The following is a 288,358-nucleotide window of genomic DNA, read 5'->3' on the forward strand; positions in this document are numbered from 1 at the left end:
CGGTATTTAGTACTGCTGTATTACGTCATCCATGCTGCTTCTTTCTAGTAAATGTTTATCTCTTCTCAGAGCTGGATTCACAGCTACTCTGCTCAGTGCTTTTATATAATGTTTTCCATGCAGCAGTTTTCTAACAAGATGTGTAAAGTATTACAGGCTGCCTTAGAAATTCCACCATTTACCTTTACGCACACCATTACCTCTTGAAAAATTATCGATAACCATCAAGCGCATTGCCTCTTCACGAATGAATCTCTTTGTGAACTGTCTCCTGTGTATGCCCACATTCCACCAAAAAATGACCACTGTAACCTATATATATGATAAAGATCGCACAACCACAAAATCACTATGTACAAAGAGATAGACCTGAATAAATTGCTTCTATTTCCCTGACATTTTGAATAGTCTGCCTGCGCTCTCCTCGGAAGTACATCTCCAAAGCTCAGGAGCAGCTCACTTTACTATCAAGCGCTACTCACCCCCACTTGCTTGTTAGCTAAGACGCAGACCTCTTGCTGAGCTCCACAGCTTCCTCCTCTGTGTCTGCATGTCTGACCTCTACTGTTGGCAAATAGTGTGTTTTTATGCTCTCTGCACTGTCAGGGGGCTGATGTGTCATTTACCTGGTGGAGACATGTGTTACACGCTCGCCGCCTAAGTTCAGATAGGGGCGCGACCGGTTACATGAATTCGTTGGAATCCTGGGGGAACCATTTCTCAGGGCGACCATAAACCATGTGCTGCAGCTTCTCTCAGGCACACGATAGATTCAGTTGCTGACCAGACACATCTGACAAGAGTCTTCATAAACGGTAGAACAGTAACATTTAATGAGGCACGGCCAGTGCAATGTAAGTGTCTCTTTGAGCAACAGGCTCCAGTAGTAACAGTACAGTCTCCTTTGCAGCACAGCAGTACACAGTCTATTAGTCTATTATCCGGTAGCACAGTACAGCACAGATTTAATGCATACACAACCACAGGCTTTTCCTTCACAAGGACTCAATTATACACCAAATTCTTTATCCTGCATGGAGATGGAGGGGGGGGGAGAGGGTGTGATGAGGGAGATGATCCCTATGACAGGATTCCTTCCAGTCCTTATCTTCCTGGCCGACAGTACTCCACACTGTTAGCTCAGGGAGTCTAACTGACCTTTGTTTAGCTTCCCTCCTAACCTGAATTCTGTTCCCTTGCCTTCTGTGATATACAGATCATAAGCCACCTTTCTCTTGGGCTCCAGCCAGACAGTAAACTACTTCCCCACTCTGCTAAAACACTCCCCTTCTCCTGTGACTGTGTTAACCCCTCTAGTTGCTGGATGCTTCTGGAGCACAACACTTCCTGTCTCCTGTGCTTGTGTTACTTCTAATAGTTGCTGAATGCTTTTAAAGCAACAGCGCTACTTCTGCATGTCACACATGGTATCAGGATGCACTATGGGAAGAAGATGAGGCAATGCTCTGCAGTGTGATGGGGCAATGCTCTGCAGTGTGATGGGGCAGTGCTCTGCAGTGTGATGGGGCAATGCTCTGCAGTGTGATGAGGCAATGCTCTGCAGTGTGATGGGGCAATGCTCTGTAGTGTGATGGGGCACTGCTCTACAGTGTGATGGGGCAATGCTCTGCAGTGTGATGGGGCAGTGATCTGCAGTGTGATGGGGCAATGCTCTGCAGTGCGATGGGGCAATGCTCTTCAGTGCGATGGGGTAATGCTCTTCAGTGTGATGGGGCAGTGCTCTGCAGTGTGATGGGGCAGTGCTCTGCAGTGTGATGGGGCAGTGCTCTGCACTGTGATGGGGCAATGATCTGCAGTGTGATGGGGCAGTGCTCTTCAGTATGATGGGGCAGTGCTCTGCAGTGTGATGGGGCAGTGCTCTGCAGTGTGATGGGGCAGTGCTCTGCAGTGTGATGGGGCAGTGCTCTGCAGTGTTATGGGGCAATGCTCTGCAATGTGATGGGGCAATGATCTGCAGTGTGATGGGGCAGTGCTCTGCACTGTGATGGGGCAATGATCTGCAGTGTGATGGGGCAGTGCTCTGCAGTGCGATGGGGCAGTGCTCTGCAGTGTGATGGGGCAATGCTCTGCACTGTGATGGGGCAATGATCTGCAGTGTGATGGGGCAGTGCTCTTCAGTATGATGGGGCAGTGCTCTGCAGTGTGATGGGGCAATGCTCTGCACTGTGATGTGGCAATGATCTGCAGTGTGATGGGGCAGTGCTCTGCACTGTGCTGGGGCAATGATCTGCAGTGTGATGGGGCAGTGCTCTGCAGTGTGATGGGGCAATGATCTGCAGTGTGATGGGGCAGTGCTCTGCACTGTGATGGGGCAATGCTCTGCAGTGTGATGGGGCAGTGCTCTGCAGTGTGATGGGGCAATGCTCTGCACTGTGATGGGGCAATGATCTGCAGTGTGATGGGGCAATGATCTGCAGTGTGATGGGGCAATGCTCTGCACTGTGATGGGGCAATGATCTGCAGTGTGATGGGGCAATGATCTGCAGTGTGATGGGGCAATGATCTGCAGTGCGATGGGGCAATGCTCTTCAGTATGATGGGGCAGTGCTCTGCAGTGTGATGGGGCAATGCTCTGCACTGTGATGTGGCAATGATCTGCAGTGTGATGGGGCAGTGCTCTGCAGTGTGATGGGGCAATGATCTGCAGTGTGATGGGGCAGTGCTCTGCACTGTGATGGGGCAATGATCTGCAGTGTGATGGGGCAGTGCTCTGCACTGTGATGGGGCAATGATCTGCAGTGTGATGGGGCAGTGCTCTGCACTGTGATGGGGCAATGATCTGCAGTGTGATGGGGCAGTGCTCTGCACTGTGATGGGGCAATGATCTGCACTGTGATGGGACAATGCTTTGCAGTGTGATGGGGCAATGCTCTGCACTGTGATGGGGCAATGATCTGCAGTGTGATGGGGCAGTGCTCTGCAGTGTGATGGGGCAGTGCTCTGCAGCGTGACGGGGCAGTGCTCTGTATTGTGACGGGGCAATGCTCTGCAGTGTGATGGGGCAGTGCTCTGCAGTGTGATGGAGCAGTGCTCTGCAGCGTGACGGGGCAGTGCTCTGTATTGTGACGGGGCAATGCTCTGCAGTGTGATGGGGCAGTGCTCTGCAGTGTGATGGGGCAGTGCTCTGCAGCGTGACGGGGCAGTGCTCTGTATTGTGACGGGGCAGTGCTCTGCAGTGTGATGGGGCAGTGCTCTGCAGTGTGACGGGGCAATGCTCTGCAGTGTGATGGGGCAGTGCTCTGCAGTGTGATGGGGCAATGCTCTGCAGTGTGATATAGATATACATTGTGCAGCGCCCCCTCATGGATCCACTGATGGCAGCGCCTCTTTCAGCCGGATAAGAATTGATCTGGAATGTTCTTCGGATCGAGTTCTTCTGCTGGAAAATCAAGTCTGATCCATAGAAGCCGCACGGAGCTGACACAGATCTCCTGCAAAAGAATGTGGAGTCCGGACCTCGGCACAAGAATATCCTACAGAACTGAGTGCCCCCATAACAGTATCACACGTGACGGAACGTTTACGCCTCACTTGCCTTTTGTACAGATCCCGGGGTCTCTCCGACCTCCCCAGGTGCCTGCACCTGTTACCGTATAGTAATGGGCTCTTGGACCGGCCCCTTTTATTTTGCAGCTTCCTGTGGGTAACAGGTCCCCAGAGACCCCTTGGGGTAGACATATCCCGCAGAGCCGGGCCTTGGATTTTCCTCTACTTGGTGCATTGATTTTGATGTCATTGCCCTGTATCTACATATAGCGGCAATGGCAGAGTATCCCGGCCTCTGTCCTCTAAAGCCAGCCCCCTCCCCAACCAGAGCCACGCCAGATAATGGGGCAGGCGGAGCTGGGGTTGGGGTGTTGGAGGGCACTGCATACGTTCATGAGCAGGTGAGGTCCTCGCCCATGATATAGAGGGGTACAATGAGCGCCCACTAATTCTCTGCAGCTCATGGACCGGGATTAATCTAGTGACGGGTCTTTAATGGAAGCAAGTTAAATCCAGGCGGGATGGTCCCCATACGATGGTGCATGATCAAGGGTTGTTTCCGCTGCCTCGGGGAGGAATCTGTTATCCTTGGCTGAATATTCAGGAAATCACAGACAATATAAACCTATTAATTAGCTTCACTGATGTGTACAGTACACAGAGCATCACGCGGAGCTGACACGAGGCTACCGGGAACCTGCACCCTCTGATGACGGACAGGGGCCAGACTGGGGCGCAAGGTGTGAGGGCCCCTGGTGTCCACAGTACGTGCGGAGTCGGGACGGTGAGGAATCACCAGGTCACTTCCCAGCGAGCTGGCAAGTAATGACGAGGAAAGTCCCGCACACTGCACCCAGCAAAGGCAGAGTCGGGTGGGAGCAGGTCAGGGTGGGAGCAGGGTGCAAACCATCCAGTCTGTAAAAAATACGGCCTTTTCCGTAAAAACAAATTGAGGCGTTCGTGAATTTTTTGCAGCTGAAGAAAGTTGTGCAGAATTATTTTAACTGTAACTCTCTTCATTTTACAGTTTCCAGTGACGGCAGCTGATGTCTCACTCATTCCTTGAGTATTGTGTCTAGCTGTTACCCTAGTTCCAGTCTTCAGCTCCTGAATATTCTTACCCAGACTGTTCTCACCTATCTACGGATTGCTTTCTACAACTCCTTTTGTTAACTCCAAGAACTTCTACTACCGCTTGCTGTTCCTGCTCGTGCTCCTTCAGCTACTGGTTTCCAGCAGTACTATGCCAGTATCGTAACACATTACTTTATTTAGAGCAAAGGGAAGGATAGCAGAAAAAAACAGAAACCATTATATAATTGACGCACCCCCTGGGCCATATTCTTTAGGGGAATACCCGGAGCCGGATCAGATGGGGGTTGTAGTCTTCCGAGTGGCTGTGACCCGGTCCGTGCCCAGGGTGTCAAACTCAGTTGTATGTGGCAGTCCTACAGATGTTATTAAGTTCTTAATGTCGACTACGCCACCCGTTGTATTGCGGTCACTATGGCCGCCGCTGCAGCAGGGTCCGCTGAGGCTGATGGTGTTGGTGCAGCTGTTGGTGGTATAACCCCCAACGGGTGGGGTATAGCCTCAGGGGGTCAGGTGCAGAGGATGGGGGTTGTGGTGGTGCAGCATAGATGGTAATGAAGACAGAGTCGGGTTGTGCAGTTTAGGGTATTTACTCACTGCTGATGTTCCGGTCACTCCAGCTTCAAGTGACCACCCGAGCCGTGCTGCGTCCACCAGGTCCTGGATCCAGCAAACCCCCAAACAAGTCCGGAGCGTGGCCCTGAGCTCTCCTTCTGTCCTTTCCTCTGGCCGTCCCCACTAGTGATCCACCTAGGTCCAGCTCCCTCGGGCCTTCTGTTGGGAGACCCTTGGCCTTGGGTTCCCTGACCCTCCACGTGGTATGCCTTCGGGGTGGATGTGGTGGGTGGCCGTGGCAGACGCTGCCCACGGCCTCCGGTCTCTGGCTAGGGTGTGCTTTTGCCCCCACCAGCTTGGGATCCGGTACCCAATTGCCGACTCTTCACCCGGGGATTGAATTTTGTTCTTAGAGTCCTTTCTTTTTACCCCCTCTGGGTCTCTCTTTCTTCTCCTCTCTCACTCTGGCTCAGGCCGCTCTGCTCCTCTGCTCTCCTTACTGACTCTGACAGACTGACCCTGATCTTTGATGGTGCCCACCTTATATACTCCCTCTATGTGTGAGCTCAGGTGACCAGCACCCAATGAGCTCCTATCTTTACCCAGGCTGCTCCCCCTATCTGCCCCTACACTACTTGGGATGTTCCACCCCCCTCCCACTCCAGCCAGGAACAGACTCGGTCGTACCTGCACATTTCTAAGTGGGAGTACCGTTGGTCTGCTCCCCGGAAATGGGATGTGTGTAGTGCATGCAGCCTACCGAGCTCAGTTCCACTCTCCATCCTTATCCGGGAGTGGAATATCACACCTCTGGGTTGAGGTGCAATACCCCTGTAGCAGCCGAATCCTCAGGGTGCTACATTCCCCCCTGGTAAACCACAGCACGTCCTCGGGCTGTAAGAACAAAACACCAAAACATACAATTTTTTTTTTTTTTTCATAAACATATAAAACATCATACAAAACATTATATATATATATATCAATAAAACTTTTTCATATAAAACATTCTTGTAGACTTTTCCTCGCTTCTAGCTCCTCCTCCGGTCACTGTGCAACGCGTGACCGGGTAAAGTGCGATAGTCTTTTCTTGAAAAATGGTTTTTCTATAAAACCGGTAGGGGGCGCTTTAGGACGCGCAACTATATACAAGGAAAGGTGGCCGCTCTCAGTCCTCGGCCAGGTATTAGGGAGGAATGACCGCTCTCAGTCCTCGGTCAGTGGGATTTAGGGGTTAAACGGGTAAACAGTTCAATTTGCTGGTCCCAACGGGGACTATAATAGCAGCAACAGTTACAGTTCACTGTGCCCCGACGGGCAACTATATACAGCTTCTACTCCGCTGTACTCAACGACGGCGTCCTCCTGCTCTTTCTTTGTGGTTACCTTTAACTCTAGTTTCAGACCCGTCCGGGTCCTCTTGTTCTTCCTCCTCACACCGCAGCTCTTCCTCCGTCAGGCGATGCACATGGAGGGCGTAGGGTCCTTTGGCACACTTGTGCCGGGTGAAGGTGACCTCGTCCCCGATGTAAAGGTCACGACCTCTGTGTCCCTCCGGTAGGTGGGACTCAACGTCTCTCCTGGTCACGAAGACGTCACCTGGGGTGCGGTGGTCTCGGATGAAGCCCCACCCATGCTGCATGTTAAACTTAATCACAGTCCCGGTGGTGCGGGGACTATGCGCTGCACGGGGGTCTCTCCTGGCCCGGCTCTTCTGCTCCGCGCTCCTTACTTGAGCTTGCTGTTCCCGGACCCGCCTCTCTCTCCGCTCCCTCTCGAAGACCTCGAGTTGTTGGCGGCAGCACTCAGCACGCTCCGCTGCAGCTGCCCGAGTCTCCTGAGTGAACCCCATGAGATCTTCTCCGGTGGGGTCCCACTCAAATTGGGCTTCTGCTAGCGGGGGCGAGATCCTCTTGACGGGCTTTGGAGCCGGGATCAGGGGTTCATCCAGGGGTCTCTCTCTCCGGAGTCGGGGATGGTGAAACTCCGGTGGCCATATAAATGGCTGCCCATCCGGGCACGTATGCTGGGCGTACAGGTCCCCTCCCAGATGCGGCACTCTTGGTCTTATGGGCGCGGTGGTGTTAGCGCCCGGGTTGTCCGGGCCTTGCAGCCAGGCCTGGGGTATCTGGAAGGTGAAGGGCACCGTAAGGACGGCGGCACCCTGGGCTACCTGGCCCTGCGACCAGGCCGGGGGCTCCGCGGAGGTAGGGGGCGCTGTTGGTATTGCGGCGCCCGGGGGTACTAGGCCTTGCGACCAGGCTGGTGGTACTTCCTGCTTGGTCACGCTCGGGGTCGAGGCGTGTGACGTCACAGGGGTCGCGGCTCCCGTTTGAGGCCTAGTCTGCGGCGGTGACGTTGCAGCGACGGGCACGGCAGGATAGACTTCGGGCTCTGCGACGGGGAGCTGGGGCAGGTACGCGGTTTCCCGGTTTGGGGTATAGACGTCCCCTTTACCTGCCTCCACTCGTTCGGCTCCCTTCTCGGCGCCGTCTCCGGCCTTCAGTCCTCCCGCGCCATCCTCAGAGGCGGTCTGTCTCCTCGTCTTGGGTGGCGTGCTCCGCTGACAGGTCTCGGTCTGCTGGGCCATCTCACGGCTCCACTCCGCCAACGTCTCTCGCTGCACCCTGGCCATCCTCCTTGCGAGGCCCTCCAGAGCGGTCTGTGCACACTCCCGGTCTCGGGGGAGCTGTGCTAGGACCTCCACTAGGCCTAGTGGGGTCGTTGTTTCCAGCAGGCTCCTGACCAACGGGTCGGTGCTGCTCTGCTCTCCCTCCTCCGTTTCTAGCAGGCTCCTGGCCAACGGGCCGGTGCTGCTCTGCTTTCTCGCCATCTCCGGGTAAGCTCCTCCGATACTCTTCTCCAGGCTTCTTGCCTCCGGGTGCGCTCTCTCCAGACTACTCCAAGCGACACCCATCTTTTCTCTTTCTTTTCGTCTCCTCCCACTTTGAGGGCGGTCCCGGGGCCACTTGGTGATTGTCAGCTCCAGGGGCTGTTCTTTCACGCTGACAGACACCTCTAGCGTCACAGTCTCTGTTGGTGGGGGCGGTTTCCACTTTTGGCGCCATTTTCGGTCCTGGCCCACGATGGGAGGCGGCCTCTCACCACCCTCTGGCACGCCCATAATGGCGTCCGCTCTTCCAAGGCGGGAAACCTTTGGAAATGGCGGGAACCGCTTCCCAGTGGCGGGAACCTCTGCAGATGGCGGGAAAACGCTGTTAATGGCGGACAACCGGCGGGAATCGACCTGTGATGGAGTCCGATGGCGGGGACCCTCCGGAACCGGCGGGAGACTTCTTTTTGAGGTAAACTTGCACTTTTCTTCAGGCACGCAGTACCCGGGTGTTGCGGGCACGTAATCCTGCCGACTACGCCAAAGTTGACGCACCCCCTGGGCCATATTCTTTAGGGGAATACCCGGAGCCGGATCAGATGGGGGTTGTAGTCTTCCGAGTGGCTGTGACCCGGTCCGTGCCCAGGGTGTCAAACTCAGTTGTATGTGGCAGTCCTACAGATGTTATTAAGTTCTTAATGTCGACTACGCCACCCGTTGTATTGCGGTCACTATGGCCGCCGCTGCAGCAGGGTCCGCTGAGGCTGATGGTGTTGGTGCAGCTGTTGGTGGTATAACCCCCAACGGGTGGGGTATAGCCTCAGGGGGTCAGGTGCAGAGGATGGGGGTTGTGGTGGTGCAGCATAGATGGTAATGAAGACAGAGTCGGGTTGTGCAGTTTAGGGTATTTACTCACTGCTGATGTTCCGGTCACTCCAGCTTCAAGTGACCACCCGAGCCGTGCTGCGTCCACCAGGTCCTGGATCCAGCAAACCCCCAAACAAGTCCGGAGCGTGGCCCTGAGCTCTCCTTCTGTCCTTTCCTCTGGCCGTCCCCACTAGTGATCCACCTAGGTCCAGCTCCCTCGGGCCTTCTGTTGGGAGACCCTTGGCCTTGGGTTCCCTGACCCTCCACGTCGTATGTCTTCGGGGTGGATGTGGTGGGTGGCCGTGGCAGACGCTGCCCACGGCCTCCGGTCTCTGGCTAGGGTGTGCTTTTGCCCCCACCAGCTTGGGATCCGGTACCCAATTGCCGACTCTTCACCCGGGGATTGAATTTGGGTTCTTAGAGTCCTTTCTTTTTACCCCCTCTGGGTCTCTCTTTCTTCTCCTCTCTCACTCTGGCTCAGGCCGCTCTGCTCCTCTGCTCTCCTTACTGACTCTGACAGACTGACCCTGATCTTTGATGGTGCCCACCTTATATACTCCCTCTATGTGTGAGCTCAGGTGACCAGCACCCAATGAGCTCCTATCTTTACCCAGGCTGCTCCCCCTATCTGCCCCTACACTACTTGGGATGTTCCACCCCCCTCCCACTCCAGCCAGGAACAGACTCGGTCGTACCTGCACATTTCTAAGTGGGAGTACCGTTGGTCTGCTCCCCGGAAATGGGATGTATGTAGTGCATGCAGCCTACCGAGCTCAGTTCCACTCTCCATCCTTATCCGGGAGTGGAATATCACACCTCTGGGTTGAGGTGCAATACCCCTGTAGCAGCCGAATCCTCAGGGTGCTACATAATCACCTTACCGTAGTCCGGATCCACGGTGCCAGACGCCACTGGATTAGTCTCTGCTGTTTGTTGAAGCCCATTTGGATCTGTAATGTCACCGCTGAGTTATGTCTCCTGTAGTGAGGTGGATCCTCAGAGTACTTGGTCTGGAACACCCAGTAGTGCTGCCGCATGCCGCATGTACACAGGACATTGGAGCCGCAGGACAGACAAGTGGTAACAATCTGAGGCTGTAGAGACTGGATGCCAACTAGAAGTCGATTAGTCAACTAAGAGCTCAGAGACTCAGCGTGGGGAGGTGGATGGGCAGAGATAGTGGCACAGCAGAGCAGATTTAGCAATGAGGCAGAGCTGAGTATGTCACAGAGTCCTGTGCATAATGGGTAAGAGTTGGAGCAGAGTCCAGCGATGTAGCAGGGCTGGCGGCACCAGGAACTTCAATGAAGAGATGGTCTGCAGAGTTGGGCAATGTAGCAGAGTTGAGTAGATCAGAAGAATAAACTAAAAACAAAGCCACAATAAGAAGCAGGGTCGGACTGGGGTGCCTAGGGCCCACCAGGGGAATTGACTCCAGGGGCCACATGACATCTACCATAAATGATTTTATTACTTGATGATTTTTTTCCCTCTCTCACTAAAACGTGTGCCTTTAAGCAAACTATACAGTGTGCAAAAGAACTGTAATGTGCACTTCACTATATCAAAGTGTTTTTTGATAAAATGGAAGAAACACAAGATGACTGTCAATCTTTCTCGGTTTTGGGGCTCCATGCAAGATCTCGCCTCGTGGGGTAAGGATGATTCTGAGAATGGTCTGGAATCAGCCCAGAACTACACGGGAGGACCTGGTCAATGACCTGAAGAGAGCTGGGACCACAGTCTCAAACACTACCATTAGTAACACATTACGCTGTCATGGATTAAAATCCTGTAGTGCACGCAAGGTGCCCCTGCTCACGCCAGCACATTACCATCTTGGTGATCCAGAGGAGGCATGGGAGAAGGTCATGTGGTCAGATGAGACCAAAATAGAACTTTTTGGTATCAACTCCACTCGCTGTGTTTGTAGGAGGAAGAAGGATGAGTAGAATCCCAAGAACACCATCCCAACCATGAAGCATGGTGGAGGAAACACCATACTTTGGAAGTTCTTTTCTGCAAAGGGGACAGGGCGACTGCACCATGTTGAAGGGAGGATGGATGGGGTCATGTATAGCAAGATTTTGGCCAACAACCTCCTTCCCTCAGTAGGAGCACTGAAGATGGGTCGTGGCTGGGACTTCCAGCATGACAATGACCCGAAACACACAACCAGGGCAACTAAAGAGTGGCTCCGTAAGAAGTATTTCAAGGTCCTGGAGTGGCCTAGCCAGTCTCCAGCCCTGAACCCAATAGAAAATCTTTGGAGGGAACTGAAACTTAATGTTGCCCAGCGACAGCCCTGAAACCTGAAAGATCTGGAGAAGATATGTATGGAGGAGGGGGCCAAAATCCCTGCTGCAGTGCGTGCAAACCTGGTCAAGAACTACAGGAAACGTCTGACCTCTGTAATTGAAAACAAAGGTTTCTGGACCAAATGGTAACAGTTATGACAAGGTTAGCGAATTTCACTTGTCTGTTCCTAAACATGGAAAGACAAAGGGAAATCCCTAACACATGAGAAAGAGCCATAACAGATTTAGTAAATGTGCCCCAAGCATATGAATGTGTTTACACACAACGATGCACTGTTACATACACGCATCGTACAAAAATACATATAATTCCAGATTTAAGGATACACAGACATATATGCACACACACATCAGTACATGAATACATCACTAGAATCACCATCAGTACATGGTACATCAATTGTAATGTCAGTGACGCACCCCTTGGGCCGTGGGGTACTCAGTAGCCGGGCCGGTCGATGATGGGGGATGTCACGGTGGCTGTGACCCGGTCCGTGATCCAGGGCGGTCAATTAAATGGAAAGTAAAAGGGGAAATAAAGTTTTTAGAGATCCTGTTCGTGACGGCAAGTATGACGCGCCCCCTGGGCCGTGGGGTACTCGGTAGCTGGGACGGTCGATGCTGGGGGATGTCACGGTGGCAGTGAACCGGTCCGTGACCCAGGGCGGTCAATTAAAGGGGAAAGTAAAAAGGGAATAAAGTTTTTATAGAGCTAATGTTTGTGACGCCACCTGTGGTATGCGGCTATATGGAGCCGCCGCTGCGGTGCAGATCCTCTGGAGCTGATGGTGATGCAGCAGAGTTGGTTCAGCTATCCACAGGCAGAGCTTAGCTCCAGGGCAGTGTATATTGATGTTATGAGGTAGATGTTGCTGGTGCTGTGTAGTGCAGGTCTGGTGATGGCGCAGCAATAATTCCAGGACACAGTGGGGTGCAGTCTTCAGGTTTACTCACAGTTGTTCAAGACTCCAGGTTTCAAGGCCAGTGTGTAACCACCCACGCCGTCCTGTGTTCACCAAGGAAGGGGTTCAGCAAACTCTCAAGTCTCTCAGGAGTACTTAAACGGGACCCCATTCTATGTGCCTTCCTCGGTCGTCTTCCTGCGCTGGCTCTCACCCTCCTGCCCTGCGCCTCACAATCAGTGTCCCAAGCCGGTAGCCTCGGGTCTCGTCGGGCGACTTGCAATCCCCTGAACCCTATGTGGCCACCTTTTTGGCAATGTACAGCAGCCTCCGGTTATCTAGCTGAGCCTGATTATTCTCCACTAGTTTAGGGGCCGGTCACCCCTGCGGCCTGATCCCTCCACGTCTGTGTAGATTTGGGCACACGGGTAGCTTCCGCACTCGCCGTGCCCCTGGGATCCCCTCTGTCTCTGGAGCCTTCGCTCTGCTCCCGTCCTCTCTCACTCCCTCTCCTGGGCATCTCAGACTAGGCCCTGCTACTCTCTCTCTTCGCAACTCCTTCTCCAAGCACTGGAGCCAGGAGCCTGGACCTTCTACATTGCTCTCCTGAGCAGGACTCGCTCAGACTGAACTCTTTCTAGATGGTTCCCTTCCTTTTTATACTCCTACTGACGGTGCTCCTCTGATCTGCTTCCTCCACCCACACCCACTACATGGTTCCACCCTCCAGCTAGGGACCAGGGACTGTGCTCTCCCTTAGGAGCAATCTCGCCCTTCCCTACTGAAGTGGAGTGTATTGGATGCAAGTGTGTGGGTCCCGGGCAGCACTCCATCCTTACCTGAGAGTGAGATACCACACCTCTGGGTGAGATGCAGTACCTCTGTGGCGACTGAACCCGCAGGGGCACCACATCAGCTCAACCCCATATACCGTTGTATAGAACCTACAACTCCCAGTATGTCCTTAAAAATGTAGATACTGGGAGTTGTTGTTATCAGTCATCATCAGACTGTGGACCATACAGGAACCACAGTACTGATGAGACGCGGACAGGATCACAAATAAACATTTACATCCAGGTATCTTACCTGAGACGCTTTCTCTGATTAGACTCGTTCTCTTTCTTTTCGTCTCCATCTTGTCCAGATGCCATGATGACTTTTCTCATCCACAGTTCGTCTCTGCAGACTTCCATCTTCTCCGGTCTTCTGCAGCACATCCCGACACGATGCCCTTAAAGATACAGTGTCCTTATAATGCTCCTGAATAAAAAATATCTGCCCTACGCTGAGCCCTTGTATAGACTATTAACTCTCACAATGCTCCTTGCACAAAATATGACCCCACACTGTCTCTCTTATGGTACATGCTCTCCACACTGCCCTCTCTTTTCTATACTGGGTATCATCTTCACACTGTCCTCTCACACGGTGTCCCCCCTATACTGCCCAGTCTCTATACTGTGCCCCTTCATCACACTACCCCTCTTCAGAATACTGCTCCCTCTTTGCTGTGAGCTCACACTGTCCCCCCATACTGCCATATGTCTATACCTCCCCACCACTACCCCCAGTCCCTGTTCTGTGTCCCCTCACACTTTTCTTCCCCATGTTGTCTCCTCACATCATTCCCCTCAATAGTCTCCTCGCACACCCCCCCCACTCTCCATACTGTCTCCTCATACATCCCCCTTCCCCATTCTGTTCCCGAACCCAGTCACTATATGGTTTATTCACACATTCTCCCCATACTGTCTTCTAAAATTTCACCCCCATCTCCCCAGTTATAATAAATCTTCGCTAGAGCACGCAGACACACACGCACAAAGACACACACACACACACACACACAGACAGACATGCAGAAGCGCGCATAAACACACGCACACATACATGTGTGTGCAGATACGCACATATGCACACACAAACATGCAGACACACACGCACACACACACAGACATACCTACGCAGCGCAGGCAAACGCACACACACAGAAATGCAAACGCAGTCATGCACAGACCCACGCCGCTCAGACAAACACACACACGTGCAGACATGCACACACATGCACACACATACACATGCAGATACGCCTGTAGAAATGCACTCAGACACACACATACATACACAGAAATGCACACGTAAACACAAGCAGACATGCGCACACACATAGACACATGCACACGCAGCTATGCACACAGAAATGCACCCTCAGACAAGGACAGGCATGCAGACATGCACACACGCAGACACATGAACACAGGCGCAGACACAAGCGCACAGGCGCAGTCACATGCACGCAGGTGCAGACACGCACACATGCACGCAAAGATATGCGCACACACACACACACTGAAATGCACACGCAAATACGCACATAGATGTAGGCATGCACATCCAGGGCAGAAGCGCACATATGCACAGACAAACATATACACATATTCATATAAATATATACAAATATTAGGGGTGTTAATATTATTACTCTACCTTGCCTTCTTTCTTCTATGGCGGAAAGCAGTGCAAGGCACATGGTGTGACATGTTAAAAGTGATGCGGCCGTGCGTGCGACCTCGCCCTCTCCTGTTGATTAGGCCTGTGCGCGCATCCAGGCACTTCAAAAGAGCCTGCGGCCGTGCGCGCTCCTCCCGCTCTCCTTCCCGGCTGCTAAGCACTGCATATGCGCCGAGGCGCTTCACAAGGGCCCGTGGTCGTGCGCGCTGACCCGGCTCTCCACCCTGGCTGTTGAGCTTTGTGCATGCGGACAGGTGCAGCAAAAGGGCCCACGGCCGTGCACGCGACCCCTGCTCCCTGGCCAGGCCGCTCCTGTCCTGAGTGTCGCGTGCGTGCCCCTGTAGCTTTAAAGGGCCCTCAGCCGTAAATATATACTTATGTATATTCCCTCCGTCTTCAGCAAGGGCCCACCGGGGATTTCCCCGCTACCCCGCCAGGCCAGTCTGACCCTGATAAGAATTATTAAAATTCCCCCAAGATTCAAGAAAAAAAACACAGCAAAAAAGGGCAACAGTATTTACCTGCCCAGGTTTTCATAACTAATGCACTGTCAGGATGAAGCAAAGGTGCAAAATACTGATGAGACAATCACTTACAACCGACCATTTCATGGATTGCTTAGTATTAGAATTGCACACAAAATAGGTTTGTACAGGGTGCTGTTCACATCTGGGTAGTGCACAGTATCTGGCTTACGACCTATTAGTTACGCCCATTCTATTAGATTTAGGGGGGCTGCCCGGAACTATCTGGGGGCACCCCATGAGAACCGACACCCTAGTTTTGAAAACCTGGGCAGGTAAACACTGTCCCCCTTTTTTGCTCGATCAGAAGAATCACTGTGGCAATGTTGAGAACCCAACAATGTAGCGGAGAGGCAAAGTAATGGTGTGAGTACTCGGGGGGCATCCGGCCACCTCAGCTGCTCTATATGGCCAGGGAGCGTGATGTCACTAGTGCGCACTTGGTTACCATGGAAACCTGAGATGCAGAATAGAGGGAGCCGGTCACGGCAGGCAGGAGCCCTCATCGCTTCCTCTCTTTACTGTAGAATCTGCAGCTGCATCCCCCTCCTCATCCTCCATTATATGTGAACAATTACAGAAATCCTTCAGGCAGGGAGAGGGGACGTCTCTTCTAAGCCATGAATGAGTTAATAACAATATTCTGATCAGACCTTTTCTAATTAAGAAAATGGTGACCAATGGATGGCATGCACGCCCACTGATTGCCATGAGTGCCATGCTTGCTGGCCATAAACAGCTGCCAGGGTGGGGACACAACACAAGACATTGAATACCTCGCTCCTATCAGACTCTGCATATAAAGCCGTCAACCCACATTTCCCTGAAACATAGTCACCATGTGTCCAGAGTGCACACCTTCATCTATCAATGTCAATGAGATTATGTGGTTTAAATCACAGCAGGTGGTAAAATGAGATGCTGGGCTGTAATCTGCAGTGCTGACATCTAGTGGCCATTGTGAAAACTTCTAAATTTACCAACAATGTGCTTTCTGATGATATATAGGCAGCATAACAATAATACTGTACATATTGCCAGGATTGTAAATAATAAATCACAAAAAAATCCCATTATGTAATGCTAATATAGCCTCCAGCATGTCAGACGTTAATAAGCGCATCTCAGGCACAATAATAATAATAATAATAATTTTTATTTATATAGCGCCAACATATTCCGCAGCACTTTACAATTACCACAATTGCACATTTGTGATACCTATGATTGTTCCTTATACCCCAGAGCCATAGTATAGGTATAACCAGGAAAAGTGTCTATGCTGGATTTAGCTCACGTGGTTCTCTGGCCAGTAAAGGGTTAGGTGCACGGCCGCCCTGATAGGAAATCGAACAAAGAATCGTCTGTCATTGCAAAATTAGCAAAAAGATTCCATCTGGTCCAAACTCTAAACTTCTGATACAAAAAACAGCATTAGGCTATGTTCCCACATGTTGTGTTTTTTTTTCAGACAGAAATCAGCAGCAAAACTGATCTCCGGCAGGAAATCAGCTGCGTCAAATCTGCAGGTTTTGCTGCATTTTTTATGCGTTTTTTCAGCATTTTTTTCACTGTCCTTCTGTCTCTATTTATGCATGTACATGCCGGCAGGAGAAGCAAACGTGGGGCAAGAGGGGTGGTGGGAAATACAAATAACACACAGCAGCAAAGTAACCAGGTCTAGCTGAACTAATAACTGGCAGCCAGAGACGGTCTGCTGGGACTTATATAGAAGGAGCTGCCAGCAAAGAGCGAATTACTTACTAGCTCCCTGCAGAAAAACACAGGAGGACAGGAAAGGGACAACTAGTCTCAGCAATCTAAAAGCTGAACTCCCAAATGCTGATGGCGTCCAGCAGGAACCATGCTATTAGAGCGGTGCCATCTAGCGACCATCGCAGGGGTTGCAGCAGTATGTTCAGACACTTGATATGTGACAACTACAAATCCAGGAAACAGTCAACAATGCAACATTTTCAGAATAATCTACCAGATAGCATAATTTCTCGCCATTATATCATTTGTTTCCATGAATTTTTCACCAGTTTCCTCTCTGCAGGTTTTATCTGTACTTTTAATTTGTCTCTGAGCTAGTGGATGGAGAATAGCTATTATAATTTTTCCATACACAGCACACACAGACATGAGGGATTCTTCTTCTCCTGTCACTTTGTAGCACATGGTCATAAGAAGCAGCAGCATACAATTACATATAATACAAAAAGGATAACCAAAGAAAAGTACTAAACCTGTGTCACGGAAATGGCTCAGAGCTTACCAGAGGGATGTACTCCTTAGGAAAACAGACACAACCCACAGCAAGCTGTACCTTCCAGGACAGACAAAATACAAAACCCAAAATTCTGCTGGAATTACCTGGTCAATGCAGGAAGTCTCTACTGCAATGGAGCATGAAGTGTAACCTCTTTCTTACTTCCCCAGTTATAATTAATCCCAAATGTTCAATGTGTGGGTGATATAATTTACTGGAGTCAGTAAACCAAGTGATACATCATTGCATTCAGCTTCTCTTTTCCTACATTATGCTGCTCTCAGATGAGGTAGCAAAAACCTGCTGACAGATTCCCTATGACAAAGATGCACAACATTTTTTGGTCCAAGGGCCACATTGTTATTGAGACACAAATACATTTGAATGAAGCAAAAAAAGAGTTTGCGTCCCCCAGTTTTCCTGTGGAACACAAAAAAATACTTTGGGGGGCCGCATGTTGTGCAATTCTAAGCCATCACATTACCCATGATTATCACTTTTTGGAGAACATACAATATTACAGTTTACATATAAAAATACATGTGTGTAATAAACACATCCTGTATTATACCCCAGAGCTGCACTCACTATTCTGCTGGTGCAGTCACTGTGTACATACATTACATTACTGATCCTGAGTTACATCCTGTACTATACTCCAGAGCTGCACTCACTATTCTGCTGGTGCAGTCACTATGTACATACATTACATTACTGATCCTGAGATACATCCTGTATTATACCCCAGAGCTGCACTCACTATTATGCTGGTGCAGTCACTGTGTACATACATTACATTACTGATCCTGAGTTACCTCCTGTATTATACTCCAGAGCTGCACTCACTATTCTGCTGGTGCAGTCACTGTGTACATACATTATGTTACTGATCCTGAGTTACATCCTGTATTATACTCCAGAGCTGCACTCACTATTCTGCTGGTGCAGTCACTGTGTACATACATTACATTACTGATCCTGAGTTACATCCTGTATTATACCCCAGAGCTGCACTCACTATTCTGCTGGTGCAGTCACTGTGTACATACATTACATTACTGATCCTGAGTTACATCCTGTATTATACTCCAGAGCTGCACTCACTATTCTGCTGGTGCAGTCACTGTGTACATACATTACATTACTGATCCTGAGTTACTTCCTGTATTATACTCCAGAGCTGCACTCACTATTCTGCTGGTGCAGTCACTGTGTACATACATTACATTACTGATCCTGAGTTACTTCCTATATTATACTCCAGAGCTGCACTCACTATTCTGCTGGTGCAGTCACTGTGTACATACATTACATTACTGATCCTGAGTTACATCCTGTATTATACTCCAGAGCTGCACTCACTATTCTGCTGGTGCAGTCACTGTGTACATACATTACATTACTGATCCTGAGTTACATCCTATATTATACTCCAGAGCTGCACTCACTATTCTGCTGGTGCAGTCACTGTGCACATACATTACATTACTGATCCTGAGTTACCTCCTGTATTATACTCCAGAGCTGCACTCACTATTCTGCTGGTGGAGTCACTGTGTACATACATTACATTAATGATCCTGAGTTACATCCTGTATTCTACTCCAGAGCTGCACTCACTATTCTGCTGGTGCAGTCACTGTGTACAAACATTACATTACTATTCCTGAGTTACATCCTGTATTATACTCCAGAGCTGCACTCACTATTTTGCTGGTGCAGTCACTGTGTACATACAATACATTACGGATCCTGAGTTACCTCCTGTATTATACTCCAGAGCTGCACTCACTATTATGCTGGTGCAGTCACTGTGTACATGCAATACATTACTGATCCTGAGTTACCTCCTGTATTATACTCCAGAGCTGCACTCACTATTCTGCTGGTGGAGTCACTGTGTACATACATTACTGATCCTGAGTTACCTCCTGTATTATACTCCAGAGCTACACTCGCTATTCTGCTGGTGCAGTCACTGTGTACATACATTACATTACTGATCCTGAGTTACCTCCTGTATTATACTCCAGAGCTGCATTCACTATTCTGCTTGTGCAGTCACTGTGTACATACATTACATTACTGATCCTGAGTTACATCCTGTATTATACTCCAGAGCTGCACTCACTATTCTGCTGGTGCAGTCACTGTGTACATACATTACATTACTGATCCTGAGTTACTTCCTGTATTATACTCCAGAGCAGCACTCACTATTCTGCTGGTGAAGTCTCTGTGTACATACATTACATTACTGATCCTGAGTTACATCCTGTATTATACTCCAGAGCTGCACTCACTATTCTGCTGGTGCAGTCACTGTGTACATACATTACATTACTGATCCTGAGTTGCCTCCTGTATTATACCCTAGAGCTACACTCACTATTCTGCTGGTGCAGTCACTGTGTACATACATTACATTACTGATCCTGAGTTACATCCTGTATTATACTCCAGAGCTGCACTCACTATTCTGCTGGTGCAGTCACTGTGTACATACATTACATTACTGATCCTGAGTTACATCCTGTATTATACCCCAGAGCTGCACTCACTATTCTGGTGGTGCAGTCACTGTGTACATGCAATACATTACTGATCCTGAGTTACCTCCTGTATTATACTCCAGAGCTGCACTCACTATTCTGCTGGTGCAGTCACTGTGTACATGCAATACATTACTGATCCTGAGTTACCTCCTGTATTATACTCCAGAGCTGCACTCACTATTCTGCTGGTGGAGTCACTGTGTACATACATTACTGATCCTGAGTTACCTCCTGTATTATACTCCAGAGCTGCACTCACTATTCTGCTGGTGCAGTCACTGTGTACATACATTACATTACTGATCCTGAGTTACCTCCTGTATTATACTCCAGAGCTGCACTCACTATTCTGCTGGTGCAGTCACTGTGTACATACAATACATTATGTAATGCACACGCCCGGGCTGAGCGGCGTGTGCGTGTGATTCCACTGGACCGTGCCGGAGAGTGAATGCCTGGAGGGGCGTAACTAGGTATTCACCCAATCCGACCAGGGTCGCACGACGGCATACGACGCCAGTGCACCAAGGAGGAACCGAGCAGAGGGACCAGGTGCTACTCCAGGACAGACCCCGGACACGGCTGTTGACCCACACAGGGGAATACAGGAACAGACTGGTAGGCTGGTGCACAGACTGGTGGGTATAGGCAGGCACAACTGGTATGCAGGCAGGGGGGTACAGGCAAGCACAGCTAGAGTGCAGACAGGGAGGCACTAGCAGGTAGGGACACTGGCGGGATAGGACCCAGTACACACTGGGACTCAGGAACAGAACCACAGATGTGGCAGACAAACACAGCAGAGTGAGGCCGCCCAGAGAGGTGAGCGAGAACAGGGCAGGACAAGGCCGCCTGGAGCGGTGAGCAAGAGTAGAGCAGGACAAGGCCGCCAGGAGCGGTGAGCAAAGGGTCAGAGCTGAGCGAGACTGCCGGAGCAGTGAGCAAGAGTAAAGCAGGACGAGACTGCCTGGAGCGGTGAGCAAGAGCGGAGCAAGACTGCCGGAGCAGTGAGCAAAAGGGTCAGAGCGGAGCAAGGCTGCCGGAGCAGCGAGCAAAGGAGTCAGAGCAGGCTAGAACCGCCGGAGCAGTGAGCAAAGGAGTAAGAGCAGGCTAGAACCGCCGGAGCAGTGAGCAAAGGAGTAAGAGCAGGCTAGAACCGCCGGAGCGGTGAGCAAAGGAGTCAGAGCAGGCAAGGCTGAGCAGGGGGGACAGGGCTCTGTTCACACGGAACAGACAGGAAGGGAAAGGCAGAGCCAGATACTCACAGAGTACTTACAGAGAAGTAGCAAGTGGACCACAAACTCACAAACGGGAGTACAGAGACAACAAGCAGGAGTTAGGTACGAGTTCAGACTCTGCAGAAAAAGGAAGGGAACGGACATAGAGGCAAAACAGGTAAAGGATAGGAGAGAGTTCAGACTGGAACTGAGTGTACGGAGGAGACCGACACTGCAGCGGGATACAGGAGCGGGTCTGGGAATACGGCCCCCAGAGAGGCAGGACGAACAGGCAAGGAGCGTGTTCAGACAGGACAGACAAGATACAGGAGTGGGTCTAGGTAATCGGCCCCTAGAAGGCGGGAGGAACAGGCAAGGAGCGTGTTCAGACAGGTCAGACAAGATACAGGAGCGGGTCTAGGTAATTGGCCCCTAGAAGGCGGGAGGAACAGGCAAGGAGCGTGTTCAGACAGGTCAGACAAGATACAGGAACGGGTCTAGGTAATCGGCCCCTAGAAGGCGGGAGGAACAGGCAAGGAGCGTGTTCAGACAGGTCAGACAAGATACAGGAACGGGTCTAGGTAATCGGCCCCTAGAAGGCGGGAGGAACAGGCAAGGAGCGTGTTCAGACAGGTCAGACAAGATACAGGAGTGGGTCTAGGTAATCGGCCCCTAGAAGGCAGGAGGAACAGGCAAGGAGCGTGTTCAGACAGGTCAGACAAGATACAGGAGTGGGTCTAGGTAATCGGCCCCTAGAAGGCAGGAGGAACAGGCTAGGAGCGTGTTCAGACAGGCCTGGAAATACAGCCTCCAGGATAGGCAGACAAGAGAACACAGAACGGGACCTGGCACCTTCAGAGTGCAAGCACACACTGAATGAAACACTATGCTCAGGCAGGGATAGAAGGGAGCTGCTGAGCTATATACCAGGTGACAGACAGCAATAGGCTGAGGACGCACAAGGGGTGTGACCCACAGCAGGTACAAAAAGCAGGAAGTGATCGGGCGCCGCCCTTAAGCAGCAGAAACAGACACAAACAGACAGCATGGAGGTAAGCCAGAGAGACATTCTGGACTGGAGATCAAGTACGCACTCTTGCACAGTGGGAGATGGACCACCATGCAAGGACGCCGCCAGGTATGTTACACATTACTGCTCCTGAGTTACCTCCTGTATTATACTCCAGAGCTGCACTCACTATTCTGCTGGTGCAGTCACTGTGTACATACATTACTGATCCTGATTTACATCCTGTATTATACTCCAGAGCTGCACTCACTATTCTGCTGGTGCAGTCACTGTGTACATACATTACATTACTGATCCTGAGTTACCTCCTGTATTATACCCCAGAGCTGCACTTACTATTCTGCTGGTGCAGTCACTGTGTACATACATTACATTACTGATCCTGAGTTACATCCTGTATTATACTCCAGAGCTGCGCTCATTATTCTGCTGGTGCAGTCACTGTGTACAGACATTACATTACTGATCCTGAGCTACATCCTGTATTATACTCCAGAGCTGCGCTCACTATTCTGCTGGTGCAGTCACTGTGTACATACATTACATTACTGATCCGGAGTTACATCCTGTATTATACTCCAGAGCTGCACTCACTATTCTGCTGGTGCAGTCACTGTGTACATACATTACATTACTGATCCTGAGTTACATCCTGTATTATACTCCAGAGCTGCGCTTACTATTCTGCTGGTGCAGTCACTGTGTACATACATTACATTACTGATCCTGAGTTACATCCTGTATTATACCCCAGAGCTGCGCTCACTATTCTGCTGGTGCACTCACTGTGTACATACATTACATTACGGATCCTGAGTTACATCCTGTATTATACTCCAGAGCTGCACTCACTATTCTGCTGGTGCAGTCACTGTGTACATACATTACATTACTGATCCTGAGTTACATCCTGTATTATACCCCAGAGCTGCGCTCACTCTTCTGCTGGTGCAGTCACTGTGTACATAAATTACATTACTGATCCTGAGTTACTGTACATCCTGTATTATACTCCAGAGCTGCACTCACTATTCTGCTGGTGCAGTCACTGTGTACATACATTACATTACTGATCCTGAGTTATATCCTGTATTATACTCCAGAGCTGCACTCACTATTCTGCTGGTGCAGTCACTGTGTACATACATTACATTACTGATCCTGAGTTACATCCTGTATTATACTCCAGAGCTGCACTCACGATTCTGCTGGTGCAGTCACTGTGTACATACATTACATTACTGATCCTGAGTTATATCCTGTATTATACTCCAGAGCTGCACTCACGATTCTGCTGGTGCAGTCACTGTGTACATACATTACATTACTGATCCTGAGTTACATCCTGTATTATACTCCAGAGCTGCACTCACTATTCTGCTGGTGCAGTCACTGTGTACATACATTACATTACTGATCCTGAGTTACATCCTGCATTATACTCCAGAGCTGCGCTCACTACTCTGCTGGTGCAGTCACTGTGTACATACATTACATTACTGATCCTGAGTTACATCCTGTATTATACTCCAGAGCTGCGCTCACTATTCTGCTGGTGCAGTCACTGTGTACATACATTACATTACTGATCCTGAGTTACATCCTGTATTATACTCCAGAGCTGCACTCATTATTCTGCTGGTGCAGTCACTGTGTACATACATTACATTACTGATCCTGAGTTACATCCTGTATTTTACTCCAGAGCTGCACTCACTATTCTGCTGATGCAGTCACTGTGCACATACATTACATTACTGATCCTGAGTTACATCCTGTATTATACTCCAGAGCTGCACTCACTATTCTGCTGGTGCAGTCAATGTGTACATACATTACATTACTGATCCTGAGTTACATCCTGTATTATACTCCAGAGCTGCACTCACTATTCTGCTGGTGCAATCACTGTGTACATACATTACATTACTGATCCTGAGCTACATCCTGTATTATACCCCTGAGCTGCACTCACTATTCTGCTGGTGCAATCACTGTGTACATACATTACATTACTGATCCTGAGTTACATCCTGTATTATACTCCAGAGCTGCACTCACTATTCTGCTGGTGCAGTCACTGTGTACATACATTACATTGCTGATCCTGAGTTACATCCTGTATTATACTCCAGAGCTGCACTCATTATTCTGCTGGTGCAGTCACTGTGCACATACATTACATTACTGATCCTGAGTTACATCCTGTATTATACTCCAGAGCTGCACTCACTATTCTGCTGGTAGAGTCACTGTGTACATACATTACATTACTGATCCTGAGTTACATCCTGTATTATACTCCAGAGCTGAACTCACTATTCTGCTGGTACAGTCACTGTGAACATACATTACATTACTCATCCTGAGTTACATCCTGTATTATACTCCAGAGCTGCACTCACTATTCTGCTGGTAGAGTCACTGTGTACATACATTACATTACTGATCCTGAGTTACATCCTGTATTATACTCCAGAGCTGCACTCACTATTCCGCTGGTGCAGTCACTGTGTACATACATTACTGATCCTGAGTTACCTCCTGTATTATACTCCAGAGCTGCGCTCACTATTCTGCTGGTGCAGTCACTGTGTACATACATTACATTACGGATCCTGAGTTACCTCCTGTATTATACTCCCGAGCTGCGCTCACTATTCTGCTGGTGCAGTCACTGTGTACATACATTACATTACTGATCCTGAGTTACATCCTGTATTATACTCCAGAGCTGCACTCACTATTCTGCTGCTGCAATCACTGTGTACATACATTACATTACTGATCCTGAGTTACATCCTGTATTATACTCCAGAGCTGCACTCACTCTTCTGCTGGTACAGTCACTGTGTACATACATTACATTACTGATCCTGAGTTACCTCCTGTATTATACTCCAGAGCTGCACTCACTATTCTGCTGGTGGAGTCACTGTGTACATACATTACATTACTGATCCTGAGTTACCTCCTGTATTATACTCCAGAGCTGCACTCACTATTCTGCTGGTGCAGTCACTGTGTACATACATTACATTACTGATCCTGAGTTACCTCCTGTATTATACTCCAGAGCTGCACTCACTATTCTGCTGGTGTAGTCACTGTGTACATACATTACATTACTGATCCTGAGTTACATCCTGTATTATACTCCAGAGCTGCACTCACTATTCTGCTGGGGCAGTCACTGTGTACATACATTACATTACTGATCCTGAGTTACATCCTGTATTATATTCCAGAGCTGCACTCACTATTCTGCTGGTGCAGTCACTGTGTACATACATTACATTACTGATCCTGAGTTACATCCTGTATTATATTCCAGAGCTGCACTCACTATTCTGCTGGTGCAGTCACTGTGTACATACATTACATTACTGATCCTGAGTTACATCCTGTATTATACTCCAGAGCTGCACTCACTATTCTGCTGGTGCAGTCACTGTGTACATACATTACATTACTGATCCTGAGTTACATCCTGTATTATATTCCAGAGCTGCACTCACTATTCTGCTGGTGCAGTCACTGTGTACATACATTACATTACTGATCCTGAGTTACATCCTGTATTATACTCCAGAGCTGCACTCACTATTCTGCTGGTGCAGTCACTGTGTACATACATTACATTACTGATCCTGAGTTATATCCTGTATTATACTCCAGAGCTGCACTCTCTATTCTGCTGGTGCAGTCACTGTGTACATACATTACATTACTGATCCTGAGTTACACCCTGTATTATACTCCAGAGCTGCACTCACTATTCTGCTGGTGCAGTCACTGTGTACATACATTACATTACTGATCCTGATCTACCTCCTGTATTATACTCCAGAGCTGCACTCACTATTCTGCTGGTGCAGTCACTGTATACATACATTACATTACTGATCCTGAGTTACATCCTGTATTATACTCCAGAGCTGCACTCACTATTCTGCTGGTGCAGTCACTGTGTACATACATTACATTACTGATCCTGAGTTACATCCTGTATTATACTCCAGAGCTGCACTCACTATTCTGCTGGTGCAGTCACTGTGTACATACATTACATTACTGATCCTGAGTTACATCCTGTATTATACTCCAGAGCTGCACTCACTATTCTGATGCAGTCACTGTGTACATACATTACATTACTGATCCTGAGCTACATCCTGTATTATACCCCTGAGCTACACTCACTATTCTGCTGGTGCAGTCACTGTGTACATACATTGCATTACTGATCCTGAGTTACATCCTGTATTATACTCCAGAGCTGCACTCACTATTCTGCTGGTGCAGTCAATGTGTACATACATTACATTACTGATCCTGAGTTACATCCTGTATTATACTCCAGAGCTGCACTCACTATTCTGCTGGTGCAATCACTGTGTACATACATTACATTACTGATCCTGAGCTACATCCTGTATTATACCCCTGAGCTGCACTCACTATTCTGCTGGTGCAATCACTGTGTACATACATTACATTACTGATCCTGAGTTACATCCTGTATTATACTCCAGAGCTGCACTCACTATTCTGCTGGTGCAGTCACTGTGTACATACATTACATTGCTGATCCTGAGTTACATCCTGTATTATACTCCAGAGCTGCACTCATTATTCTGCTGGTGCAGTCACTGTGTACATACATTACATTACTGATCCTGAGTTACATCCTGTATTATACTCCAGAGCTGCGCTCATTATTCTGCTGGTGCAGTCACTGTGTACATACATTACATTACTGATCCTGAGTTACATCCTGTATTATACTCCAGAGCTGCACTCACTATTCTGCTGATGCAGTCACTGTGCACATACATTACATTACTGATCCTGAGTTACATCCTGTATTATACTCCAGAGCTGCACTCACTATTCTGCTGGTGCAGTCAATGTGTACATACATTACATTACTGATCCTGAGTTACATCCTGTATTATACTCCAGAGCTGCACTCATTATTCTGCTGGTGCAGTCACTGTGTACATACATTACATTACTGATCCCGAGTTACATCCTGTATTATACTCCAGAGCTGCACTCACTATTCTGCTGATGCAGTCACTGTGCACATACATTACATTACTGATCCTGAGTTACATCCTGTATTATACTCCAGAGCTGCACTCACTATTCTGCTGGTGCAGTCAATGTGTACATACATTACATTACTGATCCTGAGTTACATCCTGTATTATACTCCAGAGCTGCACTCACTATTCTGCTGGTGCAATCACTGTGTACATACATTACATTACTGATCCTGAGCTACATCCTGTATTATACCCCTGAGCTGCACTCACTATTCTGCTGGTGCAATCACTGTGTACATACATTACATTACTGATCCTGAGTTACATCCTGTATTATACTCCAGAGCTGCACTCACTATTCTGCTGGTGCAGTCACTGTGTACATACATTACATTGCTGATCCTGAGTTACATCCTGTATTATACTCCTGAGCTGCACTCATTATTCTGCTGGTGCAGTCACTGTGCACATACATTACATTACTGATCCTGAGTTACATCCTGTATTATACTCCAGAGCTGCACTCACTATTCTGCTGGTAGAGTCACTGTGTACATACATTACATTACTGATCCTGAGTTACATCCTGTATTATACTCCAGAGCTGAACTCACTATTCTGCTGGTACAGTCACTGTGTACATACATTACATTACTCATCCTGAGTTACATCCTGTATTATACTCCAGAGCTGCACTCACTATTCTGCTGGTAGAGTCACTGTGTACATACATTACATTACTGATCCTGAGTTACATCCTGTATTATACTCCAGAGCTGCACTCACTATTCCGCTGGTGCAGTCACTGTGTACATACATTACTGATTCTGAGTTACCTCCTGTATTATACTCCAGAGCTGCGCTCACTATTCTGCTGGTGCAGTCACTGTGTACATACATTACATTACGGATCCTGAGTTACCTCCTGTATTATACTCCAGAGCTGCGCTCACTATTCTGCTGGTGCAGTCACTGTGTACATACATTACATTACTGATCCTGAGTTACATCCTGTATTATACTCCAGAGCTGCACTCACTATTCTGCTGCTGCAATCACTGTGTACATACATTACATTACTGATCCTGAGTTACATCCTGTATTATACTCCAGAGCTGCACTCACTCTTCTGCTGGTACAGTCACTGTGTACATACATTACATTACTGATCCTGAGTTACCTCCTGTATTATACTCCAGAGCTGCACTCTCTATTCTGCTGGTGCAGTCACTGTGTACATACATTACATTACTTATCCTGAGTTACACCCTGTATTATACTCCAGAGCTGCACTCACTATTCTGCTGGTGCAGTCACTGTGTATATACATTACATTACTGATCCTGAGTTACCTCCTGTATTATACTCCAGAGCTGCACTCTCTATTCTGCTGGTGCAGTCACTGTGTACATACATTACATTACTTATCCTGAGTTACACCCTGTATTATACTCCAGAGCTGCACTCACTATTCTGCTGGTGCAGTCACTGTGTACATACATTACATTACTGATCCTGAGTTACATCCTGTATTATACTCCAGAGCTGCACTCACTATTCTGCTGGTGCAGTCACTGTGTACATACATTACATTACTGATCCTGAGTTACATCCTGTATTATACTCCAGAGCTGCACTCACTATTCTGCTGGTGCAGTCACTGTGTACATACATTACATTACTGATCCTGAGTTACATCCTGTATTATACTCCAGAGCTGCACTCACTATTCTGCTGGTGCAGTCACTGTGTACATACATTACATTACTGATCCTGAGTTACCTCCTGTATTATACTCCAGAGCTGCGCTCACTATTCTACTGGTGCAGTCACTGTGTACATACATTACATTACTGATCCTGCGTTACCTCCTGTATTATACTCCAGAGCTGCACTCACTATTCTGCTGGTGCAGTCACTGTGTACATACATTACATTACTGATCCTGAGTTACCTCCTGTATTATACCTCAGAGCTGCACTCACTATTCTACTGGTGCAGTCACTGTGTACATACATTACATTACTGATCCTGAGTTACATCCTGTATTATACCCCAGAGCTGCACTCACTATTCTGCTGGTGCAGTCACTGTATACATACATTACATTACTGATCCTGAGTTACATCCTGTATTATACCCCAGAGCTGCACTCACTATTCTGCTGGTGCAGTCACTGTATACATACATTACATTACTGATCCTGAGTTACATCCTGTATTATACTCCAGAGCTGCACTCACTATTCTGCTGGTGCAGTCACTGTGTACATACATTACATTACTGATCCTGAGTTACATCCTGTATTATACTCCAGAGCTGCACTCACTATTCTGCTGGTGCAGTCACTGTATACATACATTACATTACTGATCCTGAGTTACCTCCTGTATTATACTCCAGAGCTGCTCTCACTATTCTGCAGGCATCAGACATAAATGTATCAGGTCTCACTTCTTGTTCAGTGTCTACACAGATTTTGCTCTAGTGATTTGCATTCTGGGAAGTGTCTTCTTTACCCAGTTGATAAATATATGTAATGGCTAAACACCATTTAACCCTGCGCCTGCCGCTCTCCACTTTGTCACCTTCTGCGGCAGGTCTGGGGCTGCTCCAAGGTCAGAGAGATATTGTCTCCTGGGATATTTTTACTGGTGTATTCATTAGGGTGTTCCGCACCTCCACCCTAAATGTGTCATTCTCCGGAAAGAGAGGCGCTCCGCACGCCGTATATAAGGAGGAGGACGCTGCTGAGTGGGCAGATACCACACAGGAGCATCACATGAAGGTAATATCTAAGGTCTATCTATTATCTATCAACCTATATTAATCCAAAAAGAATTAAGCAGTTGGGATTCTTCTTTCTGTATTTTGGATTTATTGGATAAGCTTAGGTATTTACAGTTGCAGATAGTGTTCCCCTTTAAACCATATAATTTATATTCTGTTAATTTATTATTTATTTACCCATCTATCATCTACGTATTTCTCTTTCTATCCATCTCAAGTTTTTCTTCTCTTTCATTTTCCTCCTTTCCTTTTCCTCCTTTCTCCCTTCTTTCCTTCAGTCCTCCTTTCCTTTTCCTCCTTCCTCCCTTCTTTCCTTCTGTCCTCCTTTCCTTTTCCTCCTTCCTCCCTTCTTTCCTTCTGTCCTCCTTTCCTTTTCCTCCTTCCTCCCTTCTTTCCTTCTGTCCTCCTTTCCTTTTCCTCCTTCCTCCCTTCTTTCCTTCTGTCCTCCTTTCCTTTTCCTCCGTCCTCCTTTCCTTTCCCTCCTTCCTCCTTTCTTTCCTTCCGTCCTCCTTTCCTTTCCTTTCCCTCCTTCCTCCTTTCTTTCCTTCCGTTCTCCTTTCCTTTCCTTTTCCTCCTTCCTCCCTTCTTTCCTTCCGTCCTCCTTTCCTTTTCCTCCTTCCTCCCTTCTTTCCTTCCGTCCTCCTTTCCTTTCCTTTTCCTCCTTCCTCCCTTCTTTCCTTCCGTCCTCCTTTCCTTTTCCTCCTTCCTCCCTTCTTTCCTTCCGTCCTCCTTTCCTTTCCTTTTCCTCCTTCCTCCCTTCTTTCCTTCCGTCCTCCTTTCCTTTTCCTCCTTCCTCCCTTCTTTCCTTCCGTCCTCCTTTCCCTTCCTTCTTCCTTTCTTCTTTCCTCTCTGTATATATAAGGTGGATGGACATCTTGTAATTGTGATGATGTGCTGAGTAGCGCCTCTTTATAACATCACCAGGAATCCGGTCCTTGGAGCAGAGATGATGTCTGTCAGGTTTATTCCGCCTTATAAATGACACCGCTGACCTGTTATACAGTGTAGCTGCGTGTTCTCAACAAGTTCTCCTGGTACATACATGAGGCGAGTGATCCAGGACCAGCTGCACACACCACAATAGAGGAGCTGTGCACTGTGCTGTGAGGAGAGGAGCTGCAGCATCCTACCTTGTTCCAGGGAGAACACAGAGTCCATCAACAGCAGCTGTATATTTGTGGTCTACACTACATGGTCTACACTACATGGTCTACACTACATGATCTACACTACATGATCTACACTACATGATCTACACTACATGGTCTGCACTACATGGTCTACACTACATGGTCTACACTACATGATCTACACTACATGATCTACACTACATGATCTACACTACATGGTCTACACTACATGGTCTGCACTACATGGTCTGCACTACATGGTCTACACTACATGGTCTACACTACATGGTCTGCACTACATGATCTACACTACATGGTCTGCACTACATGGTCTACACTACATGGTCTGCACTACATGGTCTACAACACATGGTCTACACTACATGGTCTACACTACATGGTCTACACTACATGGTCTACACTACATGGTCTACACTACATGATCTACACTACATGGTCTGCACTACATGGTCTACAACACATGGTCTACACTACATGGTCTACACTACATGGTCTACACTACATGGTCTACACTACATGGTCTGCACTACATGGTCTACACTACATGGTCTACACTACATGGTCTACACTACATGGTCTGCACTACATGGTCTACAACACATGGTCTACACTACATGGTCTACACTACATGGTCTACACTACATGGTCTACACTACATGGTCTACACTACATGATCTACACTACATGGTCTGCACTACATGGTCTGCACTACATGGTCTACACTACATGGTCTACACTACATGGTCTACACTACATGGTCTACACTACATGATCTACACTACATGGTCTGCACTACATGGTCTGCACTACATGGTCTACACTACATGGTCTACACTACATGGTCTACAATACATGGTCTACACTACATGGTCTGCACTACATGGTCTACAACACATGGTCTACACTACATGGTCTACACTACATGGTCTACACTACATGGTCTACACTACATGGTCTGCACTACATGGTCTACACTACATGGTCTACACTACATGGTCTACAATACATGGTCTACACTACATGGTCTGCACTACATGGTCTGCACTACATGGTCTACAATACATGCTCTACACTACATGGTCTACACTACATGGTCTACACTACATGGTCTACACTACATGATCTACACTACATGATCTACACTACATGGTCTGCACTACATGGTCTGCACTACATGGTCTACACTACATGGTCTACACTACATGATCTACACTACATGGTCTGCACTACATGGTCTACAACACATGGTCTACACTACATGGTCTACACTACATGGTCTACACTACATGGTCTACAATACATGGTCTACACTACATGGTCTACACTACATGGTCTACACTACATGGTCTACACTACATGGTCTACAATACATAGTCTACACTACATGGTCTGCACTACATGGTCTACAACACATGGTCTACACTACATGGTCTACACTACATGGTCTGCACTACATGGTCTACACTACATGGTTTACACTACATGGTCTACACTACATGCTCTACACTACATGCTCTACACTACATGGTCTACACTACATGATCTACACTACATGGTCTACACTACATGGTCTACACTACATGATCTACACTACATGGTCTGCACTACATGGTCTACACTACATGGTCTACACTACATGGTCTACACTACATGGTCTACAACACATGCTCTACACTACATGGTCTACACTACATGGTCTACACTACATGGTCTACACTACATGGTCTACAATACATGGTCTACACTACATGGTCTACACTACATGGTCTACAATACATGGTCTACACTACATGGTCTACAATACATGGTCTACACTACATGGTCTACAATACATGCTCTACACTACATGGTCTACACTACATGGTCTACACTACATGGTCTACAATACATGGTCTACAATACATGGTCTACACTACATGGTCTACACTACATGGTCTACAATACATGGTCTACACTACATGGTCTACACTACATGGTCTACACTACATGGTCTACACTACATGGTCTACACTACATGCTCTACACTACATGCTCTACACTACATGCTCTACACTACATGGTCTACAATACATGCTCTACACTACATGCTCTACACTACATGCTCTACACTGCATGCTCTACACTACATGGTCTACACTACATGGTCTACACTACATGGTCTACACTACATGGTCTACACTACATGGTCTACACTACATGGTCTGCACTACATGGTCTACACTACATGGTCTACACTACATAGTCTACACTACATGGTCTACAACACATGGTCTACAACACATGGTCTACAAAACATGGTCTACAATACATGGTCTACACTACATGGTCTACACTACATGGTCTACACTACATGGTCTACACTACATGGTCTACACTACATTGTCTACACTACACTGTCTACACTACATGGTCTACACTACATGGTCTACAATACATGGTCTACGTGGTCTACAATACATGGTCTACACTACATGGTCTACATGGTGGCTTTGGCTTAGTCGCAGGTTGTGTGGCCATAGAACTGTAGGTTACATAGCAGCACAGTGCAGGTGAATGTGGTCAGACACGTCCACAAGGTAAAACAACCAAGAGAAACAAGTCTCCAAAACTGCAACAGGTACCACTTTGAGGTTGTGGCGCCCTGCAGATCACAGTATGACCCCATTCCCCTGCTGCGATGAAGCGATGGCGCGGAGAGCAGAGATCCATGGCCGTATGACCTGTGTCGCAGTCCTATTCGGGCTCTGTCTCTTCTGCGGCGTCTCTGCTGATTAAGGTGCTTCCTTCTCGCCCAAACCGGATTGTTTGTGGATCCGCTGCACTGAGGTGAAAGTGGTGGAAGTTTAGCTACAAATAATGTAAGATGGATAAATCTTCATTTTTGATATAAAGGAATTGTAATATTTAATCTGTGATGTGTCGGGAATTTCTTACCTATTTTTTTGCAGCCAAAGTCATCTTGTAGCCACAGCCTAGCACTCTCATCATGCACTGACAGCCGCACACTGATGGGAGTGATTATTTGCGCAACAGTTTAGGACCCCCCGATTACAGCCCTGCGCCCCAAAGTGACAACTCTGACATTGAAGCTAGTGGGTCGGCTGTGAGACCCCAGTAATGGCGGCTCCGGGATTTGTCTGCATTCACTTGTTGAGGATGTGAAACACAAAGCAGATTAGGAAGGAGCAGAACTTTCCATTACACCATGATGAAGCTAATTATTTAGGACCGGCCCGGCCCTGTGAGTGGTGCAGCGATCCGGGAGGAAGCGACCTGCGGAGAATAATCCGCTAATGGCCCCAGCTGCATCATCTCCATTAATCCATTAATCGCAGGATAAAGGCGAGGACGGCGGTTACACCGGCGATCAGTGCGGTTATTATCTGCCACAATGTAACCTTCTGTCATTTATTGCAATGAGACTTCGAGGGGTTTTCCAGAAATACAGAAGAAGGGCAGAGTCCATAAATGTCAGATTTTAGGGGTCTGACCTCTGTTATCCCCCCATAGATAAAGAGGTCACCTGTAAGGATACAGTCCGAGGATGATGGGGGTCCCTAAAGTCCGACCCCCCACTGTTCACACAATGACGAGGTGCAGCTATAGAGGCAGCGACTGTACCTGATACAGACAGGAGTGGCCCTTGTGCAGGAACAGTATATGGGGCCCCTGCAGTGCAATCGCTCCTCGGCCCTCGGAGCTGCTGTGATGTGGCCCCTGACCTCCCGGGCCCCGGCTCCTGCACACGTGACCTGGGGGCCGGGGGGCTGTTACACGTTTACACTCCCAGTTTTCTGCACTGATTCCTCTTATTAATATTTATACTAAACTTATTTACAGGAAATAATTATCTACAGAATGAATAATTACTGTTATTACAAGAGTCCGTGCTGCACCGCATAACACCCCAACTGCAGAAGCCCGTCATCAGGTCACTCCCCATAGTCATTACCTGACAGATGACTGTATATGATGTGTGCGCCGTCATATGGCCAAACCTCACGTCCTGCTGGTTATCACCGCACCGACACCTTTATGTCTGACAGACTAAAGAGTCATAATAATATTAATAATAATAATAATAATAATAATAATAATATATTACATTGCTCCAGACTTTATTCTCGGTTCCCAAAATGACGGAAGGAAAGAAAACCTGGGCCTGGGGTCTCGCAGTCCTCATTTTACTGGCGATAATCGTAGTGGGGGCAACACTGATTGGGGTCTACATGACACAGAAGCACATTGAGGAGGTGAGTGCAATAGATTGTATCCAGGGTCTACAGCCCAGATGAAAACATCTTACATAGGACTGCAGGTGACATCTACTACATTATCTGTACTCAGAGAGTTATCACTGTGTTATCTGTGGTGTTACATAGGACTGCAGTTGACATCTACTACATTATGTGTACTCAGAGTTATCACTGTGTTATCTGTGATGTTACATAGGACTGCAGGTGACATCTACTACATTATCTGTACTCAGAGAGTTATCACTGTGTTATCTGTGGTGTTACATAGGACTGCAGGTGACATCTACTACATTATCTGTACTCAGAGAGTTATCACTGTGTTATCTGTGGTGTTACATAGGACTGCAGGTGACATCTACTACATTATCTGTACTCAGAGAGATATCACTGTGTTATCTGTGGTGTTACATAGGACTGCAGGTGACATCTACTACATGATCTGTACTCAGAGAGTTATAACTGTGTTATCTGTGGTGTTACATAGGACTGCAGGTGACATGTAATACATTACCTGTACTGAGAAGGTGTTGTCGGTGGTGTTACATAGGACTGACTGCTCTCTCCTGCAGGTGGTGCAGATGGCCTTTGAAGCCAAGAATGGAGAGAAGATCGAGCAGACGGTGATGGTGAATGATGAGGAGAATGTGGCAGCGTTTTATGTGAACTCCAACAACGTCTCCTCCACTGTTCTGTACGATTACAATCATGTGAGTGATCCGACATCTTTGTACTTGAGAACCAACAGCTGAGGGTTTGTTTCAGTGTATCCAACGCAGTGTGGGGGGTGAACAGCCCGGACCCCAGACTGATACATTGTAAGACCCCCATGTCGGATCTCTGTGGTCCGGTGCCCGTCACTGTATCTGCTGCTCATCTTTCTCCTTCCTCCAGGACATCATCGGCTTCAGGAGAATGAACAACCCGAAATGTTTCGTGGTGGAAATGAACGATGTGAACATCCCATCCATGAGCGACGTCCTGAGAGTCGTCAGACACTTCCAGAGACAGGTGACGGCCTCCTCCCGACCCACCCGTGGTCTTACCCTCTGCCCACAGTATTACCCCTGTCCATGGTCGTACTCTCCCCTGTGGTCACACCGCTGTCTGTGGTCATACCCCCTCCATGGTCGTACTCCCTCCTGTGGTCATACCCCTGTCCGTGGTCGTACTCCCCCTGTGGTCATACCACTGTCCGTGGTCGTACTCCCCCTGTGGTCATACCCCTGTCCATGGTCGTACTCCCCCTGTGGTCATACCGCTGTCCGTGGTCATACTCCCCCTGTGGTCATACCGCTGTCCGTGGTCATACTCCCCCTGTGGTCATACGGCTGTCCGTGGTCATACTCCCCCTGTGGTCATACCCCTGTCCATGGTCGTACTCCCCCTGTGGTCATACCCCTGTCCATGGTCGTACTCCCCCTGTGGTCATACGGCTGTCCGTGGTCATACTCCCCCTGTGGTCATACCCCTGTCCATGGTCGTACTCCCCCTGTGGTCATACGGCTGTCCGTGGTCATACTCCCCCTGTGGTCATACCCCTGTCCATGGTCGTACTCCCCCTGTGGTCATACCGCTGTCCGTGGTCATACTCCCCCTGTGGTCATACCACTGTCCGTGGTCGTACTCCCCCTGTGGTCATACCCCTGTCCATGGTCGTACTCCCCCTGTGGTCATACCGCTGTCCGTGGTCATACTCCCCCTGTGGTCATACCGCTGTCCGTGGTCATACTCCCCCTGTGGTCATACGGCTGTCCGTGGTCATACTCCCCCTGTGGTCATACCCCTGTCCATGGTCGTACTCCCCCTGTGGTCATACGGCTGTCCGTGGTCATACTCCCCCTGTGGTCATACCCCTGTCCATGGTCGTACTCCCCCTGTGGTCATACCCCTGTCCGTGGTCATACTCCCCCTGTGGTCATACCCCTGTCCATGGTCGTACTCCCCCTGTGGTCATACCTCTATCTGTGGTTATACTCTGCCCATGGTCGTACTCCCCCTGTGGTCATACCTCTATCTGTGGTTATACTCTGCCCATGGTCGTACTCCCCCTGTGGTCATACCTCTATCTGTGCTAATACTCTGTCCATGGTCGTACTCCCCCTGTGGTTATACTCTGCCCATGGTCGTACTCCCCCTGTGGTCATACCTCTATCTGTGGTCGTACTCCCCCTGTGGTCATACCTCTATCTGTGGTCGTACTCCCCCTGTGGTCATACCTCTATCTGTGGTTATACTCTGCCCATGGTCGTACTCCCCCTGTGGTCATACCTCTATCTGTGGTCGTACTCCCCCTGTGGTCATACCTCTATCTGTGGTTATACTCTGCCCATGGTCGTACTCCCCCTGTGGTCATACCTCTATCTGTGGTTATACTCTGCCCATGGTCGTACTCCCCCTGTGGTCATACCTCTATCTGTGGTCGTACTCCCCCTGTGGTCATACCTCTATCTGTGGTTATACTCTGCCCATGGTCGTACTCCCCCTGGTGGTCATACCTTGCAGTTTTTCCCCCACCCTCAGTCACCCCCCTCATGTTGTACCCTTCCTGCCCCCACAGAACACCACGTCTGACAGTGACTTATCCTACGATCTGGTGGAAGGAGAAGAAGCCGACCGGACCAAGCTGGGCGTCCCCATCAACATCCTGTGCAGCGATGTCCCCATCCACTGGGCCACGCAGGTGACATATCGCGCCTTTACCACAGGGCAAGACTAGAAATGGCGCCCACCGCGGGTCCTCTATAGACGTGGCGCCCATTACCGCTCTCCCCATTATTCTCCGGTGTAGGAGATTTATGAAGCCAAACTGAAACTTATTACATTTTTTTCCTGCAAAAGTTTTGTAAAAGTTGAAAATTGGCTGAGAAAAGTTGCTGCAATCATTAAAGATCCACAGAAATACGATAGAATCAGGGACGGTGTCGGGTTTGGGGTCTGTGTTGGGGTCTGTGCAGGTGTCTGGGGTGGGGTCGGTGTCGGGGGTAGGGTGTGCGTCGGTGTCGGGGGTGGGGTGTGCGTCGGTGTCGGGGGTGGGGTCTGCATCAGTGTCGGGGTGTGCGTCGGTGTCGGGGGTGGGGTCTGCGACAGTGTCGGGGATGGGGTGTGCGACAGTGTCGGGGATGGGGTGTGCGTCGGTGTCGGGGGTGGGGTGTGCGTCGGTGTCAGGGGTGGGGTCTGCGTCGGTGTCAGGGGTGGGGTCTGCGTCGGTGTCGGGGATGGGGTGTGCGTCGGTGTCGGCGGTGAGTGTCGGGAGTGGGGTGTGTGTCGGTGTCGGGGTGGGGTCTGCGTCGGTGTCTGTGGTGGGGTGTGCATCGGTGTGTCGGGGGTTGGGTCGGTGTCAGGGATGGGGTGTGCGTCGGTGTCAGGGGTGGGTGTGCGTCGGGGTTGGGGGTGGGGTCTGCATCGGTGTCTGTGGTGGGGTGTGCGTCGGTGTCAGGGGGTGGGGTCGGTGTTGGGGATGGGGTGTGTGTCGGTCTCGGGGGTGGGGTAAGTGTCGGTGTTGGGTTTGGGGTCTGTCGGTGTCTGGGGTGGGGTGTGCGTCAAGGGGTGGAGTCGGTGTCAGGGTGGGGTCTGCGTCGGTGTCGGGGGTGGGGTGTGCATCGGTGTCGGGGGTGGGGTGTGTATCGGGGGTGGAGTCGGTGTCGCGGGTGTGCATCGGTGTCGGGGATGGGGTGCGTCGTGTCCTGGGTGGGTGTGCGTCGGTGTCGGTGTGGGGTGTGCGTTGGTGTCGGGGGTGGGGTGTGCGTCGGTGTTGGGGGAGGGATGTGCGCCGGTGTCGGGGGTGGGGTGTGTGTCGTGTCGGGGTGGGGTCTGCGTCGGTGTCGGGGGTGGGGTGTGCGTCGGTGTCGGGGGTGGGGTGTACGTCGGGGTGGGGTGTGCGTCGGAGTCTGGGGGTGGGTATGCGTCGGTGTCGGGGGTGGGGTGTGCGTCGGTGTCGGGGTGGGGTGTGCGTCGGAGTCTGGGGGTGGGGTCTACGTGGGTTTGTGTGTTGGTGTCGGGGTGGGGTGTGTGTGGGTGTCGGGTTTGGGGTCTGTGTCGATGTCGGGGTGTGCGTCGGTGTCGGGGATGGGGTGTGCGTCGGTGTTGGGGCTGGGGTGTGCGTCAGTGTCGGGGGTGGGGTGTGCGTCGGTGTCGGGGATGGGGTGTGCGTCGGTGTCGGGGGTGGGGTGTGCGTCGGTGTCGGGGGTGGAGTCTGCGTCGGTGTCGGGGATGGGGTGTGCGGTGGGGTCGGGGATGGGGTGTGCATCGGTGTCGGGGGTGGGTGTGCGTCAGTGTCGGGAGTGGGGTGTGCGTCAGTGTCGGGGGTGGAGTCTGCGTCGGTGTCGGGGATGGGGTGTGCGTCGTAGTCGGGGGTGGGATGTGCGTCGGTGTCGGGAGTGGGGTGTGTGTTGGTGTCGGGGGTGGGGTCTGCGTCGGTGTCTCTTGGTGGGGTGTGCGTTGGTGTCGGGGGGTGGGGTCGGGGATGGGGTGTGCATCGGTGTCGGGGGTGGGTGTGCGTCAGTGTCGGGGTCTGCGTCGGTGTCTGTGGTGGGGTGTGGGTCGGTGTCGGGGATGGGGTGTGCGTTGGTCTCGGGGGTGGGGTAAGCGTCGGTGTTGGGTTTGGCGTCTGTGTCGGTGTCGGGGGTGGGGTGTGCGTCAAGGGGTGGAGTCGGTGTCAGGGTGGGGTGTGCGTCGGTGTCGGGGGTGGGGTGTGCATAGGTGTCGGGGGGTGTCGGTGTCGGGGGTGGGGTGTGTGTCGGTTTCGGTGTCGGGGGTGGGGTGTGCGTTGGTGTCGGGGGTGGGGTGTGCGTCGGTGGTGGGGTGTGTGTCGTTGTCGGGGATGGGATGTGCGTCGGTGTCGGGGGTGGGGTGTGCGTCGGTGTCGGAGGTGGGGTGTGCGTCAAGGGGTGGAGTCGGTGTCAGGGTGGGGTGTGCGTCGGTGTCGGGGGTGGGGTGTGCATAGGTGTCGGGGGGTGTCGGTGTCGGGGGTGGGGTGTGTGTCGGTTTCGGTGTCGGGGGTGGGGTGTGCGTTGGTGTCGGGGGTGGGGTGTGCGTCGGTGGTGGGGTGTGTGTCGTAGTCGGGGATGGGATGTGCGTCGGTGTCGGGGGTGGGGTGTGCGTCGGTGTCGGAGGTGGGGTGTGCGTCAGTGTCGGGGGTGGGGTGTGCGTCGGTGTCGGGGGGTGTGCGTCGGTGTCGAGGGGTGTGTGTCGGTGTCGTGGGTGGGGTGTGTGTTGGTGTTGGGGGTTGGGTGTGTGTCGTGTCGGCAGTGGGGTGTGTGTCGGTGTCGGGCGTGGGTTGTGCGTCGGTGTTGGGGGTGGGGTGTGCGTCAGTGTCGGGGGTGGGGTGTGCGTCAGTGTTGGGGGTGGGGTGTGCGTCGTGTCGGGGGTGGGGTGTGCGTCGGTGTCGGGGGTGGGGTGTGCGTCAGTGTCGGGGGTGGGGTGTGCGTCAGTGTCGGGGGTGGGGTGTGCGTTAGTGTTGGGGGTGGGGTGTGTGTCTGTGTCGGGGGTGGGGTGTGTGTCGTGTCGGATATGGGGTGTGTGTCGGCGGTGGGGGTGGGGTGTGCGTCGGTGTTGGGGTGGGGTGTGTGTCGGTGTCGGGGGTGGGGTGTGCGTCAGTGTCGGGGGTGGGGTGTGCGTCAGTGTCGGGGGTGGAGTCTGCGTCGGTGTCGGGGATGGGGTGTGCGTCGTAGTCGGGGGTGGGATGTGCGTCGGTGTCGGGAGTGGGGTGTGTGTTGGTGTCGGGGGTGGGGTCTGCGTCGGTGTCTGTGGTGGGGTGTGCGTTGGTGTCGGGGGGTGGGGTCGGGGATGGGGTGTGCATCGGTGTCGGGGGTGGGTGTGCGTCAGTGTCGGGGTCTGCGTCGGTGTCTGTGGTGGGGTGTGCGTCGGTGTCGGGGGGGTGGGGTCGGTGTTGGGGATGGGGTGTGCGTTGGTCTCGGGGGTGGGGTAAGCGTCGGTGTTGGGTTTGGCGTCTGTGTCGGTGTCGGGGGTGGGGTGTGCGTCAAGGGGTGGAGTCGGTGTCAGGGTGGGGTGTGCGTCGGTGTCGGGGGTGGGGTGTGCATAGGTTCGGGGGGTGTCGGTGTCGGGGGTGGGGTGTGTGTCGGTTTCGGTGTCGGGGGTGGGGTGTGCGTTGGTGTCGGGGGTGGGGTGTGCGTCGGTGGTGGGGTGTGTGTCGTTGTCGGGGATGGGATGTGCGTCGGTGTCGGGGGTGGGGTGTGCGTCGGTGTCGGAGGTGGGGTGTGCGTCAGTGTCGGGGGTGGGGTGTGCGTCGGTGTCGGGGGGTGTGCGTCGGTGTCGGGGGGTGTGTGTCGGTGTCGTGGGTGGGGTGTGTGTTGGTGTTGGGGGTTGGGTGTGTGTCGTGTCGGCAGTGGGGTGTGTGTCGGTGTCGGGGGTGGGTTGTGCGTCGGTGTTGGGGGTGGGGTGTGCGTCAGTGTCGGGGGTGGGGTGTGCGTCGGTGTCGGGGGTGGGGTGTGCGTCAGTGTCGGGGGTGGGGTGTGCGTCAGTGTTGGGGGTTGGGTGTGCGTCTGTGTCGGGGGTGGGGTGTGTGTCGTGTCGGAGGTGGGGGTGGCGTGTGCGTCGGTGTTGGGGTGGGGTGTGTGTCGTGTCGGCAGTGGGGTGTGTGTCGGTGTCGGGGGTGGGGTGTGCGTCAGTGTCGGGGGTGGGGTGTGCGTCAGTGTCGGGGGTGGAGTCTGCGTCGGTGTCGGGGATGGGGTGTGCGTCGTAGTCGGGGGTGGGATGTGCGTCGGTGTCGGGAGTGGGGTGTGTGTTGGTGTCGGGGGTGGGGTCTGCGTCGGTGTCTGTGGTGGGGTGTGCGTTGGTGTCGGGGGGTGGGGTCGGGGATGGGGTGTGCATCGGTGTCGGGGGTGGGTGTGCGTCAGTGTCGGGGTCTGCGTCGGTGTCTGTGGTGGGGTGTGCGTCGGTGTCGGGGGGGTGGGGTCGGTGTTGGGGATGGGGTGTGTGTTGGTCTCGGGGGTGGGGTAAGCGTCGGTGTTGGGTTTGGCGTCTGTGTCGGTGTCGGGGGTGGGGTGTGCGTCAAGGGGTGGAGTCGGTGTCAGGGTGGGGTGTGCGTCGGTGTCGGGGGTGGGGTGTGCATAGGTGTCGGGGGGTGTCGGTGTCGGGGGTGGGGTGTGTGTCGGTTTCGGTGTCGGGGGTGGGGTGTGCGTTGGTGTCGGGGGTGGGGTGTGCGTCGGTGGTGGGGTGTGTGTCGTAGTCGGGGATGGGATGTGCGTCGGTGTCGGGGGTGGGGTGTGCGTCGGTGTCGGAGGTGGGGTGTGCGTTAGTGTCGGGGTGGGGTGTGCGTCGGTGTCGGGGGGTGTGCGTCGGTGTCGGGGGGTGTGTGTCGGTGTCGTGGGTGGGGTGTGTGTTGGTGTTGGGGGTTGGGTGTGTGTCGTGTCGGCAGTGGGGTGTGTGTCGGTGTCGGGGGTGGGTTGTGCGTCGGTGTTGGGGGTGGGGTGTGCGTCAGTGTCGGGGGTGGGGTGTGCGTTAGTGTCGGGGGTGGGGTGTGCGTCGGTGTCGGGGGTGGGGTGTGCGTCGGTGTCGGGGGTGGGGTGTGCGTCAGTGTTGGGGGTTGGGTGTGTGTCTGTGTCGGGGGTGGGGTGTGTGTCGTGTCGGATATGGGGTGTGTGTCGGCGGTGGGGGTGGGGTGTGCGTCGGTGTTGGGGTGGGGTGTGTGTCGTGTCGGCAGTGGGGTGTGTGTCGGTGTCGGGGGTGGGGTGTGCATCGGTGTCGGGGGTGGGGTGTGCGTCGGTGTCGGGGGGTGGGGTCGGGGATGGGGTGTGCATCGGTGTCGGGGGTGGGTGTGCGTCAGTGTCGGGGTCTGCGTCGGTGTCTGTGGTGGGGTGTGCGTTGGTGTCGGGGGGTGGGGTCGGGGATGGGGTGTGCATCGGTGTCGGGGGTGGGTGTGCGTCAGTGTCGGGGTCTGCGTCGGTGTCTGTGGTGGGGTGTGCGTCGGTGTCGGGGGGGTGGGGTCGGTGTTGGGGATGGGGTGTGTGTTGGTCTCGGGGGTGGGGTAAGCGTCGGTGTTGGGTTTGGCGTCTGTGTCGGTGTCGGGGGTGGGGTGTGCGTCAAGGGGTGGAGTCGGTGTCAGGGTGGGGTGTGCGTCGGTGTCGGGGGTGGGGTGTGCATAGGTGTCGGGGGGTGTCGGTGTCGGGGGTGGGGTGTGTGTCGGTTTCGGTGTCGGGGGTGGGGTGTGCGTTGGTGTCGGGGGGGGTGTGCGTCGGTGGTGGGGTGTGTGTCGTAGTCGGGGATGGGATGTGCGTCGGTGTCGGGGGTGGGGTGTGCGTCGGTGTCGGAGGTGGGGTGTGCGTTAGTGTCGGGGTGGGGTGTGCGTCGGTGTCGGGGGGTGTGCGTCGGTGTCGGGGGGTGTGTGTCGGTGTCGTGGGTGGGGTGTGTGTTGGTGTTGGGGGTTGGGTGTGTGTCGTGTCGGCAGTGGGGTGTGTGTCGGTGTCGGGGGTGGGTTGTGCGTCGGTGTTGGGGGTGGGGTGTGCGTCAGTGTCGGGGGTGGGGTGTGCGTTAGTGTCGGGGGTGGGGTGTGCGTCGGTGTCGGGGGTGGGGTGTGCGTCGGTGTCGGGGGTGGGGTGTGCGTCAGTGTTGGGGGTTGGGTGTGTGTCTGTGTCGGGGGTGGGGTGTGTGTCGTGTCGGATATGGGGTGTGTGTCGGCGGTGGGGGTGGGGTGTGCGTCGGTGTTGGGGTGGGGTGTGTGTCGTGTCGGCAGTGGGGTGTGTGTCGGTGTCGGGGGTGGGGTGTGCATCGGTGTCGGGGGTGGGGTGTGTGTCGTGTCGGATATGGGGTGTGTGTCGGCGGTGGGGGTGGGGTGTGCGTCGGTGTTGGGGTGGGGTGTGTGTCGTGTCGGCGGTGGGGTGTGTGTCGGTGTCGGGGGTGGGGTGTGCATCGGTGTCGGGGGTGGGGTGTGCGTCGGTGTCGTCTTTCCCCCGCAGCTATAACTTCTGAATTCCTTTCGTCCCCAGAACAAGTCCCCGCGGCTGCGCTGGAAGATTACGCTCAGGTTCAGCGTCTTCGGGATAGATGTGGCGTTCACCTACGAGTCCTGATCGTCTCGCCCCATTAGGGCGGCATCTTGGGCGTCGGCTGAGGCGTTGGACTGGCGGCGTCTTCCTCCTCGCCCGGACACTTCCCATTACTGACTGTAAACTCCTCGCAGCATTTCACCCAGGACCATGTGGACAGCGCCGGCACCGGCCCATATTTACATCCCCCAAGAAGAGGCCCGAATCTTCTCAGGAGGGGCCAATACCTGGAGACCCTCCATCCCGCTCCTGCTTATCCAGGCTCATCCTCTACTCCAGAGCCCCCCGGCCCACACAAAGTACGTGAAGAGGACGGCTATGTCCCGGCCCCTCGCGGCCTCTATATTCTCTTAGGGGGCAGAGACTTCGCTCCCCAATTACCCAGAACGTACAGATCTGAGAGGCAGAAATGCCACAAGCAGCACATAATTCCCAGGGCTTATGGCGGTTGACTGACGCTGGGCAGACGACTCCAGCGATGACCATGGAGAAGCTGGATCCCTGGAGACGATGGACGGCTTCAGCTGAGATATCGACCCAAAAGCTGGAGCTTCTGTGCAATGTGCTAGCGAGGGCGGCGGAGCACCGGACAGACGCCATGACGGTGCTTGCGGCTGCGTTGATGTTATTTGCACCAAATGTATCAAAGTGTCGGACAATGTTTCATGTATTTGGGACATCAGACGTCCGTGAAACGTGGGCCGAGCACGAGACCACCTGTAGGGGGCGCTGAACCCCACAGCTGGATGTATACGAGGCTGTGAAGTTCTGGTCAGGAGAGCGGCGGCCGGACGGTGCGCTGATTGCGGACTCGACCCGCCATTCTCCGCCGTCTGAATGAAGCCTAAGGGACTGAACTTTTTGCTTCCTGCGCCCGCTGGAGCGAATCTATGAACTTTGCCGCAACATTTTTAAAAATTTGCAAATGTCCTAAATAAAGATAAAATGGGAAACACCGAGGATCCGGCTGAGATCAAGTGTGAACTTGGCACAAAACGTCTTAAAAATGGCGCACGACTTTTATAAATTGTGTCTAAAAAGTTAAAATGACACAAAATGCAATAAAAGGAGTAAAATAAATGGTGGATTCCCCCAGTCGCGGCTTCATTCCGTCAATCAGGGCTGAGCAACGTCGCCATCAGATGGACTGAACGGTCGTCTCTCCGCGCTCAGTTTGGCGGCTTCTTTCTCTGAGATTTACGCCAATTTCTGGCAGTCTCTGATCCCTAAGAGAATAAAGAGGCCGCGAGGGGCCGGGGCACAACCTTCCTCTTCTAGGCTCCGCCCTCTACTGATAAACCCCGCCTACTTGTTACTTTTGAAAAAAAGAAAAAAAAAGTGCAAAAAGTTGCAATTTTTGTGCAAATGTTTATGGCGCCGACATTAGAGCCTCATAGAGCAGTAACGGGAGGGGTCGCCGCCGCCGGCCGCCATTACCTTATCCTGCATTATTTTCTGCAATTATTCATATGATGACGGTGAATTGAATCTCCGCTCTCCTGCACCATTCCAGTCTCCGTCACTTCTCGCCTTCAGTGAATGGACCCTCAGCGGTGGAGTCTGCGCCGCCAGCGTCCGGGGGGCTGAAGCTGCCACCTTCTGCCCTCATCTGTCAGCGTCACCCCTCTGTCCTCCTTCAGGACTGTTCTTATGTAAAAAAAACTGAGTACTCTCCTTATTTGTAAAATGCAGACCTCCCAGGATCCCTCCAGTCTGCCAGGGACCCCTCTGTTATATTATGAGTGAGTGCAATACCAGAAATCGGCCACTGGAGGTCAGCAGAGCACCATATACTGTCGATGCAGTAGCAAACATCATCCACCAGAGGTCAGCAAAACTCCATATTCGCTATAAACAGCTGCAGTACCATAGTCTAGCCGCCAGAGGTCAGTAGAGCTCAATAGTCTTTGGCTGCAGTAGCAAAAATTATCCACCAGAGGTCAGCAAAGCTCCATATTCGGTAACTCAAGTAGCAAATATCATCCACCAGAGGTCAGCAGAGCTCCTTAGTAATTATAAGCAGGTACAGCAGTAGAGCCTCTCTGCCAGAGGATAGGAGAGCTCCATGTTCCATGACGCAGTAATAAAAACTTTCCACCAGAGGTCAGCAGAGCTCCATATTCGCTATAATCAGTTGCAGTAAGCAAAGTCTATCCACTAGAGGACAGGAGAGCTCAATTTTCTGTCGCGCACTAGCAAATATCATCCACCAAAGGTCAGCAGAGCTCCATTATTTGCTATAAACTGCTGCAGTAGCAGAGTCTATCCGCCAGAGGTCAGCAGAGCTCCATGTTCCTTGACGTAGTAGCAAATATCATCCACCAGAGGTCAGCGGAGCTCCATAATCTCTATAAACAGATGCAGTTAGCAGAGCCTATCCGCTAGAGGTCAGCAGAGCTCAATAGTCTGTGGCTGCAGTAGCAAAAATCGTCCACCAGATGATAGCAAAGAACCATATTACGTGGCTGCAGTAGCAAAGCCATCCACCAGATGTCAGCAGAGCTCAATATTCTGTGGCTACAGTGACAGAAAGCATCCACCAGAGGTCAGCAGAGCTCCATATTCGGTGACTGAAGTAGTAAAAATTATCCACCAGATGTCAGCAGAGCTCCATGTTTCGTGGCTACAGTACTAAAGACCTTCCACCAGAGGTCAGCAGAGCTCCATATTCGCTATGTGTAGCTGCAATTGCCGGCATCAGTGAGTAGATGGATTCGCGTTAGCAGTAGGTTTGTCCCCGGCGGTTCCCGTACTGTGATGTCCGCTCTCAGCGCTGGATGAATGCGGCAGACACGCAGGAAACACAATGATGCGTTTTACAGTCTGAGGTGACACAGAACGCAGACGGAACGCAGACTGCAACACCTCAGCGCCCACATAGGAAACAGCAGGGCAGACACAAGGTAACAGGTAACCATGGCAACTGCACAATGTGACAGTAACAGGGAAACAATGGAGCAACATCACAGAGCGACAGACAGCGCGCGGAGCAACAGAGCGCGGAGCGACAGACAGCGCGCGGAGCGACAGAGCGACAGACAGCACGGGGAGCGACAGAGCGCGGAGCGACAGACAGCGCACAGAGCGACAGAGCGCTGAGCGACAGACAGCGTACGGAGCAACAGAGCGCGGAGCGACAGACAGCGCACGGAGCAACAGAGCGCGGATCGACAGACAGCGCGCGGAGCGACAGAGCGCTGAGCGACAGACAGCGCGCGGAGCGACAGCGCGGAGCGACAGCGCTGAGCGACAGACAGCGCACGGAGCAACAGAGCGCGGAGCGACAGACAGCGCACGGAGCAACAGAGCGCGGAGCGACAGACAGCGCACGGAGCAACAGAGCGCGGAGCGACAGACAGCGCGCGGAGCGACAGAGCGCTGAGCGACAGACAGCGTACGGAGCAACAGAGCGCGGAGCGACAGACAGCGCACGGAGCAACAGAGCGCGGAGCGACAGACAGCGCGCGGAGCGACAGAGCGACAGACAGCACGGGGAGCGACAGAGCGCGGAGCGACAGACAGCGCACAGAGCGACAGAGCGCTGAGCGACAGACAGCGTACGGAGCAACAGAGCGCGGAGCGACAGACAGCGCACGGAGCAACAGAGCGCGGATCGACAGACAGCGCGCGGAGCGACAGAGCGCTGAGCGACAGACAGCGCGCGGAGCGACAGCGCGGAGCGACAGCGCTGAGCGACAGACAGCGCACGGAGCAACAGAGCGCGGAGCGACAGACAGCGCACGGAGCAACAGAGCGCGGAGCGACAGACAGCGCACGGAGCAACAGAGCGCGGAGCGACAGACAGCGCGCGGAGCGACAGAGCGCTGAGCGACAGACAGCGTACGGAGCAACAGAGCGCGGAGCGACAGACAGCGCACGGAGCAACAGAGCGCGGAGCGACAGACAGCGCGCGGAGCGACAGAGCGCTGAGCGACAGACAGCGTACGGAGCAACAGAGCGCGGAGCGACAGACAGCGCACGGAGCAACAGAGCGCGGAGCGACAGACAGCGCGCGGAGCGACAGACAGTGCGCGGAGCGACAGACAGTGCGCGGAGCGACAGAGCGCAGAGCGACAGACAGCGCAACAATGGAACAACAGCGCGCGGAGCGACAGACAGCGCGGGGAGCGACAGACAGCTCCGGGAGCGACAGACAGCGCAACAATGGAACAACAGCGCGCGGAGCAACAGACAGCGCAACAATGGAACAACAGCGCGCGGAGCAACAGACAGCGCAACAATGGAACAACAGCGCGCGGAGCAACAGACAGCGCGGGGAGCGACAGACAGCGCGGGGAGCGACAGACAGCGCGGGGAGCAACAGACAGCGCGGGGAGCGACAGACAGCGCCGGGAGCGACAGACAGCACAACAATGGAACAACAGCACGCGGAGCAACAGACAGCGCAACAATGGAACAACAGCGCGCGGAGCGACAGACAGCACAACAATGGAACAACAGCGCGGGGAGCGACAGACAGCGCACAGAGCGACAGACAGCGCGCGGAGCAACAGAGCGCAGAGCGACAGACAGCGCAACAATGGAACAACAGCGCGCGGAGCGACAGACAGCGCGCGGAGCGACAGCGCAGAGCGACAGACAGCGCAACAATGGAACAACAGCGCGCGGAGCGACAGACAGCGCGGGGAGCGACAGACAGCGCGGGGAGCAACAGACAGCGCGGGGAGCGACAGACAGCGCCGGGAGCGACAGACAGCACAACAATGGAACAACAGCACGCGGAGCAACAGACAGCGCAACAATGGAACAACAGCGCGCGGAGCGACAGACAGCACAACAATGGAACAACAGCGCGGGGAGCGACAGACAGCGCACAGAGCGACAGACAGCGCGCGGAGCAACAGAGCGCAGAGCGACAGACAGCGCAACAATGGAACAACAGCGCGCGGAGCGACAGACAGCGCGCGGAGCGACAGCGCAGAGCGACAGACAGCGCAACAATGGAACAACAGCGCGCGGAGCGACAGACAGCGCGGGGAGCGACAGACAGCGCGGGGAGCGACAGACAGCACAACAATGGAACAACAGCGCGCGGAGCAACAGACAGCGCAACAATGGAACAACAGCGCGCGAAGCAACAGACAGCGCGGGGAGCGACAGACAGCACGCGGAGCGACAGACAGCACAACAATGGAACAACAGCGCGGGGAGCGACAGACAGCGCGCGGAGCAACAGAGCGCAGAGCGACAGACAGCGCAACAATGGAACAACAGCGCGCGGAGCGACAGACAGCGCGCGGAGCGACAGACAGCGCGCGGAGCGACAGAGCGCAGAGCGACAGACAGCGCAACAATGGAACAACAGCGCACGGAGCGACAGACAGCGCGCGGAGCGACAGACAGCGCGGGGAGCGACAGACAGCGCGGGGAGCGACAGACAGCACAACAATGGAACAACAGCGCGCGGAGCAACAGACAGCGCAACAATGGAACAACAGCGCGCGGAGCGACAGACAGCGCGGGGAGCGACATACAGTGCGGGGAGCGACAGACAGCGCGGGGAGCGACAGACAGCACAACAATGGAACAACAGCGCGCGGAGCAACAGACAGCGCAACAATGGAACAACAGCGCGCGGAGCAACAGACAGCGCGGGGAGCGACAGACAGCACAACAATGGAACAACAGTGCGGGGAGCGACAGACAGCGCACAGAGCGACAGAGCGCGCGGAGCAACAGAGCGCAGAGCGACAGACAGCGCAACAATGGAACAACAGCGCGCGGAGCGACAGACAGCGCGGGGAGCAACAGACAGCGCGGGGAGCGACAGACAGCGCGGGGAGCGACAGACAGCGCGGGGAGCGACAGACAGCACGCGGAGCGACAGACAGCACAACAATGGAACAACAGCGCGGGGAGCGACAGACAGCGCGGGGAGCGACAGAGCGCAGAGCGACAGACAGCGCAACAATGGAACAACAGCGCGCGGAGCGACAGACAGCGCACGGAGCAACAGACAGCGCGCGGAGCGACAGACAGCGCGCGGAGCGACAGACAGCGTACGGAGCAACAGAGCGCGGAGCGACAGACAGCGCGCGGAGCAACAGACAGCGTACGGAGCAACAGAGCGCGGAGCGACAGACAGCGCGCGGAGCGACAGACAGCGTACGGAGCGACAGCGCACAGAGCGACAGACAGCGCACGGAGCGACAGACAGCGTACGGAGCAACTGAGCGCAGAGTGACAGACAGCGCACAGAGCGACAGACAGCGCACGGAGCAACAGACAGCACAACAATGGAACAACAGCGCGCGGAGCGACAGACAGCGTACGGAGCAACAGACAGCGCACAGAGCGACAGACAGCGCACGGAGCAACAGACAGCGCGAGGAGCGACAGACAGCGCGGGGAGCGACAGACAGCGCGGGGAGCGACAGACAGCGCGCGGAGCGACAGACAGCGCGCGGAGCGACAGAGCGCAGAGCGACAGACAGCGCGGGGAGCAACAGAGCGCAGAGCGACAGACAGCACACAGAGCGACAGACAGCGCGCGGAGCGACAGACAGCGCGCGGAGCGACAGACAGCGCGCGGAGCGACAGACAGCGCGCGGAGCGACAGACAGCGCGCGGAGCGACAGACAGCGCGCGGAGCGACAGACAGCGCACGGAGCGACAGCGCAGAGCGACAGACAGCGCGGGGAGCAACAGAGCGCAGAGCGACAGACAGCACACAGAGCGACAGACAGCGCACAGAGCGACAGACAGCGCACGGAGCAACAGAGCGCGGAGCGACAGACAGCGCACAGAGCGACAGACAGCGCACGGAGCGACAGACAGCGCGCGGAGCGACAGACAGCGTGCGGAGCAACAGACAGCGTGCGGAGCGACAGACAGCGCGCGGAGCGACAGACAGCGCGGGGAGCGACAGACAGCGCGGGGAGCGACAGAGCGCAGAGCGACAGACAGCGCTCGGAGCAACAGACAGCGCACGGAGCGACAGACAGCGCACGGAGCGACAGACAGTGCACGGAGCAACAGAGCGCGGAGCGACAGACAGCGCGGGAGGGACAGACAGCGCACGGAGCAACAGAGCGCAGAGCGACAGACAGTGCACGGAGCAACAGAGCGCGGAGCGACAGACAGCGCACGGAGCAACAGAGCGCGGAGCGACAGACAGCGCTCGGAGCGACAGACAGCGCACGGAGCGACAGACAGCGCACGGAGCGACAGACAGCGCGCGGAGCGACAGACAGCGCGCGGAGCGACAGACAGCGCGCGGAGCGACAGAGCGCAGAGCGACAGACAGCGCACGGAGCAACAGAGCGCAGAGCAACAGACAGCGCACGGAGCGACAGACAGCGCACGGAGCGACAGACAGCGTGCAGAGCGACAGACAGCGTACGGAGCAACAGAGCGCGGAGCGACAGACAGCGCGCGGAGCGACAGACAGCGTACGGAGCAACAGAGCGCAGAGCGACAGACAGCGTACGGAGCAACTGAGCACAGAGCGACAGACAGCGTACGGAGCAACAGAGCGCAGAGCGACAGAGCGCGGAGCGACAGACAGCGCACGGAGCGACAGAGCGCACGGAGCGACAGACAGCGCGCGGAGCGACAGACAGCGTACGGAGCAACAGACAGCACAACAATGGAACAACAGCGCGCGGAGCGACAGACAGCGTGCGGAGCGACAGACAGCGCACGGAGCGACAGACAGCGCGCGGAGCGACAGACAGCGTGCGGAGCGACAGACAGCGTGCGGAGCGACAGACAGCGCGCGGAGCGACAGACAGCGCGCGGAGCGACAGACAGCGCGGGGAGCAACAGAGCGTAGAGCGACAGACAGCGCGCGGAGCGACAGACAGCGCGGGGAGCGACAGACAGCGTACGGAGCGACAGACAGCGCGCGGAGCGACAGACAGCGCACGGAGCGACAGAGCGCAGAGCGACAGACAGCGCGGGGAGCAACAGAGCGACAGACAGCGCACAGAGCGACAGACAGCGCACGGAGCAACAGAGCGCGGAGCGACAGACAGCGCGGGGAGCGACAGACAGCGCGGGGAGCGACAGACAGCGCGGGGAGCGACAGAGCGCAGAGCGACAGACAGCGCTCGGAGCAACAGACAGCGCACGGAGCGACAGACAGCGCACGGAGCAACAGAGCGCGGAGCGACAGACAGAGCGCGGAGCGACAGACAGCGCGCGGAGCGACAGAGCGTGGAGCGACAGACAGCGCTCGGAGCAACAGACAGCGCACGGAGCGACAGACAGCGCACGGAGCAACAGAGCACGGAGCGACAGACAGCGCACGGAGCAACAGAGCGCGGAGCGACAGACAGCGCGGAGCGACAGACAGCGCGGGAGCGACAGACAGCGTACGGAGCAACAGAGCGCGGGAGCGACAGACAGCGTACGGAGCAACAGAGCGCAGAGCGACAGACAGTGCACGGAGCAACAGAGCGCGGAGCGACAGACAGCGCACGGAGCAACAGAGTGCGGAACGACAGACAGCGCTCGGAGCAACAGACAGCGCACGGAGCGACAGACAGCGCACGGAGCGACAGACAGCGCACGGAGCGACAGACAGCGTGCGGAGCAACAGAGCCAGAGCGACAGACAGTGCACGGAGCAACAGCGCGGAGCGACAGACAGCGCGGGGAGCGACAGACAGCGTACGGAGCAACAGAGCGCAGAGCGACAGACAGTGCACGGAGCAACAGAGCGCGGAGCGACAGACAGCGCGCGGAGCGACAGACAGCGCACGGAGCAACAGAGCGCAGAGCGACAGACAGCGCTCGGAGCAACAGACAGCGCACGGAGCGACAGACAGTGCACGGAGCGACAGAGCGCGGAGCGACAGACAGCGCGCGGAGCGACAGACAGCGTGCGGAGCAACAGAGCGCGGAGCGACAGACAGCGCACGGAGCAACAGAGCGCGGAGCGACAGACAGCGCACGGAGCAACAGAGCGCAGAGCGACAGACAGCGCTCGGAGCAACAGACAGCGCACGGAGCGACAGACAGCGCACGGAGCGACAGACTGCGCACGGAGCGACAGACAGCGTGCGGAGCAACAGAGCGCAGAGCGACAGACAGTGCACGGAGCAACAGAGCGCGGAGCGACAGACAGCGCGGGGAGCGACAGACAGCGTACGGAGCAACAGAGCGCAGAGCGACAGACAGTGCACGGAGCAACAGAGCGCGGAGCGACAGACAGCGCGCGGAGCGACAGACAGCGCACGGAGCAACAGAGCGCAGAGCGACAGACAGCGCTCGGAGCAACAGACAGTGCACGGAGCGACAGAGCGCGGAGCGACAGACAGCGCGCGGAGCGACAGACAGCGTGCGGAGCAACAGAGCGCGGAGCGACAGACAGCGCACGGAGCAACAGAGCGCGGAGCGACAGACAGCGCACGGAGCAACAGAGCGCAGAGCGACAGACAGCGCTCGGAGCAACAGACAGCGCACGGAGCGACAGACAGCGCACGGAGCGACAGACAGCGCACGGAGCGACAGACTGCGCACGGAGCGACAGACTGCGCACGGAGCAACAGAGCGCGGAGCGACAGACAGTGCGCGGAGCGACAGACAGCGCGTGGAGCGACAGACAGCTCACGGAGCAACAGAGCGCAGAGCGATAGACAGCACGCGGAGCGACAGACAGCGCGCGGAGCGACAGACAGCGCTCGGAGCGACAGACAGCGCACGGAGCGACAGACAGCGCACGGAGCAACAGAGCGCAGAGCGACAGACAGCACGCGGAGCGACAGACAGCGCGCGGAGCGACAGACAGCGCGCGGAGCGACAGACAGCGCTCGGAGCGACAGACAGCGCACGGAGCGACAGACAGCGCACGGAGCAACAGAGCGCAGAGCGACAGACAGCGCACGGAGCGACAGACAGCGCACGGAGCAACAGAGCGCAGAGCGACAGACAGCGCGCGGAGCGACAGACAGCGCGCGGAGCGACAGACAGCGTGCAGAGCGACAGCGCATGGAGCGATAGACAGCGTACAGAGCGACAGCGCGCGGAGTGACAGACAGCGCACGGAGCAACAGAGCGCAGAGCGACAGACAGCGCTCGGAGCAACAGACAGCGCACGGAGCGACAGACAGCGCACGGAGCGACAGAGCGCGGAGCGACAGACAGCGCGCGGAGCGACAGACAGCGCGCGGAGCAACAGAGCGCAGAGCGACAGACAGCGCGCGGAGCGACAGACAGCGCGCGGAGCGACAGACAGCGTGCGGAGCAACAGAGCGCAGAGCGACAGACAGTGCACGGAGCAACAGAGCGCGGAGCGACAGACAGCGCGCGGAGCGACAGACAGCGTACGGAGCAACAGAGCGCAGAGCGACAGACAGTGCACGGAGCAACAGAGCGCGGAGCGACAGACAGCGTGCGGAGCGACAGACAGCGCACGGAGCAACAGAGCGCAGAGCGACAGACAGCGCTCGGAGCAACAGACAGCGCACGGAGCGACAGACAGTGCACGGAGCGACAGCGCGGAGCGACAGACAGCGCGCGGAGCGACAGACAGCGTGCGGAGCAACAGAGCGCGGAGCGACAGACAGCGCACAGAGCAACAGAGCGCGGAGCGACAGACAGCGCACGGAGCAACAGAGCGCAGAGCGACAGACAGCGCTCGGAGCAACAGACAGCGCACGGAGCGACAGACTGCGCACGGAGCGACAGACTGCGCACGGAGCGACAGACTGCGCACGGAGCGACAGACTGCGCACGGAGCGACAGACTGCGCACGGAGCGACAGACAGCGCACGGAGCAACAGAGCGCGGAGCGACAGACAGTGCGCGGAGCGACAGACAGCGCGCGGAGCGACAGACAGCTCACGGAGCAACAGAGTGCAGAGCGACAGACAGCACGCGGAGCGACAGACAGCACGCGGAGCGACAGACAGCGCGCGGAGCGACAGACAGCGCTCGGAGTGACAGACAGCGCACGGAGCAACAGAGCGCAGAGCGACAGACAGCACGCGGAGCGACAGACAGCGCGCGGAGCGACAGACAGCGCTCGGAGCGACAGACAGCGCACGGAGCAACAGAGCGCAGAGCGACAGACAGCGCGCGGAGCGACAGACAGCGCGCGGAGCGACAGACAGCGTGCAGAGCGATAGCGCACGGAGCGATAGACAGCGTACAGAGCGACAGCGCGCGGAGTGAAAGACAGCATGCGGAGCGACAGACAGTGTACGGAGCGACAGTGCATGGAGCGACAGACAGCGTAAAGAGCGACAGCGTACGGAGCGACAGACAGCGCACAGACCGTCATGTACGGAGCGACAGACAGCGCATGGAGTAACAGAAAGCACATGGACTGACAGCGCACGGAGCGACCGACAGCGCACGGAGCGATATCATATGGAGCGTGAGACAGCGCATTGAGCAACACTGTACGGAGCGTGAGACAGCGCACGGAGCGTCAGTGCACAGAAGGACACCGCCGTACGGAGCGTCATACAGCGCATGGAAGGACACCGCTGTACGGAGCGACAGACAGCGCAGGAAGCGACAGCGCACGGAAGGACACTGCCACAGGGAGCGACAGCGCATGGAGCGACAGACAGCGCATGGAAGGACACCGCCGCAGGGAGCGACAGCTCACAGAGCGACAGACAGGGCAAGGAGCGACAGACAGCGCACGGAAGGACACCGCCACAGAGAGCGACAGCGCATGGAGCGACAGACAGCGCATGGAAGGACACCGCCGCAGGGAGCGACAGACAGCGCATGGAAGGACACTGCCACAGGGAGCGACAGCGCATGGAGCGACAGACAGCGCATGGAAGGACACTGCCGCAGGGAGCGACAGCGCATGGAGCGACAGACAGCGCATGGAAGGACGCCGCCACAGGGAGCAACAGTGCATGGAGCGACAGACAGCGCACGGAAGGACACCGCCTCACGGAGTGACAGCTCATGGAGCGACAGACAGTGCATGGAAGGACACCGCCGCACGGAGCGACAGACAGTGCATGGAAGGACACCGCCGCACGGAGCGACAGCGCATGGAGCGACAGACAGCGCAGGAAGGACTCCGCCACAGGGAGCAACAGACTGCACAGGGAGTGACAGACCGCTCACGGAGCGACAGACAGCGCATGGAAAGACAGCGCAGGGAGTGACAGACCGCTCACGGAGCGACAGACAGCGCACGGAAGGACACCGCCGCACGGAGCAACAGACAGCGCATGGAGCGACACCGTACGGAGCGACAGACAGTGCATGGAGCGACCGACAGTGGCAGACAGTGCACGGAGCGGCAGACCGCACACAGAGCAACTGACAGGGCACAGAGCGACAGGCGGCACAGGAGCGACAAAAGACTCTGCAACAATGTGACAGACAGATTGACAGCGGCACACAGTCCATAGGTTGCCTCTCGGCACGTGTCGCACTGAGACTGAAGGTTGCTGCTCTGTGAGTCGGAAAGATCCTGCTCTTTAAAACTAGATCCACCAGATTCCTGGCCCTCGGCGATCACTGATTGTTGTGAGGTTTTGTGGGTCCACACGCTGATATATATACAGTGATGTCTTCTCACCCGTCCACACAGCCGGTGACACGCCACGTGCCGTATTACTGCTGGGTATGGAGGATGTTTGGCCGATGCATAACTCATTAGTCAGTGACTAATTGTCCCATTCTGCAGACACACATGTGGCTGAGTAATGAGCGGCAGTGAGGGCCGTATGTGATGGATGATCACACAGAAATTCATAGGAGCAGTAAGAAGATGCCAATGTCTTTCACATCTCACCAGTATGACCAGATTCTGGCTAGTATGATACAGGAGAGACAGGTGGAGACCAGCGTGAGCGAGGAGGGTGCGGAGGAGGTGATGCCCTTAGAACAAGCTCCTGATGAGACAGGTGGAGACCAGCGTGAGCGAGGGGAGGTGTGGAGGAGGTGATGCACGAAGAACAAGCTCCTGAAGACACAGGAGAGACAGGCGGAAACCAGTGTGAGCGAGGAGGGTGCGGAGGAGGTGATGCCCGGAGAACAAGCTCCTGATGACACAGGACAATCGCACAATGTTTGTGCAGCGACCGGCGAATTCTGCCGCAGATTTGTCGTCTGACTTGTAGCTTCGATTAGTGTCATTATCTCCTGCCGCCGTCCATGTCTGTCACGTATCGGGCGCAGGAGGCGCCTGTTATGCCGCCCGCACCGCTCGCTCCTGTTGCACTGCCCGCACCGCTCGCTCCTGTCGCCTCTCATTAACTGTTTAGGTGCCAGTGTCAGTCTGTGGCCTGGGCAGTTACAAGTCAGGAGTGATTGGCGCAGTCATCCTGGTGCAAACCGACTCGATTCCAGGACGCTGCCGGTGTGGTGCTCGCATGTCGTCCCCCAGCCTCAGTACATACAGGGGGCCGCCTCGTGTCTTGTGCGGCGTTATTTACCTGATGCCCGGTGTTTTGTTGGCTGCAGAGTACACGGACCCTCACCGCACAGCCGCTGTATTTGGGGTCTTCGTCCTGTCTCATCACTTTTGCGTCCTGCTTTTTCTGCTGATGATGGGGTGTGAATACTTGTGTAAACGTGCACTTTGCCTGGTAATAAGAACAATGAAGGTAAACAGATAAGCTGGCACAGCGGAGGGTGAGGGGTATATGGGGGCACAGCCACTCGCTTTATGGCGCTGGGAAGCTGCAAATTCCTTCCAGGGTAAATTAGTGACCCTCTAGATTCCTCTCCGCAGACTCTGGGCGTCATTCACATGTATCTGGTGACAACGGACAAGCGGGAATTACACCAGAATGTGAATGCGGGGAATCTCTGGCCATAAGAGCTGACAATCTAAATGTGGGGGGGGGCACAAGAACCAGACGCCTTGGCCATGCAGGACACTGGGAAAGCAGGGTGACGTCTCTGCTGTGGTGTTGGCTGTCACCCCTCGTTCCCGTGAGCAGGTATGATGGCCGCCCCCCGCACACCTGTATCCTGCTCGTACAGGGGGATTGTGCGGGACTCTAATCAGTTTCTATGGGAACGAGGAGGCAGCTGCTCCGTAAGAACCGCTTCTCGCCTGATATTCACGCCATATTCTTACAGCGGCGCCGTGGTGACGCATCGAGCCTCAATCGGTCCGTACAGATTTCACCCATCCTTTTGGCGCAGCTCTCCGTCGCCGCGTTCACACTTGGATTTTGTTGCAAATTTAGCAAAAATTTTTGCTGGAATTTTGCAAACTTCACTCCAAATACTGAGCGCAGCTTGTGACTGCGCCCCCCGGGGCCGGCGGAGGCGTCACTGCAGATTAGGGCAGGGTTTTCTGCCGGTGCGCACAAGTCGCGTGAACTCAGGTCGCGATGGTCGTACGTCACAGTGAAGTCTGCGGAGGCGAAGTACGAGAATCGTGACCTGGGATCCAAATCCACCGGTTCAGCTTCCTTGTGACGGCCGCGGATGCAATGTGCCGCCATTCTCGTCTCCTTTCGATGGTGCTGCCGTCATGGCCGCCTCGCTGGACCTTACCCAGGGGCGCGTTCACACGTTGCGGTTAGGATGAGCTTTCTGCTTGTATCGTGTGAGTTCTGCAGCTGTCGCTTCTAGCTCAAAGCCCAAAACTGCGACTTGTGAAACGTGACCGACCGCAGCGTGTGAACGCGTCCTCGATGTGACGGGGGACGCGCCTGTTACTTTGGGGCAGTTATGGCGCCAGCGGCTCGTACATGGGGGGGTCGCAGCTGTGAGGAGCAGAGCACAGGCTGCGGGAACTGCCCCCGATGAGAAGTGTCCCCTCCCCCAGTGCACGGACGCTCAGCTCCACTTACGTCACCGTCCTAGATAAACCTGAGCGGTGACTCGTCGGGCAGCACACCACCTGAGCGCACAGACACCGCACAGCTGCCGGGACGCCTGGGGCCACATCCTGACTGCCGGACGCGACGTAGGACCCGACGCCACCATCCTCATGTACGTTGTTAGATTGTCAGCTCTTGTGCCGCAGTCCGTGTGATGGAGGACGGGTCCCTTCTATTACTGGGGACAGTCGTGGGTACATTAGATTGTCAGCTCTTCTTAAAGAGACAGGACGTCTCAGTTTTTCATTTCCAGGTTGTCTGCGACCAGACGTTTGCGTGCGACGGTCGTGATGTTTCTGACGTGTTTTCCTGACACTATAATCCTGGATTCTCTGCTAACAATGCACGGGGTGTGGGGTTTTTGTTTGGGGTAATCCAGAGCTGCGCCCATCGTCTGCTGCTGTTCCCATCGTCTGCTGCTGTGTCCACCGTCCGCCGCTGCTGTGCCCCCGTCCGCCCCTGCGCCCATCATCTGCTGCTGTGTCCACCGTCCGCCGCTGCTGTGCCCACGTCCGCCCCTGCGCCCATCATCTGCTGCTGCGTCCACCGTCCGCCGCTGCTGTGCCCACGTCCGCCCCTGCGCCCATCATCTGCTGCTGCGTCCACCGTCCGCCACTGCTGTGCCCACGTCCGCCCCTGCGCCCATCATCTGCTGCTGCTTCCACCGTCCGCCACTGCTGCGCCCACCATCTTCCGCTTCATCATCCCTTTTCTCCCATTTTCTGGAGTTTTCTTTCATTTTTTTTAAAGTTTTTGCAACTTTTGGAGGTAAAAAAATCTCAATATCTGGTTAAAGAAAAAAAATAGATTTTTCGCCATTTTCAAGAATTTGGTGACACATCAGCGAATATCACCAGCAAAAAATAAAAGGTGACGCAATTGAAGCATCGGCCCGCGGTGTTTCCCTTCTGTACCGTTCTCAGGATCTCCGCTTGCTGTCAGTGCTTCAGCCAATGTCGTACTTCTCACAGCTGAAGGTTTGTTGCTCTTGTATCCAGTCTGGTCAGTTTTTCATCAGCAGCACAAATGTTTCTGGCCTGAAGGTTCGTTACAATGTGTCAGTCTGGAGTCCAGCCTGTGGAGCTCAGAGAGCATTGTCCACATTGGCTACAACTGTAACAAACCCTCAGCTGTGAGACGTGTAAGGTTCGGTCCGGATGTAAACAAGAATTTCACATTCACTGACCGGAAGCGGAGATCGTGAAAATGGTGACGAATTGTAAGATGAAGGTGAGACGATGTCCTTACCGCGAGCCACCTGTAACCTGTCACCCCCGCTATGATGTAGGACTCGGGATGCTGGGAGTTGTAGTTCTTTAGATGTGGGGGCTGCTCTTCTTGTCCTTGCAGGGTCTCGATGATCTGAGCTCTCGCACCGTCAGGACGTCGCCGGCACAGAAAGGTGAACACGGCGCTGCGGGAAGAATGTCACTAATGTGCGGGGCGGCCACCTCCCGGCTCCCGCCGGCGCTGCCATGGTGACGTCTTCTCCGCAATCACCGCTGTCCTGGGAAACCATCGCTTTCTGAGCACAAAGACTTTTTTTTTCCCCCATTTTTTCATATTTCTAGTTTGTAGAGGTCAGAGGTGCGGAGGCCACGGAGGCGCGCGGGCCGCTGAGCCTCCTCCTGCTTTACGCCACTTTCTCAGGGCCCAGATTTTCCTCCCCTCGTCCCATCACTTCCCGGCCGCCGGCTCTGGGCGGTGAGTCTGCGGAGCCAGGGACCATCATGGAGGACGGGGGGAGCGGCCGGGGCAGCCGAGGGTTAGGGGGGAATTAGGGTCCGGCCAAGAGGAAGCGGGTGACGGGCGGACGGTGCGGATGTACGGGGGCCGGCGTATAGGGCGGTGATGCGTGCAGGGTGTGTGGCGGTGGTGTGTGCAGTGTATGGACCCCGATGCGGTAATGCCGGCGTTCTGCGCAGACCCTCGGAGGTAACGCTGCATCTTCTCTCGCAGTTGATGGCTTCTGCTCTGCACCTGAAGTCGGAGCGGCTGATCCAGGACGGCATTCCCCCAGCTAAGAAGCCCAGGTAAGAGGCCGCCCGTCATCCAGAGCCGCAGGTGCCGCATAGCACGGCTACTATTCTTCAATGCCCCCCGATATGTCTAATCCTGTGTTCTCATGTGCGGGTCTCACTGCCCCGCACCCCAAGCAATGGTGGGAGGAAAGGAGACAAAGTAACGGACAGTGAAAAAACTGCAGCGCCCTGCTGCCGCCATATCAGGAGAAGCGTCCAGCGTCAGTCCGTCCTCAGCATGTCCGGCCCGGCTCTGCAACCTGCATTGGGGGGCGGCTGGGGGTGTATTAGGCACTGTAGGGCTATACTGTGTTGTGCACTATATGGCAGTATTATTAGGGCACAGTATGGTGATGTATCACGTCAGCACTATATGGCGGTATTAGGGCACACTATGGTGATGTAACACATCAGCACTATATGGCAGTATTAGGGCACATTATGGTGATGTATTACGTCAGCCTATATGGCAGTATTATTAGGGCTCAGTATGGTGATGTATCATGTCAGCACTATATGGCAGTATTATGGCACAGTATGGTGATGTATTACGTCAGCACTATATGGCCGTATTATTAGGGCACAGTATGGTGATGTATCATGTCAGCACTATATGGCAGTATTAGGGCACATTATGGTGATGTATTACGTCAGCCTATATGGCAGTATTATTAGGGCTCAGTATGGTGATGTATCATGTCAGCACTATATGGCAGTATTATTAGGGCACAGTATGGTGATGTATCATGTCAGCACTATATGGCAGTATTAGGGCACATTATGGTGATGTATTACGTCAGCCTATATGGCAGTATTATTAGGGCTCAATATGGTGATGTATCATGTCAGCACTATATGGCAGTATTATTAGGGCACAGTATGGTGATGTATCATGTCAGCACTATATGGCAGTATTATGGCACAGTATGGTGATGTATTACGTCAGCATTATATGGCAGTATTATTAGGGCACAGTATGGTGATGTATTACATCAGCATTATATGGCAGTATTATTAGGGCACAGTATGGTGTTGTATCACGGCAGCACTATATGGCAGTATTATTAGGGCACAGTATGGTGATGTATTACGTCAGCACTATATGGCAGTATTATTAGGTCACAGTCTGGGAGTGTATCACGTCAGCACTATATGGCAGTATTAGGACACAGTATGGTGATGTATTACATCAGCACTATATGGCAGTATTATGGCACAGTATGGTGATGTATTACGTCAGCACTATATAGCAGTATTATTAGGGCACAGTATGGTGATGTATCACGTCAGCACTATATGGCAGTATTAGGGCTCAGTATTGTGATGTATCACTTCAGCACTATATGGCAGTATTATTGGGCCTTAGTATAGTGATGTATCATATCAGCACTATATGGCAGTATTAGGGCACAGTATGGTGATGTATCACGTCAGCACTATATGGCAGTATTATTGGGGCTCAGTATAGTGATGTATCACATCAGCACTATATGGCAGTATTATTATGGCACAGTATGGTGATGTATCACGTCAGAACTATATGGCAGTATTATTGGGGCTCAGTATAGTGATGTATCACGTCAGCACTATATGGCAGTATTAGGGCACAGTATGGTGATGTATCACATCAGCACTATATGGCAGTATTATTATGGCACAGTATGGTGATTATATTAATTCTCATACCATCATTTAGAGAAAAATCAAAACTAATTCGTATAATGTCAAAATTTATAAAGTTTATTATGTCAAAAGTTCCTAAACACTCAACCAACAAACAAAACCCTGTATAAAGAAGCCCCTAAAAAAACTGAGCAGTGTGGTTCTAGGTGTAAATATTAGTTGTCATTGTGAATATATATATATTCCATCATTACTTGGTGGTCAAAGTCCACTACATACAGATCAGAGATTACATAACACGTTCACATTCAATCAAAATGTCATATATATATCATATACACACAGCCTAATAGCAACAGCCGCTAGTGCATGATTGTAAAGTATACAGTAGTGAGATCGTCTATACACTGCACATAATCTCTATTTGTATCATGATAGTTGTCTCTATATGGCAGACATGAGGTACCATCAGTTTTTCAATACATACATGGACTATTCTTGATCAAATTAATCAGAGAGTCAGACAATATAAAAGTCCTCAATGCCACCCAGAAATAGTAAAGGACAAACGTTTTCCATCGTTGTCAGGAGCGCACGGCCTCGCACATGGTCTGCATTGAATGTTTACTGCTGACTAACGTTTTCCATAAAATTATGGGGGTAATCATTATACTATTGGAAAACTTTTGTCCTTTACTATTTCTGGGTGGCATTAAGTCCCTGCCAGACCTACTAGTGCCGAGCCCTGCCAAACTCGAGGAGCAGACCCCTGCCGGTATGAACCCCTGACCCTAGAAAAACCTTGGCATAATTAGAGGAAGCGGACCCCCGCCTGGATTGATTCCTAAACAAACCCCTGCCAAATCTGAGGAAGGGAAGCTAAGAAATACCTGCCTGCGGGAAGCTGCCCCCCCGTCTGCAACGCCCCCCCGTCTGCAGCGCCCCTCCTGTCTGGTGCGCCCCTCCTGTCTTCAGCGCCCCTCCTCCTCCTGTCTTCCACGCCCACTCCTGTGTGCAGCGCCCCCCATCCGTAGCACCCCTCTAGTCTTCAGCACCCCATCCAGTCTTCAGCGCCCCCTCCTGTGTGCAGCGCCCCTCCTGTGTGCAGCCCCCCCTGTCTGTAGTGCCCCTCCTGTGTGCAGCACCCCCCCCTGTCTGTAGCACCCCCCTGTTTGCAGCGCCCCACGTCTGTAGCGCCCCCTCTGTCTGTAGCGCCCCTCCTGTGTGCAGCTCCCCCTCTATATGTAGCGCCCCTCCTGTGTGCAGCTCCCCCTCTATATGTAGCACCCCTCCTGTGTGCAGCTCCCCCTCTATATGTAGCACCCCTCCTGTGTGCAGCTCCCCCTCTATATGTAGCGCCCCTCCTGTGTGCAGCTCCCCCTCTATATGTAGCACCCCTCCTGTGTGCAGCTCCCCCTCTATATGTAGCGCCCCTCCTGTGTGCAGCTCCCCCTCTATATGTAGCACCCCTCCTGTGTGCAGCTCCCCCTCTATATGTAGCGCCCCTCCTGTGTGCAGCTCCCCCTCTATATGTAGCACCCCTCCTGTGTGCAGCTCCCCCTCTATATGTAGCGCCCCTCCTGTGTGCAGCTCCCCCTCTATATGTAGCACCCCTCCTGTGTGCAGCTCCCCCTCTGTCTGTAGCGCCCCTCCTGTGTGCAGCTCCCCCTCTGTCTGTAGCGCCCCTCCTGTGTGCCGCTCCCCCTCTATATGTAGCGCCCCTCCTGTGTGCAGCTCCCACTCTATATGTAGCGCCCCTCCTGTGTGCAGCTCCCCCTCTATATGTAGCACCCCTCCTGTGTGTAGCTCCCCCTCTATATGTAGCACCCCTCCTGTGTGCAGCTCCCCCTCTGTCTGTAGCGCCCCTCCTGTGTGCAGCTCCCCCTCTGTCTGTAGCGCCCCTCCTGTGTGCAGCTCCCCCTCTGTCTGTAGCGCCCCTCCTGTGTGTAGCGCCCCTCCTGTGTGCAGCTCCCCCTCTGTCTGTAGCGCCCCTCCTGTGTGTAGCGCCCCTCCTGTGTGCAGCTCCCCCTCTATATGTAGTGCCCCTCCTGTGTGCAGCTCCCCCTCTATATGTAGCACCCCTCCTGTGTGCAGCTCCCCCTCTGTCTGTAGCGCCCCTCCTGTGTGTAGCGTCCCTCCTGTGTGCAGCTCCCCCTCTGTCTGTAGCGCCCCTCCTGTGTGCAGCTCCCCCTCTATATGTAGCACCCCTCCTGTGTGCAGCTCCCCCTCTATATGTAGCGCCCCTCCTGTGTGCAGCTCCCCCTCTGTCTGTAGCGCCCCTCCTGTGTGCAGCTCCCCCTCTATATGTAGCACCCCTCCTGTGTGCAGCTCCCCCTCTATATGTAGCACCCCTCCTGTGTGCAGCTCCCCCTCTATATGTAGCACCCCTCCTGTGTGCAGCTCCCCCTCTATATGTAGCGCCCCTCCTGTGTGCAGCATTGCAGCTGAGCTCCATAGTGGTGAACAAAGCAGACTGCAGTACCACACACTGGCTGTGGTCAGGGTGGCGCTGGTTTTCCTGACCTGGACATCCCCTTTCAGTGGTTACCCCACAGTGCTCTGTCCCTCCTTTGTTCTGGTGATGTCAGCAGCTGATGTCATAAATCACATGTGATGTCAGTTCTTGCAGGATTCTGTGCAGGGTCGTACCATCATCATGTGAAGGGGGTGGCGGGGCACACCATGCCGGATAGCGATATTAGTCATATCAGATCGAATTTTGTGTTTTCTAGGAAACTTTTACCAAGTCTAAAGACCAAGAGGCCCCAGGAGTTGGTGCTGGTGATCGGGACCGGTATCAGTGCGGCTGTAGCACCACAAGTCCCAGCGCTGAAGTCCTGGAAGGGGTTAATTCAGGCCCTGCTCGATGCTGCTAACGACTTTGACCTTCTAGAAGAAGAAGAGAGCAAAAAATTCCAGAAATGTCTCCATGAGGACAAGAACCTGATCCATGTGGCCCACGACCTCATCCAGAAGCTGTCACCGGTCAGTGCCGCACGCTGGGGGCGATCATGTGATCTCAGGGGTCACCAGTCAGTGCCCCATGCTGGGGGCGATCATGTGATCTCAGGGGTCACCGGTCAGTGCCGCACGCTGGGGGCGATCATGTGATCACAGGGGTCGCCAGTCAGTGTCGTGCACTGAGGGTGATCATGTGATCTCAGGGGTCGCCAGTCAGTACCGCACCCTGGGGGCGATCATGTGATCTCAGGGGTCACCAGTCAGTGTCGTGCACTGGGGCGATCATGTGATCTCAGGGGTCGCCGGTCAGTACCGCACACTGGGGGCGATCATGTGATCTCAGGGGTCATCAGTCAGTGCCCCATGCTGGGGGCGATCATGGGATCTCAGGGGTCACCGGTCAGTGCCGCACGCTGGGGGCGATCATGTGATCACAGGGGTCGCCAGTCAGTGTCGTGCACTGAGGGTGATCATGTGATCTCAGGGGTCGCCAGTCAGTACCGCACCCTGGGGGCGATCATGTGATCTCAGGGGTCGCCAGTCAGTACCGCACCCTGGGGGCGATCATGTGATCTCAGGGGTCACCAGTCAGTGTCGTGCACTGGGGCGATCATGTGATCTCAGGGGTCGCCGGTCAGTACCGCACGCTGGGGGCGATCATGTGATCTCAGGGGTCATCAGTCAGTGCCCCATGCTGGGGGCGATCATGGGATCTCAGGGGTCACCGGTCAGTGCCGCACGCTGGGGGCGATCATGTGATCACAGGGGTCGCCAGTCAGTGTCGTGCACTGAGGGTGATCATGTGATCTCAGGGGTCGCCAGTCAGTACCGCACCCTGGGGGCGATCATGTGATCTCAGGGGTCACCAGTCAGTGTCGTGCACTGGGGCGATCATGTGATCTCAGGGGTCGCCGGTCAGTACCGCACGCTGGGGGCGATCATGTGATCTCAGGGGTCACCGGTCAGTGTCGTGCACTGGGGCGATCATGTGATCTCAGGGGTCGCCGGTCAGTACCGCACGCTGGGGGCGATCATGTGATCTCAGGGGTCGCCGGTCAGTACCGCACGCTGGGGGCGATCATGTGATCTCAGGGGTCGCCGGTCAGTACCGCACGCTGGGGGCGATCATGTGATCTCAGGGGTCACCGGTCAGTGCCGCACGCTGGGGGCGATCATGTGATCTCAGGGGTCACCAATCAGTGCCCCATACTGGGGGCGATCATGTGATCTCAGGGGCCACCGGTCAGTGCCGCACGCTGGGGGCGATCATGTGATCTCAGGGGTCACCAGTCAGTGTCCCATGCTGGGGGCGATCATGTGATCTCAGGGGTCACCGGTCAGTGCCGCACACTGGGGTTGATCATGTGATCTCAGGGGTCGCCGGTCAGTGCCGCACGCTGGGGGCGATCATGTGATCTCAGGGGTCACCAGTCAGTGCCCCATGCTGGGGGCGATCATGTGATCTCAGGGGTCACCGGTCAGTGCCGCACGCTGGGGGCGATCATGTGATCTCAGGGGTCACCAGTCAGTACCGCACCCTGGGGGCGATCATGTGATCTCAGGGGTCACCGGTCAGTGTCGTGCACTGGGGCGATCATGTGATCTCAGGGGTCACCAGTCAGTGCCGCACGCTGGGGGCGATCATGTGATCTCAGGGGTCGCCGGTCAGTACCGCACGCTGGGGGCGATCATGTGATCTCAGGGGTCACCGGTCAGTGCCGCACGCTGGGGGCGATCATGTGATCTCAGGGGTCACCAGTCAGTGCCCCATACTGGGGGCGATCATGTGATCTCAGGGGCCACCGGTCAGTGCCGCACACTGGGGGCGATCATGTGATCTCAGGGGTCACCAGTCAGTGTCCCATGCTGGGGGCGATCATGTGATCTCAGGGGTCACCGGTCAGTGCCGCACACTGGGGGTGATCATGTGATCTCAGGGGTCGCCGGTCAGTGCCGCACGCTGGGGGCGATCATGTGATCTCAGGGGTCACCAGTCAGTGCCCCATGCTGGGGGCGATCATGTGATCTCAGGGGTCACCGGTCAGTGCCGCACGCTGGGGGCGATCATGTGATCTCAGGGGTCACCGGTCAGTGCCGCACGCTGGGGGCGATCATGTGATCTCAGGGGTCACCAGTCAGTGCCCCATACTGGGGGCGATCATGTGATCTCAGGGGCCACCGGTCAGTGCCGCACACTGGGGGCGATCATGTGATCTCAGGGGTCACCAGTCAGTGTCCCATGCTGGGGGCGATCATGTGATCTCAGGGGTCACCGGTCAGTGCCGCACACTGGGGGTGATCATGTGATCTCAGGGGTAGCCGGTCAGTGCCGCACGCTGGGGGCGATCATGTGATCTCAGGGGTCACCAGTCAGTGCCCCATGCTGGGGGCGATCATGTGATCTCAGGGGTCACCGGTCAGTGCCGCACGCTGGGGGCGATCATGTGATCTCAGGGGTCACCAGTCAGTACCGCACCCTGGGGGCGATCATGTGATCTCAGGGGTCACCGGTCAGTGTCGTGCACTGGGGCGATCATGTGATCTCAGGGGTCACCGGTCCGTGCCGCACGTTGGGGGCGATCATGTGATCTGGGATCTCCCGTCTTGCGGTCTATTAGTGACCTGTTTCTTGTTGCTCTCGTTCCTTTCTCGCAGCGCACCAGCAATGTCCGCTCCACCTTCTTCAAGGACTGTCTCTATGAAGTCTTCGATGACCTGGAGTCAAAGATGGAGGACTCGGGGAAGCAGCTCCTCCAGTCCGTGCTGCAGCTGATGGAGCACGGCGCGCTGGTCCTCACAACAAACTTTGACAACTTGCTGGAGATCTACGCCGCTCATCAGAAAAAACAACTGGAATCCCTAGACCTCACCGACGAGAAGAAGGTGAATCCCGGCTGCCGTATGATTATAGACTGGGGATTATACCCGGGTGTGGGGATTATACAGTAGTGTCCACAATACCAGCAGTCCAACTAACCAGATTAATCCCTGTTTTTGATATAGATTATATCACCACATGTCAGACAATTTCCCAGTTGGTGCAGTAGATTGTACGAAAACCCCCAGACTCCGCATTCATGATCTGGAGTCCGTGTATCTGAATAATTAATTGTACGGGGGGTGGTGGTGTTCACAATAATAGCAGTGTGGAGGTCAATCAGTGCAGTCAATCATTCTGTGAAGAAACAGGTGTGAATCAGGGGGCCCTTATCTAAGGGTGAAGTCAGCACATGTTGGACATGCATTTCTCCTTGAAAGCCTGAGAAATATGGGTCGTTTGATACATTGTTCAGAAGAACAGAGTACTGTGATTAAAAAGTTGATTGGAGAGGGTAAAACTTATAAAGAAGAGCAGACAATGATTGGATATAATTTTAGCTGAACAGCCTATGCTTTACAATGGAGAGCAAAACCAGAGAAACGTGGAAGAAAACGGAAGACTGCCATTCCAATGGATGGAAGAAAAGGCAGAATGGCAAAGGCTCAGCCAATGATCAGCTCCAGGAGGATCACAGACAGTCTCCAGTTACCTGTGAGGACTGTGACAGTTAGAAGACGCCTGTGTGAAGCTAATCTCTGAGCAAGAAGTCCCCGCAAAGTCCCACTGTTAAAAAAAAAAAAATACATGTACTGAAGCGGATACAAATTGCCAAAGAACACATCAACTGGCCTAAAGCGAAATGGAGAAACATTTTATGGACTGATGAAAGCAAAATTGTTCTATTGGGCCCAACGGCCACAGACAGTTCATCAGACGACCCCCAAACTCTGCATTCAGCCACAGTACACCCTGAAAACAGTGAAGCATGGTGGAAGCATCATGATATGGGCATGTTTCTCTTACTATGGTGTCGGACCTATTTACTGCATACCAGGGATCATGGACCAGTTTGCATATAATAAAATACTTGAAGAGGTCATGTTGCCTTACGCTGAAGAGGATGTACCCTGGAAATGGGAGTTTCAGCAAGACAACAACCCTAAACACACCAATAAACGAGTAAAATCGTGGTTCCAGTCCAACAAAATAGAGGTTATGGAGTGGCCAGCCCAATCCCCAGACCTTAATCCGATAGGACACTTGTGGGGTGACATCAAAAATGCAGTTTCTGAGGCAAAGACAAAAAATGCCCAAAAATTGTGTGATGTAGTCAAAGCATCCTGGGCTGGAATAACAGGTGACCGGGGCCAGAAGTTGGTTGACTCTATGCAACATAGATGTGAAGCAGTTCTAAAAAACTGTGGGTAACAACTAAATATTAGATTAGTGATTCACAGGAATGCTAAATCCTCAAAAAAAGAAGAGACATATTGCGAGTTTGTAAAGACAAATGCAGACACTGCTGTTTATTAGAACAGAACAATGTTAATTTTTCATTATTTTCTGTAAAGTATTAAAAATTATCTACATTTCTCTTCATGTTGTGAATTAGAAAACAGTGAGCGACGTCCCCAATGCTGGAAATAACAACTGGTAGAAAGATTTTGGAGGTAGGAGGTAACTCAGGATCAGTAATGTAATGTATGTACACAGTGACTGCACCAGCAGAATAGTGAGTGCAGCTCTGGAGTATAATACAGGATGTAACTCAGGATCAGTAATGTAATGTATGTACACAGTGACTGCACCAGCAGAATAGTGAGTGCAGCTCTGGAGTATAATACAGGAGGTAACTCAGGATCAGTAATGTAATGTATGTACACAGTGACTGCACCAGCAGAATAGTGAGTGCAGCTCTGGAGTATAATACAGGAGGTAACTCAGGATCAGTAATGTAATGTATGTACACAGTGACTCCACCAGCAGAATAGTGAGTGCTGCTCTGGAGTATAATACAGGATGTAACTCAGGATCAGTAATGTAATGTATGTACACAGTGACTGCACCAGCAGAATAGTGAGTGCAGCTCTGGAGTATAATACAGGATGTAACTCAGGATCAGTAATGTAATGTATGTACACAGTGACTGCACCAGCAGAATAGTGAGTGCAGCTCTGGAGTATAATACAGGATGTAACTCAGGATCAGTAATGTAATGTATGTACACAGTGACTGCACCAGCAGAATAGTGAGTGCAGCTCTGCAGTGTAATACAGGAGGTAACTCAGGATCAGTAATGTAATGTATGTACACAGTGACTGCACCAGCAGAATAGTGAGTGCAGCTCTGGAGTATAATACAGGATGTAACTCAGGATCAGTAATGTAATGTATGTACACAGTGACTGCACCAGCAGAATAGTGAGTGCAGCTCTGGAGTATAATACAGGATGTAACTCAGGATCAGTAATGTAATGTATGTACACAGTGACTGCACCAGCAGAATAGTGAGTGCAGCTCTGGAGTATAATACAGGAGGTAACTCAGGATCAGTAATGTAATGTATGTACACAGTGACTCCACCAGCAGAATAGTGAGTGCTGCTCTGGAGTATAATACAGGATGTAACTCAGGATCAGTAATGTAATGTATGTACACAGTGACTGCACCAGCAGAATAGTGAGTGCAGCTCTGGAGTATAATACAGGATGTAACTCAGGATCAGTAATGTAATGTATGTACACAGTGACTGCACCAGCAGAATAGTGAGTGCAGCTCTGGAGTATAATACAGGATGTAACTCAGGATCAGTAATGTAATGTATGTACACAGTGACTGCACCAGCAGAATAGTGAGTGCAGCTCTGCAGTGTAATACAGGAGGTAACTCAGGATCAGTAATGTAATGTATGTACACAGTGACTGCACCAGCAGAATAGTGAGTGCAGCTCTGGAGTATAATACAGGATGTAACTCAGGATCAGTAATGTAATGTATGTACACAGTGACTGCACCAGCAGAATAGTGAGTGCAGCTCTGGAGTATAATACAGGAGGTAACTCAGGATCAGTAATGTAATGTATGTACACAGTGACTCCACCAGCAGAATAGTGAGTGCTGCTCTGGAGTATAATACAGGATGTAACTCAGGATCAGTAATGTAATGTATGTACACAGTGACTGCACCAGCAGAATAGTGAGTGCAGCTCTGGAGTATAATACAGGATGTAACTCAGGATCAGTAATGTAATGTATGTACACAGTGACTGCACCAGCAGAATAGTGAGTGCAGCTCTGGAGTATAATACAGGATGTAACTCAGGATCAGTAATGTAATGTATGTACACAGTGACTGCACCAGCAGAATAGTGAGTGCAGCTCTGCAGTGTAATACAGGAGGTAACTCAGGATCAGCAATGTAATGTATGTACACAGTGACTCCACAAGCAGAATAGTGAGTGCAGCTCTGGAGTATAATACAGGATGTAACTCAGGATCAGTAATGTAATGTATGTACACAGTGACTGCACCAGCAGAATAGTGAGTGCAGCTCTGGAGTATAATACAGGATGTAACTCAGGATCAGTAATGTAATGTATGTACACAGTGACTGCACCAGCAGAATAGTGAGTGCAGCTCTGCAGTGTAATACAGGAGGTAACTCAGGATCAGTAATGTAATGTATGTACACAGTGACTGCACCAGCAGAATAGTGAGTGCAGCTCTGGAGTATAATACAGGATGTAACTCAGGATCAGTAATGTAATGTATGTACCCAGTAACTGCACCAGCAGAATAGTGAGTGCAGCTCTGGAGTATAATACAGGATGTAACTCAGGATCAGTAATGTATGTATGTACACAGCGACTGCACCAGCAGAATAGTGAGCGCAGCTCTGGAGTATAATACTGGATGTTCCCAATGCTCAGAAATAACAACTGGTAGAAAGATTCTGTGCGTAACTCGTGTTTTTGAACACACTGCTATTATTTTGAACTCTACAGTATATCGGGATGTGTCTGGGGATTATATAATGGTTATATTGCATCGGCCGGGGCTGTAGGGGTGCTTAGGAGGATGATATATTGGGCGCCCGGGTCTGGGGGTATTTCTGGGGCTTATGTCTCTAGTCGGTGGCTCATTATAAGCCGCGCCCGGCCTGTAACGCCTCGTCTTGTCTTCTGACAGGTACTGGAATGGGCTCAGGAGAAGAAGCAGCTGAGCGTCCTGCACATACACGGCGTCTACACCAACCCCAGCGGCATCGTCCTGCACCCGGCCGGGTACCAGAACGTCCTCAGGAACACCGAGGTCATGGTGAGCTCACAATGCGCATAACCTCTCCTCTGCTGAAACACTCTGTGCTGCCAGCACCCCACACCATCCATGTTGTCTGCAGCTACCTCCTGCCAGATCAGAGTACATGTCTCCTGACATACTCTGTGCTGCTTCCCCACTACATGATCGTTCCTGGTTGTAGTAGTACATGCCCTGTGTATCTCTTGTTATTTCTCACTGTTACTTTGCCTCTTTCTTTTCTTTGTGCCACAGAGAGAAATCCAGAAACTGTACGAGACCAAGTCCTTTGTGTTCCTGGGCTGCGGCCGCACCGTGGATGACACCACGTTCCAGGCTTTGTTCCTGGAGGCAGTGAAGCACAAGTCTGACCTGGAGCACTTTATGCTGGTCCGCAGGGAGGACGTGGACGAGTTCAAGAAGCTGCGGGAGAACATGCTGGACAAGGGGATAAAGGTCATCTCCTACGGCACCGAGTACTCCGACCTCCCCGAATACTTCGAGAGGCTCGCAAACGAAATCTCCACAAAGGGCCGCACAGGTACGGACAGCGCTGCAGCTCTGCACCTCCACGCGGTGCCGGGTACAGGCGATTAATGCCCAAACCACAGGGACCGGCGCCTTACTCTGCAATTCTAAGATTTAACAGTATCCGATGATCACCAGCAGAAGAGTGAGTGCTGCTCTGGAGTATAATACAGGGTGTAAGTAGAAGAATTTGTTCTCTGAGTTCTCACAGGCCTCATATAATTTATAAAAAAAAAATATATATATATATATAATATAAGTATATACAGTTATGTGCAAAATACCAGCAGTCTGACATCACTAATCTGTTTAATTGCTGTTTTTGGCAGAAAAGATCATACAACGTGGTAAAAAAATTGCTGACATACACGCTGCTAACTGTGTGTAATTGATTTATTCAATGAAAGGGGGGTGTACTAATTAATAGCAGTGTGGAGCTTATTAGTGAGGTCATTCATTCTGTGAGGAAACAAGTGTCAAGGTGTCAATCATGGCCCTTCTATAAAGAGGGAGGCAGCACATGTCGTACCTGCTGGCTTTAGCCTTTGTTCAGTGAGTAAAATGGGTCGTTCCAGACATTTTACTGAAGGGGAAAGAACTGTTATCAAGAAGTTGATTGGAGAAAACATATAGACGAGTGCAGGAAATAATCGTCTGCTCAGCTGAAAAGATTTCCAATGCTTTAAAATGGCAAATAACACCCGAAACACGTGGTAAGAAAAGAAATACCACCATCCAAATAGATCCTAAAATCACAAGAATGGCAAAGAAGCCTCCGGGGGTGGTCTAATGCTGAAGAAGAAACGGGGACAACGACTCCAAACACCCCATCAAGCGGGCGACATCCCGGCTCCAGACCAATGTTATGGAGAGGCCGGCCGATCCCCAGAGCTCAGACTGATGGAGAATATGTGGACGGCATCAATATCTGTCCGCAGGGGTCCGATGTCAGGTGACCCCGCCCCCATGCCGCATAGACGTAAAGCTGCTATCAGAAATAAAGGTCATACAATGAAGTATTAGATCAGAGATTAACAGAAAAGCCAAGTCTGGAAACAAATCTCAGCTCATCCGGTAAAGATTCACGTCTGTAAGTGACGATGCAGACACGGCCATTACCTGAGCGTGTGCTCCCCTCCGCGCGGAGGGCGTGTGCTCCCCTCCGCGCTGTATACAGTACAGTGCTAACCACTGAGCCATCGTGCTGCCCAATATACTGTACAGTGCTAACCACTGAGCCACCGTGAGGGTGACGTCCCCATGCAAGCCGTACTGGCGACCATATCTGTATATAAAGTCTGCATTAACCTTGAAAAACCCGACTCCGCCGTCCCCTCCCCCAAACCAACGACCTTACAAGACTTTTAACGTCTCCACGTTCCCGTTTTAGGTCAATCACGTGGCCAAAACTACGAAGCGGAGGAATCATTCCAGGCCAGCCGTCAGTTTCTGCCATTTTTCCATGAGGACCCCAGAAGAGACAGGTGTACACAGACTGATCGAGAACATGGCGTCCTGCCGCCCGCACTTCCCATGATGCCTCAGTCCTCGGATCCACCATGCACCAATTGTCACCAAAAATCATTTCCCCAGCTGCAGCCGTCACTGCACCGCAGCCATGGACGTTGGGCGCTGGAGGAGCAGCTCCGGAGCTTCACAGCCGCGCAGGAAGGATTGCGGAAAGGGATAATGACCAAGGTGAACGCCTTACACTTGGACTTGTGCCAGCTCGCCACCGGCGCCGACAGGAACAGCGCCGTGTTCAGGAAGATCCTGAAGGTGGAGACGGAGAGAAACCATCTGCTCGCTCACATCAACACCAACATCAGCAAACTGACCGCAAGCTTACACCTCCTAGCGATCCAGCAGAGCGCCGACCAGAGGGAGGCACAAGCCCTGTGCGACCAGGAGGGGGCAGCACCCGAGGAAACAACAGCCAGACTGTCAGCCGGCTCCACCCCGTTATCTCCTCCTCAGTACCGCTACTCAATGCGGACCAGAACAGCGCCTCCTAGTGCCTTAAACTATAGCTCAGACCTAAGACCGAAACCTGCGAAGAGAAGCCGGAAATAAAAGCATCATGAACTTAGTTGAAACTTTTTTCTATTAATAGAATATGAACATTTTTAGTTTCTGGTTATTAAAAGGTTTAATAATTAATCTCTGATTATTTCATCAACTAACATTATTGAGAGAGAAACAGAGCTGCACTCACTATTCTGCTGGTGCAGTCACTGTGTACATACATTACATTACTGATCCTGAGTTACCTCCTGTATTATACTCCAGAGCTGCACTCACTATTCTGCTGGTGCAGTCACTGTGTACATACATTACATTACTGATCCTGAGTTACCTCCTGTATTATACCCCAGAGCTGCACTCACTATTCTGCTGGTGCAGTCACTGTGTACATACATTACTGATCCTGAGTTACCTCCTGTATTATACTCCAGAGCTGCACTCACTATTCTGCTGGTGCAGTCACTGTGTACATACATTACATTACTGATCCTGAGTTACCTCCTGTATTATACTCCAGAGCTGCACTCACTATTTTGCTGGTGCAGTCACTGTGTACATACATTACATTACTGATCCTGAGTTACCTCCTGTATTATACCCCAGAGCTGCACTCACTATTCTGCTGGTGCACTCACTGTGTACATACATTACTGATCCTGAGTTACCTCCTGTATTATACTCCAGAGCTGCACTCACTATTCTGCTGGTGCAGTCACTGTGTACATACATTACATTACTGATCCTGAGTTACATCCTGTATTATACTCCAGAGCTGCACTCACTATTCTGCTGGTGCAGTCACTGTGTACATACATTACATTACTGATCCTGAGTTACCTCCTGTATTATACCCCAGAGCTGCACTCACTATTCTGCTGGTGCACTCACTGTGTACATACATTACTGATCCTGAGTTACCTCCTGTATTATACTCCAGAGCTGCACTCACTATTCTGCTGGTGCAGTCACTGTGTACATACATTACATTACTGATCCTGAGTTACCTCCTGTATTATACTCCAGAGCTGCACTCACTATTCTGCTGGTGCAGTCACTGTGTACATACATTACATTACTGATCCTGAGTTACATCCTGTATTATACCCCAGAGCTGCACTCACTATTCTGCTGGTGCAGTCACTGTGTACATACATTACATTACTGATCCTGAGTTACCTCCTGTATTATACTCCAGAGCTGCACTCACTATTCTGCTGGTGCAGTCACTGTGTACATACATTACATTACTGATCCTGAGTTACATCCTGTATTATACCCCAGAGCTGCACTCACTATTCTGCTGGTGCAGTCACTGTGTACATACATTACATTACTGATCCTGAGTTACCTCCTGTATTATACTCCAGAGCTGCACTCACTATTCTGCTGGTGCAGTCACTGTGTACATACATTACATTACTGATCCTGAGTTACATCCTGTATTATACTCCAGAGCTGTACTCACTATTCTGCTGGTGCAGTCACTGTGTACATACATTACATTACTGATCCCGAGTTACATCCTGTATTATACTCCAGAGCTGCACTCACTATTCTGCTGGTGCAGTCACTGTGTACATACATTACATTACTGATCCTGAGTTACCTCCTGTATTATACCCCAGAGCTGCACTCACTATTCTGCTGGTGCAGTCACTGTGTACATACATTACATTACTGATCCTGAGTTACCTCCTGTATTATACCCCAGAGCTGCACTCACTATTCTGCTGCTGCAGTCACTGTGTATATACATTACATTACTGATCCTGAGTTACCTCCTGTATTATACTCCAGAGCTGCACTCACTATTCTGCTGGAGCAGTCACTGTGTACATACATTACATTACTGATCCTGAGTTACATCCTGTATTATACTCCAGAGCTGCACTCACTATTCTGCTGGTGCAGTCACTGTGTACATACATTACATTACTGATCCTGAGTTACATCCTGTATTATACTCCAGAGCTGCACTCACTATTCTGCTGCTGCAGTCACTGTGTATATACATTACATTACTGATCCTGAGTTACCTCCTGTATTATACTCCAGAGCTGCACTCTCTATTCTGCTGGTGCAGTCACTGTGTACATACATTACATTACTGATCCTGAGTTACATCCTGTATTATACTCCAGAGCTGCACTCACTATTCTGCTGGTGCAGTCACTGTGTACATACATTACATTACTGATCCTGAGTTACATCCTGTATTATACTCCAGAGCTGCACTCACTATTCTGCTGGTGCAGTCACTGTGTACATACATTACATTACTGATCCTGAGTTACATCCTGTATTATACTCCAGAGCTGCGCTCACTATTCTGCTGGTGCACTCACTGTGTACATACATTACATTACTGATCCTGAGTCACGTCCTGTATTATACTCCAGAGCTGCTCTCACTATTCTGCTGGTGCAGTCACTGTGTACATACATTACATTACTGATCCTGAGTTACATCCTGTATTATACTCCAGAGCTGCACTCACTATTCTGCTGGTGCAATCACTGTGTACATACATTACATTACTGATCCTGAGTTACCTCCTGTACTATACTCCAGAGCTGCTCTCACTATTCTGCTGGTGCAGTCACTGTGTACATACATTACATTACTGATCCTAAATCAGGTCCTGTATTATACTCCAGAGCTGCGCTCACTATTCTGCTGGTGCAGTCACTGTGTACATACATTACATTACTGATCCTGAGTTACATCCTGTATTATACCCCAGAGCAGCACTCACTATTCTGCTGGTGCAGTCACTGTGTACATACATTACATTACTGACCCTGAGTTACATCCTGTATTATACTCCAGAGCTGCGCTCACTATTCTGCTGGTGCACTCACTGTGTACATACATTACATTACTGATCCTGAGTCACGTCCTGTATTATACTTCAGAGCTGCTCTCACTATTCTGCTGGTGCAGTCACTGTGTTCATACATTACATTACTGATCCTGAGTTACATCCTGTATTATACTCCAGAGCTGCACTCACTATTCTGCTGGTGCAATCACTGTGTACATACATTACATTACTGATCCTGAGTTACATCCTGTATTATACTCCAGAGCTGCGCTCACTATTCTACTGGTGGAGTCACTGTGTACATACATTACATTACTGATCCTGAGTTACATCCTGTATTATACTCCAGAGCTGCACTCACTGTTCTGCTGGTGCAATCACTGTGTACATACATTACATTACTGATCCTGAGTTACAACCTGTATTATACTCCAGAGCTGCACTCACTATTCTGCTGGTGTAGTCACTGTGTACATACATTACATTACTGATCCTGAGTCACGTCCTGTATTATACTCCAGAGCTGCTCTCACTATTCTGCTGGTGCAGTCACTGTGTACATACATTACATTACTGATCCTGAGTCACGTCCTGTATTATACTCCAGAGCTGCTCTCACTATTCTGCTGGTGCAGTCACTGTGTACATACATTACATTACTGATCCTGAGTTACATCCTGTATTATACTCCAGAACTGCACTCACTATTCTGCTGGTGGAGTCACTGTGTACATACATTACATTACTGATCCTGAGTTACATCCTGTATTATACTCCAGAGCTGCACTCACTGTTCTGTTGGTGCAATCACTGTGTACATACATTACATTACTTATCCTGAGTTACAACCTGTATTATACTCCAGAGCTGCACTCACTATTCTGCTGGTGCAGTCACTGTGTACATACATTACATTAGTGATCCTGAGTTACTTCCTGTATTATACTCCAGAGCTGCACTCACTATTCTGCTGGTGCAGTCACTGTGTACATACATTACATTACTGATCCTGAGTCACGTCCTGTATTATACTCCAGAGCTGCTCTCACTATTCTGCTGGTGCAGTCACTGTGTACATACATTACATTACTGATCCTGAGTTACATCCTGTATTATACTCCAGAGCTGCTCTCACTATTCTGCTGGTGCAGTCACTGTGTACATACATTACATTACTGATCCTGAGTTACATCCTGTATTATACTCCAGAGCTGAACTCACTGTTCTGCTGGTGCAGTCACTGTGTACATACATTACATTACTGATCCTGAGTTACATCCTGTATTATACTCCAGAGCTGCACTCACTATTCTGCTGGTGCAGTCACTGTGTACATACATTACATTACTGGTCCTGAGTTACATCCTGTATTATACTCCAGAGCTGCACTCACTATTCTGCTGGTGCAGTCACTGTGTACATACATTACATTACTGATCCTAAATCACGTCCTGTATTATACTCCAGAGCTGCGCTCACTATTCTGCTGGTGCAGTCACTGTGTACATACATTACATTACTGATCCTGAGTTACATCCTGTATTACACTCCAGAGCTGCACTCACTATTCTGCTGGTGCAGTCACTGTGTACATACATTACATTACTGATCCTGAGGTACATCCTGTATTATACTCCAGAGCTGCACTCACTGTTCTGCTGGTGCAATCACTGTGTACATACATTACATTACTGATCCTGAGTTACATCCTGTATTATACTCCAGAGCTGCACTCACTATTCTGCTGGTGCAGTCACTGTGTACATACTGTTATGCACACGCCCGGGCTAAGCGGCGTGTGCGTGTGATTGGTAGTGATTCCACTGGACCGTGCCGGAGAGTGAATGCCTGGAGGGGCGTGACTAAGTATTCACCCGATCCGACCAGGGTCGCACGACGGCATACGACGCCAGTGCACCAAGGAGGAACCGAGCAGAGGGACCAGGTGCTACTCCAGGACAGACCCCGGACACGGCTGTTGACCCACACAGGGGAATACAGGAACAGGCTGGTAGGCTGGCACACAGACTGGTGGGTAAAGGCAGGTACGACTGGTATGCAGGCAGGCGGGTATGCAGGCAGGGGGGTAAAGGCAAGCACAGCTAGAGTGCAGACAGGGAGGCACTAGCAGGTAGGAACACAGGCGGGATAGGACCCAGTACACACCGGGACTCAGGAACAATACAGGCAGAGGGTTACAGGCAAGCACAGCTAGAGTGCAGACAAGGCTGAGCAGGGAGGACAGGGCTCTGTTCACACGGAACAGACAGGAAGGGAAAGACAGAGCCAGACACCCACAGGGTACTTGCAGTGAAGTAGCGAGTGGACCACAAACTCACAAACGGGAGTACAGAGACAACAAGCAGGAGTTAGGTACGAGTTCAGACTCTGCAGAAAAAGGAAGGGAACGGACATAGAGGCAAAACAGGTAAAGGATAGGAGAGAGTTCAGACTGGAACTGAGTGTACGGAGGAGACCGACACTGCAGAGGGATACAGGAGCGGGTCTGGGAATACGGCCCCCAGAGAGGCGGAACGAACAGGCAAGGAGCGTGTTCAGACAGGACAGACCAGACACAGGAGCGGGTCTAGGAAATCGGCCACTAGAAGGCGAGAGGAACAGGCTAGGAGCGTGTTCAGACAGGACAGACAAGAGAACACAGAAAGGACTCAGTTCAGACACGGGAGCTGATACCGCAAAGCAGGAGACATACAGGACTCAGTTCAGACACGGGAGCTGATACCGCAAAGCAGGAGACATACAGGACTCAGTTCAGACACGGGAGCTGATACCGCAAAGCAGGAGACATACAGGACTCAGTTCAGACACGGGAGCTGATACCGCAAAGCAGGAGACATACAGGACTCAGTTCCGACACGGGAGCTGATACCGCAAAGCAGGAGACATACAGGACTCATTTCCGACACGGGAGCTGATACCGCAAAGCAGGAGACATACAGGACTCAGTTCAGACACGGGAGCTGATACCGCAAAGCAGGAGACATACAGGACTCAGTTCAGACACGGGAGCTGATACCGCAAAGCAGGAGACATACAGGACTCAGTTCAGACACGGGAGCTGATACCGCAAAGCAGGAGACATACAGGACTCAGTTCAGACACGGGAGCTGATACCGCAAAGCAGGAGACATACAGGACACAGTTCAGACACGGGAACTGATACAAAAAGCAGGAGACATACAGGACTCAGTTCAGACACGGGAGCTGATACCGCAAAGCAGGAGACATACAGGACTCAGTTCAGACACGGGAGCTGATACCGCAAAGCAGGAGACATACAGGACTCAGTTCAGACACGGGAGCTGATACCGCAAAGCAGGAGACATACAGGACTCAGTTCAGACACGGGAGCTGATACCGCAAAGCAGGAGACATACAGGACACAGTTCAGACACGGGAACTGATACAAAAAGCAGGAGACATACAGGACTCAGTTCAGACACGGGAGCTGATACCGCAAAGCAGGAGACATACAGGACTCAGTTCAGACACGGGAGCTGATACCGCAAAGCAGGAGACATACAGGACTCAGTTCAGACACGGGAGCTGATACCGCAAAGCAGGAGACATACAGGACACAGTTCAGACACGGGAACTGATACAAAAAGCAGGAGACAAGAGACGGGACCTGGCACCTTCAGAGTGCAAGCACACACTGAAGGAAACACTATGCTCAGGCAGGGATAGAAGGGAGCTGCTGAGCTATATACCAAGTGTCAGGCAGCAATAGGCTGAGGACGCACAAGGGGTGTGACCCACAGCAGGTACAAAAGGCAGGAAGTGATCGGGCGCCGCCCTTAAGCAGCAGAAACAGACACAAACAGACAGCATGGAGGGAAGCCAGAGAGACATTCTGGACAGGAGATCAAGTGCGCCCTCTTGCACAGTGGGAGATGGACCACCATGCAAGGACGCCGCCAGGAATGTTACAGTACCTCCCCCCTTACGCCCCCTCTTCTTCAGGCCTGCCAGAATCTTCCGCAGGGAATTCGAGGACCAGTCGTTCACTGGGTTGGAGGGGGACAGAGACTTGAGGGTAATCTCTGCTTCGAGGTACATCTTGTCAAGCTCACAGGAAAAAATAGACGGGTTATCAGGTACATAATGAGGAAAAGTCACTGTCTCTTTGTTATCTGGTGGTATCCCGGAGGATTCAGGAAACAACTGGAGGTCCTCCGCCGGGTCAGAAGAGTGCAGAGGCTCAGAGAAAACAACTGCTTCAGAGTACACTAGGTCGGACTCACTGGAGGAAGCAGGTGAGGTATCGGGTACCGAGTATAGGAAAGTCTCTGTCCATTCACCACCAGGTGGCACCCCGAAGGGTTCTGAACACAACTGGAGGTCCTCCGCCTGGTCGGAGGGGTGTAGAGACTCAGGAGTAACCTCTGCTTCGGAGTACACTAGGTTGGACTTACTGGACGAAGCGAGCGAGGTATCAGGTACCGAGTATAGGAAAGTCTCTGTCCATTCACCACCAGGTGGCACCCCGAAGGGTTCTGAACACAACTGGAGGTCCTCCGCCTGGTCGGAGGGGTGTAGAGACTCAGGAGTAACCTCTGCTTCGGAGTACACTAGGTTGGACTCACTGGACGAAGCGAGCGAGGTATCAGGTACAGAGTATAGGAGAGTCTCTGTCCTTTCGCTACCAGGTAGCACCCCGAAGGGTTCAGGAGACAACTGGAGATCCTCCGCGTGGTCGGAGGGGTGTAGAGACTCGGAGGTAACTACCACTTTGGGGTACCCATTGTCAGGCTCACAGGACGAAGCGGACAAAGTATTGAGTACCGGGTGTAGAGGATTCTCTCTCCATTTGTCATCGAGTGGTATCCCGGAGGATTCAGGAGACAACAGGGGGTCCTCCGCCAGGTAGTAGAGGTGCACAGACTCTGAGGTAACCACAGCTTTGGAGCATCCTTGGACATGCACACCGGTTAAAGTGGGTGAAGCATCTGATGCCGGGTGCAGGAAGTTCTCCTGTGTGGAGTCTGGATGGGCAGAAGTCTCTTCGGGCAGGAGAACTGGTGCACTACCCACGCACATTACCCGTTGGGGCTTCTCCGGGATACAGGGAGATGAAGCTTCAGTAGGGACTTCAAGGTTGGGGTCAGGAGGTCTCAGGGAGGACAGACCCTGGCGTGACGGCTTGCCTCTACGTCTAGCATGTCTGGACTGCCTCTTGAGGTTGGGAGAAGTATTCCGGAAAGCGTAGTCACCCTGTGAGGATTCTGGGTGGGCAGTAGTCTCATTGGGCTGGAGGACTATTGCGCTACCCACACACATTACCCATTGGGGCTGCTCCGGGATATTGGGAGGTGAAGCTTCAGCAGGAGCCTCCGGGTTAGGATCATCGAAGACCATTAGAAAGGCCACCAGGAAGGCCATTAGGTCCAGGAGGATCGGATCCTGTGTTTCATATAGGGGGTTGATCCATTCCAAGGCATCACCCGCCAGGTAAGACATAATGAATGCCACCTTAACCCGATCGGTGGGAAAACATAGAGGGTAGAACTTGAAGTGTAGCATGCATTGCTCCACAAATGCACGACTTTGTCTAGGATCCCCATAATAACGTAGCGGATCCGCGGGAACGAGGGCTGATAGATCCATCTGGACGGGTGCGTAATTCGCCTGGAACTCCGCTAAAGGGGGAAAAAAATTTATTTATTTTATTTTAATGCATGAATTCGCTGGAAAAACTTCTCAAAGAGCGAAGGCCGTGGGGCTCAACGGGAACCATGGCCTGAGCATGCTGTTATGCACACGCCCGGGCTAAGCGGCGTGTGCGTGTGATTGGTAGTGATTCCACTGGACCGTGCCGGAGAGTGAATGCCTGGAGGGGCGTGACTAAGTATTCATCCGATCCGACCAGGGTCGCACGACGGCATACGACACCAGTGCACCAAGGAGGAACCGAGCAGAGGGACCAGGTGCTACTCCAGGACAGACCCCGGACACGGCTGTTGACCCACACAGGGGAATACAGGAACAGGCTGGTAGGCTGGCACACAGACTGGTGGGTAAAGGCAGGTACGACTGGTATGCAGGCAGGCGGGTATGCAGGCAGGGGGGTAAAGGCAAGCACAGCTAGAGTGCAGACAGGGAGGCACTAGCAGGTAGGAACACAGGCGGGATAGGACCCAGTACACACCGGGACTCAGGAACAATACAGGCAGAGGGTTACAGGCAAGCACAGCTAGAGTGCAGACAAGGCTGAGCAGGGAGGACAGGGCTCTGTTCACACGGAACAGACAGGAAGGGAAAGACAGAGCCAGACACCCACAGGGTACTTGCAGTGAAGTAGCGAGTGGACCACAAACTCACAAACGGGAGTACAGAGACAACAAGCAGGAGTTAGGTACGAGTTCAGACTCTGCAGAAAAAGGAAGGGAACGGACATAGAGGCAAAACAGGTAAAGGATAGGAGAGAGTTCAGACTGGAACTGAGTGTACGGAGGAGACCGACACTGCAGAGGGATACAGGAGCGGGTCTGGGAATACGGCCCCCAGAGAGGCGGAACGAACAGGCAAGGAGCGTGTTCAGACAGGACAGACCAGACACAGGAGCGGGTCTAGGAAATCGGCCACTAGAAGGCGAGAGGAACAGGCTAGGAGCGTGTTCAGACAGGACAGACAAGAGAACACAGAAAGGACTCAGTTCAGACACGGGAGCTGATACCGCAAAGCAGGAGACATACAGGACTCAGTTCAGACACGGGAGCTGATACCGCAAAGCAGGAGACATACAGGACTCAGTTCAGACACGGGAGCTGATACCGCAAAGCAGGAGACATACAGGACTCAGTTCCGACACGGGAGCTGATACCGCAAAGCAGGAGACATACAGGACTCAGTTCAGACACGGGAGCTGATACCGCAAAGCAGGAGACATACAGGACTCAGTTCAGACACGGGAGCTGATACCGCAAAGCAGGAGACATACAGGACTCAGTTCAGACACGGGAGCTGATACCGCAAAGCAGGAGACATACAGGACTCAGTTCAGACACGGGAGCTGATACCGCAAAGCAGGAGACATACAGGACACAGTTCAGACACGGGAACTGATACAAAAAGCAGGAGACAAGAGACGGGACCTGGCACCTTCAGAGTGCAAGCACACACTGAAGGAAACACTATGCTCAGGCAGGGATAGAAGGGAGCTGCTGAGCTATATACCAAGTGTCAGGCAGCAATAGGCTGAGGACGCACAAGGGGTGTGACCCACAGCAGGTACAAAAGGCAGGAAGTGATCGGGCGCCGCCCTTAAGCAGCAGAAACAGACACAAACAGACAGCATGGAGGGAAGCCAGAGAGACATTCTGGACAGGAGATCAAGTGCGCCCTCTTGCACAGTGGGAGATGGACCACCATGCAAGGACGCCGCCAGGAATGTTACACATACATTACATTACTGATCCTGAGTCACGTCCTGTATTATACCCCAGAGCAGCACTCACTATTCTGCTGGTGCAGTCACTGTGTACATACATTACATTACTGATCCTGAGTTACATCCTGTATTATACTCCAGAGCTGCACTCACTATTCTGCTGGTGCAGTCACTGTGTACATACATTACATTACTGATCCTAAATCACGTCCTGTATTATCCTCCAGAGCTGCACTCACTATTCTGCTGGTGCAGTCACTGTGTACATACATTACAATACTGATCCTGAGTTATATCCTGTATTATACTCCAGAGCTGCACTCACTATTCTGCTGGTGCAGTCACTGTGTACATACATTACATTACTGATCCTGAGTTATATCCTGTATTATACTCCAGAGCTGCACTCACTATTCTGCTGGTGCAGTCACTGTGTACATACATTACTGACCCTGAGTTACATCCTGTATTATACTCCAGAGCTGCACTCACTATTCTGCTGGTGCAGTCACTGTGTACATACATTACATTACTGATCCTGAGTTACATCCTGTATTATACTCCAGAGCTGCACTCACTATTCTGCTGGTGCAGTCACTGTGTACATACATTACATTACTGATCCTGAGTTACATCCTGTATTATACTCCAGAGCTGCACTCACTATTCTGCTGGTGCAGTCACTGTGTACATACATTACATTACTGATCCTGAGTTACCTCCTGTATTATACTCCAGAGCTGCTCTCACTATTCTGCTGGTGCAGTCACTGTGTACATACATTACATTACTGATCCTGAGTTACCTCCTGTATTATACTCCAGAGCTGCGCTCACTATTCTGCTGGTGCAGTCACTATGTACATACATTACATTACTGATCCTGAGCTACATCCTGTATTATATTCCAGAGCTGCACTCACTATTCTGCTGGTGCAGTCACTGTGTACATACATTACATTACTGATCCTGAGTTACCTCCTGTATTATACCCCAGAGCTGCACTCACTATTCTGCTGGTGCAGTCACTGTGTACATACATTACATTACTGATCCTGAGTTACCTCCTGTATTATACTCCAGAGCTGCACTCACTATTCTGCTGGTGCAGTCACTGTGTACATACATTACATTACTGGTCCTGAGTTACCTCCTGTATTATACTCCAGAGCTGCACTCACTATTCTGCTGGTGCAGTCACTGTGTACATACATTACATTACTGATCCTGAGTTACCTCCTGTATTATGCCCCAGAGCTGCACTCACTATTCTGCTGGTGGAGTCACTGTGTACATACATTACATTACTGATCCTGAGTTATATCCTGTATTATACTCCAGAGCTGCACTCACTATTCTGCTGGTGCAGTCACTGTGTACATACATTACATTACTGATCCTGAGTTACATCCTGTATTATACTCCAGAGCTGCACTCACTATTCTGCTGGTGCAGTCACTGTGTACATACATTACATTACTGATCCTGAGTTACATCCTGTATTATACTCCAGAGCTGCACTCACTATTCTGCTGGTACAGTCACTGTGTACATACATTACATTACTGATCCTGAGTTACATCCTGTATTATACTCCAGAGCTGCACTCACTATTCTGCTGGTGCAGTCACTGTGTACATACATTACATTACTGATCCTGAGTTACATCCTGTATTATACTCCAGAGCTGCACTCACTATTCTGCTGGTGCAGTCACTGTGTACATACATTACATTACTGATCCTGAGTTACATCCTGTATTATACTCCAGAGATGCACTCACTATTCTGCTGGTGCAGTCACTGTGTACATACATTACATTACTGATCCTGAGTTACCTCCTGTATTATACCCCAGAGCTGCACTCACTATTCTGCTGGTGCAGTCACTGTGTACATACATTGCATTACTGATCCTGAGTGACCTCCTGTATTATACTCCAGAGCTGCACTCACTATTCTGCTGGTGCAGTCACTGTGTACATACATTACATTACTGATCCTGAGTTACATCCTGTATTATACTCCAGAGCTGCACTCACTATTCTGCTGGTGCGGTCACTGTGTACATACATTACATTACTGATCCTGAGTTACCTCCTGTATTATACTCCAGAGCTGCACTCACTATTCTGCTGGTGCGGTCACTGTGTACATACATTACTGATCCTGAGTTACATCCTGTATTATACTCCAGAGCTGCATTCACTATTCTGCTGGTGCAGTCACTGTGTACATACATTACGTTACTGATCCTGAGTTACCTCCTGTATTATACTCCAGAGCTGCACTCACTATTCTGCTGGTGCAGTCACTGTGTACATGCATTACGTTACTGATCCTGAGTTACCTCCTGTATTATACTCCAGAGCTGCCCTCACTGTTCTGCTGGTGCAGTCACTGTGTACATACATTACATTACTGATCCTGAGTTACATCCTGTATTATACTCCAGAGCTGCACTCACTGTTCTGCTGGTGCAGTCACTGTGTACCTACATTACATTACTGATCCTGAGTTACATCCTGTATTATACTCCAGAGCTGCACTCACTATTCTGCTGGTGCAGTCACTGTGTACATGCATTACGTTACTGATCCTGAGTTACCTCCTGTATTATACTCCAGAGCTGCCCTCACTGTTCTGCTGGTGCAGTCACTGTGTACCTACATTACATTACTGATCCTGAGTTACATCCTGTATTATACTCCAGAGCTGCACTCACTATTCTGCTGGTGCAGTCACTATGTACATACATTACATTACTGATCCTAAGTTACATCCTGTATTATACTCCAGAGCTGCACTCACTATTCTGCTTGTGCAGTCACTGTGTACATACATTACATTACTGATCCTGAGTTACATCCTGTATTATACTCCAGAGCTGCACTCACTGTTCTGCTGGTGCAGTCACTGTGTACATACATTACATTACTGATCCTGAGTTACATCCTGTATGATACCCCAGAGCAGCACTCACTATTCTGCTGGTGCAGTCACTGTGTACATACATTACATTACTGATCCTGAGTTACATCCTGTATTATACCCCAGAGCAGCACTCACTATTCTGCTGGTGCAGTCACTGTGTACATACATTACATTACTGATCCTGAGTTACATCCTGTATTATACCCCAGAGCAGCACTCACTATTCTGCTGGTGCAGTCACTGTGTACATACATTACGTTACTGATCCTAAGTTACATCCTGTATTATACCCCAGAGCTGCACTCACTATTCTGCTGGTGCAGTCACTGTGTACATACATTACGTTACTGATCCTGAGTTACCTCCTGTATTATACTCCAGAGCTGTACTCACTATTCTGCTGGTGCAGTCACTGTGTACATGCATTAGGTTATTGATCCTGAGTTACCTCCTGTATTATACTCCAGAGCTGCACTCACTGTTCTGCTGGTGCAGTCACTGTGTACATACATTACATTACTGATCCTGAGTTACATCCTGTATTATACTCCAGAGCTGCACTCACTGTTCTGCTGGTGCAGTCACTGTGTACATACATTACATTACTGATCCTGAGTTACATCCTGTATTATACTCCAGAGCTGCACTCACTATTCTGCTGGTGCAGTCACTATGTACATACATTACATTACTGATCCTGAGTTACATCCTGTATTATACTCCAGAGCTGCACTCACTATTCTGCTGGTGCAGTCACTGTGTACATACATTACATTACTGATCCTGAGTTACCTCCTGTATTATACTCCAGAGCAGCACTCACTATTCTGCTGGTGCAGTCACTGTGTACATACATTACATTACTGATCCTGAGTTACATCCTGTATTATACCCCAGAGCAGCACTCACTATTCTGCTGGTGCAGTCACTGTGTACATACATTACATTACTGATCCTGAGTTACATCCTGTATTATACCACAGAGCAGCACTCGCTATTCTGCTTGTGCAGTCACTGTGTACATACATTACATTACTGACCCTGAGTTACATCCTGTATTATACTCCAGAGCTGCACTCACTATTCTGCTGGTGCAGTCACTGTGTACATACATTACATTACTGATCCTGAGTTACATCCTGTATTATACTCCAGAGCTGCACTCACTATTCTGCTGGTGCAGTCACTGTGTACATACATTACATTACTGATCCTGAGTTACCTCCTGTATTATACTCCAGAGCTGCACTCACTATTCTGCTGGTGCAGTCACTGTGTACATACATTACGTTACTGATCCTGAGTTACCTCCTGTATTATACTCCAGAGCTGCACTTACTATTCTGCTGGTGCAGTCAGTGTGTACATACATTACGTTACTGATCCTGAGTTACCTCCTGTATTATACTCCAGAGCTGCACTCACTATTCTGCTGGTGGAGTCACTGTGTACATACATTACATTACTGATCCTGAGTTACATCCTGTATTATACTCCAGAGCTGCACTCACTATTCTGCTGGTGCAGTCACTGTGTACATACATTACATTACTGATCGTGAGTTACCTCCTGTATTATACTCCAGAGCTGCACTCACTATTCTGCTGGTGCAGTCACTGTGTACATGCATTACGTTATTGATCCTGAGTTACCTCCTGTATTATACTCCAGAGCTGCACTCACTGTTCTGCTGGTGCAGTCACTGTGTACATACATTACATTACTGATCCTGAGTTACATCCTGTATTATACTCCAGAGCTGCACTCACTGTTCTGCTGGTGCAGTCACTGTGTACATACATTACATTACTGATCCTGAGTTACCTCCTGTATTATACTCCAGAGCAGCACTCACTATTCTGCTGGTGCAGTCACTGTGTACATACATTACATTACTGACCCTGAGTTACGTCCTGTATTATACCCCAGAGCAGCACTCACTATTCTGCTGGTGCAGTCACTGTGTACATACATTACATTACTGATCCTGAGTTACCTCCTGTATTATACTCCAGAGCTGCACTCACTGTTCTGCTGGTGCAGTCACTGTGTACATACATTACATTACTGATCCTGAGTTACATCCTGTATTATACCCCAGAGCAGCACTCACTATTCTGCTGGTGCAGTCACTGTGTACATACATTACATTACTGATCCTGAGTTACATCCTGTATTATACCCCAGAGCAGCACTCACTATTCTGCTGGTGCAGTCACTGTGTACATACATTACATTACTGATTCTGAGTTACATCCTGTATTATCCCCCAGAGCAGCACTCACTATTCTGCTGGTGCAGTCACTGTGTACATGCATTATGTTATTGATCCTGAGTTACCTCCTGTATTATACTCCAGAGCTGCACTCACTGTTCTGCTGGTGCAGTCACTGTGTACATGCATTACATTACTGATCCTGAGTTACATCCTGTATTATACTCCAGAGCTGCAGTCACTGTGTACATACATTACATTACTGATCCTGAGTTACATCCTGTATTATACTCCAGAGCTGCACTCACTATTCTGCTGGTGCAGTCACTATGTACATACATTACATTACTGATCCTGAGTTACATCCTGTATTATACTCCAGAGCTGCACTCACTATTCTGCTTGTGCAGTCACTGTGTACTTACATTACATTACTGATCCTGAGTTACATCCTGTATTATACTCCAGAGCTGCACTCACTGTTCTGCTGGTGCAGTCACTGTGTACATACATTACATTACTGATCCTGAGTTACCTCCTGTATTATACTCCAGAGCAGCACTCACTATTCTGCTGGTGCAGTCACTGTGTACATACATTACATTACTGATCCTGAGTTACATCCTGTATTATACACCAGAGCAGCACTCACTATTCTGCTGGTGCAGTCACTGTGTACATACATTACATTACTGATCCTGAGTTACATCCTGTATTATACCCCAGAGCAGCACTCACTATTCTGCTGGTGCAGTCACTGTGTACATACATTACATTACTGACCCTGAGTTACATCCTGTATTATACTCCAGAGCTGCACTCACTATTCTGCTGGTGCAGTCACTGTGTACATACATTACATTACTGATCCTGAGTTACATCCTGTATTATACTCCAGAGCTGCACTCACTATTCTGCTGGTGCAGTCACTATGTACATACATTACATTACTGATCCTAAGTTACATCCTGTATTATACTCCAGAGCTGCACTCACTATTCTGCTGGTGCAGTCACTGTGTACATACATTACATTACTGATCCTGAGTTACATCCTGTATTATACTCCAGAGCTGCACTCACTGTTCTGCTGGTGCAGTCACTGTGTACATACATTACATTACTGATCCTGAGTTACATCCTGTATTATACCCCAGAGCAGCACTCACTATTCTGCTGGTGCAGTCACTGTGTACATACATTACATTACTGATCCTGAGTTACATCCTGTATGATACCCCAGAGCAGCACTCACTATTCTGCTGGTGCAGTCACTGTGTACATACATTACATTACTGATCCTGAGTTACATCCTGTATTATACCCCAGAGCAGCACTCACTATTCTGCTGGTGCAGTCACTGTGTACATACATTACGTTACTGATCCTGAGTTACATCCTGTATTATACCCCAGAGCTGCACTCACTATTCTGCTGGTGCAGTCACTGTGTACATACATTACGTTACTGATCCTGATTTACCTCCTGTATTATACTCCAGAGCTGTACTCACTATTCTGCTGGTGCAGTCACTGTGTACATGCATTACGTTATTGATCCTGAGTTACCTCCTGTATTATACTCCAGAGCTGCACTCACTGTTCTGCTGGTGCAGTCACTGTGTACATACATTACATTACTGATCCTGAGTTACATCCTGTATTATACTCCAGAGCTGCAATCACTGTTCTGCTGGTGCAGTCACTGTGTACATACATTACATTACTGATCCTGAGTTACATCCTGTATTATACTCCAGAGCTGCACTCACTGTTCTGCTGGTGCAGTCACTGTGTACATACATTACATTACTGATCCTGAGTTACATCCTGTATTATACTCCAGAGCTGCACTCACTATTCTGCTGGTGCAGTCACTGTGTACATACATTACATTACTGATCCTGAGTTACATCCTGTATTATACTCCAGAGCTGCACTCACTGTTCTGCTGGTGCAGTCACTGTGTACATACATTACATTACTGATCCTGAGTTACCTCCTGTATTATACTCCAGAGCAGCACTCACTATTCTGCTGGTGCAGTCACTGTGTACATACATTACATTACTGATCCTGAGTTACATCCTGTATTATACCCCAGAGCAGCACTCACTATTCTGCTGGTGCAGTCACTGTGTACATACATTACATTACTGATCCTGAGTTACATCCTGTATTATACCACAGAGCAGCACTCACTATTCTGCTTGTGCAGTCACTGTGTACATACATTACATTACTGACCCTGAGTTACATCCTGTATTATACTCCAGAGCTGCACTCACTATTCTGCTGGTGCAGTCACTGTGTACATACATTACATTACTGATCCTGAGTTACATCCTGTATTATACTCCAGAGCTGCACTCACTATTCTGCTGGTGCAGTCACTGTGTACATACATTACATTACTGATCCTGAGTTACCTCCTGTATTATACTCCAGAGCTGCACTCACTATTCTGCTGGTGCAGTCACTGTGTACATACATTACGTTACTGATCCTGAGTTACCTCCTGTATTATACTCCAGAGCTGCACTCACTATTCTGCTGGTGCAGTCACTGTGTACATACATTACGTTACTGATCCTGAGTTACCTCCTGTATTATACTCCAGAGCTGCACTCACTATTCTGCTGGTGGAGTCACTGTGTACATACATTACATTACTGATCCTGAGTTACCTCCTGTATTATACTCCAGAGCTGCACTCACTATTCTGCTGGTGCAGTCACTGTGTACATACATTACGTTACTGATCCTGAGTTACCTCCTGTATTATACTCCAGAGCTGCACTCACTATTCTGCTGGTGGAGTCACTGTGTACATACATTACATTACTGATCCTGAGTTACATCCTGTATTATACTCCAGAGCTGCACTCACTATTCTGCTAGTGCAGTCACTGTGTACATACATTACATTACTGATCCTGAGTTACATCCTGTATTATACCCCAGAGCAGCACTCACTATTCTGCTGGTGCAGTCACTGTGTACATACATTACATTACTGATCCTGAGTTACATCCTGTATTATACCCCAGAGCAGCACTCACTATTCTGCTGGTGCAGTCACTGTGTACATACATTACATTACTGATCCTGAGTTACATCCTGTATTATACTCCAGAGCTGCACTCACTATTCTGCTAGTGCAGTCACTGTGTACATACATTACATTACTGATCCTGAGTTACATCCTGTATTATACCCCAGAGCAGCACTCACTATTCTGCTGGTGCAGTCACTGTGTACATACATTACATTACTGATCCTGAGTTACCTCCTGTATTATACTCCAGAGCTGCACTCACTATTCTGCTGGTGCAGTCACTGTGTACATACATTACATTACTGACCCTGAGTTACATCCTGTATTATACTCCAGAGCTGCACTCACTATACTGCTGGTGCAGTCACTGTGTACATACATTACATTACTGATCCTGAGTTACCTCCTGTATTATACTCCAGAGCTGCACTCACTATTCTGCTGGTGCAGTCACTGTGTACATGTATTACGTTATTGATCCTGAGTTACCTCCTGTATTATACTCCAGAGCTGCACTCACTGTTCTGCTGGTGCAGTCACTGTGTACATACATTACATTACTGATCCTGAGTTACATCCTGTATTATACTCCAGAGCTGCACTCACTGTTCTGCTGGTGCAGTCACTGTGTACATACATTACATTACTGATCCTGAGTTACCTCCTGTATTATACTCCAGAGCTGCACTCACTGTTCTGCTGGTGCAGTCACTGTGTACATACATTACATTACTGATCCTGAGTTACATCCTGTATTATACTCCAGAGCAGCACTCACTATTCTGCTGGTGCAGTCACTGTGTACATACATTACATTACTGATCCTGAGTTACATCCTGTATTATACCCCAGAGCAGCACTCACTATTCTGCTGGTGCAGTCACTGTGTACATACATTACATTACTGATCCTGAGTTACATCCTGTATTATACCACAGAGCAGCACTCGCTATTCTGCTTGTGCAGTCACTGTGTACATACATTACATTACTGACCCTGAGTTACATCCTGTATTATACTCCAGAGCTGCACTCACTATTCTGCTGGTGCAGTCACTGTGTACATACATTACATTACTGATCCTGAGTTACATCCTGTATTATACTCCAGAGCTGCACTCACTATTCTGCTGGTGCAGTCACTGTGTACATACATTACATTACTGATCCTGAGTTACCTCCTGTATTATACTCCAGAGCTGCACTCACTATTCTGCTGGTGCAGTCACTGTGTACATACATTACGTTACTGATCCTGAGTTACCTCCTGTATTATACTCCAGAGCTGCACTTACTATTCTGCTGGTGCAGTCAGTGTGTACATACATTACGTTACTGATCCTGAGTTACCTCCTGTATTATACTCCAGAGCTGCACTCACTATTCTGCTGGTGGAGTCACTGTGTACATACATTACATTACTGATCCTGAGTTACATCCTGTATTATACTCCAGAGCTGCACTCACTATTCTGCTGGTGCAGTCACTGTGTACATACATTACATTACTGATCGTGAGTTACCTCCTGTATTATACTCCAGAGCTGCACTCACTATTCTGCTGGTGCAGTCACTGTGTACATGCATTACGTTATTGATCCTGAGTTACCTCCTGTATTATACTCCAGAGCTGCACTCACTGTTCTGCTGGTGGAGTCACTGTGTACATACATTACATTACTGATCCTGAGTTACCTCCTGTATTATACTCCAGAGCTGCACTCACTATTCTGCTAGTGCAGTCACTGTGTACATACATTACATTACTGATCCTGAGTTACATCCTGTATTATACCCCAGAGCAGCACTCACTATTCTGCTGGTGCAGTCACTGTGTACATACATTACATTACTGATCCTGAGTTACATCCTGTATTATACCCCAGAGCAGCACTCACTATTCTGCTGGTGCAGTCACTGTGTACATACATTACATTACTGATCCTGAGTTACATCCTGTATTATACTCCAGAGCTGCACTCACTATTCTGCTAGTGCAGTCACTGTGTACATACATTACATTACTGATCCTGAGTTACATCCTGTATTATACCCCAGAGCAGCACTCACTATTCTGCTGGTGCAGTCACTGTGTACATACATTACATTACTGATCCTGAGTTACCTCCTGTATTATACTCCAGAGCTGCACTCACTATTCTGCTGGTGCAGTCACTGTGTACATACATTACATTACTGACCCTGAGTTACATCCTGTATTATACTCCAGAGCTGCACTCACTATTCTGCTGGTGCAGTCACTGTGTACATACATTACATTACTGATCCTGAGTTACCTCCTGTATTATACTCCAGAGCTGCACTCACTATTCTGCTGGTGCAGTCACTGTGTACATGTATTACGTTATTGATCCTGAGTTACCTCCTGTATTATACTCCAGAGCTCCACTCACTGTTCTGCTGGTGCAGTCACTGTGTACATACATTACATTACTGATCCTGAGTTACATCCTGTATTATACTCCAGAGCTGCACTCACTGTTCTGCTGGTGCAGTCACTGTGTACATACATTACATTACTGATCCTGAGTTACCTCCTGTATTATACTCCAGAGCTGCACTCACTGTTCTGCTGGTGCAGTCACTGTGTACATACATTACATTACTGATCCTGAGTTACCTCCTGTATTATACTCCAGAGCAGCACTCACTATTCTGCTGGTGCAGTCACTGTGTACATACATTACATTACTGATCCTGAGTTACATCCTGTATTATACCCCAGAGCAGCACTCACTATTCTGCTGGTGCAGTCACTGTGTACATACATTACATTACTGATCCTGAGTTACATCCTGTATTATACCACAGAGCAGCACTCGCTATTCTGCTTGTGCAGTCACTGTGTACATACATTACATTACTGACCCTGAGTTACATCCTGTATTATACTCCAGAGCTGCACTCACTATTCTGCTGGTGCAGTCACTGTGTACATACATTACATTACTGATCCTGAGTTACATCCTGTATTATACTCCAGAGCTGCACTCACTATTCTGCTGGTGCAGTCACTGTGTACATACATTACATTACTGATCCTGAGTTACCTCCTGTATTATACTCCAGAGCTGCACTCACTATTCTGCTGGTGCAGTCACTGTGTACATACATTACGTTACTGATCCTGAGTTACCTCCTGTATTATACTCCAGAGCTGCACTTACTATTCTGCTGGTGCAGTCAGTGTGTACATACATTACGTTACTGATCCTGAGTTACCTCCTGTATTATACTCCAGAGCTGCACTCACTATTCTGCTGGTGGAGTCACTGTGTACATACATTACATTACTGATCCTGAGTTACATCCTGTATTATACTCCAGAGCTGCACTCACTATTCTGCTGGTGCAGTCACTGTGTACATACATTACATTACTGATCGTGAATTACCTCCTGTATTATACTCCAGAGCTGCACTCACTATTCTGCTGGTGCAGTCACTGTGTACATGCATTACGTTATTGATCCTGAGTTACCTCCTGTATTATACTCCAGAGCTGCACTCACTGTTCTGCTGGTGCAGTCACTGTGTACATACATTACATTACTGATCCTGAGTTACATCCTGTATTATACTCCAGAGCTGCACTCACTGTTCTGCTGGTGCAGTCACTGTGTACATACATTACATTACTGATCCTGAGTTACCTCCTGTATTATACTCCAGAGCAGCACTCACTATTCTGCTGGTGCAGTCACTGTGTACATACATTACATTACTGACCCTGAGTTACATCCTGTATTATACCCCAGAGCAGCACTCACTATTCTGCTGGTGCAGTCACTGCGTACATACATTACATTACTGACCCTGAGTTACATCCTGTATTATTCTCCAGAGCTGCACTCACTATTCTGCTGGTGCAGTCACTGTGTACATACATTACATTACTGACCCTGAGTTACATCCTGTATTATACCCCAGAGCAGCACTCACTATTCTGCTGGTGCAGTCACTGTGTACATACATTACATTACTGATCCTGAGTTACCTCCTGTATTATACTCCAGAGTTGCACTCACTATTCTGCTGGTGCAGTCACTGTGTACATACATTACATTACTGATCCTGAGTTACCTCCTGTATTATACTCCAGAGCTGCACTCACTGTTCTGCTGGTGCAGTCACTGTGTACATACATTACATTACTGATCCTGAGTTACATCCTGTATTATACCCCAGAGCAGCACTCACTATTCTGCTGGTGCAGTCACTGTGTACATACATTACATTACTGATCCTGAGTTACATCCTGTATTATACCCCAGAGCAGCACTCACTATTCTGCTGGTGCAGTCACTGTGTACATACATTACATTACTGATTCTGAGTTACATCCTGTATTATACCCCAGAGCAGCACTCACTATTCTGCTGGTGCAGTCACTGTGTACATGCATTATGTTATTGATCCTGAGTTACCTCCTGTATTATACTCCAGAGCTGCACTCACTGTTCTGCTGGTGCAGTCACTGTGTACATGCATTACATTACTGATCCTGAGTTACATCCTGTATTATACTCCAGAGCTGCAGTCACTGTGTACATACATTACATTACTGATCCTGAGTTACATCCTGTATTATACTCCAGAGCTGCACTCACTATTCTGCTGGTGCAGTCACTATGTACATACATTACATTACTGATCCTGAGTTACATCCTGTATTATACTCCAGAGCTGCACTCACTATTCTGCTTGTGCAGTCACTGTGTACTTACATTACATTACTGATCCTGAGTTACATCCTGTATTATACTCCAGAGCTGCACTCACTGTTCTGCTGGTGCAGTCACTGTGTACATACATTACATTACTGATCCTGAGTTACCTCCTGTATTATACTCCAGAGCAGCACTCACTATTCTGCTGGTGCAGTCACTGTGTACATACATTACATTACTGACCCTGAGTTACATCCTGTATTATACTCCAGAGCTGCACTCACTATTCTGCTGGTGCAGTCACTGTGTACATACATTACATTACTGATCCTGAGTTACATCCTGTATTATACTCCAGAGCTGCACTCACTATTCTGCTGGTGCAGTCACTTTGTACATACATTACATTACTGATCCTAAGTTACATCCTGTATTATACTCCAGAGCTGCACTCACTATTCTGCTTGTGCAGTCACTGTGTACATACATTACATTACTGATCCTGAGTTACATCCTGTATTATACTCCAGAGCTGCACTCACTGTTCTGCTGGTGCAGTCACTGTGTACATACATTACATTACTGATCCTGAGTTACATCCTGTATGATACCCCAGAGCAGCACTCACTATTCTGCTGGTGCAGTCACTGTGTACATACATTACATTACTGATCCTGAGTTACATCCTGTATTATACCCCAGAGCAGCACTCACTATTCTGTTGGTGCAGTCACTGTGTACATACATTACGTTACTGATCCTGAGTTACATCCTGTATTATACCCCAGAGCTGCACTCACTATTCTGCTGGTGCAGTCACTGTGTACATACATTACGTTACTGATCCTGAGTTACCTCCTGTATTATACTCCAGAGCTGTACTCACTATTCTGCTGGTGCAGTCACTGTGTACATGCATTACGTTATTGATCCTGAGTTACCTCCTGTATTATACTCCAGAGCTGCACTCACTGTTCTGCTGGTGCAGTCACTGTGTACATACATTACATTACTGATCCTGAGTTACATCCTGTATTATACTCCAGAGCTGCACTCACTGTTCTGCTGGTGCAGTCACTGTGTACATACATTACATTACTGATCCTGAGTTACATCCTGTATTATACTCCAGAGCTGCACTCACTATTCTGCTGGTGCAGTCACTATGTACATACATTACATTACTGATCCTGAGTTACATCCTGTATTATACTCCAGAGCTGCACTCACTATTCTGCTGGTGCAGTCACTGTGTACATACATTACATTACTGATCCTGAGTTACATCCTGTATTATACTCCAGAGCTGCACTCACTGTTCTGCTGGTGCAGTCACTGTGTACATACATTACATTACTGATCCTGAGTTACCTCCTGTATTATACTCCAGAGCAGCACTCACTATTCTGCTGGTGCAGTCACTGTGTACATACATTACATTACTGATCCTGAGTTACATCCTGTATTATACCCCAGAGCAGCACTCACTATTCTGCTGGTGCAGTCACTGTGTACATACATTACATTACTGATCCTGAGTTACATCCTGTATTATACCACAGAGCAGCACTCACTATTCTGCTTGTGCAGTCACTGTGTACATACATTACATTACTGACCCTGAGTTACATCCTGTATTATACTCCAGAGCTGCACTCACTATTCTGCTGGTGCAGTCACTGTGTACATACATTACATTACTGATCCTGAGTTACATCCTGTATTATACTCCAGAGCTGCACTCACTATTCTGCTGGTGCAGTCACTGTGTACATACATTACATTACTGATCCTGAGTTACCTCCTGTATTATACTCCAGAGCTGCACTCACTATTCTGCTGGTGCAGTCACTGTGTACATACATTACGTTACTGATCCTGAGTTACCTCCTGTATTATACTCCAGAGCTGCACTCACTATTCTGCTGGTGGAGTCACTGTGTACATACATTACATTACTGATCCTGAGTTACATCCTGTATTATACCCCAGAGCAGCACTCACTATTCTGCTGGTGCAGTCACTGTGTACATACATTACATTACTGATCCTGAGTTACATCCTGTATTATACCCCAGAGCAGCACTCACTATTCTGCTGGTGCAGTCACTGTGTACATACATTACATTACTGATCCTGAGTTACATCCTGTATTATACTCCAGAGCTGCACTCACTATTCTGCTAGTGCAGTCACTGTGTACATACATTACATTACTGATCCTGAGTTACATCCTGTATTATACCCCAGAGCAGCACTCACTATTCTGCTGGTGCAGTCACTGTGTACATACATTACATTACTGATCCTGAGTTACCTCCTGTATTATACTCCAGAGCTGCACTCACTATTCTGCTGGTGCAGTCACTGTGTACATACATTACATTACTGACCCTTAGTTACATCCTGTATTATACTCCAGAGCTGCACTCACTATTCTGCTGGTGCAGTCACTGTGTACATACATTACATTACTGATCCTGAGTTACCTCCTGTATTATACTCCAGAGCTGCACTCACTATTCTGCTGGTGCAGTCACTGTGTACATGTATTACGTTATTGATCCTGAGTTACCTCCTGTATTATACTCCAGAGCTGCACTCACTGTTCTGCTGGTGCAGTCACTGTGTACATACATTACATTACTGATCCTGAGTTACATCCTGTATTATACTCCAGAGCTGCACTCACTGTTCTGCTGGTGCAGTCACTGTGTACATACATTACATTACTGATCCTGAGTTACCTCCTGTATTATACTCCAGAGCAGCACTCACTATTCTGCTGGTGCAGTCACTGTGTACATACATTACATTACTGACCCTGAGTTACATCCTGTATTATACCCCAGAGCAGCACTCACTATTCTGCTGGTGCAGTCACTGTGTACATACATTACATTACTGACCCTGAGTTACCTCCTGTATTATACTCCAGAGCTGCACTCACTATTCTGCTGGTGCAGTCACTGTGTACATACATTACATTACTGATCCTGAGTTACATCCTGTATTATACCCCAGAGCAGCACTCACTATTCTGCTGGTGCAGTCACTGTGTACATACATTACATTACTGATCCTGAGTTACATCCTGTATTATACCCCAGAGCAGCACTCACTATTCTGCTGGTGCAGTCACTGTGTACATACATTACATTACTGATTCTGAGTTACATCCTGTATTATACCCCAGAGCAGCACTCACTATTCTGCTGGTGCAGTCACTGTGTACATACATTACATTACTGATCCTGAGTTACATCCTGTATTATACCCCAGAGCAGCACTCACTATTCTGCTGGTGCAGTCACTGTATACATACATTACGTTACTGATCCTGAGATACCTCCTGTATTATACTCCAGAGGTGCACTCACTATTCTGCTGGTGCAGTCACTGTGTACATGCATTATGTTATTGATCCTGAGTTACCTCCTGTATTATACTCCAGAGCTGCACTCACTGTTCTGCTGGTGCAGTCACTGTGTACATGCATTACATTACTGATCCTGAGTTACATCCTGTATTATACTCCAGAGCTGCACTCACTGTTCTGCTGGTGCAGTCACTGTGTACATACATTACATTACTGATCCTGAGTTACATCCTGTATTATACTCCAGAGCTGCACTCACTATTCTGCTGGTGCAGTCACTATGTACATACATTACATTACTGATCCTGAGTTACATCCTGTATTATACTCCAGAGCTGCACTCACTATTCTGCTTGTGCAGTCACTGTGTACATACATTACATTACTGATCCTGAGTTACATCCTGTATTATACTCCAGAGCTGCACTCACTGTTCTGCTGGTGCAGTCACTGTGTACATACATTACATTACTGATCCTGAGTTACCTCCTGTATTATACTCCAGAGCTGCACTCACTATTCTGCTGGTGCAGTCACTGTGTACATGTATTACGTTATTGATCTTGAGTTACCTCCTGTATTATACTCCAGAGCTGCACTCACTGTTCTGCTGGTGCAGTCACTGTGTACATACATTACATTACTGATCCTGAGTTACATCCTGTATTATACTCCAGAGCTGCACTCACTGTTCTGCTGGTGCAGTCACTGTGTACATACATTACATTACTGATCCTGAGTTACCTCCTGTATTATACTCCAGAGCAGCACTCACTATTCTGCTGGTGCAGTCACTGTGTACATACATTACATTACTGACCCTGAGTTACATCCTGTATTATACCCCAGAGCAGCACTCACTATTCTGCTGGTGCAGTCACTGTGTACATACATTACATTACTGACCCTGAGTTACAGCCTGTATTATACTCCAGAGCTGCACTCACTATTCTGCTGGTGCAGTCATTGTGTACATACATTACATTACTGATCCTGAGTTACCTCCTGTATTATACTCCAGAGCTGCACTCACTATTCTGCTGGTGCAGTCACTGTGTACATACATTACATTACTGATCCTGAATTACCTCCTGTATTATACTCCAGAGCTGCACTCACTGTTCTGCTGGTGCAGTCACTGTGTACATACATTACATTACTGATCCTGAGTTACATCCTGTATTATACTCCAGAGCTGCACTCACTATTCTGCTGGTGCAGTCACTGTGTACATACATTACATTACTGATCCTGAGTTACATCCTGTATTATACCCCAGAGCACCACTCACTATTCTGCTGGTGCAGTCACTGTGTACATACATTACATTACTGATCCTGAGTTACATCCTGTATTATACCCCAGAGCAGCACTCACTATTCTGCTGGTGCAGTCACTGTGTACATACATTACATTACTGATTCTGAGTTACATCCTGTATTATACCCCAGAGCAGCACTCACTATTCTGCTGGTGCAGTCACTGTGTACATACATTACATTACTGATCCTGAGTTACATCCTGTATTATACCCCAGAGCAGCACTCACTATTCTGCTGGTGCAGTCACTGTATACATACATTACGTTACTGATCCTGAGATACCTCCTGTATTATACTCCAGAGGTGCACTCACTATTCTGCTGGTGCAGTCACTGTGTACATGCATTATGTTATTGATCCTGAGTTACCTCCTGTATTATACTCCAGAGCTGCACTCACTGTTCTGCTGGTGCAGTCACTGTGTACATGCATTACATTACTGATCCTGAGTTACATCCTGTATTATACTCCAGAGCTGCACTCACTGTTCTGCTGGTGCAGTCACTGTGTACATGCATTACATTACTGATCCTGAGTTACATCCTGTATTATACTCCAGAGCTGCACTCACTATTCTGCTGGTGCAGTCACTGTGTACATACATTACATTACTGATCCTGAGTTACATCCTGTATTATACTCCAGAGCTGCACTCACTATTCTGCTGGTGCAGTCACTATGTACATACATTACATTACTGATCCTGAGTTACATCCTGTATTATACTCCAGAGCTGCACTCACTATTCTGCTTGTGCAGTCACTGTGTACATACATTACATTACTGATCCTGAGTTACATCCTGTATTATACTCCAGAGCTGCACTCACTGTTCTGCTGGTGCAGTCACTGTGTACATACATTACATTACTGATCCTGAGTTACCTCCTGTATTATACTCCAGAGCAGCACTCACTATTCTGCTGGTGCAGTCACTGTGTACATACATTACATTACTGATCCTGAGTTACATCCTGTATTATACACCAGAGCTGCACTCACTGTTCTGCTGGTGCAGTCACTGTGTACATACATTACATTACTGATCCTGAGTTACATCCTGTATTATACTCCAGAGCTGCACTCACTATTCTGCTGGTGCAGTCACTATGTACATACATTACATTACTGATCCTGAGTTACATCCTGTATTATACTCCAGAGCTGCACTCACTATTCTGCTGGTGCAGTCACTGTGTACATACATTACATTACTGATCCTGAGTTACATCCTGTATTATACTCCAGAGCTGCACTCACTGTTCTGCTGGTGCAGTCACTGTGTACATACATTACATTACTGATCCTGAGTTACCTCCTGTATTATACTCCAGAGCAGCACTCACTATTCTGCTGGTGCAGTCACTGTGTACATACATTACATTACTGATCCTGAGTTACATCCTGTATTATACCCCAGAGCAGCACTCACTATTCTGCTGGTGCAGTCACTGTGTACATACATTACATTACTGATCCTGAGTTACATCCTGTATTATACCACAGAGCAGCACTCACTATTCTGCTTGTGCAGTCACTGTGTACATACATTACATTACTGACCCTGAGTTACATCCTGTATTATACTCCAGAGCTGCACTCACTATTCTGCTGGTGCAGTCACTGTGTACATACATTACATTACTGATCCTGAGTTACATCCTGTATTATACTCCAGAGCTGCACTCACTATTCTGCTGGTGTAGTCACTGTGTACATACATTACATTACTGATCCTGAGTTACCTCCTGTATTATACTCCAGAGCTGCACTCACTATTCTGCTGGTGCAGTCACTGTGTACATACATTACGTTACTGATCCTGAGTTACCTCCTGTATTATACTCCAGAGCTGCACTCACTATTCTGCTGGTGCAGTCACTGTGTACATACATTACGTTACTGATCCTGAGTTACCTCCTGTATTATACTCCAGAGCTGCACTCACTATTCTGCTGGTGGAGTCACTGTGTACATACATTACATTACTGATCCTGAGTTACATCCTGTATTATACTCCAGAGCTGCACTCACTATTCTGCTGGTGCAGTCACTGTGTACATGCATTACGTTATTGATCCTGAGTTACCTCCTGTATTATACTCCAGAGCTGCACTCACTGTTCTGCTGGTGCAGTCACTGTGTACATACATTACATTACTGATCCTGAGTTACATCCTGTATTATACTCCAGAGCTGCACTCACTGTTCTGCTGGTGCAGTCACTGTGTACATACATTACATTACTGATCCTGAGTTACCTCCTGTATTATACTCCAGAGCAGCACTCACTATTCTGCTGGTGCAGTCACTGTGTACATACATTACATTACTGACCCTGAGTTACATCCTGTATTATACCCCAGAGCAGCAATCACTATTCTGCTGGTGCAGTCACTGTGTACATACATTACATTACTGACCCTGAGTTACATCCTGTATTATACTCCAGAGCTGCACTCACTATTCTGCTGGTGCAGTCACTGTGTACATACATTACATTACTGATCCTGAGTTACCTCCTGTATTATACTCCAGAGCTGCACTCACTATTCTGCTGGTGCAGTCACTGTGTACATACATTACATTACTGATCCTGAGTTACCTCCTGTATTATACTCCAGAGCTGCACTCACTGTTCTGCTGGTGCAGTCACTGTGTACATACATTACATTACTGATCCTGAGTTACATCCTGTATTATACCCCAGAGCAGCACTCACTATTCTGCTGGTGCAGTCACTGTGTACATACATTACATTACTGATCCTGAGTTACATCCTGTATTATACCCCAGAGCAGCACTCACTATTCTGCTGGTGCAGTCACTGTGTACATACATTACATTACTGATTCTGAGTTACATCCTGTATTATACCCCAGAGCAGCACTCACTATTCTGCTGGTGCAGTCACTGTGTACATGCATTATGTTATTGATCCTGAGTTACCTCCTGTATTATACTCCAGAGCTGCACTCACTGTTCTGCTGGTGCAGTCACTGTGTACATGCATTACATTACTGATCCTGAGTTACATCCTGTATTATACTCCAGAGCTGCAGTCACTGTGTACATACATTACATTACTGATCCTGAGTTACATCCTGTATTATACTCCAGAGCTGCACTCACTATTCTGCTGGTGCAGTCACTATGTACATACATTACATTACTGATCCTGAGTTACATCCTGTATTATACTCCAGAGCTGCACTCACTATTCTGCTTGTGCAGTCACTGTGTACATACATTACATTACTGATCCTGAGTTACATCCTGTATTATACTCCAGAGCTGCACTCACTGTTCTGCTGGTGCAGTCACTGTGTACATACATTACATTACTGATCCTGAGTTACATCCTGTATTATACACCAGAGCAGCACTCACTATTCTGCTGGTGCAGTCATTGTGTACATACATTACATTACTGATCCTGAGTTACATCCTGTATTATACCCCAGAGCAGCACTCACTATTCTGCTTGTGCAGTCACTGTGTACATACATTACATTACTGACCCTGAGTTACATCCTGTATTATACTCCAGAGCTGCACTCACTATTCTGCTGGTGCAGTCACTGTGTACATACATTACATTACTGATCCTGAGTTACATCCTGTATTATACTCCAGAGCTGCACTCACTATTCTGCTGGTGCAGTCACTATGTACATACATTACATTACTGATCCTAAGTTACATCCTGTATTATACTCCAGAGCTGCACTCACTATTCTGCTTGTGCAGTCACTGTGTACATACATTACATTACTGATCCTGAGTTACATCCTGTATTATACTCCAGAGCTGCACTCACTGTTCTGCTGGTGCAGTCACTGTGTACATACATTACATTACTGATCCTGAGTTACATCCTGTATGATACCCCAGAGCAGCACTCACTATTCTGCTGGTGCAGTCACTGTGTACATACATTACATTACTGATCCTGAGTTACATCCTGTATTATACCCCAGAGCAGCACTCACTATTCTGCTGGTGCAGTCACTGTGTACATACATTACGTTACTGATCCTGAGTTACATCCTGTATTATACCCCAGAGCTGCACTCACTATTCTGCTGGTGCAGTCACTGTGTACATACATTACATTACTGATCCTGAGTTACCTCCTGTATTATACTCCAGAGCAGCACTCACTATTCTGCTGGTGCAGTCACTGTGTACATACATTACATTACTGATCCTGAGTTACCTCCTGTATTATACCCCAGAGCAGCACTCACTATTCTGCTGGTGCAGTCACTGTGTACATACATTACATTACTGATCCTGAGTTACATCCTGTATTATACCACAGAGCAGCACTCACTATTCTGCTTGTGCAGTCACTGTGTACATACATTACATTACTGACCCTGAGTTACATCCTGTATTATACTCCAGAGCTGCACTCACTATTCTGCTGGTGCAGTCACTGTGTACATACATTACATTACTGATCCTGAGTTACCTCCTGTATTATACTCCAGAGCTGCACTCACTATTCTGCTGGTGCAGTCACTGTGTACATACATTACGTTACTGATCCTGAGTTACCTCCTGTATTATACTCCAGATCTGCACTCACTATTCTGCTGGTGCAGTCACTGTGTACATACATTACGTTACTGATCCTGAGTTACCTCCTGTATTATACTCCAGAGCTGCACTCACTATTCTGCTGGTGGAGTCACTGTGTACATACATTACATTACTGATCCTGAGTTACATCCTGTATTATACTCCAGAGCTGCACTCACTATTCTGCTAGTGCAGTCACTGTGTACATACATTACATTACTGATCCTGAGTTACATCCTGTATTATACCCCAGAGCAGCACTCACTATTCTGCTGGTGCAGTCACTGTGTACATACATTACATTACTGACCCTGAGTTACATCCTGTATTATACTCCAGAGCTGCACTCACTATTCTGCTGGTGCAGTCACTGTGTACATACATTACATTACTGATCCTGAGTTACCTCCTGTATTATACTCCAGAGCTGCACTCACTATTCTGCTGGTGCAGTCACTGTGTACATGCATTACATTATTGATCCTGAGTTACCTCCTGTATTATACTCCAGAGCTTCACTCACTGTTCTGCTGGTGCAGTCACTGTGTACATACATTACATTACTGATCCTGAGTTACATCCTGTATTATACTCCAGAGCTGCACTCACTGTTCTGCTGGTGCAGTCACTGTGTACATACATTACATTACTGATCCTGAGTTACCTCCTGTATTATACTCCAGAGCAGCACTCACTATTCTGCTGGTGCAGTCACTGTGTACATACATTACATTACTGACCCTGAGTTACATCCTGTATTATACCCCAGAGCAGCACTCACTATTCTGCTGGTGCAGTCACTGTGTACATACATTACATTACTGACCCTAAGTTACATCCTGTATTATACTCCAGAGCTGCACTCACTATTCTGCTGGTGCAGTCACTGTGTACATACATTACATTACTGATTCTGAGTTACATCCTGTATTATACCCCAGAGCAGCACTCACTATTCTGCTGGTACAGTCACTGTGTACATACATTACATTACTGATCCTGAGTTACATCCTGTATTATACCCCAGAGCAGCACTCACTATTCTGCTGGTGCAGTCACTGTATACATACATTACGTTACTGATCCTGAGATACCTCCTGTATTATACTCCAGAGGTGCACTCACTATTCTGCTGGTGCAGTCACTGTGTACATGCATTATGTTATTGATCCTGAGTTACCTCCTGTATTATACTCCAGAGCTGCACTCACTGTTCTGCTGGTGCAGTCACTGTGTACATGCATTACATTACTGATCCTGAGTTACATCCTGTATTATACTCCAGAGCTGCACTCACTGTTCTGCTGGTGCAGTCACTGTGTACATACATTACATTACTGATCCTGAGTTACATCCTGTATTATACTCCAGAGCTGCACTCACTATTCTGCTGGTGCAGTCACTATGTACATACATTACATTACTGATCCTGAGTTACATCCTGTATTATACTCCAGAGCTGCACTCACTATTCTGCTTGTGCAGTCACTGTGTACATACATTACATTACTGATCCTGAGTTACATCCTGTATTATACTCCAGAGCTGCACTCACTGTTCTGCTCGTGCAGTCACTGTGTACATACATTACATTACTGATCCTGAGTTACCTCCTGTATTACACTCCAGAGCAGCACTCACTATTCTGCTGGTGCAGTCACTGTGTACATACATTACATTACTGATCCTGAGTTACATCCTGTATTATACACCAGAGCTGCACTCACTGTTCTGCTGGTGCAGTCACTGTGTACATACATTACATTACTGATCCTGAGTTACATCCTGTATTATACTCCAGAGCTGCACTCACTATTCTGCTGGTGCAGTCACTATGTACATACATTACATTACTGATCCTGAGTTACATCCTGTATTATACTCCAGAGCTGCACTCACTATTCTGCTGGTGCAGTCACTGTGTACATACATTACATTACTGATCCTGAGTTACATCCTGTATTATACTCCAGAGCTGCACTCACTGTTCTGCTGGTGCAGTCACTGTGTACATACATTACATTACTGATCCTGAGTTACCTCCTGTATTATACTCCAGAGCAGCACTCACTATTCTGCGGGTGCAGTCACTGTGTACATACATTACATTACTGATCCTGAGTTACATCCTGTATTATACACCAGAGCAGCACTCACTATTCTGCTGGTGCAGTCATTGTGTACATACATTACATTACTGATCCTGAGTTACATCCTGTATTATACCCCAGAGCAGCACTCACTATTCTGCTTGTGCAGTCACTGTGTACATACATTACATTACTGACCCTGAGTTACATCCTGTATTATACTCCAGAGCTGCACTCACTATTCTGCTGGTGCAGTCACTGTGTACATACATTACATTACTGATCCTGAGTTACATCCTGTATTATACTCCAGAGCTGCACTCACTATTCTGCTGGTGCAGTCACTATGTACATACATTACATTACTGATCCTAAGTTACATCCTGTATTATACTCCAGAGCTGCACTCACTATTCTGCTTGTGCAGTCACTGTGTACATACATTACATTACTGATCCTGAGTTACATCCTGTATTATACTCCAGAGCTGCACTCACTGTTCTGCTGGTGCAGTCACTGTGTACATACATTACATTACTGATCCTGAGTTACATCCTGTATTATACCCCAGAGCAGCACTCACTATTCTGCTGGTGCAGTCACTGTGTACATACATTACATTACTGATCCTGAGTTACATCCTGTATGATACCCCAGAGCAGCACTCACTATTCTGCTGGTGCAGTCACTGTGTACATACATTACATTACTGATCCTGAGTTACATCCTGTATTATACCCCAGAGCAGCACTCACTATTCTGCTGGTGCAGTCACTGTGTACATACATTACGTTACTGATCCTGAGTTACATCCTGTATTATACCCCAGAGCTGCACTCACTATTCTGCTGGTGCAGTCACTGTGTACATACATTACATTACTGATCCTGAGTTACCTCCTGTATTATACTCCAGAGCAGCACTCACTATTCTGCTGGTGCAGTCACTGTGTACATACATTACATTACTGATCCTGAGTTACATCCTGTATTATACCCCAGAGCAGCACTCACTATTCTGCTGGTGCAGTCACTGTGTACATACATTACATTACTGATCCTGAGTTACATCCTGTATTATACCACAGAGCAGCACTCACTATTCTGCTTGTGCAGTCACTGTGTACATACATTACATTACTGACCCTGAGTTACATCCTGTATTATACTCCAGAGCTGCACTCACTATTCTGCTGGTGCAGTCACTGTGTACATACATTACATTACTGATCCTGAGTTACATCCTGTATTATACTCCAGAGCTGCACTCACTATTCTGCTGGTGCAGTCACTGTGTACATACATTACATTACTGATCCTGAGTTACCTCCTGTATTATACTCCAGAGCTGCACTCACTATTCTGCTGGTGCAGTCACTGTGTACATACATTACGTTACTGATCCTGAGTTACCTCCTGTATTATACTCCAGAGCTGCACTCACTATTCTGCTGGTGCAGTCACTGTGTACATACATTACGTTACTGATCCTGAGTTACCTCCTGTATTATACTCCAGAGCTGCACTCACTATTCTGCTGGTGGAGTCACTGTGTACATACATTACATTACTGATCCTGAGTTACATCCTGTATTATACTCCAGAGCTGCACTCACTATTCTGCTAGTGCAGTCACTGTGTACATACATTACATTACTGATCCTGAGTTACATCCTGTATTATACCCCAGAGCAGCACTCACTATTCTGCTGGTGCAGTCACTGTGTACATACATTACATTACTGACCCTGAGTTACATCCTGTATTATACTCCAGAGCTGCACTCACTATTCTGCTGGTGCAGTCACTGTGTACATACATTACATTACTGATCCTGAGTTACCTCCTGTATTATACTCCAGAGCTGCACTCACTATTCTGCTGGTGCAGTCACTGTGTACATGCATTACGTTATTGATCCTGAGTTACCTCCTGTATTATACTCCAGAGCTGCACTCACTGTTCTGCTGGTGCAGTCACTGTGTACATACATTACATTACTGATCCTGAGTTACATCCTGTATTATACTCCAGAGCTGCACTCACTGTTCTGCTGGTGCAGTCACTGTGTACATACATTACATTACTGATCCTGAGTTACCTCCTGTATTATACTCCAGAGCAGCACTCACTATTCTGCTGGTGCAGTCACTGTGTACATACATTACATTACTGACCCTGAGTTACATCCTGTATTATACCCCAGAGCAGCACTCACTATTCTGCTGGTGCAGTCACTGTGTACATACATTACATTACTGACCCTAAGTTACATCCTGTATTATACTCCAGAGCTGCACTCACTATTCTGCTGGTGCAGTCACTGTGTACATACATTACATTACTGATTCTGAGTTACATCCTGTAATATACCCCAGAGCAGCACTCACTATTCTGCTGGTACAGTCACTGTGTACATACATTACATTACTGATCCTGAGTTACATCCTGTATTATACCCCAGAGCAGCACTCACTATTCTGCTGGTGCAGTCACTGTATACATACATTACGTTACTGATCCTGAGATACCTCCTGTATTATACTCCAGAGGTGCACTCACTATTCTGCTGGTGCAGTCACTGTGTACATGCATTATGTTATTGATCCTGAGTTACCTCCTGTATTATACTCCAGAGCTGCACTCACTGTTCTGCTGGTGCAGTCACTGTGTACATGCATTACATTACTGATCCTGAGTTACATCCTGTATTATACTCCAGAGCTGCACTCACTGTTCTGCTGGTGCAGTCACTGTGTACATACATTACATTACTGATCCTGAGTTACATCCTGTATTATACTCCAGAGCTGCACTCACTATTCTGCTGGTGCAGTCACTATGTACATACATTACATTACTGATCCTGAGTTACATCCTGTATTATACTCCAGAGCTGCACTCACTATTCTGCTTGTGCAGTCACTGTGTACATACATTACATTACTGATCCTGAGTTACATCCTGTATTATACTCCAGAGCTGCACTCACTGTTCTGCTCGTGCAGTCACTGTGTACATACATTACATTACTGATCCTGAGTTACCTCCTGTATTACACTCAAGAGCAGCACTCACTATTCTGCTGGTGCAGTCACTGTGTACATACATTACATTACTGATCCTGAGTTACATCCTGTATTATACACCAGAGCTGCACTCACTGTTCTGCTGGTGCAGTCACTGTGTACATACATTACATTACTGATCCTGAGTTACATCCTGTATTATACTCCAGAGCTGCACTCACTATTCTGCTGGTGCAGTCACTATGTACATACATTACATTACTGATCCTGAGTTACATCCTGTATTATACTCCAGAGCTGCACTCACTATTCTGCTGGTGCAGTCACTGTGTACATACATTACATTACTGATCCTGAGTTACATCCTGTATTATACTCCAGAGCTGCACTCACTATTCTGCTGGTGCAGTCACTGTGTACATACATTACATTACTGATCCTGAGTTACCTCCTGTATTATACTCCAGAGCAGCACTCACTATTCTGCTGGTGCAGTCACTGTGTACATACATTACATTACTGATCCTGAGTTACATCCTGTATTATACCCCAGAGCAGCACTCACTATTCTGCTGGTGCAGTCACTGTGTACATACATTACATTACTGATCCTGAGTTACATCCTGTATTATACCACAGAGCAGCACTCACTATTCTGCTTGTGCAGTCACTGTGTACATACATTACATTACTGACCCTGAGTTACATCCTGTATTATACTCCAGAGCTGCACTCACTATTCTGCTGGTGCAGTCACTGTGTACATACATTACATTACTGATCCTGAGTTACATCCTGTATTATACTCCAGAGCTGCACTCACTATTCTGCTGGTGCAGTCACTGTGTACATACATTACATTACTGATCCTGAGTTACCTCCTGTATTATACTCCAGAGCTGCACTCACTATTCTGCTGGTGCAGTCACTGTGTACATACATTACGTTACTGATCCTGAGTTACCTCCTGTATTATACTCCAGAGCTGCACTCACTATTCTGCTGGTGCAGTCACTGTGTACATACATTACGTTACTGATCCTGAGTTACCTCCTGTATTATACTCCAGAGCTGCACTCACTATTCTGCTGGTGGAGTCACTGTGTACATACATTACATTACTGATCCTGAGTTACATCCTGTATTATACTCCAGAGCTGCACTCACTATTCTGCTGGTGCAGTCACTGTGTACATACATTACATTACTGATCCTGAGTTACCTCCTGTATTATACTCCAGAGCTGCACTCACTGTTCTGCTGGTGCAGTCACTGTGTACATGCATTACATTACTGATCCTGAGTTACATCCTGTATTATACTCCAGAGCTGCAGTCACTGTGTACATACATTACATTACTGATCCTGAGTTACATCCTGTATTATACTCCAGAGCTGCACTCACTATTCTGCTGGTGCAGTCACTATGTACATACATTACATTACTGATCCTGAGTTACATCCTGTATTATACTCCAGAGCTGCACTCACTATTCTGCTTGTGCAGTCACTGTGTACATACATTACATTACTGATCCTGAGTTACATCCTGTATTATACTCCAGAGCTGCACTCACTGTTCTGCTGGTGCAGTCACTGTGTACATACATTACATTACTGATCCTGAGTTACCTCCTGTATTATACTCCAGAGCAGCACTCACTATTCTGCGGGTGCAGTCACTGTGTACATACATTACATTACTGATCCTGAGTTACATCCTGTATTATACACCAGAGCAGCAATCACTATTCTGCTGGTGCAGTCACTGTGTACATACATTACATTACTGACCCTGAGTTACATCCTGTATTATACTCCAGAGCTGCACTCACTATTCTGCTGGTGCAGTCACTGTGTACATACATTACATTACTGATCCTGAGTTACATCCTGTATTATACTCCAGAGCTGCACTCACTGTTCTGCTGGTGCAGTCACTGTGTACATACATTACATTACTGATCCTGAGTTACCTCCTGTATTATACTCCAGAGCAGCACTCACTATTCTGCGGGTGCAGTCACTGTGTACATACATTACATTACTGATCCTGAGTTACATCCTGTATTATACCCCAGAGCAGCACTCACTATTCTGCTTGTGCAGTCACTGTGTACATACATTACATTACTGACCCTGAGTTACATCCTGTATTATACTCCAGAGCTGCACTCACTATTCTGCTGGTGCAGTCACTGTGTACATACATTACATTACTGATCCTGAGTTACATCCTGTATTATACTCCAGAGCTGCACTCACTATTCTGCTGGTGCAGTCACTATGTACATACATTACATTACTGATCCTAAGTTACATCCTGTATTATACTCCAGAGCTGCACTCACTATTCTGCTTGTGCAGTCACTGTGTACATACATTACATTACTGATCCTGAGTTACATCCTGTATTATACTCCAGAGCTGCACTCACTGTTCTGCTGGTGCAGTCACTGTGTACATACATTACATTACTGATCCTGAGTTACATCCTGTATTATACCCCAGAGCAGCACTCACTATTCTGCTGGTGCAGTCACTGTGTACATACATTACATTACTGATCCTGAGTTACATCCTGTATTATACCCCAGAGCAGCACTCACTATTCTGCTGGTGCAGTCACTGTGTACATACATTACGTTACTGATCCTGAGTTACATCCTGTATTATACCCCAGAGCTGCACTCACTATTCTGCTGGTGCAGTCACTGTGTACATACATAACATTACTGATCCTGAGTTACCTCCTGTATTATACTCCAGAGCAGCACTCACTATTCTGCTGGTGCAGTCACTGTGTACATACATTACATTACTGATCCTGAGTTACATCCTGTATTATACCCCAGAGCAGCACTCACTATTCTGCTGGTGCAGTCACTGTGTACATACATTACATTACTGATCCTGAGTTACATCCTGTATTATACCACAGAGCAGCACTCACTATTCTGCTTGTGCAGTCACTGTGTACATACATTACATTACTGACCCTGAGTTACATCCTGTATTATACTCCAGAGCTGCACTCACTATTCTGCTGGTGCAGTCACTGTGTACATACATTACATTACTGATCCTGAGTTACATCCTGTATTATACTCCAGAGCTGCACTCACTATTCTGCTGGTGCAGTCACTGTGTACATACATTACATTACTGATCCTGAGTTACCTCCTGTATTATACTCCAGAGCTGCACTCACTATTCTGCTGGTGCAGTCACTGTGTACATACATTACATTACTGATCCTGAGTTACCTCCTGTATTATACTCCAGAGCTGCACTCACTATTCTGCTGGTGCAGTCACTGTGTACATACATTACGTTACTGATCCTGAGTTACCTCCTGTATTATACTCCAGAGCTGCACTCACTATTCTGCTGGTGCAGTCACTGTGTACATACATTACGTTACTGATCCTGAGTTACCTCCTGTATTATACTCCAGAGCTGCACTCACTATTCTGCTGGTGGAGTCACTGTGTACATACATTACATTACTGATCCTGAGTTACATCCTGTATTATACTCCAGAGCTGCACTCACTATTCTGCTGGTGCAGTCACTGTGTACATACATTACATTACTGATCCTGAGTTACCTCCTGTATTATACTCCAGAGCTGCACTCACTGTTCTGCTGGTGCAGTCACTGTGTACATGCATTACATTACTGATCCTGAGTTACATCCTGTATTATACTCCAGAGCTGCACTCACTATTCTGCTGGTGCAGTCACTGTGTACATACATTACATTACTGATCCTGAGTTACATCCTGTATTATACTCCATAGCTGCACTCACTATTCTGCTGGTGCAGTCACTATGTACATACATTACATTACTGATCCTGAGTTACATCCTGTATTATACTCCAGAGCTGCACTCACTATTCTGCTTGTGCAGTCACTGTGTACATACATTACATTACTGATCCTGAGTTACATCCTGTATTATACTCCAGAGCTGCACTCACTGTTCTGCTGGTGCAGTCACTGTGTACATACATTACATTACTGATCCTGAGTTACCTCCTGTATTATACTCCAGAGCAGCACTCACTATTCTGCGGGTGCAGTCACTGTGTACATACATTACATTACTGATCCTGAGTTACATCCTGTATTATACACCAGAGCAGCAATCACTATTCTGCTGGTGCAGTCACTGTGTACATACATTACATTACTGACCCTGAGTTACATCCTGTATTATACTCCAGAGCTGCACTCACTATTCTGCTGGTGCAGTCACTGTGTACATACATTACATTACTGATCCTGAGTTACATCCTGTATTATACTCCAGAGCTGCACTCACTGTTCTGCTCTTGCAGTCACTGTGTACATACATTACATTACTGATCCTGAGTTACCTCCTGTATTATACTCCAGAGCAGCACTCACTATTCTGCGGGTGCAGTCACTGTGTACATACATTACATTACTGATCCTGAGTTACATCCTGTATTATACCCCAGAGCAGCACTCACTATTCTGCTTGTGCAGTCACTGTGTACATACATTACATTACTGACCCTGAGTTACATCCTGTATTATACTCCAGAGCTGCACTCACTATTCTGCTGGTGCAGTCACTGTGTACATACATTACATTACTGATCCTGAGTTACATCCTGTATTATACTCCAGAGCTGCACTCACTATTCTGCTGGTGCAGTCACTATGTACATACATTACATTACTGATCCTAAGTTACATCCTGTATTATACTCCAGAGCTGCACTCACTATTCTGCTTGTGCAGTCACTGTGTACATACATTACATTACTGATCCTGAGTTACATCCTGTATTATACTCCAGAGCTGCACTCACTGTTCTGCTGGTGCAGTCACTGTGTACATACATTACATTACTGATCCTGAGTTACATCCTGTATTATACCCCAGAGCAGCACTCACTATTCTGCTGGTGCAGTCACTGTGTACATACATTACATTACTGATCCTGAGTTACATCCTGTATGATACCCCAGAGCAGCACTCACTATTCTGCTGGTGCAGTCACTGTGTACATACATTACATTACTGATCCTGAGTTACATCCTGTATTATACTCCAGAGCAGCACTCACTATTCTGCTGGTGCAGTCACTGTGTACATACATTACGTTACTGATCCTGAGTTACATCCTGTATTATACCCCAGAGCTGCACTCACTATTCTGCTGGTGCAGTCACTGTGTACATACATTACATTACTGATCCTGAGTTACCTCCTGTATTATACTCCAGAGCAGCACTCACTATTCTGCTGGTGCAGTCACTGTGTACATACATTACATTACTGATCCTGAGTTACATCCTGTATTATACCCCAGAGCAGCACTCACTATTCTGCTGGTGCAGTCACTGTGTACATACATTACATTACTGATCCTGAGTTACATCCTGTATTATACCACAGAGCAGCACTCACTATTCTGCTTGTGCAGTCACTGTGTACATACATTACATTACTGACCCTGAGTTACATCCTGTATTATACTCCAGAGCTGCACTCACTATTCTGCTGGTGCAGTCACTGTGTACATACATTACATTACTGATCCTGAGTTACATCCTGTATTATACTCCAGAGCTGCACTCACTATTCTGCTGGTGCAGTCACTGTGTACATACATTACATTACTGATCCTGAGTTACCTCCTGTATTATACTCCAGAGCTGCACTCACTATTCTGCTGGTGCAGTCACTGTGTACATACATTACGTTACTGATCCTGAGTTACCTCCTGTATTATACTCCAGAGCTGCACTCACTATTCTGCTGGTGCAGTCACTGTGTACATACATTACGTTACTGATCCTGAGTTACCTCCTGTATTATACTCCAGAGCTGCACTCACTATTCTGCTGGTGGAGTCACTGTGTACATACATTACATTACTGATCCTGAGTTACATCCTGTATTATACTCCAGAGCTGCACTCACTATTCTGCTAGTGCAGTCACTGTGTACATACATTACATTACTGATCCTGAGTTACATCCTGTATTATACCCCAGAGCAGCACTCACTATTCTGCTGGTGCAGTCACTGTGTACATACATTACATTACTGACCCTGAGTTACATCCTGTATTATACTCCAGAGCTGCACTCACTATTCTGCTGGTGCAGTCACTGTGTACATACATTACATTACTGATCCTGAGTTACCTCCTGTATTATACTCCAGAGCTGCACTCACTATTCTGCTGGTGCAGTCACTGTGTACATGCATTACGTTATTGATCCTGAGTTACCTCCTGTATTATACTCCAGAGCTGCACTCACTGTTCTGCTGGTGCAGTCACTGTGTACATACATTACATTACTGATCCTGAGTTACATCCTGTATTATACTCCAGAGCTGCACTCACTGTTCTGCTGGTGCAGTCACTGTGTACATACATTACATTACTGATCCTGAGTTACCTCCTGTATTATACTCCAGAGCAGCACTCACTATTCTGCTGGTGCAGTCACTGTGTACATACATTACATTACTGAGCCTGAGTTACATCCTGTATTATACCCCAGAGCAGCACTCACTATTCTGCTGGTGCAGTCACTGTGTACATACATTACATTACTGACCCTGAGTTACATCCTGTATTATACTCCAGAGCTGCACTCACTATTCTGCTGGTGCAGTCACTGTGTACATACATTACATTACTGATTCTGAGTTACATCCTGTATTATACCCCAGAGCAGCACTCACTATTCTGCTGGTACAGTCACTGTGTACATACATTACATTACTGATCCTGAGTTACATCCTGTATTATACCCCAGAGCAGCACTCACTATTCTGCTGGTGCAGTCACTGTATACATACATTACGTTACTGATCCTGAGATACCTCCTGTATTATACTCCAGAGGTGCACTCACTATTCTGCGGGTGCAGTCACTGTGTACATGCATTATGTTATTGATCCTGAGTTACCTCCTGTATTATACTCCAGAGCTGCACTCACTGTTCTGCTGGTGCAGTCACTGTGTACATGCATTACATTACTGATCCTGAGTTACATCCTGTATTATACTCCAGAGCTGCACTCACTGTTCTGCTGGTGCAGTCACTGTGTACATACATTACATTACTGATCCTGAGTTACATCCTGTATTATACTCCAGAGCTGCACTCACTATTCTGCTGGTGCAGTCACTATGTACATACATTACATTACTGATCCTGAGTTACATCCTGTATTATACTCCAGAGCTGCACTCACTATTCTGCTTGTGCAGTCACTGTGTACATACATTACATTACTGATCCTGAGTTACATCCTGTATTATACTCCAGAGCTGCACTCACTGTTCTGCTGGTGCAGTCACTGTGTACATACATTACATTACTGATCCTGAGTTACATCCTGTATTATACTCCAGAGCTGCACTCACTGTTCTGCTGGTGCAGTCACTGTGTACATACATTACATTACTGATCCTGAGTTACCTCCTGTATTACACTCCAGAGCAGCACTCACTATTCTGCTGGTGCAGTCACTGTGTACATACATTACATTACTGATCCTGAGTTACATCCTGTATTATACACCAGAGCTGCACTCACTGTTCTGCTGGTGCAGTCACTGTGTACATACATTACATTACTGATCCTGAGTTACATCCTGTATTATACTCCAGAGCTGCACTCACTATTCTGCTGGTGCAGTCACTATGTACATACATTACATTACTGATCCTGAGTTACATCCTGTATTATACTCCAGAGCTGCACTCACTATTCTGCTGGTGCAGTCACTGTGTACATACATTACATTACTGATCCTGAGTTACATCCTGTATTATACTCCAGAGCTGCACTCACTGTTCTGCTGGTGCAGTCACTGTGTACATACATTACATTACTGATCCTGAGTTACCTCCTGTATTATACTCCAGAGCAGCACTCACTATTCTGCTGGTGCAGTCACTGTGTACATACATTACATTACTGATCCTGAGTTACATCCTGTATTATACCCCAGAGCAGCACTCACTATTCTGCTGGTGCAGTCACTGTGTACATACATTACATTACTGATCCTGAGTTACATCCTGTATTATACCCCAGAGCTGCATTCACTATTCTGCTTGTGCAGTCACTGTGTACATACATTACATTACTGACCCTGAGTTACATCCTGTATTATACTCCAGAGCTGCACTCACTATTCTGCTGGTGCAGTCACTGTGTACATACATTACATTACTGATCCTGAGTTACATCCTGTATTATACTCCAGAGCTGCACTCACTATTCTGCTGGTGCAGTCACTGTGTACATACATTACATTACTGATCCTGAGTTACCTCCTGTATTATACTCCAGAGCTGCACTCACTATTCTGCTGGTGCAGTCACTGTGTACATACATTACGTTACTGATCCTGAGTTACCTCCTGTATTATACTCCAGAGCTGCACTCACTATTCTGCTGGTGCAGTCACTGTGTACATACATTACGTTACTGATCCTGAGTTACCTCCTGTATTATACTCCAGAGCTGCACTCACTATTCTGCTGGTGGAGTCACTGTGTACATACATTACATTACTGATCCTGAGTTACATCCTGTATTATACTCCAGAGCTGCACTCACTATTCTGCTGGTGCAGTCACTGTGTACATACATTACATTACTGATCCTGAGTTACCTCCTGTATTATACTCCAGAGCTGCACTCACTATTCTGCTGGTGCAGTCACTGTGTACATGCATTACGTTATTGATCCTGAGTTACCTCCTGTATTATACTCCAGAGCTGCACTCACTGTTCTGCTCTTGCAGTCACTGTGTACATACATTACATTACTGATCCTGAGTTACATCCTGTATTATACTCCAGAGCTGCACTCACTGTTCTGCTGGTGCAGTCACTGTGTACATACATTACATTACTGATCCTGAGTTACCTCCTGTATTATACTCCAGAGCAGCACTCACTATTCTGCTGGTGCAGTCACTGTGTACATACATTACATTACTGACCCTGAGTTACATCCTGTATTATACCCCAGAGCAGCACTCACTATTCTGCTGGTGCAGTCACTGTGTACATACATTACATTACTGACCCTGAGTTACATCCTGTATTATACTCCAGAGCTGCACTCACTATTCTGCTGGTGCAGTCACTGTGTACATACATTACATTACTGATCCTGAGTTACCTCCTGTATTATACTCCAGAGCTGCACTCACTATTCTGCTGGTGCAGTCACTGTGTACATACATTACATTACTGATCCTGAGTTACCTCCTGTATTATACTCCAGAGCTGCACTCACTGTTCTGCTGGTGCAGTCACTGTGTACATACATTACATTACTGATCCTGAGTTACATCCTGTATTATACCCCAGAGCAGCACTCACTATTCTGCTGGTGCAGTCACTGTGTACATACATTACATTACTGATCCTGAGTTACGTCCTGTATTATACCCCAGAGCAGCACTCACTATTCTGCTGGTGCAGTCACTGTGTACATACATTACATTACTGATTCTGAGTTACATCCTGTATTATACCCCAGAGCAGCACTCACTATTCTGCTGGTGCAGTCACTGTGTACATGCATTATGTTATTGATCCTGAGTTACCTCCTGTATTATACTCCAGAGCTGCACTCACTGTTCTGCTGGTGCAGTCACTGTGTACATGCATTACATTACTGATCCTGAGTTACATCCTGTATTATACTCCAGAGCTGCAGTCACTGTGTACATACATTACATTACTGATCCTGAGTTACATCCTGTATTATACTCCAGAGCTGCACTCACTATTCTGCTGGTGCAGTCACTATGTGCGTACATTACATTACTGATCCTGAGTTACATCCTGTATTATACTCCAGAGCTGCACTCACTATTCTGCTTGTGCAGTCACTGTGTACATACATTACATTACTGATCCTGAGTTACATCCTGTATTATACTCCAGAGCTGCACTCACTGTTCTGCTGGTGCAGTCACTGTGTACATACATTACATTACTGATCCTGAGTTACCTCCTGTATTATACTCCAGAGCAGCACTCACTATTCTGCGGGTGCAGTCACTGTGTACATACATTACATTACTGATCCTGAGTTACATCCTGTATTATACACCAGAGCAGCAATCACTATTCTGCTGGTGCAGTCACTGTGTACATACATTACATTACTGATCCTGAGTTACATCCTGTATTATACCCCAGAGCAGCACTCACTATTCTGCTTGTGCAGTCACTGTGTACATACATTACATTACTGACCCTGAGTTACATCCTGTATTATACTCCAGAGCTGCACTCACTATTCTGCTGGTGCAGTCACTGTGTACATACATTACATTACTGATCCTGAGTTACATCCTGTATTATACTCCAGAGCTGCACTCACTATTCTGCTGGTGCAGTCACTATGTACATACATTACATTACTGATCCTAAGTTACATCCTGTATTATACTCCAGAGCTGCACTCACTATTCTGCTTGTGCAGTCACTGTGTACATACATTACATTACTGATCCTGAGTTACATCCTGTATTATACTCCAGAGCTGCACTCACTATTCTGCTTGTGCAGTCACTGTGTACATACATTACATTACTGATCCTAAGTTACATCCTGTATTATACTCCAGAGCTGCACTCACTATTCTGCTTGTGCAGTCACTGTGTACATACATTACATTACTGATCCTGAGTTACATCCTGTATTATACTCCAGAGCTGCACTCACTGTTCTGCTGGTGCAGTCACTGTGTACATACATTACATTACTGATCCTGAGTTACATCCTGTATTATACCCCAGAGCAGCACTCACTATTCTGCTGGTGCAGTCACTGTGTACATACATTACATTACTGATCCTGAGTTACGTCCTGTATTATACCCCAGAGCAGCACTCACTATTCTGCTGGTGCAGTCACTGTGTACATACATTACATTACTGATTCTGAGTTACATCCTGTATTATACCCCAGAGCAGCACTCACTATTCTGCTGGTGCAGTCACTGTGTACATGCATTATGTTATTGATCCTGAGTTACCTCCTGTATTATACTCCAGAGCTGCACTCACTGTTCTGCTGGTGCAGTCACTGTGTACATGCATTACATTACTGATCCTGAGTTACATCCTGTATTATACTCCAGAGCTGCAGTCACTGTGTACATACATTACATTACTGATCCTGAGTTACATCCTGTATTATACTCCAGAGCTGCACTCACTATTCTGCTGGTGCAGTCACTATGTACATACATTACATTACTGATCCTGAGTTACATCCTGTATTATACTCCAGAGCTGCACTCACTATTCTGCTTGTGCAGTCACTGTGTACATACATTACATTACTGATCCTGAGTTACATCCTGTATTATACTCCAGAGCTGCACTCACTGTTCTGCTGGTGCAGTCACTGTGTACATACATTACATTACTGATCCTGAGTTACCTCCTGTATTATACTCCAGAGCAGCACTCACTATTCTGCGGGTGCAGTCACTGTGTACATACATTACATTACTGATCCTGAGTTACATCCTGTATTATACACCAGAGCAGCAATCACTATTCTGCTGGTGCAGTCACTGTGTACATACATTACATTACTGATCCTGAGTTACATCCTGTATTATACCCCAGAGCAGCACTCACTATTCTGCTTGTGCAGTCACTGTGTACATACATTACATTACTGACCCTGAGTTACATCCTGTATTATACTCCAGAGCTGCACTCACTATTCTGCTGGTGCAGTCACTATGTACATACATTACATTACTGATCCTAAGTTACATCCTGTATTATACTCCAGAGCTACACTCACTATTCTGCTTGTGCAGTCACTGTGTACATACATTACATTACTGATCCTGAGTTACATCCTGTATTATACTCCAGAGCTGCACTCACTGTTCTGCTGGTGCAGTCACTGTGTACATACATTACATTACTGATCCTGAGTTACATCCTGTATTATACCCCAGAGCAGCACTCACTATTCTGCTGGTGCAGTCACTGTGTACATACATTACATTACTGATCCTGAGTTACATCCTGTATGATACCCCAGAGCAGCACTCACTATTCTGCTGGTGCAGTCACTGTGTACATACATTACATTACTGATCCTGAGTTACATCCTGTATTATACCCCAGAGCAGCACTCACTATTCTGCTGGTGCAGTCACTGTGTACATACATTACGTTACTGATCCTGAGTTACATCCTGTATTATACCCCAGAGCTGCACTCACTATTCTGCTGGTGCAGTCACTGTGTACATACATTACATTACTGATCCTGAGTTACCTCCTGTATTATACTCCAGAGCAGCACTCACTATTCTGCTGGTGCAGTCACTGTGTACATACATTACATTACTGATCCTGAGTTACATCCTGTATTATACCCCAGAGCAGCACTCACTATTCTGCTGGTGCAGTCACTGTGTACATACATTACATTACTGATCCTGAGTTACATCCTGTATTATACCACAGAGCAGCACTCACTATTCTGCTTGTGCAGTCACTGTGTACATACATTACATTACTGACCCTGAGTTACATCCTGTATTATACTCCAGAGCTGCACTCACTATTCTGCTGGTGCAGTCACTGTGTACATACATTACATTACTGATCCTGAGTTACCTCCTGTATTATACTCCAGAGCTGCACTCACTATTCTGCTGGTGCAGTCACTGTGTACATACATTACATTACTGATCCTGAGTTACATCCTGTATTATACTGCAGAGCTGCACTCACTATTCTGCTGGTGCAGTCACTGTGTACATACATTACATTACTGATCCTGAGTTACATCCTGTATTATACTCCAGAGCTGCACTCACTATTCTGCTAGTGCAGTCACTGTGTACATACATTACATTACTGATCCTGAGTTACATCCTGTATTATACCCCAGAGCAGCACTCACTATTCTGCTGGTGCAGTCACTGTGTACATACATTACATTACTGACCCTGAGTTACATCCTGTATTATACTCCAGAGCTGCACTCACTATTCTGCTGGTGCAGTCACTGTGTACATACATTACATTACTGATCCTGAGTTACCTCCTGTATTATACTCCATAGCTGCACTCACTATTCTGCTGGTGCAGTCACTGTGTACATACATTACATTACTGATCCTGAGTTACCTCCTGTATTATACTTCAGAGCTGCACTCACTATTCTGCTGGTGCAGTCACTGTGTACATACATTACATTACTGATCCTGAGTTACCTCCTGTATTATACTCCAGAGCTGTACTCACTATTCTGCTGGTGCGGTCACTGTGTACATACATTACATTACTGATCCTGAGTTACCTCCTGTATTATACTCCAGAGCTTCGCTCACTATTCTGCTGTTGCAGTCACTGTGTACATACATTACATTACTGATCCTGAGTTACCTCCTGTATTATACTCCAGAGCTGCACTCACTATTCTGCTGGTGCAGTCACTGTGTACATACATTACATTACTGATCCTGAGTTACCTCCTGTATTATACTCCAGAGCTGCACTCACTATTCTGCTGGTGCAGTCACTGTGTACATACATTACATTACTGATCCTGAGTTACATCCTGTATTATACCCCAGAGCAGCACTCACTATTCTGCTTGTGCAGTCACTGTGTACATACATTACATTACTGATCCTGAGTTACATCCTGTATTATACCCCAGAGCTGCACTCACTATTCTGCTGGTGCAGTCACTGTGTACATACATTACATTACTGATCCTGAGTTACCTCCTGTATTATACTCCAGAGCTGCACTCACTATTCTGCTGGTGCAGTCACTGTGTACATACATTACATTACTGATCCTGAGTTACCTCCTGTATTATACTCCAGAGCTGCACTCACTATTCTGCTGGTGCAGTCACTGTGTACATACATTACATTACTGATCCTGAGTTACATCCTGTATTATACCCCAGAGCAGCACTCACTATTCTGCTTGTGCAGTCACTGTGTACATACATTACATTACTGATCCTGAGTTACATCCTGTATTATACCCCAGAGCAGCACTCACTATTCTGCTGGTGCAGTCACTGTGTACATACATTACATTACTGATCCTGAGTTACATCCTGTATTATACCCCAGAGCTGCACTCACTATTCTGCTGGTGCAGTCACTGTGTACATACATTACATTACTGACCCTGAGTTACATCCTGTATTATACTCCAGAGCTGCACTCACTATTCTGTTGGTGCAGTCACTGTGTACATACATTACATTACTGATCCTGAGTTACCTCCTGTATTATACTCCAGAGCTGCACTCACTATTCTGCTGGTGCAGTCACTGTGTACATACATTACATTACTGATCCTGAGTTACATCCTGTATTATACTCCAGAGCTGCACTCACTGTTCTGCTGGTGCAGTCACTGTGTACATGCATTACATTACTGATCCTGAGTTACATCCTGTATTATACCTCAGAGCAGCACTCACTATTCTGCTGGTGCAGTCACTGTGTACATACATTACATTACTGATCCTGAGTTACATCCTGTATTATACCTCAGAGCAGCACTCACTATTCTACTGGTGCAGTCACTGTGTACATACATTACATTACTGATTCTGAGTTACATCCTGTATTATACTCCAGAGCTGCATTCACTATTCTGCTGGTGCTGTCACTGTGTACATATATTACATTACTGATCCTGAGTTACATCCTGTATTATACTCCAGAGCTGCATTCACTATTCTGCTGGTGCAGTCACTGTGTACATACATTACATTACTGATCCTGAGTTACCTCCTGTATTATACTCCAGAGCTGCACTCACTATTCTGCTGGTGCAGTCACTGTGTACATACATTACATTACTGATCCTGAGTTACATCCTGTATTATACTCCAGAGCTGCATTCACTATTCTGCTGGTGCAGTCACTGTGTACATACATTACATTACTGATCCTGAGTTACCTCCTGTATTATACTCCAGAGCTGCACTCACTATTCTGCTGGTGCAGTCACTGTGTACATACATTACATTACTGATCCTGAGTTACATCCTGTATTATACTCCAGAGCTGCCCTCACTGTTCTGCTGGTGCAGTCACTGTGTACATACATTACATTACTGATCCTGAGTTACCTCCAGTATTATACTCCAGAGCTGCCCTCACTGTTCTGCTGGTGCAGTCACTGTGTACATACATTACATTACTGATCCTGAGTTACATCCTGTATTATACTCCAGAGCTGCACTCACTGTTCTGCTGGTGCAGTCACTGTGTACATACATTACATTACTGATCCTGAGTTACATCCTGTATTATACTCCAGAGCTGCACTCACTATTCTGCTGGTGCAGTCACTGTGTACATACATTACATTACTGATCCTGAGTTACATCCTGTATTATACCTCAGAGCTGCACTCACTATTCTGCTGGTGCAGTCACTGTGTACATACATTACATTACTGATCCTGAGTTACATCCTGTATTATACTCCAGAGCTGCGCTCACTATTCTGCTGGTGCAGTCACTGTGTACATACATTACATTACTGATCCTGAGTTACCTCCTGTATTATACTCCAGAGCTGCACTCACTATTCTGCTGGTGCAGTCACTGTGTACATACATTACGTTACTGATCCTGAGTTACCTCCTGTATTATACCTCAGAGCTGCACTCACTATTCTGCGGGTGCAGTCACTGTGTACATACATTACATTACTGATCCTGAGTTATCTCCTGTATTATACTCCAAAGCTGCACTCACTATTCTGCTGGTGCAGTCACTGTGTACATACATTACATTACTGATCCTGAGTTACATCCTGTATTATACTCCAGAGCTGCACTCACTATTCTGCTGGTGCAGTCACTGTGTACATACATTACATTACTGATCCTGAGTTACATCCTGTATTATACTCCAGAGCTGCACTCACTGTTCTGCTGGTGCAGTCACTGTGTACATACATTACATTACTGATCCTGAGTTACATCCTGTATTATACTCCAGAGCTGCCCTCACTGTTCTGCTGGTGCAGTCACTGTGTACATACATTACATTACTGATCCTGAGTTACCTCCAGTATTATACTCCAGAGCTGCCCTCACTGTTCTGCTGGTGCAGTCACTGTGTACATACATTACATTACTGATCCTGAGTTACATCCTGTATTATACTCCAGAGCTGCACTCACTGTTCTGCTGGTGCAGTCACTGTGTACATACATTACATTACTGATCCTGAGTTACATCCTGTATTATACTCCAGAGCTGCACTCACTATTCTGCTGGTGCAGTCACTGTGTACATACATTACATTACTGATCCTGAGTTACATCCTGTATTATACCTCAGAGCTGCACTCACTATTCTGCTGGTGCAGTCACTGTGTACATACATTACATTACTGATCCTGAGTTACATCCTGTATTATACTCCAGAGCTGCGCTCACTATTCTGCTGGTGCAGTCACTGTGTACATACATTACATTACTGATCCTGAGTTACCTCCTGTATTATACTCCAGAGCTGCACTCACTATTCTGCTGGTGCAGTCACTGTGTACATACATTACGTTACTGATCCTGAGTTACCTCCTGTATTATACCTCAGAGCTGCACTCACTATTCTGCGGGTGCAGTCACTGTGTACATACATTACATTACTGATCCTGAGTTACTTCCTGTATTATACTCCAGAGCAGCACTCACTATTCTGCTGGTGCAGTCACTGTGTACATACATTACATTACTGATCCTGAGTTACATCCTGTATTATACTCCAGAGCTGCACTCACTATTCTGCTGGTGCAGTCACTGTGTACATACATTACATTACTGATCCTGAGTTACATCCTGTATTATACTCCAGAGCTGTACTCACTATTCTGCTGGTGCAGTCACTGTGTACATACATTACATTACTGATCCTGAGTTACATCCTGTATTATACTCCAGAGCTGCACTCACTATTCTGCTGGTGCAGTCACTGTGTACATACATTACATTACTGATCCTGAGTTACATCCTGTACTATACTCCAGAGCTGCACTCACTATTCTGCTGGTGGAGTCATTGTGTACATACATTACATTACTGATCCTGAGTTATATCCTGTATTATACTCCAGAGCTGCACTCACTATTCTGCTGGTGCAGTCACTGTGTACATACATTACATTACTGATCCTGAGTTATATCCTGTATTATACTCCAGAGCTGCACTCACTATTCTGCTGGTGGAGTCATTGTGTACATACATTACATTACTGATCCTGAGTTATATCCTGTATTATACTCCAGAGCTGCACTCACTGTTCTGCTGGTGCAGTCACTGTGTACATACATTACGTTACTGATCCTGAGTTACCTCCTGTATTATACCTCAGAGCTGCACTCACTATTCTGCGGGTGCAGTCACTGTGTACATACATTACATTACTGATCCTGAGTTACTTCCTGTATTATACTCCAGAGCAGCACTCACTATTCTGCTGGTGCAGTCACTGTGTACATACATTACATTACTGATCCTGAGTTACCTCCTGTATTATACTGCAGAGCTGCACTCACTATTCTGCTGCTGCAGTCACTGTGTACATACATTACATTACTGATCCTGAGTTACATCCTGTATTATACTCCAGAGCTGCACTCACTATTCTGCTGGTGCAGTCACTGTGTACATACATTACATTACTGATCCTGAGTTACATCCTGTATTATACTCCAGAGCTGCACTCACTATTCTGCTGGTGCAGTCACTGTGTACATACATTACATTACTGGTCCTGAGTTACATCCTGTATTATACTCCAGAGCTGCACTCACTATTCTGCTGGTGCAGTCACTGTGTACATACATTACATTACTGGTCCTGAGTTACATCCTGTATTATACTCCAGAGCTGCACTCACATTGGTTGGTGTCTTGTTGCTGACGCTATGGTGTGTGCCTTGTGTCCCCCCTTCCCTGCTCAGTATCTGGGGTGCAGGACATGGGGGGCACTTACACTCCCAGCATTGATGATCCGTGCAGCTTTTCCACTCTTCCCCTCTATCATGTTAGTGTCTCATCCCCTGATGACGCCGCTTGTGCTGTGAAACATGTTGGGGGGGATGTGCTGAGACTTATTTATCCCATTCTCCCCCCGGTGCCATCACAACGTCATAGATTTTAGTCTATTGATCATTTTGTCTGATTAAGGATAATATTTTAATATAAAAAGTAACATTTTATAGTCTGTTTAGAGAGGGATAATTAGAAGGGTTTTCCCTTTTGGGTCATTATTTCTATATACTTTCCTCCGGGGTCATCCTTCTCCGCTTTGGTTGTGATCTCTGTTATCAGCCATTACAGTGAGTGGTGGTGTCTGAGTACAGGACGAATACCCCAGATCCCCTATTCCAAAGGATAAGACTTGTGCCCTGGTTAGACATGATCTCGTGCTGGTTTTGTTGGTAAATCTCCTCAAAGTGGTGCCGTGCAGGGTCCAGGGTCATTTATACGGGGGTCCAGGGTCACCTGTGCGTGGTTTTGACTCTTCTCCTCTCTTCCAGGTAGCAGTAAATGACGCCGTCGCTCGCTGTGATGTCTCATGGTCGCTGCAGCACGAGAGTCTTTACAGGAAGACGAGGCGGCGCTAGCATGGAGGACGGGAGCACTGGAGCCGCCGCCGCGCCGCTCATCAGGCAGTTTTGCCGCAGGCTGTACCTGTGTTTGGAGGATGCGCTCCTCGGATCATCCGCGCTGCTGTACTGCAGACATCTCACATCCTGGACCCGACCCTGAGGGTCTCACCCCGTACAGACCCCCTACATTGTGATCTGCACTGTCAGTAAACCTGTGCAGCGCTAATTCTTCTCTCAGCGGGGGGTTTGTTACTATGTTTCCCACTTAGTGCCAGACGGTTGTCATAATGTAACTGGTTGAGGTTTTCCCAGATTTTGTAACTGCACCGACCCTCAGCTGTGAGGTCCGGAAACGTGAAGCTTCTGGCGTCAGAGAGTTCCCGGACTGACGCTTCCCGTCCGGTCTCCACCATCAGCCTCCTCTGTGACCGGCGATGGCGGACGGCGGCGCTCAGCCTGGGGGACAGTGATCTGCTCTGCAGGGAGAGCGCCGCCATGTTCTCGGATACACTTTATACTTTGTGTAGAGGCGATCAAGCCGCAAACTAAATAAATGCATCAGGTGACAGACTGCTGGTGATGACGGCACCGCGCCGGACCCTTCCCCCGAGGCCGCGGCAGGTAATAACGCGCAGACAGACGGCTTATAATTATGTAAGAAATTTATTCTCTTATAAATTACTTTCGCTCTGATCCATATGTTGCACGTGACAGAACGTGGCGCCGCTACACGAGGAGGCACGAGGTGTCGGACGCCTCCTGGTGCTGACAGGACAGACATATGGATACGGCCTCCGACAGATCAGCATGAGCCCCGAGATCTGGCCAGTAATGTGTGGAGTAGCGGCGCCCCCTGGAGGCGGCACCGCCTCTCTCTGCACCAAGAACTGCTGCTCTGGAGGCGTCTCAGCAAGTTCTCAGTGCAATGCTGGCAGATGACGGGCGGCCCCCCGTGAGGGCCGGAGACAAACACTGAGGGGGTCCTCCATCCCCATGTAAACGAAGCAGTCTCTGTAGTCTACACGCCCTTCATTACCACCGTCACTTTTGCAAGATCTCTGCTTGCCCTCAGTGACCGTTTCCTGCGGAGGCCGAGCGCGCGTCCTGCCCCCTATCTGCTCGGAGCGGAGCGTTTACTATAGCTGTATCCAGTGCAGACACCACCGCAGAGCTGCGCTCCTGCACGAGGAGTTTGTTACAATGTGTCAGGACAGGTAAGCCCTGGTTGTTATGTGCTGGATCGTCTAGACTGGATCCAATGGTAGCAAACCCTCAGCTGTGAGAGCACTGCTCAGGAAAGTGTGCTAAGCCTTCGCATGGAAACAACACTGCTGACGATCACTGACAGCAAGCAGAGATCTTGGCAAAAAGCCAGGATACAAGGTACATACATGACATAGAATCGGTTACACGCCTCCGGAGGACCCCTTTAAGGGATTGCAATTGGTTTAGCAGCAATATAATATAATGATGTGGCGATGTCAGTGCCACCTGCTGGACACTGTAGGTGTGACAGCTGCCTGACAGCGGTTAGTCTGGTGGCGACTATTCCGCAGGGGGATGGGTCACATAGCGCCGGCAGTATGGACTGTGCACGGCCCGACCGCCCAGCTCCGCCGCCGGCCTGGTGATGCCGGATTATTGGAATCATTGTGTACTATGTGACCGGCGTCCTGTCACCCCGGAGGTGCGGAGCTCAGGTGGCGGCCGAGTCCATGGGGCGAGGATTCAGGCAGCGACTGTTCACAGCAGCAGGTAACATGGCGGATAATAAACCTGGACCGGGGCGGGATGTGAGCGCGGCTCAGGCCTTCATCAGCGCACCCACCACCGCCTTCACATTCAGGCTGCGCAGGTCGCAGTACGTCTGCCCCGTGCCCACAAACACGATGGGCTGCCCGGTGATGTACGTCATGGAGATGGCAGCGCCCACCTGCGGAGAGAAGAAGAGGCAGTGAGGAGCGCGGCCCCCCGACATCACACAGCCGCCATAGGCCGCGGCGCAGTACACACGGCTGCAGCTTTCTGCTCCTTTATCCCCACCATCTCTGCTGTCAGTGGCCGCTTGTCTAGATCAGGAGACCCCGTTAGCGCAGGGTTTAGTGGCGGCTGTGGTCAGGATAATAACTGAACATCCAGTGCTCTGCGAGCCGGACAGTGTGAACAGAGACCTGACAGCAAGCAGAGATCCCGAAACTGGTGAGGAAACTAAACGCACAGCAAACTGCAGGACACGGAATAACCGAGAAGAGGAGAAGGGGCCGACGAGGGGAAGGGGCCGACGAGGGGAAGGGGCCGACGAGGGGAAGGGGCCGACGAGGGGAAGGGGACAGCGCTCTGCGGCAGGATGGGATATAAATGCAGCTCTGGGTGTGACTAGAGAAGAGCCACAATCTCATCACACAGCAAAAGGCAAAGCAAAAATTTCTGCAGATTTATACTAAGTCCTGGTAAGATTGCAGCTGCCCCTTTAAGTTGGAGGGGGAATAACCCTTTACTGATGGAGGTGAGACCCCCAGAAATCAAGGCTCAGAACCCTGAGAAAAAGGCTCTGCTGCTCATGAGGATTGGCGTACGGGGCGCACGCTCGACCTCTGGTCCACTCATTATCTATGGGACTGATGGAAATACCCGCGCAAGCACCATAGACAATGGTGGGAGGCGGAGCGTGCGAGGAGGAAGGCTGAGGAGAGTACGAGGGCCCCAGTGCGAGGAGGAAGGCTGAGGAGAGTACGGGGGCCCCAGTACGAGGAGGAAGGCTGAGGACAGTACGGGGGCCCCAGTACGAGGAGGAAGGCTGAGGACAGTACGGGGGCCCCAGTACGAGGAGGAAGGCTGAGGACAGTACGGGGGCCCCAGTGCGAGGAGGAAGGCTGAGGAGAGTACGGGGGCCCCAGTGCGAGGAGGAAGGCTGAGGAGAGTACGGGGGCCCCAGTGCGAGGAGGAAGGCTGAGGAGAGTACGGGGGCCCCAGTGCGAGGAGGAAGGCTGAGGAGAGTACGGGGGCCCCAGTGCGAGGAGGAAGGCTGAGGAGAGTACGGGGGCCCCAGTGCGAGGAGGAAGGCTGAGGAGAGTACGGGGGCCCCAGTGCGAGGAGGAAGGCTGAGGAGAGTACGGGGGCCCCAGTGCGAGGAGGAAGGCTGAGGAGAGTACGGGGGCCCCAGTTCGAGGAGGAAGGCAGAGGAGAGTACGGGGGCCCCAGTGCGAGGAGGAAGGCAGAGGAGAGTACGGGGGCCCCAGTGCGAGGAGGAAGGCTGAGGAGAGTACGGGGGCCCCAGTGCGAGGAGGAAGGCTGAGGAGAGTACGGGGGCCCCAGTGCGAGGAGGAAGGCTGAGGAGAGTACGGGGGCCCCAGTGCGAGGAGGAAGGCAGAGGAGAGTACGGGGGCCCCAGTGCGAGGAGGAAGGCAGAGGAGAGTACGGGGGCCCCAGTGCGAGGAGGAAGGCTGAGGAGAGTACGGGGCCCCAGTATGAAGAGGAAGGCTGAGGACAGTATGGGGCCCCAGTATGAGGAGGAAGGCTGAGGAGAGTACGGGGGCCCCAGTGCGAGGAGGAAGGCTGAGGAGCGTACGGGGGCCCCAGTATGAAGAGGAAGGCTGAGGAGAGTACGGGGGCCCCAGTATGAAGAGGAAGGCTGAGGAGCGTACGGGGGCCCCAGTATGAAGAGGAAGGCTGAGGAGCGTACGGGGGCCCCAGTATGAAGAGGAAGGCTGAGGACAGTACGGGGCCCCAGTATGAGGAGGAAGGCTGAGGACAGTACGGGGCCCCAGTATAAGGAAGACGGCTCAGGGCGGACGGTGGATTTACCTTATCATCAATCGTATCGAACTTGGTGAGGACGATCCCGTCGATGAGCCGCGGCTTCTCGGACAGCGAGTGATCGGCCAGCGCCTTGTTAAACTTCACCTGTGATAATGAAGACGACACGTTATCTCCATGAAGCCCCTCATCCCCCAGCGAGCGCCCGGACCCTGCAATGTCACCGCACCAGCTGATCCACCGCCTCATTGCCCACCAAGGCTTCTCCAACAAAAAGGACAAGATCGGGCATGTTGACGGCGATGAGCTTGGCCAGGGCGGTCATCAGCGGAGCGTTGTCCTGCATGCGGCCGGCCGTGTCCACCAGCACCACGTCATAACCCTGATTCCGAGCTGCAGAGTAATCACAGAGGGTCTCATTCACCAGACAGCAGAGACCCTCAGGACAGCCAAGCCCGGACCACCCCCGTAATGAACGGACCCCTCCTGTGCCACTCTCCTGCAGAGGGCTCTCACCGTAAGATATGGCCTCCATGGCGATGCCAGCAGCGTCTTTGCCGTAGCCCTTCTCATAGAGCTGCACCATGGAGCGGCCATTGTGCTTCTCAGGGGGGTGCAGGGAATTAAGGCGTTTTGTGTGGGTGCGCAGCTGCTCCACCGCCCCGGCGCGGAACGTGTCGCACGCCGCAATCAGCACGTTGTAACCGTTCTCTATCAGCCAGAAAGAAATCTGCAGCAGAAGAGGCGACATGTAAGGAGGCAGGAAGAGGCGACACGTAAGGAGGCAGGAAGAGGCGACATGTAAAGAGGCAGGAAGAGGCGACATGTAAAGAGGCAGGAAGAGGCGACATGTAAGGAGGCAGGAAGAGGCGACATGTAAGGAGGCAGGAAGAGGCGACATGTAAAGAGGCAGGAAGAGGCGACATGTAAAGAGGCAGGAAGAGGCGACATGTAAAGAGGCAGGAAGAGGCGACATGTAAAGAGGCAGGAAGAGGCGACATGTAAGGAGGCAGGAAGAGGCGACATGTAAGGAGGCAGGAAGAGGCGACATGTAAGGAGGCAGGAAGAGGCGACATGTAAGGAGGCAGGAAGAGGCGACATGTAAGGAGGCAGGAAAAGGCAACGAGCGGCCGGCGCTCACTCACTCACCTTGGCCAAGTTGGTGGATTTCCCCACTCCATTCACCCCGCAGAAAGTGATGACGTACGGACGACGCAGGCGCTGCGACTCCATCACATCACGCAGCACATCCACACGGCGCTTAGGCTGCAAGATCTGCACCAGGGACTCCTGTAAAGCTTGTTTCACCGCAGACGTCACAGCTGATGGGAGAAAAGAGAAAAGCGGTGCAGTGAGCGCAGCTCTGGAGTATAATGCAGGATGTAACTCAGGATCAGTAATGTATGTACACAGTGACTGCACCAGCAGAATAGTGAGCGCAGCTCTGGAGTAGTATAATACAGGATGTAACTCAGGATCAGTAATGTAATGTATGTACACAGTGACTGCACCAGCAGAATAGTGAGTGCAGCTCTGGAGTATAATACAGGAGGTAACTCAGGATCAGTAATGAAATGTATGTACACAGTGATTGCACCAGCAGAATAGTGAGTGCAGCTCTGGAGTATAATACAGGATGTAACTCAGGATCAGTAATGAAATGTATGTACACAGTGACTGCACCAGCAGAATAGTGAGTACAGCTCTGGAGTATAATACAGGATGTAACTCAGGATCAGTAATGTAATGTATGTACACAGTGACTGCACCAGCAGAATAGTGAGCGCAGCTCTAGAGTATAATACAGGATGTAACTCAGGATCAGTAATGTAATGTATGTACACAGTGACTGCACCAGCAGAATAGTGAGTGCAGCTCTGGAGTATAATACAGGATGTAACTCAGGATCAGTAATGTAATGTATGTACACAGTGACTGCACCAGCAGAATAGTGAGTGCAGCTCTGGGGTATAATACAGGAGGTAACTCAGGATCAGTAATGTAATGTATGTACACAGTGACTGCACCAGCAGAATAGTGAGCGCAGCTCTGGAGTATAATACAGGATGTAACTCAGGATCAGTAATGTAATGTATGTACACAGTGACTGCACCAGCAGAATAGTGAGTGCAGCTCTGGGGTATAATACAGGAGGTAACTCAGGATCAGTAATGTAATGTATGTACACAGTGACTGCACCAGCAGAATAGTGAGCGCAGCTCTGGAGTATAATACAGGATGTAACTCGGGATCAGCACTGTTCTAGGACTTACTTGAGAAAGTTCCCATGACTTTCCCTTCCAGTCTCTTTGCCACCGACTCGCACAGCTTCACAGCAATGTCCGCTGCTACATTCTTGGCTGCAAGAATTGTAAACATGTAAGAAATGTCTGATCTTTTGCCTTTCGGAACACCAGGAAAGCTGAGTGTCAGGAGCAGCCGGTCTCCATTATTCACCATGTGCTTTTCTATCAGCCTCACCTATGAGATGATCCTTCATCTTCTCCAGCACCGGCTCCATGTCGCCCATGGTTAGGCTTTTGGCCCCAACCAGACCCTTCAACATCCCGAACATCCCCCCAAAGCCGCTCTTCTTGGCACTAGAAGAAGATCCCAATAGTGGTGAGAGCAGAGCATGGACCCACAGCCCTGGCCAGCAGTGCAGACAGGTGGGCTACCTGGGCCTGTCCACAGATGGAGGGGATTTAGTTTGGACAGTGGGGACGTCGTCCTCCTCTTCTTCGCTGCTGCTTTCATACTCCACATCTGGGGGGTTCCCTGACATGAAACCACTGCGGAATCTCTAAAAAACACATCACATGGACACTTAAAGGGGATGTCCAGGCTCAGCCAAACATGGATGCCGTCTTCCAAAAACAGCGCCACACCAGTCTACAGGTTGTGTCTGGCATTACACCTCAACTCCATAGAAGTGAACAGTGCAGACACGCAATCCTGCACAAGCAGCAGTTGTACCTGGGAGACCAACACTAATGGCTGACATTACAGCAACTGTATGGGTCAATGGTGTGCAACAGTAACAAACCCTCAGCTGTAAGAATTATAAAAAAAACATTATTCTCTGAGATTTCTACTCATTTACAGCAAGCGGAGATCTTGTAGATGATGAGGAATAGAAGCTATGTACAGCAAAGGGATACGGTGGTGCCGGACCTTACCAGCGCCTCCAGGTCCTCGTCCAGCGCGGCCCCCTCCTCCGTGCTGCCGTTGGTGGTGGGCTTGCTGTAGTCCAGCTCTTTGGTGTTGGACGCTCCGAGCTCCCACACCCGCGGCTGCTTTCCTTTCTCCTTCTGAGCCTCCGGTTTTGGGGATTTGCTATAAAAAAATAAATGGATAAAACTGTCGGCTCTCAGTGACAGGACCCTGCCCCGGGATCCCTGCGCACCGCAACCACACTGCGACCACACCTGGCCTTGTCCCCGGTCTTCATCTTCTTCTTGAAGAACTCCTCACGCTTCCGCTGCATGGTCTCCTCGGCGCTCAGCTCCTCCTTGTCTCCGGAGGATGGCGGCACAATCACCTTCGGTTTATTGGAAGCGACGGCTTCTGGTGCGATATCTGCAAAACATAAGAGGAGCTCGGTGGAGAACGTGCCGATAAGCCCTCGAGGCCCTACAGACGCCCCTGATGTGTGAGGTCTGCGGGGTCCACAATTCAGTCCGGCCCCCACACAATACACACTTAATCTCCGTCCAGGACACTGCGGGGTTAACTCTCGGCACTCACTCTCTTTCTTAGAAGACTTGCTCTTCTTATGATTCTCCTTCGCTTTTTCTCCCGGCTTCTCAATCATGGACTTCACCGTCTTCTTGGACTTCTCGGACTGTTTGAATGTCTTCATGGCGGCGGGGGCTCGAGCTCGGCTACTCTCCTCCGCTGCCCTGTACGTCACAGACGAGTCGGGTCAGGACCAGAAACCCCCACTAAGCAGCCCCTGGATGATCCAAGACCCCCCCATACCGTGGACGAGACTACAGCCCCCCCATACCGTGGACGAGACTACAGCCCCCCCATACCGAGGGCAAGACTATGCCCCCCCCCATACCGAGGACGAGACTATGCCCCCCCCATACCGAGGACGAGACTATGCCCCCCCCATACCGAGGGCGAGACTATGCCCCCCCCATACCGAGGACGAGACTATGCCCCCCCCCATACCGAGGACGAGACTATGCCCCCCCCCCATACCGAGGACGAGACTATGCCCCCCCCCTCCATACCGAGGACGAGACTATGCCCCCCCCCATACCGAGGACGAGACTATGCCCCCCCCCATACCGAGGACGAGACTATGCCCCCCCCCTCCATACCGAGGACGAGACTATGCCCCCCCCCATACCGAGGACGAGACTATGCCCCCCCCCCATACCGAGGACGAGACTATGCCCCCCCCCCATACCGAGGACGAGACTATGCCCCCCTCCCCCATACCGAGGACGAGACTATGCCCCCCTCCCCCATACCGAGGGCGAGACTATGCCCCCCTCCCCCATACCGAGGGCGAGACTATGCCCCCCTCCCCCATACCGAGGGCGAGACTATGCCCCCCTCCCCCATACCGAGGGCGAGACTATGCCCGCCCCCCATACCGAGGGCGAGACTATGCCCGCCCCCCATACCGAGGGCGAGACTATGCCCCCCCCCATACCGAGGACGAGACTATGCCCCCCCCCATACCGAGGACGAGACTATGCCCCCCCCCATACCGAGGACGAGACTATGCCCCCCCCCATACCGAGGACGAGACTATGCCCCCCCCCCATACCGAGGACGAGACTATGCCCCCCCCCCCATACCGAGGACGAGACTATGCCCCCCCCCCATACCGAGGACGAGACTATGCCCCCCCCCATACCGAGGACGAGACTATGCCCCCCCCCATACCGAGGACGAGACTATGCCCCCCCCATACCGAGGACGAGACTATGCCCCCCCCCATACCGAGGACGAGACTATGCCCCCCCCCCCATACCGAGGACGAGACTATGCCCCCCCCCCATACCGAGGACGAGACTATGCCCCCCTCCCCCATACCGAGGACGAGACTATGCCCCCCCCCATACCGAGGACGAGACTATGCCCCCCTCCCCCATACCGAGGACGAGACTATGCCCCCCTCCCCCATACCGAGGACGAGACTATGCCCCCCTCCCCCATACCGAGGACGAGACTATGCCCCCCTCCCCCATACCGAGGGCGAGACTATGCCCGCCCCCCATACCGAGGGCGAGACTATGCCCGCCCCCCATACCGAGGACGAGACTATGCCCCCCTCCCCCATACCGAGGACGAGACTATGCCCCCCTCCCCCATACCGAGGACGAGACTATGCCCCCCCCCTCCCATACCGAGGGCGAGACTATGCCCCCCTCCCCCATACCGAGGGCGAGACTATGCCCGCCCCCCATACCGAGGGCGAGACTACAGCCACCCCCCCACACCGAGGGCGAGACTATGCCCCCCTCCCCCATACCGAGGGCGAGACTACAGCCCACCCCCACGCCCACACCGAGACAGCCCCTGCGTCTCTCACCAACCTAAGAAGAAAGTCGAAATCATCCTGAAAATCGAAGGATCCGCTCAGTAACCCCAGCGCGCCGTTCTGCTGGATCTGGTTGCGATACTTGTCCCGGAATTCTTTATGGACGTCGTCTATTAACTTGTCCACGTAAGTCAACGTTAAAATCTTCTGGTATCCGACCTGCGGGGACGGATGAAGAGAAGACACACAAGGGTTAATGCACTGGATCGGGAGGTCGTGCTGTGATCAGACCCATATTGCGCAGTCCCCTGCTCCATCCACCCTTACATCAGGAGGCTCAGGATGAGCGAGGAGGACACAGAACAACATTATAAATCAGCGCCCGGCCGCCATCGTCCATGACTTACCACGAACACCAGCTCAAACTGATTGTCCAGCTTGTACTTCAGCATGAGGGAGTCATGGTTGTAGCAGTTGCTGCCGCCTCGCTCCTGCAGGGACAACACAGACAATGATGAGAGTAGTGGTCCCCACCCCATCACAGACCGCAGTGTTACAGCTCCGAACCTGCCGCACAGAGCCTGGACAGGACGCCCCAAAAATGCCGGACGCCCCCAGAGTCTGCAGACAAATGAACAACGCCCCATGGGCCCTCAGTGACCCCTGAACATTAACCCAACGGTGACAACCACCACAGCCCAATATGATGGGGACGGGGGCGCCGGGAGTATGGGGGACACCGAGGGACAAGGGCGCCAGGGGGGATGGCCCAGAATATGAGAGAGGAAACGAGCGCAGAAACAATAATGTGACAGTGAGATTCGCTCGACCTGGGACCACCTGACCCCGACATTGTGACGCACAAGGGTCAGGACCCGTGAGAAGAGTCCGGGCATCACCTCTCTCCCACATCAGGTCCCCGGTAATACCAGCATCTCTGTACTGACCCCCCGACTAAGAGTGTGAACCCCAACACACCACCGCGCTCCCCACATGGGGTCCCTCCCAAAAAAACAGCGCAAGACGTACACCACAAATATGGAGATCGATCCGCAGCAGCAGGACACCCCGGGAATCAGTGGAATATGGGGTCACCACCCCGCCCCCCGGGAATCAGTGGAATATGGGGTCACCTCCCCGCCCCCTGGGAATCACTGGAATATGGGGTCACCTCCCCGCCCCCTGGGAATCACTGGAATATGGGGTCACCTCCCCGCCCCTTCCCCGGGAATCACTGGAATATGGGGTCACCACCCCGCCCCCTGGGAATCACTGGAATATGGGGTCACCACCCCACCCCCTGGGAATCACTGGAATATGGGGTCACCACCCCGCCCCCTGGGAATCACTGGAATATGGGGTCACCTCCCCGCCCCTTCCCCTGGGAATCACTGGAATATGGGGTCACCTCCCCGCCCCTTCCCCGGGAATCACTGGAATATGGGGTCACCTCCCCGCCCCTTCCCCGGGAATCACTGGAATATGGGGTCACCTCCCCGCCCCTTCCCCGGGAGTCACTGGAATATGGGGTCACCACCCCGCCCCCTGGGAATCACTGGAATATGGGGTCACCTCCCCGCCCCCTGGGAATCACTGGAATATGGGGTCACCTCCCCGCCCCTTCCCCTGGGAATCACTGGAATATGGGGTCACCTCCCCGCCCCTTCCCCGGGAATCACTGGAATATGGGGTCACCTCCCCGCCCCTTCCCCGGGAATCACTGGAATATGGGGTCACCTCCCCGCCCCTTCCCCGGGAATCACTGGAATATGGGGTCACCACCCCGCCCCCTGGGAATCACTGGAATATGGGGTCACCACCCCACCCCCTGGGAATCACTGGAATATGGGGTCACCACCCTTCCCCCTGGGAATCACTGGAATATGGGGTCACCTCCCCGCCCCTTCCCCTGGGAATCACTGGAATATGGGGTCACCTCCCCGCCCCTTCCCCGGGAATCACTGGAATATGGGGTCACCTCCCCGCCCCTTCCCCGGGAATCACTGGAATATGGGGTCACCTCCCCGCCCCTTCCCCGGGAATCACTGGAATATGGGGTCACCTCCCCGCCCCTCCCGCCGGGAATCACCGGAACATGGGGTCCCCTCCCGCCGGGAATCACCGGAACATGGGGTCCCCTCCCGCCGGGAATCACCGGAACATGGGGTCCCCTCCCGCCGGGAATCACCGGAACATGGGGTCCCCTCCCGCCGGGAATCACCGGAACATGGGGTCCCCTCCCGCCGGGAATCACCGGAACATGGGGTCCCCTCCCGCCGGGAATCACCGGAACATGGGGTCCCCTCCCGCCGGGAATCACCGGAACATGGGGTCCCCTCCCGCCGGGAATCACCGGAACATGGGGTCCCCTCCCGCCGGGAATCACCGGAACATGGGGTCCCCTCCCGCCGGGAATCACCGGAACATGGGGTCCCCTCCCGCCGGGAATCACCGGAACATGGGGTCCCCTCCCGCCGGGAATCACCGGAACATGGGGTCCCCTCCCGCCGGGAATCACCGGAACATGGGGTCCCCTCCCGCCGGGAATCACCGGAACATGGGGTCCCCTCCCGCCGGGAATCACCGCAATATGGGGTCCCCTCCCGCCGGGAATCACCGCAATATGGGGTCCCCTCCCGCCGGGAATCACCGCAATATGGGGTCCCCTCCCGCCGGGAATCACCGCAATATGGGGTCCCCTCCCGCCGGGAATCACCGCAATATGGGGTCCCCTCCCGCCGGGAATCACCGCAATATGGGGTCCCCTCCCGCCGGGAATCACTGGAATATGGGGTCCCCTCCCTCCGGGAATCACTGGAATATGGGGTCCCCTCCCCCCGGGAATCACTGGAATATGGGGTCCCCTCCCTCCGGGAATCACTGGAATATGGGGTCCCCTCCCTCCGGGAATCACTGGAATATGGGGTCCCCTCCCTCCGGGAATCACTGGAATATGGGGTCCCCTCCCTCCGGGAATCACTGGAATATGGGGTCCCCTCCCTCCGGGAATCACTGGAATATGGGGTCCCCTCCCTCCGGGAATCACTGGAATATGGGGTCCCCTCCCTCCGGGAATCACTGGAATATGGGGTCCCCTCCCTCCGGGAATCACTGGAATATGGGGTCCCCTCCCCCCGGGAATCACTGGAATATGGGGTCCCCTCCCCCCGGGAATCACTGGAATATGGGGTCCCCTCCCCCCGGGAATCACTGGAATATGGGGTCCCCTCCCCCCGGGAATCACTGGAATATGGGGTCCCCTCCCCCCGGGAATCACTGGAATATGGGGTCCCCTCCCCCCGGGAATCACTGGAATATGGGGTCCCCTCCCCCCGGGAATCACTGGAATATGGGGTCACCTCCCGCCGGGAATCACTGGAATATGGGGTCCCCTCCCCCCGGGAATCACTGGAATATGGGGTCCCCTCCCCCCGGGAATCACTGGAATATGGGGTCCCCTCCCGCCGGGAATCACTGGAATATGGAGTCACCTCCCCCCGGGAATCATTGGAATATGGGGTCCCCTCCCCCCGGGAATCAATGGAATATGGGGTCCCCTCCCCCCGGGAATCAATGGAATATGGGGTCCCCTCCCCCCGGGAATCAATGGAATATGGGGTCACCTCCCCCCGGGAATCACTGGAATATGGGGTCCCCTCCCTCCAGGAATCACTGGAATATGGGGTCCCCTCCCCCCGGGAATCACTGGAATATGGGGTCCCCTCCCTCCAGGAATCACTGGAATATGGGGTCCCCTCCCGCCGGGAATCACTGGAATATGGGGTCCCCTCCCTCCAGGAATCACTGGAATATGGGGTCCCCTCCCGCCAGGAATCACTGGAATATGGGGTCCCCTCCCGCCAGGAATCACTGGAATATGGGGTCACCTCCCCCCGGGAATCACTGGAATATGGGGTCCCCTCCCCCCGGGAATCACTGGAATATGGGGTCCCCTCCCCCCGGGAATCACTGGAATATGGGGTCCCCTCCCCCCGGGAATCACTGGAATATGGGGTCACCTCCCCCCGGGAATCACTGGAATATGGGGTCACCTCCCCCCGGGAATCACTGGAATATGGGGTCCCCTCCCCCCGGGAATCACTGGAATATGGGGTCACCTCCCCCGGGAATCACTGGAATATGGGGTCCCCTCCCCCCGGGAATCACTGGAATATGGGGTCCCCTCCCCCACACCGTGCACCCCAATACCACAGTCCTGAGGTTTATGCCCCTGGATGTCAAGACCCCCGGTTTCTCCACGTTACGTCATCAGACCTCCCAGATCGTCTTCTCAGGGGGAGTCGGACACTCTATATCCCCCGTGTGGACCCGACTACAGGAGCTCTGACATCTGAGGCCCCGCAGCGCCCCCGGCGGTCACCTGCAGGATGACGGATCGCAGCAGCGCATTCACTGAGCTGCTGATGGAGCCGCGCACCCCCTGGAAGCACCAGAGCACGATGCCGCCTTTGCTGAAGATGGTGAAGAAGTCCAACATGTTTCTCCGTCCTCGCTGTGCACCGCACGTCACTAACGGCCCCGGGACACGTCAGAGAAACACCGGGATACGCGTCATTTCCGCACGTACCGGAAGAGGCGGGCCCTCTGCGTTCCAGAGTATCACCGCCGCCATCTTCCTGCACCCATCACCTGACCAGCGCGCCCTCTGGAGGAGACTGTGATATTTCACTGCACTGCTCCGATTGGCTGTCAGTATGACGCACGCTGATGATGTCACGGAATATGAAAGTTCTCTATCCGTGGTTGTCAGTCACTAGAGCTATGAGTGTGAGCAGGGTGTGCAGGACGGGGGCGCTGCGGCTGCTGAACCACGGGGGCCAGGGGGCCACAGCAGCCGCACACAGGGGCTTCAGGACATCCACAGCTTTACCGAAGGAGGATGAATTCACCAAAAGTAAGTGACCCCGCACAACATAGGGCACTGATATGTATAAGCAGGGTGTGGAGTCTATAAGCCAAACCTACGACTCCGACCCCCTCATACACGGCTGCGACCCCCTCATTCACGACTCATGTGTAAGTGATAAATTTACTGCAGCACAGATTCATCTCAGTAAAGTCCAGACCCTGAGATCAGGAATAGGACGGACATTTATAGGACATTTCAGAACTTTCCCAAATTCTAATGAAAAATATTCCCCACAAAACTGCATTGAACGACTGCACCCAATGTATTATATATTGTTGGAGTTGGTCCATTTTATACCGACTCCAGCTCCACAGCCCTGTGTGTGTGTGTGTGTGTATATATATATTATTTTACTCACTTATATAGTGCCATTAATTCCACAGCACTTTACAGACATTATCATCGCTGTCCCCATCGGGGCTCACAATCTACATTCCCTATCAGTATATCTTTGGATTGTGGGTAGAAACCCGAGAACACGGAGGAAACCCACGAAACACGGGGAGAACATACAAACTCCTTGCAGATGTCGTCCTTGGTGGGATTTGAACCCAGGACTCCAGCGCTGCAAGGCTGCAGTGCTAACCACTGAGCCACCATACAGTGCTAACCACTGAGCCACCATACAGTGCTAACCACTGAGCCACCATACAGTGCTAACCACTGAGCCACCATACAGTGCTAACCACTGAGCCACCATACAGTGCTAACCACTGAGCCACCATACAGTGCTAACCACTGAGCCACCATGCTGCCCTATATATAATGTGTGAGCAGTGACTGCAGCACTGTGTGCACAATCCCATATATACTGCATCACCTGAGATATATATATATATATATATATATATATATATATATATATATATATATATATATATATATATATATATATATATATATATATATATATATATATATAATGTACACACACTGTGTGATACAATGTATCATCCTATTCTCTGTGTGATTAGTATGTTTTCCTCCCTGATCTGTGGCTGCACAGACGTTCCTGTCCCCATCGGTCCACATCGGCTGCTTCCCTATCAGCGAAGATGATTCTTTCACCTTTGGGGACTGTAGCAAGTTGTCTGACAACTGACAGTAGCTGCTGCACGGCCTCCTCACAGGTGTCACCGATAATTACTGAGGAAATAATGTCACATGACGGCTCGTTACTTCTGGACTCGTCACCTTGTATTAACCCCGTGGTGTAACGAGCCGTCACAACTGCTGACAATGCTGCTGATTGTGCACGAGATATCTCTGGTTATTGCTTAATATTAAAACTTAAAGACTAAACCCGTCATAAAGAATCATCAGCTGTTTATGTATCAGCCTCATTACAAACTCCATACTGTTCAATACTGCTGACAACCAGCCTGTATATCATCATGTAGAGAGGTTGTCAGATCTGCCCCCTGGTGGTGACATCACTGACAGCACCGTCTGCTCGCCGTTGATCGTCTGTGATCGGATCATTATTTCTCTGTTTTCCTCCCAGTTCTCTCCCATGAGATGCAGAAGATCCACAATAAAGTGCGGGACGCTCTGCCCGGCAGTGACTGGTCACCGTTGAAATCCATGGACCATATGCCGCCAGAACACTCGGACATCGTCATCGCAGGGGGCGGAGTCATGGGCTGGGCAGTTGCCTATTGGCTGATGAAAATGCAGACCAAGAAGAAAGCGTACAATGTGCTGGTGGTGGAGCGCGACCCGACCGTGAGTCTCCTGGCAGGTCGGAGCGGCGCGCACAGATCGGAGCGGCGCGCTCTGCGCCGTCACTTTATCGTAACATTCAGATTTTAACGTGAAAGCGCCAACTGCAGGGCCGTTGTGACTATTACACCAGGGAGTTGCCTTGTAAGCAATTGTCTATTATTCATCATCTACCGGAATACAAGGTGTCATCCGCCCCAGATCCGATGCCCTATTGACAGCTGTTGAGTGGTCTGCGCCTCTGTGACCCCGTTATTTGTAGTATATTATACACCCTGCGAGCCGTGTACATGAGGCATCCCAGAGGACCCAGGTAACGTTATGTAATAACTCCCTCTCTTCTCTCACCCCCAGTACTCTCACGCCTCCACCGTTCTCTCGGCAGGCGGCATCCGGCAGCAATTCTCCCGACCCGAAAACATCCAGATGTCGCTGTTTGGCGCCCATTTCCTGCGCAACATTAATGTAAGATGCCAGTAATGTAACAAAAGGGACCGATGCAAAGAACCCACAGTACAGTCACTTATCACCTGCTATTATACTCCAGAGCTGCACTCACTATTCTGCTGGTGCAGTCACTGTGTACATACATTACATTACTGATCCTGAGTTACCTCCTGTATTATACTCCAGAGCTGCACTCACTATTCTGCTGGTGCAGTCACTGTGTACATACATTACTGATCCTGAGTTACCAACTGTATTATACTCCAGAGCTGCACTCACTATTCTGCTGGTGCAGTCACTGTGTACATACATTACTGGTCCTGAGTTACCTCCTGTATTATACTCCAGAGCTGCATTCACTATTCTGCTGGTGCAGTCACTGTGTACATACATTACATTACTGATCCTGAGTTACATCCTGCATTATACTCCAGAGCTGCACTCACTATTCTGCTGGTGCACTCACTGTGTACATACATTACATTACTGATTCTGAGTTACGTCCTGTATTATACTCCAGAGCTGCACTCACTATTCTGCTGGTGCAGTCACTGTGTACATACATTACTGATCCTGAGTTACCAACTGTATTATACTCCAGAGCTGCACTCACTATTCTGCTGGTGCAGTCACTGTGTACATACATTACTGATCCTGAGTTACCAACTGTATTATACTCCAGAGCTGCACTCACTATTCTGCTGGTGCAGTCACTGTGTACATACATTACTGGTCCTGAGTTACCTCCTGTATTATACTCCAGAGCTGCATTCACTATTCTGCTGGTGCAGTCACTGTGTACATACATTACATTACTGATCCTGAGTTACATCCTGCATTATACTCCAGAGCTGCACTCACTATTCTGCTGGTGCACTCACTGTGTACATACATTACATTACTGATTCTGAGTTACGTCCTGTATTATACTCCAGAGCTGCACTCACTATTCTGCTGGTGCACTCACTGTGTACATACATTACATTACTGATTCTGAGTTACGTCCTGTATTATACTCCAGAGCTGCACTCACTATTCTGCTGGTGCAGTCACTTTGTACATACATTACATTACTGATCCGGAGTTACATCCTGTATTATACTCCAGAGCTGCACTCACTATTCTGCTGGTGCAGTCACTGTGTACATACATTACATTACCGATCCTGAGTTACATCCTGTATTATACTCCAGAGCTGCACTCACTATTCTGCTGGTGCAGTCACTGTGTACATGCATTACATTACTGATCCTGAGTTACATCCTGTATTATACTCCAGAGCTGCACTCACTATTCTGCTGGAGCAGTCACTGTGTACATACATTACATTGCTGATCCTGAGTTACATCCTGTATTATACTCCAGAGCTGCACTCACTATTCTGCTGGTGCAGTCACTGTGTACATACATTACATTGCTGATCCTGAGCTACATCCTGTATTATACTCCAGAGCTGCACTCACTATTCTGCTGGTGCAGTCACTGTGTATATACATTACATTACTGATCCTGAGTTATATCCTGTATTATACTCCAGAGCTGCACTCACTATTCTGCTGGTGCAGTCACTGTGTTCATACATTACATTACTGATCCTGGGTTACCTCCTGTATTATACTCCAGAGCTGCACTCACTATTCTGCTGGTGCAGCCACTGTGTACATACATTACATTACTGATCCTGAGTTACATCCTGTATTATACTCCAGAGCTGCACTCACTATTCTGCTGGTGCAGTCACTGTGTATATACATTACATTACTGATCCTGAGTTACATCCTGTATTATACTCCAGAGCTGCACTCACTATTCTGCTGGTGCAGTCACTGTGTATATACATTACATTACTGATCCTGAGTTATATCCTGTATTATACTCCAGAGCTGCACTCACTATTCTGCTGGTGCAGTCACTGTGTTCATACATTACATTACTGATCCTGGGTTACCTCCTGTATTATACTCCAGAGCTGCACTCACTATTCTGCTGGTGCAGTCACTATGTACATACATTACATTACTGATCCTGAGTTACATCCTGTATTATACTCCAGAGCTGCACTCACTATTCTGCTGGTGAGGTCACTGTGTACATACATTACATTACTGATCCTGAGTTACATCCTGTATTATACTCCAGAGCTGCACTCACTATTCTGCTGGTGCAGTCACTGTGTACATACATTACATTACTGATCCTGAGTTACCTCCTGTATTATACTCCAGAGCTGCACTCACTATTCTGCTGGTGCAGTCACTGTGTACATACATTACATTACTGATCCTGAGTTACATCCTGTATTATACTCCAGAGCTGCACTCACTATTCTGCTGGTGCAGTCACTGTGTACATACATTACATTACTGATCCTGAGTTACATCCTGTATTATACTCCAGAGCTGCACTCACTATTCTGCTGGTGCAGTCACTGTGTACATACATTACATTACTGATCCTGAGTTACATCCTGTATTATACTCCAGAGCTGCACTCACTATTCTGCTGGTGCAGTCACTGTGTACATACATTACATTACTGATCCTGAGTTACTTCCTGTATTATACTCCAGAGCTGCACTCACTATTCTGCTGGTGCAGTCACTGTGTACATACATTACATTACTGATCCTGAGTTACATCCTGTATTATACTCCAGAGCTGCACTCACTATTCTGCTGGTGCAGTCACTGTGTACATACATTACATTACTGATCCTGAGTTACTTCCTGTATTATACTCCAGAGCTGCACTCACTATTCTGCTGGTGCAGTCACTGTGTACATACATTTCTTGTCCTCTTTCTTGGACCTGCCTGAGACCCCCATGTTTATTACAGGAGTACTTGGGTGTTATAAATGAAGACCCCGTTGATATTCAGTTTAACCCCTCGGGGTACCTCTTCCTGTCCAGTGAGAAAGGAGCCGATATCCTGGAGGAAAATTACCGAGTGCAGAGGTACTGGGTGGGGATGATAGAGGTTGTAGTACCAGGCCGCTCCATTCTTCTATAAGTCATATAATGTGGTATCATGGGAACCTCCTCATTTACACAAGACCTGACACTCGCTGAGGGTTTGTTACAGTTGTATTCAGTGTGGACAATCCTGTGTGAGCTGCACACCACTTCTGTCTTGAGGGTTTGTTACAATGTATCGCCCAGCTCCGGGGTACTTTGTGGTTGATGGTGGGGATTATAGGGTGGGCTCAGGTTCCCCCCGGGGTCTGCGAAAGCCGCGATGGACTTTCTAGTGGGAGGCTGTTGTGACCTTGGTGTTTCTGGTCACTTCCCACGAGATGTTGTGTCCTGGACATTAACCACAGACGTGGCCCATCAGTGGGTGTCACTCAGGACGGCCGCTCCTGCAGCTCCCGGGGGGTTGTCGCCAGTGGGTGTCACTCAGGATGTTGGCTCCTGCAGCTCCCGGGAGGTTGTCGCCAGTGGGTGTCACTCAGGATGTTGGCTCCTGCAGCTCCCGGGAGGTTGTCGCCAGTGGGTGTCACTCAGGATGTTGGCTCCTGCAGCTCCCGGGAGGTTGTCGCCAGTGGGTGTCACTCAGGATGTTGGCTCCTGCAGCTCCCGGGAGGTTGTCGCCAATGGGTGTCACTCAGGATGTTGGCTCCTGCAGCTCCCGGGAGGTTGTCGCCAGTGGGTGTCACTCAGGATGTTGGCTCCTGCAGCTCCCGGGAGGTTGTCGCCAGTGGGTGTCACTCAGGACGGCCGCTCCTGCAGCTCCCGGGAGGTTGTCGCCAGTGGGTGTCACTCAGGACGGCCGCTCCTGCAGCTCCCGGGGGGTTGTCGTCAGTGGGTGTCACTCAGGATGTTGGCTCCTGCAGCTCCCGGGAGGTTGTCGCCTGTGGGTGTCACTCAGGATGTTGGCTCCTGCAGCTCCCGGGAGGTTGTCGCCAGTGGGTGTCACTCAGGATGTTGGCTCCTGCAGCTCCCGGGAGGTTGTCGCCTGTGGGTGTCACTCAGGATGTAGGCTTCTGCAGCTCCCGGGAGGTTGTCGTCAGTGGGTGTCACTCAGGATGTTGGCTCCTGCAGCTTCCGGGAGGTTGTCGCCAGTGGGTGTCACTCAGGATGTTGGCTCCTGCAGCTCCCGGGAGGTTGTCGCCAGTGGGTGTCACTCAGGATGTTGGCTCCTGCAGCTCCCGGGAGGTTGTCGCCAGTGGGTGTCACTCAGGATGTTGGCTCCTGCAGCTCCCGGGAGGTTGTCGCCAATGGGTGTCACTCAGGATGTTGGCTCCTGCAGCTCCCGGGAGGTTGTCGCCAGTGGGTGTCACTCAGGATGTTGGCTCCTGCAGCTCCCGGGAGGTTGTCGCCAGTGGGTGTCACTCAGGACGGCCGCTCCTGCAGCTCCCGGGAGGTTGTCGCCAGTGGGTGTCACTCAGGACGGCCGCTCCTGCAGCTCCCGGGGGGTTGTCGTCAGTGGGTGTCACTCAGGATGTTGGCTCCTGCAGCTCCCGGGAGGTTGTCGCCTGTGGGTGTCACTCAGGATGTTGGCTCCTGCAGCTCCCGGGAGGTTGTCGCCAGTGGGTGTCACTCAGGATGTTGGCTCCTGCAGCTCCCGGGAGGTTGTCGCCTGTGGGTGTCACTCAGGATGTAGGCTTCTGCAGCTCCCGGGAGGTTGTCGCCAGTGGGTGTCACTCAGGATGTAGGCTCCTGCAGCTCCCGGGAGGTTGTCGCCAGTGGGTGTCACTCAGGATGTTGGCTCCTGCAGCTCCCGGGAGGTTGTCGCCAGTGGGTGTCACTCAGGATGTAGGCTCCTGCAGCTCCCGGGAGGTTGTCGTCAGTGGGTGTCACTCGGGATGTTGGCTCCTGCAGCTCCCGGGAGGTTGTCGTCAGTGGGTGTCACTCGGGATGTAGGCTCCTGCAGCTCCTGGGAGGTTGTCGTCAGTGGGTGTCACTCGGGATGTTGGCTCCTGCTGCTCCCGGGAGGTTGTCGTCAGTGGGTGTCACTCGGGATGTTGGCTCCTGCAGCTCCCGGGAGGTTGTCGTCAGTGGGTGTCACTCGGGATGTTGGCTCCTGCAGCTCCCGGGAGGTTGTCGTCAGTGGGTGTCACTCGGGATGTTGGCTCCTGCAGCTCCCGGGAGGTTGTCGTCAGTGGGTGTCACTCGGGATGTAGGCTCCTGCAGCTCCTGGGAGGTTGTCGTCAGTGGGTGTCACTCGGGATGTTGGCTCCTGCTGCTCCCGGGAGGTTGTCGTCAGTGGGTGTCACTCGGGATGTTGGCTCCTGCAGCTCCCGGGAGGTTGTCGTCAGTGGGTGTCACTCGGGATGTTGGCTCCTGCTGCTCCCGGGAGGTTGTCGTCAGTGGGTGTCACTCGGGATGTTGGCTCCTGCAGCTCCCGGGAGGTTGTCGTCAGTGGGTGTCACTCGGGATGTTGGCTCCTGCAGCTCCCGGGAGGTTGTCGTCAGTGGGTGTCACTCGGGATGTTGGCTCCTGCAGCTCCCGGGAGGTTGTCGCCAGTGGGTGTCACTCAGGACGGCCGCTCCTGCAGCTCCCCGGGGGGTTGTCGCCCGGCTTTTCCAGGAGCAGACAGGCAGTGACTCCCTGAATTCGGGGTATTGTCTTGGTGACACTTTTTGTATTACTTTCTTGCACGGCAGGGAGCAGGGGGCCAAGGTGACGCTGCTCTCCCCGGATCAGCTGAAGAGGAAGTTTCCGTGGATCAGTACGCAGGACGTGGCTTTGGCCTCTTATGGTGAGGGCTGCTCCGTACCGGACCATCAGGTTCTGGATTACTGCAATGACTGTGGGTTTCTCTGTATTCAGGGCTGGAGAACGAGGGCTGGTTCGATCCCTGGCTGCTGCTCAGTGCTCTCCGGCGTAAGGCCATGTCCATGGGCGCCCTGCATTGTCACGGAGAGGTGACGGGTGAGTGCCGCGCTCAGCAAGTGTCACCATTGGTCCTGTACTTGGTCTCTCCCGCTCGTCCTTAGCCAATGGCAGAACTTCAGGAAATCAACCCTAAATATATCCAGATAAATGAGGGGAACTGCAGAGGAAAGTGGGGGTCAAAAATCACCTAAATATTAACATGCAGCACCAGTAATAACCAGTGGGTGGCAGCACTGCAATGTGTCTTATACAATGTGATCCGCCCTGGTGTTGCAGCCGCCGGCGTAGAACTACATATCCCAGAATGCCCGGACTTCTAATAAAATATTATTGTCGATAGGTTTCAACTACATGTTGCAAGGAATGATGACGGAGGGCGGCGAGCGGGTGAACTGTAAAATAATCAAACAAGTAATTGTGAGTATATCCCGGATGGCGGGTTTATGTGATTACTGACGTTAATTAGGTTTTGTTTATTTCAGATTGATTTATTTTTTTCATATTATGGACATTCTGATTTTTGTAGTTTTTTTTTGTACATTCTGGTATTTTCCAGGTCCAGACGCAGAACAGTTTGGAGACGCAACCTGTGGACTGTATGGCGGTCGTCAATGCCGCCGGCGCCTGGTCTACCAAAGTGGCAGAGATGGTTGGGATCGGCTGTGGGAACCCGGGCACCTATGAAGAAGTCAAACTCCCTGTAGAGCCCAGAAAGAGGTATCATCACCCTCATCGTCCGGCTCGGTTGTTTCTCTGCACCGTTTTTATCCAGAATCATTTGACTTCTCCGCCAGATACATCTACATGTTCCACTGCCCCGGCGGCCCCGGTCTGGACTGCCCGATGATGATCGACAGCTCCGGGGTTTATTTCAGGAGGGAGGGAATGGGGGGAAACTACATCGGGGGCCTCTCTCCCCCGGAGGTAAGTGGCGGCTGCGTGCACGATGGCGGCTGCGTGCACGATGGCGGCGGAGGAGACACTAATCGTCCTTCTGCGCAGGAGGAAGAACCGGACACCAGTAACCTGGACGTGGACCACGAGTATTTCCAGCAGAAGGTCTGGCCGCTCCTGGCACACAGAGTGCCGCTCTTCGAGTCCTTGAAGGTGCGTCCGGCGGAGGAAACCGTCCACGGGTTCACATCAGCACAATCACTCCCATCATCTCTTTCAGAAGTTGTGAGACTTTAGAATAGACGTCGTTTCAATGTCTCACCATTTTCCGGCTCTCTGCTTGCTGTCAGTGAATAGATACAGCCGGTTCACTTCCAGGGGCTGGAGCCCCATACACAGGTGGTCTTCTTCTATTCTCCCAGCTGATAGAATTGTAGCCAAGCTGCTCTGGGTAATCCTGTGACTGCTACATTGTAGCAAACCCGGATTGTCAGCAGTGGGGTCCTGGGGTCAGGACTTCACTGACAGCAAGCGGAGATCTTCTACAGGACAAGAAACAAAGGGGCCGATTCGTCAGAGTAAAACTTTTTAAACAACTTGCAGACTCGAGAAAACGTTGTAAGTTTTGGCGCTTTCACACCGACCCCCCGCCATCTGGAGTGGGTGGATTTTATGGGAGGGGGGTGGTCAGGAGCGATGGATTTTGCAGACAAAGCGCCATTCTTGATGAATCGGTCACAAAGTAATTAGAAGCTGCAGAACTTCTTTGTGCCATAATTGGGGGCGGCCCTGTCAGCTCCTCCAGGGGTGGCCGCTGCGGCTCTTCGGGTCGTGCCCTTAGTGACGCGGGGTCTCTCGTGCAGGTGAAGTCGGCCTGGGCCGGGTATTACGACTACAACACGTATGACCAGAACGGCGTCATCGGCATCCACCCGCTGGTGCAGAACCTTTACTTCGCCTGCGGCTTCAGCGGGCACGGCTTGCAGCAGGCTCCGGCCGTGGGCCGCGCCATCGCAGAGATTCTGCACAACGGGCGCTTCACCACACTGGACCTGGAAGCTTTCGGGTTCCAGCGTTTCATCTCCCAACAACCAGTCCTGGAGAGGAACATTGTGTGAGGTGAGTGCGGGATGGGGGCGCTGGTCCGATGTGCACCCCGGGAATTTCGCTGCAGACCCCCCCCCCCCCCTCACGCGGCTACAGAACCCTGCAATTATCTTCTCCTGCTCATCCTGAGCCTCTCAGTGCATGAATATAATGTGAGTAGTGCAGTAAAGACTGACAGAGAATTCCTGGCATTGCAGTAATACATAAGGATGTATATGCCATTCAGGGCATGTGGAAAGCTGGGTGATCCCCACTTTGGGGCTAGTTGGGGGAGGGGTCTATTTTAACCCTTTGCAGTCTTTTTTGATGTTTCTAAGACTTCTTGTCTCTACAGCGTGGACAGGAGACTGCAGTCGCTGCCTTTTATATCCAGAGCCAAAGAGACAAAGATGGAGGCCGATGGCTTCAGGGATTACACCGTCACAAGTGCCCATTAAAGACTTGTATGAATGTGACTTATTGTGCACTCAGCTGCTATCTGCACGTGACCCTATGACAACTCTTCCTGCACCAATCCCCTGTTGTCATAGTCCTCTGGGCCTTGGTGCAATTGATGTTTTTTTTTTACTTGTGATGGATGTAGTGAAGTCCTTTAGCCCAGAAGAGCTGTCATAGGGACTGTCTTCTACATCGAGCTCTACCCTCTATTCGGAATGTATCTGGTGCTGTAGGAGGATCGCTTCTGGTACTTCCCCTTTAAGATACTGATTTCCAGCAGATACAATATATTTTTATCATTATCGGATCCTCTGTGTGATCGGCTTATTCCAGGGATCCCGTCCTCTCTGGGATCTAATAATCTACTTCCGCTGCGGGATCAATGAGCTGAGGATCTGTGGCTCTGCACAGCCGCTCAGGAGTATATAGAGGGGGGGGCTCTGGAGTATATTGGTGGGGGGGGGGGGCGGCGGCCCACGAGTATATCGGCGGTGGTGGTGGCGGCGGTGATATACTCCCGAGCCCTCCCCACCACCACCGCCGATATACTCGTGGGCCGCCGCCCCCACCACCGCCGATATACTCGTGGGCCGCCGCGGCCCACGAGTATATCGGCGGCGGTGGTGGGGAGGGCTTGGGAGTATATCATCGGCGGCAGCGGTGGTGGGGAGGGCTCGGGAGTATATCATCGGCGGCAGCGGTGGTGGGGAGGGCTCGGGAGTATATCATCGGCGGCAGCGGTGGTGGGGAGGGCTCGGGAGTATATCATCGGCGGCAGCGGTGGTGGGGAGGGCTCGGGAGTATATCATCGGCGGCAGCGGTGGTGGGGAGGGCTCGGGAGTATATCATCGGCGGCAGCGGTGGTGGGGAGGGCTCGGGAGTATATCATCGGCGGTGGTGGGGAGGGCTCGGGAGTATATCATCGGCGGCAGCGGTGGTGGGGAGGGCTCGGGAGTATATCATCGGCAGCAGCGGTGGTGGGGAGGGCTCGGGAGTATATCATCGGCGGCAGCGGTGGTGGGGAGGGCTCGGGAGTATATCATCGGCGGTGGTGGGGAGGGCTCGGGAGTATATCATCGGCGGCAGCGGTGGTGGGGAGGGCTCGGGAGTATATCATCGGCGGCAGCGGTGGTGGGGAGGGCTCGGGAGTATATCATCGGCGGTGGTGGGGAGGGCTCGGGAGTATATCATCGGCGGTGGTGGGGAGGGCTCGGGAGTATATCTGAGGTGGGGAGGGCTCGGGAGTATATCATCGGCGGCAGCGGTGGTGGGGAGGGCTCGGGAGTATATCATCGGCAGCAGCGGTGGTGGGGAGGGCTCGGGAGTATATCATCGGCGGCAGCGGTGGTGGGGAGGGCTCGGGAGTATATCATCGGCGGCGGCGGGGAGGGCTCGGGAGTATATCATCGGCGGCAGCGGTGGTGGGGAGGGCTCGGGAGTATATCATCGGCGGCAGCGGTGGTGGGGAGGGCTCGGGAGTATATCATCGGCGGCGGCGGGGAGGGCTCGGGAGTATATCGGCGGCGGCGGGGAGGGCTCGGGAGTATATCGGCGGTGGTGGTGGGGAGGGCTCGGGAGTATATCGGTGGTGGGGAGGGGCTCGGGAGTATATCGGTGGTGGGGAGGGGCTCGGGAGTATATCGGTGGTGGGGAGGGGCTCGGGAGTATATCGGTGGTGGGGAGGGGCTCGGGAGTATATCGGTGGTGGGGAGGGGCTCGGGAGTATATCGGTGGTGGGGAGGGGCGCGGGAGTATATCGGTGGTGGGGAGGGGCTCGGGAGTATATCGGCGGCGGCGGGGAGGGCTCGGGAGTATATCGGTGGTGGGGAGGGCTCGGGAGTATATCATCGGCGGCAGCGGTGGTGGGGAGGGCTCGGGAGTATATCGGCGGTGGTGGGGAGGGCTCGGGAGTATATCGGCGGTGGTGGTGGGGAGGGCTCGGGAGTACATTGGCGGCGGCAGTGGGGAGGGCTCGGGAGTACATCGGGGGGAGCCAGGCCGCTGCTTTCTACTATATTTTGTGAGGTAGCACCTCGCCTTTTATCAGATCTCTGCTTCCCGTCAGTGAATGGAAACAGGTTAGTGTCTGAGATCTGAACATCTCACAGCTGAAGATTTGTTACTATTGGATCCGCTCTAGACAATCTCTTGGGACCTTGCACATCTGCAGTCCTGGTGGTTGTTACAGTGTGTCAGCGCAGAGTCCCTGATGGCCTGGATACAACTGAAGCAAACCCTCAGCTGTGAGCATTAGCTCTCACTAGGTACAATATCCTGCACCCTGCCGGGCTCTGACCGCAGCCGGCGCCGTTCTTCTTACTCGGAAGTAAAAATCATTTTACTGAACATTAAATTAACTTTTTATTTTAAAAAAATTGTAACAAAAAAAATTTTTTCAAAAGAAAATGGAATTTTCCCTTTCACCGATTCGTCACTTATGGGGTCTTTAAGTCATTTGTGCCTTTTCTTGTTTCATTTTTTTGGTGTTTTTCACCTGTTTTACGCGGTCGCCATTGTATGTGAAGTTCAGAGCTGATGAATATTGACTGATGCCTTAATTGTAACGATAAAAAAGTTGCTAAATTTCTGCACAAATGTCCCCCAGCGATTTTTCTTATGAATTACTGAGCCTTTTTTGTACAAGTTTTTTATGACATTTTTAGCAGAACATGGAAACGTTTGAGCGAAAAAGTTGCACAAAAGCGTTAAAAGAACCTAAAAAGGTGAGGAAAGGGTTAATACAGTTATGAGAATGGGATCCCCACACTCCGGATCCACCGAGTCCATTACCAGCACCGCCGTTCCCAGGACCCTCCATCAGCACAGGGGTTGGGACCCCCCCAATAAACACCATAATAAGATGCAGAACGTTACTTTGTATCCACCGTGCGGAGCCAATAATGGCTGTCACTGCCCCCGGGGGGGCCGCACATCCGGCCGCTGCGACTCCGCTCTATGTTCTCGGGGCCGCGAGGTTCGCCGCACCTCGTTCCAGCTCCTCGTCACTTCTTTTTGAAGAACTCGGCCACAGACGTCGTCCTCTTCACCCCTGCAAGGAAGGATCCATATCACATCTACTGCTACCAAACTACAACTCCCAGCGTGTGCGGGGGAATATGGGGGTTGTACTTTGGTAGCAGCTGCCGGCCTCACCTCGGAGATTTCTGCCATCACAAGTCACTTCTGTGAATGTAAAGGGGTCTTATACAAATAAAGTGCAACAACTTTCTCCGAGACTGAACCCCCCGCTGCTTGCTGTCAGTGAATGTGCACAGTGTTACCTTGACTCATGTCCAACCCGTACATGTGCATTAGCGGCGATACACTGTAACAAACCTGCAGATCTAGGGCCGTGCGGTCCTTCATGCTCTGAATGTTGCCCTTCACTGACAGCAAGCACAGATATTACAATGGCTAGGAAGCAGAGTCACCGCCACCACTGATGACTTGTAATGTGGAGATGCCCCTTTAAATGTACATATGGGCGTTGAACAGAGCTGCAGCTCCGTTTCTGTGTGTCAGTTTCCGGATGATAGAAACCTGTGTGCGCACCGACGCCAGACTGAACTTGTACACAGCAGGCAGTCGAAACAAGCAGAGCTGCAGTGTAAAGCATGAGGGAGTGAGACCCCCCACCAGTCGTGCAGCAGTGCTGGAGTCGCCCATGTTTTCCATCTGTCACCCTGACGCTGTTCTCACCCTTGCTGGGGCTTTGTGGCCCGTCCGTCCCGCCGCTCCCCGACCTCCGGGCGTACGCCGCCTTCATGCGCTGGATGTTTCGCTTGCTCACGGTCTCGTGCTCCACGATGGGCTTGGGGTAGTCCTGTCCGATGATGCAGCCGGCGCGCTCCTGCACGCTGCGGGGGGATTTCCACGGCTCGTATATGTACTCGGGTGGGAACTTCTTTAATATCGGCAAATATTTCCTGCAGGACGGGAGCTGGAAAGTGATCAGCGGCTCCACGAACCCCCCACAATGGACCCGGCCCCAGCAGGGGGCGCCCCTCAGTGCCCGCTCGCCCGCCTTACAAATGCTCAGCAGCTGATGGGCAAAGGTGGAGGATTTGCGGTAAAACTGCTGGAACAATTCGAGCGTTTTTACTTGTATTTTTTTCCCATTCTGTTGAATCGCATTCACTGATGTTATTGGAAAGTGCAGCGGCTTTTATCATTGAAAATCATGCAGCGTGTGAACGAGCCCTGAAAGGGACGTTCCAGTTTGATGTGACTATTGAGAGTGCTCTACACTGACAGGCAGCAGAGGTCTTACTGGTAAGAAGCAGCGGTCCTTCCCAGTGCCGGAGGCGTCTAATCCGATGATTCGGCACTCACTTTATGTAATCTCCGTTTTTGTCGGTTTTCTTCCCAAACGCCACCGGGGAGTAAATGCGGAAGAAGCGGTGGAAGAAGGCGCTGGCGGAGAGCCACAGCCAGTTCCCGGCATTCAGCGACCAGTCCGCGTCCAGCAGCAGCTCCTCAAAAACCTGCGGGTGGAGAACACGGCGTCAGCGGCCCTCCCGCTCCGCCCATCAGATCACCCACACGGCCGCCATCTCTCTGACCTTCTGACCTTCCTCCCACGATATCCACAGATCTCCACGGGTCAGGAAACAGGCGACGGCGTGCCGAGCAAGATGGTGGATCCAGCCCTCCGTCCTCAGCTGCGTCATGATGGCGTCTATGAAGGGGAAACCAGTCCTGGCCTGAGGGAGGTCAGACACGGTCATCACCCAGCGGCCTGAACACATGAGCTGACACTCTACAGCACATAGATGAACGGACACCGGGGAATTGGTCACCGGGCCGTACTTATGTGTTGGTATCAGCCTGTATTAGGCAATGCTGGGGGTAGTAGTTCTACCACATCTGGAGACCACAGGAGGCAGATCAGTGTGACAGCCTGCAATTAGGCATGAACCAGCAGCGCCATCCCCCTCCTCCCCCACATCACTCACTTCGCTCCAGGCTTCCAGATATTCCTTGTTCTCATCCCAATCCACCTGCACACACACAGAGTTTCCCACCATCTTGTCAAAGTTGGGTGTCCCTGCCCCCGCTATGTAGTAGAACTCGCGCCACAGAAGCTGACCGTGGAGTGACACCGGCGGAGACGAGTGCTTCTTCTGCAGAAGGAGAAATGGTTAAGAGGCTGCAGAAAGGAGAGCGCGAGGCGGCAGAAAGGAGGGAGGGAGCGAGGCGGCAGAAGGGAAAGGGAAGCGAAGGAGGGAGGGAGCGAGGCGGCAGAAGGGAAGGAAGGAGCGAGGCGGCAGAAGGGAAGAGAAGGAGGGAGCGAGGCGACAGAAGGGAAGGAAGGAGCGAGGCGGCAGAAGGGAAGAGAAGGAGGGAGCGAGGCGGCAGAAGGGAAGGAAGGAGCGAGGGAGGGAGCGAGGCGGCAGAAGGGAAGCGAGGGAGGGAGAAAGGCGGCAGAAGGGAAGCGAGGGAGGGAGCGAGGCGGCAGAAGGGAAGCGAAGGAGGGAGCGAAGCGGCAGAAGGGAAGCGAAGGAGGGAGCGAGGAGGCAGAAGGGAAGCGAAGGAGGGAGCGAGGCGGCAGGAGGGAGCGAGGCAGCAGAAGGGAAGCGAAGGAGGGAGTGAGCGAGGCAGAAGGGAAGCGAAGGAGGGAGCGAGGCGGCAGAAGGGAAGCGAAGGAGGGAGCGAGGCGGCAGAAGGGAAGCGAAGGAGGGAGCGAGGCGGCAGAAGGGAAGCGAAGGAGGGAGCGAGGCGGCAGAAGGGAAGCGAAGGAGGGAGCGAGGCGGCAGAAGGGAAGCGAAGGAGGGAGCGAGGCGGCAGAAGGGAAGCGAAGGAGGGAGAGAGCGAGGCGGCAGAAGGGAAGCGAAGGAGGGAGAGAGCGAGGCGGCAGAAGAGAAAGGGAAGCGAAGGAGGGAGGGAGCGAGGCGGCAGAAGAGAAAGGGAAGCGAAGGAGGGAGGGAGCGAGGCGGCAGAAGGAAAGCGAAGGAGGGAGGGAGAGGCGGCAGAAGGAAAGCGAAGGAGGGAGGGAGAGGCAGCAGAAGGAAAGTGAAGGGGGGAGGGAGAGGCGGCAGAAGGAAAGTGAAGGGGGGAGGGAGAGGCGGCAGAAGGAAAGTGAAGGGGGGAGGGAGCGAGACGGCAGAAGGGAAGTGAAGGAGGGAGCGAGGCGGAAGAAAAGAAGGAGGGAGTGAGGTGGAAGAAAAGGAGGGAGGGAGCGAGGCGTCAGGAGGGAGGGAGCGAGGTGACAGAGGGAAGGGTGATGGAAGTGTCCTGCATTCCCCCAAACCCATGAAGTGAATATAGAGATGACTTGTCCAGAAGGCATCTTCTCACCCCGTGGTAGATCTCCACCAGTCTCCAGTAGAAGACCCGTGCAGACAGACACCCAAACTTCACATAGGGGCTCAGCACCGTCGTACTGGGGCTCAGACTGTTGGGTTCAGTGTCCGGTTTCTTGAAGTTACACACCCAGACCTGAGAGCAGGAAACAACCAATCAGCAATCGGCTTATGACTGCTCCGATCGCCGCAGACGTCTCCTCACCGTCCTCCGCATGTGCAGGTCCAGCCGCCGCAGGGCCTCGCTCTCTCCCCCGGGGTACAGGTGAGGTCCCAGCTTGCTGGGGTCTTGTCCCAGCTCTTGTAATGTGGGAATCCCATATATCTCCTCGTATGACATCTTCCATGGTGTGCGGCAATCTAGAAAGAACCAGGTAGTGATGAGCCCATCCCCCTCACAGGCTCTGATCACTGCCCGAGCCGCACGGAGACCCTCCGTCTGCACCTCTCGTGTTTTCTTCAGTAGGTGCTGGACACGGACGCTTCGGAGCACCGATGGAGGACAGGACGGTTTGCAGGCGGACGTAGGTTAGAGGGGGCTTGCCATTGTTTTCAGCAATCACTCTGCAGGACGAAGAAAGAAGGTGGCAAATATGACCGGACAGAAGGAACAGAGATAATGGTCCGCACGGTATAGGGGCTGCCCCCCGGCACCCGCCTGTCCACATCGTACAGGGGCTGCCCCCCCCGCACCCACCTGTCCACATCGTACAGGGGCCGCCTCTTCACACCCGCCTGTCCACATCGTAAAGGGGCCGCCCCCCGGGCACCCACCTGTCCACATCGTACAGGGGCCGCCTCTCCACACCCGCCTGTCCACATCGTACAGGGGCCGCCTCTCCACACCCGCCTGTCCACATCGTACAGGGGCCGCCTCTTCACACCCGCCTGTCCGCATCGTACAGGAGCCGCCTCTCCACACCCGCCTGTCCACATCGTACAGGGGCCGCCTCTCCACACCCGCCTGTCCACATCGTACAGGGGCCGCCTCTTCACACCCGCCTGTCCACATCGTACAGGGGCCGCCTCCCCACACCCGCCTGTCCACATCGTACAGGGGCCGCCTCTTCACACCCGCCTGTCCGCATCGTACAGGGGCCGCCTCTCCACACCCGCCTGTCCACATCGTAAAGGGGCCGCCCCCCCGGCACCCACCTGTCCACATCGTAAAGGGGCCGCCCCCCCGGCACCCACCTGTCCACATCGTACAGGGGCCGCCTCTCCACACCCGCCTGTCCACATCGTAAAGGGGCCGCCCCCCCGGCACCCACCTGTCCACATCGTAAAGGGGCCGCCCCCCCGGCACCCGCCTGTCCACATCGTACAGGGGCCGCCTCCCCACACCCGCCTGTCCACATCGTACAGGGGCCGCCTCTTCACACCCGCCTGTCCACAACGTAAAGGGGCCGCCCCCCCGGCACCCACCTGTCCACATCGTACAGGGGCCGCCTCTGCACACCCGCCTTTCCACATCGTACAGGGGCCGCCCCCCCGGCACCCACCTGTCCACATCGTACAGGGGCCGCCTCTCCACACCCGCCTGTCCACATCGTACAGGGGCCGCCTCTCCACACCCGCCTGTCCACATCGTACAGGGGCCGCCTCCCCACACCCGCCTGTCCACATCGTACAGGGGCCGCCTCCCCACACCCGCCTGTCCACATCGTACAGGGGCCGCCTCTTCACACCTGCCTGTCCACAACGTAAAGGGGCCGCCCCCCCGGCAACCACCTGTCCACATCGTACAGGGGCCGCCTCTCCACACCCGCCTGTCCACATCGTACAGGGGCTGCCCCCCCCGCACCCACCTGTCCACATCGTACAGGGGCCGCCCCCCCGGCACCCACCTGTCCACATCGTACAGGGGCCGCCTCTCCACACCCGCCTGTCCACATCGTACAGGGGCCGCCTCTCCACACCCGCCTGTACACATCTTACAGGGGCCGCCTCTTCACACCCGCCTGTACACATCTTACAGGGGCCGCCCCCCCGGCACCCACCTGTCCACATCGTACAGGGGCCACCTCCCCACACCCGCCTGTCCACATCGTACAGGGGCCGCCACCCCACACCCGCCTGTCCACATCGTACAGGGGCCGCCTCCCCACACCCGCCTGTCCACATCGTACAGGGGCTGCCTCTTCACACCCACCTGTCCACATTGTACAGGGGCCGCCCCCCCTGCACCCGCCTGTCCACATCGTACAGGGGCCGCCTCTCCACACCCACCTGTCCACATCGTACAGGGGCCGCCCCCCCGGCACCCGCCTGTCCACATCGTACAGGGGCCGCCTCTTCACACCCACCTGTCCACATTGTACAGGGGCCGTCCCCCCTGCACCCGCCTGTCCACATCGTACATGGGCCGCCTCTCCACACCCGCCTGTCCACATCGTAAAGGGGCCGCCCCCCCGGCACCCACCTGTCCACATCGTACAGGGGCCGCCTCTCCACACCCGCCTGTCCACATCGTACAGGGGCTGCCCCCCCTCACCCACCTGTCCGCACGGTACAGGGGCTGCTCCCCCGCACCCGCCTGTCCGCACGGTACGGGGGCTGCTCCCCCGCACCCGCCTGTCCGCACGGTACAGGGGCCACCTCCCCGCACCCGCCTATCCGCACGGTACAGGGGCCGCCCACCCGCACCCGCCAGTCCGCACGGTACAGGGGCCGCACCCGCCTGTCCGCATCATACAGGGGCCACCCCCCCGCACCCGCCTGTCCGCATGTTACAGGGGCCGCCCCCCCGCACCCGCCTGTCCGCATGGTACAGGGGCCGCCCCCCCGCACCCGCCTGTCCGCATGGTACAGGGGCCGCCCCCCGCACCCACCTATCCGCATGGTACAGGGGCCGCCCCCCGCACCCACCTATCCGCACGGTACAGGGGCCGCACCCGCCTGTCCGCATCATACAGGGGCCACCCGCCTGTTCGCATCATACAGGGGCCGACCCCCCGCACCCGCCTGTCCGCACGGTACAGGGGCCGCCCCCACCTGTCCGCACGGTACAGGGGCCGCCCCCCGCACCCGCCTGTCCGCACGGTACAGGGGCCGCCCCCCCGCACCCGCCTGTCCGCACGGTACAGGGGCCGCGCCCCGCACCCGCCTGTCCGCACGGTACAGGGGCCGCGCCCCGCACCCGCCTGTCCGCACGGTACAGGGGCCGCGCCCCGCACCCGCCTGTCCGCACGGTACAGGGGCCGCGCCCCGCACCCACCTGTCCGCAACATACAGAGGCCGCCCCCCTGCACCCACCTGTCCGCATCGTACAGGGGCTGCTCCCCGGCACCCACCTGTCCATATTGTACAGGGGTCGCCCCCCCCCCCCGATCCACCTGTCCACGTCATACACGGGCCGCCCCCCTGCATCCACCTGTCCACGTCATATAGTGTCCGTCCCTCCCACACCCATATGTCCGCACGGTACAGGGGCCGCCCCCCCCCCCAGCACCAGCCTGTCCGCACGGTACAGGGGCCGCCCCCCCTCCGCACCCACCTGTCTACATCGTACAGGGGCAGCCGCACCCACCTGTCCACGTCGTACAGAGGCCGTCCCCCCGCATCCGCCTGTCCGCACGGTACAGGGGCCGCCCCCCCCCCCGCACCCGCCTGTCTGCACGGTACAGGGCCGCCCCCCCCACACCCACCTGTCCGCACGGTACAGGGCCGCCCCCCCGCACCCAATTGTCCGCATGGTACAGGGGCCGCCCCCCCTCCGCACCCACCTGTCTACATCGTACAGGGGCAGCCACACCCACCTGTCCATGTCGTACAGAGGCCGTCCCCCCGCATCCGCCTGTCCGCACGGTACAGGGGCCGCCCCCCCCCGCACCCGCCTGTCCGCACGGTACAGGGGCCGCCCCCCCCCCACCCGCCTGTCCGCACGGTACAGGGCCGCCCCCCCCACACCCGCCTGTCCGCACGGTACAGGGCCGCCCCCCCGCACCCAACTGTCCGCACGGTACAGGGCCGCCCCCCCGCATCCACCTGTCCACGTCATATAGGGGCTATCCCTCCCGCACCCACCTGTCCACGTCATACAGGGTGTTGGACACCTTCTGGATGACCTCCACGTTGTGCTCGGCGGCCAGCTTCTCCACCTCGGCATCCCGCTGCCTTGCGTACGGCTCGGTGTCCACCTCGAATGTCAGACGCGTCACCTTCCACTTCCTGAAAAGCTGCGGGAAAACTTCTGCTGGTTTCCCTCGTACCACAAACAACCTGCACAGAAGTAATGAGCCCCCATGAGGCATAAGCTCCGCCCAGGAGAAGCCCCCGCTAGAGGGGCCACAGTGTAACCCCAGGGCCCCTTCTTACCTGGAGTTGATCCTCTTCAGGTTCTCGTCCAGATCTCGCAGGGACTCGATGAGGAATCTCCAGCGGTTCACACTGACCTTCATGTTCTTAGGGAACCAGGGATCCAGAATGAAGATGGGCAGCAGCTGCTCGCAGTCCCTGATGGCGGCCAGCAGCGCCGGGTTATCATGGAGGCGCAGCCCCTTCCTGAACCAGTGGATGGAGCAGTGCGGAGGCGGCATGGTGCTGCACAGAGACGAGGAGGAGAAATGCAGTCAGTAGTAGAGGATGGTGGGGGTGATAGTGCACTGTGGTGTCAGTAGATGGTGGGGGTGATAGTGCACTGTGGTGTCAGTAGATGGTGGGGGTGATAGTGCAGTGGGGGCTCGATAGAGGATGGTGGGGGCGATAGTGGTGTCAGTAGATGGTGGAGGTGATAGTGCACTGTGGTGTCAGTAGATGGTGGGGGTGATAGTGCACTGTGAGGGCTCGGTAGGGGATGGTGGGGGTGATAGTGCACTGTGGGGGCTCGGTAGAGGATGGTGGGGGCTCGGTAGAGGATGGTGGGGGTGACAGTGCACTGTGGGGGCTCGGTAGAGGATGGTGGGGGCTCGGTAGAGGATGGTGGGGGTGACAGTGCACTGTGGGGGCTCGGTAGAGGATGGTGGGGGTGACAGTGCACTGTGGGGGCTCGGTAGAGGATGGTGGGGGTGACAGTGCACTGTGGGGGCTCGGTAGAGGATGGTGGGGGTGATAGTGCACTGTGGGGGCTCGGTAGACGATGGTGGGGGTGACAGTACACTGTGGGGGCTCGGTAGAGGATGCTGGGGGTGATAGTGCACTGTGGGGGCTCGGTAGAGGATGCTGGGGGTGACGGTGCACTGTGGGGGCTCGGTAGAGGATGGTGGGGTTGATAGTGTACTGTGGGGGCTCGGTAGAGGATGCTGGGGGTGATAGTGCACTGTGGGGGCTCGGTAGAGGATGCTGGGGGTGACGGTGCACTGTGGGGGCTCGGTAGAGGATGCTGGGGGTGATAGTGCACGGTGGGGGCTCGGTAGACGATGGTGGGGGTGATAGTGCACTGTGGGGGCTCGGTAGAGGATGGTGGGGGTGACAGTGCACTGTGGGGGCTCGGTAGACGATGGTGGGGGTGATAGTGCCGGTACCTGCTTTCTCCTCTCTGGGTCTCGGTTACATCACGCTTTAAGAAAAGTTACACAACGTTCCATGTGGGGGAGGAGCTACAGCCGGAAAGACCAATGAGAACGAGCCACTCTGGCCACACCCACAGCTAGTAACCCTGTACATCCTGTATTGGGAGCAAGTGATGGGATCGTAGAACTGATGTCGGCCGATGTGATCGCTGTCGGCCACGGACGAGAACATTCTCCGTCCTTGTATTGTATTCCGTGTCCGTCCTGTAAAGTATTCTCAGACCATACTGGGGGCGAAGCCTGATGGATCAAATACCCGGAAGTGAGCGGTGCCCCCGACACCCAGGACCGGGTCATCGCTCGTCATCACACCGATCGTCCATGCTTCCAGCTTTTACATTGTGTCCGTGAAAAACATTGTCTCTGATTTTTTATAAGATTTCCAGAAACAGGAAAAAATCAAGCTGGTGACCAAATTCCATCATGACTCCCCCCCACCATTGGCGCTCGGACGGTTGTCCTCCGGGACATCAGACCGGGATCACACCGAGGTTTACGGAGATGATCATCAAATCTTGGAAAAGTTCCTATTCATTTCTATGGGAAACACTTGGTGGAAAAAACAAAGTGCAGGTGACTAGAGAAGAGGATCCCGCTGGAATCTGCTCCACGCTGGGCGCCGTCCAATCAGAAGGCTGCAAAAAAACACGCTTCATGGAAAGAAAAACTCCCCAAAAAAGGAAAAACTCCTCTGATTTATCCTCAGTGTGAACATGGCCTTATTCGCTTCATAAACTGTCACCGCGCGGCGTGTCTATGTGACACCTCTCAGGGGAGGCTCTGAGGACGCCCGTCACCCCCCATCTACAGCCCCGCGGCCCTGAGCGAGGCACGACCCCTGCGACCCTATCTATTCCAAGACCGCGGACAATCAGCCGCCGCTCCCGTCTCATCTCTGGCATCAATCGGCCCCATTACCTCTAGAGGCAAACTTCGTGTTCTGTGCAGGGGTCTCTCCCGGGGGTGTCCCTGCCCCAACCCCATCTGTTGTGCTGCTGTACTGACGAGGTCAGGACCCCAGCCGGTCCGTGCATCTGGCCATCCTGAGACCCCGACACATGGATGTGTGACCCCGGCCATACTCTGACCCCCAACACATGGATGTCTGACCTCGGCCATACTCTGACCCCCGACACATGGATGTGTGACCCTGGCCATACTCTGACCCCCGACACATGGATGTCTGACCTCGGCCATACTCTGACCCCCGACACATGGATGTGTGACCCTGGCCATACTCTGACCCCTGACACATGGATGTCTGACCTCGGCCATACTCTGACCCCCGACACATGGATGTGTGACCCCGGCCATACTCTGACCCTCGACAAATGGATGTGTGACCCTGGCCATACTCTGACCCCCGACACATGGATGTGTGACCCCGGCCATACTCTGACCCCCGACAAATGGATGTGTGACCCCGGCCATACTCTGACCCTCGACAAATGGATGTGTGACCCTGGCCATACTCTGACCCCCGACACATGGATATGTGACCCCGGCCATACTCTGACCCCCGACACATGGATGTGTGACCACGGTGATACTGACCCCGACACATGGATGTGTGACCACGGCCATACTCTGACCCCTGACACATGGATGTGTGATCCCGGCCATACTCTGACCCTGACACATGGATGTGTGATCCCGCTGTACTCTGACCCTGACACATGGATGTGTGACCCCGGCCATACTCTGACCCCCGACACATGGATGTGTGACCTCGGCCATACTCTGACCCCCGACACATGGATGTGTGACCTCGGCCATACTCTGACCCCCGACACATGGATGTGTGACCCTGGCCATACTCTGACCCCCGACACATGGATGTGTGATCCCGGCCATACTCTGACCCCCGACACATGGATATGTGACCCCGGCCATACTCTGACCCTGACACATGGATGTGTGACCCCGGCCATACTCTGACCCCCGACACATGGATGTGTGACCCCGGCCATACTCTGACCCCCGACACATGGATGTGTGACCCCGGCCATACTCTGACCCCCGACACATGGATGTTTGACCCCCGGCCATACTCTCACCCCAGACACATGGATGTGTGACCCCGGCCATAGTCTGTACCCAGACACATGGATGTGTGACCCCGGCCATACTCTGACCCCCGACACATGGATGTTTGACCCCCGGCCATACTCTCACCCCAGACACATGGATGTGTGACCACGGCCATACTCTGAGCCCCTGACACATGGATGTGTGACCACGGCCATACTCTGACCCTGACACATGGATGTGTGACCACGGCCATACTGACCCCCGACACATGGATGTGTGACCCCGGCCATACACTGACCCCTGACACATGGATGTGTGACCCCGGCCATACTATGACCTACAGGAATTGCTGTTATAATGAGGCCTGGATACCATGTTGATGCCGGACTGTGCACAGATTGGACTCTGCTGTGATTTTCACCGATCCGTAGACTTGTGAGTCTGATCCCTGATTTTTTGCAGACACATGAACGGCCCCTTAGATTATGATGGGAACCTGTTCTAGCTGTGAGAATCGCAGAACACATACTGCGCGTGACTCAGTGTGAACGAGGCCCTGTTGGGTAACGTAAACGAGCGCCGCTCCGTCCTACATAATCGCATCCATATCTCACTCGGCTTCACGACTGCACCAGTAACGTCTTCGCTTTCCAAGGATCAGATCTGATTTCTGCTCTAATTTATCTTGAAATTGCAGCAAACAATCCAGGACTTTGTGAAACCAAAATGTCGCCCCAAGAAATGCATCAGACGGTGCGATCCTGCAGCTCCGCGCATCGGGGGCTTCTTGTAGGATCTGAGGATCGGTGAATATTAAAGGGAACCTGTCACGTCCTGTGTGCTATATACACTTTGTTAGTGATGTAATGTGCAATGTGCGTCACTAACGAGCTGTTTTCACTTAAATCAGTGGTGGTAGAATGATTTTATAACATTATATACACTTTGTCCTTCCTGCTCGTATTCAGTCATAGGGGTGTGATCCTGCCATTCAGTCAGTGGTGGGCGCCGCATTCAGTCACTGCTGGTGCCGCGCACGTATTTGAATACTGGTCCCGGCAAGCGCTGATATTACTGTGGCCCGCATGCGCATTTCTACATGTCCGGCTGCTGGTCCGGCGCCTGCGCAGTGAGGCTGTGTGGTTTCCAGCTTGACTGCGCTATGACCAGTGGATCCCCGTGCGTGCGCAGTGAAGCTGGAAACCACACAGCCTCACTGCGCAGGCGCCGGACCAGCAGCCGTGTCTGCCCCAGCGGCCGTGCCTGCCTCCCCGCTGTGTCTGCCCCCCGCACCGTGTCTGCCCCCCGCGCCGTGCCTGCCTCCCCGCTGTGTCTGCCCCCCCGCTGTGTCTGCCCCCGCGCTGTGCCTGCCTCCCCGCTGTGTCTGCCCCCCGCACCGTGTCTGCCCCCCGCGCCGTGCCTGCCCCCCCGCTGTGTCTGCCCCCCCGCTGTGTCTGCCCCCGCGCTGTGCCTGCCTCCCCGCTGTGTCTGCCCCCCGCACTGTGTCTGCCCCCCGCGCCGTGTCTGCCCTCTCGCCGTGTCTGCCCCACGCGCCGTGTCTGCCCTCTCGCCGTGTCTGCCCCCCGCGCCGTGTCTGCCCTCTCGCCGTGTCTGCCCCCTTGCCGTGTCTGCCCCCCCCGCACCGTGTCTGCCCTCTCGCCGTGTCTGCCCCCGCACCGTGTCTGCCCCCGCGCCGTGTCTGCCCTCTCGCCGTGTCTGCCCTCTCGCCGTGTCTGCCCTCTCGCCGTGTCTGCCACCCGCGCCGTGTCTGCCCCCCGCGCCGTGTCTGCCCTCTCGCCGTGTCTGCCCCCGTGCCGTGTCTGCCCCCGCGCCGTGTCTGCCCTCTCGCCGTGTCTGCCCCCGCGCCGTGTCTGCCCCCTCGCCGTGTCTGCCCCCGCACCGTGTCTGCCCTCTCGCCGTGTCTGCCACCCGCGCCGTGTCTGCCCCCGCGCCGTGTCTGCCCCCCGCGCCGTGTCTGCCCTCTCGCCATGTCTGCCCCCCGCGCCGTGTCTGCCCTCTCGCCGTATCTGCCCCCGCGTCATGTCAGCCCCTGCACCGTGTCTGCCCCCTGCACCGTGTCTGCCCTTCGCGCCGTGTCTGCCCTCCGCGCCGTGTCTGCCACCCGCGCCGTGTCTGTCCTCTCGCCGTGTTTGCCCTCTTCCCGTGTCTGCCCCCTCGCCGTGTCTGCCCCATCGCCATGTCTGCCCCCCCGCACCGTGTCTGCCTTCTCGCCGTGTTTGCCCCCCCGCACTGTCTGCCCTCTCGCCGTGTCTGCCCCCCGCACCGTGTCTGCCCTCTCGCCGTATCTGCCACCCGCGCCGTGTCTGCCCCCGCGCCGTGTCTGCCCCCCGCGCCGTGTCTGCCCCCGCGCCGTGTCTGCCCCCCGCGCCGTGTCTGCCCCCGCGTCATGTCTGCCCCCGCGTCATGTCTGCCCCCCCGCACCGTGTCTGCCCCCTGCACCGTGTCTGCCCTCTCGCCGTGTCTGCCCCCTGCACCGTGTCTGCCCTCTCGCCTTGTCTGCCCCCCGCACCGTGTCTGCCCCCTCGCCGTGTCTGCCCCCCGCACCGTGTCTGCCCTCTCGCCGTGTCTGCCCCCCCGCACCGTGTCTGCCCCCCGCGCCATGTCTGCCCCCCGCACCCTGTCTGCCCCCCGCACCGTGTCTGCTGCACTGAATCTGCTGCTGTGATGTGTTAGTACTTTGATTGACAGCTCAGTCGTCCCGTCTGGTGCTAAGCTGCCGGTGTTTTGAGTGACAGCTCGGCCGTCCAATCTGGGACTGAGAGGTGCTGAGCTCCTTCAGTTGTTCCCTGTTCCAGGTGATTGTCCAGCTACTTAGCGGAGCTGTCTGTCTCAGATGGCTGCCAGTCGTAGCTCAGAGTGGTTTCTCCTCTGTGCCAGATCCTGGATTCACCTATTGATCACCCCTTTGTGTTACCCCTTTTGTCTTCACATGCTCGGACTCTGGGCTGTGACCTGACTGCGCCTCCTGTCTCACCCCTTGTATATGACGCCCTCTTGGTATCTGACCCCGGACCTCTTGATGACCCAGGTCTCTTGGCTTGTCTGTCAGTATTCAGCACGAGCTTCTGGACTTGGTTGATAAATCTCACACAGTAGTAATGGGTGTCCTGGGAGGGGCCGGCAGTGTGCAGGGGCCCGGCTGTACATGTGAGCAGGAGGAAGGACGTTGTGGGAATTTGTACCTCCCCGCAGACACTTCCTCCTGAGCCTCCTCCTCCTCCTCCTGAGCCTGGGCCTCCTCCTCCTGAGCCTGGGCCTCCTCCGCCTCCTGATCACAACCCTTCCAGCCTTGGGGAGAATGACGGCAAACACTAAGGATTCCTAAGCAACAGGTAACAAACCTGTTCTGCGGTGCCAGATGGGCAGCACTGGGTATACCGTGGGGTACAGACGGGCAGGACGGGACAGGCTGCAGGGCACAGGCTGGCAGGACGGGACGGGCTGCAGGGCACAGATGGGCAGGACTGGACACGCTGCAGGGTACAGGCGGGCAGGATGGGACAGGCTGCAGGGCACAAGCTGGCAGGACGGGACGGGCTGCAGGGCACAGATGGGCAGGACTGGACACGCTGCAGGGTACAGGCGGGCAGGATGGGACAGGCTGCAGGGCACAGGCGGGCAGGACATGAAGGGCAGGACGGGACAGGCTGCAGGGCACAGACTATGTGCAATATATTGATGATAGGACAGTATTATGCCATTACCGTATATCTGAATCTCCTGTATTCGCACACATCAGCTCTGTATCTGTGGGGTGATGTGACCCAGAGCCATAGGGGTTCTGTCTGGCAGCATGGGTGTCGTAGGAAATCTGGGTGAGTCACCCTGCTGGTACAGTGTCGCTGCATATTCCCTCGTAAAGGCCTCTGCCTGGCGTTAGCCCCGTGGTCTCCAGACCAATCTTCGGCTATCACTGCGTCCAAGAAAAAAGCTGGACTCCATGCTGAAAAGGACAGACCTCCATTCCAGCCTCCACTGCTCCAGTCCATCCTCTAGTCTTCACCCGGAGACCACTTAGGCAGCACCATGAAGAGACCTTCATGAGGGAACGTCACACTGGTCCTATCCCCAGGATTATGGTGTGGGGGATAATGTACCCGGTAGCCGGACGCCTCTAGTCTCCATTCCTGGTCACTAACAGCTCAGGCGTTCCAGTGATTTGTTGGAGGAACAAGGGGTGCTACTATTTCTCTAAAGGCTCCCAGGAGCCATTTTTCCACATGACACCCCCTCGTATTATTGCGAGCCTCCTGCGTAGCTTGAATGTGCTCCGGTGGCTGCAGAGTCTCCAGACTTGTCTCCATCGAGCACATCGGGGACGTCATTGGTCGGTGATCACACAGGAGCTGCCGGCAGCGTCTCCGGACTTGTCTCCATCGAGCACATCGGGGACGTCATTGGTCGGTGATCACACAGGAGCTGCCGGCAGCGTCTCCGGACTTGTCTCCATCGAGCACATCGGGGACGTCATTGGTCGGTGATTACACAGGAGCTGCCGGCAGCGTCTCCGGACTTGTCTCCATCGAGCACATCGGGGACGTCATTGGTCGGTGATCACACAGGAGCTGCCGGCAACGTCTCCGGACTTGTCTCCATCGAGCACATCGGGGACGTCATTGGTCGGTGATCACACAGGAGTTGCCGGCAGCGTCTCCGGACTTGTCTCCATCGAGCACATCGGGGACGTCATTGGTCGGTGATCACATAGGAGCTGCCGGCAGCATCTCCAGACTTGTCTCCATCGAGCACATCGGGGACGTCATTGGTCGGTGATCACACAGGAGCTGCCGGCAGCGTCTCCGGACTTGTCTCCATCGAGCACATCGGGGACGTCATTGGTCGGTGATCACACAGGAGCTGCCGGCAGCGTCTCCGGACTTGTCTCCATCGAGCACATCGGGGACGTCATTGGTCGGTGATCACACAGGAGTTGCCGGCAACGTCTCCGGACTTGTCTCCATCGAGCACATCGGGGACGTCATTGGTCGGTGATCACACAGGAGTTGCCGGCAGCGTCTCCGGACTTGTCTCCATCGAGCACATCGGGGACGTCATTGGTCGGTGATCACACAGGAGCTGCCGGCAGCGTCTCCGGACTTGTCTCCATCGAGCACATCGGGGACGTCATTGGTCGGTGATCACACAGGAGCTGCCGGCAGCGTCTCCGGACTTATCTCCATCGAGCACATCGGGGACGTCATTGGTCGGTGATCACACAGGAGCTGTCGGCAGCGTCTCCGGACTTGTCTCCATCGAGCACATTGGGGACGTCATTGGTCAGTGATCACACAGGAGCTGCCGGCAGCGGATCCTGATGATTTGTACATTTAGTGGCAGAACCTTCTTCAGACGACCATTAATGACCTCAGTGACAGCAGCCGAGGCCGGAGGTGCCGGGATTTCTGCACGAGGCTCAGACTCCGGACTGGAGAATCCAGATGTATAGGACATTTACCTTCCATTTTCCATCAGTTGCAGATCAGTCTCCGTCCTGTGATCTCCATCATTCACCACTTGTAGATCACGAATATCACAGCACAATAGTAAATATTTCCTCACTTGCTTCTTGGTCTGAATGAAATTTTGCTTTTCATTTTCCAGAAAAATTTCCATACGTAATCGGACCGGAAGATAACAGCAAGAGGAATGTCTGGTAAGATACTATGAATCCATTGTACTCCTGCAGTCCTATGTAACACCACAGAAAACACAGTAATAACTCGCTGAGTACAGATAATGTAGTAGATGTCACCTGCAGTCCTATGTAACACCACAGATAACACAGTGATATCTCTCTGAGTACAGATAATGTAGTAGATGTCACCTGCAGTCCTATGTAACACCACAGATAACACAGTGATAACTCTCTGAGTACAGATAATGTAGTAGATGTCACCTGCAGTCCTATGTAACACCACAGATAACACAGTGATAACTCTCTGAGTACAGATAATGGACTAGATGTCACCTGCAGTCCTATGTAACACCACAGATAACACAGTGATAACGCTCTGAGTACAGATAACATAGTAGATGTCACCTGCAGTCCTATGTAACACCACAGATAACACAGTGATAACTCTCTGAGTACAGATAATGTAGTAGATGTCACCTGCAGTCCTATGTAACACCACAGATAACACAGTGATAACTCTCTGACTACAGATAATGTAGTAGATGTCACTTGCAGTCCTATGTAACACCACAGATAACACAGTGATCACTCTCTGAGTACAGATAATGTAGTAGATGTCACCTGCAGTCCTATGTAACAGCACAGATAACACAGTGATAACTCTCTGAGTACAGATAATGTAGTAGATGTCACCTGCAGTCCTATGTAACACCACAGATAACACAGTGATAACTCTCTGAGTACAGATAATGTAGTAGATGTCACCTGCAGTCCTATGTAACACCACAGATAACACAGTGATAACTCTCTGAGTACAGATAATGTAGTAGATGTCACCTGCAGTCCTATGTAACACCACAGATAACACAGTGATAACTCTCTGAGTACAGATAATGTAGTAGATGTCACCTGCAGTCCTATGTAACACCACAGATAACACAGTGATAACTCTCTGAGTACAGATAATGTAGTAGATGTCACCTGCAGTCCTATGTAACACCACAGATAACACAGTGATAACTCTCTGAGTACAGATAATGTAGTAGATGTCACCTGCAGTCCTATGTAACACCACAGGTAACTCAGCAGTTTTCATCTTCAGTTCTGCAGTTACACTGTGTGCTGTAATCTTACTTCTGTTCTGATATTACAGGTAAGTCATGAGTGTAATTATCCGGCGTCTTCAGGACTTTCCTGTTCTGGCGCAGAGATTAATGTTTCCTGCCTGACATTTATTTTTACCTGCGGATGATTCAGAATCTTCCCTCAGTGATAATGTCACGTGTGGATGTAAAGCGTCAGTACAATGGTGAGGAAGAGCAGTGATAGGATAATGGCTGCTGGAAGAGCTACTCACTCCCCTCAGTATTAGAGCTCGTACTGAACAGAAAGGAAAAACAGCAGGTAGCCGATATGAAAACAGGACCCAAACCTGGGAAACTCAGTCCTAAAGGCTGAACTATACTCCAGAGCAGCACTCACTATTCTGCTGGTGCAGTCACTGTGTACATACATTACATTACTGATCCTGAGTTACATCCTGTATTATACTCCAGAGCAGCACTCACTATTCTGCTGGTGCAGTCACTGTGTACATACATTACATTACTGATCCTGAGTTACATCCTGTATTATACCCCAGAGCTGCACTCACTATTCTGCTGGTGCAGTCACTGTATACATACATTACATTACTGATCGTGAGTTACATCCTGTATTATACCCCAGAGCTGCACTCACTATTCTGCTGGTGCAGTCACTGTATACATACATTACATTACTGATCCTGAGTTACATCCTGTATTATACTCCAGAGCTGCACTCACTGTTCTGCTCGTGCAGTCACTGTGTACATACATTACATTACTGATCCTGAGTTACATCCTGTATTATACCCCAGAGCTGCACTCACTATTCTGCTGGTGCAGTCACTGTATACATACATTACATTACTGATCGTGAGTTACATCCTGTATTATACTCCAGAGCTGCACTCACTGTTCTGCTCGTGCAGTCACTGTGTACATACATTACATTACTGATCCTGAGTTACATCCTGTATTATACCCCAGAGCTGCACTCACTATTCTGCTGGTATAGTCACTGTGTACATACATTACATTACTGATCCTGAGTTACATCCTGTATTATACCCCAGAGCTGCACTCACTATTCTGCTGGTGCAGTCAGTGTGTACATACATTACATTACTGATCCTGAGTTACATCCTGTATTATACTCCAGAGCTGCACTCGTTATTCTGCTGGTGCAGTCAGTGTGTACATATGACGCGCCCCCTGGGCCAGTGCTGTTTGGGGGATTACCCGGAGCCGGATCAGATGGGGGTTGTAGTCTCCGAGTGGCGGCGACCCGGTCCGTGCCCAGGGTGTCAAGCTCAGTGTGTGGCAGTCTTTACAGATGTTATTGGTTGTTCTTAGTGTCGACTACGCCACCCGTTGGTTTGCGGTCAAAAGGCCGCCGCTCCAGCAGGGTCCGCTGAGGCTGGTGGTATATGTGCAGCTGTGGTGGTATAACCCCCAACGGGAGGGGTATAGCCTCAGGGGGTCAGGTGTAGAGGATGGTGGTAGTGGTGGTGCAGTGTGGATGTTAAGAAGACTCAGAGTCGGGCTGTGCAGTTCAGGGTTTTTACTTACTGCTGTTCTGTGGGTCACTCTGGCCTTGAGTGACCGCCCGAGCCGTGCTGCGTCCACCAGGTCCTGGACTCGGCCAACCCCCAAGCAATTCTGGAGCGTGGTCCTGAGCTCCCTTTCTGACTGTCCTCTCTACTGGCCGTTCCCACCAGGGGTCCACTTATGTCCGGCTCCCTCGGGTCTCCTGTTGGGTGAACCTTCTTTGGCTTCCCTGACCCTATGCTCGGTGTGCCTTCTAGTGGACTTGGTGAGGGGCTGCTCCACATGTAATGTCGCAGCCTCCGGTTCTTAGCTGAGGGTAGTTTCTCTCCTCCACTAATTTGGGATCCGGTTCCCTTGCGTGCCAACCCTTCACCCTTCTGGTTGTATACTGGGTTCTTGGGGTTCCTTCTTCTTCCCCTCTGGGTCCTTCTCTTCTCCTCTCTCTCTGCAGGCTCTCCTGGACCTCTCTCAGGACCGACTGTCCCTCTACAAAAGACTGACTGACTGACTGACCCTGTCTCTAGATGGTACCCACCTTATATACTCCCTCTATGTGTGAGCTCAGGTGACCAGCACCCAATGAGCTCCTAGCCTTACCCAGACTGCTCCCCCTATCTGCCCCTACACTACTGGGATGTTCCACCCCCCTCCCACTCCAGCCAGGGACAGACACTGTCGTACCTGCACATATACTGGTGGGAGTACCGTCGGTCTGTCCCCCGGAAATGGGATGTGTGTAGTGCATGCAGCCTACTGAGCTCAGTTCCACACTCCATCCTTACCCGGGAGTGGAATATCACACCTCTGGCTTGAGGTGTAATACCCCTGTAGCAGCCGAATCCTCAGGGTGCTACATTCCCCCCTGGTAAATCACAGCACGTCCTCGGGCTGTAAGAGAACAAAAACATCCAAAAACATACTTTTTTTTTTTTTTTTTCATAACAACATAAACATATAAAACATTATATAAATATTATTAGCATAAAAACTTTCTCATAATTAACATTCTTGGAAACTCTCTTGCTCCTCCGGCCACGGTGCAACTTGTGACCGGGTAAAGTGCGACAGTCTCTTCTGGAAAGAAAAACACAGCTTTCCTATAAAACCAGTAAGCGGCGCCTTTAAAAAGCGCAACTATATACAAGGGGAGGTTTGGCCGCTCTCAGTCCTCGACCAGTGGGAATAGGGACACACGGGTTAAAGTTCAATTTGCTGGTCCCAACGGGGACTATAATGGTAACAGTTCTGGTACCCTGACGGGTAACTATGTACAGTCTCTTTACCGTACTTTAATGACGGCGTACTCCTGCTCCTTCTTCAGACCCGTCCGGGTCCTCTTGCTCCTCTTCACACCGTAGCTCCTCCTCCGTCAGCCGGTGTACATGGAGGGCGTAGGGTCCTTTGGCACACTTGTGCCGGGTGAACGTGACCTCGTCCCCTACATATAGGTCACGACCTCTGTGTCCCTCCGGTAGGTGGGACTCAACGTCTCTTCTGGTCACAAAGACGTCGCTGGGGGTGTGATGATCCCTGATGAAACCCCAACCATGCTGCAGTTGGAATTTAATTACAGTCCCGGTGGCACGGGGACCGTGGGCTGCACGGGGGTTCCTCCTGGTCCTGCTCTTCTGCCCTGCGCTCTGTTCCTGCAGCCGCTGCTCACGGACCCGCCTCTCTCTCCGTTCTTGCTCGAAGACTGCCAACTGCTGGCGGCAGCACTCCACACGCTCCGCTGCGGCTGCCCGAGTTTCCTGAGTGAACCCCGTGAGGTCTCCTCCGGTGGGGTCCCACTCGAACTGCGCTTCTTCCAGCGGGAGCGGGGTCCTCTTAACGGGCTTCGGAGCCGGAATCAGGGGCTCGCACAGGGGCCTTGCTTTTTGGAGTTCCAGTTGGTAGTACTCCGGTGGCCATTTAAAGGGCTGCCCATCCGGGCACGTATGCTGGGCAAATAGGTCTTCACCCAGGTGTGGCGCTGTGGATGTTGAGGGCGCGGTGGTGGTAGCGGCGCCCGGGTTCGCCAGGCCTTGCGACCAGGCCTGGGGTACCCTGAACGTAAAGGGCACCGTGAAGACGGCGGCGCCCGGGGTTACTTGGCCCAGCGACCAGGCCGGTGGTGTTTCCTGCTTTGCCGCGCTTAGGGTTGAGGCGCGTGACGTCACAGGGGTCGCGGCCGCGGCTTCTGCTTGAGGCCTTGTCTGGAGCGGTGACGATGCAGCGACGGGCACGGCAGGGGGAATTTCGGGCTCTGCGACGGGGAGCTGGGGCAGGCTCACGGTTTCCCGGCTCGGGGTAGTGACGTCCCCTTTACCTGCCTCCATCTGTTCAGCTCCCTCTTCGGCGCCGTCTCCGGCCTTCACTCCTCCTGCACCATCCTCAGAGGCGGTCTGTCTCCTCGTCTCGGGTGGCGTGCTTTGCTGGCGGGTTCTTGCCTGCAGGGCCATCTCTCGGCTCCACTCCGTCAGCGTCTCTCGCTGCACCTGGGCCATCCTCCATGCGAGGCGCTCCAGCGCGGTCTGCGCACACTCCCGGTCTCGGGGGAGCTGTGCCAGAATCTCCACTAAGCCTAGTGGGGTTGTTGCTTGCAGCAGGCTCCTGACCACTGGGTCGGTGCTGCCTGTCTCTCCTTCCATCTCCGGGTGTGCTTTCTCCAGACTCCTCCAGGCTGCACCCATCTTCGCTCTTTTCTTCTGTCTCCGCCCACATTGAGGGTGGTCCCGGGGCAACTTTGTGATTGTCAGTTCCAGGGGCAGTTCTCTCACGCTGATGGACATCTCTAGCATCACAGTCTCTGTTGGTGGGCGCGGTTTCCGCTTTTGGCGCCATTCCTTGACCTGGCCCACGATGGGAGGTGACCTCTTGCCACCCTCTGGCACGCCCATAATGGCGTCCGCTCTTCCAAGGCGGGAAATCTTCTGGAAATGGCGGGAATCGTCTCCCAGTGGCGGGAAACTCCGTGGATGGCGGGAAAAAGCTGCAAATGGCGGGCAACCGGCGGGAGCCGACTTGTGATGGCGTCCGATGGCGGGGACCCTCCGGAACCGGCGGGAGACTTCTTTTTGAGGTAAATGTGTACTTTTCTTCAGGCACGCAGTACCCGGTGGTTGCGGGCACGAAATCCTGCCGACTACGCCAAAGTTGACGCGCCCCCTGGGCCAGTGCTGTTTGGGGGATTACCCGGAGCCGGATCAGATGGGGGTTGTAGTCTCCGAGTGGCGGCGACCCGGTCCGTGCCCAGGGTGTCAAGCTCAGTGTGTGGCAGTCTTTACAGATGTTATTGGTTGTTCTTAGTGTCGACTACGCCACCCGTTGGTTTGCGGTCAAAAGGCCGCCGCTGCAGCAGGGTCCGCTGAGGCTGGTGGTATATGTGCAGCTGTGGTGGTATAACCCCCAACGGGAGGGGTATAGCCTCAGGGGGTCAGGTGTAGAGGATGGTGGTAGTGGTGGTGCAGTGTGGATGTTAAGAAGACTCAGAGTCGGGCTGTGCAGTTCAGGGTTTTTACTTACTGCTGTTGTGCTGGTCACTCTGGCCTTGAGTGACCGCCCGAGCCGTGCTGCGTCCACCAGGTCCTGGACTCGGCCAACCCCCAAGCAATTCTGGAGCGTGGTCCTGAGCTCCCTTTCTGACTGTCCTCTCTACTGGCCGTTCCCACCAGGGGTCCACTTATGTCCGGCTCCCTCGGGTCTCCTGTTGGGTGAACCTTCTTTGGCTTCCCTGACCCTATGCTCGGTGTGCCTTCTAGTGGACTTGGTGAGGGGCTGCTCCACATGTAATGTCGCAGCCTCCGGTTCTTAGCTGAGGGTAGTTTCTCTCCTCCACTAATTTGGGATCCGGTTCCCTTGCGTGCCAACCCTTCACCCTTCTGGTTGTATACTGGGTTCTTGGGGTTCCTTCTTCTTCCCCTCTGGGTCCTTCTCTTCTCCTCTCTCTCTGCAGGCTCTCCTGGACCTCTCTCAGGACCGACTGTCCCTCTACAAAAGACTGACTGACTGACTGACTGACCCTGTCTCTAGATGGTACCCACCTTATATACTCCCTCTATGTGTGAGCTCAGGTGACCAGCACCCAATGAGCTCCTAGCCTTACCCAGACTGCTCCCCCTATCTGCCCCTACACTACTGGGATGTTCCACCCCCCTCCCACTCCGGCCAGGGACAGACACTGTCGTACCTGCACATATACTGGTGGGAGTACCGTCGGTCTGTCCCCCGGAAATGGGATGTGTGTAGTGCATGCAGCCTACTGAGCTCAGTTCCACACTCCATCCTTACCCGGGAGTGGAATATCACACCTCTGGCTTGAGGTGTAATACCCCTGTAGCAGCCGAATCCTCAGGGTGCTACACATACATTACTGATCCTGAGTTACATCCTGTATTATACTCCAGAGCTGCACTCACTGTTCTGCTGGTGCAGTCACTGTGTACATACATTACATTACTGATCCTGAGTTACATCCTGTATTATACTCCAGAGCTGCACTCACTATTCTGCTGGTGCAGTCACTGTGTACATACATTACATTACTGATCCTGAGTTACATCCTGTATTATACTCCAGAGCTGCACTCACTATTCTGCTGGTGCAGTCACTGTGTACATACATTACATTACTGATCCTGAGTTACCTCCTGTATTATACTCCAGAGCTGCACTCACTATTCTGCTGGTGCAGTCACTGTGTACATACATTACATTACTGATCCTGAGTTACATCCTGTATTATACTCCACAGCTGCTGACGCGCCCCCTGGGCCAGTGCTGTTAGGGATACCCGGAGCCGGATCAGATGGGGGTTGTAGTCTCCGAGTGGCTGTGACCCGGTCCGTGCCCAGGGTGTCAAGCTCAGTGTGTGGCAGTCTTTATGATGTTACTAGATGTTCTTTTGTGTCGACTACGCCACCCGTTGATTTGCGGTCACTACGGCCGCCGCTGCAGCAGGGTCCGCTGAGGCTGGTGATGTGAGTGCAGCTTAGGTAGTATAACCCCCAACGGGAGGGGTATAGCCTCAGGGGGTCAGCCGTGGAGGATGGTGGTTGTGAAGGTGCAGCAAGGAGACTCAGAGGCATAAAATGCAGTTCCAGGGTTTTACTTACTGGTGTTGCTCGGGTCACTGTGTACAGCAGTGACCACCCAAGCCGTGCTGCGTCCACCAGGTCCTGGACTCGGTCGACTCCCAGGCAACTCCGGAGTGTGGTCCTGAGCTCCTTTCTGTCTCTCCCTTCTTCTGGCCGTTCCCACCAGGGATCCACCTAAGTCCGGCTCCCTCGGGCCTCTTGTTGGTCAAGCCTCCTCTGGGCTCCCTGACCCTATTCTTGGTCTGCCTTCCGGGTGGATTTGGTGGGTGATCGTGGCAGATCCTGCCCACGACCTCCGGTTCCTGGCTAAGGTGTGCTGTAGCCTCTGCCAGCTTGGGATCCGGTACCCTGTTGCCGACCCTTCACCCTATTAGCTCTCTTATGGGCTCTTGGGGTCCCCTCTGCGCCTCTGGGTCTCTCTCTCTTCTCCTCTGCTCTGCTTCTCAGGTTACACTCTGACAGACTGACGTCTCACAGACTGACAACTGACTGACCGACTGACCCTGATCTAAGATGGTGCCCACCTTATATACTCCCTCTATGTGTGAGCTCAGGTGACCAGCACCCAATGAGCTCCTAGCTTTACCCAGGCTGCTCCCCCTATCTGCCCCTACACTACTGGGATGTTCCACCCCCCTCCCACTCCAGCCAGGAACAGACACTGTCGTACCTGCACATTTCTCTAGTGGGAGTACCATCGGTCTGTTCCCCGGAAATGGGATGTGTGTAGTGCATGCAGCCTACTAGCTCAGTTCCACACTCCATCCTTACCCGGGAGTGGAATATCACACCTCTGGGTTGAGGTGCAATACCCCTGTAGCAGCCGAATCCTCAGGGTGCTACATTCCCCCCTGGTAAATCACAGCACGTCCTCGGGCTGTAAAATATAAACATCCAAAACATACAAAATTTTTTTTTTTTCATAAACATATAAAACATATAAAACATCATATACATCATCAGCAGCAATAAACTCTTCATATAAAAACTTTTCATAAATAACATTCTTGTTTCTGGTTCCTCCGGTCACGGTGCAACTTGTGACCGGGTAAAGTGCTACAGTCTCTTGAAGAAAACAGTTTCCTATAAAACCGGTAGGGGGCGCTTTAGGAAGCGCAACTATATACAAGGGAAATATGGCCGCTCTCAGTCCTCGGCCAGGTATTAGGAACTAGGGACACACGGGCATCAGTTCAATTGGCTGGTCCCAACGGGGACTATATTTTAACTAGAACAGTTCTTATACCCTGACGGGTAACTATGTACAGTCTCTTTACCGTACTTTAACGACGGCGTCCTCCTGCTCCTTCTTTAGATTCTTCAGACCCGTCCGGGTCCTCTTGCTCCTTCTCACACCGCAGCTCCTCCTCCGTCAGGCGATGCACATGGAGGGCGTAGGGTCCTTTGGCACACTTGTGCCGGGTGAAGGTGACCTCGTCCCCTACATACAGGTCACGACCTCTGTGTCCCTCCGGCAGATGGCTTTCTACGTCTCTGCGAGTTACAAAGACGTCGCCGGGGGTCTGATGGTCTCTGTTAAAGCCCCATCCGTGCTGCATGTTGAATTTTATCACAGTCCCGGTGGAAGGGGGACCATGTGCTGCACGGGGATTCCTCCTGGTCCGGCTCTTCTGCTCCGCGCTCCTTATCTGCGCTTGCTGTTCCCGGACCCGCCTCTCTCTCCGCTCCCTCTCGAAGACCTCGAGCTGCTGCCGGCAGCACTCTGCACGCTCTGCTGCGGCCGCCCGAGTCTCCTGAGTGAACCCCATGAGGTCTTCTCCGGTGGGGTCCCACTCGAACTGTGCCTCCTCCAGCGGGGGCGAGGTCCTCTTTACGGGCTTCGGAGCCGGAATCAGGGGCTCGCACATGGGCCTTGCTCTCTGGAGTTCCAGCTGAATGTACTCCTGGGGCCATATGAAGGGCTGCCCATCCGGGCACGTATGCTGGGCAAATAGATTTTCACCCAGGTGCGGCACTCTAGATGTTGAGGGCGCGTTGATGGTAGTGGCGCCCGGGTCGACCAGGCCTTGCGACCAGGCTTGGGGCACCCTAAAGGCAAAGGGCACCGTAAGAACGGCGGCGCCCGTGGTTACTCGGCCCTGCGACCAGGCCGGTGGCTCCGCGGAGGTAGGGGGCGCTGTTGGAATTGCGGCGCCCGGGTGTACTAGGCCTTGCGACCAGGCCGGTGGTATTTCCTGCTTGGCCACGCTCGAAGTCGAGGCGTGTGACGTCACAGGGGTCGCGGCCGCGGTTTCCGGTTGAGGCCTAGTCGGCGGCGGTGACGATGCAGCGACGGGCACGGCAGGGGGAACTTCGGGCTCTGCGACGGGGAGCTGGGGCAGGCACGCGGTTTCCCGGCTCGGGGTAGAGACGTCCCCTTTACCTGCCCCCATTCGTTCAGCTCCCTTCTCGGCGCCGTCTCCGGCCTTGAGTCCTCCTGCACCATCCTCAGAGGCGGTCTGTCTCCTCGTCTCGGGTGGCGTGCTCCGCTGACGGGTTCCGGTCTGCTGGGCCATCTCTCGGCTCCACTCCGCCAACGTCTCTCGCTGCACCCGGGCCATCCTCCGTGCGAGGCCCTCCAGCGCGGTCTGTGCACACTCCCGGTCTCGGGGGAGCTGTGCTAGGATCTCCAGCAGGCCTTCTGGAGTGGCGACCTGCAACAGGCTCCTGACCACTGGGTCGGTGCTGCCTGACTCTCCCTCCATCTCCGGGTAGGCTCTCTCTGGACTCTCTTCCAGACGTCTTGTCTCCGGGTGCGCTCTCTCCAGACTGCTCCAGGCGACACCCATCTTTGTTCTCTTCTTCTGTCTCCGCCCACATTTAGGGTGGTCCCGGGGCAACTTTGTGATTGTCAGTTCCAGGGGCAGTTCTCTTACGCTGATGGACACTTCCAGCATCACAGTCTCTGTTGGTGGGTGCGGTTTCCGCTTTTGGCGCCATTCTTCGACCTGGCCCACGATGGGAGGTGGCCTTTTGCCACCCTCTGGCACGCCCATAATGGCGTCCGCTCTTCCAAGGCGGGAAATCTTTGGAAATGGCGGGAATCGTCTCCCAGTGGCGGGAAACTCCATGGATGGCGGGAAAAAGCTGCAAATGGCGGACAACTGGCGGGAAACGACCTGTGATGGGGTCCGTTGGCGGGGACCCTCCGGAACCGGCGGGAGACTTCTTTTTAAGGTAACGGTGTACTTTTCTTCAGGCACGCAGTACCCGGTTGTTGCGGGCACGTGATCCTGCCGACTACGCCAAAGTTGACGCGCCCCCTGGGCCAGTGCTGTTAGGGATACCCGGAGCCGGATCAGATGGGGGTTGTAGTCTCCGAGTGGCTGTGACCCGGTCCGTGCCCAGGGTGTCAAACTCAGTGTGTGGCAGTCTTTATGATGTTACTAGATGTTCTTTTGTGTCGACTACGCCACCCGTTGATTTGCGGTCACTACGGCCGCCGCTGCAGCAGGGTCCGCTGAGGCTGGTGATGTGAGTGCAGCTTAGGTAGTATAACCCCCAACGGGAGGGGTATAGCCTCAGGGGGTCAGCCGTGGAGGATGGTGGTTGTGAAGGTGCAGCAAGGAGACTCAGAGGCATAAAATGCAGTTCCAGGGTTTTACTTACTGGTGTTGCTCGGGTCACTGTGTACAGCAGTGACCACCCAAGCCGTGCTGCGTCCACCAGGTCCTGGACTCGGTCAACTCCCAGGCAACTCCGGAGTGTGGTCCTGAGCTCCTTTCTGTTTCTCCCTTCTTCTGGCCGTTCCCACCAGGGATCCACCTAAGTCCGGCTCCCTCGGGCCTCTTGTTGGTCAAGCCTCCTCTGGGCTCCCTGACCCTATTCTTGGTCTGCCTTCCGGGTGGATTTAGTGGGTGATCGTGGCAGATCCTGCCCACGACCTCCGGTTCCTGGCTAAGGTGTGCTGTAGCCTCTGCCAGCTTGGGATCCGGTACCCTGTTGCCGACCCTTCACCCTATTAGCTCTCTTATGGGCTCTTGGGGTCCCCTCTGCGCCTCTGGGTCTCTCTCTCTTCTCCTCTGCTCTGCTTCTCAGGTTACACTCTGACAGACTGACGTCTCACAGACTGACAACTGACTGACTGACTGACCCTGATCTAAGATGGTGCCCACCTTATATACTCCCTCTATGTGTGAGCTCAGGTGACCAGCACCCAATGAGCTCCTAGCTTTACCCAGGCTGCTCCCCCTATCTGCCCCTACACTACTGGGATGTTCCACCCCCCTCCCACTCCAGCCAAGAACAGACACTGTCGTACCTGCACATTTCTCTAGTGGGAGTACCATCGGTCTGTTCCTCGGAAATGGGATGTGTGTAGTGCATGCAGCCTACTAGCTCAGTTCCACACTCCATCCTTACCCGGGAGTGGAATATCACACCTCTGGGTTGAGGTGCAATACCCCTGTAGCAGCCGAATCCTCAGGGTGCTACACTGCACTCACTATTCTGCTGGTGCAGTCACTGTGTACATACATTACATTACTGATCCTGAGTTACATCCTGTATTATACTCCAGAGCTGCACTCACTATTCTGCTGGTGCAGTCACTGTGTACATACATTACATTACTGATCCTGAGTTATATCCTGTATTATACTCCAGAGCTGCGCTCACTATTCTGCTGGTGCAGTCACTGTGTACATACATTACATTACTCATCCTGAGTTACATCTTGTATTATACTTCAGAGCTGCACTCACTATTCTGCTGGTGCAGTCACCGTGTACATACATTACATTACTGATCCTGAGTTACATCCTGTATTATACTCCAGAGCTGCACTCACTATTCTGCTGGTGCAGTCACTGTGTACATACATTACATTACTGACCCTGAGTTACCTCCTGTATTATACTCCAGAGCTGCACTCACTATTCTGCTGGTGCAGTCACTGTGTACATACTGTACATTACATTACTGATCCTGAGTTACATCCTGTATTATACTCCAGAGCTGCACTCACTATTCTGCTGGTGCAGTCACTGTGTACATACATTACATTACTGATCCTGAGTTATATCCTGTATTATACTCCAGAGCTGCGCTCACTATTCTGCTGGTGCAGTCACTGTGTACATACATTACATTACTCATCCTGAGTTACATCTTGTATTATACTCCAGAGCTGCACTCACTATTCTGCTGGTGCAGTCACCGTGTACATACATTACATTACTGATCCTGAGTTACATCCTGTATTATACTCCAGAGCTGCACTCACTATTCTGCTGGTGCAGTCACTGTATACATACATTACATTACTGATCCTGAGTTACATCCTGTATTATACGCCAGAGCTGCACTCGTTATTCTGCTGGTGCAGTCACTGTGTACATACATTACATTACTGATCCTGAGTTACATCCTGTATTATACTCCAGAGCTGCACTCACTATTCTGCTGGTGTAGTCACTGTGTACATACATTACTGATCCTGAGTTACATCCTGTATTATACTCCAGAGCTGCACTCACTATTCTGCTGGTACAGTCACTGTGTACATACATTACATTACTGATCCTGAGTTATATATCCTGTATTATCCTCCAGAGCTGCACTCAGTATTCTGCTGGTGCAGTCACTGTGTACATACATTACATTACTGATCCTGAGTTACATCCTGTATTATCCTCCAGAGCTGCACTCACTATTCTGCTGGTGTAGTCACTGTGCACATACATTACATTACTGATCCTGAGTTACCTCCTGTATTATACCCCAGAGCTGCACTCACTATTCTGCTGGTGCAGTCACTGTGCACATACATTACATTACTGATCCTGAGTTACCTCCTGTATTATACTCCAGAGCTGCACTCACTATTCTGCTGGTGCAGTCACTGTGTACATACATTACAACTACCACAATGCAGCACCAGTCAGTGTGTACAGACACTGAACAAGTAACTATCAGCCAGGATATCTGATGTCTGCAGCTGCACTATGAATGCAGCTCTGGCTGTGACTGACACATGTGAAGCTTCTGCTTTATTCATTTCCTTTGAAACAAATCTTCATTATTATTTTTTTTTAGGCTTTTGGAAATGGGTTCAAGGGAGAGTAAATCCAAGTCGCCCCCCAGGATTCTTGCGAGTCTGGACCATGGGAGCAGAATCAGAGCCGTGACCAGCGGCCGCAGTATGCCAATGCAGCCAGTGCAGTCCACTAGTCGTGCGCCCGTCCCTGTGTGGCCGGACAGCAGCGTGCGCTGGCAGAGTCAGTACGATGTCTACATCTGCCACAGCGAGGCCGACGGCTCTTATGCCATGGAGATGCTGTCATACCTGGAGCAGCAGCCAGAGAAGCTGCGCTGCTTCCTACCCATGAGGGACATGCAGGCGGGGGGTCCGATACCCTCGGAGATGTGCAGCGGCTTAGAAAGCAGCCACTGCTGGGTGATGCTGCTGACCCCACAGTTCCTCTCTGATAGCTGGTGTAAATACCAGATGCACCAGTTCCTGGCACAAGCGCCATGCTCCAATGGGCGATTAATCCCGGTTATCATTGGACTGTCATTTGCGCAGTACCCATCAGTAGTGAAGCATATGTATGCCATCAAGGGCGCGCTCAGTGACCCCAGTGTGTTCTCAAAAGTCAAAGAAGCCATAGTAACATGTAAGTACAATTCTCCAAATCCCCAGCTGTATACAGAAATACATGATAAAATTGTATCTGCAGCCACCACTAGGGGGAGCTCCCTGTATACAGAGATAGATGATGAGATTCTGTCTGCAGCCACCACTAGGGGGAGCTCCCTGTATACAGAGATACATGATAAGATCCTGTCTACAGCCACCACTAGGGGGAGCTCCCTGTATACAGAGATACATGGTAAGATTCTGTCTGCAGCCACCACTAGGGGGAGCTCCCTGTTTACAGAGATACATGATAAGATTCTGTCTACAGCCACCACTAGGGGGAGCTCCCTGTTTACAGAGATACATGATAAGATTCTGTCTACAGCCACCACTAGGGGGAGCTCCCTGTATACAGAGATACATGATAAGATTCTGTCTACAGCCACCACTAGGGGGAGCTCCCTGTATACAGAGATACATGATAAGATTCTGTCTGCAGCCACCACTAGGGGGAGCTCCCAGTATACAGAGATACATGATAAGATCCTCTCTGCACTAACCACTACGTGGAGCTCCCTGTATACAGAGATACATGATAAGATTGTGTCTGCAGCCACCACTAGGGGGAGCTTCCTGTATTCAGAGATACATGATAAGATCCTGTCTGCAGCCACCACTAGAGGGAGCTCCCTGTATACAGATAAATGATAAGATTCTGTCTGCTGCCAGCACTAGGGGGAGCTCCCTGTATACAGAGATACATTATAAGATTGTGTCTGCAGCCACCACTAGGGGGAGCTTCCTGTATTCAGAGATACATGATAAGATTGTGTCTGCAGCCACCACTAGGGGGAGCTTCCTGTATACAGAGATACATGATAAGATTCTGTCTGCAGCCACCACTAGGGGGAGCTCCTGTATACAGAGATACATGATAAGATTCTGTCTGCAGCCACCACTAGGAGGAGCTCCCTGTATACAGAGATACATGATAAGATCCTGTCTGCAGCCACCACTAGGAGGAGCTCCCTGTATACAGAGATACATGATAAGATCCTGTCTGCAGTCACCACTAGGGGGAGCTCCCTGTATACAGAGATACATGATAAGATCCTGTCTGCAGCCACCACTAGGGAGAGCTCCCTGTATACAGAGATACATGATAAGATCCTGTCTGCAGCCACCAGTAGGGGGAGCTCCCTGTATACAGAGATACAAGATAAGATCCTGTCTGCAGTCACCACTAGGGGGAGCTCCCTGTATACAGAGATACATGATAAGATCCTGTCTGCAGCCACCACTAGGGGGAGCTCCCTGTATACAGAGACACATGATAAGATCCTGTCTGCAGCCACCACTAGGAGGAGCTCCCTGTATACAGAGATACATGATAAGATCCTGTCTGCAGCCAGCACTAGGGGGAGCTCCCTGTATACAGAGACACATGATAAGATCCTGTCTGCAGCCACCACTAGGAGGAGCTCCCTGTATACAGAGATACATGATAAGATCCTGTCTGCAGTCACCACTAGGGGGAGCTCCCTGTATACAGAGATACATGATAAGATCCTGTCTGCAGCCACCGCTAGGGGGAGCTCCCTGTTTACAGAGATACATGATAAGATCCTGTCTGCAGCCAGCACTAGGGGGAGCTCCCTGTATACAGAGACACATGATAAGATTCTGTCTGCAGCCACCACTAGAGGGAGCTCCCTGTATACAGAGATACATGATAAGATCCTGTCTGCAGACACCGCTAGGGGGAGCTCCCTGTATACAGATACATGATAAGATTCTGTCTGCAGTCACCACTAGGGGGAGCTCCCTGTATACAGAGATACATGATAAGATCCTGTCTGCAGCCACCAATAGGGGGAGCACCCTGTATGCAGAGATACACGATAAGATTCTGTCTGTAGCCACCACTAGGGGGAGCTCCCTGTATATAGAGATACATGATAATATTCTGTCTGCAGCCACCACTAGGGGGAGCTCCCTGTATACAGAGATACATGATAAGATTCTGTCTGCAGCCACCACTAGGGGGAGCTCCCTGTATACAGAGATACATGATAAGATCCTGTCTGCAGCCACCACTAGGGGGAGCTCCCTGTATACAGAGATACAAGATAAGATCCTGTCTGCAGCCACCACTAGGGGGAGCTCCCTGTATATAGAGATACATGATAATATTCTGTCTGCAGCCACCACTAGGGGGAGCTCCCTGTATACAGAGATACATGATAAGATCCTGTCTGCAGTCACCACTAGGGGGAGCTCCCTGTATACAGAGGTACATGATAATATTCTGTCTGCAGCCACCAATAGGGGGAGCTCCCTGTATACAGACATACATGATAAGATTCTGTCTGCAGCCACCACTAGGGGGAGCTCCCTGTATATAGAGATACATGATAATATTCTGTCTGCAGCCACCACTAGGGGGAGCTTCCTGTATACAAAGATACATGATAAGATTCTGTCTGCAGTCACCACTAGGGGGAGCTCCCTGTATACAGAGATACATGATAAGATCCTGTCTGCAGCCACCACTAGGGGGAGCTCCCTGTATACAGAGATACATGATAAGATTCTGTCTGCAGCCATCACTAGGGGGAGCTCCCTGTATACAGAGATACATGATAACATTCTGTCTGTAGCCACCACTAGGGGGAGCTTCCTGTATACAAAGATACATGATAAGATTCTGTCTGCAGTCACCACTAGGGGGACCTCCCTGTATACAGAGATACATGATAAGATCCTGTCTGCAGCCACCACTAGGGGAGCTCCCTGTATACAGAGATACATGATAAGATCCTGTCTGCAGCCACCACTAGGGGGAGCTCCCTGTATACAGAGATACATGATAAGATTCTGTCTGCAGCCACCACTAGGGGGAGCTCCCTGTATACAGAGGTACATGATAAGATTCTATCTGCAGCCACCAGTAGGGGGAGCTCCCTGTATACAGAGGTACATGATAAGATTCTATCTGCAGCCACCAGTAGGGGGAGCTCCCTGTATACAGAGATGCATGATAAGATTCTATCTGCAGTCACCACTAGGGGGAGCTCCCTGTATACAGAGATACATGATAAGATCCTGTCTGCAGCCACCACTAGGGGGAGTTCCCTGTATACAGAGATACATGATAAGATCCTGTCTGCAGTCACCACTAGGGGGAGCTCCCTGTATACTGATGTATACAGCTCTTATTGAATTAAATTAGTATTTAGTCTTCAGAAAGCTCCTTCTAGTGGTGACAACAGAAATAATAATGTTAAAGGGGTACTCCAGGGAGCTAAAAAAAAATTGTACTGTGTCTGCACTCATACACTAAAGGGGAGATGCCCAGTGCACTTTAATGATCTTTATATAACACTTGTAATTCTGTGTGACAGGAGCTGCTCCCCCCTGTGAGTAACAGCCTGAGAAGAGGGGCCATGGCCTGTGGCGGCCCCTCATATCTGTCTCTATTCAGTCCAAGAACAGATAGATAGAAACATACAGGTGCATCTCACAAAATTAGAATATCATCAAAAAGTGAATTTATTTCAGTTCATCAATCCAAAAAGTGAAACTCCTATATTATATAGAGTCATTACACGCAGAGCGATCTATTATATAGAGTCATTACACGCAGAGGGATCTATTATATAGAGTCATTACACGCAGAGGGATCTATTATATAGAGTCATTACACACAGAGGGATCTATTATATAGAGTCATTACACGCAGAGCGATCTATTATATAGAGTCATTACACCCAGAGGGATCTATTATATAGAGTCATTACACCCAGAGGGATCTATTATATAGAGTCATTACACACAGAGTGATCTATTATATAGAGTTATTACACCCAGAGGGATCTATTATATAGAGTCATTACACCCAGAGGGATCTATTATATAGAGTCATTACACCCAGAGGGATCTATTATATAGAGTCATTACACACAGAGGGATATATTATATAGAGTCATTACACGCAGAGGGATCTATTATATAGAGTCATTACACACAGAGTGATCTATTATATAGAGTCATTACACACAGAGTGATCTATTATATAGAGTCATTACACCCAGAGGGATCTATTATATAGAGTCATTACACGCAGAGCGATCTATTATATAGAGTCATTACACCCAGAGGGATCTATTATATAGAGTCATTACACCCAGAGGGATCTATTATATAGAGTCATTACACACAGAGTGATCTATTATATAGAGTCATTACACCCAGAGGGATCTATTATATAGAGTCATTACACCCAGAGGGATCTATTATATAGAGTCATTACACCCAGAGGGATCTATTATATAGAGTCATTACACACAGAGGGATATATTATATAGAGTCATTACACGCAGAGGGATCTATTATATAGAGTCATTACACCCAGAGGGATCTATTATATAGAGTCATTACACACAGAGTGATCTATTATATAGAGTCATTACACCCAGAGGGATCTATTATATAGAGTCATTACACACAGAGTGATCTATTATATAGAGTCATTACACCCAGAGGGATCTATTATATAGAGTCATTACACACAGAGTGATCTATTATATAGAGTCATTACACCCAGAGGGATCTATTATATAGAGTCATTACACCCAGAGGGATCTATTATATAGAGTCATTACACACAGAGTGATCTATTATATAGAGTCATTACACACAGAGGGATCTATTATATAGAGTCATTACACACAGAGGGATCTATTATTTAGAGTCATTACACACAGAGGGATCTATTATATAGTCATTACACACAGAGGGATCTATTATATAGAGTCATTACACACAGAGTGATCTATTATATAGAGTCATTACACGCAGAGGGATCTATTATATAGAGTCATTACAAGCAGAGGGATCTATTATATAGAGTCATTACACGCAGAGGGATCTATTATATAGGGTCATTACACGCAGAGGGATCTATTATATAGAGTCATTACACGCAGAGGGATCTATTATATAGAGTCATTACACGCAGAGGGATCTATTATATATAGTCATTATGCGCAGAGGGATCTATTATATAGAGTCATTACGCGCAGAGGGATCTATTATATAGAGTCATTACGCGCAGAGGGATCTATTATATAGAGTCATTACGCGCAGAGGGATCTATTATATAGAGTCATTATGCGCAGAGGGATCTATTATATAAAGTCATTACGCGCAGAGGGATCTATTATATAGAGTCATTACACGCAGAGGGATCTATTATATAGAGTCATTACACGCAGAGGGATCTATTACATAGAGTCATTACACGCAGAGGGATCTATTACATAGAGTCATTACACGCAGAGGGATCTATTATATAGAGTCATTACACGCAGAGGGATCTATTACATAGAGTCATTACACACAGAGGGATCTATTACATAGAGTCATTACACACAGAGGGATCTATTATATAGAGTCATTACACACAGAGGGATCTATTATATAGTCATTACACACAGAGGGATCTATTATATAGAGTCATTACACACAGAGGTATCTATTATATAGAGTCATTACACACAGAGGGATCTATTATATAGAGTCATTACACACAGAGGGATCTATTCTATAGAGTCATTACACACAGAGGGATCTATTATATAGAGTCATTACACACAGAGGGATCTATTATATAGAGTCATTACACACAGAGGGATCTATTATATAGAGTCATTACACACAGAGGGATCTATTATATAGAGTCATTACACGCAGAGGGATCTATTATATAGAGTCATTACACGCAGAGGGATCTATTATATAGAGTCATTACATGCAGAGGGATCTATTATATAGAGTCATTACACGCAGAGGGATCTATTATATAGAGTCATTACACGCAGAGGGATCTATTACATAGAGTCATTACACACAGAGGGATCTATTACATAGAGTCATTACACACAGAGGGATCTATTATATAGAGTCATTACACACAGAGGGATCTATTATATAGTCATTACACACAGAGGGATCTATTATATAGAGTCATTACACACAGAGGTATCTATTATATAGAGTCATTACACACAGAGGGATCTATTATATAGAGTCATTACACACAGAGGGATCTATTATTTAGAGTCATTACACACAGAGGGATCTATTATATAGAGTCATTACACACAGAGGGATCTATTATATAGAGTCATTACACGCAGAGGGATCTATTATATAAAGTCATCACAGACAGAGGGATCTATTATATAGAGTCATTACACGCAGAGGGATCTATTATATAGAGTCATTACACACAGAGGGATCTATTATATAGAGTCATTACACACAGAGGGATCTATTATATAGAGTCATTACACACAGAGGGATCTATTATATAGAGTCATTACACACAGAGGGATCTATTATATAGAGTCATTACACACAGAGGGATCTATTATATAGAGTCATTACACACAGAGGGATCTATTATATAGAGTCATTACACACAGAGGGATCTATTATATAGAGTCATTACACGCAGAGCGATCTATTCTATAGAGTCATTACACGCAGAGGGATCTATTATATAGAGTCATTACACGCAGAGGGATCTATTATATAGAGTCATTACACGCAGAGGGATCTATTATATAGAGTCATTACACGCAGAGTGATCTATTATATAGAGTCATTACACGCAGAGTGATCTATTATATAGAGTCATTACACGCAGAGGGATCTATTATATAGAGTCATTACACACAGAGGGATCTATTATATAGAGTCATTACACGCAGAGGGATCTATTATATAGAGTCATTACACGCAGAGGGATCTATTATATAGTCATTACACGCAGAGGGATCTATTATATAGAGTCATTACACACAGAGGGATCTATTATATAGAGTCATTACACACAGAGGGATCTATTATATAGAGTCATTACACACAGATGGATCTATTATATAGAGTCATTACACACAGAGGGATCTATTATATAGAATCATTACACACAGGGGGATCTATTATATAGAGTCATTACACACAGAGGGATCTATTATATAGAGTCATTACACACAGAGGGATCTATTATATAGAGTCATTACACACAGAGGGATCTATTATATAGAGTCATTACACACAGAGGGATCTATTATATAGAGTCATTACACGCAGAGCGATCTATTATATAGAGTCATTACACGCAGAGGGATCTATTATATAGAGTCATTACACGCAGAGGGATCTATTATATAGAGTCATTACACGCAGAGTGATCTATTATATAGAGTCATTACACGCAGAGTGATCTATTATATAGAGTCATTACACACAGAGGGATCTATTATATAGAGTCATTACACACAGAGGGATCTATTATATAGAGTAATTACACGCAGAGGGATCTATTATATAGAGTCATTACACGCAGAGGGATCTATTATATATAGTCATTACACGCAGAGGGATCTATTATATAGAGTCATTACACACAGAGCGATCTATTATATAGAGTCATTACACACAGAGGGATCTATTATATAGAGTCATTACATACAGGGGGATCTATTATATAGAGTCATTACACACAGAGGGATCTATTATATAGAGTCATTACACACAGAGGGATCTATTATATAGAGACATTACACACAGAGGGATCTATTATATAGAGTCATTACACACAGGGGGATCTATTATATAGAGTCATTACACACAGAGGGATCTATTATATAGAGTCATTACACACAGAGGGATCTATTATATAGAGTCATTACACACAGAGGGATCTATTTCACGTGTTTATTTCTGTTAATGTCGATGATTATTGCTTACAGCTAGTGATGAGCTCGCAGACAATTTCCGGGTTGCTCGGTGGAAGCTCGGGTCCCCTCCTTGCATGTTTGGCGCTCTTTACAGAGCCAATGAACTTGCAGGGATTGCCTGCCATGCACTGTAATGCCGTAGCCATGTTGGTTGTGGGCATTACAGTGATTGGCTGGCCGCACAGCGTCATCAGGTCTATATAAGACCTGGCACCGCCATGCTCGTCACAGTCACTCCGGATCAGACAGTGTAGGGAGAGCTGCTGCTGTGTCAGGGAGAGATTTGCTTGTGTATTAGGTGGTGTAGGGAGAAAAACCGTACATTACACATATCCATCTTAACAAACAGTCCTTCTGAGGACTAATCCATCTGCAGAGATATCAGGCAGGCAGTGTATATAGGCAGGCAGGCAGGGTATATAGCAGACTGCAGTGCATATAGCACAAGAGGCTCCATTCCAGTTCTGCCTTCTGCTGCTGTTAGATATTTCTAGACATAACCCCAGGTCTCAGGGGCCAGGAATAATTTTTTTTTGTATCTTAATCCTCATTATTTGTTTAAAAAGCAATCCAGAGAACACCGTTTTTCTGTGTCATTTGCCAGGTCCTTTCCATATTACAGAGCTAAAAATCCAGCTATTTAAAACTGTGGTTTGTCCGTCACATGGATCACATATAATTGCGCTGAAAATACTGCCATTTCTGGCCTCCATTAAAAATTTGTTTCAGTGTGTCAGTGAAGCTATTGACACCAGTTTGCTGTTCAAAATAGTTACCTACAGGCCAGGTATTTAAAACTGTGGTTTGTCTGTCACACAGATCACATATAAATTCGCTCCAAATTCAGACATTTGTAGTGAGCGTGGAAGATATTATCCTCCATTTAAAATGGTGCATGCAGAGGCCGAGGCCGTGGGCAAGCTGAAATTGTGCCACAACAAACACCCACATCTTCTCGCTCAACCTTCCTGTCCCAATTAATAGGGGACCGCAGCACACCACTATTGAACCCAGAGCAGTGTGAAAAGGTTATTAGTTGGATAGCAGATAATGCTTCCAGTCACTTAGCCACCACCACCCTGTCTTCCACACGGTCAAGTCTCAGTAGCCGTGAGTCTGGACCGCATATTCCTCACCCTGATCCTCCATCCTCCCACCATGCCGAGTGCCCAGAGACAACTGATCCCACACTTGGACACTCTGAAGAGCTGTTCACTTTTCCATTTATAGATTCGGGCCTCTCGCCCGGTCCACTTGAAGTGGGGCATGAGGAGATGGCATGTAGCGATGCCCAAATATTTGAGCAGTCACGGTCACACGAAAGCGACGGTGGGAAAGTGACACAAGAGGTGGATGATGATGAGACACAATTGCCAGAAAGTCAGGAGGAGGACCAGGGTGCGGAAGTGGAAGACGAGGTGGTGGATGATATAGTAACTGACCCAACCTGGCAGGAGGACATGCAGAGCGGGGCCAGCAGCACACAGGGGGAGGTAGGCAGAGCACCCCAACAGGCAGGAAGAAGCAGTGTGGTGGCCGCAGAGAGAAGGTGGGCAACCGCTCCCTGTAACACCAACACGAAGGAAGTTGCCAATACAACTGTTAGGTCTTCCCGAGTCTTGGTGTTTCTTAAAGACTCTGCCAATAACCCCAAAAAAGGCCATTTGCACCACCTGCCAGGCCAGTATCAGCAGGGGTGGCAAAACGACCAGCCTGACCACCACCAGCATGATCAGGCACATGGCAGCAAAGCACCCGACTAAGTGGGCCGAGCCCCAGGGTCCAGGAACAGTGTCTGCAGGTGGCACCATTGTTTCTTCCGCTGTTGTGCGTGCAAGCCAATCCCCTGTCCATGTGAAGACTCCTCCTGCCCTGCACCTGTCGTTGCGCACTCTCAAGAAGCAGCATCAGGAAGCACGTCCACATCCTTGTCCCAGCGCAGCGTTCAGTTGTCCATACCCCAGTCCTTGGAACGCAAGCGCAAATATGCAGCCAACGCCCCACAGGCCACACTACTAAATTCTCACATTTCGCGACTGCTTGCACTCGAAATGTTGCCTTTTAGGCTCATGGAGATGGAAGCATTCCGCAACCTGATGGCGGTGGCTGTCCCTCAGTACTCTGTCCCCAGCCTCCACTATTTCTCCCGGTGTGTCGTCCCCGCATTACACAAGCACGTGTCCCAAAACATTAGCCGTGCCCTCAACAACGCAGTTACCGGGAAAGTCCACCTAACCACGGACACGTGGACAAGTGGTTGTGGACAGGGATGGTACATCTTGCTGACGGCACACTGGGTTAACATAGTGGAAGCCGGGACCCAGTTGGACCTTGTGACGGAACACGTCCTCCCGACGCCAAGGATTGCAGGCCCTAGGTCAATCAGGGTTTCCACCACAGTCTACAGCTCCTGCACCTCAGCCTCCTCCTCCTCTTCAGCCTCCATCTCCGAAATGACCACATCAGTCACAAGCTGGAAGCACTGCAGCCCTGCCTCGACCAAGCGGCAACAGGCTGTGCTGAAGCTAATATGCTTAGATGACAAACCACACAATGCTGTGGCTCACACCGCTGAACCTACAGTCTACACACATAAGACCTCAGGAGTGGACATGGATGTCAGACATATGTACCATCCTCCAAAACTTTGAGGACTCCACCAAGATGGTGAGCGGCGATGACGCCATAATTAGAGTCACCATCCCTCTTCTCTGTCTTCTGAAATGCTCACTGCTCACAATCAAAGAGGATGCATTGCAGGCAGAGCACGATGAGATGGAGCAAGGAACCATACAGAATGATTACACACAGCCAAGCCTCATCTCTTCCCAACGTGGATTGGGTGATAATGAGGAAGAGGAGGAGGAAGAACAGGAGCTAGTTTCATGCGCTATAGACTGTACTACCTGCACAACTGTCATACCGTCTGTTCAGCGTGGATGGCCAGAGGACAGAGAGGAGGAGGAGGAGGAGAGCATGGTCACTCGTCCTCTTGGTGAGGACACGGAAGTCTTGCCTGTTAGTAGTCTGGCACGCATGGCTGAGTTTATGTTACGCTGCCTTTCCCATGACCCTCGCGTTCTCAAAATTTTGGCTGACAGTCTGTTACGGGTCCGGGTGGTGGAACCTCTGTGCCGAGGTGCAAGGAGGGACCCAGAGGGGCGTGACTAAGTATCCACCCGAACCGACCCTGGTCGTACGCCAGCAAACGACACCGTGACCAGGGAGGATCCGGGCTGAGGGACCAGGTGCTACTCTGGGGACGACCTTGTAAGAGAGCAGGTGGCTCCCACAGGTCAGATGGCAGGGACTGACCAGTATGGCGGATGGACACGGCAAGCAGGCGGAAGTCTCTGGTAGCAGACAGGTGGTCACAGTTCGAGAAAGCAGGGCAAGTAGCAGTCTTTAGGTTTACCAGGAAGGTGGTCACAGCAAGTGACGGCAGGGTCTCCAGGCAAGGCTGGCAGGAAACAGGCAGGTGCTCCCAGGTGAGCAGGCAGACAGATGAGGCAGGTAACTGGCAGGTAACTGGTGGGTGCTCCCAGGTGAGCCGGCAGACAGACGAGGCAGGTAACAGGTGGGCGCTCCCAGGTGAGCGGTCTGACAGACAAGGCAGCCGGATGCTCCCAGGTGAGCGGACAGATAGCCAAGGCAGGTAACCGACAGGTAACAGGTGAGCGCTCCAGGTGAGCAGGCTGGCAGGTAACGGGCAGGCAGGACGAGAAGTCAGGCTAGCAGCGGGACCTGAGGGCTGAAGCACAGATCAGACACAGTGCAAACAACTTTGCTCGGGCACCTCCATTTTGGAGGAGGTGCCTTATATATGGGAGGTCCTCCGGCAATTGGCCGGGGACTCCTTAGGACGGCGCGCGGTCCCTTTAAGAGAGGGGGAGCGCGCGCGCGCCCTAAGCACACAGCCGGGGAAGGAGCGCGTGCCGGAAGCAGCGGGGACAGAAGCGCTAGAGGACGCCGCGCCAGGAGCGGGAAGGTTAGAGGGACGGCGTCTCTGCCTAGCAAGGGGCAGAGACGCCGATGCTACAGTACCCCCCCCCCCCTTTAGGCCCCCTCTTTTTTAGGCCAGAAAGAAATTTTTCAAGGAGAAGCGGGGCGTTGATGTTCTCCCTGGGTTCCCAAGTTCTCTCCTCGGGACCAAATCCCTTCCAATCTACCAGAAAAAAGGTCTTTCCTCTTACCCTCTTGGTGGCCAGAATACTGTCTACCTCAAAGACGTCTTCAGCGGAAACCGGAGCAGGGGGAGCACCTGGATTGTTGGAAAAAGAGTTAAAGACAACGGGTTTGAGGAGAGATACGTGGAAGGAGTTGGGAATCCGTAAGGTGGCCGGGAGTTTTAATTTGTAGGCCACTGGATTAATTTGCCTGAGGATTTCGAAAGGGCTGATGAAGCGAGGACCTAACTTGTAGGAGGGTATCTTGAGCCGTACATGTTTGGAGGAGAGCCAAACCTTGTCCCCCGGACGGAATTGAGGCGGATCCAGACGTCTCTTATCAGCATATTTCTTCATCCGCTCGGAGGACAGAAGAAGTGCGGACCTAGTGCTCTCCCAAATAGTAGAAAACTCGCTGACAAGAGACTGCGCGGCAGGGTTGTCCACAGAGGCGGAGACGGGAAACGGAATCCGGAGGTGCTGGCCATAGACAATAAAGAACGGGGACTTGGAAGAGGATTCACTCTCGTGGTTATTATAAGAGAACTCGGCCCAAGGAAGGAGGTCCACCCAATCAGAATGGTGGGCATTAACAAAGTGCCGGAGATAGCTGGTAAGGATCTGATTGATCCGCTCCACTTGACCATTGAACTGAGGGTGGTAAGCGGAGGAGAAATCCAGGGTGACGTCTAGCAGTTTACATGTGGCTCTCCAGAAGCGTGAGGTGAACTGAACCCCTCGATCCGACACGATGTGGAGGGGTAGGCCATGGAGACGGAAGATATGACAAAGAAATCCTTGGCCAGCTCAGGTGCAGACGGGAGACCAGGCAGGGGAATGAAGTGGGCCATTTTAGAAAAGCGGTCCGCGACTACCCAAATGACAGTACACCCGGCAGAAACAGGGAGATCGGTAATGAAGTCCATAGCGATGTGTTGCCACGGGGCAACAGGTATGGGAAGCGGCAGGAGATGACCAGCTGGTAAGTGTCTGGGAACTTTGTTGCGACCACAAGATGAACAGGCAGAGACGAAGTCTACCACATCCTTACGCAGGGTAGACCACCAGTAATGCCGGGAAATGAGTAGGAAGGTCTTCTTTTGGCCGGCATGGCCAGCTAGTTTAGAAGAATGACCCAGAACCTTCTCACGGTCAGGAGCCGCCACGAATGTCTTGCCGGGTGGTAGACGAGTCAAATCCAAGGGGGCCACATTCATCACCTTGGAGGGGTCGATAATGTGCATAGGCTCCTCCTCTTGGTCGGAGGACAGGAAGGATCGAGACAAGGCATCAGCTTTGACATTTTTGTCCGCCGGGCGGAAATGAAGGATGAAATCGAAGCGGGCAAAATACAAAGACCACCGGGCCTGACGTGGATTAAGTCTCTGGGCATTTTGGAGATATGCCAGGTTTTTGTGATCCGTGTAGATGATCACCGGGTATAGAGCCCCTTCAAGCAGATAGCACCACTCTTCAAGCGCCAATTTGACGGCCAGCAGTTCTCGGTCTCCTATGGAGTAATTGTGCTCAGAGGAGGAGAAGATTTTGGAGAAAAAGCCGCAGGTTACCATTCTCCCAGATGAAGACTTTTGGGTGAGCACCGCTCCGGCTCCAGAAGAGGAAGCATCAACCTCCAGGTAGAACTGTTTGTTGCAGTCCGGACGGTGCCGCACAGGGGCAGAGGAGAAGGCTTGCTTCAGGGAAAGGAAGGCCTCCTCAGCTTCGGATGACCATACCTTGGGATTTGCTCCCTTACGGGTGAGCGCAGATATGGGCGCAGTCCGTGACGAGAAGTGAGGAATGAAGAGACGATAGTAATTAGCGAAGCCCAGGAATCGCTGTATCGCCTTCAAGCCCTCCGGACGGGGCCACTTTAGGACAGCAGAGAGCTTCTCGGGATCCATTCGCAAGCCTGTCTGGGAGATAACATAGCCTAGAAATGGAAGAGAGGTCTGCTCAAAAAGGCACTTCTCGTATTTAGCATAGAGGTGGTTCTGCCTGAGCCTAAGCAGGACGTGACGAACATCCCTCCGGTGTGTGGGAAGATCCGGAGAGAAGACCAAGATGTTGTCCAGGTATACCACCACGCAGGAGTAAAGAAGGTCACGGAAGATGTCGTTGACCAGTTCTTGGAAGACGGCGGGAGCATTGCAGAGACCGAAGGGCATCACACGGTACTCATAGTGTCTGTCCCGGGTATTAAATGCTGTTTTCCACTCGTCTCCCTGACGGATACGGACCAGGTTATATGCTCCACGTAGATTCAGCTTGGAAAAGATCCTGGCACCTTTAAGGCGATCAAATAACTCAGAGATGAGCGGAAGGGGGTATTTATTTTTAACCGTGATCTGATTGAGTCCTCTATAGTCAATACAGGGGCGTAGCGAGCCATCCATTTTTTTGACAAAGAAGAATCCGGCTCCAGCCGGGGAAGTAGACTTCCGGATGAATCCCCTGGCCAGATTTTCCTCTATGTACTCAGACATGGCCCGGGTTTCAGCCGCAGACAACGGATAAATACGCCCACGGGGTGGAGTGGCGCTAGGTACCAGGTCGATCGGGCAATCATATGGCCTATGAGGTGGCAATGTCTCTGCTTCCTTTTTACCGAAGACATCAGCATAGGGCCAGTAAGGAGCCGGAAGACCGGGTAAATTAGCTGGGGTAGGTGGAGGACGAACCGGAACCAGGCAGGTCTTATGGCAGAGCGGCCCACACCGGAGTACTTCACCGGAATGCCAGTTCAACACGGGTTCATGTGTCTGGAGCCAAGGTAGGCCTAGCAATAGGGAGTGGGAGATTCCGGGCAACACATGGAAGGAGATTACCTCAGAGTGCAGCATTTCCACCTGCAGGGTTATGGGTTCCGTGACGAGCAGGATGGTCACCGAAAGGAGTCTTCCATCCACGGAGGCGACTGACAAAGGTTCAGCCAGAGACTTGGTGGGAATATGGTATTTCTCAACCAGGGACTGAGAGATGAGGTTTCCAGCGGATCCAGAGTCCAGATGGGCGAGTTCAAAGTGACGGCTCTCTCCCCAGGAGATAGATACAGACAAAGTCAGGGTTGGAGAGGACTTATTTTTGTCTAGGGCGACCTCTCCGAGCGGTCCTAGACACTGGAGTTTCCCGGCCTCTCCGGGCAGGAACGGATCAGGTGCTCCTTACTGCCACAATAGAAACAGCTCCCCTCGGCTCTGCGTGTGTCTTGGCGAGATTTGACCATCTTGGTCTGGTCGATTTGCATGGGCTCGGGTGAGTGCGCCCAGGGAGTGACAGAAGAGGAGACAGGTCTCTGGAAAGTAGGAGCTAGGCGGGGAAACCTTCTCTGACGGGTGGTCTCTTTGGTGCGTTCTTGAAACCGGATGTCAATCCGGGTAGCCAGCGACACCAGGTCATCCAGGGTGGTAGGAATGTCCCGACCGGCGAGCTCATCTTTAATCCGACTGGAAAGACCCTCCCAGAAGACGGACACCAGGGCCTCGTTATCCCAGGCAAGCTCAGAAGCGAGGGTGCGGAACCGTATGGCATATTGGCCACGGTGAGACTCCCTTGGCGGAGACGTAGCAGAGAGGAGGCTGATGAGGTCTTTCGTCCCGGTTCATCGAAGACTCTCCGGAAAGCAGTGAGGAAAGACGACAGGTCGGACACCAGGGGGTCCCCTCTCTCCCACAGGGGGTTAAGCCATGCCAGTGCCTCCCCAGTGAGATGGGACATGATGAATGTCACTTTGGCCTGGTCGGAGATAAACTGGTGAGCCAAGAGTTCAAAGTGCAGGGTGCACTGGTTTATGAAGCCCCGAGCTTGAGCGGGGTCGCCTCCGAAACGAGGAGGTGCAGAAAGCCGGGGTCCGGGGCAGGATGCCATGGTATTGGTGGGCAGCGGCGCTGCCGGGGTGCGAGTCGTGCGACTTGCGGTGGTTGCAGGTGGAGCAGTCAGTGTGTCCAGGCGGGAGTTGACATTCCACAGGTGGTTCAGGATGGACTCCTGCTGGGATCTCTGACGGAAGACTTTCTGGTATAGGTCAGAGAGCGAGGGAGCTTGGGTGCCACCGGGTTCCATGGCCCGAGCAAACTGTTACGGGTCCGGGTGGTGGAACCTCTGTGCCGAGGTGCAAGGAGGGACCCAGAGAGGCGTGACTAAGTATCCACCCGAACCGACCCTGGTCGTACGGCAGCAAACGACACCGTGACCAGGGAGGATCCGGGCTGAGGGACCAGGTGCTACTCTGGGGATGACCTTGTAAGAGAGCAGGTGGCTCCCACGGGTCAGGTGGCAGGGATTGACCGGTATGGCGGATGGACACGGCAAGCAGGCGGAAGTCTCTGGTAGCAGACAGGTGGTCACAGTTCGAGAAAGCAGGGCAAGTAGCAGTCTTTAGGTTTACCAGGAAGGTGGTCACAGCAAGTGACGGCAGGGTCTCCAGGCAGGCTGGCAGGAAACAGGCAGGTGCTCCCAGGTGAGCAGGCAGACAGACGAGGCAGGTAACTGGCAGGTAACTGGTGGGTGCTCCCAGGTGAGCCGGCAGACAGACGAGGCAGGTAACTGGCAGGTAACAGGTGGGGGCTCCCAGGTGAGCGGTCTGACAGACAAGGCAGCCGGATGCTCCCAGGTGACCGGACAGATAGCCAAGGCAGGTAACCGGCAGGTAACAGGTGAGCGCTCCAGGTGAGCAGGCTGGCAGGTAACGGGCAGGCAGGACGAGAAGTCAGGCTAGCAGCGGGACCTAAGGGCTGAAGCACAGATCAGACACAGTGCAAACAACTTTGCTCGGGCACCTCCATTTTGGAGGAGGTGCCTTATATATGGGAGGTCCTCCGCAATTGGCCGGGGACTCCTTAGGACGGCGCGCGCAGTCCCTTTAAGAGAGGGGGAGCGCGCGCGCCCTAAGCACACAGCCGGGGAAGGAGCGCGTGCCGGAAGCAGCGGGGACAGAAGCGCTAGAGGACGCCGCGCCAGGAGCGGGAAGGTTAGAGGGACGGCGTCTTTGCCTAGCAAGGGGCAGAGATGCCGATGCTACACAGTCATTACTGGTTGGTGACACTTCTAGACCCACGCTACAAGGAGAACTTTATATCTCTTATTCCTGAGGCAGACAGGTCTACAAAAATGGGGCTGTACCAGAAGGCCCTTGTTGCAGAACTATTAAAATAATTCCCATCTGAAAACGCTGGCGACAGAGGTCACAGTTCGTTGGACAACCCAGGAGTACAGGCGAGAGAGACACAACTTCAATCCAGCAGAGGCAGGAGAACACTGTCAAAGTTCTGGGAGAGTTTTCTCAGCCCCTCCCATCGCACAGGCCCTGAGGCGCGGGGTACTCTCACAAGGAGTGCAAAGTTTGGGAAGATGCTGAGGGAGTACCTTGCCGACCGTACCAACGTCCTCCGTGATTCCGCTGTGCCTTATAATTATTGGGTATCCAAGCTGGATACGTGGAATGAACTAGCTCTCTACGCCTTGGAGGTCCTGGCCTGCCCTGCCGCCAGCGTTTTATCAGAGCGGGTTTTTAGTGCCGCTGGTGGAATTATAACTGATAAGCGCATCCGCCTGTCAACTGAAAATGCTGACAGGCTGACTCTTATAAAAATGAACAAGGGCTGGATTGGGCCAGACTTCTCAACACCACCAAATGATAGCAGTGTAACATAAACTCCAATCCAGTGTCTTTTCTTGGGAGGTCTATTCCCATGCACCTTTTCACACCCACACATGGGTATATGCTTCCTGATTTTGGCTATTTGCTCTTGTCCTCCTCCTCCTCCTTCTCCTCATCCTCCACTACCATATCACCAGGGTGACCGAGGTCCGTGATGCAACACCCACATAATTTTTTTTAAAGGGTCTTTATGATGCCCATAAAAAAATTTTTATACAGTATGTTCATGTATACCCCCCAGGGGTAAATGTTTGTCAGCCCATACACTTAATGCATGGGCATTACAAGTATAGGAGGCCCGCTCCTTTCTAATGGGAACATTTTTTTATGAGGCCCTCTAAGTCTCTTCCAATGGGGCATTGGAGTGCCTCCCAATTTTTGGCAGCCCTTGCATTCACTGCATAGGCCAACACTATGGGAGACCCACTTCCTAATAATGGGAACATTGTTTTTAGGAGACTCTCCGACCTCTACGTCTCTTCCAAGGGGAATTGGAGTGCCTCCAAATTTTTGGCAGCTTATGCATTCACTGCAAAGGCAAACACTATGAGAGACCCACTTCCTAATAATGAGAACATTGTTTTTTTAGGAGGCTCTCTGACCTCTACGTCTCTTGCATGGGGCATTGGAGTTCCTCCAAATTTTTGGCAGCCGTTGCTGCACTGCATAGGCAAACAGTATGGGAGACCCTCTCCTTTCTAATGGGAATTTGTTGTTACTGTGGCCCTGCTATATGTGTCTTTAAATTGTTAGTGGGGTTTTTCCTAAATGTTGTCAGCCGTTTGACTTATTGCATACCCTATAACTGTATAGCAGAATCTTTCCTTTGTAATGGAAACATCATTACTGTGGCCCTGCTCTGTGTGTCTTTAAATTGTTAGTGGGCTTTCTCCCAAATGTTGGCAGCCCTTGCAGTCACAGCATGGGCATTACCATTATAGGAGACCCGCTCCTTTATAATGGGAACATTTTTTTTACTGAGACCCTCCTCTATGTCTCTTCAAAGGGGTATTGGGTTGTGTCCGAATAAGGTTAAGCCAGATAAGGTTGTAAAATGTTAAAATGACATTTCCCGGTGAATGCATTTGTCTTAAAAAATGAGGTTAAAAAAAAAAAACAGTAGGATCTTTCTTTAGTATAAAAAACAGAGTCACCAATTTAACCTCAATGTAATCACATTGTTCAGCTCCTGCATCAACTCCTCCATCTCCGAAATGACCACATCAGTCACAAGCTGACAGCACTGCAGCACGGCCTTGGCCAAGCGGCAACAGGCTGTGCCGAAGATAACATGCTTAAAGGGGTTGTCCAGTACTTTTAAAAAAATGCCAGTTTGTTTTAATGATAAATACGAGCTTCTTTCTTATTACCTTGCGCTGCTGATACTGCCTGCGAGCAGTTTTTGTATGTTTTATTGTGAGTCCGTAAAAGTGGCATAATACTCTGACCACTTTGCTGACAGCAGTGACCTGGGGGTCAGAGATGCTTCCAGGGGTCTTCCCCATGCTGTTCCCATGTCATTTGAGCACTGTTCCCGTTGAGTTGGGCAATTTTTAGGCCACTGCTCACCGCCGGGGGGGGTAGCCGCCGGAAAAATGCTCGAGTTTCCCATAGACTTACTTTGGGCTCGTTTCCCAGATCGAACACCCGAGTATTCCAATGTGGTCAACCCGAGCAACGAGCACCCGAGCATTTTAGTGCTCGCCCATCACTACTTACAGCCAATGAAAACACAAAAGTCATTATCTCAGTAAATTAGAATAATTAACAAAAAACATCTGCAAAGGCTTCTTAAGCGTTTAAAAATGTCCTTTAGTCTGTTTCAGTAGGCTCCAAAATCAAGGGGAAGACTGCTGACTTGACAGATGTCCAGAAGGCAGTCATTGACACACTCCACAAGGTCCCAGAGTCTGGAGGAAGAGTGGAGAGGCCACAATCCAAGCTGCTGGAGGTCTAGTGTGAAGTCTCCACAATCAGTGATGGTTTGGGGGCCATGTCATCTGCTGGTGGAGCTCCACTGTGTTTTATCAAGACCAAAGTCAGCGCAGCCGCCTATCAGGAAATTTTAGAGCACTTCATGCTTCCCTCTGCCGACAAGCTTTATGGAGATGGAAATGTCATTCTCCAGCAGGACTTGGCCCCTGTCCACACGGCCAAAAGTACCAATACCTGGTTTACACACAACAGTATCACTGTGCTTGATTGGCAGCAAACTCGCCTGACCTTAACCCCATAGAGCAGGGGTCTCAAACTCGGCTGGGTATATGGGCCACACATGGAAAAAATTTGAATTTGGGGGGCCGCATTCTTTGTTCAATGTGACATTTTTAGTGATACCATTTTTTTTTGTATACACCTTTTGAACATTTTTTCCGTGTTTATTTTTTTATAGCTTGGGTCGTTATGGATGTGGCGATAATAAACGTGCACTTTTTTGTGTTTACTTTAGTTTACATATAAAACAGCATTTTTAGTGCCCAATATTTTTTCAGGCTTTATTTTTATTTTTTTGATTTTTACAATTTTGTTTCCCCCAATTGGCCACATACAGTAATATTGTCTTACAATTAGCATCATATAGTAATAATGGCAAACATCTTGTAGTAATGTTCCCCATCCAAGTCCCCATCTTGTACTAATGTGCCCCATCCAGGTCCCCATCCTGTGGCTATGTGCCTCATCCAGGTCCCCATCTTGTGGCTATGTGCCCCATCCAGGTCCCCATCTTGTGGCTATGTGCCCCATCCAGGTCCCCATCCTGTGGCTATGTGTCCCATCCAGATCCCCATCTTGTGGCTATGTACCCCATCCAGGTCCCCATCTTGTGGCTATGTGCCCCATCCAGGTCCCCATCCTGTGGCTATGTGCCCCATCCAGGTCCCCATCTTGTGGCTATGTGCCCCATCCAGATCCCCATCTTGTGGCTATGTGCCCCATCCAGATCCCCATCTTGTGGCTATGTGCCCCATCCAGATCCCCATCTTGTGGCTATGTGCCCCATCCAGGTCCCCATCTTGTGGCTATGTGCCCCATCCAGGTCCCCATCCGGTGGCTATGTGCCCCATCCCGGTCCCCATGTTGTGGCTATGTGCCCCCTGTGCTGTTCTTCACACACATAAAAAAAAAAAAAAGATGATTCTCACCTGTCCTCCGTTCCCTCGGCGGCCTTCCTGCAGATGTGGCCCGCAGGCACCACAGAGTCCGACCCCTTGACGATCCCGACCTGGTCCAGGAGGAGCCGCCGACAGCAGCGCTGCATTGCCGCACAGAGACTGTCTCCCAGCACAGCATTTTCAATGTCAGCCGCCGGCCAATCAGAGGCCAGCAGCTGACATCTGCATATGGCAATGACGTCATACTCGCTGCGCCGACACGCAGATATCAACTGCTGGCCTCTGATTGGCCAGCGGCTGGCATTGAAAATGCTGTGCTGGGAGACAGTCTCTGTGCGGCAATGCAGCGCTGCTGTCGGCGGCTCCTCCTGGACCAGGTCGGGATCGTCAAGGGGTCTGTGTTTGAGACCCCTGCCATAGAGGATCTATTATAGAGAATCTATGGGGTATTGTCAAGAGGAAGATGAGAGAGACCAGACCCAACAATGCAGACGAGCTGAAGGCTGCTATCAAAGCAACCTGGGCTTCCATAAGGCTATGCGGATTTGAAGTAGAAATTTCCTGAGCGTTTTTGCCTCTTCCTGGAAGAAAAAAAAACGCATGCGAATTTACATGCGTTTTTGACGCGTTTTTACATGCATTTTTTAAAGCGTTTTTTGAAGCATTTTTGTACATGAATGAATGCTTTTTGGAGCTAAACAAAGTTATTTGGTGGGACATTGCTTAAACCCTTGGATTACCATAGAACTGGGGTGAGTATATTGGTTCATTTAAATGATTAAAGAATGTGTCTGCTGTAATTCAAATAAAGTGTTTACTCTATGTCTATGTGTTTAACTCTTTGCTTGACTTTAAGTTTGGTCATGAAAAAGTCTGATTGACACCTTGTCATCATCAAACAAAAGAGCTGGATGTCAGCTAGTCCCATTCCCCCAATCTTCATTAGCATTTCCATTCATGTAATTTATGTGACTGCTGTGAGCTGTTTTTTTTAGCCTGGGAAGGTGCCCATAGGCAAACATGGTCCCTGGCCATAATTAACATTTCACAGATGGTTCGTTAGCCGCTATGTCCTATGTGCTTTGGAGACAACGTATTTATGTTGCGTCCAAAACGCGGTGCTCTAATGCCGCACTTTTGTTGTCGGTACATGTGAATCCACCGCATATAATGACACTTCAATCGGTCAAAATCTGCAGCAGAGACTGACATGTCCGCTACAGAAATTGACATACTGCGGGTGAGTTTGGGTACGTGGCCACGGTCAGGAGCCGCTGCTGGTTCGATGCTGCGTGTTTATACAGCGTCAAGCCCGCAGTGTCCAGATGTTACAGCATAGTGGATGGGATCTCTAGAAATCCCATGTCCACTATGCGTGCATCAGAGGCTGCGAATCACCCATGGACACTGACATACGTCACGTCTTCCAGGACCGCAGCATGTCAAATTCTCTTGCGGAGTCGCTAGTCTCCGCAACAGAAATTTGACCACTAGAACGTATTGAATGCGGTAAATCCGCATGGTTCAGTGAACACGTGGATTTTCTTGCGTTCAATAGAATGCAACATTTTGGACGCAGAAAAAATTTGCGTCCAAAGCACTGCTACGTTCGGATCGTGGGGTTCAGAGCCTAAAATTTTTTTAAAAAATGGCGTGGGCTCCCGCGTCATCTTTATAACCAGCAGAGGGAAAGCCGACTGCTGAGAGCTGATATTAGTAGCCAGGGAAGGGGCCATTAGCCAAAAATGTTCCCTGGTTATTAATATCAGCCCACAGCTGTTTGTTTAGCCTTTACTGGCTAGATTTCAGGGGGGGACCCCAGAAAAAAATTGACGTGGGGTACCCCTATAAAATCTAACCAGCAAAGGCTAAATTAGACAGCTGTGGGCTGATATTAATAGCCAGGGAGGGGGCCATGGATACTAGCCCCCTCCGCGGCTAATAATATCACCTCTCAGCAGTCCCAGAAATGGCGCATCCATAAGATGCCCGAAATCTGGCGCATAGCCTCCTCTCTTCCCACTGCCATGTAGCGGTGGTGAGTGAAGTAATGGGGTTGGGGTTCACGTCAGCCTTGTATTGGCGGCTGACGTGAAGCCCAGGTTAGTAATGGAGGGCGTCTATAAGGGCGTCTGTTATCAGCCAGAGCAGCGGTCGGATGAGAGGAGTAATAGCCTCCTCTCCCAACCCGGGTACCACCTGCAGCGCGATTCCCGGCGATTTCACGTCTATTGATTTTCATTGAAACGCAGCAATTCCACAGGTATAGATATTCTACCTGCGGGTTTCCTGCGATTCAGTGCAAGTCAATGGGCGCGAATTCGCCGCGGAATCGCGTTAGAAATAGTAGTGCTGCGGATTTTACCGCAATGGTAATCTGGAGTGGAAATTTCCGCATCATGTGCATATACCCTAACACCTCAGCAGGGCCACAGGCTGATCCCTCCATGCCACAGGCTGATCCCTCCATGCCACAGGCTGATCCCTCCATGCCACATTGCCGCATTGATGCAGTAATTGATGCACAAGGAGCCGACCAAGTATTGAGGCATTTACTGAACGGACATTTCAGATTTTAAGACATTTTTCCAGCTGTTGTTATAAAGTATTCTAATTTACTGAGATAATGACTTTTGTGTTTTCATTGGCTGTAAGCCATAATCATCAACATTAACAGAAATAAACACGTGAAATAGATCCCTCTGTGTGTAATGACTCTATATAATAGATCCCTCTGTGTGTAATGACTATATAATAGATCCCTCTGTGTGTAATGACTCTATATAATAGATCACTCTGCGTGTAATGACTCTATATAATAGATCCCTCTGTGTGTAATGACTCTATATAATAGATCCCTCTGCGTGTAATGACTCTATATAATAGATCCCTCTGTGTGTAATGACTCTATATAATAGATCCCTCTGCGTGTAATAACTCTATATAATAGATCCCTCTGTGTGTAATGACTCTATATAATAGATCCCTCTGTGTGTAATGACTCTATATAATAGATCTCTCTGTGTGTAATGACTCTATATAATAGATCCCTCTGTGTGTAATGACTCTATATAATAGATCTCTCTGTGTGTAATGACTCTATATAATAGATCCCTCTGTGTGTAATGACTCTATATAATAGATCCCTCTGTGTGTAATGACTCTATATAATAGATCTCTCTGTGTGTAATGACTCTATATAATAGATCCCTCTGTGTGTAATGACTCTATATAATAGATCCCTCTGCGTGTAATGACTCTATATAATAGATCCCTCTGTGTGTAATGACTCTATATAATAGATCACTCTGTGTGTAATGACTATATAATAGATCCCTCTGTGTGTAATGACTCTATATAATAGATCCCTCTGTGTGTAATGACTCTATATAATAGATCTCTCTGTGTGTAATGACTCTATATAATAGATCCCTCTGTGTGTAATGACTCTATATAATAGATCACTCTGCGTGTAATGACTCTATATAATAGATCCCTCTGCGTGTAATGACTCTATATAATAGATCCCTCTGCGTGTAATGACTCTATATAATAGATCACTCTGCATGTAATGACTCTATATAATAGATCCCTCTGCGTGTAATGACTCTATATAATAGATCCCTCTGCGTGTAATGACTCTATATAATAGATCCCTCTGCGTGTAATGACTCTATATAATAGATCCCTCTGCGTGTAATGACTCTATATAATAGATCCCTCTGCGTGTAATGACTCTATATAATAGATCCCTCTGTGTGTAATGACTCTATATAATAGATCTCTCTGTGTGTAATGACTCTATATAATAGATCCCTCTGCGTGTAATGACTCTATATAATAGATCACTCTGCGTGTAATGACTCTATATAATAGATCCCTCTGCGTGTAATGACTCTATATAATAGATCCCTCTGCGTGTAATGACTCTATATAATAGATCCCTCTGCGTGTAATGACTCTATATAATAGATCCCTCTGCGTGTAATGACTCTATATAATAGATCCCTCTGCGTGTAATGACTCTATATAATAGATCCCTCTGCGTGTAATGACTCTATATAATAGATCCCTCTGTGTGTAATGACTCTATATAATAGATCTCTCTGTGTGTAATGACTCTATATAATAGATCCCTCTGTGTGTAATGACTCTATATAATAGATCCCTCTGTGTGTAATGACTCTATATAATAGATCCCTCTGCGTGTAATGACTCTATATAATAGATCCCTCTGCGTGTAATGACTCTATATAATAGATCACTCTGCGTGTAATGACTCTATATAATAGATCCCTCTGTGTGTAATGACTCTATATAATAGATCCCTCTGTGTGTAATGACTCTATATAATAGATCCCTCTGTGTGTAATGACTCTATATAATAGATCCCTCTGTGTGTAATGACTCTATATAATAGATCCCTCTGTGTGTAATGACTATATAATAGATCCCTCTGCGTGTAATGACTCTATATAATAGATCCCTCTGTGTGTAATGACTCTATATAATAGATCCCTCTGTGTGTAATGACTCTATATAATAGATCCCTCTGTGTGTAATGACTCTATATAATAGATCGCTCTGCGTGTAATGACTCTATATAATAGATCCCTCTGCGTGTAATGACTATATATAATAGATCACTCTGTGTGTAATGACTCTATATAATAGATCCCTCTGCGTGTAATGACTCTATATAATAGATCCCTCTGCGTGTAATGACTCTATATAATAGATCCCTCTGCGTGTAATGACTCTATATAATAGATCGCTCTGCGTGTAATGACTCTATATAATAGATCCCTCTGCGTGTAATGACTATATATAATAGATCACTCTGTGTGTAATGACTCTATATAATAGATCACTCTGCGTGTAATGACTCTATATAATAGATCCCTCTGCGTGTAATGACTCTATATAATAGATCCCTCTGTGTGTAATGACTCTATATAATAGATCCCTCTGTGTGTAATGACTATATAATAGATCCCTCTGCGTGTAATGACTCTATATAATAGATCCCTCTGTGTGTAATGACTCTATATAATAGATCACTCTGCGTGTAATGACTCTATATAATAGATCCCTCTGCGTGTAATGACTCTATATAATAGATCCCTCTGCGTGTAATGACTCTATATAATAGATCCCTCTGCGTGTAATGACTCTATATAATAGATCCCTCTGCGTGTAATGACTCTATATAATAGATCCCTCTGCGTGTAATGACTCTATATAATAGATGCCTCTGTGTGTAATGACTCTATATAATAGATCGCTCTGCGTGTAATGACTCTATATAATAGATCCCTCTGTGTGTAATGACTCTATAATAGATCCCTCTGTGTGTAATGACTCTATATAATAGATCCCTCTGTGTGTAATGACTCTATATAATAGATCCCTCTGCGTGTAATGACTCTATATAATAGATCCCTCTGTGTGTAATGACTCTATATAATAGATCCCTCTGCGTGTAATGACTCTATATAATAGATCCCTCTGCGTGTAATGACTCTATATAATAGATCCCTCTGCGTGTAATGACTCTATATAATAGATGCCTCTGTGTGTAATGACTCTATATAATAGATCCCTCTGTGTGTAATGACTCTATATAATAGATCCCTCTGTGTGTAATGACTCTATATAATAGATCCCTCTGTGTGTAATGACTCTATATAATAGATCCCTCTGTGTGTAATGACTCTATATAATAGATCCCTCTGTGTGTAATGACTCTATATAATAGATCCCTCTGTGTGTAATGACTCTATATAATAGATCCCTCTGTGTGTAATGACTCTATATAATAGATCCCTCTGTGTGTAATGACTCTACAGTGGGTGCGGAAAGTATTCAGACCACTTTACATTTTTTCACTCTTTGTTTCATTGCAGCCATTTGGTAAATTCTAAAAAGTTCATTTTTTTTCTCATTAAAGTCCACTCTGTCCCCATCTTCACTGAAAAAAACAGAAATGTAGAAATTTTTGCAAATTTACTAAAAAAGAAAAACTGAAATATCACATGGTCATAAGTATTCAGACCCTTCGCTCAGACACTCATATTTAAGTCACATGCTGTCCATTTCCTTGTGATCCTCCTTGAGATGGTTCTACTCCTTCATTGGAGTCCAGCTGTGTTTCATTAAACTGATAGGACTTGATTTGGAAAGGCGCACACCTGTCTATATAAGACCCCACAGCTCACACTGCATGTCAGACCAAATGAGAATTATCAGCTCAAAGGAACTGCCCAAGGAGCTCAGAGACAGAATTGTGGCAAGGCACAGATCTGGCCAAGGTTACAAAAGAATTTCTGCATTACTCAAGGTTCCTAAGAGCACAGTGGCCTCCATAATTCTTAAATGGAAGAAGTTTGGGACCACCAGAAGTCTTCCTAGACCTGGCCGTCCAGCCAAACTGAGCAATCGTGGGAGAAGAGCCTTGGTGAGAGAGGTAAAGAAGAACCCCAAGATCACTGTGGCTGAACTCCAGAGATGCAGTAGGGAGATGGAGAAAGTTCCACAAAGTCAACTATCACTGCAGCCCTCCACCAGTCGGGTCTTTATGGCAGAGTGGCCCGACAGAAGCCTCTCCTCAGTGCAAGACATATGAAAGCCCGTATAGAGTTTGCTCAAAAACACATGAAGGACTCCCAGACTATGAGAAATAAGATTCTCCGGTCTGATGAGACGAAGATAGAACTTTTTGGTGATAATTTTAAGCTGTATGGGTGGAGAAAACCAGGCACTGCTCATCACCTGCCCAATACAATCCCAACAGTGAAACATGGTGGTGGCAGCATCATGCTATGGGGGTGTTTTTCACCTGCAGGGACAGGACGACTGGTTGCAATTGAAGGAAACATGAATGCGGCCAAGTACAGAGCTATCCCGGATGAAAACCTCTTCCAGAGTGCTCTGGACCTCAGACTTGGCTGAAGGTTCACCTTCCAACAAGACAATGACCCTAAGCACACAGCTAAAATAACAAAGGAGCGGCTTCAGAACAACTCTGTGGCCATTCTTGACCGGCCCAGCCAGAGCCCTGACCTAAACCCAATTGAGCATCTCTGGAGAGACCTGAAAATAGCTGTCCACCAACGTTCACCATCCAACCTGACGGAACTGGAGAGGATCTGCCAGGAAGAATGGCCGAGGATCCCCAAATCCAGGGGTGAAAAATGTGTTGCATCATTCCCAAGAAGACTCATGGCTGTACTAGCTCAAAAGGGGGCTTCTACTCAATACTGAGCAAAGGGTCTGAATACTTATGACCATGGGATATTTCAGTTTTTCTTTTTTAATAAATTTGCAAAAATTTCTACATTTCTGTTTTTTTTCAGTGAAGATGGGGACAGAGTGGACTTTACTGAGAAAAAAATGAACTTTTTAGAATTTACCAAATGGCTGCAATGAAACAAAGAGTGAAGAATGAAAAGGGTCTGAATACTTTCCGTACACACTGTATATGAGTTTCACTTTTTGTATTGAAGAACTGAAATAAATTAACTTTGTGATGATATTCTAATTTAGTGAGAAGCACCTGTAGATAGATAATAGATGGATAGATGATATATAATATATAGATAATATATAGATAATAGATAATATTATAGAGGTTTTCTATTGCTATGCCAGCTGTCTACTCCATGATGACGGATGCACAGATAGACAATGCGGATGGCTTATTTATACATCACACTTAAAGAAAAATGTCTTATGTGGACTTCACCTTTAAATATATTGTGTATAAACACATGATGATCGGATGCAGCCGGGGTCCGCAGACCACCAGACGTCTACACTGCACTTGTGATATGAACTTTGTACATTGTCATTTGTTATTTATATTTTTTATAGATTTAAAAGACATGATACCTGTGACCATCAACCAGATTCCTGCATATTCACCAAGGAGCCGGACCCCCGAGAGCAGCTGTAGTTCTGTAGGAAACAGCTTGGTGGAAAGTCTAGTAAATCAGGAGCCCACAAGTGACACAACCATCAGGAGCCCATCGACCCAGGAGCCAATCAGTGACAGCACCATCAGGAGCCCATCGACCCAGGAGCCAATCAGTGACAGCACCATCAGGAGCCCATCGACCCAGGAGCCAATCAGTGACAGCACCATCAGGAGCCCATCGACCCAGGAGCCAATCAGTGACAGCACCATCAGGAGCCCATCGACCCAGGAGCCAATCAGTGACAGCACCATCAGGAGCCCATCGACCCAGGAGCCAATCAGTGACAGCACCATCAGGAGCCCATCGACCCAGGAGCCAATCAGTAACAGCACCATCAGGAGCCCATCGACCCAGGAGCCAATCAGTGACAGCACCATCAGGAGCCCATCGACCCAGGAGCCAATCAGTGACAGCACCATCAGGAGCCCACTGACCCAGGAGCCAATCAGTGACAGCACCATCAGGAGCCCACTGACCCAGGAGCCAATCAGTGACAGCACCATCAGGAGCCCACTGACCCAGGAGCCAATCAGTGACAGCACCATCAGGAGCCCACTGACCCAGGAGCCAATCAGTGACAGCACCATCAGGAGCCCACTGACCCAGGAGCCAATCAGTGACAGCACCATCAGGAGCCCACTGACCCAGGAGCCAATCAGTGACAGGACCATCAGGAGTCCAGTGACCCAGGAGCCAATCAGTGACAGCACCATCAGGAGTCCACTGACCGAGGAGCTAATCAGTGACAGGACCATCAGGAGTCCAGTGACCCAGGAGCCAATCAGTGACAGCACCATCAGGAGCCCACTGACCCAGGAGCCAATCAGTGACAGCACCATCAGGAGCCCACTGACCCAGGAGCCAATCAGTGACAGCACCATCAGGAGCCCACTGACCCAGGAGCCAATCAGTGACAGCACCATCAGGAGCCCACTGACCCAGGAGCCAATCAGTGACAGCACCATCAGGAGCCCACTGACCCAGGAGCCAATCAGTGACAGCACCATCAGGAGTCCAGTGACCGAGGAGCTAATCAGTGACACGTCCATGAGTGGCTCCATGAACGGACAGGAGACCGCCAGTGATGCGTCCGTGATTGACTCTATGATGGGACAGGAGCCCCCCTCTTGGCTGCAGGACCCTGTCAGTGACCTTTCTGCATCACTTCTCAGCAGGGTCGCCCTTGCAGATTGTGAACTCTTCACGGCAGCGACAAAAGCCTCGTCCCCACGGGAGACACGGGACACCAGTGACTCGGGCGTGTGGTCCATGTCTAGGGACCTTCCCACTGACTTCAGCTGACACCAGCTGATTGGCGGGAGGACCCACAGGCCCGGCATTGACTCTCATGCTCGTCACACAGTTTCTCGGTAATTCTGGAGAAGTTCTATTTCCCGGGACCCCGAGCTGCGATCCCTGGTGACTGCTCCGTGCACCACACTGTGGGGGCTGCGGGGGGCGTTCATAGTGGTTATATCTCTCACAGAGCTGGAGCAGCTGCACCGGGGGGCAGCCGCATCGGGGGGCGTCCATGCTGCGGCTTCCTCCCCGTTTATAGAGCCGGACGCAGAACACGAGTCTGACCCGAGAGTCAGGTGCAGGTGACACCATGCAGACTGATCGCTTCCTGTACTGATACATTGTAGCAAACTCAGCAGCTACCTCGCCCGTCTCTCTCACTGTGCGGAGTGAGCGCTCCTGCGTCCTCGATCAGACCGCTGCTGACAGTCATCTTACCTGCAGGAGAACTAAAGGATCTGCAGGCCGAAACGCCGGATCCTTAACTCCCCCGACAACCACCTGTCAGGGACCCCCATAAATATCAGTGAGTCAGCCGCACATTACACGGGGTCTCACGCTTACATCACAGTCACCAGCCTTATAAAGGGGTTTTACACTTTCAGGAGAGTGGACACGAAACAAAACGCTCCAAAGTAACAGACAGATCAGGTCCCCCTCCGCGATCAGCGCTGGGTCTCCGCCGCTCCTCCTCCTCCTCTTGGTTTTGGCTGCAGCCGTATTGTCACGTTGACAGTGCACATCACCGCTGCAGACCATCACTGAACTCAGTGGGTGTGCCGAGAGACTGCATGAGCCGCTGAGGGCCTGAATGATTGACTGCAGCGGTGATGTGTATTGTCAATGTGACGCGGAGTGTCAGCGCCTGACCGGGGGAGGGGGACCTGATCGCTTTCTTATTTTACAGCGTTTCGGCTCCAGTCTCGGGTTGTTTTTTTCCTTTGTAGATGTTTTATGACTGAACTGACAAATGTTTCTGCTGTAATAAAGCTGCTACAATGTGTCCGTGTTGTTCCATTGTGTCCAGGAGACTTTCCGACTGACGTCCATGAGAAAAGCGGAGCGCCCTCCGACCAATGTTATACAATGGGGCCGAAAAATGTCCGCGAGCGCTGGGTTCTTCCATAAATATGATGAAACTCGAACATTCAAGTCTATGGGGGAGTAAAAGAAATCTGATGCCGCGCGGAGCCGCCGGCCAGCGGCCGATTGTTACTGACACGTTGTAATTCTGTAACCGGAAACTGTAGATGATCAATAGCTGCTGCTGCGAGAAACCGACCACGAGTGAGAAACAACCTGTCCGCCTGTCCAGGATAAATGAGTTTTTTTATGCGCTCGTAAAAATCGGATCTAGATTGTGACATCTGATTTTTTTTACGCTCCCATAGACTTGAATGGGCGACATGCATCTGATGTGGAGGAATCCAGTGCGGCCGCCATTGTGTTCACACTCAGATAAAAAAATATCGCTCATCTTCTCGGCTCCATTGTATCACATTGCTCCAAGTGTTGTCTGTTTTTTTTCATGGACAGCACTAAGACTAAGGCCACGGCCCCACTGTCAGTATTCGGTCAGTATTCGGTCAGTATTTGTTCTCAGGAGAGGGTGATAAATGCAGAATTGGTGACTTGTTTCTATTAGACCTTTTCTCTGATTGTTCCTCACCTGGTTTTGGCTCCTGAGAAAGAATAGAGTCGGACCTCCAATGACACAACATTATCTAAAATAATGGAGATTTAAGCCTCAGAAGAACTGAGTCGCGTTCTGACTACTGATGTCTGGAGAAACAGCTGCTGAATTTCACCATAAGCTCCATGGACCCCCACGTGGAGCGCAGCCGGACCCTCAGGATGTGCGCTGTCGGATCCCTGCGGAGCTGATGACGTCCAGCCGGAAGCCCTATCACATGACGCCTCTTCTGGATTCATCACAGTAAATGCACACAACGCGTTTCAGCCGCGGCCGAGGCCATCATCAGATTCACTTAATACATCAAATAAAAGTATCGGTCATTACAGAACATGGAGATGAAGACGGGACACTGACCAGAACGTCAGACCCAACACAAGGTATGGAAATCTATGGAACGTGAGCGCGCATCGGTACAATACATGGTCGCCATCATTGTCTGGTGCCGCAGCTCCATTCACTTCACTGGGGCTGAGCATTATCAGCAGACACAAGCCATGGGCAGGACTGGCACTGAGAGATAAAGCAGCCATGCTCCTCTGTGCCTGGACCACCCTGCACTGATTTCCCTGCAGTGTTTTTTCCTGCACTGATTTCCCTGCAGTGTTTTTTTCCTGCACTGATTTCCCTGCAGTGTTTTTTTCCTGCATTGATTTCCCTGCAGTGTTTTTTTCCTGCACTGATTTCCCTGCAGTGTTTTTTTCCTGCACTGATTTCCCTGCAGTGTTTTTTTCCTGCATTGATTTCCCTGCAGTGTTTTTTTCCTGCACTGATTTCCCTGCAGTGTTTTTTCCTGCACTGATTTCCCTGCAGTGTTTTTTTCCTGCACTGATTTCCCTGTAGTGTTTTTTTCCTGCACTGATTTCCCTGCAGTGTTTTTTTCCTGCACTGATTTCCCTGCAGTGTTTTTTTACTGCATTGATTTCCCTGCAGTGTTTTTTTCCTGCACTGATTTCCCTGTAGTGTTTTTTTCCTGCACTGATTTCCCTGTAGTGTTTTTTTCCTGCACTGATTTCCCTGCAGTGTTTTTTTCCTGCACTGATTTCCCTGCAGTGTTTTTTTTCCTGCACTGATTTCCCTGTAGTGTTTTTTTCCTGCACTGATTTCCCTGCAGTGTTTTTTTCCTGCACTGATTTCCCTGCAGTGTTTTTTTCCTGCATTGATTTCCCTGCAGTGTTTTTTTCCTGCACTGATTTCCCTGCAGTGTTTTTTTCCTGCACTGATTTCCCTGCAGTGTTTTTTTCTGCACTGATTTCCCTGCAGTGTTTTTTTCCTGCACTGATTTCCCTGCAGTGTTTTTTTTCCTGCATTGATTTCCCTGCAGTGTTTTTTTCCTTCACTGATTTCCCTGCAGTGTTTTTTTCCTGCACTGATTTCCCTGCAGTATTTTTTTCCTGCATTGATTTCCCTGCAGTGTTTTTTTCCTGCACTGATTTCCCTGTAGTGTTTTTTTCCTGCACTGATTTCCCTGTAGTGTTTTTTTCCTGCACTGATTTCCCTGCAGTGTTTTTTTCCTGCACTGATTTCCCTGCAGTGTTTTTTTCCTGCACTGATTTCCCTGTAGTGTTTTTTTCCTGCACTGATTTCCCTGCAGTGTTTTTTTCCTGCACTGATTTCCCTGCAGTGTTTTTTTCCTGCATTGATTTCCATGCAGTGTTTTTTTCCTGCACTGATTTCCCTGCAGTGTTTTTTTTCCTGCATTGATTTTCCTGCAGTGTTTTTTTCCTGCACTGATTTCCCTGCAGTGTTTTTTCCTGCACTGATTTCCCTGCAGTGTTTTTTCCTGCACTGATTTCCCTGCAGTGTTTTTTCCTGCACTGATTTCCCTGCAGTGTTTTTTTTCCTGCACTGATTTCCCTGCAGTGTTTTTTTCCTGCACTGATTTCCCTGCAGTGTTTTTTTCCTGCAGTGTTTTTTCCTGCACTGATTTCCCTGCAGTGTTTTTTTCCTGCACTGATTTCCCTGCAGTGTTTTTTTCCTGCACTGATTTCCCTGCAGTGTTTTTTTCCTGCAGTGTTTTTTTCCTGCACTGATTTCCCTGCAGTGTTTTTTTCCTGCACGGATTTCCCTGCAGTGTTTTTTTCCTGCCCTGATTTCCCTGCACTGATTTCCCTGCAGTGTTTCTTCCTGCACTGATTTCCTAGGGGGGGCAGTTTCCTCATCCTCCTGCAGTCATTTCCCTGCACACACACCAGGTGGCGCTGTCACACTTCTCATCACTGTCATTACAACACCGTGCGGCAGGTGGCGCTTTGAATGGACTCTTACTGCGCATGCTCCACACCACAATGGCTCAACCCGGAGACAAGAGGAAGCGGGAAGATGAAGTGGAGAATGGCGGCGCCGGGGAGTCCGCGGCCTCCGCGGGAGCAGAACATCCGCTCACAGGCTTCAAGCTCCGGAGCGTCCTGAGAGAGTCTGCCAGGGACAAGACCATCTTCCTGCACGGACAGGTACCCGGGGGAAGGCAGAGGAGGTTACACCTGACCGCGGATTGTACCACTGCCGCGGAGAGCGGGGTGTTCGGGCTGAACCATTGCCACCTGTGGGCATTGACACATTGTAACGACGTTATTGCTTTACAGCTGTATTGTGTGTGGCGCTGTTGCTAGGTTACAGGCTGTATTGCCCCCAGGGACCACATTACATCAGTTCCTTTAGTTGTGCCATCTCATGCAGTCCATTGTTCCCTGTTATCTGCCACCTGTAGTAATTGCTGTTATTTCTGATTATTTTCTGTCCCCAGGTGAGCGATGAGGACGCGGTGGTGATCCTGGAGCGAGCGCCCTTCCAGGCGGACACCGTCTGTCGCCTCCTCGCTGACGACCCCGCGCTGAGGCTGCAGCTGAAGAACGACATCTATGGCGTCTACCACCTGAGCCCCCCGCCCCAGCTGAACGGTCCGTGCTCGCTGCCAGCGAATGTGGGCGTCCTGCGGGCAGAGGTGCGCGGATCACCCCGCCTGACACCAGCTGACGGGGGGCCGAGGGTGCGCGGATCACCCCGCCTGACACCAGCTGACGTGGGGGGCCGAGAGTGCGCGGATCACCCCCCGCCTGACACCAGCTGACGTGGGGGGGCCGAGAGTGCGCGGATCACCCCTCCTGACACCAGCTGACGTGGGGGGGCCGAGAGTGCGCGGATCACCCCGCCTGACACCAGCGGATGTGGGGGGCCGAGAGTGCGCGGATCACCCCCCGCCTGACGCCAGCGGATGTGGGGGGCCGAGGGTGCGCGGATCACCCCCCGCCTGACACCAGCGGACGTGGGGGGCCGAGGGTGCGCGGATCACCCCGCCTGACGCCAGCGGACGTGGGGGGGCCAAGAGTGCGCGGATCACCCCCGCCTGACGCCAGCGGACGTGGGGGGCCGAGAGTGCGCGGATCACCCCCCGCCTGACGCCAGCGGACGTGGGGGGCCGAGAGTGCGCGAATCACCCCCCGCCTGACGCCAGCGGACGTGGGGGGCCGAGGGTGCGCGGATCACCCCCCGCCTGACGCCAGCGGACGTGGGGGGCCGAGGGTGCGCGGATCACCCCGCCTGACACCAGCTGACGTTAGGGGGCCGAGAGTGCGCGGATCACCCCGCCTGACACCAGCTGACGTGGGGGGGCCGAGGGTGCGCGGATCACCCCGCCTGACACCAGCTGACGTGGGGGGGCCGAGAGTGCGCGGATCACCCCGCCTGACACCAGCGGATGTGGGGGGCCGAGAGTGCGCGGATCACCCCCCGCCTGACGACAGCGGACGTGGGGGGCCGAGGGTGCGCGGATCACCCCGCCTGACACCAGCGGACGTGGGGGGCCGAGAGTGCGCGGATCACCCCGCCTGACGCCAGCGGACGTGGGGGGGGGCCAAGAGTGTGCGGATCACCCCCGCCTGACGCCAGCGGACGTGGGGGGGGGCCGAGAGTGCGCGGATCACCCCCGCCTGACGCCAGCGGACGTGGGGGGGGGCCGAGAGTGCGCGGATCACCCCCGCCTGACGCCAGCGGACGTGGGGGGGGGCCGAGAGTGCGCGGATCACCCCCGCCTGACGCCAGCGGACGTGGGGGGGGGCCGAGAGTGCGCGGATCACCCCCGCCTGACGCCAGCGGACGTGGGGGGGGCCGAGAGTGCGCGGATCACCCCCGCCTGACGCCAGCGGACGTGGGGGGGGCCGAGAGTGCGCGGATCACCCCCGCCTGACGCCAGCGGACGTGGGGGGGGGCCGAGAGTGCGCGGATCACCCCCGCCTGACGCCAGCGGACGTGGGGGGGGGCCGAGAGTGCGCGGATCACCCCCGCCTGACGCCAGCGGACGTGGGGGGGGCCGAGAGTGCGCGGATCACCCCCGCCTGACGCCAGCGGACGTGGGGGGGGGCCGAGAGTGCGCGGATCACCCCCGCCTGACGCCAGCGGACGTGGGGGGGGGCCGAGAGTGCGCGGATCACCCCCGCCTGATGCCAGCGGACGTGGGGGGGGGCCGAGAGTGCGCGGATCACCCCCGCCTGACGCCAGCGGACGTGGGGGGGGGCCGAGAGTGCGCGGATCACCCCCGCCTGACGCCAGCGGACGTGGGGGGGGGCCGAGAGTGCGCGGATCACCCCCGCCTGACGCCAGCGGATGTGGGGGGGGGCCGAGAGTGCGCGGATCACCCCCGCCTGACGCCAGCGGACGTGGGGGGGGGCCGAGAGTGCGCGGATCACCCCCGCCTGACGCCAGCGGACATGGGGGTCCAGCGCTCAGCACCTGCTTCTAGCAGCAGAGACCAGGGCACATAAGCGGATTTGTTGTTGTGCCACCTGTGGGGTGACTTAATCCCCGCTGCCATCTTGGTCCTTGTCGTGGGCACAATACCAGTTGTATTTTCCCTGTTGTTCACTATATTCAAGCCTAGAACTCATCTGGCAATGAACGCGCGCTCGTACGGCTGTGGGGGAGGTAGGATTAGAAAGTGGCGGGTCCTGGAAGAAGCGGAGGGGAAAATTGCCCAGTCATGAAGGGGTTAATGCCAGCTGCGCTGCTGTGTGATGGATAACACATAGTATCCAACTGAGAATGTCTCCCGTTACATTGTATCCGTCTGTTCTGTGCACATGCCATTGTGCACCTGATGCCACTGTAACAAAAGCTCAGCTGTAGGGCCGATGTTACTGAAGTCGGATGAGTATCGGGCGTTTTTCATGTGAGTACAGTGCGATTTTTCTCATTTAGTTTCCGAATGACATCCGCGTGCAATGCGACTTTAACATCAGCTTTTACCTAGAGTAATTCTGTCATTTCAAGATAGTTATCAAAGGAAATATTCTTCTAACTCTAGATATAAATATGGGAGTGAGATGTATAATCGGTGCTTTGTGTGGAGCTTACTGTACATCTATTTTATTAAATACATTTCAGAAAAAATGGTGTGGGATCCTCCTACATTTTATTAACCAGCAGAGGGAAAGCAAACAGCTGGGGTGGATGTTGATAGCCTGGGAAGGGGTAATACCCACCGAGCTTCCCAGATTACTGCTGTTTACTTAGCCTTTACTGGTTATTAAAATGGGGACCCCCCCCCAAAAAACAAAAAGACGTATGGCCCCTCATAATTAATAACCAGCAAAGGCTAGGTAGACAGCTGTGGGCTTTCATTAATAGGCTAGGAAGGGGCCTTGGATCCTGGCCTCCTCCTAGGCTAAGAACATCAGCTCTCAGCTGCCCCAGAACTGGCGCATCCATAAGATGTTCCATTCTGGCACTTAGCCTCCGCTCTTCCCACTTGCCCTGGTGCAGTGGCGAGTGGGGTAATAGGATTGGCGTTGACGTCATCTTTGTATTGGCAGCTGACACGAAGCCCAGGGGTTAGTAATGGAGAGGTGTCTATAAGACGCCCTCATTACTAACCCCATAGTCATATTGTAAATATAGTCCAGAATAAAGTCCTTTATTTAAAATAATGACACAGACTCCTTTATTGAAATTAAAATATAAAAACGGTTGTACTCCCCTTTACGCCTAATCCGCTGAAGCCCTTGTTCCCCGCAAAGGAACTAAAATAATAAACCAACATATTCCTCACCTCTCTGACTTGAAGATAATCCATTTGTCCTTTGACGTGTCTAGCTCTGCTACATGTAGATGGCAGGCTGAATGTTTGCATGATGCGACTATTCAGCCTGACATCCAGCAGAGACACTGAGCTGTGGGTGCTTGCGCAGCTCAGTGACTCGCAGTGATGGGAATAAAGTGAGCGGAGTTCAGAGCCAATGGAACTCCGTTCATCTCACTGCCGTGAGAAAGTTCGATGGTTTTTTTTTTTTTCTCACACCCATTGACTTGCATTGGCAAGTCTCGTCTGACATTCGCAGCCACTTGCTGCAAGCTGTGATTTTTTTTCTTTTTTTTTTCTCAGTCCTATCCGATGAGTCGGGAATCATTGAATAACATTAGTCTGTGCAATGCGATTTTTTTTTTTTTATTTTATTTTTTTTGTCGGATTGCACTCGTCCATTTTTCTCGCAGTTGAGTATGAGCCCTTACAAAGAAAGTTCCCAAAATGTTCTGCACTTTGCAACATTGGCGGTGGTCGCAGGGCGCGCTGCGTGTGATGGCGGTGGTCGCAGGGCGCGCTGCGTGTGATGGCGGTGGTCGCAGGGCGCGCTGCGTGTGATGGCGGTGGTCGCAGGGCGCGCTGCGTGTGATGGCGGTGGTCGCAGGGCGCGCTGCGTGTGATGGCGGTGGTCGCAGGGCGCGCTGCGTGTGATGGCGGTGGTCGCAGGGCGCGCTGCGTGTGATGGCGGTGGTCGCAGGGCGCGCTGCGTGTGATGGCGGTGGTCGCAGGGCGCGCTGCGTGTGATGGCGGTGGTCGCAGGGCGCGCTGCGTGTGATGGCGGTGGTCGCAGGGCGCGCTGCGTGTGATGGCGGTGGTCGCAGGGCGCGCTGCGTGTGATGGCGGTGGTCGCAGGGCGCGCTGCGTGTGATGGCGGTGGTCGCAGGGCGCGCTGCGTGTGATGGCGGTGGTCGCAGGGCGCGCTGCGTGTGATGGCGGTGGTCGCAGGGCGCGCTGCGTGTGATGGCGGTGGTCGCAGGGCGCGCTGCGTGTGATGGCGGTGGTCGCAGGGCGCGCTGCGTGTGATGGCGGTGGTCGCAGGGCGCGCTGCGTGTGATGGCGGTGGTCGCAGGGCGCGCTGCGTGTGATGGCGGTGGTCGCAGGGCGCGCTGCGTGTGATGGCGGTGGTCGCAGGGCGCGCTGCGTGTGATGGCGGTGGTCGCAGGGCGCGCTGCGTGTGATGGCGGTGGTTGCAGGGCGCGCTGCGTGTGATGGCGGTGGTTGCAGGGCGCGCTGCGTGTGATGGCGGTGGTCGCAGGGCGCGCTGCGTGTGATGGCGGTGGTCGCAGGGCGCGCTGCGTGTGATGGCGCTGGGCGCGCTGCTTGTGATGGCGGTGGTTGCAGGGCGCGCTGCGTGTGATGGCGGTGGTTGCAGGGCGCGCTGCGTGTGATGGCGGTGGTTGCAGGGCGCGCTGCGTGTGATGGCGGTGGTTGCAGGGCTCGCTGCGTGTGATGGCGGTGGTCGCAGGGCGCGCTGCGTGTGATGGTGCAGGGCGCGCTCTATATATTTTAATGTAATCAAGTTCTGCTCTTGTCTCCCGTTGGACAGAAGTGAAAACCACCATCATCCGACCAGCGACTGAGAAGCACGTGAAGAAGTATCTGCGGCAGGAGCTGCACCTGATCGCGGAGACGGGCGAGGACTACAGGAGCATCACCCTCCCCTTCATCCAGGCCCAGAGCTTCAGCATCCAGGTGAGTGCAGGACAGCGGACCCCTCTGCGGAGCTGCACTCACACCCCGGTGTCGCCTGCTCCCAGGATCCCGAATAGGCGAGAAGAGCTCCGGTGCCGCAGCCATGCTGGTAACGGTGTCTGACGATAGCGCCAGAGTTGTCACCGGCTTAGTCTGCGGTGTTGTCGCAGGAGGACGACTCCTATATTCTGGGGATTTCGGCAGTGTGTTTCTCATCAGGCTCTTCTAGCGGTGATGACGGCTGTTTTTCGGCAGGGGGCGCTGTTGCATTTATGTTTCTCTGCTGGTAGTGAGGAGCGGTACTGCAGGTCACTGCCGCGATGCTCTGCAGCAGGTTACAAGCAGCTGTTCCAGGGCCGTCTTCTCCTCCGGGCCCTGCACACCCCACCCCCGCACAGCGTCGCAGCTCAGGAACAATGGCCGCTTCAGTTCTTTTTCAGATCAGGTGAAAACTTAAAAGGAATTTTCCAGATGAAACAAAGCGTCATTGTCAGATAGTTCTACAATATAGGAAACCACCTGCACTTCATAGCTGAGGGTTTGTTACAATGTATCTAATTTGAGATACGCAGCCTGTCTGTGCTCCAGACTGACACATTGTAACAACCTATCAGAGTGCTGGATACATGGTGATTAGTGTTGAGCGATACCTTCCTATATCAGGAAATATCGGATCGGATTGAATCGGACCAATACTCAAAAAGTATCGGATATCGCCGATTCCGATACCGGAAACCAATGCAAGTCAATGGGACACAAATATCGGAATGAAAATAAACCCTTTCTTTCCTTGTAGGTTAATTCTACATGAAGTAAAACAACTAAGAATAATGTAGAATGACATGAAAAGCCGGCAATTCATCAGCGGCATTCACCGGTACCCGACAATTTACAACAGAAAGAATAGAGCTTCACACATAGATTAGATATATATGTGACTGACATGTTTCTATCTATGAAGTACAGTGACAGTGTTGGTTACTGTACTTGTCATTTAGTGTTAAAGTAAAGGATTTATTAAAAAAAAAATTGGCGTGGGCTTCCCCGTAATTTTAGTCTCTAGCGGAGGTTAAGCAGACAGCTGGGGCAGATGTTTGAAGCCTGGGAAGGGGGTAATACCCACGGAGCTTCCCAGGCTACTAATATCAGCCCCCAGATGAATACCTAGCCTTTACTAGCTATTAAAATGGGGGACCCCCTCAAAAAAATGACGTGGGGTCCCCCCTAATTTAATAGCTAGCAAAGGCTAGGCAGACAGCTGGGGGCTGACATTAATAGCCCAGGAAGGGTGCCATGAACATTGGCCCCCTCCCAGGCTAGAAACACCAGCCGTCAGCCGCCCCAGAAATGGTGCATCCACAGGATGCGCCAACTCTGGCACTTAGCCTCGCTCTTCCCACTGCCCTGTAGCGGTGGCAGGGGGGTAATAGAGCTGGGGTTGATGCCAGCTGACATCAAGCCCAGGTTTGTAATGGAGAGGCATCTATAAGACACCCCCATTACTAACCCCATAGTCAAAGTTAAAAAAAAAAACCACAACACCCAGAATAAAGTCCTTTAATTGAAATAAAGACACAATTCTTTATTCTAAATTAAACCATACTTACCGCCACGCCCATTCCAGCTGAAGCCAACGATCTCCTGCAATAAAAGAAAAATAATAAACCAACATCATCCTTACCTTTCCATGGTTCCCAGGACGGCTTCAGCTCTGCTACATCGAGATGACAGGCTGGATCGCAGCAGAACGCTGAGTGCAGGAGAATTCTCCCACGCTGTCAGTGACGTGCATGAGGTGAGCTGAGTTCATTGGACATGACCTCGGCTCATCTGGATGCCGTCACAGAGAGACATTGAGGAGCGCAAGCAAGCCTGCGCTTCTCAGTGTCCGCGGGATGACAGGCTGGATGGCAGCGTTCTGCTGCGGTCCAGCCTGTCATCTCGATGTAGCAGAGCTGAAGCGGTCCTGGGAACCATGGAAAGGTAAGGATGAGGTTGCTTTATTATTTTTCTTTTATTGCAGGAGATCATTGGCTTCAGCTGGAATGGGCGTGATGGTAAGTATGGTTTAATTTAGAACAATAAAGAATTGTGTGTTTATTTCAATTAAAGGACTTTATTCTGGGTGTTTGTGTTTTTTTTTAAATACTTTACTAGAAATTCATGGCGGTCATGTCTAATATTGGCGTGACCCCATGAATTTCGGGCTTAGGGCCAGCTGATAATGCCAAGCTGGCCCTAACCCCTTTATTACCCAGTGAGCCACCGCACCAGGGCCCTGGATGAGTTGGGTACAGCGCCAGAAGATGGCGCTTCTATGAATGCGCCATTTTCTGGGGCGGCTGCGGACTGCAATTTGTAGCGGGGGGTGGGGGGGGCAGAAAGCTTGGGTCTCCCTGCGCTGCAGATTCCAGCCCCCAGGTGCCTGCTGTACCTGGCTGGACACAAAAACAGGGCGAAGCCCCACGTCAATTTTTTTTTAAATTATTTCATGAAATAATTAAAAAAAAAAAAGGGCTTCCCTATATTGTTGTGTCCGGCCAGGTACAAATAGGCAGCTGGGAGTTGTGGGCAGCCCATTCCTGGATGCTGTACCTGCTGGCACACAAAAATATGGCAAAGCCCACGTCAAAATTTTTGGGAAAAATTAATTAAAAATAAATAATAATTTAGGGACTGCATCTTTATTAACCCCTCAAGTGTCATTTAGTGTTAAAATAAAAGATTTATTAAAAATAAAATTGGCGTGGGGTTCCCCGTAATTTTAGGCTCTAGCGGAGGTTAAGCAGACGGCTGGGGCAGATGTTTGAAGCCTGGGAAGTGGGTAATACCCACGGAGCTTCCCAGGCTACTAATATCAGCCCCCAGCTGAATACCTAGCCTTTACTAACTATTAAAATGGGAGACCACCCCCCCCAAAAAAATGACGTGGGGTCCCCCCTATTTTAATAGCTAGCAAAGGCTAGGCAGACAGCTGGGGGCTGATATTAATAGCCCAGGAAGGGTGCCATGAATATTGGCCCCCTCCCAGGCTAGAAACAGCAGCCGTCAGCCGCCCCAGAAATGGCGCATCTATAGGATTCGCCAATTCTGGCACTTAGCCTCGCTCTTCCACGCTGCCCTGGTGCGGTGGCAGGGGGTAATAGTGGTGGGGTTCATGTCAACGCCAGCTGCCATGAAGCCCAGGTTAGTAATGATGGGCGTCTATAAGACACCCCCATTACTAACCTACAAAGTGTTAAAAATAAAAAACACAAACACCCAGAAAAAAATAATTTATTTGAAATAAAACACAACATTTTATTTAATTCTTAGTTTACTAAAAAAAAAATAGTTCCCTGTCCACGTTCCTGCGCTGATCTCCCATGCACAGCTGTCACATCTGGAGATGGTGACAGCTGTGCATGGCTGCTGTAAGCTCACGCTGCCGGGAACACGTCCGCTCCCGGCAGCGTGAGCCCCTGACTGAGGTCACCGGAGTGCATTCAGGCAGCGCAGCTCCGGAGACCTCCTTTACGGCACTGCTGTACCGTGGGAATTTCTCACGATACAGCAGGGCCGTAAAGGAGCTAACCGGAGCAGCGCTGCCTGAACTCCGGCGAACCCGCTTATGCAGTGACGGGGCTGCTTTACGGCCCCATCATTCTAGCGGCGGCAGCGGTTCAGAGCGGTCACATTCTATGTGGCTGCTCTAAACTGGAGATCTTCGTGGGACACTCGTGGACTACTACGGAGGGGTAAGGATAAGGTTGTGGTTTATTATTTTATATTTTATTACAGGAGATCGATGGCTTCGGGGAATTAGGTGTCTAGGTGAGTATAAGTGTAGTTTTTTATTTTTTACTTTATTTTAGGTGGCGATCGGCGGGGACAGGTAATGTATGAACTAATTTATTGTAGGTAACCACTGGCCACCAATGACATGTATTTAACATTTATTGGGGACACAGTAGGGCAATTTAAATAGCAGGATCAGGCTGATGGGAACTACTGCTCCCATTGAGCTGATCCTGCTGGCAGGAGTGGACGGGGGACAGACATAGGCCGATGGGAGTAGTAGTGTCACATCGGCCTATGTTTGCCTGCACGCCGACACCGGCAGACATCGCACAGACACCGTGCACACACCAATCATGACGGGCTGATGGTCTGGGAGGTGAGGCTGACCTGTGCGGCCGTGGGAAAGTTCATGTGAGTTCATGCAATGCAGTCAAGCATGAACTCACATGAACCCTCTGAAGGCACCGCGGCTACTTCAAATGAACAGCTGATCGGCATCACCTGATACCTCAGCTGTTCATTTGAAATAACCGGCGGGAAAGCGCAGCACAGAACGGGAAAGCCGGCGGTGAAGTCTTTTCACTGCCGGCTTCCCCGCCCGGGTCCTTCGCTCCTTGGTGCTGCGCTCCCCGCCCGGTCCTAACTTACGATCGGGATGAGAGGTGGCGAGGGGAGCGGAGGATCGGGGAGGGAGGCTGCGGGGAAGCAGTATGGGGCTGTGTGATTGTTTAAAAGCCGGCAGCTTTTAAACAATCGGGAGAATTCTCCCACGCTGGGATGGCATTCTGATGACAGGCTGGATCGCAGCTGAGCGCTGCCATCCAACTTGTCATCCTTCAGAGACACTGCAGAGCGCAGGCATTATGGGAACTTCCGATTCCGGTATTCGATATTCTAAAAGTATCGGAATTAAGTATCGGCATTCCGATACCGCGAATATCGGCCGATACCCGATATTTCAGTATCGGAATGCTCAACACTAATGGTGACAGACCCTCAGCTGTGAGAATCACTGAATGAGGAGACCCTGGCACTGGCGAGATATTGGCTGTAGATTGCAGACATCACCTGTTGTCTCATTTCAGTGGGTCTATAACATCCTGGAGAAGAAGGCGGAGGCGGATCGGATCGTCCACGAGAACCCGGATCCAGAGCTCGGCTTCATCCTGCTACCTGACTTCAAGTGGAATCAGAAACAGGTTGGTGGTCCCGGGGGTCCGTCTAATCTGCTAGAGGTCACACTGAGGGGGGGGGAAGCCGAAAAGGGTGATTCCTGTAGCCTGCAGGGCCACTTGAGACCACCCTGGGATAAGAGTTGTCCGAGACAGGGCTGTGGAGTCAATAAGCCAAACCTACGACTCCGGCCCCCGCATACACGGCTCCGGCCCCCTCATACACGGCTCCGACCCCCTCATACACGGCTCCGACCCCCTCATACACGTCCCCGACCCCCTCATACACGTCCCCGACCCCCTCATACACGTCCCCGGCCCCCTCATACACGTCCCCGACCCCCTCATACACGTCCCCGGCCCCCTCATACACGTCCCCGACCCCCTCATACACGTCCCCGACCCCCTCATACACGTCCCCGACCCCCTCATACACGTCCCCGACCCCCTCATACACGTCCCCGGCCCCCTCATACACGTCCCCGGCCCCCTCATACACGTCCCCGGCCCCCTCATACACGGCTCATGTGCACAGATTCATCTCAGTAAAGTCCAGACCCTGAGATCAGGAATAGGACGGACATTTATAGGACATTTCATAACTTTCCCAAATTCTTATGAAAAAATATTCCCCACAAAACTGCACTGAACTACTGCACCCAATTTATTATATATTTTAGGAGTTGGCGTTGGTCCATTTTATACCGACTCCGATTCTGACTTCACCCAAATGGACCCCGACTCCACAGCCCTGCTCAGAGCCCCTCTGACTGTGGTCGCTGTATCCTCAGTAAGAGGAGGGGAGTGATTCGCTGCTGAGCTCCTCTGATGGAGATTTATCTCCCCAGGAACAGAAGGATCGGACATCTTGGAATCACTCTGCCCAATCCTTACCATCTGTTATTTTCACTGTTTCTTCTCCGGTTTCTGTCTGATCACAGTAGCGGAGTACAGCATATACTCCATGCATGTAAGGGTTAAGCGAGGCTCTCCCGCCCCGTCCTGCTCTTGTGTGGGGCTCGTTGCTCCTCGTTAAATCCCCCGTCCTGGTGTCGCCGGCTCCTCTTTCTTGTCTTGCTGAGAGCTGCGCTGAACACAATGATGCTGTGCTTGGCGAGATCAAGTCCATGCATTCCCGGGATCCTGTTACTGTGAAGCCTGGGACCTGGGGAGGGCGGAGAGCGCAGAAAATGGGGAAACATCATAGTGACGGGAGCACCCCGGATCAGGAGCCGCCTGGTGTGATCCCCATCGGAGTCCTGACCACAGAACAGACGTGACTGGTTTACACAGAGGTGCAAACCCCCAGCTATACCAGGGAAGGAGCGTCGCTGTATGATGGGGCTCATTCACCATTCAGGACTCTCGGAAAGCTGGGTGACTATCTCTGCTGTAATGTTGGCCATGAAGCTTGTCATTCAGCTTTCCCATAGACAAACGACTGCCAACGTCCCGCACACGGGATCTGTATGGTGATCCGCTAATCACCACTGGCGTCCTGCGCTCGGGATCTGTACGGTGATCCGCTGATCACCACTGGCGTCCCGCGCTCGGGATCTGTACGGTGATCCGCTGATCACCATTGGCGTCCCGCGCTCGGGATCTGTACGGTGATCCGCTGATCACCATTGGCGTCCCGCGATCGGGATCTGTACGGTGATCCGCTGATCACCACTGGCGTCCCGCGATCGGGATCTGTACGGTGATCCGCTGATCACCACTGGCACCCCATGCTCGGGATCTGTTGCTCGCGGTCGCGGTGTCCTGACATTTCGCCAGTAGGAATGAGAGACCTGTTATCTTCGGTGCTTCCTCCCGTGTTATGGATGTTTGTGATCCGCTTCCTTATCGGCGGCTGCGATGATCCGGTCACTAATTGTTGTATCACATTCCGTAACCAAACAAGGAGCCATAGGCGAAGCGTCCAGGAGCCGCGGGGTGGGGCAGGGGTCTTCACACTGGAGTGATGGCCGCGTGGTGGAGGAGGGGGTCTTCACACCGGAGTGGTGGCCGCGGGGTGGGGGAGGGGTCTTCACACCGGAGTGGTGGCCGCGGGGTGGGGGAGGGGTCTTCACACCGGAGTGGTGGCCGCGGGGTGGGGGAGGGGTCTTCACACCGGAGTGGTGGCCGCGGGGTGGGGGAGGGGTCTTCACACCGGAGTGGTGGCCGCGGGGTGGGGGAGGGGTCTTCACACCGGAGTGGTGGCCGCGGGGTGGGGGAGGGGTCTTCACACCGGAGTGGTGGCCGCGGGGTGGGGGAGGGGTCTTCACACCGGAGTGGTGGCCGCGGGGTGGGGGAGGGGTCTTCACACCGGAGTGGTGGCCGCGGGGTGGGGGAGGGGTCTTCACACCGGAGTGATGGCCGCGGGGTGGGGCAGGGGTCTTCACACCGGAGTGATGGCCGCGGGGTGGGGCAGGGGTCTTCACACCGGAGTGATGGCCGCGGGGTGGGGGAGGGGTCTTCACACCGGAGTGATGGCCGCGGGGTGGGGGAGGGGTCTTCACACCGGAGTGATGGCCGCGGGGTGGGGGAGGGGTCTTCACACCGGCGTGATGGCCGCGGGGTGGGGGAGGGGTCTTCACACCGGCGTGATGGCCGCGGGGTGGGGGAGGGGTCTTCACACCGGCGTGATGGCCGCGGGGTGGGGGAGGGGTCTTCACACCGGAGTGATGGCCGCGGGGTGGGGGAGGGGTCTTCACACCTGAGCCCAGTCCAAGTCTGTACCAGGGACCCCACTTGCCGTGTGTAGTACTGGTGTGTAATGTGGTCCCACGTGCCGGGGTGTGGGTCTGATCTGCCTGCGCCCCCTCATGGCCGCCCCTTGTCTTTCAGGTGGATGATCTGTACCTCATCGCCATCTGTCACCCGCGCGGCATCAAGTCCTTGCGAGACCTGGATGGGGGTCATCTGCCGCTGCTGAAGAACATCCTGCGGGAGGGGCAGGTGAGGACGCGGGGGGAGGGGCTGCCGGGCCTTAAAGGGCCAGAGATTTATATGAAAATTTGCTGCAGAACTGATAATTTTATGGAGATGCAGAAGATTGTATCAGACTTTTTGACTTTCTTCATAAATGTTTTTTTTTCATTGATTTTCTTCATGGCTGCTGCGGTCAGTGAATGCAGACATTCTTATTTTCAGTTTCTGGCTATAGAAGCCGTCGTGTCCTGGTCACACAGCTGAGTATCTGTTACAGTTGCATGTAGTCAGTTTATTTCTTTTTTCTCCCCGGCAGTTCTCTTTGTGGTGTTGAACCTGCGTTCGCTTCTGCTGTATACTGCAGTGCCGGGCTGTGGCGGAGTTTCCCACGGGGGGCCCCAGCTGCTATGTTATCCCGTCAGCTCCCCACAATTGCATTGCAGTCCTTAAATGGTTAACAGCAGCAGTGATCGGGGTGCTCTCCGGCCGCTGCTGTGATGGGCAGATGTCAGTGGTCTATGCAGCAACATCTGCCGGGTAGGAGGCGAGTGAGAATGTGCATCACAGGTTCTTAAAGGGAACCTGTCACGTCCTAGCTGCCCTCTACACTGCCCCATTGCTTTGTTAGTGGTGCAATGTGCGTCACTAACGAGCTGTTTTCATTTAAATCGGTGGTGGTAGAATGATTTTATAACATTATATACACTTTGTCCTACCTGCTCGTATTCAGTCATAGGGGTGTGATCCTCGCATTCAGTCATGGGCAGCCCCGCATTCAGTCACTGCTGACGTCGCCCATGTATTTTGCTCCGGGAGGTTGTGTCTAGATCGGAGGTGATTCCTTCTGCTCTTCACTTCAGCCTCCGATCTAGAGGCTTCACTGCTGAGGAGATCGGAGCTGCCGGAGTGAGGGTCTCAGTAATCCCCTCCGATGTAGACAGCCCAGCGCCGACGCCGCCAGACCGATGTAGACAGCCCGGCGCCGACACGGCTAGACCGATGTAGACAGCCCGGCGCCGACACGGCTAGACCGATGTAGACAGCCCGGCGCCGACACGGCTAGACCGATGTAGACAGCCCAGCGCCGACACGGCTAGACCGATGTAGACAGCCCAGCGCCGACGCGGCTAGACCGATGTAGACAGCCCAGCGCCGACGCGGCTAGACCGATGTAGACAGCCCAGCGCCGACGCGGCTAGACCGATGTAGACAGCCCAGCGCCGACGCGGCTAGGCCGATGTAGACAGCCCAGCGCTTTCTGTAATATGAAGAATCACACACCGCTCTGATTGATTGATCAGTTTTCATAGAATTCAAATGTTCCTGTCGGTCCACAAGTGTCAGAGACGGAGCAGCCGAGAGAACCATCAGAATGGACAGCACAAAAGGGGCGTCAATGATAACGGCAGTGTTCTCCAGAGACCCCCCGGACATCTCTGTATATAGATATATATATTACCAGCAGTGTCCTCCAGAGACCCCGGACATCTCTGTAATAATTTGTCACTTCTGTGTTGTACATTGTGGTGACTGTCGGGGGCGCTCTTCGCTCTTTTACGCCTCTCCCCACTCTTCACAATGTCGGTGCTGTGGACACACGGGAAGAGTCACATTCTGGCAAAACTGAACAATCAGCGATAAGGGGAATTTTTTTATATTACATAAAGTGACAATAAAAATGTAAGTTTCATTAATCAGGAAAAAAAAGAATTTTGCCCAAATCCATAAATTATTTAAGTGTAAAAAAAATAATTTTTGACTTGTGATGTTTGTGCCATTAAAAACCTAAGAAAAACATTAGAAAGCCAGAAGAGGCGACGAGAGAGCAGTGAGTATGAGGGTCCTGGAATCAGCGCCATCTAGTGGTGTCAGCGCTGAGCTGTCTACATCGGTCTAGTGGTGTCAGCGCTGAGCTGTCTACATCGGTCTAGTGGTGTCAGCGCTGAACTGTCTACATCGGTCTAGTGGTGTCAGCGCTGAGCTGTCTACATCGGTCTAGTGGTGTCAGCGCTGAGCTGTCTACATCGGTCTAGTGGTGTCAGCGCTGAGCTGTCTACATCGGTCTAGTGGTGTCAGCGCTGAACTGTCTACATCGGTCTAGTGGTGTCAGCGCTGAACTGTCTACATCGGTCTAGGGGTGTCAGCGCTGAACTGTCTACATCGGTCTAGTGGTGTCAGCGCTGAACTGTCTACATCGGTCTAGGGGTGTCAGCGCTGAACTGTCTACATCGGTGTAGTGGTGTCAGCGCTGAACTGTCTACATCGGTCTAGTGGTGTCAGCGCTGAGCTGTCTACATCGGTCAAGGGGTGTCAGCGCTGAACTGTCTACATCGGTCTAGTGGTGTCAGCGCTGAACTGTCTACATCGGTCTAGTGGTGTCAGTGCTGAGCTGTCTACATCGGTCTAGTGGTGTCAGCGCTGAGCTGTCTACATCGGTCTAGTGGTGTCAGCGCTGAGCTGTCTACATCAGTCTAGTGGTGTCAGCGCTGAGCTGTCTACATCGGTCTAGTGGTGTCAGCGCTGAGCTGTCTACATCGGTCTAGTGGTGTCAGCGCTGAGCTGTCTACATCGGTCTAGTGGTGTCAGCGCTGAGCTGTCTACATCGGTCTAGTGGTGTCAGCGCTGAGCTGTCTACATCGGTCTAGTGGTGTCAGCGCTGAACTGTCTACATCGGTCTAGTGGTGTCGGCCCTGAGCTGTCTACATCGGTCTGGCGGTGTCGGCCCTGAGCTGTCTACATCGGTGTAGTGGTGTCGGTTCTGAGCTGTCTACATCGGTCTAGTGGTGTCGGCCCTGAGCTGTCTACATCGGTGTAGTGGTGTCGGCTCTGAGCTGTCTACATCGGTCTAGTGGTGTCGGCTCTGAGCTGTCTACATCGGTCTAGTGGTGTCGGCTCTGAGCTGTCTACATCGGTCTAGTGGTGTCGGCTCTGAGCTGTCTACATCGGTCTGGCGGTGTCGGCCCTGAGCTGTCTACATCGGTGTAGTGGTGTCAGTGCTGAACTGTCTACATCGGTCTGGCGGCGTCGGCGATGAGCTGTCTACATCGGTCTAGTGGTGTCGGCCCTGAGCTGTCTACATCGCTCTAGTGGTGTCGGCCCTGAGCTGTCTACATCGGTCTAGTGGTGTCGGCCCTGAGCTGTCTACATCGGTCTAGTGGTGTCGGCCCTGAGCTGTCTACATCGGTCTAGTGGTGTCAGCGCTGAGCTGTCTACATCGGTCTAGTGGTGTCGGCCCTGAGCTGTCTACATCGGTCTAGTGGTGTCGGCTCTGAGCTGTCTACATCGGTCTAGTGGTGTCGGCCCTGAACTGTCTACATCGGTCTAGTGGTGTCAGCGCTGAACTGTCTACATCGGTCTGGCGGTGTCGGCCCTGAGCTGTCTACATCGGTCTGGCGGTGTCGGCCCTGAGCTGTCTACATCGGTCTGGCGGTGTCGGCCCTGAGCTGTCTACATCGGTCTAGTGGTGTCGGCCCTGAGCTGTCTACATCGGTCTAGAGGTGTCGGCCCTGAGCTGTCTACATCGGTCTAGTGGTGTCTGCCCTGAGCTGTCTACATCGGTCTAGAGGTGTCGGCCCTGAGCTGTCTACATCGGTCTAGTGGTGTCTGCCCTGAGCTGTCTACATCGGTCTGGTGGTGTCGGCCCTGAGCTGTCTACATCGGTCTGGCGGTGTCGGCCCTGAGCTGTCTACATCGGTCTGGCGGTGTCGGCCCTGAACTGTCTACATCGGTCTGGCGGCGTCGGCGATGAGCTGTCTACATCGGTCTAGTGGTGTCGGCCCTGAGCTGTCTACATCGCTCTAGTGGTGTCGGCCCTGAGCTGTCTACATCGCTCTAGTGGTGTCGGCCCTGAGCTGTCTACATCGGTCTAGTGGTGTCAGCGCTGAGCTGTCTACATCGGTCTAGTGGTGTCGGCCCTGAGCTGTCTACATCGGTCTAGTGGTGTCGGCTCTGAGCTGTCTACATCGGTCTAGTGGTGTCGGCCCTGAACTGTCTACATCGGTCTAGTGGTGTCAGCGCTGAACTGTCTACATCGGTCTGGCGGCGTCGGCGATGAGCTGTCTACATCGGTCTAGTGGTGTCGGCTCTGAGCTGTCTACATCGGTCTAGTGGTGTCGGCTCTGAGCTGTCTACATCGGTCTAGTGGTGTCGGCCCTGAGCTGTCTACATCGCTCTAGTGGTGTCGGCTCTGAGCTGTCTACATCGGTCTAGTGGTGTCAGCGCTGAACTGTCTACATCGGTCTGGCGGCGTCGGCGATGAGCTGTCTACATCGGTCTAGTGGTGTTGGCCCTGAGCTGTCTACATCGCTCTAGTGGTGTCGGCTCTGAGCTGTCTACATCGCTCTAGTGGTGTCGGCTCTGAGCTGTCTACATCGGTCTAGTGGTGTCGGCCCTGAGCTGTCTACATCGGTCTAGTGGTGTCGGCTCTGAGCTGTCTACATCGGTCTAGTGGTGTCGGCGCTGAGCTGTCTACATCGGTCTAGTGGTGTCGGCCCTGAGCTGTCTACATCGGTCTAGTGGTGTCGGCTCTGAGCTGTCTACATCGGTCTGGCGGTGTCGGCGCTGAGCTGTCTACATCGGTCTGGCCGTGTCGGCGCTGGGCTGTCTACATCGGTCTAGCCGTGTCGGCGCTGGGCTGTCTACATCGGTCTAGCCGTGTTGGCGCTGGGCTGTCTACATCGGTCTAGCCGTGTCGGCGCTGGGCTGTCTACATCGGAGGGGATTACTGAGACCCTCACTCCGGCAGCTCCGATCTCCTCAGCAGTGAAGCCTCTAGATCGGAGGCTGAAGTGAAGAGCAGAAGGAATCACCTCCGATCTAGACACAACCTCCCGGAGCAAAATACATGGGCGACGTCAGCAGTGACTGAATGCGGGGATCACACCCCTATGACTGAATACGAGCAGGTAGGACAAAGTGTATATAATGTTATAAAATCATTCTACCATCACCGATTTAAATGAAAACAGCTCGTTAGTGACGCACATTGTATCACTAACAAAGCAATGGGGCAGTGTAGATAGCAATTGGGACTTGACAGGTTCCCTTTAAGGGGTTAAAAAAGTATTCCTACCCCACAGTTAAAGGGATGTCCAAGTGTTGTTTCTGTTTTTCTTATCTCCTGCCCGGTTCTGTCTCTTAGGCGGCCATCTTGGCGCGGTACGGTGTCCAGGGCCACCAGCTGCGGATCTATTTGCATTACCAGCCCTCGTATTACCACCTGCATGTACATTTCGTGGCGCTGGGGCACGAGGCGCCGGGGATCACGGTGGAGCGCGCTCATCTGCTGAGTGACGTCATCCAGAACCTGGAGCTGGACGCGCAGTACTACAGCACCCGCACCCTGACGTACGCCCTGCGCGCGGACGAGCCGCTGCTGCAGAGGTTCAGAGACGCCGGGAGGTGCTGACACCCGCACCTTTTATTATATTGTTCTAGGTCTTTATTTTTAAACATCAGTTTTTCTTCTGCGACTGATCTCGTTCTGATCTGTAAAGTGATGACGTCACAGGCCGGGCCGCCGCTGGCGGTTTATTCTGTCCGTAATGTTTGTATTTTCTTGGTTCTTTAATATAAAAATAAAAAAAATTTAAAAAATTTAAAAAAAAAAAAAAAAAAAGGTTTTTTTTCCAAGTTATAAAATTACATCCATGCGACTGTGAGCGCTGCTCTGAGGGAAAAAAAGCCGCTGCTGCTGAGACTACGATTCCCAGAATGCCTTGCACTGGCTCCAAGTTCGCCGCTGTCATCTGCGCCCGAGTAGTCCTCAAATTGCACGACGCTCTCCTGAAATGTGCCGGCGCTGGCACCGCCGTAGATGATCTCACGGGGCAAATCATAGATGGCGTCCGGAGTCATGTGACCGCAGCTAGAACACAAAGTACAAAGCAATCCAAACTGAAGAAGTTATAATGGGGGGGGTAATGGGGATAGAGAAAAGCGGGGTGATGCTCGGCCTTACAGTCGGGGCAGGGGGTTTTTTTATTTAGAAATTTCTCGGCAGAGACAAGAAGAATCCATTATCGTTATTCATGATAGTAAATTAGTAACAGATTCCTGTAAGATTCTGTGACACCATAACACTGATCCGAACCGCAGTCAGCAAGTTCGCCTGGGAGAAGCGAGGAGACTGCAAACGTGACCATTGTTAATGCCTGTGTGGACTTAAAGAGACCCTGCACCTCAAATGTTTAGTGATCTGACAGGAGACCGCACCCCTTATACTACAGCACCTGCTCCTCATCTATCACTGCTGACAACCAGCCTGTATACATGTGTGAGAGGTTGTCAGATCTGCCCCCTGGTGGTGACATCAGTAACAGGAGACCACACCCCTTATACTACAGCACCTGCTCCTCATCTATCACTGCTGACAACCAGCCTGTATACATGGGTGAGAGGTTGTCAGATCTGCCCCCTGGTGGTGAGATCAGTAAAAGGAGACCACACCCCTTATACTACAGCACCAGCTCCTCATCTATCACTGCTGACAACCTGCCTGTATACATGTGTGAGAGGTTGTCAGATCTGCCCCCTGGTGGTGACATCAGTAACAGGAGACCACACCCCTTATACTACAGCACCTGCTCCTCATCTATCACTGCTGACAACCAGCCTGTATACATGTGTGAGAGGCTGTCAGATCTGCCCCCTGGTGGTGACATCAGTAACAGGAGACCACACCCCTTATACTGCAGCACCAGCTCCTCATCTATCACTGCTGACAACCTGCCTGTATACATGTGTGAGAGGTTGTCAGATCTGCCCCCTGGTGGTGACATCAGTAACAGGAGACCTCATCCCTTATACTACAGCACCAGCTCCTCATCTATCACTGCTGACAACCTGCCTGTATACATGTGTGAGAAGCTGTCAGATCTGCCCCCTTGTGGTGACATCAGTAACAGAAGACCACACCCCTTATACTACAGCACCAGCTCCTCATCTATCACTGCTGACAACCTGCCTGTATACATGTGTGAGAGGATGTCAGATCTGCCCCCTGGTGGTGACATCAGTAACAGGAGACCACACCCCTTATACTACAGCACCAGCTCCTCATCTATCACTGCTGACAACCTGCCTGTATACATGTGTGAGAGGTTGTCAGATCTGCCCCCTGGTGGTGACATCAGTAACAGGAGACCACACCCCTTATACTACAGCACCAGCTCCTCATCTATCACTGCTGACAACCTGCCTGTATACATGTGTGAGAGGTTGTCAGATTTGCCCCCTGGTGGTGACATCAGTAACAGGAGACCACACTCCTTATACTACAGCACCAGCTCCTCATCTATCACTGCTGACAACCAGCCTGTATATATGTGAGAGGTTGTCAGATCTGCCCCCTGGTGGTGACATCAGTAACAGGAGACCACACCCCTTATACTACAGCACCAGCTCCTCATCTGATACTGCTGACAACCAGCCTGTATACAGTCATGGCCAAAAGTATTGAGAATGTGACAAATAGTAATTTTTCCAAAGTTTACTGCTTCATTTTTTGTAATGGCAATTTGCATATACTCCTGAATGTCAAAGAGTGATCAGCTTAACAGCAATTACTGTACTTGCAAAGTCAATATTTGCCCAGAAAATGAACTTTAACCCCCAAAACACATTTCAACATCATTGCAGTCCTGCCTTAAAAGGAGCAGCTAACATCGTTTTAGTGATTGATCCATTAACACAGGTGTGGGTGTTGATGAGGACAGGGCTGGCGATCAATCAGTCATGATTAAGTAAGAATGACATCACTGGACACTTTAAAAGGAGGCTGGTTCTTGGTATCATTGTTTCTCTTCAGTTAACCATGGTTATCTCTAAAGAAACACGTGCAGCCATCATTGCACTGCACAAAAATGGCCTAACAGGGAAGAGTATCGCAGCTACAAAGATTGCGCCTCAGTCAACAATCTATCGCATCATCAAGAACTTCAAGGAGAGAGCTTCCATTGTTGTCAAAAAGGCTCCAGGGCGCCCAAGAAAGACCAGCAAGCGCCAGGACCGTATCTTAAAACTGTTTCAGCTGCGGGATCGGACTACCAGCAGTGCTGAGCTTGCTCAGGAATGGCAGCAGGCTGGTGTGAGTGCTTCTGCACGCACTGTGAGGTGGAGACTCTTTGAGCAAGGGCTGGTTTCAAGGAGGGCAGCAAAGAAGCCACTTCTCTCCAGAAAAAACATCAGGGACCGACTGATATTCTGCAAAAGGTACAGGGAGTGGACTGCTGAGGACTGGGGCAAAGTCATTTTCTCTGATGAATCCCCTTTTCGATTGTTTGGGACATCTGGAAAACAGCTTATTCGGAGAAGAAGAGGTGAGCGCTACCACCAGTCTTGTCTCATGCCAACTGTAAAGCATCCTGAAACCATTCATGTGTGGGGTTGCTTCTCAGCCAAGGGAATCGGCTCACTCACAGTCTTGCCTAAAAACACAGCCATGAATAAAGAATGGTACCAGAATGTCCTCCAAGAGCAACTTCTCCCAACCGTCCAAGAGCAGTTTGGCGCCCAACAATGCCTTTTCCAGCATGATGGAGCACCTTGCCATAAAGCAAAGGTGATAACTAAATGGCTCATGGAACAAAACATAGAGATTTTGGGTCCATGGCCTGGAAACTGCCCAGATCTTAATCCCATTGAGAACTTGTGGTCAATCATCAAGAGACGGGTGGACAAACAAAAACCAACAAATTCTGGCAAAATGCAAGCATTGATTATGCAAGAATCGACTGCTATCAGTCAGGATTTGGTCCAAAAGTTGATTGAGAGCATGCCAGGGAGAATTACAGAGGTCTTGAAGAAGAAGGGGCAACACTGCAAATATTGACTTGCTGCATTAACTCATTCTGTCAATATAACCTATTGGTCCTCATAATATGATTGCAATTATATTTCTGTATGTGATATAAACATCAGACAAACACTAATAAAAACCAGAGGCCAGCAAATCATGGGAAAATATCATTTTGGTGTCATTCTCAAAACTTTTGGCCATGACTGTACATGTGTGAGAAGTTGTCAGATCTGCCCCCTGGTGGTGACATCAGTAACAGGAGACCACTCCCCTTATACTACAGCACCAGCTCCTCATCTATCACTGCTGACATCCAGCCTGTATACATGTGTGAGAGGTTGTCAGATCTGCCCCCTGGTGGTGACATCAGTAACAGGAGACCACACCCCTTATACTACAGCACCAGCTCCTCATCTATCACTGCTGACAACCTGCCTGTATACATGTGTGAGAGGTTGTCAGATCTGCCCCCTGGTGGTGACATCAGTAACAGGAGACCTCATCCCTTATACTACAGCACCAGCTCCTCATCTATCACTGCTGACAACCTGCCTGTATACATGTGTGAGAAGCTGTCAGATCTGCCCCCTTGTGGTGACATCAGTAACAGGAGACCACACCCCTTATACTACAGCACCAGCTCCTCATCTATCACTGCTGACAACCTGCCTGTATACATGTGTGAGAGGTTGTCAGATCTGCCCCCTGGTGGTGACATCAGTAACAGGAGACCACACCCCTTATACTACAGCACCAGCTCCTCATCTATCACTGCTGACAACCAGCCTGTATACATGTGTGAGAGGATGTCAGATCTGCCCCCTTGTGGTGACATCAGTAACAGAAGACCACACCCCTTATACTACAGCACCAGCTCCTCATCTATCACTGCTGACAACCTGCCTGTATACATGTGTGAGAGGATGTCAGATCTGCCCCTTGTGGTGACATCAGTAACAGAAGACCACACCCCTTATACTACAGCACCAACTCCTCATCTATCACTGCTGACAACCTGCCTGTATACATGTGTGAGAGGTTGTCAGCTCTGCCCCCTGGTGGTGACATCAGTAACAGGAGATCACACCCCTTATACTACAGCACCAGCTCCTCATCTATCACTGCTGACAACCTGCCTGTATACATGTGTGAGAGGTTGTCAGATCTGCCCCCTGGTGGTGACATCAGTAACAGGAGACCACACCCCTTATACTACAGCACCAGCTCCTCATCTGATACTGCTGACAACCAGCCTGTATACATGTGTGAGAGGTTGTCAGATCTGCCCTCTGGTGGTGACATCAGAAACAGGAGACCACACCCCTTATACTACAGCACCAGCTCCTCATCTATCACTACTGACAACCTGCCTGTATACATGTGTGAGAGGTTGTCAGCACTGCCCCCTGGTGGTGACATCAGTAGTAGGAGACCACACCCCTTAAACTACAGCACCAGCTCCTCATCTATCACTGCTGACAACCAGCCTGTATACATGTATGATAGGTTGTCAGATCTGCCCCCTGGTGGTATCAGTAACAGGCGACCACACCCCTTATACTACAGCACCAGCTCCTCATCTATCACTGCTGACAACCTGCCTGTATACATGTGTGAGAGGTTGTAAGATCTGCCCTCTGGTGGTGACATCAGAAACAGGAGACCACACCCCTTATACTACAGCACCAGCTCCTCATCTATCACTGCTGACAACCTGCCTGTATACATGTGTGAGAGGTTGTCAGCTCTGCCCCCTGGTGGTGACATCAGTAACAGGAGACCACACCCCTTATACTACAGCACCAACTCCTCATCTATCACTGCTGACAACCAGCCTGTATACATGTGTGAGAGGTTGTCAGCTCTGCCCCCTGGTGGTGACATCAGTAACAGGAGATCACACCCCTTATACTACAGCACCAGCTCCTCATCTATCACTGCTGACAACCTGCCTGTATACATGTGTGAGAGGTTGTCAGATCTGCCCCCTGGTGGTGACATCAGTAACAGGAGACCACACCCCTTATACTACAGCACCAGCTCCTCATCTGATACTGCTGACAACCAGCCTGTATACATGTGTGAGAGGTTGTCAGATCTGCCCTCTGGTGGTGACATCAGAAACAGGAGACCACACCCCTTATACTACAGCACCAGCTCCTCATCTATCACTACTGACAACCTGCCTGTATACATGTGTGAGAGGTTGTCAGCACTGCCCCCTGGTGGTGACATCAGTAGTAGGAGACCACACCCCTTAAACTACAGCACCAGCTCCTCATCTATCACTGCTGACAACCAGCCTGTATACATGTATGATAGGTTGTCAGATCTGCCCCCTGGTGGTATCAGTAACAGGCGACCACATCCCTTATACTACAGCACCAGCTCCTCATCTATCACTGCTGACAACCTGCCTGTATACATGTGTGAGAGGTTGTAAGATCTGCCCTCTGGTGGTGACATCAGAAACAGGAGACCACACCCCTTATACTACAGCACCAGCTCCTCATCTATCACTGCTGACAACCTGCCTGTATACATGTGTGAGAGGTTGTCAGATCTGCCCCCTGGTGGTGACATCAGAAACAGGAGACCACACCCCTTATACTACAGCACCAGCTCCTCATCTATCACTGCTGACAACCAGCCTGTATACATGTGTGAGAGGTTGTCAGATCTGCCCCCTGGTGGTGATATCAGTAACAGGCGACCACATCCCTTATACTACAGCACCAGCTCCTCATCTATCACTGCTGACAACCAGCCTGTATACATGTGTGAGAGGTTGTCAGATCTGCCCCCTGGTGGTGACATCAGTAACAGGAGACCACACCCCTTATACTACAGCACCAGCTCCTCATCTATCACTGCTGACAACCTGCCTGTATACACGTGTGAGAGGTTGTCAGATCTGCCCCCTGGTGGTGACATCAGTAACAGGAGACCACACCCCTTATACTACAGCACCAGCTCCTCATCTATCACTGCTGACAACCTGCCTGTATACATGAGTGAGAGGTTGTCAGATCTGCCCCCTGGTGGTGACAACAGTAACAGGAGACCACACCCCTTATACTACAGCACCTGCTCCTCATCTATCACTGCTGACAACCTGCCTGTATACATGTGTGAGAGGTTGTCAGATCTGCCCCCTGGTGGTGACATCATTAACAGGAGACCACACCCCTTATACTCCAGCACCAGCTCCTCATCTATCACTGCTGACAACCTGCCTGTATACATGTGTGAGAGGTTGTCAGATCTGCCCCCTGGTGGTGACATCAGTAACAGGAGACCACACCCCTTATACTACAGCACCAGCTCCTCATCTATCACTGCTGACAACCAGCCTGTATACATGTGTGAGAGGTTGTCAGATCTGCCCCCTGGTGGTGACATCAGTAACAGGAGACCACACCCCTTATACTACAGCACCAGCTCCTCATCTATCACTGCTGACAACCTGCCTGTATACATGTGTGAGAGGTTGTCAGATCTGCCCCCTGGTGGTGACATCAGTAACAGGAGACCACACCCCTTATACTACAGCACCAGCTCCTCATCTATCACTGCTGACAACCAGCCTGTATACATGTGTGAGAGGTTGTCAGATCTGCCCCCTGGTGGTGACATCAGTAACAGGAGACCACACCCCTTATACTCCAGCACCAGCTCCTCATCTATCACTGCTGACAACCTGCCTGTATACATGTGTGAGAGGTTGTCAGATCTGCCCCCTGGTGGTGACATCAGTAACAGGAGACCACACCCCTTATACTACAGCACCAGCTCCTCATCTATCACTGCTGACAACCAGCCTGTATACATGTGTGAGAGGTTGTCAGATCTGCCCCCTGGTGGTGACATCAGTAACAGGAGACCACACCCTTATACTACAGCACCAGCTCCTCATCTATCACTGCTGACAACCTGCCTGTATACATGTGTGAGAGGTTGTCAGATCTGCCCCCTGGTGGTGACATCAGTAACAGGAGACCACACCCCTTATACTACAGCACCAGCTCCTCATCTATCACTGCTGACAACCTGCCTGTATACACGTGTGAGAGGTTGTCAGATCTGCCCCCTGGTGGTGACATCAGTAACAGGAGACCACACCCCTTATACTACAGCACCAGCTCCTCATCTATCACTGCTGACAACCTGCCTGTATACATGAGTGAGAGGTTGTCAGATCTGCCCCCTGGTGGTGACAACAGTAACAGGAGACCACACCCCTTATACTACAGCACCTGCTCCTCATCTATCACTGCTGACAACCTGCCTGTATACATGTGTGAGAGGTTGTCAGATCTGCCCCCTGGTGGTGACATCATTAACAGGAGACCACACCCCTTATACTCCAGCACCAGCTCCTCATCTATCACTGCTGACAACCTGCCTGTATACATGTGTGAGAGGTTGTCAGATCTGCCCCCTGGTGGTGACATCAGTAACAGGAGACCACACCCCTTATACTACAGCACCAGCTCCTCATCTATCACTGCTGACAACCAGCCTGTATACATGTGTGAGAGGTTGTCAGATCTGCCCCCTGGTGGTGACATCAGTAACAGGAGACCACACCCTTATACTACAGCACCAGCTCCTCATCTATCACTGCTGACAACCTGCCTGTATACATGTGTGAGAGGTTGTCAGATCTGCCCCCTGGTGGTGACATCAGTAACAGGAGACCACACCCCTTATACTACAGCACCAGCTCCTCATCTATCACTGCTGACAACATGCCTGTATACATGTGTGAGAGGTTGTCAGATCTGCCCCCTGGTGGTGACATCAGTAACAAGAGATCACACCCCTTATACTACAGCACCAGCTCCTCATCTATCACTGCTGACAACCTGCCTGTATACATGTGTGAGAGGTTGTCAGATCTGCCCCCTGGTGGTGACATCAGTAACAGGAGACCACACCCCTTATACTACAGCACCAGCTCCTCATCTATCACTGCTGACAACCTGCCTGTATACATGTGTGAGAGGTTGTCAGATCTGCCCCCTGGTGGTGACATCAGTAACAGGAGACCACACCCTTATACTACAGCACCAGCTCCTCATCTATCACTGCTGACAACCTGCCTGTATACATGTGTGAGAGGTTGTCAGATCTGCCCCCTGGTGGTGACATCAGTAACAGGAGACCACACCCTTATACTACAGCACCAGCTCCTCATCTATCACTGCTGACAACCTGCCTGTATACATGTGTGAGAGGTTGTCAGATCTGCCCCCTGGTGGTGACATCAGTAACAGGAGACCACACCCCTTATACTACAGCACCAGCTCCTCATCTATCACTGCTGACAACATGCCTGTATACATGTGTGAGAGGTTGTCAGATCTGCCCCCTGGTGGTGACATCAGTAACAAGAGATCACACCCCTTATACTACAGCACCAGCTCCTCATCTATCACTGCTGACAACCTGCCTGTATACATGTGTGAGAGGTTGTCAGATCTGCCCCCTGGTGGTGACATCAGTAACAGGAGACCACACCCCTTATACTACAGCACCAGCTCCTCATCTATCACTGCTGACAACCTGCCTGTATACATGTGTGAGAGGTTGTCAGATCTGCCCCCTGGTGGTGACATCAGTAACAGGAGACCACACCCTTATACTACAGCACCAGCTCCTCATCTATCACTGCTGACAACCTGCCTGTATACATGTGTGAGAGGTTGTCAGATCTGCCCCCTGGTGGTGACATCAGTAACAGGAGACCACACCCTTATACTACAGCACCAGCTCCTCATCTATCACTGCTGACAACCTGCCTGTATATGACGCGCCCCCTGGGCCAGTGCTGTTTGGGGATTACCCGGAGCCGGATCAGATGGGGGTTGTAGTCTCCGAGTGGCGGCGACCCGGTCCGTGCCCAGGGTGTCAAACTCAGTGTGTGGCAGTCTTTACAGATGTTGGTAAAGGTCCTTAATGTCGACTACGCCACCCGTTGATTTGCGGTCAAAAGGCCGCCGCTGCAGCAGGGTCCGCTGAGGCTGGTGGTATGTCTGCAGCTCTGGTAGTATAACCCCCAACGGGAGGGGTATAGCCTCAGGGGGTCAGATGTAGAGGATGGTGGTTGTGAAGGTGCAGGATGAATCAGCAAGAAGACTCAGAGTCGGGCTGTGCAGTTCAGGGGTTTTTACTTACGGGTGTTCTTATGGTCACTCTGGCCTGAAGCGACCACCCGAGCCGTGCTGCGTCCACCAGGTCCTGGACTCGGCCAACCCCCAAGCAATTCTGGAGCGTGGTTCTGAGCTCCTGTCTGACTTTCCCTCTCTTCTGGCCGTTCTCACCAGGGATCCACTTATGTCCGGCTCCCTCGGATCTCTTGGTGGGTACACCTCTTCTGGGTTCCCTGACCCTATACTTGGTATGCCTTCCTAGTGGATTTAGTGAGGGTCGTGGCAGATCCTGCCCACGACCTCCGGTCTCTGGCTGAGGATTAGTGGCCTCCACCAGCTTGGGATCCGGTACCCTGGGTGCCAACCCTTCACCCTGCTGTTTGTATTCTGGGGTCTTGGGGTTCCTTCTTCTTCTCTCTGGGTCCTTCTGACTCCTCTCTCTCTCTCTCAGACTTGGCCTTGGAGCTGGGCCCAGCCGGAACCACAACTCCCTGTCAGCCCTTCTGGCTGAGCTTCTCTGCTCTGCTCCTCAGGACTGATTCACTCTACAAAAGACCCTGTTCTAAGATGGTGCCCACCTTATATACTCCGTCTATGTGTGAGCTCAGGTGACCAGCACCCAATGAGCTCCTAGCATTACCCAGACTGCTCCCCCTATCTGCCCCTACACTACTGGGATGTTCCACCCCCCTCCCACTCCAGCCAGGGACAGACACTATCGTACCTGCACATATACTGGTGGGATTACCGTCGGTCTGTCCCCCGGAAATGGGATGTATGTAGTGTATGCAGCTATCTGAGCTCAGTTCCACACTCCATCCTTACCCGGGAGTGGAATACCACACCTCTGGCTTGAGGTGCAATACCCCTGTAGCAGCCGAGTCCTCAGGGTGCTACATTCCCCCCTGGTAAATCACAGCACGTCCTCGGGCTGTAAGAGAATAAAAACATCCACAAACATACCTTTTTTTTCATAAAACATAAACATATAAAACATTATATATATCATCAGCATAAAACTTTTCATAGTAAACATTCTTGTTCCTCCGGCCACGGTGCAACTTGTGACCGGGTAAAGTGCGACAGTCTCTTGTAGTAAAAACAACAGTTTCCTATAAAACCGGTAGGGGGCGCTTTAAGAAGCGCAACTATATACAAGGGGAATATGGCCGCTCTCAGTCCTCGGCCAGTGGGGAAAAGGGATGGCTGCTCACAGTCCTCAGCCTGTGGGGAGATGGGACACACTGGAACAGTTCACACATGTCCCAACGGGGACCTTATTTTAAGTTAGCAGCATGGCATATACCCTGACGGGTAAATTGTACAGTCTCTTTACCGTACTTTAATGACGGCGTACTCCTGCTCCTCCTTCAGACCCGTCCGGATCCTCTTGCTCCTCTTCACACCGTAGCTCCTCCTCCGTCAGCCGGTGTACATGGAGGGCGTAGGGTCCTTTGGCACACTTGTGCCGGGTGAATGTGACCTCGTCCCGTACATATAGGTCACGACCTCTGTGTCCCTCCGGCAGATGGGACCCCACGTCTCTGCGGGTGACAAAGACGTCGCCGGGGGTGTGATGATCCCTGATGAAACCCCAACCGTGCTGCAGTTGGAATTTAATTACAGTCTTGGTGGCACGGGGACCGTGGGCTGCACGGGGGTTCCTCCTGGTCCGGCTCTTCTGCCCTGCACTCTGTTCCTGCAGCCGCTGCTCACGGACCCGCCTCTCTCTTCGCTCCCGGTCGAAGACCTCTAACTGCTGCCGGCAGCACTCCGCACGCTCAGCTGCGGCTGCCCAAGTCTCTTGGGTGAATCCCATGAGGTCTCCTCCGGTGGGGTCCCACGCAAACTGCGCTTCCTCCAACGAGAGTGGGGTGATCTTAACGGGCTTCGGAACCGGAATCAGGGGCTCATCTAGGGGTCTTTCTTTCCGGAGTCGGGGATGGTGGAACTCCGGTGGCCACACAAAGGGCTGCCCATCCAGGCACGTATGCTGGGCAAACAAGTCTTCACCCAGGTGCGGCACGGTGGACGTTGAGGGCGCGGTGGTGGTAGCGGCGCCCGGGTTCACTAGGCCTTGCGACCAGGCTTGGGGCACCCTGAAGGTAAAGGGCACCGTGAAGACGGCGGCGCCCGGGGTTACTTGGCCCAGCGACCAGGCCGGTGACTCAGCAGAGGTAGAGGGCGCTATTGGTACTGCGGCGCCCGGGGGTACTAGACCTTGCGACCAGGCCGGTGGTGTTTCCTGCTTTGCCGCGCTCAGGGTTGAGGCGCGTGACGTCACAGGGGTCGCGGCCGCGGCTTCTGCTTGAGGCCTTGTCTGGAGCGGTGACGATGCAGCGACGGGCACGGCAGGGGGAATTTCGGGCTCTGCGACGGGGAGCTGGGGCAGGCACGCGGTTTCTCGGCTCGGGGTAGTGACGTCCCCTTTACCTGCCTCCACCTGTTCAGCTCCCTCTTCGGCGCCGTCTCCGGCCTTCACTCCTCCTGCACCATCCTCAGAGGCGGTCTGTCTCCTCGTCTCGGGTGGCGTGCTTCGCTGGCGGGTTCCAGCCTGCTGGGCCATCTCTCTGCTCCATGCGGCCAGTACGTCCCGCTGCACTCGGGCCATCCTCTGAGCCAAGCCCTCCAGTGCGGTCTGTGCACGCTCTCGGTCTCGGGGGAGCTGTGCCAGGATCTCCACCAGGCCTTCTGGGGTTGTCGCTTGCAACAGGCTCCTGACCACTGGGTCGGTGCTGCCTGCCTCTCCCTCCATCTCCGGGTACGACTTCTCCGGAGTCCTCTCCAGACTTCTTGTCTCCGGGTGCGCTCTCTCCAGACTCCTCCAGGCTGCACCCATCTTCTCTGTTTTGTTCTGTCTCCGCCCACATTGAAGGTGGTCCCGGGGCAACTTTGTGATTGTCAGTTCCAGGGGCAGTTCTCTCACGCTGATGGACATCTCCAGCATCACAGTCTCTGTTGGTGGGGGCGGTTTCCGCTTTTGGCACCATTCCTTGACCTGGCCCACGATGGGAGGTGACCTCTTGCCACCCTCTGGCACGCCCATAATGGCGTCCGCTCTTCCAAGGCGGTAAATCTTCTGGAAATGGCGGGAATCGTCTCCCAGTGGCGGGAAACTCCGTGGATGGCGGGAAAAAGCTGCAGATGGCGGGCAACCGGCGGGAAACGATCCGTGATGGCGTCCCATGGCGGGGACCCTCTGGAACCGGCGGGAGACTTCTTCTTGAGGTAAATTTGGAACTTTTCTTCAGGCACGCAGTACCCGGTGGTTGCGGGCACGAAATCCTGCCGACTACGCCAAAGTTGACGCACCCCCTGGGCCAGTGCTGTTTGGGGATTACCCGGAGCCAGATCAGATGGGGGTTGTAGTCTCCGAGTGGCGGCGACCCGGTCCGTGCCCAGGGTGTCAAACTCAGTGTGTGGCAGTCTTTACAGATGTTGGTAAAGGTCCTTAATGTCGACTACGCCACCCGTTGATTTGCGGTCAAAAGGCCGCCGCTGCAGAAGGGTCCGCTGAGGCTGGTGGTATGTGTGCAGCTCTGGTAGTATAACCCCCAACGGGAGGGGTATAGCCTCAGGGGGTCAGATGTAGAGGATGGTGGTTGTGAAGGTGCAGGATGAATCAGCAAGAAGACTCAGAGTCGAGCTGTGCAGTTCAGGGGTTTTTACTTACGGGTGTTCTTATGGTCACTCTGGCCTGAAGCGACCACCCGAGCCGTGCTGCGTCCACCAGGTCCTGGACTCGGCCAACCCCCAAGCAATTCTGGAGCGTGGTCCTGAGCTCCTGTCTGACTTTCCCTCTCTTCTGGCCGTTCTCACCAGGGATCCACTTATGTCCGGCTCCCTCGGGTCTCTTGGTGGGTACACCTCTTCTGGGTTCCCTGACCCTATACTTGGTATGCCTTCCTAGTGGATTTAGTGAGGGTCGTGGCAGATCCTGCCCACGACCTCCGGTCTCTGGCTGAGGATTAGTGGCCTCCACCAGCTTGGGATCCGGTACCCTGGGTGCCAACCCTTCACCCTGCTGTTTGTATTCTGGGGTCTTGGGGTTCCTTCTTCTTCTCTCTGGGTCCTTCTGACTCCTCTCTCTCTCTCTCAGACTTGGCCTTGGAGCTGGGCCCAGCCGGAACCACAACTCCCTGTCAGCCCTTCTGGCTGAGCTTCTCTGCTCTGCTCCTCAGGACTGATTCACTCTACAAAAGACCCTGTTCTAAGATGGTGCCCACCTTATATACTCCCTCTATGTGTGAGCTCAGGTGACCAGCACCCAATGAGCTCCTAGCATTACCCAGACTGCTCCCCCTATCTGCCCCTACACTACTGGGATGTTCCACCCCCCTCCCACTCCAGCCAGGGACAGACACTATCGTACCTGAACATATACTGGTGGGAGTACCGTCGGTCTGTCCCCCGGAAATGGGATGTATGTAGTGTATGCAGCTATCTGAGCTCAGTTCCACACTCCATCCTTACCCGGGAGTGGAATACCACACCTCTGGCTTGAGGTGCAATACCCCTGTAGCAGCCGAGTCCTCAGGGTGCTACATATACATGTGTGAGAGGTGGTCAGATCTGCCCCCTGGTGGTGACATCACTAACAGGAGACCACACCCCTTATACTACAGCACCAGCTCCTCATCTATCACTGCTGATAACCTGCCTGTATACATGAGTGAGAGGCTGTCAGATCTGCCCCCTGGTGGTGACATCAGTAACAGGAGACCACACTCCTTATACTACAACACCAGCTCCTCATCTATCACTGCTGACAACCTGCCAGTATACATGTATGAGAGGTTGTCAGATCTGCCCCCTGGTGGTGAGATCAGTAACAGGAGACCACACCCCTTATGCTACAGCACCAGCTTCTCATCTATCACTGCTGACAACCTGCCTGTATACATGTGTGAGAGGTTGTCAGATCTGCCCCCTGGTGGTGACATCAGTAACAGGAGACCCCACCCCTTATACTACAGCACCAGCTCCTCATCTATCACTGCTGATAACCTGCCTGTATACATGTGTGAGAGGTTGTCAGATCTGCCCCCTGGTGGTGACATCAGTAACAGGAGATCACACCCCTTATACTACAGCACCAGCTCCTCATCTATCACTGCTGACAACCTGCCTGTATACATGAGTGAGAGGTTGTCAGATCTGCCCCCTGGTGGTGACATCAATAACAGGAGACCACACCCCTTATACTACAGCACCAGCTCCTCATCTGATGCTGTTATCAACCTGCCTGTATACATGTGTGAGAGGTTGTCAGATCTGCCCCCTGGTGGTGACATCAGTAACAGGAGACCACACCCCTTATACTACAGCACCAGCTCCTCATCTGATACTGCTGACAACCTGCCTGTATACATGAGTGAGAGGTTGTCAGATCTGCCCTCTGGTGGTGACATCAGAAACAGAAGACCGCACCCCTTATACTACAGCACCAGCTCCTCATCTATCACGGCTGGCAACCAGCCTGTATAAATGTGTGAGAGGTTGTCAGATCTGCCCCCTGGTGGTGACATCAGAAACAGGAGACCGCACCCCTTATACTACAGCACCAGCTCCTCATCTATCACTGCTGACAACCAGCCTGTATACATGTGTGAGAGGTTGTCAGATCTGCCCCCTGGTGGTGATAATAGTAACAGGAGACCACATCCCTTATACTACAGCACCAGCTCCTCATCTATCACTGCTGACAACCAGCCTGTATACATGTGTGAGAGGTTGTCAGATCTGCCCCCTGGTGGTGACAACAGTAACAGGAGACCACACTCCTTATACTACAGCACCTGCTCCTCATCTATCACTGCTGACAACCTGCCTGTATACATGTGTGATGGGTTGTCTGATCTGCCCCCTGGTGGTGACATCAGTAACAGTAGACCACACCCCTTATACTACAGCACCAGCTCCTCATCTGATACTGCTAACAACCTGCCTGTATACATGTGTGAGAGGTTGTCAGATCTGCCCCCTGGTGGTGACATCAGTAACAGGAGACCACACCCCTTATACTACAGCACCAGCTCCTCATCTATCACTGCTGACAACCAGCCTGTATACATGTGTGAGAGGTTGTCAGATCTGCCCCCTGGTGGTGACATCAGTAACAGGAGACCACACCCCTTATACTACAGCACCAGCTCCTCATCTATCACTGCTGACAACATGCCTGTATACATGTGTGAGAGGTTGTCAGATCTGCCCCCTGGTGGTGACATCAGTAACAGGAGACCACACCCCTTATACTACAGCACCAGCTCCTCATCTATCACTGCTGACAACCTGCCTGTATACATGTGTGAGAGGTTGTCAGATCTGCCCCCTGGTGGTGACATCAGTAACAGGAGGCCACACCCCTTATACTACAGCACCAGCTCCTCATCTGATACTGCTGACAACCTGCCTGTATACATGTGTGAGAGGTTGTCAGATCTGCCCCCTGGTGGTGATATCAGTTACAGGAGACCACACCCCTTATACTACAGCACCAGCTCCTCATCTGATACTGCTAACAACCTGCCTGTATAAATGTGTGAGAGGTTGTCAGATCTGCCCCCTGGTGGTGACATCAGTAACAGGAGACCACACCCCTTATACTACAGCACCAGCTCCTCATCTGATACTGCTGACAACCTGCCTGTATACATGTGTGAGAGGTTGTCAGATCTGCCCCCTGGTGGTGACATCAGTAACAGGAGACCACACCCCTTATGCTACAGCACCAGCTCCTCATCTATCACTGCTGACAACCTGCCTGTATACATGTGTGAGAGGTTGTCAGATCTGCCCCCTGGTGATGACATCAGTAACAGGAGACCACACCCCTTATACTACAGCACCAGCTCCTCATCTATCACTGCTGACAACCTGCCTGTATACATGTGTGAGAGGTTGTCAGATCTGTCCCCTGGTGGTGACATCAGTAACAGGAGATCACACCCCTTATACTACAGCACCAGCTCCTCATCTGATACTGCTGACAACCTGCCTGTATACATGTGTGAGAGGTTGTCAGATCTGCCCCCTGGTGGTGACATCAGTAACAGGAGACGACACCCCTTATACTACAGCACCAGCTCCTCATCTATCACTGCTGATAACCTGCCTGTATACATGAGTGAGAGGCTGTCAGATCTGCCCCCTGGTGGTGACATCAGTAACAGGAGACCACACCCCTTATACTACAGCACCAGCTCCTCATCTATCACTGCTGACAACCTGCCTGTATACATGTGTGAGAGGTTGTCAGATCTGTCCCCTGGTGGTGACATCAGTAACAGGAGATCACACCCCTTATACTACAGCACCAGCTCCTCATCTGATACTGCTGACAACCTGCCTGTATACATGTGTGAGAGGTTGTCAGATCTGCCCCCTGGTGGTGACATCAGTAACAGGAGACGACACCCCTTATACTACAGCACCAGCTCCTCATCTATCACTGCTGATAACCTGCCTGTATACATGAGTGAGAGGCTGTCAGATCTGCCCCCTGGTGGTGACATCAGTAACAGGAGGCCACACCCCTTATACTACAGCACCAGCTCCTCATCTGATACTGCTAACAACCTGCCTGTATAAATGTGTGAGAGGTTGTCAGATCTGCCCCCTGGTGGTGACATCAGTAACAGGAGACCACACCCCTTATACTACAGCACCAGCTCCTCATCTGATACTGCTGACAACCTGCCTGTATACATGTGTGAGAGGTTGTCAGATCTGCCCCCTGGTGGTGACATCAGTAACAGGAGACCACACCCCTTATGCTACAGCACCAGCTCCTCATCTATCACTGCTGATAACCTGCCTGTATACATGTGTGAGAGGTTGTCAGATCTGCCCCCTGGTGGTGACATCAGTAACAGGAGACCACACCCCTTATGCTACAGCACCAGCTCCTCATCTATCACTGCTGACAACCTGCCTGTATACATGTGTGAGAGGTTGTCAGATCTGCCCCCTGGTGGTAACATCAGTAACAGGAGATCACACCCCTTATACTACAGCACCAGCTCCTCATCTATCACTGCTGACAACCTGCCTGTATACATGTGTGAGAGGTTGTCAGATCTGCCCCCTGGTGGTAACATCAGTAACAGGAGATCACACCCCTTATACTACAGCACCAGCTCCTCATCTATCACTGCTGACAACCTGCCTGTATACATATGTGAGAGGTTGTCAGATCTGCCCCCTGGTGGTGACATCAATAACAGGAGACCACACCCCTTATACTACAGCACCAGCTCCTCATCTGATGCTGTTATCAACCTGCCTGTATACATGTGTGAGAGGTTGTCAGATCTGCCCCCTGGTGGTGACATCAGTAACAGGAGACCACACCCCTTATACTACAGCACCAGCTCCTCATCTGATACTGCTGACAACCTGCCTGTATACATGAGTGAGAGGTTGTCAGATCTGCCCCCTGGTGGTGACATCAGTAACAGGAGGTCACACCCCTTATACTACAGCACCAGCTCCTCATCTATCACGGCTGGCAACCAGCCTGTATAAATGTGTGAGAGGTTGTCAGATCTGCCCCCTGGTGGTGACATCAGAAACAGGAGACCGCACCCCTTATACTACAGCACCAGCTCCTCATCTATCACTGCTGACAACCAGCCTGTATACATGTGTGAGAGGTTGTCAGATCTGCCCCCTGGTGGTGATAATAGTAACAGGAGACCACATCCCTTATACTACAGCACCAGCTCCTCATCTATCACTGCTGACAACCAGCCTGTATACATGTGTGAGAGGTTGTCAGATCTGCCCCCTGGTGGTGACAACAGTAACAGGAGACCACACTCCTTATACTACAGCACCTGCTCCTTATCTATCACTGCTGACAACCTGCCTGTATACATGTGTGATGGGTTGTCTGATCTGCCCCCTGGTGGTGACATCAGTAACAGGAGACCACACCCCTTATACTACAGCACCAGCTCCTCATCTGATACTGCTAACAACCTGCCTGTATACATGTGTGAGAGGTTGCCAGATCTGCCCCCTGGTGGTGATATCAGTTACAGGAGACCACACCCCTTATACTACAGCACCAGCTCCTCATCTGATACTGCTGACAACCTGCCTGTATACATGTGTGAGAGGTTGTCAGATCTGCCCCCTGGTGGTGACATCAGTAACAGGAGACCACACCCCTTATACTACAGCACCAGCTCCTCATCTATCACTGCTGACAACCAGCCTGTATACATGTGTGAGAGGTTGTCAGATCTGCCCCCTGGTGGTGACATCAGTAACAGGAGACCACACCCCTTATACTACAGCACCAGCTCCTCATCTATCACTGCTGACAACATGCCTGCATACACTTGTGAGAGGTTGTCAGATCTGCCCCCCCGGTGGTGACATCAGTAACAGGAGACCACACCCCTTATACTACAGCACCAGCTCCTCATCTATCACTGCTGACAAGCTGCCTGTATACATGTGTGAGAGGTTGTCAGATCTGCCCCCTGGTGGTGACATCAGTAACAGGAGGCCACACCCCTTATACTACAGCACCAGCTCCTCATCTGATACTGCTGACAACCTGCCTGTATACATGTGTGAGAGGTTGTCAGATCTGCCCCCTGGTGGTGATATCAGTTACAGGAGACCACACCCCTTATACTACAGCACCAGCTCCTCATCTGATACTGCTAACAACCTGCCTGTATAAATGTGTGAGAGGTTGTCAGATCTGCCCCCTGGTGGTGACATCAGTAACAGGAGACCACACCCCTTATACTACAGCACCAGCTCCTCATCTGATACTGCTGACAACCTGCCTGTATACATGTGTGAGAGGTTGTCAGATCTGCCCCCTGGTGGTGACATCAGTAACAGGAAACCACACCCCTTATACTACAGCACCAGCTCCTCATCTATCACTGCTGACAACCAGCCTGTATATATGTGTGAGAGGTTGTCAGATCTGCCCCCTGGTGGTGACATCAGTAACAGGAGACCACACCCCTTATACTACAGCACCAGCTCCTCATCTATCACTGCTGACAACCTGCCTGTATACATGTGTGAGAGGTTGTCAGATCTGCCCCCTGGTGGTGACATCAGTAACAGAAGACCACACCCCTTATACTACAGCACCAGTTCCTCATCTGATACTGCTGACAATCTGCCTGTATACATGTGTGAGAGGTTGTCAGATCTGCCCCCTGGTGGTGACATCAGTAACAGGAAACCACACCACTTATACTACAGCACCAGCTCCTCATCTATCACTGCTGACAACCTGCCTGTATACATGTGTGAGAGGTTGTCAGATCTGCCCCCTGGTGGTGACATCAGTAACAGGAGACCAAACCCCTTATACTACAGCACCAGCTCCTCATCTATCACAGCTGACAACCTGCCTGTATACATGTGTGAGAGGTTGTCAGATCTGCCCCCTGGTGGTGACATCAGTAACAGGAGACCAAACCCCTTATACTACAGCACCAGCTCCTCATCTATCACTGCTGACAACCAGCCTGTATACATGTGTGAGAGGTTGTCAGATCTGCCCCCTGGTGGTGACATCAGTAACAGGAGACCACACCCTTGTACTACAGCACCAGCTCCTCATCTATCACTGCTGACAACCTGCCTGTATACATGAGTGAGAGGTTGTCAGATCTGCCCCCTGGTGGTGACATCAGTAACAGGAGATCACACCCCTTATACTACAGCACCAGCTCCTCATCTATCACTGCTGACAACCTGCCTGTATACATGTGTGAGAGGTTGTCAGATCTGCCCCCTGGTGGTGACATCAGTAACAGGAGATCACACCCCTTATACTACAGCACCAGCTCCTCATCTATCACTGCTGACAACCTGCCTGTATACATGTGGGAGAGGTTGTCAGATCTGCCCCCTGGTGGTGACATCAGTAACAGGAGACCACACCCCTTATACTACAGCACCAGCTCATCTATCACTGCTGACAACCAGCCTGTATACATGTGTGAGAGGTTGTCAGATCTGCCCCCTGGTGGTGACATCAGTAACAGAAGACCACACCCCTTATACTACAGCACCAGCTCCTCATCTATCACTGCTGATAACCTGCCTGTATACATGTGTGAGAGGTTGTCAGATCTGCCCCCTGGTGGTGACATCAGAAACAGGAGACCACACTCCTTATACTACAGCACCAGCTCCTCATCTACCACTGCTGACAACCTGCCTGTATACATGAGTGAGAGGTTGTCAGATCTGCCCCCTGGTGGTGACATCAGTAACATGAGACCACACCCCTTATACTACAGCACCAGCTCCTCATCTATCACTGCTGACAACCTGCCTGTATTCATGAGTGAGAGGTTGTCAGATCTGCCCCCTGGTGGTGACATCAGTAACAGGAGACCACACCCCTTATACTACAGCACCAGCTCCTCATCTATCACTGCTGACAACCTGCCTGTATTCATGAGTGAGAGGTTGTCAGATCTGCCCCCTGGTGGTGACATCAGTAACAGAAGACCACACCCCTTATACTACAGCACCAGCTCCTCATCTATCACTGCTGACAACCTGCCTGTATACATGTGTGAGAGGTTGTCAGATCTGCCCCCTGGTGGTGACATCAGTAACAGGAGACCACACCCCTTATACTACAGCACCAGCTCCTCATCTATCACTGCTGACAACCTGCCTGTATACATGTGTGAGAGGTTGTCAGATCTGCCCCCTGGTGGTGACATCAGTAACAGGAGACCACACCCCTTATACTACAGCACCAGCTCCTCATCTATCACTGCTGACAACCTGCCTGTATTCATGAGTGAGAGGTCCGGCAGTAGAAATTTTTGTTAATCTAGTGGCAGAGGATTTCAAAAAACTCTCCACACGGAGAAAGTTTGACAATTTAACCTCCGCCCAACGCCAAGCGATTCGACAACTTCAAACTCTTAAGGACACAGTCATTAAGCCGGCAGACAAGGGAGGGAATATCGTCCTGTGGCCCCACCACAAATATGAGAGGGAGGCTTTGCGACAGCTGAGAGATAAGGACACTTATTCTAGGCTGTCATATAAACCCACTGCCTCCTTCTCCGCCACCTTGCAGGGTATTCTGGCCCGGGCTTGTGAGGGGGGTATTATAGATAAGAGGACTGTGGAGGCTTTGACTGTACGTTCCCCCAGAACAGCTACTTTTTATTTTCTCCCCAAAGTACATAAGGATGCCATTAACCCTCCTGGACGTCCGATCGTGTCCGGCCTGGGGGGTTTATGCGGTCCTATTTCACAATATGTTGATAGTCATTTAAGACCACTTGTGGGGACCCTCCCGTCCTATGTGCGGGACACGACGGACGTCCTCACTAGGGTTGATGGCATCTCTTTGGAACCTGGCACTATTATGGTCACGGCCGATGTGGAGAGTCTGTACACCTGCATAGATCATGATCTTGGCGTGACTTGCGTCGAGCTCTTCCTTGGGGGTTCCGACCTGGGCGGCCCTTCACGGGAATTTATCCTCGAGCTCCTCCGCTTTATCCTTTGCCATAACTATTTTCTCTTCAAAGACACGATATACCTGCAGCGACGTGGTACGGCCATGGGGGCGGCCTGTGCACCATCGTATGCAAACCTCTTCCTTGGTGCATGGGAGAGGGACATCTTTGGGGACGATGGTGTGCGGGGCGCTGACCGGGTCGTGGCATGGCTCAGGTATATTGATGATGTCCTATTTTTTTGGCGGGGTTCGGCGGAGGAGCTCGATGATTTCATGAGGCGGCTTAACACCAATGAGTGGGGCATTAAATTGACGTATACTTACAGCCTTACACGCTTGGACTTCCTGGACGTCACTCTGGTGGTGGACTCACACTCCCTCATCCAGACTGACGTCTATAGGAAGCCCACAGCGGTGAACTCTTTGGTGCATGCTGCCTCTGGTCACACCCTTTCCACTATTAGGGCCGTCCCGGTCGGACAATTCCTCAGGATTAAGCGCATTTGCTCGACGGAAGCCAACTTTGATAAGCAGGCGGCAGTTCTAACTCAACGCTTCAAACAGAGAGGCTACAGTAATCGCTGCATCGGCCGTGGCTATGGAAGGGCCCGCAGCACCCCCCGCAGTTCTCTACTATATCCTCCTCCGAGATCATCCTCCTCCGGGCCTCATGAGAGGACCCGCTTCATTTCCACTTACAACCATGAGTGGGTCACTATGAGGCGGGTCCTCTCACGACATTGGAATGTTCTTGGGGCGGAGCCCTCCCTGAGGGATGTGGTGGGACAATTTCCACTCATGACTGCCAGACGAGCTAGAAATCTGGGTGATCTGGTCACTTCAAGTCATTATGTCCCACCAGCACCTAACCCTTTCGGGTCGCGCGGTCCCAGGGTTGGGTCCTATCCATGTGGCCATTGCAGGGCCTGCGCTAATGTCCTTCGCAGTTCGTCTTTTACGAATTCAGATGGCTCCCGCACATACCGAATCCTCAGATATATTTCCTGTAGTACAACACACGTGGTCTATTATGCCACGTGTAGTTGTCAGAAAATCTATGTAGGTCTTACGACAAGGGAATTGAGGATTCGGGTGCGGGAGCATGTGCGGGACATTGGCGCAGCCAAATCTGTGTCGGACCCCTGTGAGCTCAGAACTTTACCACGACATTTCAAACAAGTTCACGATTGTGACCCACGCAGCCTCCTGGTGCGTGGAATCGATGTGGTACATCTGGGCTCTCGGGGGGGTGACTACAAACTTTGCCTTGCACAAAAAGAGGCCAGGTGGATCAGTACCCTGGACACCCTGGCACCGCGTGGCCTCAATGAAAATCTGAGCTTCTCCTCATTTTTGTGACTGGGCCTCCTTGTTTGGCTTTGCTCTCCCTCAGTGTTTACTTTTTCTGATCTAAAATCCGTGCTCTAGTTTTTAGCCTGTTTTTATCATTTGTTTTTAACCTTGTTTTTTCTTACCCTTCTAGACCCGAGGCTACTAACTCATTATCTTTGTGCACCATATGGACCTTCTTCAATCTATTGTTCAAGGCATCCTATAGCTGATAACATGGAGCATCTTTCAAGAGCCCCTAGACTATCATCCTTCCTTTCCTTGTGGGAAATGGTCCCATGCTGACTAGTATCCACATATATACCTGGACTCATATATATTTATCCTTTTGGGTACTTATTGTAACTATCTAGGAGTTTTTTGATGGATCCCTATTATAATTATGCTCCATTAAGTTATCTTACGCATTTGTTTGTGCCTGAGAGCATTTTGTCTTATTTAATGTGTATTATACTATTTAGTCATTTGCTCTCTATCTTCTGTCTGTATCTTTAATATTTATTCTTTCTTACACATTGATGGTGCGTGTTCTCCGGCTCCTGGCTGACCCATGCCCGTGTCCGGCTGTCTCCTATCCCTGGCGCGCCCCTGGGAGCGTTTCCTAGGCGCGCCACCTGGCGCGCGCTCGGGACTTGACAGCTGTGACGTGTGCGGCGGGGGGCGCGGCTCCGGGTACACGCGCCGCTACATACCAATGTGCTTTTCCTTTATCCATCACGTGATTAGTGGTGGGCGTATATAATCAGGTCCTGCCGGGTACACATACAGCGCCTCTTGATAAAGAAGAGCGAAACGCGCGTCGGGGCGCGCTTTTACTTGCTGCACGTTCTGTGGCTCCCCTGGCATTTTGCGGGCTTCCTGCCACCCGGGCACTCTGCCACTGGGTGAGTGATTCCATCCATGTTCCGGGTACTTTTTGTATATATTTTTCTATTTAACACTACATGGCATAGGGTAGTTGTACAACTCATCCTTAATTTGTATCTTTGTTTTATTGCTGCTACTTAGCGATTCTTGCACATGCTATGGTAGATTATACCTATCCTACTGACTCTTATCCCTTAATGGGCGAATTGTGATATTTATTTACTGCTTTTACTTGTAGTTACATATTTATGGAGTGTCCCTCTGCCTGTAGATTTATTTGTACACTTGTATTTTGGACTGCCCAGCAGCCTTATTGCTAGGGGTTGTCTTGTTTCTGGCACTGTTCCTCCTGATCCCCTTGCCTTGCTATTTTTCTATATAACTTTTTATCACTGTGATTATGAATCATTAATAAAGATTTTGTCTCTTTGCTAACTACTCTTTTGTTCTCCGTTTGTTCTTTATATTGGACATGAGTAGGCAATTTGAACCCGGTACTGGACAATTTGTCTTAGCACCGGGTTTTGTATTTTAGTATATAATTGGCCAGTTTTTTCTCATGAGTGAGAGGTTGTCAGATCTGCCCCCTGGTGGTGACATCAGTAACAGGAGACCACACCCCTTATACTACAGCACCAGCTCCTCATCTATCACTGCTGACAACCTGCCTGTATACATGTGTGAGAGGTTGTCAGATCTGCCCCCTGGTGGTGACATCAGTAACAGGAGATCACACCCCTTATACTACAGCACCAGCTCCTCATCTATCACTGCTGACAACCTGCCTGTATACATGTGTGAGAAGATGTCAGATCTGCCCCCCTGGTGGTGACATCAGTAACAGGAGACCACACCCCTTATACTACAGCACCAGCTCCTCATCTATCACTGCTGACAACCAGCCTGTATACATGTGTGAGAGGTTGTCAGATCTGCCCCCTGGTGGTGACATCAGTAACAGGAGACCACACTCCTTATACTACAGCACCAGCTCCTCATCTATCACTGCTGACAACCAGCCTGTATACATGTGTGAGAGGTTGTCAGATCTGCCCCCTGGTGGTGACATCAGTAACATGAGACCACACTCCTTATACTACAGCACCAGCTCCTCATCTATCACTGCTGACAACCAGCCTGTATACATCTGTGAGAAGATGTCAGATCTGCCCCCCTGGTGGTGACATCAGTAACAGGAGACCACACCCCTTATACTACAGCACCAGCTCCTCATCTATCACTGCTGACAACCTGCCTGTATACATGTGTGAGAGGTTGTCAGATCTGCCCCCTGGTGGTGACATCAGTAACAGGAGACCACACCCCTTATACTACAGCACCAGCTCCTCATCTATCACTGCTGACAACCAGCCTGTATACATGTGTGAGAGGTTGTCAGATCTGCCCCCTGGTGGTGACATCAGTAACAGGAGACCACACCCCTTATACTACAGCACCAGCTCCGCATCTATCACTGCTGACAACCTGCCTGTATACATGTGTGAGAGGCTGTCAGATCTGCCCCCTGGTGGTGACATCAGTAACATGAGACCACATCCCTTATACTACAGCACCAGCTCCTCATCTATCACTGCTGACAACCAGCCAGTATACATGTGTAAGAGGTTGTCAGATCTGCCCCCTGGTGGTGACATCAGTAACAGGAGACCACACCCTTTATACTACAGCACCAGCTCCTCATCTGATACTGCTGACAACCTGCCTGCATACATGTGTGAGAGGTTGTCAGATCTGCCCCCTGGTGGTGACATCAGTAACAGGAGACCACACTCCTTATACTACAGCACCAGCTCCTCATCTATCACTGCTGACAACCAGCCAGTATACATGTGTAAGAGGTTGTCAGATCTGCCCCCTGGTGGTGACATCAGTAACAGGAGACCACACCCCTTATACTACAGCACCAGCTCCTCATCTATCACTGCTGACAACCAGCCAGTATACATGTGTGAGAGGTTGTCAGATCTGCCCCCTGGTGGTGACATCAGTAACAGGAGACCACACCCCTTATACTACAGCACCAGCTCCTCATCTATCACTGCTGACAACCAGCCAGTATACATGTGTGAGAGGTTGTCAGATCTGCCCCCTGGTGGTGACATCAGTAACAGGAGACCACACCCCTTATGCTACAGCACCAGCTTCTCATCTATCACTGCTGACAACCAGCCTGTATACATGTGTGAGAGGTTGTCAGATCTGCCCCCTGGTGGTGACATCAGTAACAGGAGACCACACCCCTTATACTACAGCACCAGCTCCTCATCTATCACTGCTGACAACCTGCCTGTATACATGAGTGAGAGGTTGTCAGATCTGCCCCCTGGTGGTGACATCAGTAACAGGAGACCACACTCCTTATACTACAGCACCAGCTCCTCATCTATCACTGCTGACAACCTGCGTGTATACATGTGTGAGAGGTTGTCAGATCTGCCCCCTGGTGGTGACATCAGTAACAGGAGACCACACCCCTTATACTACAGCACCAGCTCCTCATCTGATACTGCTAACAACCTGCCTGTATACATGTGTGAGAGGTTGTCAGATCTGCCCCCTGGTGGTGACATCAGTAACAGGAGACCACACCCCTTATACTACAGCACCAGCTCCTCATCTGATACTGCTGACAACCTGCCTGTATACATGTGTGAGAGGTTGTCAGATCTGCCCCCTGGTGGTGACATCAGTAACAGGAGACCACACCCCTTATACTACAGCACCAGCTCCTCATCTATCACTGCTGACAACCTGCCTGTATACATGAGTGAGAGGTTGTCAGATCTGCCCCCTGGTGGTGACATCAGTAACAGGAGACCACACTCCTTATACTACAGCACCAGCTCCTCATCTATCACTGCTGACAACCTGCGTGTATACATGTGTGAGAGGTTGTCAGATCTGCCCCCTGGTGGTGACATCAGTAACAGGAGACCACACCCCTTATACTACAGCACCAGCTCCTCATCTGATACTGCTAACAACCTGCCTGTATACATGTGTGAGAGGTTGTCAGATCTGCCCCCTGGTGGTGACATCAGTAACAGGAGACCACACCCCTTATACTACAGCACCAGCTCCTCATCTGATACTGCTGACAACCTGCCTGTATACATGTGTGAGAGGTTGTCAGATCTGTCCCCTGGTGGTGACATCAGAAACAGGAGACCGCACCCCTTATACTACAGCACCAGCTCCTCATCTATCACTGCTGACAACCAGCCAGTATACATGTGTGAGAGGTTGTCAGATCTGCCCCTGGTGGTGACATCAGAAACAGGAGACCGCACCCCTTATACTACAGCACCAGCTCCTCATCTATCACTGCTGACAACCAGCCTGTATACATGTGTGAGAGGTTGTCAGATCTGCCCCCTGGTGGTGACATCAGTAACAGGAGATCACACCCCTTATACTACAGCACCAGCTCCTCATCTATCACTGCTGACAACCTGCCTGTATACATGGGTGAGAGGTTGTCAGATCTGCCCCCTGGTGGTGACATCAGTAACAGGAGACCACACCCCTATACTACAGCACCAGCTCCTCATCTATCACTGCTGACAACCTGCCTGTATACATGTGTGAGAGGTTGTCAGATCTGCCCCCTGGTGGTGACATCATAACAGGAGACCGCACCCCTTATACTACAGCACCAGCTCCTCATCTATCACTGCTGACAACCAGCCTGTATACATGTGTGAGAGGTTGTCAGATCTGCCCCCTGGTGGTGACATCAGTAACAGGAGACCGCACCCCTTATACTACAGCACCAGCTCCTCATCTATCACTGCTGACAACCAGCCTGTATTCATGTGTGAGAGGTTGTCAGCTCTGCCCCCTGGTGGTGACATCAGTAACAAGAGATCACACCCCTTATACTACAGCACCAGCTCCTCATCTATCACTGCTGACAACCTGCCTGTATACATGGGTGAGAGGTTGTCAGATCTGCCCCCTGGTGGTGACATCAGTAACAGGAGACCGCACCCCTTATACTACAGCACCAGCTCCTCATCTATCACTGCTGACAACCAGCCTGTATACATGTGTGAGAGGTTGTCAGATCTGCCCTCTGGTGGTGACATCAGTAACAGGAGACCACACCCCTATACTACAGCACCAGCTCCTCATCTATCACTGCTGACAACCAGCCTGTATACATGTGTGAGAGGTTGTCAGATCTGCCCCCTGGTGGTGACATCAGTAACAGGAGACCACACCCTTATACTACAGCACCAGCTCCTCATCTATCACTGCTGACAACCTGCCTGTATACATGTGTGAGAGGTTGTCAGATCTGCCCCCTAGTGGTGACATCAGTAACAGGAGACCACACTCCTTATACTACAGCACCAGCTCCTCATCTATCACTGCTGACAACCTGCCTGTATACATGTGTGAGAGGATGTCAGATCTGCCCCCTGGTGGTGACATCAGTAACAGGAGACCACACTCCTTATACTACAGCACCAGCTCCTCATCTATCACTGCTGACAACCTGCCTGTATACATGTGTGAGAGGTTGTCAGATCTGCCCCCTAGTGGTGACATCAGTAACAGGAGACCACACTCCTTATACTACAGCACCAGCTCCTCATCTATCACTGCTGACAACCTGCCTGTATACATGTGTGAGAGGTTGTCAGATCTGCCCCCTAGTGGTGACATCAGTAACAGGAGACCACACTCCTTATACTACAGCACCAGCTCCTCATCTATCACTGCTGACAACCTGCCTGTATACATGTGTGAGAAGATGTCAGATCTGCCCCCCTGGTGGTGACATCAGTAACAGGAGACCACACTCCTTATACTACAGCACCAGCTTCTCATCTATCACTGCTGACAACCTGCCTGTATACATGTGTGAGAGGCTGTCAGATCTGCCCCCTGGTGGTGACATCAGTAACAGGAGACCACACTCCTTATACTACAGCACCAGCTTCTCATCTATCACTGCTGACAACCTGCCTGTATACATGTGTGAGAGGCTGTCAGATCTGCCCCCTGGTGGTGACATCAGTAACAGGAGACCACACTCCTTATACTACAGCACCAGCTTCTCATCTATCACTGCTGACAACCTGCCTGTATACATGTGTGAGAAGATGTCAGATCTGCCCCCCTGGTGGTGACATCAGTAACAGGAGACCACACCCCTTATACTACAGCACCAGCTCCTCATCTATCACTGCTGACAACCTGCCTGTATAAATGTGTGAGAGGTTGTCAGATCTGCCCCCTGGTGGTGACATCAGTAACAGGAGACCACACCCCTTATACTATAGCACCAGCTCCTCATCTATCACTGCTGACAACCTGCCTGTATACATGTGTGAGAGGTTGTCAGATCTGCCCCCTGGTGGTGACATCAGTAACAGGAGACCACACCCTTTATACTACAGCACCAGCTCCTCATCTGATACTGCTGACAACCTGCCTGTATACATGTGTGAGAGGTTGTCAGATCTGCCCCCTGCTGGTGACATCAGTAACAGGAGACCACACCCCTTATACTACAGCACCAGCTCCTCATCTATCACTGCTGACAACCAGCCAGTATACATGTGTGAGAGGTTGTCAGATCTGCCCCCTGGTGGTGACATCAGTAACAGGAGACCACACCCTTTATACTACAGCACCAGCTCCTCATCTGATACTGCTGACAACCTGCCTGTATACATGTGTGAGAGGTTGTCAGATCTGCCCCCTGGTGGTGACATCAGTAACAGGAGACCACACCCCTTATACTACAGCACCAGCTTCTCATCTATCACTGCTGACAACCAGCCTGTATACATGTGTGAGAGGTTGTCAGATCTGCCCCCTGGTGGTGACATCAGTAACAGGAGACCACACCCCTTATACTACAGCACCAGCTCCTCATCTATCACTGCTGACAACCTGCCTGTATACATGAGTGAGAGGTTGTCAGATCTGCCCCCTGGTGGTGACATCAGTAACAGGAGACCACACCCCTTATACTACAGCACCAGCTCCTCATCTATCACTGCTGACAACCTGCCTGTATACATGAGTGAGAGGTTGTCAGATCTGCCCCCTGGTGGTGACATCAGTAACAGGAGACCACACCCCTTATACTACAGCACCAGCTCCTCATCTATCACTGCTGACAACCAGCCTGTATACATGTGTGAGAGGTTGTCAGATCTGCCCCCTGGTGGTGACATCAGTAACAGGAGACCACACCCCTTATACTACAGCACCAGCTCCTCATCTATCACTGCTGACAACCTGCCTGTATACATGTGTGAGAGGTTGTCAGATCTGCCCCCTGGTGTTGACATCAGTAACAGGAGACCACACCCCTTATGCTACAGCACCAGCTCCTCATCTATCACTGCTGACAACCAGCCAGTATACATGTGTGAGAGGTTGTCAGATCTGCCCCCTGGTGGTGACATCAGTAACAGGAGACCACACCCTTTATACTACAGCACCAGCTCCTCATCTGATACTGCTGACAACCTGCCTGTATACATGTGTGAGAGGTTGTCAGATCTGCCCCCTGGTGGTGACATCAGTAACAGGAGACCACACCCCTTATACTACAGCACCAGCTCCTCATCTGATACTGCTGACAACCTGCCTGTATACACGTGTGAGAGGTTGTCAGATCTGCCCCCTGGTGGTGACATCAGTAACAGGAGACCACACCCCTTATACTACAGCACCAGCTTCTCATCTATCACTGCTGACAACCAGCCTGTATACATGTGTGAGAGGTTGTCAGATCTGCCCCCTGGTGGTGACATCAGTAACAGGAGACCACACCCCTTATACTACAGCACCAGCTCCTCATCTATCACTGCTGACAACCTGCGTGTATACATGTGTGAGAGGTTGTCAGATCTGCCCCCTGGTGGTGACATCAGTAACAGGAGACCACACCCCTTATACTACAGCACCAGCTCCTCATCTATCACTGCTGACAACCAACCTGTATACATGTGTGAGAGGTTGTCAGATCTGCCCCCTGGTGGTGACATCAGTAACAGGAGACCACACCCCTTATACTACAGCACCAGCTCCTCATCTGATACTGCTGACAACCTGCCTGTATACATGAGTGAGAGGTTGTCAGATCTGCCCTCTGGTGGTGACATCAGAAACAGAAGACCGCACCCCTTATACTACAGCACCAGCTCCTCATCTATCACGGCTGGCAACCAGCCTGTATACATGTGTGAGAGGTTGTCAGATCTGTCCCCTGGTGGTGACATCAGAAACAGGAGACCGCACCCCTTATACTACAGCACCAGCTCCTCATCTATCACTGCTGACAACCAGCCTGTATACATGTGTGAGAGGTTGTCAGATCTGCCCCCTGGTGGTGATATCAGTAACAGGAGACCACATCCCTTATACTACAGCACCAGCTCCTCATCTATCACTGCTGACAACATGCCTGTATACATGTGTGAGAGGTTGTCAGATCTGCCCCCTGGTGGTGACATCAGTAACAGGAGACCACACCCCTTATACTACAGCACCAGCTCCTCATCTATCACTGCTGACAAACTGCCTGTATACATGTGTGAGAGGTTGTCAGATCTGCCCCCTGGTGGTGACATCAATAACAGGAAACCACACCCCTTATACTACAGCACCAGCTCCTCATCTATCACTGCTGACAACCTGCCTGTATACATGTGTGAGAGGTTGTCAGATCTGCCCCCTGGTGGTAACATCAATAACAGGAGACCACACCCCTTATACTACAGCACCAGCTCCTCATCTATCACTGCTGACAACCTGCCTGTATACATGTGTGAGAGGTTGTCAGATCTGCCCCCTGGTGGTGACATCAGTAACAGGAGACCACACCCCTTATACTACAGCACCAGCTCCTCATCTATCACTGCTGACAACCTGCCTGTATACATGTGTGAGAGGTTGTCAGATCTGCCCCCTGGTGGTGACATCAGAAACAGGAGACCGCACCCCTTATACTACAACACCAGCTCCTCATCTATCTCTGCTGACAACCTGCCTGTATACATGTGTGAGAGGTTGTCAGATCTGCCCTCTGGTGGTGACATCAGAAACAGGAGACCGCACCACTTATACTAAAGCACCAGCTCCTCATCTATCACGGCTGACAACCAGCCTGCATACATGTGTGAGAGGTTGTCAGATCTGCCCCCTACTGGTGACATCAGAAACATGAGACCGCACCCCTTATACTACAGCACCAGCTCCTCATCTATCACTGCTGACAACCTGCCTGTATACATGTGTGAGAGGTTGTCAGATCTGCCCTCTGGTGGTGACATCAGAAACAGGAGACCACACCCCTTATACTACAGCACCAGCTCCTCATCTATCACTGCTGACAACCAGTCTGTATACATGTGTGAGAGGTTGTCAGATCTGCCCCCTGGTGGTGACATCAGTAACAGGAGACCACACCCCTTATACTACAGCACCAGCTCCTCATCTATCACTGCTGACAACCTGCCTGTATACATGTGTGAGAGGTTGTCAGATCTGCCCCCTGGTGGTGACATCAGTAACAGGAGACCACAGCCCTTATGCCACAGCACCAGCTCCTCATCTATCACTGCTGACAACCAGCCTGTATACATGTGTGAGAGGTTGTCAGATCTGCCCCCTGGTGGTGACATCGGTAACAGGAGACCACACCCCTTATACTACAGCACCAGCTCCTTATCTATCACTGCTGACAACCTGCCTGTATACATGTGTGAGAGGTTGTCAGATCTGCCCCCTGATGGTGACATCAGTAACAGGAGATCACACCCCTTATACTACTGCACCAGCTCCTCATCTGATACTGCTGACAACCTGCCTGTATACATGTGTGAGAGGTTGTCAGATCTGCCCCCTGGTGGTGACATCAGTAACAGGAGACCACACCCCTTATACTACAGCACCAGCTCCTCATCTATCCGAGCTGACAACCTGCCTGTATACATGTGTGAGAGGTTGTCAGATCTGCCCCCTGGTGGTAACATCAATAACAGGAGACCACACCCCTTATACTACAGCACCAGCTCCTCATCTATCACTGCTGACAACCTGCCTGTATACATGTGTGAAAGGTTGTCAGATCTGCCCCCTGGTGGTGCCATCAGTAACAGGAGACCACACCCCTTATACTACAGCACCAGCTCCTCATCTATCACTGCTGACAACCTGCCTGTATACATGTGTGAGAGGTGGTCAGATCTGCCCCCTGGTGGTGACATCAGTAACAGGAGACCACACCCCTTATACTACAGCACCAGCTCCTCATCTATCACTGCTGACAACCTGCCTGTAAACATGTGTGAGAGGTTGTCAGATCTGCCCTCTGGTGGTGACATCAGAAACAGGAGACCGCACCACTTATACTAAAGCACCAGCTCCTCATCTATCACGGCTGACAACCAGCCTGCATACATGTGTGAGAGGTTGTCAGATCTGCCCCCTGGTGGTGACATCAGAAACATGAGACCGCACCCCTTATACTACAGCACCAGCTCCTCATCTATCACTGCTGACAACCTGCCTGTATACATGTGTGAGAGGTTGTCAGATCTGCCCTCTGGTGGTGACATCAGAAACAGGAGACCACACCCCTTATACTACAGCACCAGCTCCTCATCTATCACTGCTGACAACCAGTCTGTATACATGTGTGAGAGGTTGTCAGATCTGCCCCCTGGTGGTGACATCAGTAACAGGAGACCACACCCCTTATACTACAGCACCAGCTCCTCATCTATCACTGCTGACAACCTGCCTGTATACATGTGTGAGAGGTTGTCAGATCTGCCCCCTGGTGGTGACATCAGTAACAGGAGACCACAGCCCTTATGCCACAGCACCAGCTCCTCATCTATCACTGCTGACAACCAGCCTGTATACATGTGTGAGAGGTTGTCAGATCTGCCCCCTGGTGGTGACATCGGTAACAGGAGACCACACCCCTTATACTACAGCACCAGCTCCTCATCTATCACTGCTGACAACCTGCCTGTATACATGTGTGAGAGGTTGTCAGATCTGCCCCCTGGTGGTGACATCGGTAACAGGAGACCACACCCCTTATACTACAGCACCAGCTCCTTATCTATCACTGCTGACAACCTGCCTGTATACATGTGTGAGAGGTTGTCAGATCTGCCCCTGGTGGTGACATCAGTAACAGGAGACCACACCCCTTATACTACTGCACCAGCTCCTCATCTGATACTGCTGACAACCTGCCTGTATACATGTGTGAGAGGTTGTCAGATCTGCCCCCTGGTGGTGACATCAGTAACAGGAGACCACACCCCTTATACTACAGCACCAGCTCCTCATCTATCCGAGCTGACAACCTGCCTGTATACATGTGTGAGAGGTTGTCAGATCTGCCCCCTGGTGGTAACATCAATAACAGGAGACCACACCCCTTATACTACAGCACCAGCTCCTCATCTATCACTGCTGACAACCTGCCTGTATACATGTGTGAAAGGTTGTCAGATCTGCCCCCTGGTGGTGCCATCAGTAACAGGAGACCACACCCCTTATACTACAGCACCAGCTCCTCATCTATCACTGCTGACAACCTGCCTGTATACATGTGTGAGAGGTGGTCAGATCTGCCCCCTGGTGGTGACATCAGTAACAGGAGACCACACCCCTTATACTACAGCACCAGCTCCTCATCTATCACTGCTGACAACCTGCCTGTAAACATGTGTGAGAGGTTGTCAGATCTGCCCTCTGGTGGTGACGTCAGAAACAGGAGACCGCACCACTTATACTAAAGCACCAGCTCCTCATCTATCACGGCTGACAACCAGCCTGCATACATGTGTGAGAGGTTGTCAGATCTGCCCCCTGGTGGTGACATCAGAAACATGAGACCGCACCCCTTATACTACAGCACCAGCTCCTCATCTATCACTGCTGACAACCTGCCTGTATACATGTGTGAGAGGTTGTCAGATCTGCCCTCTGGTGGTGACATCAGAAACAGGAGACCACACCCCTTATACTACAGCACCAGCTCCTCATCTATCACTGCTGACAACCAGTCTGTATACATGTGTGAGAGGTTGTCAGATCTGCCCCCTGGTGGTGACATCAGTAACAGGAGACCACACCCCTTATACTACAGCACCAGCTCCTCATCTATCACTGCTGACAACCTGCCTGTATACATGTGTGAGAGGTTGTCAGATCTGCCCCCTGGTGGTGACATCAGTAACAGGAGACCACAGCCCTTATGCCACAGCACCAGCTCCTCATCTATCACTGCTGACAACCAGCCTGTATACATGTGTGAGAGGTTGTCAGATCTGCCCCCTGGTGGTGACATCGGTAACAGGAGACCACACCCCTTATACTACAGCACCAGCTCCTCATCTATCACTGCTGACAACCTGCCTGTATACATGTGTGAGAGGTTGTCAGATCTGCCCCCTGGTGGTGACATCAGTAACAGGAGACCACAGCCCTTATGCCACAGCACCAGCTCCTCATCTATCACTGCTGACAACCAGCCTGTATACATGTGTGAGAGGTTGTCAGATCTGCCCCCTGGTGGTGACATCGGTAACAGGAGACCACACCCCTTATACTACAGCACCAGCTCCTCATCTATCACTGCTGACAACCTGCCTGTATAAATGTGTGAGAGGTTGTCAGATCTGCCCCCTGGTGGTGACATCAGTAACAGGAGACCACACCCCTTATACTACAGCACCAGCTCCTCATCTATCACTGCTGACAACCAGCCTGTATACATGTGTGAGAGGCTGTCAGATCTGCCCCCTGGTGGTGACATCAGTAACAGGAGACCACACCCCTTATACTACAGCACCAGCTCCTCATCTATCACTGCTGACAACCAGCCTGTATACATGTGTGAGAGGTTGTCAGATCTGCCCCCTGGTGGTGACATCAGTAACAGGAGACCACACCCCTTATACTACAGCACCAGCTCCTCATCTATCACTGCTGACAACCAGCCTGTATACATGTGTGAGAGGTTGTCAGATCTGCCCCCTGGTGGTGACATCAGTAACAGGAGATCACACCCCTTATACTACAGCACCAGCTCCTCATCTATCACTGCTGACAACCAGCCAGTATACATGTGTGAGAGGTTGTCAGATCTGCCCCCTGGTGGTGACATCAGTAACAGGAGACCACACCCTTTATACTACAGCACCAGCTCCTCATCTGATACTGCTGACAACCTGCCTGTATACATGTGTGAGAGGTTGTCAGATCTGCCCCCTGGTGGTGACATCAGTAACAGGAGACCACACCCCTTATACTACAGCACCAGCTCCTCATCTGATACTGCTGACAACCTGCCTGTATACACGTGTGAGAGGTTGTCAGATCTGCCCCCTGGTGGTGACATCAGTAACAGGAGACCACACCCCTTATACTACAGCACCAGCTTCTCATCTATCACTGCTGACAACCAGCCTGTATACATGTGTGAGAGGTTGTCAGATCTGCCCCCTGGTGGTGACTTCAGTAACAGGAGACCACACCCCTTATACTACAGCACCAGCTCCTCATCTGATACTGCTGACAACCTGCCTGTATACATGTGTGAGAGGTTGTCAGATCTGCCCTCTGGTGGTGACATCAGTAACAGGAGACCACACCCCTTATACTACAGCACCAGCTCCTCATCTATCACTGCTGACAACCAGCCTGTATACATGTGTGAGAGGTTGTCAGATCTGCCCCCTGGTGGTGACATCAGTAACAGGAGACCACACCCCTTATACTACAGCACCAGCTCCTCATCTATCACTGCTGACAACCTGCGTGTATACATGTGTGAGAGGTTGTCAGATCTGCCCCCTGGTGGTGACATCAGTAACAAGAGACCACACCCCTTATACTACAGCACCAGCTCCTCATCTATCACTGCTGACAACCAGCCTGTATACATGTGTGAGAGGTTGTCAGATCTGCCCCCTGGTGGTGACATCAGTAACAGGAGACCACACCCCTTATACTACAGCACCAGCTCCTCATCTGATACTGCTGACAACCTGCGTGTATACATGAGTGAGAGGTTGTCAGATCTGCCCTCTGGTGGTGACATCAGAAACAGAAGACCGCACCCCTTATACTACAGCACCAGCTCCTCATCTATCACTGCTGACAACCAGCCTGTATGCATGTGTGAGCGGTTGTCAGATCTGCCCCCTGGTGGTGATATCAGTAACAGGAGACCACATCACTTATACAACAGCACCAGCTCCTCATCTATCACTGCTGACAACCAGCCTGTATACATGTGTGAGAGGTTGTCAGATCTGCCCCTGGTGGTGACATCAGAAACAGGAGACCGCACCCCTTATACTACAGCACCAGCTCCTCATCTATCACTGCTGACAACCAGCCTGTATACATGTGTGAGAGGTTGTCAGATCTGCCCCCTGGTGGTGATATCAGTAACAGGAGACCACATCCCTTATACTACAGCACCAGCTCCTCATCTATCACTGCTGACAACCAGCCAGTATACATGGGTGAGAGGTTGTCAGATCTGCCCCTGGTGGTGACATCAGTAACAGGAGACCACACTCTTTATACTACAGCACCAGCTCCTCATCTATCACTGCTGACAACCTGCCTGTATACATGTGTGAGAGGTTGTCAGATCTGCCCCCTGGTGGTGACATCAGTAACAGGAGACCACACCCCTTATACTTCAGCACCAGCTCCTCATCTGATACTGCTGACAACCTGCCTGTATACATGTGTGAGAGGTTGTCAGATCTGCCCCCTGGTGGTGACATCAATAACAGGAAACTACACCCCTTATACTACAGCACCAGCTCCTCATCTATCACTGCTGACAACCTGCCTGTATACATGTGTGAGAGGTTGTCAGATCTGCCCCCTGGTGGTAACATCAATAACAGGAGACCACACCCCTTATACTACAGCACCAGCTCCTCATCTATCACTGCTAACAACCTGCCTGTATACATGTGTGAGAGGTTGTCAGATCTGCCCCCTGGTGGTGACATCAATAACAGGAGACCGCACCCCTTATACTACAGCACCAGCTCCTCATCTATCACTGCTGACAACCTGCCTGTATACATGTGTGAGGGGTTGTCAGATCTGCCCCCTGGTGGTGACATCAGAAACAGGAGACCGCACCCCTTATACTACAGCACCAGCTCCTCATCTATCACTGCTAACAACCTGCCTGTATACATGTGTGAGAGGTTGTCAGATCTGCCCCCTGGTGGTGACATCAATAACAGGAGACCACATCCCTTATACTACAGCACCAGCTCCTCATCTATCACTGCTGACAACCTGCCTGTATACATGTGTGAGAGGTTGTCAGATCTGCCCCCTGGTGGTAACATCAATAACAGGAGACCACACCCCTTATACTACAGCACCAGCTCCTCATCTATCACTGCTGACAACCTGCCTGTATACATGTGTGAGAGGTTGTCAGATCTGCCCCCTGGTGGTAACATCAATAACAGGAGACCACACCCCTTATACTACAGCACCAGCTCCTCATCTATCACTGCTAACAACCTGCCTGTATACATGTGTGAGAGGTTGTCAGCTCTGCCCCCTGGTGGTGATATCAGTAACAGGAGACCGCACCCCTTATACTACAGCACCAGCTCCTCATCTATCACTGCTGACAACCTGCCTGTATACATGTGTGAGAGGTTGTCAGATCTGCCCCCTGGTGGTGACATCAGAAACAGGAGACCGCACCCCTTATACTACAGCACCAGCTCCTCATCTATCACTGCTGACAACCTGCCTGTATACATGTGTGAGAGGTTGTCAGATCTGCCCCCTGGTGGTAACATCAATAACAGGAGACCACACCCCTTATACTACAGCACCAGCTCCTCATCTATCACTGCTGACAACCTGCCTGTATACATGTGTGAGAGGTTGTCAGATCTGCCCCCTGGTGGTGACATCAGAAACAGGAGACCACACCCCTTATACTACAGCACCAGCTCCTCATCTATCACTGCTGACAACCAGTCTGTATACATGTGTGAGAGGTTGTCAGATCTGCCCCCTGGTGGTGACATCAGAAACATGAGACCGCACCCCTTATACTACAGCACCAGCTCCTCATCTATCACTGCTGACAACCAGTCTGTATACATGTGTGAGAGGTTGTCAGATCTGCCCCCTGGTGGTGACATCAGTAACAGGAGACCACACCCCTTATACTACAGCACCAGCTCCTCATCTATCACTGCTGACAACCTGCCTGTATACATGTGTGAGAGGTTGTCAGATCTGCCCCCTGGTGGTGACATCAGAAACAGGAGACCGCACCCCTTATACTACAGCACCAGCTCCTCATCTATCACTGCTGACAACCTGTCTGTAAACATGGGTGAGAGGTTGTCAGATCTGCCCTCTGGTGGTGACATCAGAAACAGGAGACCGCACCACTTATACTAAAGCACCAGCTCCTCATCTATCACGGCTGACAACCAGCCTGCATACATGTGTGAGAGGTTGTCAGATCTGCCCCCTGGTGGTGACATCAGAAACATGAGACCACACCCCTTATACTACAGCACCAGCTCCTCATCTATCACTGCTGACAACCTGCGTGTATACATGAGTGAGAGGTTGTCAGATCTGCCCTCTGGTGGTGACATCAGAAACAGAAGACCACACCCCTTATACTACAGCACCAGCTCCGCATCTATCACTGCTGACAACCTGCGTGTATACATGTGTGAGAGGTTGTCAGATCTGCTCCCTGGTGGTGACATCAGTAACAGGAGACCACACCCCTTATACTACAGCACCAGCTCCTCATTTGATACTGCTGACAACCAGCCTGTATACATGTGTGAGAGGTTGTCAGATCTGTCCCCTGGTGGTGACATCAGAAACAGGAGACCACACCCCTTATACTACAGCACCAGCTCCTCATCTATCACTGCTGACAACCAGCCTGTATACATGTGTGAGAGGTTGTCAGATCTGTCCCCTGGTGGTGACATCAGAAACAGGAGACCGCACCCCTTATACTACAGCACCAGCTCCTCATCTATCACTGCTGACAACCAGCCTGTATACATGTGTGAGAGGTTGTCAGATCTGCCCCCTGGTGGTGATATCAGTAACAGGAGACCACATCCCTTATACTACAGCACCAGCTCATCTATCACTGCTGACAACCTGCCTGTATACATGTGTGAGAGGTTGTCAGATCTGCCCCCTGGTGGTGACATCAGAAACATGAGACCACACCCCTTATACTACAGCACCAGCTCCTCATCTATCACTGCTGACAACCTGCGTGTATACATGTGTGAGAGGTTGTCAGATCTGCCCCCTGGTGGTGACATCAGTAACAGGAGACCACACCCCTTATACTACAGCACCAGCTCCTCATTTGATACTGCTGACAACCAGCCTGTATACATGTGTGAGAGGTTGTCAGATCTGCCCCCTGGTGGTGACATCGGTAACAGGAGACCACACCCCTTATACTACAGCACCAGCTCCTCATCTATCACTGCTGACAACCTGCCTGTATAAATGTGTGAGAGGTTGTCAGATCTGCCCCCTGGTGGTGACATCAGTAACAGGAGACCACACCCCTTATACTACAGCACCAGCTCTCTCATCTATCACTGCTGACAACCAGCCTGTATACATGTGTGAGAGGCTGTCAGATCTGCCCCCTGGTGGTGACATCAGTAACAGGAGACCACACCCCTTATACTACAGCACCAGCTCCTCATCTATCACTGCTGACAACCAGCCTGTATACATGTGTGAGAGGTTGTCAGATCTGCCCCCTGGTGGTGACATCAGTAACAGGAGACCACACCCCTTATACTACAGCACCAGCTCCTCATCTATCACTGCTGACAACCAGCCTGTATACATGTGTGAGAGGTTGTCAGATCTGCCCCCTGGTGGTGACATCAGTAACAGGAGATCACACCCCTTATACTACAGCACCAGCTCCTCATCTATCACTGCTGACAACCAGCCAGTATACATGTGTGAGAGGTTGTCAGATCTGCCCCCTGGTGGTGACATCAGTAACAGGAGACCACACCCTTTATACTACAGCACCAGCTCCTCATCTGATACTGCTGACAACCTGCCTGTATACATGTGTGAGAGGTTGTCAGATCTGCCCCCTGGTGGTGACATCAGTAACAGGAGACCACACCCCTTATACTACAGCACCAGCTCCTCATCTGATACTGCTGACAACCTGCCTGTATACACGTGTGAGAGGTTGTCAGATCTGCCCCCTGGTGGTGACATCAGTAACAGGAGACCACACCCCTTATACTACAGCACCAGCTTCTCATCTATCACTGCTGACAACCAGCCTGTATACATGTGTGAGAGGTTGTCAGATCTGCCCCCTGGTGGTGACATCAGTAACAGGAGACCACACCCCTTATACTACAGCACCAGCTCCTCATCTGATACTGCTGACAACCTGCCTGTATACATGTGTGAGAGGTTGTCAGATCTGCCCTCTGGTGGTGACATCAGTAACAGGAGACCACACCCCTTATACTACAGCACCAGCTCCTCATCTATCACTGCTGACAACCAGCCTGTATACATGTGTGAGAGGTTGTCAGATCTGCCCCCTGGTGGTGACATCAGTAACAGGAGACCACACCCCTTATACTACAGCACCAGCTCCTCATCTATCACTGCTGACAACCTGCGTGTATACATGTGTGAGAGGTTGTCAGATCTGCCCCCTGGTGGTGACATCAGTAACAGGAGACCACACCCCTTATACTACAGCACCAGCTCCTCATCTATCACTGCTGACAACCAGCCTGTATACATGTGTGAGAGGTTGTCAGATCTGCCCCCTGGTGGTGACATCAGTAACAGGAGACCACACCCCTTATACTACAGCACCAGCTCCTCATCTGATACTGCTGACAACCTGCCTGTATACATGAGTGAGAGGTTGTCAGATCTGCCCTCTGGTGGTGACATCAGAAACAGAAGACCGCACCCCTTATACTACAGCACCAGCTCCTCATCTATCACGGCTGGCAACCAGCCTGCATACATGTGTGAGAGTTTGTCAGATCTGTCCCCTGGTGGTGACATCAGAAACAGGAGCCCACACCCCTTATACTACAGCACCAGCTCCTCATCTATCACTGCTGACAACCAGCCTGTATGCATGTGTGAGCGGTTGTCAGATCTGCCCCCTGGTGGTGATATCAGTAACAGGAGACCACATCCCTTATACTACAGCACCAGCTCCTCATCTATCACTGCTGACAACCAGCCTGTATACATGTGTGAGAGGTTGTCAGATCTGCCCCTGGTGGTGACATCAGAAACAGGAGACCACACCCCTTATACTACACCACCAGCTCCTCATCTATCACTGCTGACAACCAGCCTGTATACATGTGTGAGAGGTTGTCAGATCTGCCCCCTGGTGGTGATATCAGTAACAGGAGACCACATCCCTTATACTACAGCACCAGCTCCTCATCTATCACTGCTGACAACCTGCCTGTATACATGGGTGAGAGGTTGTCAGATCTGCCCCTGGTGGTGACATCAGTAACAGGAGACCACACTCCTTATACTACAGCACCAGCTCCTCATCTATCACTGCTGACAACCTGCCTGTATACATGTGTGAGAGGTTGTCAGATCTGCCCCCTGGTGGTGACATCAGTAACAGGAGACCACACCCCTTATACTTCAGCACCAGCTCCTCATCTGATACTGCTGACAACCTGCCTGTATACATGTGTGAGAGGTTGTCAGATCTGCCCCCTGGTGGTGACATCAATAACAGGAAACTACACCCCTTATACTACAGCACCAGCTCCTCATCTATCACTGCTGACAACCTGCCTGTATACATGTGTGAGAGGTTGTCAGATCTGCCCCCTGGTGGTAACATCAATAACAGGAGACCACACCCCTTATACTACAGCACCAGCTCCTCATCTATCACTGCTAACAACCTGCCTGTATACATGTGTGAGAGGTTGTCAGCTCTGCCCCCTGGTGGTGATATCAGTAACAGGAGACCGCACCCCTTATACTACAGCACCAGCTCCTCATCTATCACTGCTGACAACCTGCCTGTATACATGTGTGAGAGGTTGTCAGATCTGCCCCCTGGTGGTGACATCAGAAACAGGAGACCACACCCCTTATACTACAGCACCAGCTCCTCATCTATCACTGCTGACAACCAGTCTGTATACATGTGTGAGAGGTTGTCAGATCTGCTCCCTGGTGGTGACATCAGAAACAGGAGACCGCACCCCTTATACTACAGCACCAGCTCCTCATCTATCACTGCTGACAACCTGCCTGTATACATGTGTGAGAGGTTGTCAGATCTGCCCCCTGGTGGTGACATCAGTAACAGGAGACCACACCCCTTATACTACAGCACCAGCTCCTCATCTATCACTGCTGACAACCTGCCTGTATACATGTGTGAGAGGTTGTCAGATCTGCCCCCTGGTGGTGACATCAGAAACAGGAGACCGCACCCCTTATACTACAGCACCAGCTCCTCATCTATCACTGCTGACAACCTGTCTGTAAACATGGGTGAGAGGTTGTCAGATCTGCCCCCTGGTGGTGACATCAGAAACAGGAGACCGCACCACTTATACTAAAGCACCAGCTCCTCATCTATCACGGCTGACAACCAGCCTGCATACATGTGTGAGAGGTTGTCAGATCTGCCCCCTGGTGGTGACATCAGAAACATGAGACCACACCCCTTATACTACAGCACCAGCTCCTCATCTATCACTGCTGACAACCTGCGTGTATACATGAGTGAGAGGTTGTCAGATCTGCCCTCTGGTGGTGACATCAGAAACAGAAGACCACACCCCTTATACTACAGCACCAGCTCCGCATCTATCACTGCTGACAACCTGCGTGTATACATGTGTGAGAGGTTGTCAGATCTGCTCCCTGGTGGTGACATCAGTAACAGGAGACCACACCCCTTATACTACAGCACCAGCTCCTCATTTGATACTGCTGACAACCAGCCTGTATACATGTGTGAGAGGTTGTCAGATCTGCCCCCTGGTGGTGACATCAGTAACAGGAGACCACACCCCTTATACTACAGCACCAGCTCCTCATCTGATACTGCTGACAACCTGCCTGTATACATGTGTGAGAGGTTGTCAGATCTGCCCCCTGGTGGTGACATCAGTAACAGGAGACCACACCCCTTATACTACAGCACCAGCTCCTCATTTGATACTGCTGACAACCAGCCTGTATACATGTGTGAGAGGTTGTCAGATCTGCCCCCTGGTGGTGACATCAGTAACAGGAGACCACACCCCTTATACTACAGCACCAGCTCCTCATCTATCACTGCTGACAACCTGCCTGTATACATGTGTGAGAGGTTGTCAGATCTGCCCCCTGGTGGTGACATCAGAAACAGGAGACCGCACCCCTTATACTACAGCACCAGCTCCTCATCTATCACTGCTGACAACCAGCCTGTATACATGTGTGAGAGGTTGTCAGATCTGCCCCCTGGTGGTGATATCAGTAACAGGAGACCACATCCCTTATACTACAGCACCAGCTCATCTATCACTGCTGACAACCTGCCTGTATACATGTGTGAGAGGTTGTCAGATCTGCCCCCTGGTGGTGACATCAGTAACAGGAGACCACACCCCTTATACTTCAGCACCAGCTCCTCATCTGATACTGCTGACAACATGCCTGTATACATGTGTGAGAGGTTGTCAGATCTGCCCCCTGGTGGTGCCATCAGTAACAGGAGACCACACCCCTTATACTACAGCACCAGCTCCTCATCTATCACTGCTGACAACCTGCCTGTATACATGTGTGAGAGGTTGTCAGATCTGCCCCCTGGTGGTGACATCAATAACAGGAAACCACACCCCTTATACTACAGCACCAGCTCCTCATCTATCACTGCTGACAACCTGCCTGTATACATGTGTGAGAGGTTGTCAGATCTGCCCCCTGGTGGTGACATCAGTAACAGGAGACCACACCCCTTATACTACAGCACCAGCTCCTCATCTATCACTGCTGACAACCTGCCTGTATACATGTGTGAGAGGTTGTCAGATCTGCCCCCTGGTGGTGACATCAGTAACAGGAGACCACACCCCTTATACTTCAGCACCAGCTCCTCATCTGATACTGCT

At 51.2% G+C, this 288,358-nt stretch overlaps 7 protein-coding genes across 11 annotated transcripts; 5 read left to right on the forward strand and 2 right to left on the reverse strand.

The window, feature by feature from the left end:
* Window positions 1-22,146: 22,146 nt before the first annotated feature.
* LOC141171844 (gastrokine-2-like) lies at window positions 22,147-45,940 on the forward strand. Of its 2 annotated transcripts, XM_073655469.1 has the most exons (7): window positions 22,148-22,294; window positions 29,838-30,025; window positions 35,294-35,431; window positions 36,004-36,141; window positions 36,326-36,442; window positions 37,992-38,114; window positions 44,377-45,929. In XM_073655469.1, exons 1-7 carry the CDS (start codon window positions 22,267-22,269, stop codon window positions 44,458-44,460), a joined length of 816 nt encoding a protein of 271 aa, XP_073511570.1. In that variant the 5' UTR covers window positions 22,148-22,266; the 3' UTR covers window positions 44,461-45,929. The 2 variants fall into 2 exon arrangements, with proteins under 2 accessions (XP_073511571.1, XP_073511570.1); XM_073655470.1 differs by lacking the exon at window positions 29,838-30,025 and having other exon boundaries at window positions 22,147-22,294; window positions 44,377-45,940.
* A 1,180-nt stretch (window positions 45,941-47,120) lies between these two features.
* Window positions 47,121-132,392, forward strand: FAM118B (family with sequence similarity 118 member B). 4 transcript variants are annotated; one of them, XM_073657406.1, is made up of 7 exons: window positions 47,121-47,339; window positions 61,178-61,251; window positions 65,595-65,847; window positions 68,479-68,706; window positions 72,831-72,959; window positions 73,194-73,479; window positions 74,857-75,554. In XM_073657406.1, exons 2-7 carry the CDS (start codon window positions 61,181-61,183, stop codon window positions 75,537-75,539), a joined length of 1,650 nt encoding a protein of 549 aa, XP_073513507.1. In that variant the 5' UTR covers window positions 47,121-47,339; window positions 61,178-61,180; the 3' UTR covers window positions 75,540-75,554. The 4 variants fall into 4 exon arrangements, with proteins under 4 accessions (XP_073513507.1, XP_073513506.1, XP_073513509.1 ...); XM_073657405.1 differs by having other exon boundaries at window positions 47,122-47,346; XM_073657408.1 differs by lacking the exon at window positions 74,857-75,554 and adding an exon at window positions 131,628-132,392 and having other exon boundaries at window positions 47,128-47,346.
* Window positions 132,344-145,566, reverse strand: SRPRA (SRP receptor subunit alpha). The gene is made up of 14 exons (XM_073657404.1): window positions 145,340-145,566; window positions 141,366-141,449; window positions 141,014-141,177; window positions 139,203-139,357; window positions 138,884-139,034; window positions 138,635-138,791; window positions 138,134-138,258; window positions 137,937-138,055; window positions 137,729-137,815; window positions 136,605-136,777; window positions 135,972-136,185; window positions 135,685-135,848; window positions 135,504-135,602; window positions 132,344-133,632 (listed from the first exon to the last, which is right to left on the reverse strand). Exons 1-14 carry the CDS (start codon window positions 145,454-145,456, stop codon window positions 133,504-133,506), a joined length of 1,938 nt encoding a protein of 645 aa, XP_073513505.1. The 5' UTR covers window positions 145,457-145,566; the 3' UTR covers window positions 132,344-133,503.
* Window positions 145,567-145,660: 94 nt separating this feature from the next.
* On the forward strand, window positions 145,661-156,640 carry FOXRED1 (FAD dependent oxidoreductase domain containing 1). Its single transcript, XM_073657409.1, has 12 exons — window positions 145,661-145,873; window positions 147,393-147,613; window positions 147,965-148,075; window positions 150,893-151,011; window positions 153,663-153,757; window positions 153,829-153,930; window positions 154,235-154,311; window positions 154,451-154,611; window positions 154,689-154,818; window positions 154,897-155,001; window positions 155,652-155,907; window positions 156,230-156,640. The coding sequence occupies exons 1-11, from the start codon at window positions 145,687-145,689 to the stop codon at window positions 155,904-155,906; spliced, it is 1,563 nt and encodes a 520-aa protein (XP_073513510.1). The 5' UTR covers window positions 145,661-145,686; the 3' UTR covers window position 155,907; window positions 156,230-156,640.
* Window positions 156,641-158,735: 2,095 nt separating this feature from the next.
* Window positions 158,736-168,217, reverse strand: LOC141172842 (cryptochrome-1-like). Its single transcript, XM_073657410.1, has 11 exons — window positions 168,098-168,217; window positions 166,953-167,177; window positions 166,662-166,856; window positions 163,081-163,199; window positions 162,841-162,995; window positions 162,631-162,771; window positions 161,289-161,456; window positions 160,896-161,036; window positions 160,666-160,817; window positions 160,033-160,259; window positions 158,736-159,382 (listed from the first exon to the last, which is right to left on the reverse strand). Exons 2-11 carry the CDS (start codon window positions 167,171-167,173, stop codon window positions 159,336-159,338), a joined length of 1,566 nt encoding a protein of 521 aa, XP_073513511.1. The 5' UTR covers window positions 167,174-167,177; window positions 168,098-168,217; the 3' UTR covers window positions 158,736-159,335.
* Window positions 168,218-173,365: 5,148 nt separating this feature from the next.
* TIRAP (TIR domain containing adaptor protein) lies at window positions 173,366-221,143 on the forward strand. The gene is made up of 4 exons (XM_073657411.1): window positions 173,366-173,529; window positions 175,799-175,850; window positions 189,576-190,156; window positions 218,738-221,143. Exons 3-4 carry the CDS (start codon window positions 189,586-189,588, stop codon window positions 220,141-220,143), a joined length of 1,977 nt encoding a protein of 658 aa, XP_073513512.1. The 5' UTR covers window positions 173,366-173,529; window positions 175,799-175,850; window positions 189,576-189,585; the 3' UTR covers window positions 220,144-221,143.
* A 151-nt stretch (window positions 221,144-221,294) lies between these two features.
* Window positions 221,295-243,024, forward strand: DCPS (decapping enzyme, scavenger). Its single transcript, XM_073657412.1, has 7 exons — window positions 221,295-222,213; window positions 224,078-224,286; window positions 224,580-224,733; window positions 229,456-229,601; window positions 234,467-234,580; window positions 237,386-237,496; window positions 242,610-243,024. Exons 1-7 carry the CDS (start codon window positions 222,081-222,083, stop codon window positions 242,874-242,876), a joined length of 1,134 nt encoding a protein of 377 aa, XP_073513513.1. The 5' UTR covers window positions 221,295-222,080; the 3' UTR covers window positions 242,877-243,024.
* The last annotated feature ends 45,334 nt before the right edge of the window (window positions 243,025-288,358 follow it).

This window comes from Phyllobates terribilis, unplaced genomic scaffold (assembly GCF_046119375.1).
Source record: "Phyllobates terribilis strain yellow unplaced genomic scaffold, ASM4611937v1 Scaffold_12__6_contigs__length_324123572, whole genome shotgun sequence".
Taxonomy (NCBI): Eukaryota; Metazoa; Chordata; class Amphibia; order Anura; family Dendrobatidae; genus Phyllobates; species Phyllobates terribilis.

Excerpts from the sequence above, each read along its gene's own strand:
- SRPRA (XM_073657404.1), bottom strand. The coding sequence starts at position 145,456 with ATGTTGGACTTCTTCACCATCTTCAGCAAAGGCGGCATCGTGCTCTGG. Across the intron at positions 141,450-145,339 it reads TGCGATCCGTCATCCTGCAG|GAGCGAGGCGGCAGCAACTG; the intron begins GTGACCGCCGGG and ends TTGTCCCTGCAG. Across the intron at positions 138,792-138,883 it reads AAGACCGGGGACAAGGCCAG|CAAATCCCCAAAACCGGAGG; the intron begins GTGTGGTCGCAG and ends ATTTTTTTATAG.
- TIRAP (XM_073657411.1), top strand. The coding sequence starts at position 189,586 with ATGGGTTCAAGGGAGAGTAAATCCAAGTCGCCCCCCAGGATTCTTGCG. Across the intron at positions 190,157-218,737 it reads CAAAGAAGCCATAGTAACAT|ATTTAAAAGACATGATACCT; the intron begins GTAAGTACAATT and ends TATTTTTTATAG.
- FAM118B (XM_073657406.1), top strand. The coding sequence starts at position 61,181 with ATGGCTTCTGCTCTGCACCTGAAGTCGGAGCGGCTGATCCAGGACGGC. Across the intron at positions 61,252-65,594 it reads CCCCCAGCTAAGAAGCCCAG|GAAACTTTTACCAAGTCTAA; the intron begins GTAAGAGGCCGC and ends TGTGTTTTCTAG. Across the intron at positions 73,480-74,856 it reads CTCCACAAAGGGCCGCACAG|GTCAATCACGTGGCCAAAAC; the intron begins GTACGGACAGCG and ends TTCCCGTTTTAG.
- LOC141172842 (XM_073657410.1), bottom strand. The coding sequence starts at position 167,173 with ATGCCGCCTCCGCACTGCTCCATCCACTGGTTCAGGAAGGGGCTGCGC. Across the intron at positions 162,772-162,840 it reads ACCTGCACATGCGGAGGACG|GTCTGGGTGTGTAACTTCAA; the intron begins GTGAGGAGACGT and ends TCCTGCTCTCAG. Across the intron at positions 160,260-160,665 it reads AAAAACGGAGATTACATAAA|GAAATATTTGCCGATATTAA; the intron begins GTGAGTGCCGAA and ends CCCGTCCTGCAG.
- LOC141171844 (XM_073655469.1), top strand. The coding sequence starts at position 22,267 with ATGGACCACCATGCAAGGACGCCGCCAG. Across the intron at positions 35,432-36,003 it reads CACAGAAGCACATTGAGGAG|GTGGTGCAGATGGCCTTTGA; the intron begins GTGAGTGCAATA and ends TCTCTCCTGCAG. Across the intron at positions 38,115-44,376 it reads CCATCCACTGGGCCACGCAG|AACAAGTCCCCGCGGCTGCG; the intron begins GTGACATATCGC and ends TTTCGTCCCCAG.
- DCPS (XM_073657412.1), top strand. The coding sequence starts at position 222,081 with ATGCACACAACGCGTTTCAGCCGCGGCCGAGGCCATCATCAGATTCAC. Across the intron at positions 224,734-229,455 it reads CCCCCCGCCCCAGCTGAACG|AAGTGAAAACCACCATCATC; the intron begins GTCCGTGCTCGC and ends CCCGTTGGACAG. Across the intron at positions 237,497-242,609 it reads ACATCCTGCGGGAGGGGCAG|GCGGCCATCTTGGCGCGGTA; the intron begins GTGAGGACGCGG and ends TCTGTCTCTTAG.
- FOXRED1 (XM_073657409.1), top strand. The coding sequence starts at position 145,687 with ATGATGTCACGGAATATGAAAGTTCTCTATCCGTGGTTGTCAGTCACT. Across the intron at positions 148,076-150,892 it reads ATTTCCTGCGCAACATTAAT|GAGTACTTGGGTGTTATAAA; the intron begins GTAAGATGCCAG and ends TGTTTATTACAG. Across the intron at positions 151,012-153,662 it reads GAAAATTACCGAGTGCAGAG|GGAGCAGGGGGCCAAGGTGA; the intron begins GTACTGGGTGGG and ends CTTGCACGGCAG.